General features: G+C 38.7%; 9 protein-coding genes and 2 long non-coding RNA genes across 18 annotated transcripts; 4 read left to right on the forward strand and 7 right to left on the reverse strand.

Annotated features, from left to right (window-relative positions):
• The first annotated feature begins 6,511 nt into the window (after window positions 1-6,511).
• Window positions 6,512-12,097, forward strand: LOC134797601 (arfaptin-2). Its single transcript, XM_063769949.1, has 7 exons — window positions 6,512-6,658; window positions 7,204-7,334; window positions 9,447-9,605; window positions 9,928-10,096; window positions 10,566-10,718; window positions 11,443-11,593; window positions 11,849-12,097. The coding sequence occupies exons 1-7, from the start codon at window positions 6,648-6,650 to the stop codon at window positions 12,080-12,082; spliced, it is 1,008 nt and encodes a 335-aa protein (XP_063626019.1). The 5' UTR covers window positions 6,512-6,647; the 3' UTR covers window positions 12,083-12,097.
• Window positions 12,098-15,264: 3,167 nt separating this feature from the next.
• Window positions 15,265-16,453, reverse strand: LOC134796374 (diphthamide biosynthesis protein 3). Its single transcript, XM_063768558.1, has 3 exons — window positions 16,252-16,453; window positions 16,039-16,113; window positions 15,265-15,504 (listed from the first exon to the last, which is right to left on the reverse strand). Exons 1-3 carry the CDS (start codon window positions 16,357-16,359, stop codon window positions 15,436-15,438), a joined length of 252 nt encoding a protein of 83 aa, XP_063624628.1. The 5' UTR covers window positions 16,360-16,453; the 3' UTR covers window positions 15,265-15,435.
• A 286-nt stretch (window positions 16,454-16,739) lies between these two features.
• On the forward strand, window positions 16,740-47,240 carry LOC134795240 (EH domain-containing protein 1). Its single transcript, XM_063767063.1, has 3 exons — window positions 16,740-18,079; window positions 37,839-38,009; window positions 45,227-47,240. Exons 1-3 carry the CDS (start codon window positions 16,855-16,857, stop codon window positions 45,427-45,429), a joined length of 1,599 nt encoding a protein of 532 aa, XP_063623133.1. The 5' UTR covers window positions 16,740-16,854; the 3' UTR covers window positions 45,430-47,240.
• Window positions 47,241-50,236: 2,996 nt separating this feature from the next.
• LOC134790973 (small glutamine-rich tetratricopeptide repeat-containing protein alpha-like) lies at window positions 50,237-51,886 on the reverse strand. The gene has a single exon (XM_063762010.1). It carries the CDS (start codon window positions 51,789-51,791, stop codon window positions 50,907-50,909), a length of 885 nt encoding a protein of 294 aa, XP_063618080.1. The 5' UTR covers window positions 51,792-51,886; the 3' UTR covers window positions 50,237-50,906.
• Window positions 51,887-59,120: 7,234 nt separating this feature from the next.
• On the reverse strand, window positions 59,121-65,126 carry LOC134790981 (actin-related protein 10). The gene is made up of 8 exons (XM_063762023.1): window positions 64,928-65,126; window positions 64,581-64,733; window positions 62,081-62,189; window positions 61,303-61,411; window positions 61,039-61,182; window positions 60,533-60,744; window positions 60,239-60,366; window positions 59,121-60,163 (listed from the first exon to the last, which is right to left on the reverse strand). The coding sequence occupies exons 1-8, from the start codon at window positions 65,002-65,004 to the stop codon at window positions 59,926-59,928; spliced, it is 1,170 nt and encodes a 389-aa protein (XP_063618093.1). The 5' UTR covers window positions 65,005-65,126; the 3' UTR covers window positions 59,121-59,925.
• Window positions 65,127-67,623: 2,497 nt separating this feature from the next.
• On the forward strand, window positions 67,624-70,118 carry LOC134797685 (uncharacterized). Its single transcript, XR_010145103.1, has 2 exons — window positions 67,624-67,931; window positions 68,520-70,118. It is a non-coding gene; the product is annotated as an uncharacterized LOC134797685 (long non-coding RNA).
• Window positions 70,119-73,730: 3,612 nt separating this feature from the next.
• Window positions 73,731-105,864, reverse strand: LOC134790989 (synaptonemal complex protein 4). Of its 4 annotated transcripts, none has more exons than XM_063762035.1 (7): window positions 105,735-105,864; window positions 78,661-78,918; window positions 77,361-77,465; window positions 76,873-77,121; window positions 76,374-76,579; window positions 75,929-76,010; window positions 73,731-74,749 (listed from the first exon to the last, which is right to left on the reverse strand). In XM_063762035.1, the coding sequence occupies exons 2-7, from the start codon at window positions 78,832-78,834 to the stop codon at window positions 74,498-74,500; spliced, it is 1,068 nt and encodes a 355-aa protein (XP_063618105.1). In that variant the 5' UTR covers window positions 78,835-78,918; window positions 105,735-105,864; the 3' UTR covers window positions 73,731-74,497. The 4 variants fall into 4 exon arrangements, with proteins under 4 accessions (XP_063618105.1, XP_063618114.1, XP_063618122.1 ...); XM_063762044.1 differs by having other exon boundaries at window positions 105,689-105,826; XM_063762052.1 differs by lacking the exon at window positions 105,735-105,864 and adding an exon at window positions 87,261-87,377.
• A 20,370-nt stretch (window positions 105,865-126,234) lies between these two features.
• On the reverse strand, window positions 126,235-129,207 carry LOC134791015 (uncharacterized). Its single transcript, XR_010144226.1, has 2 exons — window positions 129,137-129,207; window positions 126,235-126,501 (listed from the first exon to the last, which is right to left on the reverse strand). It is a non-coding gene; the product is annotated as an uncharacterized LOC134791015 (long non-coding RNA).
• Window positions 129,208-131,404: 2,197 nt separating this feature from the next.
• On the forward strand, window positions 131,405-145,284 carry LOC134791024 (uncharacterized). 2 transcript variants are annotated; one of them, XM_063762076.1, is made up of 3 exons: window positions 131,405-131,586; window positions 143,896-144,273; window positions 145,082-145,284. In XM_063762076.1, exons 1-3 carry the CDS (start codon window positions 131,437-131,439, stop codon window positions 145,226-145,228), a joined length of 675 nt encoding a protein of 224 aa, XP_063618146.1. In that variant the 5' UTR covers window positions 131,405-131,436; the 3' UTR covers window positions 145,229-145,284. The 2 variants fall into 2 exon arrangements, with proteins under 2 accessions (XP_063618146.1, XP_063618149.1); XM_063762079.1 differs by lacking the exons at window positions 143,896-144,273; window positions 145,082-145,284 and adding exons at window positions 139,848-139,949; window positions 140,051-140,628 and having other exon boundaries at window positions 131,409-131,586.
• An 8,426-nt stretch (window positions 145,285-153,710) lies between these two features.
• Window positions 153,711-157,618, reverse strand: LOC134797748 (syntaxin-like). The gene is made up of 5 exons (XM_063770147.1): window positions 157,411-157,618; window positions 156,506-156,760; window positions 155,683-155,756; window positions 154,808-155,056; window positions 153,711-153,939 (listed from the first exon to the last, which is right to left on the reverse strand). The coding sequence occupies exons 1-5, from the start codon at window positions 157,601-157,603 to the stop codon at window positions 153,868-153,870; spliced, it is 843 nt and encodes a 280-aa protein (XP_063626217.1). The 5' UTR covers window positions 157,604-157,618; the 3' UTR covers window positions 153,711-153,867.
• Window positions 157,619-179,954: 22,336 nt separating this feature from the next.
• LOC134795317 (POU domain, class 2, transcription factor 3-like) lies at window positions 179,955-268,937 on the reverse strand. Of its 4 annotated transcripts, none has more exons than XM_063767147.1 (8): window positions 268,744-268,937; window positions 256,780-256,839; window positions 187,129-187,176; window positions 184,157-184,344; window positions 183,273-183,362; window positions 181,764-181,920; window positions 181,141-181,377; window positions 179,955-180,863 (listed from the first exon to the last, which is right to left on the reverse strand). In XM_063767147.1, the coding sequence occupies exons 1-8, from the start codon at window positions 268,841-268,843 to the stop codon at window positions 180,259-180,261; spliced, it is 1,485 nt and encodes a 494-aa protein (XP_063623217.1). In that variant the 5' UTR covers window positions 268,844-268,937; the 3' UTR covers window positions 179,955-180,258. The 4 variants fall into 4 exon arrangements, with proteins under 4 accessions (XP_063623217.1, XP_063623223.1, XP_063623209.1 ...); XM_063767153.1 differs by lacking the exon at window positions 268,744-268,937 and adding an exon at window positions 268,408-268,724 and having other exon boundaries at window positions 181,800-181,920; XM_063767139.1 differs by lacking the exon at window positions 268,744-268,937 and adding an exon at window positions 268,408-268,723.
• Between the last annotated feature and the right edge of the window lie 19,421 nt (window positions 268,938-288,358).

Raw genomic sequence — 288,358 nt, forward strand, 5'->3', positions numbered from 1 at the left:
GACAGACAATGACATTTGGGGAACTAAACATGGCGGATTTTCGGCCGCATTAGGTATTTACGTATTTTCATGGAACACTTTATGTACGTACTGAAATACTGTCATCTTTTTTTGCTATGGGTTACAGTGCTGAGTAAAAACGAGACAGATATATATTTATGTATGTGCCGTCAAAATGGGTGCTATTTCTATAAGCAATTGTACGTATAGAACAATATGTCTTGTCCCTATTATATAGGTCCATGGTCTATACGCTACTGCCAATACCATAGATATCTTTATATATAAACGCGAGCGGCTTTGACGGTAGAAACAAATTAAATTATGCTCAAACAAAAGAGCGTAAAAAAATAACACTTTTGAATCGACAACATATATCCGCAAAATTCGTATTGTCGCTTATTTTGCATTTAAAAGTGAAAAAATTTCGACAAACAATACTAAAGGCTCAATTTGTTGGTTGACATTTGACAGCTATGCGTTGCGTTTAGAAACTGCAAACATGCTTACAAGTTAGGTTGGTCGTATTTTTTTTAATAAAAAGCAAGACGAATATTACTGTTTATTTGATGACTTTCCGGTATGTATAATGGTTATTATTTGCATTAAGTTTCGTTTCATATGGATATGTATACCGGTATAATTATTACATAAATTTGTTTTTAAGCCAGAACGTGCGATAGTCTGTTACGGCTTTTAAGACGATAGCAACACTGCCTAGACGTCAACGACGGCTGTTATTCGAAAATACTTTATCCGGTACTCCAGACGTGATAAAAACCTGTTAAATAGTGTATTGTGTGTGTTAACAATAAAAAATAGTCACCGAACATAGTGCAAAGTGCAAACGCCATCGTAACGTAACGAGATTTGAACTTCAAAGCGTTCCATGGGTGTATTGTGTTTAGTATAAACATCGGTCTCTCAGTTGTATTTTAATATTTCAGAATGATTCCAAATATTCTTACATGTCAAGGCACTACTAGCTACCTGGAAATGCAAGTGAAAGCAACCTTGAAGCAGCTGTGATAAACTAATAAGTGAGCGAGATGAAAATGACGTTGTTCAAAGAAACTTTGAGTTAAGTGCCAGCTGACTGTAACACACTCTAATTAAGTACATTGCCAGTGTGAAACAGTGCAAAAAGCTACAGTGTATTGTGGACATATTTAATAACTGTGCTTTAGACTATGAATCAAATTTGAGGTGTATCGGTGAATTGGAAAGTCAACTGCATAAAGCTAATAAGTTATCTCCGGAGTCAATGTAAGTTGAATATAAGATTAAATATAATAAGATATATAGATAGTATATATGTCGCAGTCAAAAGTGTGAACTGGTCAAAAGAACTTTTAACCGACAAAAACAGGCAAAACTGCTTTTGACTGAGCATGTTGGTCAAAAGTAGTTATACCTGAAAATCATTGGTTAATAGTAATTGTGTTGTGACTGTTACTATCAGTCAAAAGTACTCGCAGAGATAGGTAGGTTAGGGTTATTTTTTTGCTACGCCCAAAAAACTAAACTGTTCCCAGAGATAGGTAGGTTAGGGTTATTTTTTTTTTGCTACGCCCTAAAAACGAAACTGCTGCCAGAAATAGGTATGATTTTCAGGTAAAACTACTTTTGACCAACATGCTCAGTCAAAGCAGTTTTGCCTGTTTTTGTCGGTTAAAAGTTCTTTGGCCAGTTCACACTTTTGACTGCAACAGGTTGGGCTGGACATATGGCAAGGGAAGGTAAAGATAAGTGGGATAGAGAGGAAGCGGAATGGTATCCTAGAGATGGAAAAAGGACAGAAGAGAGACCAATAATGAGGTGGTCGGATGACATAAAGAAGCATGCGGGACCTAATTGGATAGGGACGGCAAGGGATAGAGAGCTGTGGAGAGAGCGGGGGGAGGCCTATGCCAAGAAGGCAGACTGAAATAATTATTAAAAAGCAATGACATAAAAATTATTTAATAAAGTTACTAAGGAAAAAATATTGAAACTAATTGATATAAATGAAATGTGAATTTATTTAAATGTAATATGTGCTGAAATTTAATTTTTTGGTCAATAAAGGCTATTCTATTCTATTCTATTCTAATTTGACAGGTGACAACAAAAAAAATATTAATTCCTGCTAAAATTTCAGAGTCATAGTGAAGCATAGTACATAGTACCAAAACAAGGTTGATTTTTAGGGTTCTGTAGCCAAAGGGTAAAAACGGGACCCCTATTACGAGGACTCCAATATGTTATTAGATCAAAACAAATTATTTTCAGAAAATATTTAATTTAGGCTTAGGGATGGCGAGGCTCCATAAACCTTCAGTAAGTAGTGCATAAGTATCCTTGGAAAAATTCGACCTATGCCGCCGTGGGTGGCCCGGTGGCAGAATGGCACAGGCACCTGCTGCAATAGCAGAGGACGCTGCTTTGATTCCAGCCTAGGGCACTGGAGGCCTTGGTCACTTTTTAGGGTTGCGTACCCATAGGGTAAAAACGGGACCCTATTAAATATTAAGACTCTGCTGTCCGTCTGTCTGTCACCAGGCTGTATCTCAAGATCTCATGAACCGTGATAACTAGATTAACTAGACAGTTTCAATTTTCACAAATGATGTATTTCTGTTGCCGCTATAACAACAAATACTAAAAACAAATTAAAGAAATATTTAAGCGGGGCCAATGCAATGCTAGGCTGGATATGACTGATGAAATGAGTAAATTTTTATTAATATGTTTTAATATGACATGTTGGTGGCAAACAAGCATACAAGGCTGTTAATGCCGATGGTAAGTGGGAGTTTAGACTAGACCTCTGCTTCTCCAAGGGACTCACATTGCTGACCGAGTAAATTTTTATTAATATGTTTTAATATGACATGTTGGTGGCAAACAAGCATACAAGGCTGTTAATGCCAATGGTAAGTAGGAGTTTAGACTAGACCTCTGCTTCTCCAAGGGACTCACATTGCTGACCGAGTAAATTTTTATTAATATGTTTTAATATGACATGTTGGTGGCAAACAAGCATACAAGGCTGTTAATGCCGATGGTAAGTGGGAGTTTAGACTAGACCTCTGCTTCTCCAAGGGACTCACATTGCTGACCGAGTAAATTTTTATTAATATGTTTTAACATGGCATGTTGGTGGCAAACAAGCATACAACTCATACAAGGCTGTTAATGCCGATGGCAAGTGGGAGTTTAGACTAGACCTCTGATTCTCCAAGGGACTCACATTGTTGACCGAGTAAATTTTTATTAATATGTTTTAATATGACATGTTGGTGGCAAACAAGAATACAAGGCTGTTAATGCCGATGGTAAGTGGGAGTTTAGATTAGACCTCTGCTTCTCCAAGGGACTCACATTGTTGACCGAGTAAATTTTTATTAATATGTTTTAATATGACATGTTGGTGGCAAACAAGAATACAAGGCTGTTAATGCCGATGGTAAGTGGGGGTTTAGACTAGACCTCTGCTTCTCCAAGGGACTCACATTGCTGACCGGTTACAAATCTATTACACTCATACTAGGGTTCCGTACCTGAAGGGTAACTAAAAAACGGGAACCTATTAGCGATTCCGACTCGCACTTGGCGGGTTTTTCTTAGTAGGTATATGACATTTATTTCAGTTTTACTTCATTGTCCGTCTGTCTGTCTGTCTGTCTGTCTGTCTGTCACCAGGCTGTATCTCATGAACCGTGATAGGCCTAGGCAGTTGAAATTTTCACAGATGATGTATTTCTGTTACCGCTATAACAACAAATACTAAAAAGTATGGAACCCTTCGTGCGCGAGCACTTGCCCGGTTTGACATTTCAGGCTCCGTCACACAGGCGCGTTTCGCGTGCGGCGCGTGAGCGGGGCGCGCCGCTTTTTCATATAAAACGCTCAGGCCCGGCTCTGAAATCGCGCCGGTGTGACGGAACCTTTATTTCAGTTTACTCCACTGTCCCTCTGTCACCAGGCTGTATCTCATGAACCGTGATAGCTAGACAGTTGAAATTTTCACACATGATGTATTTCTGTTGCCGCTATAACAACAAATATTAAAAAGTGTTCCGTTCTTGATGGGTGAGTCCGACTCGCACTTATTCAGTTTTTTTTTTGTAAACGAATTTAATATTAACGGATAGGCATTAATATTAAAGAATGAAATAGTAGTGATAATTTCCATACTTATACTTTAGTGCCATGAAGGGTAGGTACAAAAGGGTTCCCTCTTTTGAGATTGGAAAGTGGGCTAGGTTATAAATGCGGCCTTCACAGAACCGATCTGCGACCAGAAAAGTGGGTCAGGTTAGAACTGTGATCCTTACAGAACCGAACTGCTACCAGAAAAGCGGATTAGGTTTTTTTAATTACATATTTGTTTTTAGATATAATTATCGGAATAGTAAATTTTTCGAGTTATGATTGTATGTTACGGATTTAAAGTTTTCTGAGATGAGATAGGTTTGTAACCGCCTTGATGAAGGTATGAAGTCTAAAAGTAAATAATTACTTAATTCAAAATGAGTATTACCTATTACTATTATTTATTTTACCCGAGCGAAGCCGGGTTTTCATCTAGTAATAATATAAACAGATACCTTCCAAGCGAGCTGTCAGTGGGACCACTTTTTTTTAGTGTACGATTAACAAAGCGGCCCACTTTGCTGTAGCCATGTCGATAAAGTCATATCGATAAACTATCGACATTTCTTGCAATTCTAATTTTACTTGGAAGGATTTAAAATTGATTTAAACTATACCTAAAATGATTAGAAAATCATTATTACATAGTAACATAATTATAATTGGCTCTGTAATGCTATCTAAAAAGTCTAATGTATCATTCATAGCTGTTGGAATTTCTTGTATAAATAAATAAAATAAAAATAAAATAACTTTATATATGTTCTTATCACCAAGTAAGTATGTTTTTGTAAATGCGATATTACAATAATTAACGGCGGAAAATGCCCTGTGACAGTGCAGTTGTAATAACCATCGTATAACAATGATTCAATGGGCGTTATTATTCTATTATCTCTGTCTCTCTAGGTATGTTCTCACTGCTTAGGGTGAAAAATTTTGTGTACTACACGAGATCAAAGTTATTTACATCTCCTGCGCTTTTGAATCCCTTACTACGCTCAAGATTTTAAATTTTATTATTATATAATCTTTCGCTTGCACGGGACTCAAAATAAGCACTCGAAGAAATATCAAACTTTGATCTCTTGTTGTACAAATAACTATTGTTTACGTTACATGTCTATCTTTTGGTCAGTAATTAACATATGTGTACCAAATTTCAACTTAATCGGTCTAGTAGTTTCTGAGAAAATAGGCTGTGACAGACGGACGAGTGATCCTTTTAGGGTTCCGATTTTTCCTTTTGAGGTACGGAACCCAAATTAAAGTATTACAATTATCTAACACAAGAAAAACATTTACTACAATTGGCTAGTAATAAAATATAATAAATAATAATTCCTAAGTGTATGGTAATTCATCTAAATTAACTAATAATTATTCATTACTAATATGTCAGAAAGCAAAAAAATATTATTTATTAATATGTTTTAATACTTCTTTTAAGTTTTTCTTAAAAATGCGGTATTTTTTTGTTAAGTCTGATACTTATTTCATGATTGTTTATGTAGCAATATCGAACATAAGCACCCTTTAAACATGGAACGCCGTATCGTATATATAAAAGTTACATAAATACCTACTAAAATATGTGTTCCGCAATAATTGAATTATTTTATTATATTATAATATATTCATTATCCATTAGCATTTCAATTATGTTTATGTTTAACGAAGATAGTGAAGCTTCAATTAATCGCTATTTCGTTCCGCTGTGTAGCGTTTATCGATATATAACATGATTAAAATCGACTTTTGACATCCCTAAAAGAGCACACATATACGTTTTTACGCACACATGCACAACCTGGGTCACCTAAAAAGGGGACACTTGTATTTGAAGTCCATCTTGTCAACAGTATGGTTGTCCTTTTTTGACAAACGGCATTTTTAAAAGAGCAAGGAGAGAGAAATGATACTAGTTGCTGCGCCGTCAAATAGAACAGAAAGCGTTGGGCCCTTGGCCAATACCCGCTAGGCTAAACGGGTTGTCAATTCTAATTACAATGGTATCCTACCAGAGCGCTAGTAGTATAAACGAACGTTTGAAAGGGACATTTTTTTGTATGGAGTTATCGTTCTTCTCCTAGTGAGTATTATATTCTTTGATGCACACAGTATACGCGAGTGTGGAGTCGATTTCGCTCGTGATCAGCTCATATATATATTAATAGAATATTCATAGAATATTATTTTTTGAAGGATACGCACGTTACGCAACTATGGTAAGCAAGCTTTTGTAGAGTTAATACTTCAAAAAAACTCCTTAAGCTGCTGTCAAACGTTTGGCTTAGAGGACTCGCATCCAGGCCATAACCATAATTTAAAAAAAAAAGCTGTCAAACTACTGTCATTTTTTTGTAAGCTCTCAGGAGTATAGTATTTCTTGTATTGTAACTATTGTATTTTAGTAAAAATGGTGAAATTTGTAAAACTCTGAAGCAGCTTTCATAATTTTTAACTGATACTTGTCCTTCTTAACAGATCTCATACTAACATTGGCCAAGATGTCGAAGTGGTGAGTCATATTATTCATTTAAACTTAACATTGTTGCATACTTACAAACAATATGGTTGTAATCTAAGCTCGTTTAGTATAATTGGGAAACATATACTCGATTCTATTAGCTGCTTTAGAGACTACGTCATCTTGTTTATTTACCAGTGAGTTTGTTCTAATAAGTTGCGTGTCTTCGCAAGGTCTCAGTTTCTATAACTCAGTGTATTTAATGCACATACGTTATCATTATCAGTAACCGGCAAAAGCTTCCTGATGGGCTCTCTTTCCTCTATGAAATTGCTCTGTTATCTCGAATTCCTCTCCAGGTCCAGTTAAATTCGTAGAGAAGTACCTACTTAGTATTTTATTTAAATTAGTTTAATAACATAGGTACAATAAGAATGTGCACATAACATAACAGGGATGTTGACTGTGTTTGAAATAAATTATTTCACATCATACAAAAATAAAGTACTAGAAATGACTAGAAAAACATAGACTGCAGTTATTTATTGACATAAAACAAAAAAGTAACAAAAATGTTTTGACAAACTTATTTCCAGGCAATCGGAGCGCAGTATTCATGAGATGTTGAAGGACACTCCACCGCTGCGGGAATCTAGTGACTCCATCACATCTGGCACGGAGCCCAACTTCCCTGCTTCACGATCTATGACATTCCCACCAGCCTACGGTATTAATGTAGCCATAATTTTCCTGCCTATCAAACTTGTTCCTTTACCTATATTATATGAGTAAAATAACCAATGAGCCGTTACATGCTATTCCAGTACAATTTTTACCCTCATAATGTTTTATAATTGAAAATAAAAAGCAGTTTTGGGTTAGCTGAGGGGATTTGGCGTCCGACTTTCAAACTGGAGGTTGCAGTCTCAAACCTTAGCTGTGTACCACTTTTTCGGAACTAATGTACAGTCATATCTAGTGTACGGACAAGTGGTGGCATTTTGAACAGAGCGGGAAATGGAGTCGCCTAGGTGCATTTTATGATTAAATGAATAATGATTAAATGATTTTTCGAAAACATATTTATTACACTTTTTAATTCTTATTCAAGTAGTGCCAAAGTTTATTTATTTATTTATTCAAGTATCTGCTGCGATGTTTACCTAATTGCAAATGGCGACTGGAATATAGGATTCAAAATCTTCCTCATCGTGCTCACTTAAATTGGTGTCCATGTTGTAAAATGAATGAATTATGGCAACTTGCTCGTGCTGTTTTAAATTATTAGCCTAGTGTATTACAACAACAAATATAGCAAACAGTTGTCTAAATTGACAACATCAAATTATTTTGTCGTATCTACAGTTTATAAAGTTTTTGGCTAGTAATTAATTAAGGTTGTTGTACAGTCGCCATCAGATATATCGGAGCGGCCAAGGTGCTCACAAATATCGGAACACGCCTCTATTGTCAGGGCGTTAGAGCGCGTGTTCAGATATTGTGAACACCTTGGCCGCTCCGATATATCTGATGGCGACTGTATATGGTTAAAAAGTATATTGATTGAATGTGAGAGAGCAAGAGAAATAGATTTTATAAGTAAAGTAAATATCATATAAAATTTGTACTTATTCATTCAATCATAAAAAGTTAGTAGATAATAACGACTCTTTCCCGCTCTGTTCAAAATGCCACCACTTGTCCGTACACTAGTCATATCATTTGATATTTGTTACTAGTAGTAAGGGAAGTAGTGTATGGGATGTGCAAATTTTGGAATCGGTTGAATTCACTTGGTACAGATGTAGTATATGTAATGCTAAGCCAATCCAGCCCGGTAGCCATCCGCCGACCCCTTGTGGGTAGGCAGGGGGGCATCCAAAGTTACACGCCGCATATCGGCTTCTATTTACCTACCACCTCGAGTTTGGTATCATTTCCAGATAAATCGGGCATGAGGAATTCATTTTTGAGATATTTAATGTTTATTTAACACAGTTTAAAAGTTTAAAAATTCAACCCCTAAGGGGGTTAAAAAGGGGATGAAAGTTTGTATGGGGTTCATGTTTTATTTTAAGCTAGGAATTTCAAACTTCGTTCAAAGATATATTATTGAAATAGGGTGTCATTCTGAATGCCTAACAACGTTTGTCCTAAAGTCACTTGCCCTAACTGGTTTGTCCTAATGGGCACATGCCCTAACAATCAATTGTCATAACGATTATTTTCCATAATGTAAGGTTCTGAAAAATGGTTAGGTTTTAGAACTTGCTGCCACAAAAGTGGATTAGGTTAGGGTTAGAACTGCGACCCTCGCAAAAAAGAAAACATGCTTAATAACATTAGGATAAGTAATCAATAATTAAGGAAACCAAAATTAGGGTTTTTAGTGTTAGTACAACTGATCATTATGACAAACAATATTAGGGAATGCAAAGATAGGAGAAAAGACTTTAGGGATTCAGATATAGATCCATTGAAATACAAGAAAACTAATTTCAGCGTTTTTGAAAATGCATCCTCTAACGGCGTTAAAAAGGAGTTGAAAGCTTGAATCCATTACAAATTACTTTAACTGCCCCCCATGCCTACCTGCCAGGGGGTGGCGGATGTCTACTGGGCTCAATTAGCTTAGCTTTACGTGTATTACATTTGTGCTAAGTGAATTCATCCGATACCAAAATTAGCACCTTATGACACTACTTCCCGGGCTATAGCTGCTTTTCCTGCTGGATTACATCTTGAGGAAATTTGCATACATCCAAACAGTGTTTGTGAAGACCCTAAAGTTTTCTTTTATTTATTTTTATATTTAAAAGTTACGTTTATTTTTCCGCAGCTCCACCGGACGTATCGGCAGGCGCGGGCGCGGGCTCGTTGCTCCGCGCGGGAGGCTCGCGTCTTGACTCACTCCGCTCTTGGTCACTCTCCACATACAAGTGCACCAAGCAGCTGCTCTATGAGAAACTCGGGAAGACTTCGCGCACTGTAGATACTGGTAAGTACTAGAAAAGTGATAGAAAATATTGAAGCTTAAGTAAAAAAAAAGCGTCGAATATGACAGCTGATGTCAAGTGTTAGATGGCTCGGTACAGCTTCGTACCTTACACTGTAACTTCCTTGCCTTGCCTTGCCTTGCTAAAACTTGAAGTTTGAAAATCCAGTGACCGCAAATCATATAGTGAAGTACTACAGCACAAACCAATTCAGCTGTCAAATTAGAGGGCACGACTTTTTGTCAGTCTACATCTCATATACATTTGTTAGCCTCTGCCTCTATTGGGTGAACATGAATGATGAATCGTTTATTTTTGTTATAGAGTTGGAGGCGCAGATCGAAGCGCTTCGGGAAACGCAGCGCAAATACGCAGGAGTGCTGCGGTTGAGTTGCGCGTTGACTGCACAGTTGGCTGCCGCAGCGGCCACGCAGCGACAGCTCGGCGACGCCTTCGCGGAGCTCGCGCAACGCTCGCCCGAGCTGCAGACACAGTCAGTACAATATGTTACCATTATTATTTGCAATGAAGGTTCAAAACGGACAGACGGAAGATTGTCGTAGGAACTCTGAAATAAAACAACGAAACCTTATTGAGTTTAGGCGCTTTAAAATAATCTCGATTATCTAGACTGGGGTAAAGATATGAACAGATAAGTAATAACAATATGAATTTATTTGCCTTACTTTTGGCTACAATTTGAATCAGGCGGCTGCATTTTGCGCCTGCCTTAGCGACACCCAAACTTACGCCTCGGCCACAAAACGCACGCTCTACGCTGTCACCGACAGATATACATTTGCGAGCGTGCGTTCCATGGCCCTCAGGTTAGAGCACGTAAGACTTGCTCCGCAAAACGGGCCACAACTTCTATTTTAGCGATCAACCGCGGGGTATGGACTTGCCACTGCGGTTGCAACCGCAAGTACATACTTACGTCTTACGCTAGTTTCCCTTTCTAGGTTCCTATACAACGCGGACACCCAGCGCGCGTTGACACGGCACGGTGACACGTTGCTCGCGGCACTGCACTTCTTCAACAACTCGCTAAACACGCTCACCAACAAAACTATGGAGGACACGCTGCTCACCATACGACAATACGAGGCGGCCAGGTGAATTCTAATTTCAATGTCAGCAGTGCAAGTGATTAGAAACAAAGTGCCGATCAAAACAGTTTTACGACTAGACATCGATAACTTAGGCTGGTGTCCGATCGGTCCGAGACCTAGCGATCAGTAAGTAACGAAGCGAGGAGCGACGGGCGAGTGTTTTCGTTTCGTATAAAAAATTGTGTACTTGTCGGCGGAGTAAACAGCCCACGCTCAACAATGAATATAGGTATGCATCTTTTTTATTTACATACATAGGTACGTTTCTTGTATAAGAAAATAGTCGACCGCTATTAGACTAGGAATCCTCTAGACCGAGTTTAGAGCAATTATTTCATGCAACCGATGATGCCAAAAATGCGGGGGTGCGCGGGACGAGGTGAGCGAAGTCCCGTGCCGCGATTGGTCCGTTTAAACGACGAACGCGTTCACGGACGTCACACAAAGACACTTTCGACTCGAACATGGAGTAAAATTACCGTATGCGTGGTAGAGGGGGTAGCGCGACTATGCTCAGTCTGGAATGGTCTGGAGGATGTTTTGTCTGTGACCGCTACTCTATCGCCGCTGATCGCACAGTTGACTTCTGTTACGCCTTCGAAGGCATGAACTCTTGTTTTGAGCGGGATTAAAAGCAAGAGACCGATTTTTCTTCTTTTTTATCACTAAAAATATGTATGTACCGAAATTATTTTAATCATATTTTATGAAATGTACAATTATGCAGGGTGGAATATGACGCGTATCGCAGTGAACTGGAAGCGCGCGGCGGGAACCCGCCATCTTTACTGTTGGCCAGTATCGAGCGACAGCGGCGGGCTTACGAGCGGCTGCGAGACGACTCCGCCGTCAAACTGGCGTTGCTACACGAAAACAGGGTACGTACGACAAAATGAGTCTGTGAAAATGGTATAAAGTTAATTTTATTTAGGTGCTATCCCTGACATAGTTAAGTGAATCGTAAATGGGTTCTCATTGGACTTATAAATTAACCAAATAAAGGGTAAACAATATGTAGATAGTGCCACTCGCGGCAACTAGTAAAGCTCTAACATTGATCAGTTAGCTGTGCCGCTTTTACCTACTTTCGTTGTTTGTTATAGTATTTTATTAGAATTGTATTGTATTTACAGGTGAAAGTGATGAACAAGCAGCTTCTCCTATTCCACAACGCCGTATCGGCGTACTTCAGCGGCAACGGCGCGGCGCTGGAGGCCGCCGTGAAGCACTTCAGCATCCACGCGCCGGCGCCGCCCGCGCCGCTCCCCCCGCTGCCCCCCCTCCCCTCGCTCCCCCCCCTGCCCGCCGGCGCCGCGCCCACCGCGCCCGCGGCGCCTGCCGCGCCGACATCGCCGAGGTCCACGTAAAAAGGACTCTTAAATCGAGCGGCATAAGGTTCTTAATTCTGGGGTCTCGGCTTATCCGCGCTATCTCGCAATCCACGTAAAATAATAGTACATTATTGTCGAGGCTCGGAAGTAGCAACTTGCAGGCTGAGGATTCGTTTTAAACGGACGACCTTGGGAGTCCGTTTAATTGAATCCGAAGCCAGCAAGTAGCCTTCCGGCCGAGTCATATATAGTGCTTTTCTCAAAAATGGTGCAAGAAATATAAATATCATAGAAATATTTTACAAAAGCAACGTTCTTACGTATATATTTTCACAGAAAAAAGTAGAAACAATTGAAAAAATTAGCTTTGTCACCTTTTTATTTTTTTTAATAAAAAAATAGAAGTGTATTTTTCTGCCGAAAATACGTCAACCTATTTGAGACAGCTAAATAGTCGCGGTACTAATCATCTGTTTGGCTGTTTAATGGGCCTGTGCCTTCATTTGATATGGCCATTTCAACTTTTAAAAAGTTTGGAACTCGACAAATAATGGAATTTGTATGCAACATTGCAGTCCCAAAATCGAGACTGCAATGTTTTTAACTTTTTAATTTTTGACTGACCATAAACTACGCGCTTCGCGACCTATTTTTTAAACGGCAAAGTCGACTTTGCCGTCCATTTTTGAGAAAAATCTTATTTAGGTGTAAGATCCTATTTAACGTTGCCGCGGGTATCGCCGCTTCCATGCCACCCCGACCACGTTCAAAATAATCAAATGGCTTCAATTTTGGTATGAAGACGATAGACCGCTTTTACCGGACGACCGCATACATACAAACGTAGTACCCATTTTCCTCCTTGGATATTGACATTATGGAAAATATTTTACACAATTCATTGTATTGTATATTAACCATAGCTATGCCCCTTCGTTTGAGTTTCCTCGATTTTTTTTTTTTAATTAAATTCTATAATGTTAATATTCACAAAGGAAAAAGAGGACTATGTTGTCATCTTTCATTGTTTCATTTGTAGCGGTTGTCCTCTTTTATCTTAATGCTATCTATCGCATTTACTGTCTTTTGGCCCTATTTCAAAATTTTACCAAAGTACATTCATATGTTGAGGATAGCGACGACATGTAAATGATTCTGATTTTTAAACAATCTTCTGAGCATATTATTACCAACCTCTTGGTGTTTTGCTGTAAATCAGGACACTTAAAGTTTCAAGGGGTAAAAATTATTAGTAACAATACAAAATTAAAACCCCAGCACTGCAATAAAATGTCTTTGCACTGTAATATTGTAATAGCTATAATTGTAAGTCTTGCCAGGGGTACGTTTGCGTGTGTGCTTGAGGAGGAGTTGTCAGCGTAAAAAAATGAGACTAGTATTTGTTAATATGAAAAATACGATAAAATTGTAATTACTTAAAAACTGAAATAAATGTCATATACTAAAAAAAAGTGACCAAGGCCTCCAGTGCCCCAGGCTGGAATCGAACCAGCGTCCTCTGCTATCGCGGTAGAGGCATTTATTTCAGTTTATAATTTATATAGTAGTGTTTCTACTTGATAAAAACAAATTAAAATATTTTTCTGAAATAATTTAATTTGTTCAAATACTTTAGTATTGATGGCAGCGCCATCTCTCTCGCTAGCTCGGTATCACATGAGTGATCTAGTTAGAAGGTTCGAACCATATTGTTCTACCTTAGAGATGGCCAGGGGGCGCCATAAGCCTTCAGTAAGAAGTTCATATACTTGGAAAATTTGACCGATGCCGCTGTGACCCGGTGGCCGAGTGGGTTAGGCATCTGCCGCGATAGCAGAGGACGCTGGTTCGATTCCAGCCTGGGGCACTGGAGGCCTTGGTCACTTTTTCTTAGTATATGACATTTATTTCAGTGTATAATTTATATAGTAGTGTTTCTACTTGATACAAACAAATTAAAATATTTTTCTGAAATAATTTAATTTGTTCAAATACTTTAGTATTGTAATTACTTGTACTGAATATAACTAACGCTGCGTCTTACGTAAGAACAACTCGCGAACGCGACGCGGCGCGGTGCGGCGGGCCCTAGGCGTTCGCGTTCGCAACGAGATCGCCCACGTAGCACACTTCTATAGGTATAAGGATTGATTCACCCCGCGCCGCATCGCTTCGCTTCGCGTTCGCGTGTTGTTCGCCTACGTAGTACGATGCGTTAGGAAGGTACTGCATTTTTGGAACACCCAATAGTCTACTGTTTGCTGTTGTTAAACATTGTTGTGCTGACACCCTCCGTTTACTACTTTTAATAAAAAAAAAAACAATTTAGATCTGATTACTTAGCTTATGACAGTTATGACCTTTAGTGTTCATTCAGGCATTGTTGCTTTTACGCTTGCCTAGAGTACATTTTTGTACATATATTAAAATATTTGTTTAATTACATTTCCAATATTTTTATATAATAGTGTTAAAAAATCATTATAGTGTTAACAGACAATGGTAATTGTTTAGCTCAAGCTTGTCCTTCCTTCACATTTTTTAAGATGAGTTTTTCAGTCCAATAGAGGGTTAACAAACTCATGTGTTTAAAATTATTATCAAGATTTTCATATCCAAAGATAAAATTGTGTAATCTAGCATTCTATATCCGTGATATTGTATTCTTAATAAGTTAGTTGAGAGTTGAGAGTTGTTAGCTGGAGCAGGCCTTACTATTAGTGTTAATGTCCTTTGCCAACAACCATACTCATCTCATTGGGTGAAGTGGATTATTGGCAATGGAGGTATAATACACATACATGATATTGTGATCTGTGAGCAGAACTGACAATACAAGTGAGTGTAGCTTGAATACCTAAGTATGAAAGTATTTTGAATAGCTAGTCAACCTTTTTTTTATTACTTGTATGTAAATTTACTTATTTATTACCAATTATTTTAGGGAAATTTTCTTAATATTTAAGTTAAATGCATTTATTATTTATGGAGTGTAAAATAGATCTATTGAATAATAAATACTTATTTCTTTCTTTTATAAACCTACAAATCTGAAAACCATCAAATTTTTTGCATATATTTCTATGGTAACAAAGGTGTTTTACAATATAATACACCTTTCACCAGTTTGATGCAGACTGTAAGTACTTATACTTTTTTTAGATAGTCATCAACTCATCATCCATTCATCATGGGGATTCCACTGAGCCTAAACTAAATTAATTGTTTAAAGCAAATTTATTTACAATATTATTTTATTAAGAGTATCACAAAACATCACTGAACCACTCAATCAAGAAGTGCTTCTTGAAGCCTCATCTTAGGGCTAGCAGTGTAGAATTTAATTCTCAACAATTTCATTCTCAACACAGTATGACTATTCAGTCAGGTTACGCCTTCACTGCTTCCTTGTCTCCATCGGCTTTGTGTAGTTCCTCTTCTTCTGCTTTGAATTTTTCCTACAGACAAATGTGTAACATTATTAATTACAAATTACTTGAAAGTGGGGCTAATTGGCCTTTAAAGCGATCTCAGTCAGCACATGGTTGGGTTCGTTTTTCATATGTAAATGATGTTATACCCCATTTCATATAACATGGTGGGATTCCACTTGTAACGGTCAGTAGGCGTAAACAATAGGAGTAGTGACAACAAAATTTGCGGCGTTGTGTCTTACAATATAACTTTCTAGTCTTGATCCTTTGTGTAATATTACCACATGCTGACTTTGAAGAGCAGAGCTTGTAAAGCAATTGTAAAACAATAGATCAACATTATGGTTCTCTTTGTGCAGTTTCAAGTGGAATCCCGCCATGGTATATGAAATGGGGTATAACAGATAGTGGATAAGTACCACTGCTATTATAGTTCTGCAGTGTGCAATTGCCAGTTTTAAACCATATTTAAAATGTTTCATTTAGAATACTTAAAGGATTTTTTACACACATCTTTTTTACTATGTGATATACTTTAATGGTCTATAAAATTCTTACCCAATCGTATATAACTTTGACAACAAGAGAACAACTTGGACATGTTGCTACTTCTTCTCCCGCCATTAATTCCTCCTGGAAAACAAAACCACTGAAGTTTTAGATAAATACCCAATGCGAATATATACTATATAAATAAACAGGATATATTCAGCTTAGTTTAGAAGATATGCATTTATTCCAATTAGAAAATAATTAGATTCCAATTCTAACCTTACTGATTTGGAATCTGTCTCCACATGGACAAGGATAATAATACATATCATCGTCCTCGTCATACTCAAAGTCTTCGATTTCTATTTCGTCGTGAAATATCGTCATGGTTTATCTAATAATTGTCGAAAGAAACTTAAATTGTTAATATCACAACAACACCACACATCGCCTCGCCTTCGCCTTTTTCCAGCTGTCACTGTCACCGTTGTCGATATAGGATTTCAAGTTCGTATTGTTCGAGTACTGGTTAAAACTGCTTTGAGGTATCAAAGTATGATATACGTTCTTTAATAGTAGTTCTAAATTTCTAAATAATGTAATTTTTTGTCATTCATCTTAAGTTAAAGTTTAGTTACTTATTTGCTACAATAATGTTTAGATATTAATTAATTATAAGCAGAAAAGCTACTGGCAATTACCACGACTTGGCAACATCGATGAAGTCACGTCACGTCACACACGCACGTCATTCGCTCGTTTCATTTTATTCATTTTCGTGCAAGAGGATGATCGTGGTGGTCTCGTTGGAGTAGCGCCGTAAAATAGTGCTGTGAGTGAATTGTGTAAGTGTTTCACCTCAGCTGAACTGAAAGTGCCACCATGTTTAGCTGGTTAAAGAAGGAGGGTGAAAAAACGGAGAGCATCGACACTGTCGTCGAGGGACTCAAAAAAATCTACAAACAGAAGTTGTTGCCACTCGAGCAGCATTACCAGTTCCATGACTTTCACTCGCCACAACTGGAGGAGCCGGACTTCGATGCAAAGCCCATGATCCTGCTCGTGGGTCAATACTCGACCGGCAAGACGACATTCATAAAGTACCTTCTGGAGCGAGAATTCCCTGGCATTCGCATCGGGCCGGAGCCCACCACAGACCGCTTCATCGCCGTCATGTACGATGAGAAGGAAGGCGTGATCCCCGGAAACGCGCTCGTCGTCGACCCGAAGAAACAGTTCCGACCCCTCAGCAAGTTCGGAAACGCCTTCCTTAACCGCTTCCAGTGTTCGACGGTAGCGTCACCGGTGTTGCGCGGCATTTCCATTGTGGATACTCCTGGTATCCTGTCAGGCGAGAAACAGCGTGTGGACCGAGGATACGACTTCACTGGCGTGTTGGAGTGGTTTGCAGAACGTGTAGATCGCATCATCCTCTTGTTCGACGCGCATAAGCTGGATATCTCTGACGAGTTTCGGCGCAGCATAGAAGCGCTGCGCGGCCACGACGATAAGATTCGCATCGTGTTGAATAAAGCCGACATGATAGATCACCAGCAGCTAATGCGTGTGTACGGCGCGCTCATGTGGTCTCTCGGGAAGGTGCTACAGACGCCAGAGGTGGCGCGAGTCTACATCGGCTCCTTCTGGGACCAGCCTCTGCGCTATGACGTAAACCGCCGCCTCTTTGAGGACGAGGAACAGGACCTCTTCAGAGACATGCAATCCCTCCCCAGAAATGCAGCACTACGAAAACTTAATGATTTAATCAAAAGGGCGCGCCTCGCGAAAGTGCACGCATACATAGTCAGCGAACTAAGGAAAGAAATGCCATCAATGTTTGGTAAAGATGGTAAAAAAAAGGAACTCATCAAAAACTTGGGACAAGTGTATGACAGGATCCAGCGTGAACAGCAGATTTCTCCTGGAGACTTCCCAGATATTAAGAAAATGCAGGAAACTCTAGCAAATCACGACTTCACAAAGTTCCACCCTCTCAAGCCCAAGCTACTTGAAGTGGTTGATCATATGCTCGCCACAGACATTGCCCGCCTTATGGATATGATTCCACAAGAAGACACCAATATTGTCACCGAGCCATTCATCAAAGGTCAGTATTTTTATGTTATGATAATTTTTTTATAACATGAATAAAGTTTTTTGCGGTTTCCTTGATAGAAGCTGGTAAATGTGGAAAAATAATTATTAGACATAGTCAGAGGAGACTTCAGATCTGCATAAATATATACATATATACACTGTGGAAAGATAAGTCAGGCCCTGGAGGGAAACTACCTTAAATCCTTAAGCTGGCTCATTTTACTTAAAGGAGACATTCCTTTATTTTTAAAAAGAAACAAAACTGCATTCAAAGATTTTCTAAAACTCGCTTGCCTCGCCCGGGACTCGAACCGACTAAACATTCCAAAAAATAAACACTTGCAATTTTATTCTACTAGTCGATACAGTTAATGTTAATGATAACATTTCTCCAAGAAACATTAGGTCTTAGACTCGTCTGTCATACAAAATATCCATAAAATCTATACTACGTTTTTTTTAGCATTAGAAAGAACTCCACAGAAGCAAGCGTGCAGTTTTTATCAGGCTCTTTAATTGTTAATAATGATTGAATTATCTAATGTAGCATGGTCAATACATATAATTTACTTCAAATGATTACCCCTAAAAGTGCCGGATTTGGAACCACAAGCTTACTTCTGCGAAGTTCTTTCTAATGCTAAAAAACACGGACTATAATATTTAGTACTCAAGATTTTTTTAGACAAGCCAAATTGAAGAAAAAAAGTAAAATCTTTAAATGCAGTTTTGTTTCTTTTTAAAAATAAAGGAATGTCTCCTTTAAGTAAAATGAGCCAGTTTAAGGATTTAAGGTAGTTTCTCTCCAGGGCCCGACTTATCTTTCCACACTGTATATATACAGGGTGGAAAGGCACGACGATCCTTCCCGGAAGTATTAGGTCGTTTAAGTGATACAGAGACTATTGGTAATGGTAAGAATCGTTAATTGAGTAAAAAATAAAAATTGCAAAAATACTACTTTTTAACTGTGGTGATAACCCTATAGCATGTGCACATGACGGCTAGATTAAGGATCTCCGTCGGGAAAGCTCGGGACTTTACACTTTTTTCCGATCGTTGACAGTATCGCAATGATGTATGAATGACGCATAAATGTCAAATAAATCAAATGCATGCAAAAATATTACAAACAATTTTATTACTTTCTTAGATAATTACTTTTTTCCAATATTTAATACTATCTTCTTTTCACATACGGTGTTCAAATGTACCTCCGTGTATTACAACGCCGCCGCAGTCCGTACCCGAGTATGTCGATGCACATGCGATATAGTGTATGCTCTTCGTCATTTATCCTCCGCAGAAAGCACCAATTAGCCTTTGTCTCATTTCGTCCGCAGTTTCACATTCCGTTTGGTTTGGTACACCATATCTTTTACACAGCCCCACAAATTTAAATAGCCACGAGCATCTAACATTTTTATTTGAAGAATATGACATTCAATAAGTATAGTTCAATGAAAATTTAATTTCAAACATCAGACGTCTTGTCTATTTCCTACCACGCAAGAAGGTTTGTTAGTTTGGTATTGAAGAAGTATTTATTCTTGATTTATTCTTAGTATTTCATTTTTGCAAGTTCATTTGGTGCAACTAACACAACCTACATGTAATTTTTTATTATTTTAAATAGTTTCCAATTATTCGAAAATAATTTTGTGAAACGTGTTAAGAAACTAAAACCTTTTTATCAGTCAAGGAAACCAGAGATATTTATTATGAAAGAGGTTGTTGTTGTTGTTATTATCATAACTACTTTATTTACAACTGAATAAATTCACATTCTATGTTCAAAGTGGCCTCCGTGCATAATAATGCAGGCTGCAGCCCGTGCGCGAGTATGTCGGTGTACCTTTGCTAATATTCGCTCTCGAACGTTTCTACGGCGCAGGCTGGCGAAAGCAATGGTTAACCTTTGCCTCATTTCTTCGGCGTTGTCACACTCCGTTTTGTACACTATATCCTTGATAGTCCCCCAAAGAAAAAAGTCTAGAGGCGTCAGATCCGGAGATCGTGGTGGCCAACGATGCGGTCCGAACCGGCCGATCCATCTATCTCCGAATTCGTCGTTCAGGGCTAGCCGCACTTCGTTAACAGAATGGGCCGGTGCACCATCTTGCTGGAACCATACTTCTCTACGCTCGGCCACTGGTAAATCGTCAAGGTAATTCTGCAACTCCGTATTCAACAGTTCCAAGTATCCAGCTCTGTTCAAAGTTGGAGGCAAAAAAACAGGTCCAATCAGTGTATCCCCGTGTATTGCAGCCCAGACGTTAACGGACCACCGATATTGGTGACCCGAATGTCGGTATTCGAACGGATTTTCTACTGCATACATATGTTCATTTCGCCTATTCCACATGCCGTTACGGGAAAACAAACTTTCATCGCTCCAAATAATGCGGCGGATGAACAGGCGATCTTCCTCTAGTTTATTTAAAAGCCAACGGCAGTATGCTGCTCGTACAGGGCAGTCCCTGGGCAGCAGAGCTTGAACTCGCTGAATGCTGTAAGGGTGAAGACGTGCACGTTTCAAGATTTTGAGTACTGCGGTATGAGTTAGGCGGAAATGTCGGGCTGCCTGCCTCGAACTAGCCCTTGGATTTTGCTCGAAATACCGCAGCACTCGCTCTTCAAGTCTTGGTGCAATGTGAACTACACCTACTATGGGCTCATTATTTGCCACGCGATCAATGGCCCGTAAAATTGACATACGGCTAGTTGGGTGTGGTGGAGGATATCTTTGTCTGTAGCGTCGTAACGTCTCGGCGGCATTATAATTACACTCCCCGTATAACATAAGCAAATTTAGGTAATCGCGGGCTCCCAAGGGCATTTTGGAACTAGGTTTTATCGCGTAATTTGCAATTTGTGGCACATTTAATTTCAAACATCAGACGGTCTGTCTATTTCCTACCACGCAAGAAGGTTTGTTAGTTAGGTATTTAAGAAGTATTTATTCTTGATTTATTCTTAGTATTTAATTTTTGCAAGTTCATTTGGTGCAACGTGCAACTAACACAACCTACTTGTTATTTTTAATTATTTTAGATAGTTTCCAATTATTCGAAAATAATTTTGTGAAACGTGTTAAGAAACTAAAACCTTTTTATCAGTCAAGGAAACCAGAGATATTTATAAGACGATTGCGTACTTTTGAGTGGTTGTCAATGTCACCATTTGAACTGTCGTTGTAAACAATGTTGTGGTTAGTATTATTAATATTAAGGAATAACATAACTATTTCATTCAAGTATTGAACAAGTGGAACCACTAAGAAAGCGAAAATCCTGCAATGATTCTTACCGTGCTGTAAGCAGACCTAAAAATGGTTAGATGGCAACAAATTAGCATAATTTCCTGTCGAATACTGATTGTTTACAAGTAAGTTCATTGACCCTGTCACCTGTTAGGGTTAGAACAAAGTAGTTTTTTGCGTGGATGTTTAAAAGGTCATAATTTAGAAACGGTTGCCCATATTAACATAGTTTCTATGGAGAAAATATAGAGCTTAGGCTAAACTATCTCCCATTTCCGGAAAGGATCGTCGTGCCTTTCCACCCTGTATATGTCTGATTGTAAAAATTTATTTATAATTTATATATCTAAATAATGTTGGTTTGTTATAATTTTGCTCATAATTGCTTGCACAGTACATGTATTGACACAAACAAGACACATGGGCAAATAATAACAAGATGACATAATTTTGATGTCAAAATGTAAGCATGAATTGGCCTCTGGGTGTAGTACATCAGATTAAATTTACATTTAATATAAATCATTTTATATTATATATGATATTAAATGTAAATTTTCCCTGGCACATATTTTCCAAGAATTATTGGACTGATGGGTCAAAATTGCAATGTCAAATTAATTAAATTGTTGACAGGTTATGACTCCTATTTAGCCATCTGTTGTATTTCATTGTCAGCATACATTTCTGTTTTGATATTTTGCTAATCCATGTAATGCTTTTTAGCTTTTTCTACTGCACGCACCATGTTGTATGGCAGGGTGTATTGTCATTCTCAAGTTAATCATCAGTAACATAACAGTAACTTGTTTCCAACTGCATAGTTAACCCCATGAGCAACACTTGCGACCATACCAGCTTACTATAATTTTTCATATTTGAACCATCTGCGTTTAATTACTTAGCGCCATTGAGCAATCCGTATTTCAAACAATAGATAATGTATGTAATTTCTGATGTTTCCATGCAAGGAGTGGCACTTATCGTCACGTTTTCAAGGCTACGTGCGCGAGTGTACATATCTATATCATTCTTACACACGGCGATACTAATATAACTACGGTGAAGTGATGGCGTAAGCACATAGATGCCTGTTATCTCAGATAGTGACCTGAATTTGCTATCCTGACAAGGATATTAAGTATTAGCTCAAGAATACCTATTAGTGTTGTTTGCCTAAGCATACACTAATTCCCGTAAAAGCTAAATTTATTCCATTTTTGTAAATCGTACAATTGGATGCGATAAGGTTCTTTAAGCGTTATAAATGTACCGGCCTGATTCACAGCCGGTTAACTACCGATAGAGCGGCCCAATAATTAAAGTATTGCCGCTTACCGATGTTGTGACACTACTTGCACGCGATGCATTCTACTTAACCACTCGATTTGTTACGAGTCGATCGTGTCGTGTCCTTGCAAAGCGGGCCAGTGTACCCGTGAGAGAATTTAGATATTACTCTTATGAATTTAAACTAGTGGCCCTGTGAGCTGTAGACCTCGCGGGGATAGCTTTAAACTGAATAAATGTTTGGCTACGCCATTTTGAAACAAAAAAACGGGTTCGACAAAAAAAATATAGGTAACTATTTAATCATTAAACCTGCTCACAAAATTTCATGTGAATTGCGGCCTGTAGAGGACTGTGGAGAACATTCGGAAATAGGTACGAAAGCATTTTTGCCCAAGCTAAAAAGTAATCTCCGTTACAAAACATGAAGAAATAGGCATTTATAAATTATCATGATATTATTATGCATATCATTTATGACTTTCTTATGAAAACTTTACCAACTAATTAAAATAAATAATGAATAATCCAAGCCTTAGATAACTCGTTAGGTAGGTATTTTATTGCTGACTAATTAAAATGGGTCAGCAACTAAGAAAAAAGTTGTTACACCCAGCTGCAAAGGGGTATGCACTTTTGGAGCTTATAGTAAATACATGTCGTTCGCCAATCGCCATAATTCTTCGTCATGTGCAGTTGTCACCAGTTTTTTTGTACCTACCTAGTACCTACTTCATGAAAGTAACGTGCACGAATTGTTCCACAATACGAGTACTTACAAGTATGTAGGTACCATTCTTAACCGCCAACTCGTTGAATAATAAACAGTCTTATCGACAAAATGTAGGCACCTCCAAATGTCAGTCAGCTTTTGGTCGTAATTTCAACGCGTCCTCTGTAGGTGTAGGTGTGTGTTGTGTACGTAATTAATTCATATCAAACCTAACCTTATTTACTTTTCCTTGTATTTGTCTCTATTCTATTCAACTAGTTAAATTATAAATACAATATTTCCTATGTACTATGTATCCAACACGTCAGAATCTCGTGCCAGTATTGACTCGTAGTAAAATAGACTCAATTGGTGTAGCTATAGCTACTTAGTCTCGTAAGTTTCGTGCTTCGGACAATCTAATTTCTCGTTAGCTTTCTAAGATGGTAATCAGCTGCATAATATATGTTTCATGCTTTGGCGATCATGTGCTCGCCTAAATTTTACAGAACGTCATAGATGCGACACGTGCTTGGTCCTTCTTAAAAAACCGATATCATTTTTAAGGACAAGCTGAATCTTAATTACTATTGATTCGTAACACGTAAGTGTAGCTGTAGACAGTTAAAATTTTCATTGCCACAAACCCGCATGTGTTAAAGTAGATATATGATTTTGAAACATCGATTCACGATCTCATTTTAACGATGGTAACAGAGAAACTTAAAAATATACACACTCAACAATAAAACATTGCACAATATAACAGTGCCACCGACTTAGTCATCATAAGAATCATAAATTGATTTGAAAGGCACTAAGTGCTTCAGCAGTTGATTTCCTAATTGGGCGGAACTTTCTACCGCTGGTCATTCATTAGCAGTCAAACTGTGTTGCCTCGCGTGTGGCTTTCCTCAGAAACTCGCCTGCTTGAGCCTGACCATCCTATTAGCTGCTTTCCGGGGCCATGCTGGATATCAAGGTTTACTTTCCAGATACACAATGTAAATTGAAACTTGCCATTAGGGCCTAATACCTAATTAACATATGAGAATTAAATCACCGCTCATAAACAAATTAGGAAACAAAGAGTGACATCAGTGACAGCCACAACAATAAAGACTGTAGTAGTTAAGAGTTTCCCGTGTTTTCTGTGCCCATAATTATAACAACAGATTTCCCTTAAAGTAATTAGCTTATTCTCGTTCCTTGGTTTCATCAACACTTAATTGTTTGTTCCCACCTAATGACTTCGTTCACCTAGCTGTTGCATTATATCGCCGCCTTAACTGTCGCGCTGTCCTTTTCGTGCCAAAAGCATCGCCTCATAATTTCGTACAAATTAACGGCATTTTGTCTCGCTAAATCTGTTTGTCGCGTGGTGCATGTCAAAATTCGACCTCCTTTTGTTCTCAGTGCCCCCTCAACTGGCTTGGCTCTTCTCGTTGCGTCACGTAATTAACGTTTCCAAGTATTCTAGTCATCTTTTCGAAATTGAGGAGTTTTCAAAAGGTTCATTGACTTGAAAAGGTTCTTGGCCTTTCGTCTCGGCAACTGTGCACGCTTTGGCGACCTGTAACTGGACATGTTAGCTGGCCTTACTTCCACATTTCAAAAGGAATTCAAGAAATACAGTATGGACATAATTAGCATTTTTAGCAAAGCTGTGGCATAATTAGGCCGCGAATCTGATTTCCTGTTCAATATAAAGATAGCAGTGGCCTAATGCTCTGATGCAAATGCATGCAAATATTTTCGCGACATTATGAATTGATGAATCTTACGTAAAGCATAATCTGTACATTACGTAAGTTATACCTACGTACTGTAGTAAGAGCAAAGTATCACATCGATGTACCATAATCTCCGGGTGTATGTATCATAACGTGTCGCAGGATTACCGCTATCACAGTCTTAGTCATACCTATATTCGATACCGACTTTCTGATCGTTTCAAATGCAGAAATATATTATTAGCACTAACAGACACGGAACCAAATCAAGCGATCACTGCGCTATGCAGATCCTTCACATCAAGTGTAGGCTAGTGATAATTATAGCCTGTTAAGGCATCACCTATTCAACATTTTGCGTCACCGTTTCACGTGAACGATGAATTTGTAGGTAGGTACATGATAATGATAAAGGTGTTTCAAACACCGTGTTTGTTTAAATTACTCGAATAATGTCGAACCGGAGTTTCATTCTGAGTCACAATCAAACCAGCATAAGTGCCACCTATGATGACGCATAGTTGTATGGGTTTTAAAGCGCGGGTTCACCCGAGACCTCGGCTCGCTTGCTCTCGCACCACCAATAGAACTACAGGATCCGGTACGATACGGCGCCGGCGTACCTATTCGCTGTCGCGCGACCTTGCCCATTGTGCGCTGAACGGTGATTCTCCATTATATCACAACGCAACACAGCCTTCGGATTACAGATCCGACAATTGTTTATCGATGTCTGGTTTTAGAGAGCACTAAACACTGTTTTTTGTCGGAAGCATCACGGTCAAGGCCATCAACTTTATTCACCTTAAGTACTTACTGTTTGTCGATTCACAAAACTTGTCTGCACTGTAGGTAAGCATATTCCTTCCTAGTGTAACTTGCTCCTGAGATTGCTATAAGCTTAGCGGAATTGGAGACCAGACTTATACTGTACAGCCTGGTCGATTCTATTCTGCACCATCATACCATGCAGAAATCATGGCATCTATATAGGATCTTTCGCAGTAACTCTAAAATTAACGTATTAATCATAACTATCATAAGTGTTGTGGCTATCAGCTATGTTATCTATCTCTAGCCACTGTAATTGTTCTAATTCTCTTTGAACGCGCTATCTATAAACGTTCAATTTGTCTTTCCATGATCCACGGAACTGTGGCACTTCTATGTTTTTCTTGGTATCTTCATATAAAATTTACCTGTTACTCTTTATTGGACATGTCATCATTCGTCATCTCTGTGCTGAATTAGCGATGAAGAATATCTAATCGGATCTTTCATTCAGTTCATTGTATTCATATCGTTTACGTTCCTTAGTATATGGAGAAATTTGGCTTTCGGATGCCGTAAATATTCGCTTTTCACTGAAACAATTGTCGGAATGGCTACCGCACCGTTTTTATCGCCGTCAATATAATTCGCTTGTTGGTATTATTATTAAATAAGTAGACGTGTGGCAACGAGGTGAATGTATTCAATTGATAGCGGTTTCTCCCAGCGTATAATAGGTGCTGTATCCGTCATTGCGTATTATTTTTATGCCTTTAGATACTATAGGTACTATATTAATGTTATTTAACTCAAGAGTTCTTGCGGCCGTTAAGTGGCATTTAATACTCATAATGATGGAAATTGTGGCAATATCATTCACTGCAGGGAAAGTTGACTAAGATATAGAAATTAAAAATGTATTACACCTCAATGCAATATAGCACCTCAAAAAGAAGTGGGTGGATTACGAATGTTAGGATATAAGAAACAACATTCCCATTAATTTCATCTGTAACCTAACTACTAGTTACTTACCTAATTTTCTAATCAAAACTATAAAGTGTCATGCAATCTCAAGTATAGTATGTTGTTGACGATTGTAGACGTGCACCACATAAGACCTTTTTGCATCTACTTGCCAATTACGGACCTGCATATGCTATACCAAATAGATACCTAGCTATTAGGCGCACGCGCCAGTTAATCCGGAAGCGCAATTCGGGCCACTGGCGACTCGTTAGCTTGGACATGACTCTTGCTAATCCAACCTCTTAATGGATCATTTACGGTTGTCACACCACAGCACAACTTTAAATATTAGAATAGACTTTACGAACGTTAAACACTTAACTCGAGAAGATCTCAAATTGTTCAATCCTATGTTCACCAATTATTCTTAGCTCTAATTGTTCCCATTCGCATTAAATTAAATTCTAAGTCACAAGAATGAAAAAGATCAAAGTCCAGTAACAACCAAACTTTACGATTATAAAAAGTCAAGGCTGGCATTTGTCTGTTAAACTCTACAGGATATGTACGGGTTGGCCTAAAAGTACCATTTGTATAAAATACCTAAGAACACAAATATCTCACTACCTATCCACAATCGGTAATGTAGTGATTAATTCAACCAAAGCGATTAAGGAAAATCATTATTAACTTCATCGAGTTCATGCAGTTACTTGCAATGCAATAAAAACTCGATCGATAGCGCAGTCCTCTGCGTGACCCGATAACACCTGCATCGTTACTCAGTGTATCGCTCACTGTTGACGAGTCCAAAAAATATTACAGCGTTCTTAGCCTTGGTGCATATACGGGGTATTTGGTCAACTTTTTATTTTGGAAGGTACCTAAGTGTATATAAATACTAAACAACTTTTACTATGGGGCCAGCCCAGAAATCGCGAAAATAATTTCGGATATCCTAAGAAAAGGTCGACATCTTTTCAGCCAAAATGTATGAAGCTACATGTTCACGTTGCAGAATATGACCAAGGGTGTACAAGACACCCTGTAATAAAATTATCAAAATCAACTCGTCCCAGATAAATACCTGTTGGCTCTAGTGAAAAGGGGTGCAGTGCAAGGTGCAAGTCTCTCGGAGGGCGCCGTGGTGGAATGTCATCCCAGTCGATCCCAGTGCGCCCTCACGAACGGCAGAGAGGGTGAAACGCCGGAGTGGGTTTAGTGGGTATGGCCAAATTCTCCCCCTCTCTTGCCAGGAGAGGGGAAAGGAGCGGCGAGTCCCACACGCCGTGTATAAACGCATTCCCACTCCGTCAAAAAAAAAAGATGCCAGTCTCGCGCAGCTCAGGTGAAAAAAGGTACAAGTGCCATATAACACCTATACCCTATTTCAACTGAGCTGCGCAATACTTGTATACCCCTATTGACTAGGGCTACAGCATAAATCCTACGTTATTCCCAAATTATGTACGTTCCAGTACAACGTAGGATGTAGGTACACATATTATAGTTTATCCTTAACAGTGCTGTATTTTCCCGTTGTGTACAACACAAGCAACAAAAACTTTGAAAAATTCTTTTTAAGGCGTGATCAAAGCATATTACATCGGAAATTCTAATCTTGAATCTTTTGCTGTACCTAAGCAAAAGCACTAACAGCTATCGATTTGATTTGATAAACTTTATTAACTGACTGTTTCACTAGCAATGTTCAAACTTCAAATCATAATCATATTTAGTATGTGAGTACTAAAGCTCTCTATTTTTGGATTTTCTAGATAATAATTATTGAGCTCTGACTCATATCACAGTCCAGTAATTTGATTCGAGTGAACGTGTAAAAGTCCAACAATCAAGTGCGTTAATCATATCAATTCGCCTCATCCGTTTCGTCGAGTGCCTTGGCCCTGTTCTTTGAGAATTGTAAATCTTATCGAGTGTTATCGATCGGATGGTGTCTTATCTGAGATCTGAACTGTGTTGTGTGGTTCGCGACGCGAGGCGTCGAACTCGCTGTGAGTGTCAGGGCAAATTAAGCCAAAATGCTTTCATTTGCTATACACTAAGACACATATCTTCATAATCATACGGATATGTTGTTTTTGTGTTATGTCTCGATTCCCGTAAGCTGGATATCTAGATGTCGTCTTATATCCTTCCTATCATGCCAATACGATGAAACAGTTATCTATATTGGAAACTATTCGCGTAACGTGAATGTCAAGGCTCCATGCAGGGTGCTACTGGTTGCGCCCTGCTAATGGGAGCGCGACGGGCACTTTCGCCGCACTGTGCGCGCACGCTGATGCGTCTGATAGTCCATTGTACAAGTGTATTAACTCTCCGGAACAACATGCTTTTGTTACTATTGAATGGGATAATTCTTTACAGTACCGAGAATTGGATGTGTCATCAAACACAATTTGATTGTCATGTTAGCCTAGGCAAATTTCATTCCTATAGTGCTTAAATCTCGGTCCGAATTTGTAAGCCATTTGTTTCGCCTATTAAGCTATTTGTATTAAAGTATTGTCTGCTTTCAATGGCGCAATTCAATTTCATCCTTACTCTTAAGCATTTTCAATTCGTTCGTCGTACTATGCGACAATAAAACTTGCTCCGCGGCTTGGCTGGGGCGATAATTATCACATGTTTAATGCATACGGCTTAGTGGGCAGAGTAGAAGGGTGACTAATGCCTATAGAGGCCTGGGACTGCTCTTAATGTCACCAGCGTATCAATCCACTAGCTGGGTCATATAATATTTACCTGTAATCGTATGTAGCGTGAAAAATGGTCTTTGACCGCCTTGCATGCACGGCACATATTTTACAGTGTAGGTATCTATTAAAGCGTGTAGGTTCATGTAAAACTCAGTGTGACAGTACAGCAGTTAAAATCTTACACAGTTCTCTCTCGGCCACAAAACACAAAATCTCTTAAGTGTAATATCGTGATAAGTTACTTTAAGACAAGACATTTTGGAAAGAAATGGATAAAGTTACCTTCAAGTTACGTTATTTGTTAAAAATCTTATCCACGAGTGAAACTCGTTACGCCACGCGATGAAATAACAATGAAATCCTTTCTAGATCGTCTGATACAAAAAATATTCTGGTATCGGATCGATCGGTGCAGTGTCGCAAACCATTGCAGCGCAGCGCTTCATGCGCCGTCGCCCGTGACGGCGGCCGGCCGCGGACTCATCACGCCACTCTGACAGTGTATTTTCACTGCCTCCTAGCTACACTAAAAGCTCTGTTAATCCAGTATAACTGTGACTTTGACAGTAATGAGTAACCGGAGAGTGCGCTTATAGTGGTTTAGCTGATTTGCATCTGTTCACCGAATTCAGAGTTTCTGAGGTGCATAAGTGCCATAGTGCATACCGACAATTTGTAAAACAGTTGCGGCGTTTAGCAAATACCAGGTGAAGTGACACGCGAGTTGTTATGACAGGATATCAAACAAAAAACGTACATTCCTAAAATAGATTATTTGAAAGGATAATTATTGCTTTTGAACCATTAGTCATTACTTTTATTAAGCGAGATGGTTGATATTCCTAATTTGTTGCTGCTGTACGCGTGTGTAATTAATTGTGTACGCTGAACGCGCGTCTTCGCCCTCAACATCCGCATTACTTTGCTACCTATCAAAAAACACAAGAAAGTCAAATTGGCGATTGGATTGGCTTTACTGATTGGCGTTTCTTGCCGGTGGTTAGTCGACGATTCCCAAGGCGCCCACTAATGAGGAACTATCACCACTATGCGAGCAATAGACGCTCCAATTCCACTGCTGCATGTAATCGCTCGATTTCGGTCGATAGACGGGAACACAGTTAATTGTGGTGGCATTGTTCCCGCGTCCGCTGTGACATCATGCGCGTGCGCTGCTATTGTGCTGCTTTGTGGCCACCCTCGGAACTGGATCTCGATTGTTCTTTCCCTTTGTCGCGAGAAAAAGTTAATGCTATATCGAGTCGTAATTGGCTCATTCACCTAGATGTTCACACAATCGATCGGCGTCTCTTATGTTTATATTGGAGAAACGCAAATTGTTATTGAACGGCGTAATGTTAGTTCGCTATTTTGTGTACTTTTGTTTAAGTATACCTACTTTAAATTGAATTAAATACAGTGTTTTTGTGAGTTCAGTAGACCAACCTTCACTTTTTTTTAGTAGTCATTACACGGATAAAGTTCCGACTAAATATTTCAGTAATTCATTGTCACTGTGTCAGACATGATTGATACTGAGATTGAGAGCCAATGAGTTTGATGTTGTAAGTCACATGATTTATACACGTAATGATTAGATAGATGAGCATGGCTGCAATTGAACCAGCTCTGATAGTGCGGCGCATATGGTCTGTTTAGAATGGACTTGCTCGCATGGTGGTTCGGGTGCGTCGCGCATATTAACAAGCCTTTTTTCCTATTTATATAATTATCAAATACAAATAATTATAGACAATATTTCATAGATTGTGCTCAATATTTTTTTTTACTATGGCTATTGGCTTTATACATAGCTTAAACTTTAAAGTTTTCGTTTTTTCTTTTACTTTATTCTACTCTCTTTGGCTATGAGTACAAGTAGCTTAGCATATTTGGCTTTGTTGATGTTCGAATTCCGTTGATGAGTTTATAAATGCGAGGGACTGTAACGAACAGGCCTTTTTAAGAAACAGGACGTTATCACTTTCTAAGTTTCTAATATTCTTTTTCATTGCGATATATAAAGTTTTCTTTTCGCCGTAAAATGTAATAGCAAATAGCTAGACGTTATCTCTATGTTAGCACTAGTTATCAGCGATATTCAGTGTCTACTTGTATTAGTATGCTCACATGATGTCATCCCCAATGCTTTGGCAAACAATATACTCGTGGGTTCGTTCGGAATGGTCCTGTCCTCCACATAACATAACGGTGCCATTGTATCGATGGTGTATGATAATGCGCGCGACGTGCGCCCGCGCGCGTGATTGTATGCAAGTCGACACCGCTCCCATTTATTTTCACCTTTCTGCAAACAAACAATCAATCGTTGTACTCGTAGTTTATTGGCAAACAAAGCATTTGTAGTTCAACAATTCTATAAGTAGGCGTCTGGTTACCCCTATAGTTTTACAAGTATCTTTTCTTTTTCGCATTAATAATGATATAATTTTTATCTTGAGTTGACCTTTTTCACCAATCATAATAAAGTATTGAACGGCCTAACTTCGTTCAATTAATTCATATTGGCCTTTAAGCGCGCCCTGCTGTTACTGCTGTTTTTTTAGCCGAACGGAATATCATTTCTGAATCGACTAGAAAACAATCATTTTATTTAGTTATCTTTTGAAACTGCCAGCGTGTTGCCGGCTGGCAAAAGATAACTTATCACGGCGGCGTATTGTTGACTCTGTATTGGTCAGGAGTTTGTTTTTGGAAGTTTGTATAACACATTCCAAAAAGCTAAACCATGTTCATATTAAAAAACATTAAACTACTAACGGTGGGTGAATTAATAATTTAAGTGGAAGGAAGGTGCGATGTCGTTATGAATGCATTCAATTCTCAGAGTATGAGGAAGCGGTCAGCAGGCGTGGCTACTACGGGGCGCCGATGCATGGCCGGTGGGCGGCGGACGCGCATCCTCCTTACGCCGAGGATACAGGTATCCTGTCCGTCGCCTGACCTTCCCTGTGTCGTCCGACGACGCTAACTGCTCCGTCTGCGCCAGCTATCTATGTTCTTCATACTACCCTTGCGGTGCAGGCTTCCCACAGCTCGCTCGATCTCTCCATTGTTGGTCGACAAACTACGTATTGTTGATTCAGCTTCGCGTGCCGTGTTGTCGTGTGCGAGTATATAATCATAATTCGATTTGTCCGCGATCCGTCATTAAATGTTCTGCTTCCTTCACTTTCTCCGGGCTCCATCGTGTAACTAGATTACTTGATTATTATGTCATCGCTTGGGGTTTCAAACTGTTTGGCGCTTTTGTCTTTGTATTGACCATAAACCCGATAACGAGCTCTATTTATGTTTCACACATTGATTGCGGCTTTTTTTTAATTGTAATCGTTCAGTCCTACCTACCTAGACCTATCTAGTCGTGAGTCTATGTTGACTTTGATCAATGATTTGTTTACTCTGCGCTATCATGTGATAGTCATCTGCTTCGTAAAACGATGTCAGTGGGTACTAATTAACCGTTATCGGGGTATAAACTATTTACATGACATCATTTGGTTAACCTAGATCCCAGTTTACGCAACCCTTAGTCTAGACTAGACATTATTATTTCACTAATTCCGTTACCGCTTGTGTAACGATAGGAACTTTTTGTCTCGTTTTGAGTAGAGATGAATCATTGATCAGGGTTGGATAGAAGCTTTATTTTCAGCAGAGCGTATATATTGCAACTTTACGTTGCGTCGGCATATGCTCAAGTCAGCATCAGCAATCGAATTTTGATGTAAAAAATGTTAGAGCAGCTCCATACTGGGCCGGTAGGAGCTGCGTGGGCACAACATTGCCCAGGCATAGTTAACGTAACTAACAATGGCGAGTGAACCACCGATATTGTACAAAGTACATTAATTTACTCATTATGATGGAATCCCTGTTGCAAACGCTTTGCATTGCGACACGTAACGCGTTTATTTTTTCTGGGAAACTTAAATAATCGCTGTGTCCGCATATAGGTATATTAGCAAATCAAATGAGAGGCTTATGTATGACTAATCTTGATACTTGTGTAGACCACGTGTCAGCCCGTTTTTTGCGTACTTATCTGTGGTGGGTGCCTGTGTGCCACCGTGTGTGTTTGTTTGTCGTCTGTGCATGCATGGACGATGCGATCCACAACAACACCAATTTGCTCAATTCTCCGTCCACATGATTTATTACACCAGTACGAAGGTTGACTATTAAACAGTGATATTTATTGAGTGAACGTCACAGGCTATTTGATGCACTTGGTCTGGATGCAATGCAAGCTTCAATTGGCCTTTTTAATCGCAGTTGAAGTTTTGCCCTACATCATAATATCCTTGGCTTAGTTTTGATTATGCGTAAGAAAATAGATTAAAAAAAACTATTAGTCATAGAACAATACTTGCAATCACTAAAAAAAAAATCCGATAAAAAGATATCGTATCCGTCTGGGGAGGGAGGGGAGGGGTCATGTCATGAATGGGCGGCCTTGCGCTCGAGCCGAGATAATGCCCAATGCGATTGCTCGGACTCAGCTGCCCAGGGTTGCTGCTCTCGATTCTTACAATTGAAAGTCGTGACCGTAACATTAGCTGATTCCTTCTAAACTAACTGTGCATTTTTTTAAAGATATCTTATTTCTATTGAAAGTTGTTTTTTTGTTTTTGCACGTATTAATTAAAGATAAAGTATAACCAATAGAACAGATATCGAAGAGCGACAACCCTTTCAGTTAGTGCAAGCACTAGCTGCACCCGGTTCCGTGTCTATTATAGGCTATGAATGGCTTTGGTATTCGTCATCTACTGTACCTACTCTGTTAACTTTGTCAATGGAGTCTCCATTGACAGAGCTTCTTTGTGTATTATTGAACATAACTCGCAATATTAATAGCCTAATAGACATTTATCTGTAGGTACTTACTTTACACCACTTAGGGCGTCGAGTGAGTTTGATGGTCCACAAATTAATGCCAGTGATTTTATGACTCCCGCATATTGTTCATTGTTTATCATAGGTAACCGTTGAATTGTCTTTTAGTCTCGTTTTACTGCCTGACTCACTGCCTGCCATACACATACATTGATTTAAACTAACACAATTTTCACTCATACTTTTATAACTAACACGGGACTTAATCGCGTAAAACTTACGTTTATTTATGGCCTGACGTTTCGAACGTGACGTTACGTTCGTGGTCACAGGCAGACTGGCGAGGAATTGTATCAACATCTTCTTGCTGCGCGGGTTTTGTGAACTACCCGCACTTGATCTTGATTATTCACTTTACTTGACATCCCTATAGTTCGTTTTTTTAGCATTAAGGAGTGGAGTGGCCGGCGATGGTCCATTGTGTACTGGGGCACAATGGACCATCGCCGGCCACTCCAAGGGACGCAGTCATGCGGTAGAATGAGATGGCAATATCACTTGCTCCCTCTAACGCATAAATGCGTCCCTTGGAGTGGCCGGCGATGGCCCATTGTGTACTGGGGCCTTTAGAAAGAAGGTAAACGATCTTGACATGGTCTTTTAATTGAAAAACGCTTTTTAAAAATCAGTAACTATTACTTATGAAAGCAGAAGAATATAAATAATCGTATTGGATTCATAATTGTTACATATTATTATTTGCCGTGACTTATTTTTAAAACGTGTTTTTCAATTAAAAGACACATCAAAATTGTTTACCTTATTTCTAATGCTATAAAAACGAACTATAGCGTACAAGTGTATTAATAAACGTAAGTTTTACGCGATTAAATCCCGTGTTAGTTATAAAAGTATGCCTGCCATACGTCTGCCGATTACTTCGTGAACCCCAATTATATTCTAAGTACGCATGTGGTACTTATACACTGAGAGAAAAAACTAACAAAAACACACTTAGAATTACAAAAATAAAACTTAATCCGGGGACAAGGAGAGTCAACTAATAGGAACAAATTGACTTTTGCAATTTCCATTTAGTAGGAAATACAACTTCTATATTTGTAATTTGAAGTATGCTAGAGTAATTTCAGAAATTTGGTTTTGTTATTCCGAGAGGTGCTTTAGCAATATCGGAGGTGATGACGTCATGGGTGAAAACTAACCGTTTTGTAATTCTAAGCGTGCTTTAGCAATATCGGAGACGATGACGTCATAGGTTTTACTAAACTGTACTGCGATTCCAAGCTAGCTGTTGTTATTCTAGAGATAATGACGTCACAGGCAAAAACTAAACTGTTTGCAATTCCTCCGCCCCTAGCAAACGGGCGCCGCGAGAGCATGTCGCGCGCGTGGTAGCTACCCGTCTCTATTTCTGTCTGTATGAATAAAAAAGCATTTGGTAGTATATCTCTGTACTAAAGAGGCACTATAAAAGCCTGTCGAGATATTCTACCCATTCCTTTCTTATTCATACAGTCAGAAAGGGACTAGTAGTTATTACGCGCGCAACATGCTCTCGCGGCGCACCTGTGCTAGGGAGGTTGGAATTGCAAACAGTTTAGATTTACCTTTGATGTCATTATCACTAGAATAACAACAGCTAGCTCGAAGTTGCAGAACAATATATTCCTGTAGACCCCAACTACACAGTAGGTCGCGGGTTAATATGTCCATGGCCCACAATATATCCTAACTTTATTATTTAACTTAAGTATGTTTTAAACAAAGAAGACACGAGACACGCCCGCCCGACATCCGACACAATACTAACTCTAACCAAATGAACGTAGCAAGTAGTAAATTTTACTAAAATCACTAACATTCGTTTCGCTGTGTTGGTATTACAAAACTCATTTAGTGATTGGTACAACAATGAACATAAACACAACAAGTCTATCTACTAAATACCAGTAAACTTTGTAATGTCGCTATAGTAACAACTGAATTGTTATTTTAAATGGGGTAATGTTATTCCCGCGAACTTGTTTTTTAGATATTACAAAACTATGTAAGTGAGACATTTACTAAAATCATAACTTGAAATCACAGATGCTTTTTTCCAAAAATCACAAACTTTACTAGTAAAAATCGGAGAATTTTAGTAGTAATAAAAATGGATTGTAACAAATACTGAACTTTGTTTAATGCTCCATTTACTAAAGTCTGTTTGCTGAAATTAGATTTAGTATTACTGAGCTGTTTGTAGAAATAAATAAATTTTACAGAAATAGTGAAACTTCCATGATTACTACTAAAACTTCATTTTTTCCTCCAGTACAGAACTGTTTATTAATTCCTGGTGGTGATTTTTCTCTCAGTGTACTAGTGGCTAGTTAGCGCCGGTGCAATAATTTTCGCACGATGATGCGGTCACGTTGTTTATGGGCTAGCTGACGCTTCCGTTGTATTATTTGCAGCATGTTATAATAACAATATGTGTTGACTATTGATCTGGCATTGGTGCTGAAACGTGCCTGCAGGTGCACGAGGAAGTAACACGGACTTTGTTAAGTTTCACGGTCTTCCACTTGTTTTATTAACAACCGGTTCTTTTGAAAACATTCTGAAGTATCTGTTTAAGTTTAACTGTAATAAAAATGAATTAGGTGACTACTACTTCATAAACAAAATGAAGTTTATATATCAACTATGTTACTCACATTAACATTCCTTACCTAAATGTCGAGGCGTCTTTAATATATCCTGGTGTTTTAATTAATTTTAGAAGCTGATGTTCACATACCTAACAATATACTTTTCTCAAAAATGGACGGCAAAGTCGACTTTGCCGTTTAAAAAATAGGTTGCGAAGCGCGTAGTTTATGGTCAGTCAAAAATTAAAAAGTTAAAAACATTGCAGTCTCGATTTTGGGACTGCAATGTTGCATACAAATTCCATTATTTGTCGAGTTCCAAACTTTTTAAAAGTTGAAATGGCCATATCAAATGAAGGCACAGGCCCATTAAACAGCCAAACAGATGATTAGTACCGCGACTATTTAGCTGTCTCAAATAGGTTGGCGTATTTTCGGCAGAAAAATACACTTCTATTTTTTTATTAAAAAAATAAAAAGGCGGCAAAGCAAATTTTTTCAATTGTTTCTACTTTTTTCTGTGAAAATATATACGTACGAAAGTTGCTTTTGTAAAATATTTCTATGATATTTATATTTCTTGCACCATTTTTGAGAAAAGCACTATATATGACTCGGCTGGAAGGCTACTTGCTGGCTTCGGATTCAATTAAACGGACTCCCAAGGTCGTCCGTTTAAAACGAATCCTCAGCCTGCAAGTAGCTACTTCCGAACCTCGACAATAATGTACTATAGTCTTACAACAGGCATACTGTTATAGAATACTGTATATAATTTTCATTGTCACATTTCAGGCGGCGCGTTTGAGGGCGTAGAAGACCAGGTGTCACCGTTCGGCTACGGGCGCGGCGAGGGTGTTGACGCGGGCCACGGCGATCCCGAATGGATCTGCAGCCGCGAGAAGCCACGCTACGATGAAATGTTCCGAGGACTAAACCCCATCGACGGCAAGGTCACAGGCGCTGGTACGTCTCTCACGCTCACAGGGGTTAGAGCACACGATGCCTTAAAGGCGTTGCTCTTCTCCACGCACAATTGCTCTCTGCTCACAGAACTCTGCATGACGCTTTCCAATAACAATAACCAACACTCCGAGCAGGAGTTCCATAGAATAGCAGGCGCCTTAACTGTGGCCACGCACAACTGTAACTTAATCGCGCATTACTTAGTGAACGATCAGTCTAATAGCGATAGGCTGTCTTCAGCCGTCTCCATCCACAGTTTACCGTCCGACCGAGTTAGTGTAGATAGGACTTCCACGTATATCCCCAGTAGACCAGAGTCCCCAGTCACAGATAAAATAACTCCTAGCGATAGCTCCGAAGATGACTCGAGTTTAGAAGAAACTCCGCTTTACAATCTAGATTTACCCGAAGAAAAATCTAATTTCTTTCGTCCAGTTCTTCACACAATCAGGTTTATATTTTTGTTGCTTTTGAATATAGTAACAATAACGATAACAGCGGAGGTTGTTTTTTTGTCCGTGGCTTACGTGCTGACTGGGGAGCCATATCTAGAGTTTGTGGTGGAGAGAACGCCCGAGTCGTGGCTGGACAAGTCCAAGGCACTGGCGTTCGGGCCCGAGGTGGAGGTGGTGCGGATAACTTCACTGCACCAGCTGTTCACTCGCTCCAATTTAGTTAAAGTTCTGAAGCGACTTTCAAGCTGCGTTGATGCCTCTTAGGGCCACTTGCACCATTCACTAAACCGGGTTTAACCAGTTAACCCCGGGTTAATGGAATGGTGCAAGTGGGCCTTAGTAAAATTAAGTCCTCAGTTTTCATGACAAACAATTCCTACTAGTTTATTTTGTTTATTTATTGGCATTTGTTAGTAAATTTTTAAGTTGTTTTTAATTTTTGGTTGTTAGGTTGTAATGTCTATTATAAATTATCTATTTCATACGTGGATAATAATAATATGACTGATTAAGGCTGACGCCAATAAATAATCCATTGCATTTGGTTGTACAAACCAAACATGTTGGAATGGCGTCAGTGAAAACGGGCATGGAATTCAACCACTTTATCCGTTATTAGATTTCTACAGTTTTTATTTATTTGTTATGATTATAGGCATTTAATGTATAATGTAATAATTGTGTGTATAAATTGAGTAAGTAATTAGAGTTATGAATGCTTAAAATGCAAGTCATACTTATTATATTATCGAAAGTTCAAAATATTTTACAAATGCGTGGCCTATTTATCTTCCAAATCTAAAGCATGTATTGCATCCAAATTAAATTATTTGCTTTAGTATTGTGAATTTATTGATGATTTCAAATAATAATCAATCAATTTGGTTCCTTCTGATTAAACCATTTTGAATTGTTTTAAATTTGTATGAATCTACATTGAAACTGACGTTATTGCATAATTTGCATAGAAAAATCAATTTTAGTTGCAGGTCGATTCATAAGACCTAGCATGATTTGTATTAATTTATCTAAATTTTAATAATATGTACTTCAACTGTACTGTAACTTTTCTGAATCAATCTGTACTTATCTAAACATAGCCATTTTATCAATAAAGCTCTATAGGCCACCAAATGAAGACCAAAAGCAGCCACACAGGGGAAATAACTCGTGTATAAGCGAATTTTCGCACAGTTGTAGGTAAAAGTGCCTTACACAACATACTGAAAGTACTTGTGGATGGGGGTTGTGCTAACGGGTGGAGGGGGGTTTAAAGGTCCCTTTTTTTAGTTTTTCGTAAATAACTCGTAAACGGTGGCTCATAGCAAAAAATGTTCTTATACATAAGTAATCTACATAAAATTGCCTACAAGAAAGATTCCGTACACTTTTTCGCTAGGGTAAAAAAGATATTAAAGCCGGAAAGTCAGTTATAATCAATTCTATGCTCCCTTTTTATAGTTTTTCGTAAATTACTCGTCAACGGTATCCCACAGCAAAAAATATTCAGGAACATAAATAATCTACATAAAATTTTGTACAAAAACGATCATATATACTTTTCCGCTAGGATCAGTATTTGAAAAGATATTAAGAGCGCTCTTACAAGAAAAGTCGAAATAATGCAAAATTGATGATACTAGTCGACGAAATTCAGGACTTTGTGCTCATTATTAGAAACAATGAGTACTTGTTCCAGTAAAAGCGTCTTCTTATCTTTTTAAATATCGTTGTAAATATTAGAAAAAGGACTTATTAAATTAGTAATGATTTTTTTTCTGATGGTCGTTTCCGAAAAACCCCGTGAAGCACTGAATGGCGAGCTCTGATTTGGAAATGTTGAGAAGTTTACTCTGCTAAACCTGGCTATTTTGTATTGCTAATACCCTGTACTTTAGGCATATCAAACGATATTTTTCCTACATACATTTGAGAAAGAGAAAATCAAAGTAAAACGAACTCAATTTTCTCTCCGAAACAAGTGTCAATTCCTACGAAAATCTACTTAATATCGAAGTCATTTTCATACTCAAGCAATCTGCAACGTTTGCTTATACTGTTGGTATACATTAGTGTTTATGAAATTCTACTATAATTTTTTGGCAATTTTTTGAAAACTACTCTATATTACCGATGACGCGCGCTGCGCCAGCTCAGTGCCGCGGCAGAGCTTGTAGACGCAGGACGTGTGTCGGTCGGCTCCGCACATTTTCAACGGCGACGACGAGGTTTTTTATCATTGTGTGCGGCGGGCGCCGTGTAAAACGCTATACTGTGTGCGTGTAAACCGCAACGAGAGACTTTGATCCTAGCACTGTTTTTATAGTATTATAATTTATAATGGTACAGTTTAATAAACTACCGGACAGGATTAAAAATATTTGAAACGACCTGACATTCTTTATGTATTTATTTGACTCAAGATAGTACTCAGGGTCTGATGATGGAGCTGGAAGGTGGTCACCGGTACCAATCAACCATGCAACTAAACCACTTCGTGTTTAGGCTCGTTTTATTCATCTCAACAAGATCTTTGACACAAGATAGTACTCAGGGTCTGATGATGGAGCCGGAAGGTGGTCACCGGTACCAATCAACCATGCAACTAAACCACTTCGTGTTTAGGCTCGTTTTATTCATCTCAACAAGATCTTTGACACAAGATAGTACTCAGGGTCTGATGATGGAGCCGGAAGGTGGTCACCGGTACCAATCAACCATGCAACTAAACCACTTCGTGTTTGGGCTCGATTGATTCGTCTCAACAAGATCTTTGACACAAGATAGTACTCACTCAGGGTATGATGATGGAGCCGGAAGGTGATCACCGGTACCAATCAACCATGCAACTAAACCACTTCGTGTTTGGGCTCGTTTTATTCGTCTCAACAAGATCTTTGACACAAGATAGTACTCAAGGTCTGATGATGGAACCGGAAGGTGGTCACCGGTACCAATCAACCATGCAACTATACCACTTCGTGTTTAGGCACGTTTTATTCATCTCAACAAGATCTTTGACACAAGGTAGTACTCAGGGTCTGATGATGGAGCTCGAAGGTGGCGACGGGTACCTGTCTATCATGTAACTGAACCACTTCATGTTTGGGCTCGTTTGATTCGTCTCAACAAGATCTTTGACACAAGGTAGTACTCAGGGTCTGATGATGGAGCTCGAAGGTGGCGACGGGTACCTGTCTATCATGTAACTGAACCACTTCATGTTTGGGCTCGTTTGATTCGTCTCAACAAGACCTTGGACACAAGGTAGTACTCAGGATCTGATGATGGAGCTGGAAGGTGGCCACGGGTACCAGTCTACCATGTAACTGAACCACTTCGTGTTTGGGCTCGTTTGATTCGTCGCGACAAGATCTTTGACACAAGATACTACTCAGGGTCTGATGATGGAGCTCGAAGGTGGCGACGGGTACCAGTCTATCACGTAACTGAACCACTTCGTGTTTGGGCTTCGTGTTTGGTTTATCACCTAGTGTCAAAGATCTTGTTGAGACGAATCAAACGAGCCTAAACACGAAGTGGTTTAGTTGCATGGTTGATTGGTACCGGTGACCACCTTCCAGCTCCATCATCAAACTCTGAGTATCACCTAGTGTCAAAGATCTTGTTGAGACTAATCAAACGAGCCTAAACACGATATGGTTTAGTTGCATGGTTGATTGGTACCGGTGACCACCTTCCAGCTCCATCATCAGACTCTGAGTATCACCTAGTGTCAAAGATCTTGTTGAGACGAATCAAACGAGCCTAAACACGATGTGGTTTAGTTGCATGGTTGATTGGTAATGGTGACCACCTTCCAGCTCCATCATCAGACCCTGAGTACTGTCTTGTGTCAAAGATCTTGTTGAGACGAATCAAACGAGCCCAAACACGAAGTGGTTTAGTTACATGATAGACTGGTACCCGTGGCCACCTTCCAGCTCCATCATCAGACCCTGTGTATCTCCAGTGTCAAAGATCTTGTTGAGAAGAATCAAACGAGCCCAAACATGAAGTGGTTTAGTTACATGATAGACTGGTACCCGTGGCCACCTTCCAGCTCCATCATCAGACCCTGTGTATCTTCAGTGTCAAAGATCTTGTTGAGACGAATCAAGCGAGCCTAATCATGTTACTACATGGTTGATTGGTATCCGTGACCACCTTAATCATTTTCATTATCATCAGATCCTCAGTACCAGTTCGTTTTAAACCTTCGTTGATACGAACTTTACAACCTATAGGTACCAAATGCTATGACGAAACATGTAAATAAGCGAGTACCTATAATTTCTTTCGAGTAATATACCTTCATAAGTACGAGTATGGTATTCATAAATTACGTCGTTTCAAATGGGAGGGGGGGGGGGGGTCTGGACATCGGATGATGGTAGCATGACGTAGGAGGAAACAGAGTCATCCGAAGCATGATTTTTGTATGATTTGAGGGGGGGGGGGGGGGGGTCAAAAATGGTCAAAAATAGATGACGTAATTTATGAACAGCCCCTATGTACATTTGCACTGCATTTAGTATTTTCGTACCTACCAAATAACAGTTTTAGGACTTTAAAAGTTAAGTACAGTTAGTGTTGTTATGGTTGATTTCAATATGCTTCGCAAAGGATCAAGAATGTTTAATCCATCATTGTAGTGCGAGTGTGGCAGAAGGGATCGTAATACAGAGCTCGCACGGCCTGCCGCAGCGCGTAAAATACCTAAACTCGCTCAACGCCGAAATGTAATAGCGCTCTTAAAGGGGGGAACGTTAGGTAATTATATTCAATTCTACATTAATCAATTTTATGTCATGTATGTGCTTATTATCTACGTAAAAAATAAACTGTTTCGGGCGAGATACGAACTCACGACTCTGGAACCAACCGATCGCTCTGCCAAGCCAACTGAGCTACCGAGACTTACCCGAAGACAACGAAAATTTCTACTACTACATCTTTCATATGAGCCTTAAGGTACCGTTTGGATTCAGACTACGTCAGCATTACTGCTACAGTATTCCACCAGGACATTACTGCCAACCGCATTACTGTCGCAAATGACGAAAATCGCGCAGCAACTTTGATTTTGACATTTGCATAATAGCGTTACAGTCGACTGCACTAGTTCAGGAAAAGTCAAAAATGTAATGCTGGGTAACCCCTTACCACCTACCTAATGGGGATTGGCGAGAGGGGACGATGGCATCCTAAAGCCGGTGACAACCAACGACCCAGTGGCACCTGACTCCTTTCTCAACACCATATTTTGCCGATGCACGACCGGGTGTGGGGTGTGATGCGGCTGCCGGAAAGCAGGAATTTCGTGCTCCAGTGTCTGTGGTGTATGCTCTGGCTCCTGCACTAACGGAGCCCCCATCGAAATCAACATCAGCAATGATGATGATGATGATGATGATTTTAGTTTTAGAAGATAATAAGAAATTTTATTTATAGAATATTATAGGTTCCAATCTTAAAAATAAGGTTACTATTATGTATAGAATTGATTATAATTAAATTTCTCTCTTTAGTATCTTTTTAAATATTGATCCTAGCGAAAAAGTGTACTAGATCTTTCTTGTAGGCAATTTTATGTTAATTATTTATGTATAAGAACAATTTTTGCTATGGGCCACCGTTTACAAGTTATTTACGAAAAACTAAAAAATAAACACCTGCAAATTGATTATAATTAACTTTCCCCCTTTAATATCTCGTGAAATATTGATCCTCCGAAAAAGTATAAATAATATTTTTTGTAGAGAATTTTATCAGGATTACTTAAGTATAACGTTTTTTTGCAATATGCAACCGTTTACGAGTTATTTATGAAAAACCAAATAAAAGGGACCTGAGAAGTGATTGTAATTAACATTCTCCCTTTAATATCTTTTTAAATATTAATCCCAGAGAAAAATATTCGATTTGTTTTTTATAGATAATTTTATGTAGATTATTTATGTTTTAGAACATTTTTTGATATGGGCTACCGTTTACGAGTTATTTATGAAAAACTAAAAAGAGACTTTAAAATTGATTATAATTAACTTTCTGGCTTACTATTTTTTTGAATATTGAGCCTAGTGAAAAGTATTTAGTATGTGTTTTGTAATTGTATGAAGATTATTTATGTTGTAGAACATTTTCTGCTATGAGCTACCGTTTACGAGTAATTTACGAAAAACTAAAAATAAATGAACCTCAGATTTGATTATAAATAACATTATTTCTTTGATAACTTTTTAAATATTGATCCTTGCGAAAAGCGTACTGTATCTTTTTTGTAGGAAATTTTGTGTACTTAGATTATTTACGTTTCAGAACATTTTTTGCTATTGGCCACTCTTTACAAATTATATACGAAAATATAAAAAAACAGATCACAGAATTGATGTTATGTAACGTTGTCGTGTTGATATCTTTCTGAATATTGACCCTAGCAAAAAAGTGTACGGAATCTTTTTTGTAGGCAATTTTATGTAGATTACTTATGTATAAGAACATTTTTTGTTATGAGCCACCGTTTACGAGTTATTTACGAAAAACTAAAAAAAGGGACCTTTAAACCTCCCCCCACCCGTTAGCACAACCCCCATCCACCAGTACTTTCAGTATGTTGTGTAAGGCACTTTTACCTACAACTGTGCCAAAATTCGCTTATACACGAATTATTTCCCCTGTTTTTCCTTCGTTTGGTGGCCTACTATAGTGTAAGTATAAGATGATAGCAAGTTGCTAAGGTGTCTGGCGGTTTGTCTCCAGCGGCCAAGACGGAGATGGTGAAGTCGAAGCTGCCCAACTCGGTGTTGGGCAAGATATGGAAGCTGGCCGACATCGACAAGGACGGGTTCCTCGACGAGGAGGAGTTCGCGCTCGCCATGCACCTCATCCAGGTGAAGATCGACGGACACGACCTGCCCGCGGACCTGCCGCCGCATCTCGTGCCGCCCTCCAAGCGGAACTGAGACGTAGAAGGATTGGTAAGGTTACGCTCCATCGGCAGCGACGAAGGCGAATATATCTACCCATTTATCCTGTAGAAATACTCACTGAACCTCCTAACAGATATTCAGCAGTCCTATGACAGTTCTAGAGAATATTTAGCTGGAATAGTACCGTCCCGTGAAAGTTGACGAGTTTCTATTATTTTATTAATTGCCTTCGTCTTTGTCGTTTGGAATCTTATGATTAATCGAATTAATCCGGTGATGCAATCTAAACCGACCGTTGGCGGAAAGAGGCTACATGTATCCTAACGTAATTTAAGATTTCAGTAAAGGAATGCTCATTATGTAAGCTCTACAATTTTATATTCTTCCGCTAACGGGTGCTCCGATTAACTGCGTCAATCGGTGCGTTCGATTTTCATGCAGCGGTTTTCGTGCATAATAATAAAACCTATTTATACACCGCGAATGTTTGTTAAGCCGTGAATTGTTGTAAAAACAAATTATATTTTTTGTGCGTTGAAAATACGTATGATAAAATATATTATGTTTAGTTATTGACGTGACGAGCTAATGCTCGTGTGTGATCGATGCTGTGAGGGACTCGTTTGTATCGCCGCGGCCACGCACAGACTGCGTCACGCACCCACCACACCCCCCTGTGTCCTCCCACTCGCTTGTGTGACTGTCTGCAGCTTTCCTTACCCTTGTTCTGTGGCAGAGAGCGGCGTGGCTCTTCCACCTGTGTGTGTACTCTATTAATACAAAAACTGCATTAAGCATATCGTATGTGGCTATTGAAATGAATGGTTTTTAAATTATATCAGGACGTGGCAATTATTTAGTGGCAATATCTACATTATTTATCGAAAATTTTAATAAGATTTTGTTTTTATGAGAGAGTATTTCATATTTTATATCTTAAACGTTGCTCCCAATGTTTAGCTTAACTACTTAATTTATTTGGCAAGGTGAAGTTGGTGCTCTAAGAGTTACGTTTAGTTACATCCTCATCTGTATTAGTTACATTATATTCATCATTCACCTGTTTTCTATTGTTTTATTTGTCCTCATTACATTAGGTATATATACTTTATTAATTGAAACAGTTACAGTTCTAAGGTTCCTATTAGGTGATTCTGGACCAGGACAGAAACAAAATAAGTAATTAATATTATTTCAATAATTTTCATAGGTACCTTCCTTTCTTAATTAAACATTCTAAGGTAACTACAGTTATACATGTCGATTGTCTAAAGCTGGCGTGAACTGACAAATGAGAGAGAGAACAAGTATATCTGTGTAGGTCTTATGATGACACAGACACAAACCATAGATATATATAATTATCTACATACTTAATTCACCTCAGCTTAATTCAATCGATCGGTATTTTTCATAAACTTTGTATAACAGTAGCACGACCTAAAAATATTGCATTTATTATGAAACCTTCAGATTGTTCAGTGCCTTTGCTACAATAAGTAGAGAGCGGTCTACGGGACCGCTCGCTCGCCCGGTCTCGGCAGTAGCTTCTATAATTATTATACCTACTCTGTTCTAACAGATAAAGCCCGCCGCGCGGGAACTATATGTAAATAGGTACAGATTTTTATATGCGTTAGATATTTTGAATGCATTTTGTGCGTCGTTCCGTGTGAACACACGGTTTCGAGATTTATTTCGATAAAAGTTTGCTAACACTGGACGGGGCACGCAATGAACGTTTTTACATTTGCTATTGTGTGTACATAATTATATGTAAATTTATTAAAAATATCGTAAATTATACATAGAGTGTAATAAATAGATAAGAATTCAATGGTTAATATTTATTTTATTTCCCCACCCCCGTTATTCCCTCAATTTTAGGTATAAGTACTTAGATTGATTGTACACGAAAATGGTCAGCTTCAAAGATATTGTAACAGCCAAATAGTTCGTCACACCGTACTAAATATATGGTGTAACGAAATATTTAACCACTTTTGCAGCTATAATATATTTGATGCTGACTGTACCAACCCGACACGAACGTTGCAGAGACAGGTGAATATTAGTCTGTCCAAGACTATAGGTACTCTGTATCTTAGGTAGTTCAGGTATTTATATAAAATTATACAATTTGTACATTTTCGGGTAGTTATAACATTTATTGGTTAACCAACCAAATAGAAAACCGCCTGGAGCTATCACTGAACATTTTTTTGAACATCGAGCCGATTTTTGAATTTCGCTCGTTTGATTTTGTCACTCGAAAAACAGCGAAATGCTAATTTTTAAAATACAAGCGATAGAAATTGGGAATCGAGTGGTATTGACCACTCGTTTTCAATTCTATTAGTAGAATTTAAATGCCGGGTACTGGAGATATTATTGAACAAAATACACGAAATCGAGCGGTCGAAATTCAAAAATCGGCCCCCAAGTCGTCAACTTTAACCTACATTATTTGATCATGTAATCATGTTTTATCTACCCTCAACTGGCTTAGGAGCCATTTGAGGGTAGATTTTGTTTTTTACTTTTATTTAAATACTTAAAGATACATAGTACCTATAGTAATCTGAATATGGTATGTTGTCTCACTCTCTCTCTCACAATAGTTATAATAAAAGCGACCCTCAGGCGTCAAAGCACAAATAAGAATAGGTGTATATTCCTTCGTGTAGGGTTTGTCATCAACAACTTACTATTGAAATATCAGTGACCTAAATAAAGTAAAATCTTAAAAGATATCGAGCAGTCTCCATCGAGGATAGAGCACTTTTGTTGATATTACCATTCTTTATAATTTAATTGTCTTTTCTAATAGGCATCCCATAGTAGGTATGTACAGTCAAGTGTAAAAATATGGGTGCAGACATCATACTCAAAAATGTCCAATAGCATGTCAAATTAAGAACTATGGGACATATTTTTGAGAAATTATATGCACTCATATTTTTACAATTGTCTGTAGGTACCTATATAACCTAACCGGCCTCCACCCTATCTTAATCACTGATATAGCATTTCATATCAATTCAAACCCTCCATATTTCAAAATTATAGGTATTATTAGGCTGAAAAAGAATATCTTGTTTGGGCTCGCGGCTTTATTACTGATTTTGTGTGTGGCAATGCGTAAGGTAAGGTGCGACTATGATATGAGTAGTCTCCAAAAAGGACTGTTATTTAGAAAGAAATCTTCCACCACTGTGTTAGGTACTTTTTTTTTTTATTTAATTTTGATTATTACGAAGGAAATATAGCACGTGATCGTCCATACAAAAAGAGAAAACTTTTTTCCACTTCTAAATATTTTCCATTCTCCATGATTTTTTAGTAAGTATGTTATTGACACAATGAAAAGCTAGGTTTACTTATAGGTTTTCCTTTTTTCAAAATTCGCAATACAAAATATTTTTTATTTTTTCAAAAAAAGCGAAACTTATAAACCTAGAATATATTAGGTATGCGATCGACATCAAAATCAAAGTGATATGTTAATTTAGTTGGTGGAAAACGTTTTCTCCCGAAATGGAAATTGTATGAAAAAACTTACTATTGTCAGTAGCTATACTTCTTTCTTAAATTTTACTCATTCAATGCCAGCGACCCGCTCGGCGGGTTCTCTGTTCGTAGGCTATTATTACTCCACTTGCTAATGTCAATGAGCCTAATGTTGTAATTATGTTCTAATATGATCAAGAAAACCAGGACTTTTTCAAATAAATTTATTAACAAAACCAATTTCATATCTTAGCTAGAAATAGTCGCGTGGAGGCGCCCGCGGCGGCTGTAACATTGTGCATATGTATAGTCAGCTTCCAAATATTTATGCAAACAAGATGATGACCGAAATTAAAGCAATGTTGCTTTATAATGTTCGATTCTTTAGGAAAATGTACCTTAGCGTGCGGTGCATGAAGGTCCTTTTATTACAGAATCACAGGTTGTTACTGTAACAAATGAAACTTTGCAGTATTTATGAGCAAATTGTTTGCACAGAATTACACAGACTATACATATCTTTGTCCACATTTAATCAGGGACCATTACCGGTATAACTAAAAATAAAAATATCTCATAGCTTTCACGTTATTTCTTTGACATTATAGAATAGAATTAGGGTAAGGATAATGATTGACCTATTAGCTAACAAAAAAAAAGAAAGCAAAAATATACATAAACAACCAAGATAGGTACCGAAATTGAATACCGGTTAATTTGTATGAAATAATACCGGTATTTGGTCCCTGCATTTAATAGGGTTATTCCCACTACTTACCACCAAGTTATTACCAGTGGTTACTACTGGGAATTTTATTCCCACCTTTTACCACTGGTAACTACTGGGAAAAACTAGTCCCAGTAGTTACCACCAACTCGGTTTGGTTACCACTGGTAACAACTTGGCGGTAACTAGTGGGAATAACCCATTTAATACAATACAATACATATCTGTATTTTATTTACACATTTGCCAGCACCAAACAGGCCGGGCTGCACAGCATACATATTGAAATCTTATCACTACCGATGTAGTTGAATGCATGGATAAAAGACGAGTCTATTACTAATATGGTACATGTTAATGTTTTCAACAGTACAAATAGCACCATGCAATAGTGATGTGAAGTACAACATATTTAGGTAAGTAAGTAATTAATTAAGTATATGTAACACACAAAATGCAAATTTGTCAATTACTGATGTTAGGGTATCTGAAACCCTTAGGACTAGTTGGAATTAGTTAACTATGTATATATAAGCTTTAAGACCAAATATTCGTTGCCATTGTGCTACATTGTGGTTGGAGTAATTTATTTTAAATATGACAATATTATAAAATTACTATCATAAAACTTATGATCAAGTTCCATTATCTCCACAACTTGCAAACAACCGAACAGTATCTAAATTGCAGGGATACTATGAAAAACATTCATAATTTGTTTATAAATAAATGCATATATCAAGTAGGTTAACCAAATAAATAATTTGATTAAATAAGGAAAATCTACATCCCATAAAGAAAACTAACTGTAAGAATAACTTAATTCTATAACCAAACAAGATACTGAGTGGATGAATAATGATTGATTTGTTCCAATAAATCTATACAAATGGTCATTGATCCTTTCATATTCAGTCAATGGTAAAAGTATATTTGCCAAAATTAACAAAACTACTCCATAAAATTTTAGTTTTCCCAGGCATTAATTTATAAGATTAAAATTATAGCATGTGTGTGCAATGACTTTAATCTATGTAAAATATTTCTGCTAATTTGATAAATGGCATATTTACTATTCATGTATTTACACTGAAATATAATTTCATAATTTATCATTTCAATTTAAAAAAGGCAGTGCTGCCAAGAGGATTTCCTTTTATGTAGATTTATTTGGAATGGAGAGTAAAATGATTATATAGCTAGCAACATTCCGTCCATGAGAGACAAAACACAGGTTGGCTCAGAGTCCCAAAGTGTATGCTTGTAATGTTGCTCACTGTGGTGGCGTGGGCCCAGGAGGGCGCACCTGGCGCCTCAGCTGCTCCACCAGCTCGGGGTTGGCTGCCTGCATGTGCTGAGCCAGTGCCTGCCCTGCCTCCAACAACGCGCTCATGCCACCAGCACCCGCTGCACCTGTTCCTGCTCCTTGCGCTTGTGTGCCACTCATAAGTCCAGAGATAAGATTCTGCATGTTGGGATCCGCCAGCATCTCTGTAGCCATATTGAGCAAAGCAGGGTTTTGTAGTAGCCCTCCTAGGTCCACGGGCCCACGCTCGCCACGCGCAGCGAGCCGTTCGTCAGCGAGACGCAAGTTTTGGCGGTACGACTCATTGTCTGGCTCAAGTTGCGCAGCGCGCGCGTATGCCTGGCGCGCTTCACGATGTCGCTCGAGTGCGGTCAACGCAAGTCCGAGACGGCCGTGCGCTTTGCTGTAGTCAGGTTGCAGTGCGAGTGCCGCGGTGCAGTCGGCAACTGCCGCCTCGTGCTCACCCAGCTTGAAGTGAGCGGCAGCGCGATTGCAGAAATACACAGCATTTCGGGGGTCTAGCTCCACGGCGCGCGAGTAGCGTTCCAGCGCCTCGCGGTGCTTCTCCGCCTTCATTAGCTCGTTACCCTCGTTCTTAAGCTGCTCAGCAACAGCGCTGGTAGCTGCACTGACAGGCCCCGGTGCGGTGGCGCCCGCGCTGTTTGTGTTACGCACGAGCGCCAGCAGGTCGATAGCACGCGCCGAATCGGCTGCCCCAAGCTCGAACGAAGTCTCTATGCATTGCACGGCGACTTCGACGCTCTCGCGGCTGTCAGCGCTCAGTTCCGAACCTTCGAGTTGTTGCTTTAAGAAGCTGACGATCGACGCCGCGACGATCTTTACGTCCGACATCCTGTTCTTAAAAGTTAGATGTTCCTGAAATTTAATAAAATGCGGTGTTGGAAGGATTTTATTATTTTTAGACTGACAATTCAATGAGAATGACAAGCTCACTGTCTACTTGTCCAGTTTTTTTTTTTAACTTTTATAGCAGTTTGAGATCATGAAATACACGTCGTATTTTGATAATTATTTTTTATGGCAACGCGCTCCTGGCATTATTTAAGGCTTCGACCATAGACTTATAATATATAGAGACGGTGTATCAGCGAGCTGTCACTGTTGCCACTTTTGTTTAGTGTACGATCACAGAATAATTAATAGTACTACCGTACAGAAAGGAAACTTCCTACAAAAACGAAGTTTGACAGCGGTTCAGGGTCGAATCATGCTGGCCCTTTCTAATATATGACACTATCCCTTTCGGCTATTTAGGGTTGTCAAAAATCAAGTGATTATCTTATCTGTGGTCGTGCACGCAAAAGGAAGTGAAGTGGTGCCAACCCTAATAATTGCTCGGAGCAATGCTGAGCCGAGCGGAGCCGAGTTTGACCGAAGTCAGGAGTTTCGCACCCCTGGTACGATTAACAATGAGGCCCGGCCCACCTTGCTGTAGCCATGTCGATAAAGTCATATCGATAAACTATCGACATTTCTTGCAATTTTAATTTTACTTCAAAGGTTTAACGGTACCTAAAATGAACAAAAACGCTTTTATTCTTTATTGTGGTTATCAGATCACAATTTTATAGTCACGCCCCAGCAGGGAACCAAGGGAAAATTCAGATATTTAATTAAAATACATAAATACCTCCTAAAATAGGTGTTCCGCAATAATTGAATTATATTATTATATTATAATATATTCATTATCCATTAGCATTTCAATTATGTTTATGTTTAACGAAGATATTGAAGCTTCAATTAATCGCTATTTCGTTCCGCTGTGTAGCATTTATCGATATATAACATGATTAAAATCGACTTTTCACATCCCTAAAAGAGCACACATATACACTTTTACGCACACATACACAGCCTGGGCGCATCACAAAAGGCAACACTTGATTTGAAGTCCATCTTGTCAACAGTATGGTTGTCCTTTTTTGACAAACGGCATTTTTAAAAGAGCGAGGAGAGAGAAATGATACTAGTTGCTGCGCCGTGAAAGAGAACAGAAAACGTTGGGCCCTTGGCTTCGACAGACCAAATGATTTACATGACTTCGCAAGGTCTGTGGAGCTCTAAATTGTAAAACTTCTTTGTCATTCATGCTCATTAAATTTTATTCAATGTTTATTTCAATGAATACAAGTTACAATTTTAAGGCCCGTCCCGGCGGGATAATTAAACTGAGGATTTGATCAGAAACAAAATTGGCGTCAATCTCATCAAGCGCGCACACGCACACAATTTGACATTGGAACATAGATATATTATACTTAAAGCATAGATCTAGTATTACATAGATGAGCTATACGCGTGCCTCCGTGAGGGACAAAACATACGCAAAGCGACAATATTAAAAACACGTTTTAACATTCCTGACAACATACCAAAAACAATCTACGTAATTCGGTCGGGTTATTTGTTGCCCACCATAAACCATACTAAATTTTTGGTGGGGAACAAACAAAAAGTGAGACTGTGACAAGGACAAGCAATAATACCGCTTTCTCTGCTACTCCTACAGAAATTTCCATAAGTGCATCTCGTTCGGTCGTTTGGCCCCTCCCCCGTGTCATCTCTATGTTATTGTACCTCTATGACTTAAAGATTACGTCTCAGCGAGCTGTCACTGTTACCACTTTTTTTTAGTGTACGATTAACAATGTGGCCCACCTTGCTGTAGCCATGTCGATAAAGTCATATCGATAAACTATCGACATTTCTTGCAATTTTAATTTTACTTCAAAGGTTTAACGATACCTAAAATGAACAAAAACGCTTTTATTCTTTATTGTGGTTATCAGATCACAATTTTATCGTCACGCCCCAGCAGGGAACCAAGGGAAAGTTCAGATATTTAATTAAAATACATAAATACCTACTAAAATATGTGTTCCGCAATAATAGAATTATTTTATTATATTATAATATATTCATTATCCATTAGCATTTCAATTATGTTTATGTTTAACGAAGATATTAAAGCTTCAATTAATCGCTATTTCGGTCCGCTGTGTAGCGTTTATCGATATACTTATAACATGATTAACACGTTCGCGGACGCTCAGTCACACCAGTTGGACACCTAAATTTTGTATGGAAATATTGGGACTGTTATAGCATTCCTGTCACTACAAATATATCTTTTAGGTTTGTATATGACGCGTAATGCTATGCAAGGCGAATGCTATGCAATCCGCGTCAATATGAAGTATATTTTTTATACGCTATGTGACAACAAATGCTATACAATTCGGATGCATAAGCATGTCTGTCACATGACGTAGTCAAGATGGGATCTTATATGACATCGCATGTTATAGCATTCATACATCGTGCTCGATGGACTTGATGGCTGAGACTTCTGACTTCCTAAAGGCGCGATTTTTGCTATAAAGACTCATTTGCTGACCTCTTCAAACAATTTTCTTCTTCTGTTTTGTTCCCTCTTTGCTTATCATTGTAATATTGAGTCCATCTCATACATGCCCCATCCTAAGCACGTTCGCTGTTCATTCGACCTCAAATTATGTGATACTACCTACAAATTATGCGTTGGAGACCGGCTCTAATCTAAAGGCCCAGTCATGGGTTTCATAGCATGTTGTAGAGAGCCGAGTGGCAATGTTGAGCTCTCTTAAAATGAGAGGTTTGTTCTTCTAGCTGTCCAAGGTATACGCAGCATTTTACGCCAACACTACTTCTCAAAAGTGTCAATATGTACCGCATTACACTTTTTGAGTTCCCTGTAACGCACCGCCGCGTTAAGTTCTGGACGTAAAGCGTCCACCACTTTTCCTGCCAAGCGATGATTCACCCAACTTTATATTCTTTTTCGGATGCATCTGCACCAAATACAAGGCGTGAAATATACACAGAATGATACCACAAATGCGTGTCATAAGGTGCTTACCTTGTGAGAGGTGATCATCGAGCGCCAACAGGCTATAATTCAGAATTATATGACCAAAACTATGACTAGTAACGTAATTATTTCAATACTAGGTATACACATTCATGCCTCACTTTTTCACATTAACCGTTATCAAAATTTTACTGTAGTGTTATTAACAGCAAGTAAACACGTTTATTTATTAAAACACAATGAAAAACTTAAAGAAATTGTAAGAAAAACATTAATTACGATTTTATAAAAATACGTCAAATTCGCTATCGCGCACGAAATTCACCCAAATTACATGTGTCCACTCCCAGGCGCACCTGCCGGGCTACTAAGGGAGCTGCCATACAAAGACGAATGCTATAGCATCTGCGTCACAGAAAGGGGGGCCAATTTGGAGACGTCACAGGATAATTTTTAACTTCGATAAAACTATGTAATATGGCAGTACGCATTATTTGACTCTGGTGACTGGTAGAGGAAAAGTTGGTGAATAATATTATACTGTGATTAAGCGGATTGATAAGCATTTCAACGAAGAAATTTAAAAAGAATAACGAATGCAATAGCAGGCGCGTCACCAGGAGGAGTACAAAAACGGATGCTATGCAATCCGCGTCCGCGAACGTGTTTTTCACATCCCTAAGCCCCCATTCGCACGACAGCTTTTTCAACGCGCGTTAAAAAAGCGCATGAATCTGTCCGCACTCTAATTTCGACTTAACGTCCAAGGCTTAAAGTCGAAAATCCAACAACGCTTGATAAAAAGCGCCACCGCTGTCGTGTGAATAAATACACACGTATCCATTTGTGTCATTCAATCGCTTTTTTAACGCGCGTTGAAAAAGCTGTCGTGTGAATGGGGGCTAAAAGAGCACACATATACGCTTTTAAGCCCCCTCCAGACTATGCGCGTGAATCGCGGGCGAAGCCGCGAACGCGAGTGTGGAGCATGAAGTTATAAGATGGAGTGAATTGTCACTTTTTTTGCCATACTAAATTTAACCTTATCACCGAGCCAGAAAGACATTCTTACCAGACTAGAGAAAACGGTCCACTTGAGATAGCAAAGGTGGGTCGCGGTGTCTCACTCGCACATGTTGCCAATGTTAAAAATATACCATTGTGGTAGTATTTATATCAATATACTACTGAAATTAAATATTTCTTATATTATTTAAGTGCTATATTTAGAGTAAGGTTCTGATATGTTTTAAGAAATTTGTAAATAATTATGATGTCAATATTATTAACTGATTTAACCAAGCATGTGCACAACAAAAAAAAACATTAATTTTGATATGGTAGACATTGTAGTAACTTTGAATATTAATTGGTATCCCTAACGTGTGATGACATGTTATCAAAACACGTGAATGAAAAATTCCTTAAAAATGGTGAATAAATGTTGCGTTAAAGGTTGTAGGAGTGAAAGAATTTCTAATTGTGGAATATTGTTTCACAAGGAAGCCACAATTATTACATTTTGCGATAAAAATACAAGTCAACATTGTCAAACTCATTAGGGTGACCATGATGTCGCCACGATGAGAATCAGTGTTACACAATTCTTATTACGTACTTAAAAGTAAGTTTATATGAATAGGTATGTATTTATTTCGGCATGTTTAAATTGGTGAAATGAGAGCCAATACAGAATAATTAATTGCCAAAATTGAAATCCAAAGTCCTTAAACATTACAGACACATTTATACATTGTTATAATAAAAAAAAAACACATTGATAATAAAAGAAAAATAGAACTTTATGGTAATTTACTGACTTTTGGGACGATACCAGAAACGTTACTGGGAATTTACCCTCTTTGGAAAATTTACTGGGAACGGCACATCACTAGTTTCTTTACATTTTACGACTCTTCTCTTTTCGCACAGATGGCCTACCACCGTGAACACCGAGGTTCGCAAATTGCGGGCATCTTTCTCTTTTACTCCTATAAAGGAGTAATTACAGAGACAGAGAAAGATACTCGTCAAACGATGCAAACTTGGGTGTCTATGCTCCAGTGACAGGCGTCCTAGTTAAAAACTATAGCAAACGGGCGTAGCGGTCCCACGCGACCCTGTGGCAGTGGCGGATTTGCCCTAAGGCCGAGTAGGCCCGGGCCTAGGGCGGCCAGATATTTTAAGCGGCAGTCTATATGATGGGTGCTGAGAAAGGGGCGGCTAGTGCTTGCTATGAAGGGCCTGGGACCTAACGCGGCAAAGACTGTAAAAAGCTCTCAGGACAGTGGGGGTGTCCTGAGAGCCTACCCCGAGCCGCTTTCGACGTGTTGCCTCTTTGTAGCACTTTCGTACGTTCTTTAAACCTAAGTGTGACAGAGGGGCGACACGTCGAACGCGGTTCGCGGTAGACCCTCTGGTTCTGTCAGCATATCTGTCTCTCTATCTCTCTCACTCATACCTGTATTCTTGACAGACGTTACGGCGGACCACCTTCCTGAGGATCGACCATGTTCGTGGTCCAGCATCTACGCCTATTAAAAACAGTTTTTAAAACAACTAAATTAAGTACCTAAGGTTGTGTGAAGCGTTGTAAAGAAGAGAAAAAAAAGCTATATCCATCCCTTTTTAGGCCATAATACTAGTACAGCGAAAAGACAGTATGATTCTTTATAACTAATATAACTATGCACGAATAAGAAAAGATCCTGGCCAAACTATATATTCAATGTTATCCTAATATCCCACATACATATGACTTATGGTCACCCTAATTAGAAAGAGATGCAACGGCCCACCTTGACTTCTCATGTGGACACACTTTTTGGCTAATGTACACTATCCGGTTTACTCTCTAGGTCCATGGTGTGGAGTCGATTTCGCTGTCTGCGAAAATCGACTCCACACTCGCATTCGCGGCTTCGCGCCGCGATTCGCGCACGAGTGTGGAGGAGGCTATACGCCATAGAGGTACAATAACATAGAGATGACACGGGGGAGGGGCCAAACGACCGAACGAGATGCACTTATGGAAATTTCTGTAGGAGTAGCAGAGAAAGCGGTATTATTGCTTGTCCTTGTCACAGTCTCACTTTTTGTTTGTTCCCCACCAAAAATTTAGTATGGTTTATGGTGGGCAACAAATAACCCAACCGAATTACGTAGATTGTTTTTGGTATGTTGTCAGGATTGTTAAAACGTGTTTTTAATATTGTCGCTTTGCGTATGTTTTGTCCCTCACGGAGGCACGCGTATAGCTCATCTATGTAATACTAGATCTATGTTTTACGCACACATATACAACTTGGTTCTGCCTAAAACGATAACACCATGATTTGAAGTCCATCTTGTCAACAGTATGGTTGTCCTTTTTTGACAAACGGCATTTTTAAAAGAGCGAGGAGAGAGAAATGATACTATAGTTCGTTTTTTTAGCATTAGAAAGAACTTGAAAGAAGGTAAGCGATCTTAACATGTCTTTTAGTTGAAAAACGCTTTTTTAAAATCAGTAACTCTTACTTATGAAAGCAGAAGAATATAAATGATCGTAGTAGATTCATAATTGTTACATATTTGCCGTAATTTATTTTTTAAATGTGTTTTTCAATTAAAAGACACATCAAGATTGTTTACCTTATTTCTAATGCTAAAAAAAACGAACTATAGTTGCTGCGCCGTCAAAGAGAACAGACAACGTTGGGGCCTTGCATTGGAATACAGCCAATGTCCTTAAATTTCATTTTTTCTTTCACACGACCTGATTAAATCGACAATTTAATCAGATTGGGTGAAAAATTGCCTCGTCTGGCCTTTACATTGTGAAAACCGGCAGCATTGATTACAGTCTGTCAAAAAAGAGTAGAAATTAAAAATTGGCAATACAGTAGTGTCGTCCCTTTTTCTTATATTTACGATCGGCCGCCGACATATATATTGATTTGAAATGGACGACACTACATTATTGCCACTTTTTAATTTCTACTCATGATTGTCAGATTGACATTAGATTGACCAATAATGAGCGACTTTTTGACTCATGATTTAACCAGAGTCGTCAGTTATTCTATTGAATAATAAAATATTTTTAAGATATTATTAGCCTAATAACTTACTTATTATATTTAAATGTGTGTGAAGCGCTTTATGTTTTTTTTCAGTACCCTCCAGATAAATCTGGTAGCAAATTGACCAATCGAACCACAAGGTTTAAAACTTTGTTTATGTTTCTCTGTATAATAATAAAACAGTCAGTTGACGTGTTAAACAATGTATTCTTATATTCCATAAATAGATTACATATAATTTAAACATGTGCATTGTGCATTAGGTAGGACTGGTAAGCACGAATAATTTCGTACACTGACCCGACATTTCTTATCTCTATCGCACGCAGTACGCGTAAATGCAGTACTTGCACGAGAAAATCCGTTTACATAAAGAACTTATTAAAAGATAACAAGATAAACAATAGGCTACATGACTAATTTTCATTTATGGTATTAATCGATCGGGTTTGTTTTTAGGATCAAATGTCTATATGGGACCCATTGCATTAAAGCAACACAAAAGTCAGAAATATAGTCAAAGTCCGACAGTCGTACTTCACTCGCGAAACGGACCTAACAAAACGATAAGTGACCGTGACGTCACGGTCACTGAGAGTCCATCCTGTAGTATGGACAAAACAAGAAAATTGCGTTTTTGTCGGTGAAATATTGCGTTTATGTATATAGTTGCCGTACAATGTTTTTTTTGGATAAAATGTAAGGAATCGAATGGTACCCTTACTTTTAACGTTTTTGGAAGTTAAAAAAAACTTAAATGTTGAAACTTTCAGGTCCTGTATTTTTGTAACATTTCCATATATTATTTTAATATCCAAATTATTGTGATTAAAATTGCCCATTTGCTATCTATTTTACTAGATTTTGTTATAAAATTCAACACGTGTGTCATCATCCCTATTGCATGAGTTTTCAAATGTGATTACTGCATTTATTGTTAGTACGGCAGTCAGACAAGCGCCCGGACAAACATTGTGAACCTTGTTGTTTCAAGATATTAATCATGTTTGTTTGTTACAACATGATTTTTGTGTGAGTGCACGGCACGTTAGATCTGGTGATGTTCCCTGGCGGGATGGTGCGGCGGCGTGTTGTCGAGCAGGCACACCCAGTCGCGCAGGCGGCGCTCGCGCAGGAAGGCCTCGCGCGGCGCCGCGCGCGCCGCCTCGCCCGCGCCCGCGCCCGCGCCGGCGCCGGCCAGCAGCAGCGCGCCGCCCAGCCACGCCACGCAGTTCCAGTGCGAGGGAGCGGTGTGGAACTTCAGTGACGTTAGGTGAAGGCGTTCGCTGGAAAATGTTTTAGGGGTTAGAGATCCATCCCACTCCAATCCATTGATAGGTATCTAGCGACTGTGACCATACTTGTAGACGGGCTCGGTGAGCGCGTGCTGCAGCTCGGCCTTGAGCCGCGCGCGCAGGCCGGGAAGCGCGGCGCCGCCGCCGCACACAAGGATGTTATCCGCCAGGGCGCGCCGCACGTCGATGGGGCACTGGAAACAGGGTAACGGTAACGAATCAAATGATTTATTACATCCTAGCAATACCAAAAAAAATATATCGATATTGTAGGAAATATACTTGAATTTATTTTGTTTTGAAATCTATCGAAACCGAGCGGGTAGTTGGTGTAGCACCACTGTAAAACTAGGCTTGTACCTGCATGATGCACTGCAGCAGGAGGTCGGGCAGCGAGCTGTACTCGTTGTCGCGCAGGAACAGCGGCTCGGCGCTCAGCTCGCGCGCGCGCCCGGACACGGTGACGGCGCCGCCGGAAGGGAGCGGGTAGCGCACGCTCTTGGCTGGGGTTGGTGGGGAATCGGAGGCCCACTGTACAGCTCGATCGCGCGTTGTGACTAGGCAGGTTTTCACTGAAAGAATGAGAAATTTGATTGTCAAATGTTTAGTTAGAGCTAAAGTCAAACATCTTATCTTTTTTTAACCAAAAATTTGCCTAAAACTATTTACCCACTACTGATGGGCGATATCAGAATGTACTATATTTATTTGTTAATACAGAGTTTCTATGGCCAAATTCGGTTTCTAAACATCAGACCAGTTTGATGGTAACTACCATAACATTACATTATCACTGAAGTTTTACGTAGATTTAAACTTCATAGCTCAACTTGAAGCTGGGAACTGGCTTTGTAGTATATGCTCACCTGCAATATCTTCGAGCACAGTGGGGTCCAGGTTCAACTCTGTTTTGTTATCCTCGTCGAGGATGCGCGCAAGCTCGGCCCGCACCGCTAAAGCACCCAATGGGGCTGTCTGCAGTGCTTTTAGCACCACTGACCCATGGACCACTATAAAAACAAATACGCATGACATGAGCTTACAAATGAGCTTATCAGCTATTAAAAGCCACGTTTTACTGTATCAGTATGTGTTAACTGTTTACTGTGTAGAATTTCTAAAGCACTAACCTGCACAGACCTCGGCCTCGCGCGCGCCGATCTCGACGACGAGTACGATGGGCGCACCCAGTGTCAAAGCGCACAGGCGCGGAGTGTCGGCCCATGCGACGCCAGACACCTACAGCGCAAAACATTTTACATTGGTACCTAACCTAAGCGCAAAACATTTTACATTGGTACCTAACCCTAAGTGTGTGTAGGTAAGGCACCTTAGTAAAAAAGAATGCTCTCTTTTTAAAATAACCCTCTAATTAATAAATAACATTGACAAAAGTGAAACTGAAGGCTTGATTATTCTTAAAGATATTTTATAACAATTTTAAGTGATTTTATTATTATTCTTAAAATTCTTGTTGTTGATATCTCTCTCTATTTATTGATGTCTCCAAATATTTGTTGATATTTTAGGTAAAGCAGCTGTTTCATTAAAAATGTGCAGTAGTCGGCAACCTTTTAGCAGCCAAGGGTCACATAGCAGTTAACGAAGTGGACGCGGGCCGCACTTTGTTAATATTTGAGACTTTATCAGACATTGTCGTTTGACAATATTACATACAAAATAGCAATGGGGGCTCGCGGGCCGCAAGCGAGAGGTTCGCGGGCCACCTGTTGCCGACCACTGTGCTAGGGTACTTATATTAGTTTGTGTTTGTAAACAAAATATGTAGAAACATTATATTTATTGGAAATTATAGTTGGCAATAATTATGACAAATCTAATCAACTAATGATATCTTTTGAAAGAAGTTGCTATAAATTTTGAAAAGCTATATGGTATGAAGTTTACCTCATAGTGTGTGAAGAGCACCTTGGCAAGTGTTTCACGGAAAGCTGTGGGAGTCAGCAGTGACTCGGCCACAACCACACGCCTCTCTTTAGGGTTCACCAACACATGCCTGTAGATGGATATTCATAATAATTATATGTATGGGTTCCTGCAGGCGTTCTACATGACATTAAAGCTCTCCAAAGGGCCTCTATGTGTTGGATCTATATCCCCATGTAAGCCTATCAAAAGACTGGGATTTATAGGCCTGTGAAATCCAAAATATGTATAATATAAGTCATTTGTAGTTTTATTTTCTAAATCAAATTTCTTTGTAATTTTCACGAATTTCATACAGAAATGTTAGTGCAAAATGTACTGTTAGGATTAAAGATATTTTAGATTTCGAGACAGATTGTGTTGTCTTTCTGTAAATCTTTTGATTTTCATTCACACACTGATCTGCAATTCACCCATGTCTCATGTTGTGAAAAAACAGCATTAAAGGTAGAGAATACTGACAACAATAATGTTGGAAGGGGTGATGTCCAAGAGCTGAACACATACCTGCACCATAAAATACTATACTAACAGCAAATAAATCTGTAACAACCCTAGGATATGGTGTACTGCCATCTCGCCGAAATATTTTTCGCCTAATTTCACTTCCCAACTAACTTATTGCAGTACTTTTAGTTGGCAAACTAATGCTTAGCATATTATTATTTAGCATAATTTTTATTTGATCACAATTTTATTTAGCAGATGTTCGTTTTACCACGATTTATTTAGAAAAATAGTCAATAAGCAAATGTTTTATTATACCTAACTATTTATTGTTAAATAACGTTTGCCCAAATTGAAACTTCGCATACTTTTTATTTGATCACAATTATATTTAGCATTTTTTTTATGCCCGTAAAACGAAACTGCTCCCAGAGATAGGTAGGTTATGGTAATTTTTTTTTATGACTTGTAAAACGAAAGTGCTCCCAGAGATAGGTAGGTTTGGGTTATTTTTTTTTTGATGACCCTAAAACTGAAACTGCTCCCAGAGATAGGTAGGTTAGGGTTATTTTTTTATGACTCTAAAAACGAACCTGCACTCAGATTTAGGTAGGTTAGGGTTATTTTTTTTGATGACCCTAAAACCGAAACTGCACCCAGAAATAGGTAGGTTAGGGTTTTTTTTTGATGACCCTAAAACCGAATCTGCACCCAGAGAGGTTAGGGTTATTTTTTTTTTGATGACCCTAAAACCGAAACTGCTCCCAGAGATAGGTAAGTTAGGGTTATTTTTTTTATAACTCTAAAAACGAACCTGCACTCAGAGATAGGTAGGTTAGGGTTATTTTTTTTGATGACCCTAAAACCGAAACTGCACCCAGAGATAGGTAGGTTAGGGTTATTTTTTTTTGATGACCCTAAAACCGAATCAGCTCCCAGAGATAGGTAGGTTAGGGTTATTTTTTTATTGATGACCCTAAAACTGAAACTGCTCCCAGAGATAGGTAGGTTAGGGTTATTTTTTTATGACTCTAAAAACGAACCTGCACTCAGATTTAGGTAGGTTAGGGTTATTTTTTTTGATGACCCTAAAACCGAAACTGCACCCAGAAATAGGTAGGTTAGGGTTTTTTTTTTGATGACCCTAAAACCGAATCTGCACCCAGAGAGGTTAGGGTTATTTTTTTTTGATGACCCTAAAACCGAAACTGCTCCCAGAGATAGGTAAGTTAGGGTTATTTTTTTATGATTCTAAAAACGAACCTGCACTCAGAGATAGGTAGGTTAGGGTTATTTTTTTTGATGACCCTAAAACCGAAACTGCACCCAGAGATAGGTAGGTTAGGGTTATTTTTTTTTGATGACCCTAAAACCGAATCTGCTCCCAGAGATAGGTAGGTTAGGGTTATTTTTTTTAATGACTCTAAAACCGAAACTGCTCCCAGAGATAGGTAGGTTATTCACAATATTAGGCGAAAAATAATTTATGCCTATCAATACATTCGACATAACAATAAAAGACATTTTGAAACATGACCAACTAAATATTTTGCCATACAATAATATTGTAAATAATCATTTGCGACATGTTATATATGGGAAACATTGGTTTGCCATCTGATAGTTTTGCCAAATGATACAATGGGAAAAATAGTTTGGGAAGTGATAATTTGCCATACAATTTTAGGCCACATATTAGTAAACCCTAGGATATAAATTATCCTAGGGTTGATATAATATTATTATGTGAACTTTCTTCTGCTTTCATACATTTGGTTAATGTTCATTTGTGTTAAATATTGTGGAAATTAAAATTCGGCTGGGCAGAGCTGAAGGAGGCCACGCTGGGCCACAAAAAACGGAAATACCTTCTGAGAGCCCCATGTCCCTGAGAAGGGATAGCAGGATACTATCATCATCATTGTGGAAATTGTAATTTTTTTTTTTATGTAAGTGGTATCAAACCTGCTTTCCTATAAAAATAGTACTTTTTGCTAAGTAACTAATTCCTTACCTGAAGTAGAGTAGATGCAGCATGTGCACCAGGTTGTCATATAGCTCATCTTCATTGGCATAGTCATAGACTCTTTTGAACCGGCGCAGCTCAGGGCTCCAGAACTGTGAGCGTATGATGCAGCGAGGTGCTGCCTCGCCCGTGAAACCAAACCTAAGCACATGGGAATACATATATCATTTCAACTTATAGAATTTTTATTATAAAAATTTTTATTTGTGGCAAAATTCCAACTATCATTTTAGAAGTTTTCAGAGTCCACATTAGTGCCTTCAGACAGTATCACTAGCAGAAAACTCTCCTTATAACACTGTTGATGTATTTTTTCTTGTTTAAGGGGTACTTACTTCGTATACTCTGAACCGAGATCGAGCACCACTGCTTGCTTTTCCTGGATGAGTGCGATTCCCTCGTACAATGCCATTTTATCTCTTGGCTTATTGCTGCTGTGGCCTTATACTATAAACATGAATATATACATTATTTAGACTTATTAAATAGAAAATAAACTTTCGTCAAGCTTGACCAACCAACAATAAAACTATTGTTATTGTCAAACATAAAAGTAAAACGTCAAAATGTGACATTATTGATGACGTCATGATATTGCAATGTTGGTGCCTTTGAACTTCGTCGAATGTCGATTATTTGTCTCTGTCGCTCTTGGGCATTTGAGGCTTAAAGAGGGAGAGATTAAACAGCTTTTCGATTTTCGTGGGTAATATCCCTATGTTGCTACTTGTAATAATATTTCAAACTGTTCGGCTTACAGGTTTAAACGCAGAAATAGTAAATATAGTTGGTCAAGCAGATCTTGTCGGTAGAAAAAGGCGGCAAATTTGAAAAATGTAGGCGCGAAGGGATATCATTTCATAGAAAATTTGAATTTCGCGCCTTTTTCTACTGACAAGATTTGCTTGACCATCTATACAGCCGTATTCGAACAATGAGATACGTCGAATACTAGATATTGAAACGATATGGATTAGACATAGAGGTACAATAACTAGAGATGACACGAGGGAGGGGCCAAACGACCGAACGAGATGCACTTATGGAAATTTCAGTAAGAGTAGCAGAGAAAGGGGTATTATTGCTTGTCCTTGTCACAGTCTCACTTTTTGTTTGTTCCCCACCAAAAATTTAGTATGGTTTAAGGTGGGCAACAAATAACCTGACCGAATTACGTAGATTGTTTTTGGTTTGTTGTCAGGAATGTTAATATTGTCGCTTTGCGTATGTTTTGTCCCTCACGGAGGCACGCGTATAGCTCATCTATGTAATACTAGGTCTATGGGATTAGATATGTCAGTGTCAAACAAGTGTCAAAAGTGACGTGTTTGTTTGAAGAAACGTCAATTTTGACACTTGTTTGACACTGACATATCCAATCCATATCGTTTCGATATCTAGTATTTGACGTATCTCATTGCTCGAATACGGCTGATAGTTACTGATTTTTAAAAAGCGTTTACGTAAAGATCTTTTCACCTCAGCAGCTCGAACAAGGGTACTTTGCTTCTTAAAAACAGTGAGCAAAATGCGATTTTGCTCACTAAGTCATTTTGTCTCACTCAGTGAGCAAAATTGCATTTTGCTCACTGAGTGGGACAAATAGAGTGAGCAAAATCGCATTTTGCTCACTGAGTGAGACAAAATGTCATTCAAGTGACCTTTATAGTCAAATGTCATTTCAACATGCGGGGTCTAATACAAGTTCGATATACTTGGGTTCTATTATCTGTGTCCCCTCTAGGTATGTTCTCACTGCTTAGGGTGAAAAATTTTGTGTACTACACGAGATCAAAGTTATTTACATCTCGTGCGCTTTTGAATCCCTTACTACGCTCAAGATTCTAAATTAGATTCACTCGCTACGCTCGTGAATCTATTATAGAATCTTTCGCTTGCACGGGACTCAAAATAAGTACTCGAAGAAATATCAAACTTTGATCTCTTGTTGTACAAATAACTATTTTCTAATGCTAAAAAAACGAAGCATAGTGAGTATTAGAATTTATTTTATAGAATTTTATTTTCTATATTCTTTGGCGTTGGACTGCCCTGCCCGCTCGTTAGCACCTCGCAAGTTATCGGTCCGTACCCGTAGTAAGCTGCACATCTATAAAGTGTGTATCCGTACAGTATTCTCATATGCCTCGGTTGCTTTCGCCCAGGCCTCCCCCCGCCAGCTGAAGAGCCTACAGGTGCTACAAAATAAATTCTTGCGGAAGTTGGTTGGGGCGCCGTGGTATGTGAGAAACATTGCTTGTACTTCATTCTATTCTCATTTAGAGAGGTATGAGCGGCCGTGCCCGCCTTTCGGCTGCGACGGCTGTGGCGGGTATGTGAGAAACAATGACCTGCACAAAGACTTAAAATTAACAACTGTGGCTCAACACTTTAAAGTGTTGAGCAGACGCTACTTTGACAAAGCGTCCAATCATGTCAACGATCTTATAAGTCGTGCCTCGGAATACATTCCCGAGCTTCCGCCCAGGAAACGTGTGCGTCGTCCGAGGCACGTCTTGTTGGATCCTGAAGATCAAACAACGATGGACCAAATAAGAGAGGCAAAAATCGACAAAGGTAGGCTTGTGGCGAATAGTGGGAATACCCTACTGTTCGCTACAAGCCTAATCTGCGCAGACCTGTGGGATTCTACTCTCGCCGCCCCCATTGGGAAAATAACAGATCGTGCAGGAGTTAAATACTATTATTAGTAGGTAACTCCTGTCTCTCATAACATTCTGAAATGGCCTTATTGTTTTGCTACGAGTTAACTTCTCTTCTCTATTCTTTGCTTTTCTCTATTCCTTATCTCTGTAAATTTCCTTTCCCTTTCGTCCTTGGTGGTGACGTGGCCGTTTTGGCCACGACACCAATCCCTACAAAAAAAAAGCAGTCGCTGGTCACTGTGTCGACCAAACTGTGTAATTATTAAAAAAAAATCGTTAGCACCTCGTTAGTAATAAAAAAAATGTAAGTAAAGATATATGTATTCTCTTTGGTAATGATGACATGAAGTCATGATTGTCATGAAACAATAATTTTGGATCACAACCAAATCACAACACACTTTTTATTTATTCTATTTTTCATAACACGTTTTGAAAAATTTCAAGAGAATTTTGTAACAAATGTTTTTGACCGAAGCGCTAAATCTTTCAAGAGTTTTTTGGTAATTTTTTTTGTAATTTTCTTATTTAACTTAACAATTTTAAAAAATGCAGTGAATACGGACCAAACAAGATACGAAGAGGAACCGATGTAAAGAGTTGAAAACATGCGAATAATTTACTATAGAACATTTTGAATAAAAAAACCTGGCTAACGCCAGCTATTGAATAGGTAAGAAATTACATATAAAATTTGTAGCGCAGTACCGCACTGTTGTTTCTCGCCGGCGGTTTTATTTCAAAACAATTCTAGGCTCTTAAGTGTTTTATAAGTGCGTTCTCGGGGTTGCATTTGAATTACGCATTGGGAGGGGGGAGGGCGAGGGGGGTATTCGTATACATATTTTTGAGCACTTTGTCCGTATACATGTTTTTGACCACTGTATTTCTTTTTTGACAGCGAGTCGGGTGTGTTGTGAACGCAAGATACCTAACACTCCTCCTCGCTTCGCTCGTCGTCGTACCTAATGGTGACTCTGGCACTGTATTTTGTTTTTGACCACTGTATTTCGTAACTTCAAACACGTATAAAAAAAAACTACGCGTCTCCTAGACACAAATCGGGTGTCATTTGAAAGGGGGTGACCAACCCCTATAAAATGCCCCCCCCCTCTCCCTGTAATGCGTGATTCAAATGCCAACCCGCGTTCTCAATCAAACTTTTGGCATTGTAGAAAACTGCCCATTGTTGTGCTTTAGACTGGCTTTAGAATAAGATCAGTAGGTAAGTATATTATAATGATCATTGATTTATCAACAGTGTCCTGTCGTCGCACATGATACGAGTATCCCGGCCGCGATTGCTGGCCGCGCGGCCGCTGCTGGTCCGGTATCCGGCGCCGGTATCCGCACTGTCTCCGCGTACACAGCGCCCATCGTGGCTAAAAACACGGCCGGTGCTACGAGCGAATGATGCCGCCGGGCGCCGCCGCTGCTGCATCGGCTGTGTCGCTAAACTAGTCGACTCCTTCCTTATTAATTACTCATAAGTATGTATAAGTGATCATGTTAATTCCGATTGAATTGTTCATGCATACGTTTAGAATTATTTTTATCGTGTTTACTTCTACTTTAACTTTGTTTAACGGTTTTTCCATCATACCTAAAATTTCGCTAATTAACCCTGTAACTCTTCGACCGTCAAAGACGTCCACAGGGACGCACAGTTACATTTATTCATTCCAATAAGGTTTACTTTGGAATGTTATATAAAATAGCCGTGGCGTAAACGCCATGTGACTCCCCTGCAGCCATGCAGCTGCAAGCGTCATCAGGCGGCCTTTATGCTTGTTTGTCACCGAGTTGGTTTAAAAAAGTATCTCGATAACTTTTTTATAACATTCTAACACAATTAAACATTGTGCGTAGATAACGTACACATTAAAAAAAATGTAAATATAAGAAATTATTCCATACGTTTTGTAGACGAAAGCCATAATGTAAATACGAAAAAAATCTTCTAAATGTGACTTTACTCATGTATACAGAGACAAAGTACGAATAATGGACAATATTCCTATAGGTACTTAATGATTTATTTTACATACCTAATAAATAGTTCAGTCAGAATGACATGAATTCATTGATATAGAATAAGAACTGGATACCCAATCAGCCGCAAAAAATGGCCCCGCAAAAGTAACGTTAAAACAGATCACGCGTTACTTTTTCGTTTAGTCTTGTATGGACCGCTCAAATGTGAAGTTGTCAACAATGTCGTTAAAATATGCAAAAATAACAATGATAAAACAAGGAAAAAGCATGGAATGTATTTCTTTCGGTTAGTGCTTTGGATAGCATTACATAATTTATGTAATCTGGTGGTAATTTCATGGTTTTGATTAAATTATTTTTCATATCTCATGCTCTGAAAGTGGGTCGTTGTTGTTCTAAAAGGTGCGCAGAAAGTGATACGTTTATGCTCTAGCGCAGAAAAGTGGTGTACTCCTCTGCGTCCCCGTCCCACGAACAACTGGGTGGAAACAAAATGGAAAAATAGTGTCTTTATTTCCTCGCCAGGAACAATTGGTAATTGTTTAATTTTACTAATCCCACGTTGATCCTTTGATTTATAAAAAATTATGTAAGTAAATTGTTAAAAACAAATTATTCTTGATTTCTTTCGTTGAATTCTATTTACTCGATTTCATAAGGCGGGAACCAAAAGGAGTACACCAAAAATATTTTTTTAAACCTTACGCTTGCGTAAATGAGCAAAGGCAGAATCTTATACAGCCACAGTTAAATGTTTGTACGATATTAAATTGGTTTTTAAAGTTATTTAGCACTATATTCATGAAAATAAAATAAAATACAAGATAAAAAATTCTTATATTATTAATTAAATTGTTATTTAATATTTAAAATACTTTTATTATGTTATTACGTGGTGCGGCGCACCAAGGTCGCGGTGCGGTCCGGTAGTCTGTTGCGGCTTTTAGAACGAAAAAGTATAAAATTAAAAAGTAAGAGGCAATCCCGCTAATTTTCATACTATAATGAACAAATCATTTTAAAATTACTGCAGTTTGTTAAAAAATGTGTTTTCGTAAATATTCCAATCTAAATGATTTTCGCTAGGGGTTATTAATCTTCACACATGTAAAGTCTCCGATTGCAAGTAAGTCCTAAGGAAAAAAATCATGGCGGTACTATTGGGTACTTCAATTACTGATTTTGCGAAATTGCCTTGTCTTGTTTGGTTTCCTCGCATTCGATATGAAAAGTAGTGTGTTTAACTCGGGTGAAAGGCACCATTTCCGTCTCGGACTATTGGCGCTCTCACTGCGTTCGAGCGCCAAACTACCTCGACAGAAATGGGTGCCTTTCAACCCTTGGTTAACAATCTACTATTGTTAGTACCAAAGAAGGGATGTGAAGGAACAAAAATCTAATGAGTCGATGTGAGGTTAATACTTTATTATTTTTATATGGAATTCGTAACATATAATATTATGTTTAAATTCAAGATTTCCAAGAAAACCTATGCGACGTGCAGAGTGGACTGCTATTATAGCAAGAGATAGGGGTGATGCAGTTTTAAACAAAGGCAAAACGGCACTTGTGTGTTCAGCCCATTTCCTTGCTTCCGACATATACACGACCAATAAGGTCATCGACTAACTGTAAATGCTAAACCTGTCTGAACACAGTGACAACCACAGGATTTTTTTATAAAGACCATAACCAATCAGTACCAGTAGCGACCTAAATGTCCCCGTGCACTATATTGCAAAGAACTAAAGCGCGAGGAGTATTATGTAGATCTAAAATACACAGTTATTTAATAAGTTGAATTTATTTCAAGGAAAATAGTATTTAAAGACGAATGCTTACTTATTAAAAATAAATTTGTTTTATGATAACTTACAAGGGTTGTTACCATGAAATAATTTTATTTGAACTCCCGATCAAATTAAATTTGTTTCATTTATTACTTTGATTTTTCTGTACAGTAATACCACAGAATAATTAATAGTACTACCGTACAGAAAGGAAACTTCCTACAAAAACGAAGTTTGACAGCGGTTCAGGGTCGAATCATGCTGTCCCTTTCTAATAGATGGCACTATCCCTTTCGGCTATTTAGGGTTGTCAAAAATCAAGTGATTATCTTATCTGTGGTCGTGCACGCAAAAGGAAGTCAAGTGGTGCCAACCCTAATAATTGCTCGGAGCAATGCTGAGCCGAGCGGAGCCGAGTTTGACCGAAGTCATGAGTTTCGCACCCCTGGTAATACCTATTAAAATGTACCAAAGGGACTCTATTCGTTCATTATTCTCGTTTGACGTTGTTTGACGTAAATACAATGGTGACGTTACGTTTAGTGCCATCGGACTTAAAAGTTTTAACAGTGTTGGTACTAATGTTTACAAATTTGACACTTAATGCTTACGACAGTAAGTTCTTTTCCGTACAAAATATTTATCTTGACTCAAAATTTACGTAAGCGTTTTTATCATCAATGCAAATTTTCCGCTAATGTCATTCTGACCCACATTTTGTTGACGTTTTTGTTCCGCTCTGTGTGTCTATTTCTAATATTAAGTCAGTGCATGAATTTTAAATTGCTTATTTCACTCAACGATTTCAAAAGTAAAGATAGGTATAATTTCGACCGAATATTTTCGTTTTACTTCTATCTAGTCTAGGGTTGCCATAAGTGTGGGGACTCAGACCGGGACATTTAAAGAATAATCGGCCAAGAGCATGTCGGGCCATGCTCAGTGTAGGGTTTCGTTGTTTCCATTCTGTCAAAATAGGCCAAATGGGGACTATTAGTGGGCAAGTATCATGTAAGTAGGTACATTACAAGCATAAGGAAGTACTTTTACTAAGAAAAGATTTTTTTTGCAATAGGTAACTCAAAAAGGACTGACCGATCATGTTCGCTGAGATAGTTTTCATTGAAAGTATTTATTAAGTTTTTTTTTCATATTTTTGGACCCATGGTTCAAAAAAATAATTTTTGGAGACCCGTATGGATTCGTTTTGAAAGACCTATCCAAGGATACACCACACTATTGGTACAGTTACTTGCAATAATATTTTACTCTTCGAAGGCCGCAAAAATATGTGACACGCTCTTATAGCTCTACAAATAAGATCGTGCCAGATATTTATGCGGCCTTCGTTGTGTAACATATTATTGCAGGTAACTACGCGTCTCCTAGACACAAATTTTTTCAAAACTTTTATTAGAAATTTTTACAAAGCATAAATTTTTATCCAAATAAAGCATATTGTATGGGAGGTACCCCATAAAATTTTTTTTATAGTTTTTCTTTTACCACCATAATTCCACTAACCCGTGGAATGGTGGAACATGCACGTTATATTGTTTTAAATTTTACCATTTTACCTTTATTTTTCTTAATTTGTTGATTTTCAATGTTATTCTAAAACTTATTTTGATCTTATTCCGCTGAGAAGGGCTTTAGAAAGTGAAAAAGAATTACGATAGTTATTTTACCATTTTTTATTAGTTTTCAATAAAGAAGGAAGTACGAGAAAATTTTGTTACTTAACAATTGCTTAACTTATTTAAAAAAAACTTTAAGAAAAATTTCTACAAGTAGTACCTATACATTTACTGACATGTTTAAAATACACCATTTTTTTTTATTGTCACGTACTCGCTTTTTCACGAAAACGAAGCGCGGAGGGCTGTGTTCAGCGTTGAATAAAAAGTAAAAATAATGGAGATAGAGTTCTGCAAGTACCTATAGACTTTTTTATAGGAAATATCCTCCACTTTTATAATATTAATTTGCTTTCTTAAATATTAATACTTTTTGAGATATTGGGGAAATAAGAAATATCTATTTTTTCCCCCCTTTTTTTTTATAACTTTTGATATTTTGGTATGCGTGTGCGTGTGGTGAAATAAACGCATCCAATACATTTTTCTAGACAACATTACGAATCTAATGAGTATATAATGAGGTATCACACGTATTTTTAGGAGTAGTAGTTATCTCTATTTTTCACCATTTCAGTTTCTCGAGTAGACTAAATATGTAAATTCGTAAAAAGTGAACGGAAAAGTGTCAGCGCTTACATCGATCTATCCACGTACGATTAGATAGCCTAGCTAGTTAGTCGTGTTTATTGTTGGTATATATTTACCAAGTCCAGCCCAGCCCCCTACTAAGTAACTAAGATCTTTAAACCGGGATAATTGGCTTATCGGCCGGGACACCGGGACACCATGCTTCAAACCGGGACATGTCCCGGCGTACCGGGACGTATGGCAACCCTAATCTAGTCTAGCCATCAATTCTGATACAACTGATACAAAAATTTAACTAAGACACTACGATTTTAAAATTATTTCATTAGGTTTTATACACCTAATAAAGGGGTTACTTACAAACGAATGAAAAATGCGTAGTGATTACTCCATGTTGTCATCCCTCGCCTAGATCTGAGGGTTTGGGAAAATTTCAATAATGAAAATAACACAACTCACTTTTGTAACTAATTAAATTTATTTTACACAAATTCCGCTATAATACATATTTACAAACATAAAAACGAATCGGACATTGTCACTTTAGGTAAAAAAAGCTTGAGCAGATCAGCGGCCCCGGGGGCCGGCGCACCGCGTCTATCTACTACACTTACAGTTAAGAGCCAGGGAACCAGCGCTCGCGCATACGCGGTGCTTAGCGTGCAGCGTAGTAATAAATATGAAGAGCGCCAACTTCCAGGACGGGTGTCCTTACGTTGGTGGCGCCAGTGGTCGCGGAAAGCAATTAGGAACTTTTTCTTCAGAATTATGTACCTAACACACTAAAAGTTCTTCTCTCTACTACTGAAGTAAATAACAATTTCATACATCTTCAACAACGTCAGCTATCTCGACAAGTTGTTACTTCACTTTTAATATTTTCAATCACAGCTTTTTCGAAATATGTAATAGATAAACGAAATAAAGCATATCATTAATTTATAGCTACATATTTACACTGCTATTACATGTCTCGAAAAATTAAAGCTGCTTAATATATTATCTACATATTATTGGGATTTGAGAAACATCGTCTCGAGGTTCGGTGGTTTCTTATTCTAGAGGGATCAAGGGTCGGGAAAGGCGCCAGCGCCGGAGTAAAGAGAGAGCGTGGCGCCGGCGCTACACGGGCGCGGCGCTCGTTCCCTGGCGCGTCAGTCCCTGGCTCCCTGCGCGGCGTTCGCGCACTACACTAGTACACTAGCATTGTTCTACGCGTGAGGCGGTTAGATGATGGAGGTGATCAGTCGCGCCTTGAAGTTGACTATCCGCTCTGAGGTCTGTGCCAGTCTCAGGATGAGGTCCTGGATCAGGTTGGCGATGCCGCGGTTGGCGATGATGAACAACCGCGTGATGGGGCCGGGGACACCCTCGGTGAGGTTGTCACCCTTAGCGGCACTATCGTCTCCTTCAGTGTCGGAGCCTCCCCCGATAGCTTCGCCACCGCCCGACGAGCCACCCGAGGACCCGGCTACCAGCTGTAAAATATAAAACGCAGGTTAAGAATGGGCATGAACCGTATACTTGCGACACGCCGCTCGCCGTTCGTGCAATACGCCCTCGATATATTTGCCAACTGCGGCATATATAATTAGCCGATGGCAGAAACAATGTTATTGGCTATTCAAATTTTTAACGAGCAACGTGTTGCAAAGTTATGAAATGTTAGTCGTCCGAGCGGCGCTTCGGAAGCAGCGCGCTCGAGCGAGTAGGTATTAGCGGCCGTTGCGCAAGCGACACGTAATATCGATTGCGCTGGACTGTTAGAGAATGTGCATCGATTTCATACAAAGTGCGTTAGGATATATTCTCGATGGATAAACACGGAAGAGAAGATGAAGAACAGGAGAAAAGGAAAGGCGGTAGGCATAGGGTATACATGCATATGTAATGTGTTAATTAGTTGTTAATGAGTTATATCATCAGAACTACGTCAAGCAATCCATGCGACTACACTACAGGCAACTGCGACATTCACGATAACAAGATCAACGATAACAATCTACGACCAGCAACTCTAACTACTCTGCTAGATAGAACTAGCCGACTACGAAGTGCTTTCTACTCTAGTATTACAGTTTGCTCACACATGAGCAAGCTATCTCAGTGCATTTTGTGAGTTTTGTCGGTGTACTTGTGAAGAGTCCAGCGTGGCGGAGTGGGAGGCGGTGACGCCGAGGTTGAGTGAATCGGTGCCAGCGAACAGGCGAAAAGCTGAGCCCGCCGCGCGCGCCATCGCCTCCGCTGGTCGCTGCAACAACCCTCAGCCCTCAACCTTCCGACTAACAGCTCTCCCGTGCCCGACTTACGCCGTCCTCGTGGATCACCATTGCGTACAAACGACTACATAGGCTATCTGTATTCCTTCCCTAATATGAGTTGCGCTGAGTTTGTGACGAGAGTGTAAATGTAGAAACAGATATGGGTAGGTACATGTGTAACTAGTGATTTAGAGTCAGTGGCAGTTACAGGGTTTGAAATAGTTAAGATAGAAATAGATAGGTATAGTAATGATAATATTCCAAAGAAGTTGGTAGTTTTAGGAATTAGGTATCTGAAAGTTAAATAAGTTGAGAACGGAGTTTATGAAAGTTAGGTAAGATTTCAGATGACAGAGAAGAAATTATTGATTGTGATGGTGTTTGTGCAGGACTCACCCTGACGATATCGAAGAGGAAGTTTCCAGAGCCGCCGCCGGCGCTGTTCTGGCCGCCCGACGAGCCACCGAAGCTCAGGAATCTAAAAAGTTACACACGTTATGTCAATGTCAAGTGTCTATATGATAGGACAGGACGCGACTGCATCGTCCGCCAGGTTACGCGAGAAATCGGACCGTGCGAAATGAAAATCACAGCAAGAAACATAATGCTTTGCTCTCATATATGCTGCCTTTGTTACGGCTCCGCGTGGGAGCACACTCAGTGCTAGTCGCTAATTTATAGTACGAAAGGCTATTATGACAGAAATGTTTAGTACTTATACCTATAGATATATGATTGGTTTTTGTCCGTGTGTTGCATTTTTTTTAATCTGTCAGCCATTGATTTGTAATCCACACTTTGTAACAATACTATTGCTTTCGTATGGTAAAGAAAATGGTACCTCTTATTTCTGTTTTCTTCGCTGTTATCGGTGTCATCGAGCGTGATTTCATCAATGGCAGCGTTGTTGGTCTGAGCGGCAGTTTGTTGGTCTTCGTCCGAGCGTTGCTCCAGCGCCTGCTGCTGTTGTTCACCGAATGCTACCCGGACCTCCGCTTGCTGGGACTCGGCGCCCGACAGTAAGTTCTGCTGCTGCTCCGGCAGCTCCTGCAATGGATGCGATATTACATGCATGATCGTGATGGGGGATGATGTGGGGATGCAATGGGTGACGATGACGATGACGATGAAGGCGCGCGGTCTGCGCGCGCCCGCACTGCCGTCCTGGGCAGGCTGGGGTTAGTGCGCGTGCTATGGAGATGCCTTGGGATCACGCCGCGCCCGATTAATACGACTTTATTCCCCACCCAGTCGCTATTCACCTATTAGTATGTTTAAGGGCGGGTGAATGTTCCGAAATTAATCGGTCGCGGTTGCATGCCGTGGCCCTGCCCTCATACCGGGCGGTAGACTAGCGCCCAGCGCCGACGACGGCGCTCAGGCGCGTCAGGAGCAGCGGTAGTGGTTGTTGTTGTAGTCGTAGCTTCGTCGTCATCGTCATCATCGTCGAGCTCGATGGAGCCACCGCCGCCGCCCTCCATGCCGCCGCCACCGCCTCCGTTACGATTGCCCAGGAAGGCGCGTAAAACCACAGGCCCGAACGTTTGCAGTACCACGCTAGTGATCTGCTGCACCTTCTGTTCGATAATCTAGAACACAACCCACTACGGTACTAGGCATAGTATCGCGAGAAGCGGGGCGCAATCTAGGTACGCCTGCTGGAACATTAAGCTTAGGAAGGTAAACATAAATACATAGCGAAAAGTTTTTATTTCTTAGGGGATACTTGGGCAGGATTCAGGGTAAATTTTTTTGATATAAATGATCAGTTTGAACTGTCAAGTATCATTTTTCTTCGGGAATATTAATTTAAAGTTTTTTTTTATACCTGCGTTAGCGTAGGGAAGAGCTGCCGCAAGATACCGATGGTGCGCTTGTTACGTTCGCTGAGCTCCGCGCCTGGCGCGCCGAGGTTTAGCGTCGACAGCGTCTCCTGGAATACGACCAATTAAACGCTATTATTCCAATAACTAAGGACTGTGGTAAAATTCAAAAAAAGAAGTGAGATAAAACAACAATAACATTATAAGAACCAGGGACGGCGAAACAAAATGTGTTGCTGAGTGCTCCTCGGAAGGAAGTGAGGTTAATTGCCGGTGTAATGAGCGCGTGAGGTGGCGTCATTAAACTCACCGTGGAAGATGAATGTGACAGCTATTAAACAAACACGCGACGCGGAGCTACAAAGATAGTCTTAGATATGACTTGTGAGAGATATTTAGGAGGTAATATTGGTACATAAATAACCGAAGACGCTTATGTATTTTATTTTGTCTTTCAGACTACAAATTATATCAATCAGTTTTAGCAACATTACTTCCTACTCTACAATCTTTGTAGATACCTGTGGATGACGATCACTTGATCAATTATTAATTTAGATTAAGAGGGTACATGTTGCAGTATTATATGTGGCTGTGCTGAATAGCAAACGAGCGCATTCAATATACGTTTTCGTTATTTAATTTAGGTATGTTATTCAATAGTTATACCTATACGTTTTTGTTTATGACGACATCGAGGAGACTGATGAACTATATGGTCATTAAAACCAGTACCTACTCGCCATCACCCGGATTAAAGACTCATATTGTACCAAGATGAAATCTCAAAATTTCGTCATTGTATCCCGTTCGTCGTTATAAGCGAAGTCGTTATGCGAGTAAACAGTCTTACTGATACGCAAAACGCACTGTTTGAAAATAAAGTTCATAAGCAGAGGGTTAATTGGATTTGATTTATGACAAAGCAAGCTGCAACGCTGGCTCCATTGAATCATAATTATTATAATGCTTTTTGTAAATAAAAATACGCTTCTCACGGTGATCGCTCATTACGAGTATTAATCGGCGTTCTTCGTCGCGGGCGGTTGCGCAGCAAGGACTCTGAGATCTATTCAAACTCACATTTTGATATCTAAATGATGTAATTTTGTTATCATTTGCCCGTGCTACTCGCCCATGACAACATGAAATCATTTAAATATCACAATGTACGTTCGAATTGGCGTCTCGGTCCTAGGGCAGCGTCTGCGTGTGTTTCTACCAACTACCGTTACATAGCGAGGATATGGAAATGACCAGGTTTCTTTACTATTTTCAGGCAATTAGTGAAAAAAAAGTACTAACCTGTGCACTGGCAGCGGGAGCAATAATCTCGATGATTTCGGGGGTGTTGTCGTTGATGGCAGCTGCGGCGGCCGCTGGATCGGGCCCTGGCGCCGGCGCGGGTTCGGGGGCGGGGGCAGCGCTGATGGACAGCAGCAGGGCGCAAGCGCCCGCCAGGAATAGGGACGCTCTCATGGTCGTGTGTGTGTATGTGTTTGTGTGCTTATATCGTCACTCGTTGCGGTGCTTTGCTGATAAATTTTCCAGGTCCTTCAAAATCTGAAAATATAGACAATTTTATTAATATTGCGAAAACGTACGTTTAGTCCGTATGTCTCTCGATAAATGAACTTTTGGGGCAACTTGTATAATATGACATAACATAAGCAATAAAAGTTACTTTCTCCTTGACCGACAAACACGGTTTAGTTCGAGAGAAGTTGACTCTAGACGCGTAATGTGCCAGTGAAGGAGTTTGAACAAAAACAATCGAAAACAGTTACTATAAATTTTAAGCTCTTTTAAGACACACGATGAGAAAAAAAAATGTAAATTTGATTCACCAGCTCGGTACCGCACATGTGTGTGTGAGTGAGTAATGCGCCGTGTACAGGCAAGGCACGCATTAATGCTATAAAACTCTAGGTCTCAGTTTTGACATCGCGCTCATCGGTTTAATCAGCTAACAAAACACGCACTGACCCGCATTTAGATAATTGGTCTATACTAATGAAATTATTCACTACAAACTGTCGTTTCGAAACGTTGCGTATAGGTAGAAGGATTCAAACAAAATGATTTTACTAAAGTAGGTCTCAACTTAATGCGCATGAATTACCCATAAATGTCTGAAATTGCTCTGCGACCACGTTTAAGTTCGCAAGCTGCGATCATATCATATAGTTGCGACACACGACAAAGATCATGCGTGGAGCAAGTCCGCACCGGCGGAGCTTGCGCGGCCTCGCGACTCCCTCGGGGTGGTGGTTGGTTACAAGCTGACCTTACACCGTCTACTATATTAAATGCAACTGTCGAATGAGCAAGGTGAACGGACTCGCACTACGTGTCGTATTGGCTTAAGCGTGTGCCGCAAAATCTTAGTCACTGGAACACGACAAATGATCGAAGGCCTTTTCAAGAACTAATAATATAAATTTGAAACCTGCACAGTTCATATGGACTTTAACAGTGCATTGTTATTTAACAATACATAACACCTTTAGCACCGAATCACTGACGCCGAAGGCTTATTAAGCAACTCTTAATAAGTTATGATTATGACTATGGAGTTAAGTTAAAACACCATTTGTTAAATGCAGGTCGAGGTTCGCTTTGAGATAGGTATCACCGACTGCGTGCTAAGTGCTAGATTATGAATATTCATCGCTAACAATAGTTTAGGGTGCAACTGATTACTAAAGCCCAGAGACCGCGGGCGCAAAATGCACGCGATTCGTAGGATTGAATAATGCTTCTTACAATGTTCTTACATAATGAAATTCTACGTTTGTAAATGTTATGCATGCCCAGTTAAATATGCTTTTAAGTCATTAATGTCATTATTTAGCTGCGTGTTTAAAAACAAGTAATTGTTTTAATTTTTCCTATTCAACACAAGGGCGTACATCATAGTGAGATAATCATATGGTTAAGGATTTGCGTACATGTAGGCGCAAGGTATTAGAGCAGATCCGAGTTCGTATCCTTTGTAGTTATACTATTAGGTATCTAGTACATCACTCTTTTAACAACATTATTAACGTCCGCGTAACATGACTAGCATTTATTAGTATTTATGAGACGACCTTTACTCCTCAATTTAACCTAAGTACCTACCTTCTTATACCATGAGAATCTAATAGGCATGAAATAGGTAGGAGACTGATAGGAGACCCACAGCAAAAAGTAACGCATATAAACGTAACGTATGACTTTAAAGCGTAATCTGGCAGTTATTACTATCCACTCAATGTACTCGTATAAAAACATGAGCTTTCTACAAAATAAGTAATAGCTGCGTTCGCATAAATACCTAATTGAGAGAGAGCACGATATGAATTTTTAAAGTTGTCATTAACCAGACCAGTCAGCATTACTAACTATTGTTGCTTCACGATTATGTTGCAATTGACTAAAAATTTCCCTAATGTGATATTTAAAGATTTCATTTTGCAATAGTTTTGGGTAAACGGGTGGTTTGTCCGGTTGATTAATGGAGATATTAATTGGCCTCGTAACCCGCGCGGGCCTGGACCCGTCTATAGCCGGTCTGGGTTATTTCGACATGATAACACGACATAACCGCTGTCGAGACATGGAAATAAGCTAGCGCGGATCTGTCGCACACATGCAGACACTCGGGTGATGAATGCACACGTTAGAGGTACATATTGGGAAACAAGAGGAATGCTCGCATTACTTACGCATACTCTGTATTAAACATCATTGTAGGATGAGAATTAGCTGTTTGGAAACAACGAGTTGCGGATCTTACGCCAGATTAGGTAACGCTTGATCTAGGAAGAGATTTGCAACGTGTTCTACTCTCGATGCTAAATTACCCTGGATATAATCTTTAAGTGGTGTTGCGTTAATTTGTCGCTGTTGAATTATTGCCATTGATTGTTTATTATGGCAGATTATAGTGCGATATTAATTCGTGATAGACATATTCTTATTCGGTCACTCTAGAAAGTGGTCGTGATTATTAGGTCATTTGTTACATCTGAGAATGACTTTTAGTCGGGACTGTGATTGTATATTTAACTTTTCCATCGATCATTTATGCCTTGCAATAACAATTAGGTCCTTGGATTTCACGGGCTTATAAATCCCGGTCTTTTGATATGCTTGCGTGGGGATATAGATCCAACACGTAGAGGCCCCTTGGAGAGCTTTAATGTCATGTACACCTATGATTATTATTATGGCGCAACTATTTTTCGAATTAATATGATCGATAAGTTCTAATTGTATCGCTGCCTTGATTCCTTTTACATATTACAAGAGGATTTTTAACGTGAGGTTTATAGGTTTAAACATGAGGTACTTAAACAAAAGTAATCTGTCACGGCTTTTCGTTTTGCCATTAGGGTTTGGAGGGCAAAGGCAGCAGTGCCAGCAGGCTCGCGCGCCGGTCGGTGCTGCGGGCAGGCTCAGCGCGTTGCGCAAGCGACCTCTGCCTGGCTCAGAACAGTCAGAACGTTACATGCTGCAACGCGGGCACTTGTAAACAGGTAAATTTAAGAAGGCCAAGTATTAAATAAACGTACTTAGAATATCATCATACCAAAATGTCTGTTGACGACCTCTAGGTATACATTTTTACATATATTTCATAAACAGTGTGACAAAGCCGCAAAGTGAATGCTCATTGTTTTATAAACTTGTAACGAGGAATCATTTTACTATCTACCTACTTTTCATGTATTTGTGTTATGGTCATCGTACGCCACGTTATTGGCGAATCCAATAGGTTCTTGTGCTATTACGATAGCTTTACGATAGATACTTAGTGGCAATCGACGCAAGTATACATAGTTATAATCATAACTCGGGAATTTAGTACTTGTAGGCAATTAACTTTTGCGTGCTGCTAATGAGTCGCCTTTTCTAGCCACACTAGTGCCGTACCGCGACACCGCACTCGTTTCGACACCGCTTAGCACTTGGCACTTACGCTTCAACACTGTTTATGTTTTAACTTTAACACAAAAGAGTCGACGGATGTGCTATTCGGCGCACGCGCGTTGGCCAACCATCTAAGTGTATCGCGGTGGCGTCATACCACATTAGTATCCATTATTCAACAATTTACACTCTATACAACAGTTGAATTATTAGGATCCATCGGTTAATACTATAACATCACGCCTTACTTAGTATAAAACAAAGCCATTGTTCAAGATGTGTAATTACATTATTATAGAATTTACTACAACAGATTTCAAAACATGATATATCAGTTTCCGTCGAACTGCTGAAGCGTGGCACGTTAGTTGGTAAAGATGCAGATAACATCACGGTTAATATGTATGTAAAACTTAATGTTAGCTCGAGAAGTTATAGATTTGCTAATTTGGAACATAAATGCTTCTCTATAACATTTTCGATTTTCTGTCTGTATATTTTGACCAACTAACATACTCGTATAGTCTAACAAACACATTACCAAGCGTATTCGAATTTGAGTTATGTACATATTCGATCTGTTTCAGATATGTTAATCATCTGTCAGTGTTATTTCGGAAACAGATCGAATAACTAAAATTCCAATACGTCTGTTATTTGTAAAAAAAAACTATAACACAATAACAATTTACATGCTGCCTCTTAATCAGGTCAACATATAGACAATAAGTAGGTACTTACGTATAACGCACGACCTCTTATCTTCACACGTGGCCGGACATATGTATTGTCATGTACCATGTATCTATTTATTCATTGATTTAGTGAATAAATAGAATCGAATTACTTTTTCTACTTCGTCAATAATTACAAGCATAATTATAGAATGAAACGCTAAAGTTATTTAAAGTGAAAAATGATTCGCTTGCCTATTAAATTGAATTACATTCTTTAATACTCTTTTGTTTTTGTTATTGTTGTTGTCGAAGTCTCGTGAGTGATTAACGTATTAACCCTGCACGTGGCAATGTTCGATTATAAATAGCGTCCACAATTGCTAATCAACTATCAATAAGCCGCAATTAGCCCTAGTTAGTGGGCTGACTACTCTCCGGTAATCGTATGTCACAAAAACTAGTTTTTTCTGAAACAATTGAGATGATTGATCCATTGTGCTGTCGTAAAAACGTTAACGCGGTTATTAAGCAGATGTAACACTAACACTTTTTTTTGTGAGGAATGAAAGTGTCTCGTTCAACTCATGTTAGATGACTCTAAAAAGGATAACATGATCGCTTACCCACGTATTCATAAACGCGCTACAAACCTCAATTAGCTCAGAATCGTTTGTCTTATCGGTCATTTTAACTTATGTATTTGTAAGAAAAGGATAAAACATAATTTGACTAAATAAATCAGGCCCCTAAAGTTTTATGAATAAAACGTGCTAAGTGTGTTCTAAACTTGACGTATTCTAATTATTATAAGTAGATACCAATTGTAACATATGTATACTTTTTATAGTGTATAAATACCAATATGAAGTAGTTAAGGTACCGATCCAGGTCAGAAGGATATGCGCAGCGGGGCGTGGGCAGGCTCATATTTTGCTTTGCCGATATAATCTTTGTGCCCGAACGTTCGTAATAGATTACTAAATTTCATTTTCTAATTTGTTGCTGTAGTATCAAGGTAAAACGAATGGAAATTACTTCAAAGTTTCCTTTATAGATAAGCAACGTCTGAAAGTTTACTGACTTGAGCAATAGAGCAATACCCTTTTCAAAACGGATGAGTCAGGCGAGTAAGTGGACAACAGCAACCTCGTTTGCTTAAATGGAAATTATAAGGTTATTAATATACTCATTGGTCTGGGTTGGAAAGGCATCACCTTGAGCTGCGCCTGCACCGGTGGCGAAATAAGAAATTAGCTCCGATAGCGTGTAGATTGTAGCACTAGCTATATTTGGAAACGGAAAACCTAGCGAAATGTCATAAGCAAACGGTTAGAAAACGAATGTGAATGTGGACTTGTGGTTTTAAATTCTGTGGTTGGGAAATTATTACGAAACAAAACGCGAATTAATCATGTTGTACACGCGACAACCGCATTCACCCCTATTGTTGTGCGGATTGCGATCTGTGGCACTGGGTTCTTCCTTGCCGTATCGTCCATTTCCTCTACCGCTATCACCGTACCGTTATGTCGTGTAATTAACTCGTAATTTATTTGACCATTATAACAATTAAGTTAGATTAGTTAAATGTAGTAGGTATATAATGTAGCTTAACTTGCTTAAGCATTATAGCTTAACTTATTATGGTCTCAGATGATATAGACTCAGGAACAAAATAAATATCTGTGTTTATCACACAAATAAATGCTCTTACCGGGATTCGAACACGGGACCATCGGCTTCATAGGCCAGGTCGCTACCGACTAAGCCAGATCGGTTTTCGAAGTTGTAATCATAATTAAAATTAGCTTATGCATTTAAAATTAATCTTGATTAAAAGATTAGCTCTCAAAAAGTTAATTCTGAACTCATTAAATGCCCATACAAATTCACTTAAACTTTAGGTACCTATGCATATCTTGTAGTGAGCGTAAGCTTTGATTACCACCAGGCTCCAATTTCACCACGGTGACAGGTGCGACAATTGTAAAACATCACTGTTGCTGACGTCACAGGCATCCATGGGCTACGGTTACCACTTACCATCGGGCGGGCCGTATTCCTGTTTGCCACCATCATTGTTTTATTAAAAAAAACTTTATTATATCGGAAAAAAACAGATATATCTCTTGCTAAGTTTATGACAATTGTCACAAGAAACACTACAATTGTCACGAAATTCCGACATATAACTCATTACCTGTCAAGAATTACCTACAATTCTTCTAAATCTTGACAATTGTCAGAAACTTCGCAAAAGAAATATCTGTTTTTTTCCGATATAATAAAGATTTTTTAAATAATACAATGATGGTGGCAAACAGGAATACGGCCCGCCCGATGGTAAGTGGTAACCGTAGCCCATGGATGCCTGTGACGTCAGCAACAGTGATTTTACAATTGTCGCACCTGTCACCGTGGTGAAATTGGGGCCAGATATAGAAGTTTTTGTGGCAAAATAAAGTGATTGCCAAAATAAAATATCGACATGTCTGTTATCGATGTTACCTTAACGTTATACTTAGATATATATTACATTCTATAAGAATATAGCTCCCGTGAACTTCACAATACGTTCGATATCTTGTTCTCTTTTGAAATATTGGTAGTTTTTTATTCTTTTGGCACCTACTACAGTTTACGTTTTATTTTTTAAATACTAAATATATGTAATAAAGAAATTATGTACCGTTTTGTAATTGATTTGCATTATTAAAATTTCTCGGTAACTTACCTACAGCAAGTAGAAGTTACATATTTTAAATATTAATCTACCTACGACTTATCGATAACGAATTGATCGATGTTTCATTTTCTCACACACTCGTTTTTGCCACAAAAACTTCTATGTCTGATTACTACAATACTACACGTTGGTAAGTGTAAACAAATGCAACTATTAATTTAACTGCATATGTCGCCGTTTAAGTGCCAGCGGGTTGTAATGGCCGGGTACTGCAGTTGCACACCACCCATCTATTAGGTAGACGTACGCCCACACCCAGCCACCTCATGGAGTAACAACGTATGGATTTCATACCCAGTTAATGCCTTTTGAATTTCTGTGTATGCACTTCCTCTAACACCTGCTGTTTCCTATGCATTAAACGTAAACAAATCTGTTCACTCTATGATTTGTGGTTTATGACCATAACAACACACTATTGTCTACAATAGGCTTCCCTGTAGGGCATATCCACTGATTATATAATACTTATAATGCCAGTGTCGATAAATCTAAAGGATCCATTGTTTGCAATAAACTTCCCTGTAAGACACATTTAATGCTTATATAACTTGTTACATTTCGCCATCGCTATAAATACCGAGTTTGAGTTTAGTACGGAGATAGTTACTAGTTCAGTAAACTAAATAAAAATATATATATATGTATAAATATACATTGTAAAAGAAAGTTAAACGTTATCTATTGTTTAGAATTTACTTTTTGTGACCTGCATTTCACTGCTCTGCTTGTTTTTGTTTGTCTTAATGCAATAATAAGGCGTTATTTATAATTGTGTGTGAAAGCTTTGTTAGCTTAATTGCTATGAAAATTCAGTCAACTTAACGTTTTTAAGAAAAATATAAAACTGTTTTATTTAAGAAAGGCAATAATCTAAGTATATGTATATATTAGGGAGTAATTAGTTATTAAACTTATAAATATATTTTAAATTATTAGACAATGAGCAGTAGTCCTTGCGTAACGTCTGCTACGATCGCTTAGTTGCTACGACGTAGCGCCGCTACGATCGACACTGGCCCAATACCATTTGAAACGAGTAACAGGCCTATTCGGATTTCGAGATAATCACAAGATCTTGAGACGATTTAGAGATCAACTAGATCTACATTAGATATCGACTAGATGTGACTTGGATATCTAAGTCATAACTTGTCGAAATCGTTCAAGAGGACCTCCAGAATCGCGGAAACGTCAAATTTGACATATCTATCTTACAAATATCTTTAAATTATCCATATCGTAACTTGTTGAAGCCTAGTACAAATCTAATTCATTTTCCGAATCGAGCCGTGATTCGAACTTTAAGATACGTCAAAAATTTGCTAAAGATACGAATGATACGATATGGATCGGATATGTCAGTGTCAGAAGTGACGTTTCTTCAAACAAAAACGTCACTTTTCACTGATGGGTTGACACATCGTATCGCAATAATGTACTGTTAAAGCATTAGGAACGTATTTATTTTATTTCATCCTTTACGGTACGAGTACCTTAATTTCTCAGACACTTATTTGCGTATTTTACCTTTATTGACATCAAAACAATGACTCGATACTCACATTTTCAATTAAATTGTTCGACTAGCGATCTTCTAATCGTTCTCTGGGTGTATCTGCGGTAATTATATGCGCTAGAGATCCCGTCAGCGCGCGGACTGTCCGCGTGCGAATCGAGCGCTCTTATATATAACAAGTGCAATGCACGTGGTGTGACGTCGCCTGTGGTGTAAGTTTTATGTACAAGCCATCTTTGAAGATGCACTGGATCGTGTTTGTCCATTTCAATCACTTGGTTTCTTAGATATCTAATTAATAACTCTTCTGAGTCAAGTATCCGATTGTCGGTAAACAGCTGCATTTTCAAAATATGTTCCTAAGCACACTTCTACACAACAAATCTAAATATGCACATAAATCTAAAAATACAGAAATATATTTAAGTTATTTTTATAAATTCGAGTAAGATAATTAAACATTTTAACATTATGTTCCGATGTTTTGAAGATACCGTAACGTTCTTGGTTACTGGATGGTTAGAAAAAAAAGGATTTCAATATCTAAGTTAGTTTCTTCAAATGAAATGAAATCCGGTATATGAACACATATGCAAGATATATTACAAAACATTGCTTGCATATGTGTTTATGCAGTATGCTCGATATTTATTACAATAAACATCACAACAAACGATTACTTATTCTGTGAACTAGGAAAGCCGCGTGCGGGCCTTTATTTATATGCATGGCATAATATACTCTGCCTGCGCTATATGATAATATGCGATAGCGCTATATAAAGTGGCAATGTTATTGTGACGTAGGCTTGTGTCACTCTGGGAAGAGAAGACCATGTTTTATTAGACTATGCATGGTGTCCATAGATCGCAGGTCGAGTAACCAGCCACCGGGAAGCATTAATAGTGCACAACCTAAATACGTTGTATATTACGTCTCATTGCATCACGAGTTCCGTGGTCTTAAGTCTTTAAACCCAAAGAGCTGTTTCGTAAATATTAGCGAATATATAAGGTTATTTTTATTGTTTTGTAACAATAAATAAATAATACTATAGGACTTTACTACTCAAATTGACTAAGCCCCACAGTAAACTCAATGAGGCTTATGTTGTGGTCCTTAATCAACCATATATATGGTATTTAGATATTTATAAATATCGAAACACATAGAAAAGACCCTTGACCTAGGAACAAATCTGTGCTCATCACACAAATAATGCCCTTACCAGGATTTGAACCCGGGACATCGGTTTACAACAGCAATATGTTTAAAAGGGAACCATTTATCGTTTTTCAGTACTTAAAAAAAAAAAAACAAAGCGGCAAAGCCCTTTTCTAAAGCCGTTTAATCACAGAACAGATAAAATAGCTCGCTTGCGCAGTCTTTCCTGTGCATTGCGCTAACTCGAGCATCCTCTTGTACTTCAAACAAATGCTTGTGTTACCATGCAAGCACATTACGTACCTACATTTGTTACGATTACCCGCACTATACATAATTTTCTCTTAGAAAAGAGTTATTTTTTTGTACATTCCACCTTGTAACATCACTAATGATCGTCCTGTACTGTTATCGAACGAGCGAGCAAAGCGAAGCGAAGTTCTTACATTCGACTTTGAACACGCGGCTGGCAAGCGGGACGTCCCGGCATTTCGATGTTTTTAAGCTGAACTGTCAGAAGATAGTTTGATACTCAGTAACTTAAGTAAATTTGTTCTAATTTAAATGAAATTGGGTAAACGTGTAGTCGAGGGCATTATATTTTAGTCATTAAATTATACGCAGGCCCGATCAAGGGGTTATTGAGCTAGAAAAGCTTAGAAGGCCAAAAAGCTGTTTGTGAGAGGTCTTGCTATTCTGGTCATTTTTTTTGCAAGAAACATGGTCGAGTTTAGTATCAAATGAAAGTGCTCGACTTACACTTTTATAATATCGTTTTTAAATTTACCATTTTGAAATAATTAGCAAGGTAAAAATAAAATAGAATAAACATAATATATGTATTTGACATTTGACAGGAAATATTTCGGCTTAGCACAGATACAGTTTATTTTAATCTCTATGGTGGTGACTTAAATCCAGGGGATGGACAGCCGTATACGAAGCCCTTTATTCGAAAAAATAGCGCCATCTATATTACTTAACGCTAAACTTGTAAATGGCGCTTCAAAATTGATGCAAAAAAGTAAATCTTATTTATTTATTTATTTAATTTATTTATTTATTGCACATAAGAAAACACACTGTACATAAGGCATTCTCTACCAGTCAATCTTGTCAGTAGAAAAAGGCGCGAAACTCAAATTTTCTATGAGACCATATCCCTTCGCGCCTACATTTTTTCTACTGACAAGATCTGCTTGGCCAACTATATTATACATACTACTCTTTGCTCCACAGACCTTGCAATAAATCCACGCGATCTTTGATCCATTGCCGCCTATAGAGCGACATAAAATAGTAGAAATTAAATAAAATGGAACTCAAAAATGTCCATACTAAATTGTTGCCGTGTGTAAGCATTTTACGTCAAAAATGTGACAGTTACGTAGAAAAGTGGCGCCCTCATTTATTTTATATTATATTATGTCGCACTATACGAGTAGTAGGTGCAACAAAGTCAATCGTTATATAATTTTTGGTTAACCGCGAGTTCTCAGTTCGGGGCGAACTACTAGTTTAATTAACTTAATTTATGTTCATTGACTCTATAAAATACATAGTATGAGATTTATTGAGGCAGGTAATAAAACAATTTTAATGTTAATAAAATGTAATTTTAGGTTTCGTAAGAATAATGATTATAAACAACGTACTTAACTTATTACGATAAATAAATACTTAAAGAAAATAATAATGATTTATGTTTAAGATATAAGATATAAGTAAACTTAATTGATGAGTATTCAATCATAAGTTTTTATAATCTCTTCACAGAAAGATATTTATAATCATTATTCTAATTAAGTTATATATTGTATACACAATACACATATATATTGGTAACTGTTACCAAATATAAGTTTAAGTACATCATGAATTCTCGAAAAATGTATAGGTATAAGTCGCATTTATACCGACTGTATTAAGATGCACTAAACGGAATTGCACACTTGACTTTTAAAGCACTGTGCAATTGAGTGATTGATTATCGGGGTAAACTGCAGAGTTGCAGTGTTGAGCAACAGACTAGACGTAACTCAGGCAGTACACTTCAGTGCTGGTAGCCAAAAATTTGCATTAATTATCAAGTATATTAATACTAGTAGCGGATATTCTAAACGGGATTTTTAATCATAACGGAAACAATAAAACATATTTTTTAACAAAAGAACGTCTATCTATTTAGCATTGAATAAAACTATGTATACTCGTTTTTCGACAAAAAACGACTTTAAATAGTGTGTAGCAATTTGCACATTCAACCGGCTTAATTGAGTTTAAACAAAACGATTCGCCGAACTTCAGACCTTAATTGCGCAAAAGGGACCTTCGACAGGTAATTAGTCACATAAACCATAGAGCTGTGACGAGAGAAGTCGGGAGTGGGGACAGGGCGGGACAGTGTCGCAAGGTGTCCTTTCACTGGACTGAGTCAGAGGAAAATACCCGGCAACTGAAGGCTTTAATGACCGGGTCCAATATGCTGGGTGATCGGTGCATTATGTCACGCACCTCACTCTTATTCACGTTTCATAATTATAGAGATATATGCAATATCGAACGGGAGATGACAAAATTCTTGCAGAATCTTTAACAAGGTGGCTATCGTCCAATCATGATGTTAATATTAATGAATGCTTTAATCGATTCATAAGAGTTACACGTTGTAAGTAGGTATCTACTTATTTTATATTTGTCAAAACGACATGACTGATGAAAATTAATCAAATACTACTACAAAAGACAACTAACATGTCATCGGAGTTATTAAATAGTTGTTTGGTCATTTTAGCGAGTCGTAACGCGCCTGTTTTCGCCTGCGCGGCCTATTGTCCTCGCTATAATTATCCATCAACTCTTTAAGCACTTAAACACTCTCGCAATTATATTCCGCGGAAGCCTCAGCGAATGCGTTGCGAAATGCAAGTATCATAAAGCCGTTTCGTGATATAAAACTGGTCTTATTTTAATCTTTAAATAAAATAAGTACAGAAGCATAAAATATACGTGCATGTTTTATGTTGTAGGTAAGGGTCAAAGAAGGGTATTTAGGGTAAAGTGAAGTAGAACGTATGGCTGTCAGGAAGCGCGGTTAGAAAGGCGCATCGTACACGTAACAGTGTAGTGTGGCCCCCGGACGCGTTGCGCAATTAGCGGAGCCTTGCGAGTGCAGCCTTCGGCGAAAGCGCAGGTCAGAGGTAAATGTTACAGAGACTTGTTCAGACAAGGGCCTAAATGTTAGTCTTCTGTAGGGTAATGTAGGGTAATCTATTAAACGTGTATTTAATTTATGAAACAAATAAATATTTAGGGTGTTCTGTTAGTAAATATCCAGTTAAAATAGTAGAATCGACTATAGGTACCGACGGTCCTATCCACCTAGGATAATCCAAGTAGTGTCGCAAGCATATTTTCTGCACAGTTAACAGCCAAGTATAAGATAAGAGCGGGTAGGAGTCTAGCGAAATATGGTTATTAGTAACTTTATACCTAATATGAATTTTAATATTATTATTAAATAATATAAATACGTAAGTATACGTAAATTGCGAAAAACTTCGATCCGTTAGAATTCTTTGTGTTAGTAGAATTTTTCGCTACGCCACGCCATGTCAAAGGTTTCTTAATTGTTACTCTAATATCTCGCTTACCGATTAGGTCAAATACCTACTCTGTATCAAAAAGTTGTCCCGCCGTAGTTTGAGTAGGTGTGCGCAAGGACGCAGCGCGGTAAAAGTAGTTTGACTTTGGCTGTGAGTTTACATTACTTACGTTAAAGTAGGTACCTAGTTTTTAAAAAAAAGATTTCAAAATAAAATTTGTACCTACATAAATCGTGGATGTAATAAAAATAAATAATACGGGTATATTTCCGTGATAAGTCTTGAAATGACTTAAAGTTCAATTAATGTGTCAAATTAATAATAAAACTTTAATTTCCGTGGTTTTGTTGTCGTGTACATAATCGACGAGGTCAGTCATATTGGTGAAATGTCGATAAAATATTCATTGATGATTAAAATGTAATAAAAACGCATTTATACAAAAAACAAAATACCTAAAGATGAAAATCATGAAGAGTATTCCTAATCATATGCATACGAGTATATGTTATATCAAAACTAGCTTAAATGTCACTGCGTAGGAACATACTTATTAGGCCATTGCAAGATTATCATGATCATCTCTTTGAAATATGACATAACTGTAAACTTGCCAAGACACTTGTCTTATGTCGTTATGTATAAGGACTTGATCTCAAACTGGCTTATCAATCAGCATAATGTTAGACATTTTGTTATTTTATTAGACTATACAAAACCAACCAAACAAGGACTGGCTATCTTTGGAGGAGGCCTTCACCTGCAGAGGGGTTCTTGCAGATTAAAATTGTATTAAAATTGTATCAAATAATACCAACATTTAAATAAAAGATAAATTTTAAATCACTAATAACTCTATTACAAACAAAATGAATTACTAACTTATTAGATTTAACTTTTTTGTTTTTAAATTTTTGTAATCTGCAACGAAATAAAAGGCTTTTTATTTTTATTTTATTTATACAAAACCAAATAAGTTCAAGTTTAAGTAAGGTAGGTCATTCGAAATGGTAGAAGCATTAGTCTGAGGTCGCGTTGGTCTAGTGCGCTAATTGCTGCGATTACGCGCTCCATTTCACTCTCACGACGAAGGTCGAGGGCAGGAGCCCGAATTATTTTAATAGCGTTCTTTGATGTACTATTAATGGTTAATTACACTCCCATAATCGTAGAGAAGGTCGTGCACGATCAATGAAAATTGCGAAAGAGAGTTTTTATGCAAAGTTTGTAATTTTTTAAAAATACTGCTTATTTTAAAAATACGAAGAATATCTTTTGGCAAACTCTATAAAGTCTTTTACTTCATAGAAAGTTGTCAGTATGATGAAGAGTAGAATATGTATATACGTAATTCGGGTTCAATCAATATTCGTATTGTTAGTTAAGTAAACTCATATTTAATTACACAAACGGGTCTACCGCGATGTAATTTTATTGTTTTTACTTTAAATTCCGACGTTTCAGCTGAGTTGCACCAGCTGTGGTCACGGAAATACTGACGTCCCAGCAAATGTCAACGGAGATATAAATTAAACAACACTAAACTACCCGAAATTAGTTTATAAAAATGTTCGGGGTAGACAAAGAAATTGCAGCTACCCGTTAAAGCTCAATATTTATTGTCCACGGCATGACACGCAACCATGGTATAATAATATACTCCGCCTGGTACTCTCTTCCCGTCTTTTCGTGGTCACGTGACTGACACAAGCCTACGTCATCATGCGACAGCGCTATATGATAATATGGGATAGCGCTATATAAAGTGGCAATGTTATTGTGACGTAGGCTTGTGTCACTCTGGGAAGAGAAGACCTTGTTTTATTAGACTATGCACGCAACATTCACAGTATCTCGAAAATTATATCGCGGTAGATCCGTTTGTGTAATTAAATATGTGTACAAAACGCGAGAGTTTAGAGTGTTAAGTAAACTTGTCAGTTTTACTTAAACATCTTATTAATAGCCAAATGAAAATGAGCGTGATCACAGGAAAAAAAGTGTGACATGTCAATACAATAGAGATATTGGAACATTACTCATAGCAGTGTTGAACCACACGCTGTGCTCACACGCGCAATCGTTGTGGCAATCGCATTGTTGGCGGAAAAAGCAAAAACTGCACCAATTCCGACCATTCTAATTATTGCCTGTGATTTGAATTTTAAGCACATGTGATACACTAAACTAAATGAATAAGTGAATTCCAAGTCAAGTGTTAACCTTGCTATTACCTTGCATCATCATCATCATCATCATATCAGCCAGAGGACGTCCACTGCTGGACATAGGCCTCCCCCAAAGAGTGCCACAATGACCGGTCTTGCGCCACCCGCATCCAGCGGACTCCCGCGACCTTTACCAGGTCGTCAGTCCACCTTGTGGGGGGTCTACCCACGCTACGCCTTCCGGTACGTGGTCGCCACTCGAGAACCTTTCCGCCCCAACGGCCATCGGTTCTACGGGCAATGTGCCCCGCCCACTGCCACTTAAGTTTAGCGATTCGGAGGGCTATATCGGTTACTTTGGTGCTGCTGCGGGTTAACTTGCATGCACATACTTAATGAAAACAAATTTTAAGTAGTAGGTATTTTATGTATTTCTACGAAATTCTACAAAGTTTTGACATGAATAGGATATTATGAAAAACATGAAGGTTCAAACACGCGTTGATGTTACTGTATCGACTTGAAAAAACGCGTAGCGATCTCGTAGCGCGTGCGTAGCTTGCGGCTACGACATCTAATAACTCTAAGTACTCTTGTTATAATATTCTAGCAAATAAGTATACAGATTTAGTGAATAATTATTTTCTATCGTATTTTCACGGAAACTTGCGAACGTGTCTTGCTATTACAGTCAGCCTCGGCACAAAAAGTACTGTTGACTGAACTAGCATGACAAATACGAACGTTTCCGAGAAAATACGATGAAAACAATTATATTTTCATTTTCTGCAATTTGAATTGTAACCCATCGCCACAACTAAGTACGATGCAGTTTTCAGAATGGCTCGATCACGATTCGTGGATAAAATAAATTGCGTTATGCTCGAGTATGCAATATCTCATCCGTTCGTTTTATATTTAACTACGACAATTACATGTTACTTACATAACAAACTACAAAATACTGTTTGATGCAAGGTTAGAGACTGGAGGCGTATAGAGCATTCAATAATATGATATTGATTTGATAATAATCTAAGTGCATCTCGTTCTTACTCATATAGGCGCGAGAGAGATGTCAGAAGATTATAAAAAAAAATCTTAACACTGTCTGGTTACTGCATAAAAACAGCTAAACCAATGCAGGTCAATGTCAGTTACTTATAAAAAACACATTAGGTATGTATAATATGACGAGTGAGGTCGCTTACTATTTTACAGTCTTCTATGAAATGTGATTTTAAATTTATAGAAATATTAACAATCTTCTAATTGTAGCGTAATTTTCTAATATTGATTATATGTAGTGAGTAGTGTAACAGTTACGGCGGTTATACTTTCAACTAAAGGTGTTTTCACTTCTCATGCTCAAAAAGTGCACCTTTATGTCGTGCGTAGACGACATAAAATCGCATTTTATGCTCTAGAGCATAAAGTAAAATCATCTATTACGACCACTGCCAAGTACTACAAACTGCCAGCCCTGCCGGCGCGCCCCCGACCGGCGCTCTCCCGATCGGCGTGCCCCGCGCCTCCGACCGGCCCATGAACAATTTTCTTTAGTCTTGAATAAATACGTTAAAATAACCTAAAATATTTGATTTTTTGTATATTTTCCTCGCAATCGAAGTGAAAAGCAGAGTGTACAACAAGGGCATAAATGTCCATTTTTACCCTCGTCTACTATTTTGCCCTTGCCTATGCCCTTGTTGTACAATCTACTATTTTTTATTCTGTTAGAGTAAATATACCTAATACCTACTACCTAAATATACCTGCAGCAAGAGTCACTATGAAATCCATGTAGGTATTCGGCCCTTAGACATGACTGACATTTAATTTAACTAGCTGAACCAAACCACGTCGTAAAACTTCTCAGTGAGGCGGCATTTTATTACTTTAACTTATCTACATTTTACCTATATGTATAATAAAATTGTTAAATATTTAAATATACCCCAAGTTTTATTGCTTTTGCATAATTGAGTAACACTCGCGTGACTGGCTTGTTGTTTGTAGTTAAGTATTCATTAATTTACTTACCTTATATAAAACATGATAGAATGATAGAACCTTCTACAAGCTTTTATTTAACTTGCCCTGTTAGTACATGTACGTACTTATTTGTTATTTTGTTAGTGTGAGTCGAATCTTGGAAGTTAAATTTGACCCACTTTCTGATTTCCGATTGAGCTGAAATTTTGCATACATATGTAAATCGGATGACAATGCGAATATTATGATGACTTGGAACTGATCTGATGATGGAGACAGGAGGTGGCCATGGGAACTCTGTGGTAAAACAACGCAAATTGTGTTTGGGGTTGTTAGAACTTAGAACTGTCTCTATCGGTATTAGTTGCCTGTGGAAGTAATTTATCGTTGACTGTACGTCAGCGAAAACCAAAAAATTATTTCTGATTAACTATAGTAAATATTTTATTATCGAACAGTGTTCGAAATTATCTAAATTTGAATGTCTAATATGGGCTATTTCGGTGATTCAATATTTAATGCGGGAAATGATGATTAGATACCATTATATTTAATACAAAATTACAGTGCAATTAATAAATAAAAAATCTTAGTATGTGCTTTCACTATGTAGTTTATAAACATATTATTTTGACAATATCTGTATTACAGATTATTCTGATTTGGGTTTGATCAAAAAAATTACACATGTAGATTGTACGGTCTGCAAAAAGTCTTAATTTAATTTCAAATAAATCTCATTGAACCTCCTTAGAGGTTTGTAATTAAGTAACGATTGAATTTGAGCGGCGAAGGCTGCGCACGACCTGATGTCTTTCACATGTTTTTGAAAGTAGCTTGTCTAAGCCGGTAATAACCTCTTACTAATTGAAACTGGTCGGTTATAAGTCGTAAACACTTTTTATTTACGAGTGTATTCAAACTTGCATTAATTATGCAACGCATGAATATAGTTTTCCGAAGCTCTTAGGGCTTTATTTTCGAATGTACGTCTGACGTGTTAAAATTATTTCGACAACGTATTGATTATGCAGTGTGCACGCTCGCACTCGCTGAAGAAATTAACTAAATAACGGCTCGATTCGGGAAATGAATTAGAGATTAAATAGATACGATATAGTAAAAATATGTGACGTTCCATGGCAAAAGGTACCTTATGGCGGCTGGCGCCGCGATTCGCGAAATGAATTATAGATTCACTAGATATGAAATAGTAAAGATATGTGACGTTCCACGCAAAAGGTACCTTATGGCAGCTGGCGCTTACGTCGCATAGCGCCGCAATAATATTGGAGCGGCGTTAATAATAATTAATAGCGTAAGCGCCAACCGCCATAAGGTACCTTTACCCGTGGGACGTCACATATCTTTACTATATCGTATCTAGTTAATCTCTAATTCATTTCCCGAATCGCGCCGTAACTAGCTGTAGTTACAGTCGATGATGAGAAATAGTCCAAGAATATTCCGAATGTATTGCGATATTGCGATATACGACTTTCTTACGTTGGTTCTTTTATAATTACATTAATTACGTTTTTTTTTATTGGAAATATTTTTTTATTAACGGTATATTTGGCATAAGCCTTTAATAGTTGAATAACTTCTGATAAATAATTACAGCAATAAATTATGAAATAAGGAAGTATAATTAGGCAGGTATATTAAATATTTTGCCTCGAAGTCAGTTTGGCTTCAGCCAGCGAGAACTGATTTAATTCAATCAAATTACTGAGAACTGCATTGCGTGGTACTCTGACATTTATTGTTTAACATTATATAATTCCCTTCCAATATGGCAAACTTTGTAACATGTATAAGCCCGTTTATGTCAGTATAAATAACTTTACGTTAGGAAACTTAATTTTATATTTATTATGATTATAAAACGTTTCTGGGTGACATTTAAAGCTAAGCTTGTAAAGTTCCCATAGACTGACCAATGCGCTGACCCACAAACACGGATGCAAACAAATCAAAAACAAAGATTACGTGACGCTATGTATGCCGCGTTGCGTCATTGGTGCGTCCTGCTCTTGCGCGCCTCATTAGAGATAGCGGCGTTTCGCTCCAGCGCGGCGAAAGTGCGCAGCTGATCGCGCGGCAAGTGATAACGTTATCTCACCGCTAGCAGATCAATGCCTGTAGATTATAGTTCTGTCTTTACGAACTGTCTAATGCTTGTCTGGGGACTCAGTTTTAAATGTACATTCGGCGAGGCGTATCGATGGACTTTATGATACGCTTGATGGAGTCGAAAACGGTTTATTTGTGCGCGTTCTATCTATACCAGAATCTGCTTTCTGCACGAATAACTGCGTTATTTTTTAACATGATATCTAGTACTTTAATATATAAAAAATAACTAGTCTTTAAAATCATGAATACACTTAAATCGTGATTTTTTGAGATTCTATATGTCTATCGGTTAATAACACACTGTAATTTTAGTTGTATGTATTTAATATCTTCCTAACCCTCATAAATGTCAAAATGGCAGACCAGCGGCGGTATCATGGTCGCATTTTTATCACTTGTTATGCCATGTGTCACTTTCGCACTTACATTTACTTACGTACTTATTTTAATATAGGTAAGTTTAATAATATAATAATACATAGGCAAATATACATTGAACTTTCGCACTTACATACTTGTTAGAACATGACAGGCATGGTGACAAATGATAAAAAACCGACCATCTTAGCCCTACAGGAGAAATGAAAAATAGTATCGATGATTGATAATGAGTAAAGACAGTCAAGACAATTAACGTCGATGAATTGCTGTCCCCCGACCGGCGCCGCGGTGCCCTTGACTCTGCTCTTGCGCCACACTGTGGGTCGCCATTCGACACAGATTTGCATTTATTGCGCTTTTTGTATCGAAATTTAATTAATGCGTGTCATGATATTTGGAGGCAAAGTTCGTGGTTTGCGAGATTTCTTTAACTTGTCGTGTTGTAAAGAGCAGTTTGCGGCGAAACTGTCTATTGAACTATACGAACAATATTTGATGGCCCCTTAACTTTATTAAATGGTATATAATGTCTATCCTGTTAACATAACGTACATTACGGCCTTACATTTTTGGTGTACCAAAAGTGTTTCCATTGAACAACCACACAGATGATTTAGTGTCGGTTCTTAAAAAAATAAGTTAAACATTTTGACCACAATTGGCCTCATTATATGGTTTCTAAGTTATGTGCATTGCTCGCGTTACTGCAAGAACTGCATTTTCATAATGACAGTGATAGACCCTGTTACTCTTCAATGACGTTTTGCAAGATGTAATTATGGAGAATAAAACCGCATGCGGAGATATGACGCCACCTGGAGGCGGGGGCGACGACCGCTGACATATAACTTGCATTTTATGTATATATCGTATGCAGAATATAATTTACAGGAAATTCGGAACACAGGAAGCGTAAAGAGCAAGGCAGGGTTGAGGGCCTTTTGGCGCGACGAGTGATTTATTTACGCCTTAGGTACTTAATGCACATAATAAGGTCAATTACCCATATTGTACGATATGAAGATATCGATTTCAACAACTTTCATAACCAGCCTCAGATCCCATAAAAGTTTAGTTCATTCGAAACGCTTATATATTCATATGTGAACTTTTAGCTGTTTTGAAATAGAGGTTAGATAACAAAAGGTGTCAGTATTCAGTTACATATGTATTCTTAAATAATTCTTTGCGATTGACGGCAGTGTATAAATTAATGCGCCGCAGTGAAGCAATGACATCGTGGAAAGCGATGAGTACGTGACGCAATGCATGGGACTGACGCAATGTGACCGCGGAGGGTCCAGGGTTCAAGCCTGCCCTGCCAGGGCCTCCATATTTGGCCGCGTTTCCTGTGCCGCTAAACCTTCGCAAACCAACACGGCCGGCAACCTTCACGGAAACCTTTTACAACAATCGCGATCGTGATCAATTTGTGCAACCATTTTTACAATTTAATTAAACTTCCGTGACTGTTTCAGATATCAATACAATAAATAATGTTTAATCATATACATAGTATAGTTTAGTCATTTCAATGTTTCTTTATGCAGTTACTGTCAAAAGAAAATTAATAAAGATGACATTTTTAAAACAATTAAGAACGTTTTTTTTTGGTTTTGACTCAGCTAGAGAAACGTGAGCGAGTGTCATGTACCTATCTCGGAACAGTTTGCACAGGGTTACGTAACACCATTTAGCACTCACTGCTCGACAACATCAACCATGCACACTTGGATTGAGCTGTTTGATTTTATAGTCGCTACACAAGCTGTCCGCGTGACAGTGATTGCAAAATGTTAAAGTATACAAGTGTAGCTGGTTTTTATTTCGTTATGCAGTTTTTAATTACCTTCTTACTACTGCAATTGTTAACTAGACTAAACATTTTAGATTCTATTTTTTATTGCTATTATGATCCAAGTGATAGGTCAGCGATGTCAGGGCCGAAACTATAACGATAACTTTTTATATCTTATAGGTATTAAAGCAGAGTATTAATAGGTACTACGTGACTCAATTAGACGCAAAGTAATTTTATTAATGTTGTATACATGACGCGCCACCGCACAATTTTATTGAAGACGAGCTCAGGTCGCTTTATGGCTTATAAGTATGGAAATAAGTTGTATGCTCTCCACTATCACTGAAGAAATGATACAGTTTCAGACTGAAAATTGGGTTGTGAGACTCTTGAGAAATAAACTTGAAAGGTTCCGTTCACGAAGGTTGCAGAATTAATGTTATTTGTAAGCTCCCGCTGTCCGTGTGCCTATATAACTTATCTGCAGGTTGCATTTCATGATCCTGAACTAAAATAGGTAAATATGTAGACAGTATTAGAGACATAACTAGAAACGTGATTGTTTCAGTAACTTTTGCGAAGGTATAATAATCATCAAATTTCGGTTTTTTTAATATTGTAGTTCAATCACGTAAAACAAAACAGAACAGGAATGTATGTTAAAAAATGTGACAGTGTGTACCTATGTACCTATTGAAATATTTGAAATATGACTATCACAAATATGCATATTTGGTGAAATTAATGCCTTCATTGCTTGGCCTAGGAGAATCATGGAAATGGAACCAGTGAAAAGAAAAAGTAGATTGACCTAATTGAGCATCTATCTCGCATACAGAATGACGTTTCGTTCCGACCTGCTCGGTGGAACGCAACGGTGTGAGATGCGCCGCTACAAGATCAAGGCCACGACGCTCGTGCGCGTGTGTTATGACCACACGGGCTTGGACCCGCAGGCGTGCACGCCACGTGGCGACGCTAGTAAAGATTGTATGGTATCTTGCTGGAGGCTCGAGGCACTCGTCACATCTCATTATCATTACATTAGGGCGGGCGTCACCGCTTTTATTTATCATCACAAGGTAGAAGGCTGTCTGCTTCGTAAATAATTTCATTAATTCACACCTATGCATGCTCAGGAGTTCTTTGTAATAAAACATCTAATACCCCCTCATTTTTGTTAAGCGTTAATACTTAATTATGTAAGTGTGGTCATTAGGTGCGTATGACCCTTCACACATTAGGCTCCATGGCGCTAATGAGTCTTCTCAGTAGCCCAGCGCAGGTGGTGGTTAGGTTATTATGCTGTAAATTACGCGTCGACAAATTACTGGCTTTACAATGTATATGGAAGATGAGTATCATGTAATCATTGGTGACCCGGGGTCGTGGCCGCAAAAATAACTGACAATACTGACATACTGACAGGTGACATCGCCTCGCGGTTAGCTCACGCTTTTTCTTTATACGAAGCCTATTTGGCAATAGTTTGATTAAACCATGTCTAACTTATCTTCAAGTTGATTCATTTACCTATAATTTCCTAAAAGCAAACTGTAAACGTGACGTAAGTTTCTTCTTAAAAGTACATTGACATAGGTGACGAAATTTAAGGGTCAGAAACAGACGGAATCAAAGATTTATGACAATTTTATTGACATTAGAATTCAGTCATTGTGGCAAGTTTATTAGCTCTATTAGTATAATCCGCGACTTTATATTCGGCACACCAGTATCACACAAATTCCAGTTGTCCAAGGATTCATCAGTTCGTCCAATACTATACGTTATAAGGAAATGTGCATATTTAAAGCAAATATTACTCCACATGATATTAAGGTTGACGAAATATAAAGTGAGCCGACCTCTCGAACAAGTTTGAATAAGGTCAGCTCACTTTATATTTTGTCAACTTTAACATTTGCTGATATTATACATGGTTATTATAATAGGTAGAGAAAAAATAAACAATACTCTCACGAACAACGAACGAACTTAGCGCTATTATATGTTACTGGGACACATAAAAAGCTTGTTTCGAAATTCTTTATCGATTAAGGTATCTACCTATTAAAAACTGTTGTTAGTAAATCAAAATTATTATTAGTTTGTTCAAATCAATACAATGACTGGTGCTCACACCTCATGCAATAAGTTACGTAACATTCGAGTCCGATTCAGACGGGCGAGTCAGCTGGGTTTTACCTGTTTATTGGGTATTGTGTGGAATTGGTGTTGATATTGGCGATAAATTTGCAAATGTTGAGTTGTGTCGGTCTCGTTAGTGTGTGGAATTGGAGCGCGGAACTAACAAACCGCTGCGCGCGTGTCGGCCGTCTGCCGGAGCGCCGGTAATATAACGACCGAGTCGAATTTGTTTGTTGTGCAGTTTGTTTATGATCAACGGTAGCTTCACATCCTAATTTGATTTTTTTTAAACACACGTATTCAATTAATCCTTTACACATACTCATAGTTCAACCTTTGCATACACTAAATGTTATATTAATTTTCACCTATATTCTGGAAATATAGCGTAAAAAAGCAAACACAGAGTAGGTACTAGATACATATATCTGCTGAGACGTCCTTGCATTTGATCCCACACGTGGCTGCGCAATTGATCAAGTATTTACCATCCTCTAGTTTACTTTAATAGGCTAAGTGTTCGTGACGAGGCTGCTTGACCTTTTTGCACTTTGTTGATACTGTTTTGAAATACGTTGATGCTAACTTTTATGTAACATTTCCAGTGAGTTAAAAACCATAGCTTATGTATCAAAGCCACTCCGTTTTTGTGCATAAACGCCCAAGCAACCTTACGGCTACCACCAGTTTTGACATTGACAGATACGTGCATACATCGCATATTAGTGCAAGCGAGATGTATAGAAAGTAATTTACGTAGACGCGAGCGTATCGCATAATATTTACGCATCTACCTAGCAAATTGTTAGGTATATCATAGTGACGTTATATTGTCATAGCTCCCGAGATACGCGTATAATCTAGTTAAACAGACGAAGACGTGCTAATGACGCAAACAGGTGCTGAATGTATACATATCCTATGCTAATTGCAGGGTAAACAGACAATGACAAATCATATTTATCAAGTCGCCAATCGAAAAGTAGAAATGTTCACGTCATCGTTTCAATACTTAATTACTGCTGCCTTTTAAACGAGTTTCAACTCTAAACTCATAAGCTAATTTTTTAAATTTTCCTGCATTCCCAATGAAAGTGTTTACAATCAGTAATTGAATTACTTAGCAGTGTATCGACAAGTCAAGTCAGTAGTAGCGAAAAAAAAAACGAAGATAGAACAAATGTTAACAACCAAATAGTCTATTATGGTGTCACTAATGTCACTAAAATATTTTACATGACTTTGTGTCTTATCATTTAATCGCAATAAAACGTCAGGTCACAGAGCGTATGGTGCAACTTATTAGTATTCATGGAGTCGACGCTTAGGAAATGGCTTTTTTAAATCCATGAAGGACGTCATAACTCTTACAAAAATGTCATAAGGTCAATGTGGATAATTCCGTCATAGGGACTATTCCATCTACTAGCGTTTTTCTCGAACGAACAACGAACAAAATTGATAATTTCATCGACAAAGCAGCGATTGTTTTTAGTTTAAGCAATCAAAAGCCCCTATGATGGAATTAGCCACATTGACTTTAACCCACTCTACGGATACTTGATACTCAAGTTATAGGATACTCAAGTTATACTTCTTATAAGTGTCAAAAATTTTTTCGCCGCTAACGTTATCATTGAAGCTCATTGAATTGTAACTTGGAAATTGCATTACTGGGTGTGAGTTAAAAGGGCAGAAATCAAACAAGTGTCTCTTGTCTGCCCTCTGGCAGTGTTAATGAAGGAACGGAAACGAGTCGGAAGGAGGGCTCTTGCACCATAAGCGGCGCGGAATGCGCGCGCGCCGGGTCACCGGGACTCGCGTTGTGCAAGGCATCAGCTGTTAGCCGCTATTGTTTACTTTGACTTTTGACATGTGCTTTCTACAACTGTACGATTGAAAGGACCAAAATGAGACATTGTTCCAAAAGGGAAACTTTGTAGTTATACAGGTAATTTTACCGATATTGCGGATTAGTTGATACGGGAGGAGATGAAGTGAACCCGCCGCGGCGAGTAATTGTCGGGGACAGCACACGCGCGGTATGAATGGGGCAGGAGTCGATGTTAGGTAACTAGCTGCGCGGGCGCACGTCGATCCCAACTAGCTTTCTAATTCATTGAGTGTCACTCAGATTTCGTGCGAAATAATTAAAATTTTCCGGTCGCAAGCCAATTACTTGTAATTAACCGTGTCACCTCTGTGAGGTCAAGGGCCGGGGGTGGGTCACTGAGGTAGGAAGGGGTCACGGCCGTAACCCGGTGCGAAGTCACGTGGACCTCCCAGAGAAACAAATGAAAGTTACAAATGTCGTGTACTTTTCCTTGATGTTCTAGCTGTGGGCTATCAGTATATGATGTTAAAGATTATTGCTAATTGTTTGGGTTCTTAATTGGGTAATTTGTTTGGGTTGAGAGAAGGGTTGCGTAACCCCACGTGCTCGAGGCTCAGGAGACGCGGAGTGCCGGCATCGGACTTATAGAGATCGTTTCCACTAAAGAATAATATTGAGTCAAGTCAGTGAGAAGGTGCAGTGATTTTTATGAAACAAGCATTACATGAATTTTTGTTTGGAATATTATAAAAAAAAATGGTAAAATAACGCTAGAAGAAAATGCATATTAATATAATGTTAAGTTCGTTATAATTATTATCTTGCCGGATAAATCTTTGATTTTACAGATTTTATGGTTATACATTGGAAACGTCGGCCTTGATAGATATCTCACTAAGTACGAATTTTGCGGAAACGTTCCAAGTAGGGTCCGAGTGGGGGAAATTTCTGGGGGTTAAAGCTCGGGGGTGCAATGTATAAATGATTGGGGCAGTGCGGCGGCCTCAATGCTATCGAAAGTGATTTCTAGCGCGTGTCGAAACTGGCTCGGTGTCCGAGGTTGCGCGGTGAGGCAACGTCACAATTGCATTCCATTTATTTCGCTTAATTATAAGTGGCGGGCGGGTCCGCGCGGTGGCGCTAGCTTCACTTTCGATCTCGTTTCATAACGGGCGGCGACGCGGAAGCGTCCTTATGCAACCGCGCGGCTGTGTGGTGAGTGTGTGTGCGGTACGTTACCGAGCGGCGGCGGGAGCGGGAGCGGAGGCGGAGCGGGGACACTCACGTGGGGTTGCGGCTTAAGTGCTGGAGCCGACGAAGCGCGGACACGTGCGTGCTGGACGAGAGCGCGCGAACGAGTGAGCGACGACGGCGCCGGCGCACCGAGTAGCTGCGGCGCCTCCCCCCGCGCGTACCGCGTCGCGGCAGCCTGCGCTTTCAGTGCCTGAAGCCGTGTCCTGCTGACTCTGATGACTCTTCTCGCCGCCGCGACCCTGCACCGCTTTGTCTAAAGCTAATAGATGACTCAAGATACTCGTAACATCCGCGCCTGACTCTGTAGCAGATATCAAATTATAATAACATTGGTTCTTGGATATCATTGGTTACTCACCTACCGACCGTAGTTAAAAATATCAACTTGACAGTGAGTTAATTATAACGTTTCATTAGCTGTCTACTTGAAACTTAGTGCCAAAATATTTTTTACAGTACATAATATGGTGCTACTTTACCGCCCAAGGGCGGGATTAAGGACAATACGTGCCCAAATTTAAAGGGCCATGTACTGTAAAACGTTGTACAATACACGTGCGAAAAGGTAATTCGCTACTCGTGTCGATTTAAAACACTCCCTTCGGTCTTATTTCAATTTATCGCCACTCGTTGCGATTTTACTACTGTTCGTACTTGTATCGTAATGTGCTAATAAACTAGGGATCGAAAGTTGCGGTAAAATACTTCAATATGAATATTTTCCATGTAAAACCTACATAGAAATTGTATGTATTTAGGTACTTATTCATACAAAAAGTAGTTATATTCACATGGTGTTTTAGCCAATAGCCTATGATTAAGAGCAGTAAAGAATTACCTATATGTTGAAAAAGTTACATTTTAATTGCGCTTGTATCTAAGTAAACGACTAAACTTTCTTCTTAATAACCAATAATGTTATTGGCTATTTTCTGTTACAATTTTACAGAAGATAGTGTTAAGTGTTAGTACATTAGGTTGCGATTAGGATTTTGTTCAATTCTGTACCCAAATTTGGTTTTTAACTATTAAACTAACAAAAAATCCAAGTGAATTCGTTAATGAAGATGCTGTAATCAATAACCATTTTGTGCTTAAAATAGGCAGTAAATTTTATTATACTATTAAAACTCAAGGACCGCATCCCGTTGCAGTTAAGTATAGGTACTTACTATTTATGTTCTCTAAATTGACGTGCTCACAGCAAAAGAATAATTTGATAATTATCGCGCCATAATAACAGCTTAGGTATAAGCAAATAATTATTTCGTCCTAGTTATAACAAGAAACATACATTTTTATTGTATTGGTGAATTATAAAACTAATCAAAAATAGGTGGTCAAATGGAGACTGGTATGTTTCATATTGTTTCGGAAGTAAGTGCACAATGAAATGATTATGAAATATTGTTCGCCTGATGTTGATTTAATTTTAATTGTTGTTTTGAAAATAAACTGTTGAAAATCAATGCATTTTAATAGTTCTAGGTATGTGAGCTTAATTAGCTCTTACCTACACGTATAGAATCTACAAAAGATCATAAGGCAAATGTTTTTAGCGATTGGTGATAAAAGATAAAATAATTTCGATAACATCTTCTTCTTTTGTGTAAATGGAAGTATTTGTAAATCCCTTTTAGGTTTCATGACTTATTTCCTACTAGGGGTCATCCATTAATTACGTCACACGTTTAGGGGGAGGGAGGGGGTCAAGAAAATGTGACATATTGTGACATGGGGGAGGGGGGAGACACAAACTTTGTGACGTCACTTTAACTTCATCAGTAACCGAATTTTTTTTTTAAATTATTTTATTCGCTGTACATTTAAATAACAGGTTTTTAAAACGATAATCGTTTTTATTCTTTTAATTTTCTTTCCTAAGCAGTTTTGGGTTATAAAATTACTAATATTTATATCGTCAAAAATATTTTGATAAAATATTAATAATACTTAGGTACTTACTTAATTCGATTTGGCGATTTCGTAGAAAAAATGTGACGTCACACTAGGGGGGAGGGGTTTGCCAAATGTGACAAAATGTGACAAGGGGGGGGGGGGGGGAGGGGTCAAAAAACCTAGAAATTCGTGTGACGTAATTAATGGATGACCCCCTACCTATATTCAACGCGGTAACGCAGCGAGTGTGATGGGCACCTTTGTGCCGGGGGTAGCGCGGGGAGGCCTCTCTTTCAGTAGTTTTTATATTCCTTGTTTTATTTTAGATATATTTAGGGTTCTTAGTTTTAATTTAGTATTATTCATAGATATATTTCGGCCATAAGTTATTTATTTGTCTTTTTATTCTTTTTCAATGAAATAAACCTGTCAATATTTGTATAGTAGGTATGTAAGTAGGTATCAATAATCTTTTGATATTCTTGTTTGACTTTAAAGACGGACATTGTCGGTTTTTTCTTTAATTTTGATTGGTGTTTATTTTCCGGGGTTATTGTCCTGTAACCTTATTCAACTTTTGATACGTGTTATTTATTAACTCAAAACGGAAGCAACTTCCATGTAAGAGTTTTCAACTCGCCACTTTAGGTAATATGTATAGTTTTGTTATTTATAGAAAAGTTATATACTTTTTTAGCTATATACTTTTTTAAATTGTGATTCTTTGTGTAGGTAATACACACAACAACAACAACCCTTCCAAGCCTTCAAGCCTACAAGCCTTCTTGAGCTTACCGTGGGACTTAGTCAATTTGTGTAAGAATGTCCCTATAATATTTATTTATTTTATTTATTTATTTAATATTTTAATACTTTTAAGAGACCAATCCGCAAAGGTTCATGTTATTTTATGGATGATTGGTCAATTCAGGTATGATTACTAACACCAGCTAGTGAGTCTCGTTGATGTCTTCTGTAACTAGCAAGTAAAGAGCTTTGACGGCCTGAGTTCGATCCGTGTTTAGTTGACTTGTGTACTGCCTCTATGGATAATGAAATTGACATAATATTTACTGCGTAAAACATGGTGTTCCATTAAATTGGGACTTGATAATAAAATAATCATATGATTTAGGTACGTGAGCTGCAAATGCCGTTTCGTGATCAAAATGTTTTCATTCATCATTTGTGTAGGTACCTAAGTATGCACTTTTGCAGTCGTGTGTAAAATGAACCTTATAGGTAATCAATAATGTAATGTTTAAGTGCCAGCAGAGTGCAATTCAATTCTTCCTTAAAATTTAATCAAAGATTAAATAATAATTACAAATAGAAGGCGGTTTTCTAATACGTTCCCGCGTAATGGAATGTGTTTAAAAGTGACAGACTAACATATAAAGTGAATATGAATATACCGTCTACATATTTGTTGTAGACGGTGCTTGTTCAATCTGGATTAAAATTGTAAATTTGTTTCATTGATTTCCTATTTGTTAGGTATCAAATATTTGAATTTTATATTACAATTTTAGAAGGTTCCATCAATGTTGCTTTTTATTTAAGTTCTTTTAATTACAAGGTTGGCAGGATATTGACTAGTATTTATATTATTAATAAAAAAGTTGTTATTACAAGAATGACTTAATTGATGTACATATAAACTTTTTTTAGAAATGATCAATTGATCATTTATATTTTACTAGCTCGCGTTTTTAAATCTTGTCGATATTACAATTGTGAAAAAATGGCATGATTAAATTAAATTTTAATTATACATACTTGACAGTAATTAAAGGTAATTTGAGGACTACGAAAAAAGTATTTGGATCTACGAGCTTAAATAAACCTAGCGCCAGTTAGAGTTTTCGTTGTCTCTCTGGGATACTAAAGCCCTTGCTACACGGTCGCCGACAAGCCTTCTAACCGTCTTATCTTCTTGGTCTGTCCTTGGTCAGTTTTGGTCAAATTTTGTTGGAAACAACGGCGACCGTGTAGCAAGGGCTTAACAAGCGTAGGTAACTAACGATATTTTACGTAGATACCTACTGAAAATTTATTTTTACAAAGTTCCTCAGTCTGCTACCCTCTTAAGCACAGCCTATACGTGCATTGTGCAGTATCAGTTAATTTGTTTTTTTTCGCACTAAAATAAATAGGAAAGGCATACCTATTCTGATTGTAATAAAAGGTTTTGCTATGGATATATATATTATCTGTGTATTCGTTAACCCAGTCTCAAATTGTACTGGTAACCATAGTAACTTGAGGTTTAACCGGTTAACCCAGGGTTAGTGATTGGTGCAAGTGGCCCTTAGTGTCAATAGTGACATAACTTTAACCAGAAACGACACTTGTAGATCATATCCTTGACAAACCCAGATCAAATTCATAACCTGTTATTACATACACAGTACTGTCTCTAGGTTTTAGTTTTAGGTCGGAGTGACAGGGGCACGGGTGTTGCGCCATTTCCGCCGGTTTTGGCGGTAAAAGGTACAACCTACTTCCGGCGCCGCGCCCTCTCGCTAATATTCTCAAACACACTAGGCTAATAAATCAATATGGTTTAACCATATATCGACACTCGGCGGACATGTATGAGAAATATTTTGTATGTCACCAAAATTTATTAAGGGCCACTTGCACCATTTACTAACCCGGGATTAACCGGTTAAACCTGTAGGTAGTTACCATGGTTACCAGTACAATTTGACACTGGGTTAACGGTTTAACCAGTTAACCCCGGGTTAGTAGAATGGTGCAAGTGAGCCTTAGACTTAATGTTCCTGATCACTACAGGGTGACTTCAAATTGGTAATACAAAACACTTGATTGGGACTCAGTTAACACATTCAATACCACTAAGTGCTACGGGTTACGCTCGTAGCGCGTAGCCACGGTTTCGTCGTATGTAGCGCGTAGTCGCTACGAACAGTGTACCCGACAGTCGGGTTCTTGGTGTTGAATGTGTTAATGCCCAATAGCGTACTACAGTAACACCGTTGTTAAAATTAGCTGTATTTAATTATCGCTAATTTTCTAATAAAACAAATAATTAAAGTCCCGAAGTGTGGTTACCCCACATTAAATACCTAACTGTCATACCTGTCACTCGATGTTATCAATGTAAGTTAATAATTATCGATATCACTGAGTGACACTCGTGTAAAGGCCAGTGCAGACGGGCGGGGGAATTATGGTGACAACCGCTCTAAATAAATTAAAAATAATACCCCTAAACGGCCATAGCCACAAATTAGTATTCTAACGTCCGCACCTCCATTTTATCGGTCATAATCTTACAATCGAATAAAAGGGGAATCGGCGAGCCAAATGGAGTTTGCAACCACACCACATGATTTGATCAGACATTTAACCAGATTGGCGCAAAACTGTTCCCGTCTGGACTGACCTTAAGCTGTTTAGTTTTAAGTACCCTGATACAGTCGACGTCAAAGATATGTTTACGTTTTTCACCTTATTACAAAGTAAGGTGCAAAAGTGTAAACTTATTATCTTTGAAGTCGACTGTACAATATGTGGTAAATAATAAGCGAATTAATATAAATTAAATCATTTATTAATGTACGTAATCTACCGAATGTAACACAATCTTAAAATACGAGTACCTACCTACGTTTCAATACTTTCAATAAGTAGATAAGTGTGCACCTACTTTAACCAAACGTATTTTAAGATGTGTTGAAAATGACCACCGCATTTCTGGACACATAAGTCTGATTCATATGATTACTCTTGAGATTCTTGATAAATTCATTGGTTTTCACAGAATTGAATGCCTCAATTATCTTTTGGCGAAGTTCATCGAGGGTATTTGATTCCCATGCGTACACTCTCCTTTTAATTTCGCCCTACAAAGGAAGTCGAGTCGGCCATGCGAAGATCGGGACTTCAAGGCGGCCATGCGACTGGGCTGTTGCGTCCAATCCATCTGCCAGGGAACTCTTGGTCCAATTGATATCGCACACAGCTAACTGTGCTGGTGCACCATCTTGCTGGAAATGGAGATTCTCCAAATTTTGCTCCGGCACCTTTTGTAGCAAAATCGGTAACACGTTTCTCAGGATTTTTTTTTATTTAAAAATTTATTGTAAAATCTAAATCTTGCGGAAAATCTAATTTTCGATTGACAAAAGTGACAATTACTAATCAAGACACGTTTACTTCATAAATACTGTGACAGGTGATTGATAACCAAAGAGGAAAGTGTTCTTTTGAAATTATTTAACCTTCTTTGTTAATCATTATGTTAGGATAACCATGTGAAGCCTAAAAAAATGGGATAAATAAAAAAATTATAAAAAAATACTTTTGATTATTTTAAAAGCATGAGACTTAATTGAGAGGCTTAATTAAGGGAAGATGTATCTAAAACATTGATTTTGTATTACCAATTTGAAGTCACCCTGTATATTAATTATTTATTGGCTTCTATTTAATTAGCGATGATAGTTAATTTGTATCTTTAAATTTAACATTTCCTAATAAATATCATAATTTGTATATTTTCCTCTGTGACGTTTAAATTTAGCTACTTACAGATTGTCTAGTGAATACACTTATCTGATAGCAAATCTTACCACATATTATAAGATATACACTCCACAGTAATGAAACTAGGTAAGTAACTGTTTATGGAAGCTTAAATACTTACAAAGCAACCCGATTTCATATTTTATTTTCACGTATCTTTATTTTCGCACACATTAACGGAATCGGAACCTCATATTTTCGAATTTTGGATTTAAATATTCCAATTAAAACTCATAAGAAATATACCTATTCAGCTAGCCGATAAGAGTACCTACGCCGATCGTCGATCCTCGACGATTGCGTTATTTCTTGTTATTGTATCAAAATAAATAGACTAGGTACCTAACTGTTTTTGTAATGCTTAAAAATATCAAACTAAATTACGTAGACCTGTGATGTCGTCATCCAGGGTGTGGCGGGTGGTTTTAGACAGGTGGCCCAGGTCAGTGGCCGCGGCTGAAGATCACGCACGCACACAGGCGCACGGTTACGTCAGCGCGCGGTTACGTGAGCACGCACACACGCACAGGTAGGTATGGTAACTGTGTAAGTAGAACTCGGACGCTCGGATGTGTGCCGCGGCCAACGCATCTGGAGCAGTCTGCACAATCTGCATTTTGGCAACGGTTATTGACCATACATACTTACATCGTACTTTCATAAAATTATGATCTAGACGGCTCGATTCGGGAAATGAATTAGAGATTAACTAGATACGATATAGTAAAGATATGTGACGTTCCATGGCAAAAGGTACCTTATGGCGGCTGGCGCCACGATTCGGGAAATGAATTAGAGATTCACTAGATATGAAATAGTAGAGATATGTGACGATCCACGGCAAAAGGTACCTTATGGCGGCTGGCACTTACGTCGCATAGCGCCGCAATAATATTGGAGCGGCGTTAATAATAGCGTAAGCGCCAACCGCCATAAGGTACCTTTACCGTGGGACGTCACATATCTTTACTATATCGTATCTAGTTAATCTCTAATTCATTTCCCGAATCGCGCCGACATGCAAAAAACCCGGCCAAATGCGAATCGGACTCGCGCCATTAGGGTTCCATAGGTGATCCAATTTTTGTAAAACTATTTATTTTTCATAGATTGACTCATGCTTGACTTTCACTAAGTATGTAGGTAAAAAATATTTTCAGTTTTTTTTTCTATCGACTTCATAGCTGTATCAACCTCAACTTAATCGGTCCTGTGCTTTCGGGACTAATTGACTGTGACAAACGGACGAACACATAATACCGAAACTTTATACATGTCATGTAGTTCTGATTTTTTGCAGACTTGATTATGATGTAGGCCCAATGAATAATCCAAGTTTGTGACCTCGAGCGCCGAACGCAACTAATCAATATTTATTAAGTACTTAATAATCGATTTTCATTATCATCATATCGCAAGCCGGAAAACATCCACTGCTATAGTTCGTTTTTTTAGCATTAGAAAAAGACTACGCGATCTCGACGTGTCTTTTAATTGAATAACGCTTTTTAAAAATCAGTAACTATTATGAAAGCAAAAGAATGTAAATAATCGTAAGTATATGATTCATAATTGTTACATATATACCGTGACTTATTTTTCAAAAGTGTTTTTGAATAAAAATACACGTCAAGATTTTTACCTTTTTTCTAATGCTAAAAAAAACAACGTGCTCTTGTTATTGTTCATAATCATATATAATGTACTAGCCTAACTGCATCCTTCGGTTCGCAGTTACCATTGAAAATCCATTTTGCATCGACGGCCATCGGATTTAGAAGTAGTGCTCGATAACACAATTAGTTACTAAATTACTTAGATGTGATTAGGCTGCATATTGGTGTATTAAAACATATTTAAGTACTGCACGTATTTCTGAATGACACTTTTATTTTTTGTTTTCTAAAGTGAAAGAAAAGGGAAATTCAGCTGTCGCTGTATTTTGCTATAACTTTACCTGCCTACTTGTGACCATGAGAAACGCCTTTTTTTTACATTCTCTTCTCGCGATAGCTCTAGCTCCCTACCGTGGTGTTCTAATTAGATTATATTTCGTCAGGAAAAAATAAATAAATATTAACCTTATTTTTGTACTAGCATATGATAGTAAAATATTAATCAGTTTTGGTTACCAACCTGACGATCTAGTATTGATTGATATGTATTGTAGTCTTCGAAGGTAAAGATAATATATTTAAAAATCTATTGAAAAAAGGCGAAAAATGTATTATTCCATCAGCTTGTGGAAGATGCAAAGTACTTAGTGGTAATAAAATACTTGAGAACCATAACATAACATATGTTTCAGATCTTTAAATATATATTAAATTTACATAGGTATATTATTGGTTTGCTAAGTTACTAATCTCAGTACGTCCTTCTTGCAGCGATATATAATGAAACCTATTAGATGTAACATAAGTATATTTTTTAAATCTGTTGCGCCTTACATTTTACATCTGGATATGGTAATATACATTTAGTTTTATTGCATGGTTGCTGGAGGCAGTTGACTCACCCGAAGTAGATATTAACATACATTCGGCTATCGGCGGGCGGCACCCTGTATAGACGTAGGGTCAGGTTACCATGGCTCGGTGAGGCAAGTGTGGCTATAAAATTGGCTAATGTGCATTTTATTAGTGTTGTAACGGGTCCTTGGGCCTAGATGTGATAAACTAAATTTACATATTTCGTTAGAATAATCAAACTCATTAGCGACGACGTTATAATCAATCTCGCGAGAGTGTCGCGCCCTCGCGCTGGTGTCGCGTGTTGCGTAGACGCATACTAATGTGCAGCGCAGACAATGGGGCGGTTTCGGGCGGGTCAACAGTCAACAGTTAAAGGGTACCGGTGAGGTCGCTGTGACAGCTGTCAATTCTCAACGACGTGTCAAAGTGCGAGGGCTCCGAGTTTAACCCTTTCAATGCCATGTTGTAAACCGTTGGTCATAGTAACATTACTAAATCTCAGCTAAAGAATGTTTGAATATTCATTTTGTTTTTCTTAATTAATGTTTGTCGATGTCGACCATGTATTATGATTCGCCTTGTTCGATGAAACAAAAAAAAAAACTATTGATTTTGCATGATTAATAGCTGCTGGCCTCACTCCGTGCCTTGGCTTAGTTTTCTCTGGCTCTGAAAACTAGATTCAGATTAACACTACATTTATGCGCTTGCGTAATCAGACCCGTGCCATTCGCGCCCGCGCCGGGTCTGGAGGCAAATTCCGATTTGTGAAATATGATACCAATTAGGTTTCGATCTTGGTCCCTCTCACCAACATATGAGTGCATGTAGAATGAACCGAGAAGGAAATTAAATTAGTATCATATTTCTCAAATAATCAACATGTCGAACATGCCCCCTGCTGACCCGCCTCCGGCTATCAATGTGCACACTCTGGTAAACTTCCACTGCGGACAATCCTTCGTGTATTTCACTTACAAGTTTATAATACGCAATCAGGCTTAAGAGTTGGATTGCGATATTTGTAATAAAATTATGTAAGTTCTTGATTCCCGGATCCGTATTTGTTACGCCAGCAGGCTTCGTCCGCGTAAAATAAGCTTTTAGGTGAAATGAGGAAAATCTGTCCGGATCTGCTCGTAGCTCTGTTACAGTTGCTATACCTCCACATTTTAAATGTTTAATGAATTACAATAAGATTTAAAGTTCATTAAAAAACTCCGAAAATTCGTCTTTTTTTTCTGTTCAATAAATAATGTTAAGACTATTAACTATTAACACGTTAGCACGTTACAGGTAGAGCCTAGTGTGGGGATGGATCACTGTAGCCTCTCTTGGAATGCTAATTTCTTGAAATAAATTTGAATTTTGAATTTGTATTTAGTACGTTAAGTTAAAAATAAAGACCTAAATATTTATACTCAGCCAGTTATTACCGCTATCGGTGGGAAACGGATGTCCCGCTGCTGCATCCAGCCGCTGTTATCTTTAAATCAAACACTGAACCGTATTTAAGCACGTTATTTTCTTAACTTTACTACACAAAAGGAAAACAGGACCCCAATTCCAATAAGGCCTAGTTTCCCCTCTGAGTTGAAAGATCAGATGGCAGTTGATTTTGTAAAAACTAGTGCCTACGCCAATTCTTGGGATTCGTTATCAAGCGTTTTCTAGCCCTCTTGAGCTGTGATAAAACGCCAGGGTCAGGAAGCTCTTGAATCAGGGGCTCTTGGAAGATGATTGTATAAAAAGAAGTAAAAAGTATTAAAGGCTGATATAACGCCCAAGGCATGTGCATACAACACCTATGTACATATACTGTTAGTCAACTATCAAAAAGAAATTTGCTATGGATGGTGCAGTGAAAATACAACCTAGAAATTCCAAGGCATGTGACTTATTAGTATCACGTTAGTAGTAGGTATCTCACACGGTGATCTCGACATCTAACAATCAAACACATTGATGTTGCAATTTAGATGCCATTGGTGCAAGCATCAACTAAATCTTCTCTTGCCATATTCATACCAGTTCAGCTTTCACAACTGTTGCATGGATTTTTATTCATAGCTATATAATTAAATTATCCACTATCAAATTTGCATAAGATGTGTTAAGCGTTTATTAGATCATTAAATAATTTACAGGTTTATATGTTTCTTTGTCCTTCGTTCATAACAAGCCAGTTTGTATTTTCTTGATGAAAATATTCGGCGCACACTATAACGAATGGTATGAAAACTGTCTCCCAGAATTAACAAAAAAATTGCTCGTTCAAACGATGATCGCATTACAAACATAACATTTTATCTTTGCAATTTGTAAGTTTGATGTTTTACTAGTTACTGTCCTGTTCCTGCTAAATTGGCTTCCAATACATTTCCACCGATCCACTAGAATGTGATCCTACACACATACACTCCTTTCTACTATATTGCAGGTCCTCCGCTCCATGATATGTAATTTCAACTAGGTCTCCTCGTCCAGTCTCCAGGCTTGGTTTTTTCCTTAGGTATTCATTCTGCTCATCATATAATTGCATCGAAATGTGTAAATATATTTTTATAATGTCAATATTCAGAGAGAAAAATGCATGAGGACTACCTACGTAAACTACGTTTTTATGGAGAAGTATATACTCGCCCACAGGACGAACAGAAAATATATAGATCAATAAAATATTCTTAAATAATTTGTGTGTATAATGCATGTGTTAGGTGTACTTCTTACACGATCTATTTGTTGTTAAACTACATTAGTAATACTAGCATACTCGTACCGGATGATTTTAAATTTCCACCGACACAAATACCATATTTAGCTACGTGTCAATACATAAATATTGTGACACGCTTCCTTAACTGGCTGTAGGTAATTTCGCAGCGGGAAAAGGATTTGTGTAACTTTTACATTGTTTATTTTAAGTTACGGCCTTGGGCTTTCTGTTTATATTAATAATCAAAAGAGCTGTACCTAATACCTTTCCAGTTGGAATGAAAATGAGGCTTTGTACTTATAACAAACTTAATAAGCCCTACCCCAAAAAGGTTTCCATAGCATAGCAATCGGACCAACTCTGTAGTATAAGTTTACCTAGGCATTAAAACAAACAAGTGCGAGTCGGACTCGCGTTTCTAGGGTTCCGTACATAAGTCCGACTCACGCTTACAGCACATTTGTCTAATAGGTTTTCCTGTCATCTGTAGTTAAAGAACTATTTTGTGTATTTTTTTTCAAAATTTTAGACCCAGTAGTTTCCGAGATAAAGGGGGGGGGGGGGGTTGGTAATTTTTTGGGTATTTTCTTAAATAACTTCGAACCTATTTATTTTAAAATTATAAAAAAAACATGTCCATCTTTGGGTCACTAATTTACATATGTGTACCAAATTTCAACTTAATTGGTCCAGTAGTTTCCGAGAAAATAGCCTGTGACAGACGGACAGACAGACAGACGCAGGAGTGATCCTATAAGGGTTCCGTTTCCGTTCCGTTTTTTCCTTTTGAGGTACGGAACCCTAAAAATATGTATTTTAGATACAGCCCAGACGTTTTCCACAGAAATTGCGGAACACAAATAGAACAGCAATAATAAAGGAAGAAAAGATTCCTACTCGTATATACGAATCGAGAACGCCCTTCTGTCGAATTAAGTAAAAGCAAAGTATCCAAAAATATAATTGTCGGGCTATAGGTACTTGAATTTTAATTGTGGATGGATACAGTTCCCTGTTTTGTACAATACAAGCGCAATTTCACCGTAGGTACTCGTACGTCAAAAAAACTTCATCTGAGTTACTAAAACGTATGCCGCTACTACTGTATTAAGCGTTTTACGGTATCCTGGTGATGGACAGTATAATTGCATTAGTGCAAATTAACTATTACGCAGGAGTGGCGTGGCGTGATAAAAGTTATGTTACCGATATTTGCTGAACCGAACGATGGTGGGGCTTAAAACAATCTATCTGTTAAAAATTATGTAATTTTAAATTAAATTATGTAATTTTACATGCAAAAAAATTACATAATCCTGTAAAATTCCCGAAAAATCTGGGAAATTTACGGAAAAATATGACATTTTACGTAATTCTCGTAAATTTTTACGAGAATTACGTAAAATGACATATTTTTCCGTAAATTTCCCAGATTTTTCGGGAATTTTACAGGATTATGTAATTTTTTTGCATGTAAAATTACATAATTTTTAACAGTGTATACTTATTAAGCACTGTATCTAAATCTTATACCTTTAAACGAGCAATTCTTGTATATTTATTTATTTATATATATATATATCGAGGATCTCGAAAACGGCTCTAACGATTTTGATGAAATTTGCTATATGGGGATTTTCGTGGGCAAAAAATCGATCTAGCTAGGTCTTATCTCCGGGAAAATGCGCATTTTTGAGTTTTTTTATGTTTTTCGGGCAAAGCTCGGTCTCCCAGATATTAACATACTAATGTGAAAATATGTAGTTGTCAATCGCTTGCGCAGAAGTCCAAGAAACAGGCTCAGCCTAGTTTGGAGTCTGATGGATATATCTCTGCACATATATAAAACCGTTATGATAATAAATTATTTTTATTTGTGAATGGGGCTCCAGAACGCGCCGTACCGTGTTAACGCCTGTCATAATGAAGTGGCTTTTACTTGTTTGTTAACCAGAGTATTTTGGACATGTAATTGAATTAGTCATGTATGAATCGTATTAATAATATTAACATTCACTATTACTTAATAGACGATACCGTAACTGTGTTGCTAAATGCATGTTTCTAGAGACTAGTATTAATATTAAGAAGCAATTTCTGTCTGCTCGATGACGTCACCTGTGCAGTTTCCTATTTCGCAAACGCGACCGCGGGTTAATGTGAGGTAGGTACCTAAGTAGGATTGTCCAAACTTGAAAAAACATTAATATTCAAAATGGTAATTTAGTGTTACTTATGGCTGCATGTTTACACAACTTTCCCAAATACTCTGCCCCAGGAAATACGGCCCGATTCGAACTTTAAGATACGTCAAAAATTAGAATAGAATACATTTATTTACGTCTCATCCTGGGTGGTTACATAAGACAGGTTATAAAAAGATACGATACGATATGGATTAGATATGTCAGTGTTAAAAATGACGTTTCTTCAAACAACAACGTCACTTTTGACACTGACATATCTAATGGCAACATTCTGACCGCAGCTGCACTACTGGTACTGAACGCGTCGGTGTTATTGTCAAATTCCATAATAAAATGAACAGTAGTGCAGCTGTCGTTGGAAATGGACTGTCAGGTTTACTAATATGTGGCCGAAAATTGTATGGCAAATTATCACTTCCCAAACTATTTTTCCCATAGTATCATTTGGCAAAACTATCAGATGGCAAACCAAAGTTTCGCATATTATAACATGTCGCAAATGATTATTTACAATATTATTGTATGGCAAAATATTTAGTTGGTCATGTTTCAAAATGTCTTTTATTGTTATGTCGCATGTATTGATAGGCATAAATTATTTTTCGCCTAATATTGTGAATAACCTACCTATCTCTGGGAGCAGTTTGGTTTTACGGGTCATAAAAAAAAATCCTAACCTACCTATCTCTGGGAGCAGTTTCGTTTTACGGGTCATAAAAAAAATTACCATAACCTACCTATATCTGGGAGCAGTTTCGTTTTTAGGGTCATAAAAAAAATAACCATAACCTACCTATCTCTGGGAGCAGTTTCGTTTTACGGGTCATAAAAAAATGCTATGATCAAATAAAAAGTATGCGAAGTTTCAATTTGGGCAAATGTTATTTAACAATAAATAGTTAGGTATAATATAACATTTGCTTAGTGACAATTTTTCTAAAAAAATCGTGGTAAAATGAACATTTGCTAAATAAAATTGTGATCAAATAAAAATTATGCTAAATAATAATAATACGCTAAGCATTGGTTTGCCAACTAAAAGTACTACAATAAGTTGGTTGGGAAGTGAAATTAGGCGAAAAATAGTTCGGCGAGATGGCAGGACACCGGACTGTCACCATAATCCATATCGTATGTAGTCGTAATATTTGACGTATCTTAAAATTCGAATCGGATCGATTAGTTATAAACGCTCGCTATGACATAATTTATACTATACAAAAAATTTACCTACGCGTATTTAAAATATAAAATTATTTAAACTAGTTCAAGTCATTATATATAGATAGTCCATAAGGAAATGATTTTATAATTACCACACAAATGCCGACTTGTTACAAATCTTACTAACTATGGTTTTAAAAGGTCAGGCCAATTCGAACGTACAGTGAGTTCAGAATGATATCTGAATGGTATTATTTAGTTATCGTGCGTCTCGCCCGCGCCAATACATGTACGGACAAGTACGAGCGGAATGCACGATAACTGTCATTTTGATGTCAGTGTACGTTCGAATTGGCCTGTGTGACTAATAGTCGTAACCATTTCAGCCAGGTGCATGGAAGTTGCTTCACCCTAGTAAGATAAATATGTACTTAATTCAAGTATTCAGGCTGAATTATGTATTAACCCTAAATAATGTGTCCGCCAACTTAAATGTACCTACCTACACAATGAAATGAAGGTGCTAATTAATTCTAACTTATAATAATAAGTAAGTAAGTAAGTAACACTTTATTGTACGAAAGAGAGGAATAAAGGTAGGTACATACATCAGATAGAACATAAATATAATACAAGGGCGAACTTATCCCTAAGAGGGATCTCTTCCAGTAATAAACTTCGTGTGGAAACAAGTGGGACAATAATAGTTAACATAATATTTGATACAAATATAATACCTAAGAGGCATACAACCTATAGATATTTCGTCTCAGCGACTAATAAAACTCTGTTGTCAAAACTTGGCGGTATTATGCTCATTTTGTGAAAACGATACATCTCTACAGACGCCGTATGTACTCGTACTACTAGCATATCCTTCGCAAGCATGAAACATCAACGCGCTCACAAATTTAACGTGGTGATTGGTTAACGATGGGTATATTCTTACTCGCGCTAATGTCTAACTAGATTTTTTTTTAATTATGTTTATTAAGCTTGTCCTACTCCTAATCCTACTGCATACTATTTTATAAATGCGAAAGTAAGTCTGTCTGTTTGTTCTCTTCACGCTTAAATGCTGAACCGATCTGATAAAATTGGGTACCGAGATAGTTTGAGGTCCGGGTAAGGGACATATAATAGTTTTTTATCAATCATCATCATCATTCCACGCAGACGAAGTAATTTAATAATAATTAGTTCTGGTTAATATATTTAGTCAGTATCAATGTTTGACTGACCAACTAAAGTAGGGTAGGGCCAAAGAGAAGTAGGGCTAATGAGTTTAAAATCGCGGGATAATTTAATTAAGACATTTTTAATTACTCATTTTGAAAGTGACTAGTTGAGTACCGATCTCATTTAGTAAAATGACGATTATAAAATCTTAATTATAAATTGGGCCAATCCACTATTACGTCAGTAGAGCGGTTTGTTAGACAGGTTAGGGCGTAACACATACCACTAGTATGATTAGACGTCCCTTATGAAAATATAAATATCACAAAAATGCGTTCAGCTAACTTACCATCTCTAAAGTCATTGTTAATAAGGGGAATTCAGGAGACAGTTACCATGGCAATCAGTGACAAAAAAAGTTTATTGGCCTAATTTGACCTGTTTTAATAAATTCACTGAAAAATTACTAACGCCTCTTTAGCTATTATAAACTGGTTGTATTCAATTAAACAAGAAAATATGTATTTACAATTACATATGTAGTTAAAGTGGTGGTTAATTTGTATAAATACCTACTTGATTTACAATAAGACTCGAAATCTTGAAATCAACTCGTGTGCTGCGTGCTGATGCAAGAGTATAAATGCCACTTAATTCATCAAAGTATTATTGACATTGTCTATTTGAACGCGCAAAAAATTAAATAAATATGTATATACAGGATGTAAATGTTTTGAGTGCACAAATAGTAATTATAAGTTCGGTAATTAAAAAAAAACATTCAAATGACACATTACATTTCTGAAAAAATTAAAATAAGATTTAGGAAAAGTGAAGTGTTATCTCTCGAATCCGAAGCAGCCCAACTGGGGGAAAATATCCGCCTTACAGAAGATCCTAATTAGCACACCACTACCTACTCTGCATTATAAGTTCGATTCGCGAAATATTTATAGGTTTGTACCTTTTCTTGGTATTGAAATTGAGATAATGGACGATTAAGGGTCATATACATATTGTCATCTAGTAACCACAACTCACAACAGCTTTATATAGCTTATTGTAGGACTGGGTTGGTTTGTGTAATATTGTCCTATAATATTTACCTATTTATTTATTATTTAAATATTTATCTTTGACATACCTCATATATTTACGGCTTAGTCAAATAAGAAATACAATAGTAGCACCAAGCTTTTATGAAACGGGTATCCGACTATTATTTTAATGCTGATTGAATATTATTTTTATGTCGGTATTAAGATTTGGTCACTCAATGAAACCTACCCGTCTGAAGAGCCAGCTCCGTTACATGCCACTGAGGGACCTATTCTGGCTATAAGTCACGAAGAAGTACAGAATGCTATAAGGAAGATGGCAAATAACAAAGCGACGGGCCCAGATGACATCCCAGCGGAACTTTGGAAACACCTGGGCGAAAGTGGAGTGATCTTCCTTACCAAACTCTTCAACAGAATTCTGCTTGATGGGATACCTCATGTTTGGAGAAAGGGCTATCATATCCCATTCTTTAAAAACAAAGGTGATATCAGGCTCTGTGAAAACTACCGCGCAATCAAACTCCTATCACATACATTCAAAATATGGGAGAGAGTCATAAACAGCCGATTGTTAAAAATAACCACAGTATCGGAAAACCAGTGTGGTTTTTTAGCTAGAAGATCAACAACCGACGCGCTGCACAGCCTAAGAATCTTGTTGGAGAAGAGGAGAGAACTAAAAAAAGACGTTCATCTAGCATTCATAGACCTCGAAAAAGCTTTCGACAGGGTACCACGGCGATTAATATGGCAATCATTGCGGTCACAAAACGTACCAGAATACTACGTAAAGATCGTAACTGACATGTACTGCGGCGCCACCACCAAAGTACGATGTCCAGCAGGAATAAGCGATGAATTCAAGGTTGCAGTAGGTGTACACCAAGGGTCAGCGCTGAGCCCACTGCTCTTCAATCTCGTAATGGAGCACCTTACAGCAAAAATCCAGAAGGAGCCACCTTGGGACCTACTTTATACGGACGATGTGGTCCTAATACGAGATGACCACGCTGAACTCGAGGAATCCCTTGACCGCTGGAGAACTGCACTCGAATCTGCCGGACTTAAAATTAGCCGAAATAAAACAGAGTACATGCAGTGCTGCTTTTCAGCAGCAAACCAACACCCAACTATCAGTTTACAGGACCAGCCGTTAAACAAAGTCGATCATTTTAAATACCTGGGATCTGTAGTCTCAAACGACGGAACAATCGACGCTGATATAACCCACCGAATCAACACTGGCTGGATGAAGTGGCGAGAATTATCGAGCGTATTATGCGACAACAGAATGCCAGTGCGCATAAAGGGAAAAATATATAAAACGGCTGTGCGCCTCGCCCTTACATACGGTGCTGAATGCTGGCCAGTGAAAAATGTCCATACCACAAGAGTACACACGACGGAGATGAAAATGCTAAGATGGGCGGGAGGTGTCACCTTGTTAGACCGAGTCAGAAATGAGTTCATCCGTGGCAGTCTTAAGGTCAGACCCATTGAAGAAAAACTCGCTGAAACCCGTCTTAGGTGGTATGGTCACATAATGAGGAGGCCCGAGGACCACATGACCAGAAAAGTCCTCAATATAAACACCGGTTCGAGGAAGCGTGGAAGACCCCTACAAACTTGAATGTCCGTCATCAACAATGACCTAAAGAAAGCCCAAATTAATGACACGACGACCCAGAACCGAAGATTATGGCGAAGATTGACGAGGAGAGCCGACCCCAAATGAAATGGGATGTGGCTAGGCAAAGAGAGATTAAGATTTGGTCACTAAATAATTTTACCCTGTAGAGTAGGTACTAGGTACCTAAGTATGTTTGCTTAAACAATGCATGCATTTTAATGAAAGTTGCAGGCAAAATAATATTATTTATTTATTCTTTTACAATGAACATTTTTAGGGGTCAAATAAATCATAATTCTTTTGTCAATGACTTTAATACGGAAATAGTAGTTATGCTAATTTTAAAAACAATAATAAACATTACTTGACCTATTGTGAATTTTATAATTTTAGCACGGCGTTTATGTGATACAATAATTATGTCAAACAATACAAAATATTGACAATCCTGCTAGAATTTCGAATAGACAAGTAAACAAACGAGAAGCGGTGGTGGCCGAGTGGATATGACGTCCGACTTTCAATCCGGAGGTCGCGAGTAATCCTGGCTCGTACCAATGAGTTTTTCGGAACTTAAGTACGAAATATCATTTGATTTATCACTGTCTTTCCGGTGAAGGAAAACATCGTGAGGAAACTTGCATACATCTGCGAAGAAATTCAAAGGTGTATGTGAAGTCTCCAATCCGCATTGGGCTAGCGTGTGGGCTATACCCCAAGCCCTCTCGCGCATGAGAGGAGGCCTGTGCCCAGCAGTGGGACGTATATAGGCTGAATTATTGAGTAAACAAGGTGAGAACCTTTTGTTTATGGAGTTAAGAACTCGTAGCTCATCGGCAATAAACAAAAAACTAAATTTGCTTGTTACCTACCAATTTCTTTAAGTAAAACCAATTTTTTTACTAATTTATAAGTAAAGCACAACACAAAGTGGAACAAGTGAAAGAGTTTGTGTATGTGGGTACCTTGTTCACTAGGGACGGTAAGCATGATAAAGACATTGAAAGGAGAGTGAATGCTGGAAATCGAGTGAATGGGGCACTTAACGCTTTTATGAGCAGCCAGAAGGTGTCGCAAAAAGCACGGTTGGCTGTTCATAGAGGGGTGTTGGTGCCTACACTTATGTATGGTAGTGAAAGTTGGGTATGGCAGAAGAGGCATCAGAGCCAAGTGAATGCAGTGGAAATGAGAGCGTTGAGAAGTGTGTGTGGTGTGAGATTGCAAGATAGAATTAGGAACAGTGTGATAAGGGAAAAGTGTGGACTGAATGTAGATGTAGTGACAAAAATTGAGAAAGGTATGTTGAGATGGTTTGGACATGTGGAAAGAATGAGTGAAAGAAGGCTAACAAAGAGAGTGTATAAGGGAGAAGTGGAAGTGGGAGTTGGAAGGGGTAGACCTCGGCGGACTTTCTCTGATCAGATCGGGGAAATCCTGAAGAAAGGCCAGGTTAAGAGCACCCTAAACCGACGAGCGTGTATGAGGAATGTTATGAAAGTGAAGGAAGCGAAAGAGGTATGTCAGGATTAGGGAATGCTAACCGGTTACCCGGTAATTTGACCAATATTACAGTCGGTAAAATACCGGTAATTTCCAGCCGTAACCGGGAATTTACCGAACGTTGTATAGGCAAATAAAAATGTAACAACCTGTTGAATTAGCACATCTATATCTTCGTACTTACAAAAAAAACAATTACTACGGTTTAAGATTACGTAGAGACACTTAAAATACTTACTTTTCTGCATCTTATGGTCTCATCTGCTCGTCAGAGTAGGAGCTAGGAAGCAATGTTTTGTGACAAATGAGTGGTCGCTAATCCCTTTATCGCCCTTTCCCTTCTCGCCACCCCTACCCCCGAGGCCCCGACCCGCCTTACTATGTGCAGTGTCCTTTATTTTAGTCTATTACCTGCTCTCCCAAAATACACTTCTTATCTATTGAGTTAAGCCGTGCGCGTGCGACTTTTGCGAGTAAGTGAAACAAATAAAAAGATTTTAAATAACACGTGACAATTGTGCACTGTGTATGCTGCGCTAAATGAACTGGATGGTGTATTTACTTAAAGTAAGTAGCTTTATTTTTCATAAATACTTCTTGTAATTTTTCGCAATTATATCTATCTTAATAATGCATGCGATTATTATAGATCAAAAATTTGCAAGATGTCCCTATGCCAAACAAACTTTACTTATCATGTTTTACCTTCTTTCTATGTATCAGTTTTTTTTAAGTACATTAGCAATACCAATACCTGTAAGGTTAACATCTGACAACATTTATGTTTTAATAAATAACCGCTGTGAATAATAAACAATACGTTATGCTTAAGAATAATGTAATGTAACTATGTATTAACTTTCGGAGCAATCCAGTAACTTGTCGCTACCCGTAAATAAATCAATGTACAATATATTTGCACTTATCTAATACAATATTTTACATTATACATTTTGTGATTTTTGCGACAAAGCAAGTAACAAACGTTTTGTAACAAAGCAAGCATTAGTTAGTAACCTAGCATTTTTCTTTTAGAATAAAAAATAACATAAGATAATACGTAATTATCACTCGCTCACTGTCGCTTTTATTATAATTTCCTAACTTCCTTATACTCACTTTTTATTATCTTTGTTTTAGAATAATCGTCATGGAATATACAGAATTTCGAAAGCGGGGGCAAGAACAGTCAGTAGTATGGCTGCATTTTTTGCGGTCCGTTGACCATAAGACTGCAAAATGTAAAAAATGTAATAGAATATTAAAAGCAGAAGGAGGTAGTACCTCAGGATTGAAAAACCACCTCAAGTTGCACGGTATTACTGGCGAAATAACGGAACCAAGGCCGTCATCGAGCCAGTCTAATGAAAATACAGGCCGTCAGGATCAAGGAACAAAGAAAAAGCTCAAAATTGACGATTACTTTCAAAACGACCAATCAATGGACTGGAAAGTTGCGAGGATGGTGTGTTTAGACGGAATCCCATTTCGAGTTTTTGTGAACTCCGTGGACCTTCGTCGTCTATTCAAGCAGGCAGGTCACCAGTTACCATCGTCGCCAAATACCATCAGGAAATTAGTTATCCAAAGATATGACGCAGCAAAGCGAGAAATCACTGAAGACTTCACTAAACTGAAAAAATCTGGGCTGAAATGTTCAATTACCATGGATGAATGGACATCCACGGCTAAAAGACGCTATATTAATGTGAATATACACAGTGAAGCCATTAGCACAACCAAACACTTCTATAACATTGGTCTAATAAGAATAAGGGGATCGGCAACAGCGTCCACATGTTCGCAACTTTTAAATGATCGATTACAAGAATACAAATTGAACTTGGATGACATTGTTGGACTTTCCACGGACGGGGCAAGCGTGATGGTAAAAATGGGACGTAACTTGCCCCTCTACCATCAACTCTGCTACGCACATGGTCTTCAGCTGGCTATACTTGACGTTATGTATAAAAACCAGCCAAACGTTCCTGAAAACGACTCGGAAGACGAACACAATTCAGAATCAGAAATTTCGGATTTAGATACCGATGGCGAAGATGACGAAAGTTTTAATTTAGAAGAACCACGAAGGAGGGTGCCGATATCAAATACAGACATCAAGGTCCTGGTTGAGAAAGTGAGGAGAGTATGCAAGATCTTCCGCAATTCGCCAACGAAAAACGACCAAGCGTTGCAAAAATACGTGAAAGAGACCTTCGATAAAGAACTTCACCTCATATTAGACTGTAAGACTCGCTGGAGCTCTCTAGCGTCAATGTTGGAGAGATTTATTTTATTATATTCTTGCATCCAAAAGGCATTGATTGACATAAAATCCGAAATTAAATTTGACACCGTTGAAATTGATTTGCTCACAAACGTGCACAAGATGCTTGAGATTTTTAAAGGAGCACTGGAGTTAATCTGTGAAAATGATGCCTTAATCTGCTTACAGCCGATTTCGTGCTCAAGTATTGTTTATCAAAATTAAAAGAAATTCCTGGAACACTTAGCAAATCATTTCAAATGGCTCTGAAGAAAAGGATAGAAGAGAGGTATCAACCTATACAAGGAGTTTTAAGATACCTAGATAATCCGAACGATTTTTACACTGAATCAGAATTAGACGTGATATTTCTCAAACCGTCCCCAGACGACATAGTTTCGATTATAATGGCATTATTGAAACGAAATGAGAGTGCTAATAGTCAAGATGTAACGGCCGACTCGGCCGAGGCCTTAGATGCACCAGCACCACTAACAGCTGATGACGAGCCTACGCAAAGTTCCGCAGCAATCGGAGTTGATCTAGTTGAAGCATCAGATACGATTCCCATTCAGTCGACGTCGCAACAAATTAAAAAGACAATGAGAGACGAAATGAAAAAGAAGATTATGAGCACTGTGAATCAACAAAGTAGCCCGGCATCTCTTCAGGAAGCTCTTTGCCCAAACGCCATTCGCTTTGAAATGGCACTTTACGACGGCGGCGGTACCAGAGGTCGGTTCCTCGAAATGGCACACAAAATGCTTGTTTCCATTAAACCGACAAGTGTGGAATGCGAAAGAACATTTTCTACCGCTGGTTACTTGTGTTCAAGATATCGTTCACGAATGAAGGACGAAATATTAAACTCTTTAGTTGTTTTAAGACATTACTTAATATCTAAGCAACGTTCTAATTAATCGCCTATATTTAACAAACGCAATTATTCTATGATGATTATTATATATGATGACATGTTTCTGATTCTGATTACAACTCCTATCTTAAAGTGCAATTTTTTCTAGTTACTAGTGTTAAAATAATATGAAAATGATCTTTATGTTATTTTTTTTATATTTACTAGATTTTAATGAATGTTGATTACGGTTTTAATTACTATAATAACAATATTATATTGATAGATGTTACCCTTTGATTACTGAGATTTTTTATGTTGCTTATTTAATATTGTACAAGTTAATTTCGCTTTAAAATGATACATGTTTGATTTTTTATTTAATATGATTAGTAAATATATCTTGTTTAATGTTTATAGTTGATTTTCATTATTTTGTGTCACTCTTTAGTTATAATTTTTGTTATTGATTACTGTGATTTTTAAAGAATTAAAAAAGTTTTTAATATGATTAAAAAATATATCTTGTTTAATGTTTATAGTTGATTTTCATTATTTTGTTTTGTCGATGTTTCTATAACGTACTGTTGATTACTTTTAAAGGTTACTAACGAAAATAAGGACACAAATCACAATAAATAATAATGCAAAATCAATGTTTTTTATTTCATAAACGTAAAACCGGTAATTTACCGGTTAACCGGTTAGTGGGACCTCGCGTCGGTAAATTACCGGTAATGAAAAACGCCCGGTTATTGCATTCCCTAGTCAGGATCGTAGCAAGTGGAAATCCGTGGTCTCTGCCTACCCCTCCGGGAAATAGGCGTGATTATATGTATGTATTATGTATGTATGTTATAAGTAAAGCATAATAATAGCATTTTAGGCATAGTTATGTTTCCATGACACCATCTAGCGCGTTCTCTGAGAGGGTAAAAAAGCGGCCAAGTGCGAGTCGGATTCGCCCATGAAGGGTTCCGTAGCAGCAAGTACCATAATAAAATTGCGGTTTACGATTTATGACGTATTAAAAAAAAACTACTTACTAGATCTCGTTCAAACCAATTTTCGGTGGAAGTTTGCATGGTAATTGTACATCATATATTTTTTTTAGTTTTATCATTCTCTTATTTTAGAAGTTACAGGGGAGGCGGGGCACACATTTTACCACTTTGGAAGTGTCTCTCGCGCAAACTATTTAGTTTAGAAAAAAATGATATTAGAAACCTCAATATTATTTTTTAAGACCTATCCATAGATATCCCACACGTATGGGTTTGATGAAAAAAAAAAGTTTTGAGTTTCAGTTCTAAGTATGGGGAACCCCCAAAATTTATTGTTTTTTTTTTTCAATTTTTGTGTGAAATTAAGATTTTAATTTACATCTACTTACCTAGACAGACATGACGAATCCATAAGGGTTCCGTTTTTTGCCATTTGGCTACGGAACCCTAATAATAAGAAGACGTGTTTGTTACAACTTTTTGGTACAACTTTAAATTTTTAGCGCAATTTTTTTTTTTTTTATTTTATTATTGCGCAAAATTAATTTAACAAAAAAGTTACATCTTCCCTAATGTGTTCTAGAGGTACCCGACAATTTTTCAGGTTTTTTGAAATACTTATGCATTTAACATTTCTCACACCGGTTGAATAAAAAAAAATACATCCTCCCTAAAATGTTCTAGAGGTACCCTAAATTTTTTCGGTAATTTCGGTTTTTATTTTACAACTTTGTCGGTATGATTGGTGACCGAATAGGTTACGTACCCAATACAATACCCACCCATAGGGAATTGCACTAAGGATTACTAATCTAAACCACAGATGGACAGATAAATAGCCAGGCCCATAGACAAACGGACATTTACAAGTATAAGGGTCCCAAGTTAATTACGGAACCCAAAAAATTATATAGTGAGATGAGACATTGTAAATGACCATAAGATGAACGGTCTGACATCCATTTTACTATGCAGGCAGGTATTGTTCACAATGGAAACTAATCAAATACAGTGACGTACTGTTGACGTGTTACCCGGAAGGAACGATATGTTTTGCGTTTGAAAAATACTCATCCCTTAGAATTGCGTAGAGCTGTCTCTACGAGGCGAAGGCCGCTTCACCTCTACAGAGCATATGTCACCCCCACACAGCTCATCCCCCCTACGAGGCGCAGGCGGTCGGGCGCAGCGGCTGCAGCGGCAGTCTCCCGGCCAGCACCATGTCGCGCACACGTACCGCACCCGCTCACACGCGCTTCATGGCGCTCACACTCGCGCTCACGCTAGCGCTCGCCGCCGCTACCCCCTCGCATCCGCGGCCGCGCGCGCGCCGCCAGCTCGCAGAGGATAACTCGCTGCAGCCAGAACAAGTGAGAACCTCGCATGTGACTTACTAACGTAGTCGATAAGCCCTATAGCTTACTAATAATATATAAGTGAATATCACCCATTCATGAAGTTTTCATACAGCTTAGTGACGTGCACGGTTCCTGAGTTTGACCCAATTTTGATAAACCACCTATCATTTATTTATTATCACACTTGAGAACCTTGCACGCTACTTTCATATTTACTCCTACAGTCCCCACGCATCATAAATCGAATAAGCGACTTCATAAGTTCAGGAATCGGCGGTGATGACCACAAGAAACATACTCCCGCGCTATATGCGCAGAACGGGCAATAGCGTTCATTCTCATAATAAAAAAAAATATTCCATCAATCAGATTGTTTAATGTCTTGTCGATTTTCCTTGTCCAATTTGGTATTTGAGAACGCAGGTAACGATGTCAAGTGGGTCATGTATGTATGTCGTGTACGATGTGCTCACGCGCAACTTCGCAACGCATGGTTTAGGCACCGGCGCAATATACACCTTGAAGAAATAAACTTATCTATGTTCTTGAACCATCTTCTATTAAGGGAGAGAAACGCTGATTGTTTTCTCTGTTGAAAAGTTTGAAAATTGTTGAGAGAATTTAAAAAATGGGCCAAGTGACTATGTCACTATTAACATATTTATGACTCAGTATAGTTCATAGGTGCATTAGTTAATGAGAAGTAATAATCCATAATTTGCTGAAGCAGGCGCATTACCGCGTGCACTGCGGTCGGGGTCGCTTGGTCACTTGCTTGTTTCGCAACTCGTTATGTATTCATTACGAGAACAGCGGCGGGAGCGCGCTTCGGTGCCGATACCGGCGACCACTATCACGTGGTACCACTGAATGACCGAACTTAGTTATTCAGCCTACCAATACCGTGCGGACTCAACACTAGTCCACACGCCCTAAATGAGCCATCGGGAAATGTCGGGAGAACGCCAGGAAGAGATGACGATGATGATATTTTTCATTACTTATTTACTCAAATGAAAAACCTCATTAAGCTAACCACCTACTCGTACCAAGGGAAAGTATCAGAGTATTTTTTTTAATAGCCCTCTATTTTACGATTTCCTATTGGGAGTCCTGTTAGAATGAAATTAGGCACATTATGCCTACGATACAATAACTATGAGCCAACATCAACACGCGACATTCATGTATGACCTAGGTTGGTGAATGGTATAGTATAGTTTGTCCGGCGGCTTAGGGGTAAAGAGCCATAAAGGTAGCTAATTAGGTAATTATGTAGTTATCTATTGTATAAGTAAAATGAGCGTAAGTGATTTCTTAGCTATACAAAAAGCTAACGTAGTTTGTACTAAGGTTCAATGACAAATGACATCAGTAAAATTGTAAGGATGCAACAATTGTTGGAATACTGTTGTATTCCGTATTAAATGACTCACTTAACTAAGTATTAACACTTAACTTTTGAAAACCCGATGCAGGTGTGAAGATATATTTTATTTAAGTTTAAATAAAAACTGTGTTTAGGTCGAAATTCAAGTTAGGTATCACCTTTCGAAATAGATTTTTACTGGGTGCGCCAAAGTTCATATAAAATTGCAAATTCGATTATTGAAACTCCGAAAATGTATCTCATACAATTTTACATCCTAATGATCATTATACATTTTCATTTTAAACAATACTCATTGGAACTTCGAATTTATTATATTCATAATGTCATTTTACATAAATATCTCTATTACTAAAATTTATGCATATGTATATTATTACTCGACATATCGATTTCGACATATTTGATTTTATTTATAGCAGCATGCACCTGCAATATTAAATTCTGAATAAGAAAAAAAAGACAAAAATAAACAGAAAAGTAGGTCAAGTCAGGTTAAAATCCTGCCAGAAAGGTGGGTTAGGTTAGGTTAGAACTGCGACCCTCACAGAACCGAAATGCTGCCAGAAAGGTGGGTTAGGTTAGGTTAGAACTGCGACCCTCACAGAACCGAAATGCTGCCAGAAAGGTGGGTTAGGTTAGGTTAGAACTGCGACCCTCACAGAACCGAAAGCTGCCAGAAAGGTGGGTTAGGTTAGGTTAGAACTGTGACCCTCACAGAACCGAAATGCTGCCACAAAGGTGGGTTAGGCTAGAACTGCGACCCTCACAGAACCGAAATGCTGCCAAAAAGGTGGGTTAGGTTAGGTTAGAACTGTGACCCTCACAGAACCGAAATGCTGCCAGACAGGTGGGTTAGGTTAGGTTAGAACTGCGACCCTCACAGAACCAAAATGCTGCCAGAATAGAGGGTTAGGTTAGGTTAGAACTGCGACCCTCACAGAACCGAAATGCTGCCAGAAAAGTGGGTTAGGTTAGAACTGCGACCCTCACAGAACCGAAATGCTGCCAGAATGGTGGGTTAGGTTAGGTTCGAACTGCGAACCTCACAGACCCGAAATCCTGTGAACCTCACAGTGAGCGAGCGTAGCGAGAGCATATGCTCCCGCCTTAGTCTTCGAGAAATTCTTACAAATAACATTATGGGCACAGATACATTCTCAGTGACAACATTATGAGTAAAAAAAAACGGAATATGTATCGTTATGAATAATGTAGGTAGTAGTACAAAAAACTTTATAGTTTTTTGTACAATATATGTTGTAAAATATATGAGTAACAATTTTCGGAGAAACGATGATTATGACTACGAAGCGGTATTATTAGAAATATTCGAATAATAAATTGTATATGAGCCAATATGGACCCATTTTTACTCTATCGCCGCCGTACAAACTTTATCTATACATTAAATCTTCAAAGGCCAATCAGACGCAATAGGTATAGTGTGTAGCTTTCAAATAGAGCTCGACGGCTAATCCTATTGTCTATTGTTAAGTAAAACCGCTCGTGCCTCAACCACCTGCATAAAAAATACGTACTTCGGTTACTGAGTGCCGGCGAGTCGAACGCTACAGAAGCAGTCTAAAATGTGTCATCGAGATGCGTAACAAAGGCGCGTTATCGGAGAGCGCACCTACACTGGTTTTTTGAGCGTTGGACTAACCCGCGCTCAGGTGCCAAATAGAATAATTAAGACCCTTTTTTGCAGGTAAGTAGCACGTGCGGTTTTACTTAACAATAGACAATAGGATTAGCCGTCGAGCTCTATTTGAAAGCTACACACTATACATTGCATTTCATAGCATCTCCTATGCATAGGATCTTTTCACTACCTATTCTCTTTGTAAAAAGTGCCTGCTCAACAGCAGCCTCGGTCGACACATCTACTTTTTATACCTCTATAGAAAACTTGAAATACATCGAAATAAACATAATCCAACGCTTTTAGGATCATCCAATTACGCTGCTATGACAGGTGTGCTTGACGCACTATGCCGGCTTTGATACAATACATGCCTCATTAAATGCGGAATTCATCATCATCATCATCATATAACATTAAAAAATTTGGAGTTTATATACATAATCAACATATAATTTAATTTTTTTATTTGTTACTTTTTTTCCGACGTTACGACGCAGGTTAGACAGGTTTTGTTGGCGAATAACTGATGTCCCAGAAAAATGTCAAAGCAGAATTTTTTGGAACAATGAGACGGAAAGTCTATGAAAAGGGGGTATCAATAATCCATATATTGGCTTTCAACTCAACTTTTTCATAGACTTTTCGTTGGGCAGTTACACAAATCTTTGTTTTGACATTTTGCTGCGACATTAGTTATCCCCGCGAACAAGTGTAACCTGCGTCGAAACGTCGGAAACAAAGGTAACAAAATAAATACGCTACGGACCCGATAAAATAATGTTCTAATATGGAATAACGATTTTACAAAGGCTTTGTAAAATTATTAATTAGTTTTATCGATCCACACTATATAGCATTTTAGAAATGAGTCTAATTTCGCATTTTCTATTTCAAACTTCATCGTAAGGGATGCTTCTAAATTATAAATAATCATTACATTTCATTTTTGGACAATTATTTATTTGTTGTATCTTTGTTTGTATATTTTTGTTATTTGTTGTTGTTGTTGTACCTAGCGGTCAATGTTGTTGTTATTATTGTTTGTTATTTGTATGGACTGTATTTCTTGATGTCGACGCTCTGTCTCTCTGCTTCGCACGCAACCGCTACCTTCTGACCAAATTGACCAAGTAATGTATATTTTATGTAAATTTAAAGGAAGTAAGGAAAGCTATCCTATGTAACACTTTACTAACGAATAAATGATGTTAAGTATACGAGTATATTTATGAACTACTTATAATCTTTATTTTTTATTTATATACGTACGGTACGGTAGGGATATACATAAATAAATGCCTCATGTTTAGTTTTAGCAAAAAGAATAGATAGTATAGAGGGGTCCTGTCATTGTAAATTTTGTAGTCACTATAAATTTACTGCCATCTATCGACACACGACTAAAACTCAAAATGAAAACGCATAAAGTTATCAAATAATGTATATATATGGATAAATGATTTTATTATTTTTATATCATTTTGATCCATGTCCATTCAATGATATCTATGTGTTAAAATTGTTAAATATGAATCGGTGTCGTCACGCCATCTAGCTGAGGATAGGCTAAAGGTGTGTGCGACATCTATTCGAGAATGACTTTTACTTGAATTCCGAGGCACGTTTTTTCCTTAGACTTTATACGTCTTATACGAAGTTATATATGTCTTTGGTTTTAGTTACCCCTGACTTTGATCTGTCCTGTAACTGATGTGACATCTATCGCAAACTATTCGTTGCTATGTCCGGGCAAATACAAATAAATTATATTCAATAGCCTACTAAAATTCAACTGAAACGATCAATTCCAAATTTTCATATTGGTGAGAGAAATGCAAGCCTACTTGCACGCGATATCTTACCACATTACGTGCCCAGAACAGATGAAGCTAGATGATGATCCGGAGACACCAAGGTTGATGTAAAAGGAAAGAACCGAATAAGCAGTCATACCAAAATTACCTTTAGGGGAAGTTTGCGTATCAATGTATATTAGTTAACATACCTAAATTACCTAATCATTATTATTATACCTTTCCGGGATTTGCCATTCTATACTTGTATTTCTGCCATAATGATAATAAGACAATTATCATTTGCCAAATGACTAAGGCACAAACACGATTAACACCTGTCGTTTACTGGAGAGCGAAACCACTTTTCATAAATTTGCTAATTTGAATCCGCGCGACCTTGTACGTAATATAAAACATGCTGCGTAAAAGTTGTCCTTACACGAACCACTTTCAACATAATTTACTGTACATTGGTATACTAAATGATCACAAACACTCTAATAATATTTTGAACTTGAAAGTCTTTATTTCAGGTCTGTCGGCCCATATTCTGTTCGTTTACACTGCACTTAAAATATTATGTTAGTTGAGTACATAAATTGTATAATCAAAAAATTAAATTAAAATTAAATTACATTAATAATTATAAATCAATTAAATTCAATTAAAGTAGGTACATTAAAATTTAAAAAAACACAAATCATTTTACTTGACATATTACCAAAACTATTTGACTTGCCCAACCCAGTAATTTTGAAATGGACAGTCAAATCAGCCTGCAATCAATTTCAGAATGCTGTTGTGGCTATTTCTTACACGACTCAACATGTACTTATGCAATTTTTTTTTACAGTACATATGGTGCTACTTTACCGCCCTAGGGCGGGATTAAGGACAATACGTGCCTATGTCAACAATTTAAAGGGCCATATGTACTGTAAAACGTTGTACAATCACGTGCGAAAAGGTAATTCGCAACTAGTGTCGATTTAAAACACTCCCTTCAGTCGTGTTTCCATTTATCGCCACTCGTTGCGAATTTCCTACTTTTCGCACTTGTATCGTAATGTACTAATTAGAGTACTTGTGATCATTTGGTATACCATTGTACAGTAAATTCCCTATTTTTGGCACTTGTATCGTTACGCCACCACCTCTGACCCCAGAATGTCCCAGAAAAATCTTAATGTTATTTAAGTGCTCTTCAAGGTAGCTAGGACGGTTAAATCATTTTATCGCACGCTTAGCTCATAAAAGTGCTAATCGCGGTTTATTGAAGAAAATTATGCATTATTTATCCATTGATAGTGCAAGGCGATGCACTCTTACGCAACTCGTCTCATCCACGCAGCGGGGCGGGGACGGGCGCGGAGCTTTTTGCACGTAATGCTAGTTCCCAGCCAGTGATGCAACACAATGCAGCTCAATTATAACAACCAGCAAATGCCGTGCAGACCCCGTGGCTTACTTTATCGACCTGGGCTTTATATTTACAAACATATTACAGTCATAGGTACATCAGTAATTATTGGAAGTATTACGCAACTACTACATTGGTAACGAAACGATACGGCTTCGTAAGGCCTGATTGTAATTTTAATAATAGTACGTCAAAAACTAGTCCTGGATACGATATGGATCGGATCTAGATCTAATTTTTGACGTAGCTTAAAGGCCGGTAATATATAGGTAGGTACAGTAAGTGAATATGAAAATGATTAATTGTTATTAGTATTATTTTCCTTTATTTTTGCATTTGCATAATGCTTTTGATATCCTGACGTGTGCGTAAAGATTAATCTAATCAGTTCGTAATGTATGCGATTTAGCTAATCACACATATTTCAACATATAACATCTAAAGTCTTGTGTTGCAAACTTATCTCTCGACAGCGCATCTCGAGCGAGCGCTAGACGGGTTTGTTAGGCAATTGGGCTCGGCCACGGGCGTCGCGCGCGCGCGCTGGCCGGCCTCGACCCGCGTCCGCGGTATCCTCCACCCAACACATACTACATACTAATGACCATCTTTAGAGATCCGACCTATTCACCAATGTTGTTTAGAAAATTGACAAACAGATTATGGATATACGGGTCTAGACAATAACAACAAGGTGCTAAGTCCGTCGTTTGAAAAAGTAAAAAGACAAAAGGTTGGATTATTTGCTAACTTCTCAGGCCTCCAAAAAATATTGGGCCTACGGATTATTTTTATGATTTAATTATTATAACTTTAAAAATTTGTACATATACGACTCTCTTTTTGGCTCATACCTATTATTTTGTGTATCGTAAGAAAACATACTCCTCGTTGTATACATACATTTCGTAAATATAGTTCGTTTTATGTAATTTCTCGTTTCTTTGGCACACTGAGGCGAGAAGTCATTTTACGGTGACTATTTCCGACACACATCAAACACAATAACAATAACTCTTACAATTTAATGACGTGGAGACTAATTCTAATTGTAATAATAGGTTATGAAATTGATTTGGATTTGGTCTGTCAGTGTCTAAAGTGACATTTCTTCAACCAATATTCGACCATTTGACACTAACAGATCATATCCATAATAAACCCAGATCAAATTCATGAACTGTTATCACAATCAGAATAAGCCTCAGTGTCTGTTTTCTTTCATTGTCCAATTGTGGCGGTATAAACGTTTTTTTAGGTAATTAGAGTTTACAATTTTAATTGCACTGCTATTATTTACTTAGGTACATTCAATAATTTGCATCAGAAAATACATTTTAAGTGAAAATAAATGTTCATTGCTATAGAATGAAAAATATTGTTCCTCAATTTTGTCTATTAGTTTACTCAAAACAGTTCTAAGGACAAATAAATATGTCAAATATAATAAATTAGCATAAAGTAATAGAATACAGTCTATCGTAGGTTCAATTAAAGTAAGGGACACATGACCTATACAGTTTTTTGTAGAATTTTCTGCTTCCTTGATTGATATATACATATATTTATATTTAAAAAAAATGGCCCTTGCACTAAAAAAAATGTGTGTCTAGCAGCAAATCAAGACCAAATAATGATGTAATTGATCAATTTTTTATTTTAGATTAATATTGGCTAAGCCCTTGAACGTCTGCCTGAAATAACTCCCTTTATTAGCAAGTGTGATGAAATTCGCACTTGAGTAGACCCTTTGCTTCTCACGGTAGGCAATAAACCCATTACAACATTTTATAGGCAGTATGTTGTACCTAGTTCCGCCGCTAATATATTATTAAAATCGTTTGATTTGAATGCTGTGAACTATTTCGGTGAACAAACGCTTGCAATTCGATGGGAACTAATTTTCTCTCGGTGCGAACGGCATAACTGGTGATGGCGAAGTGCTTTATGGTGTCAGTGTAGTGTTTATGTTTGTGTACACGCACCTGTTGACGGTCGTGTGTGTCTGTGTGTGTGCAGGAGGCGCAGGGCGAGGTGGCGGGGAGACCCAAACGAAAGCTGGAGGGCCTCGCGCAGGCCTCTTTCGGCATCAAAAACGCCGTGCTCGGGCTCGCGTTCGGGGTAAGTACGCCTGCTAGCCTGCCGATGTTGTCTTCAATGTGGCTTTATGTGGCTTCATCACCACCCATATATGGACACTGACTCACGGCTCTATGTTGCAGAAAGTCAACTCCATCATCGACGCAAAAACGAGGCTAGTGGATACTTTGGACCGTACCAACATTGAAAAGAACCGCGCGCTCGGCATTGAAACTCCCCGCAATGACGGCCTAGCGTCCCTGGGTGGGCTCGTAAGCCAGATAGCAGGCCCGTTCTTGCAGTTAATCGGGCCGAAGATCCAGGCCGTGTCCGGATTGCTGGGCGGTCTTTCTGGAGGCAGCAGTAGCGGATCCGGCGGCATTGGCGGGTTGGGCCAGAGCACCGGCGGCGCTGGTGGAGGTGGGCTGGGCTCCGTGCTGTCGCTCGTGTCGTCGCTGTCAGGCTCGCTGTCGGGCGGTGCCGGCGCAGGCGCCACTGTTGAAACTGTTGACTCCTCGGAAGAGGAGGATGACTCCTCTTAATGCAACGCACTCTTCCCTAGCCCTATCATCATCCTTTCCCGTCCCTTTAGCCGCCTGTACAGTCCGTGGCTCTCCCTCCCCTCCTGCTCACGCCTGTGGCGCCCTCTCGCCGCGGCACTGTATTTATATTGTAAATAGGTTTAGGTGAATGGTGGTGATATTAAACATATTCCTTCCAACTGTTTGTTTGTCTGCACTATACCTCTCCTCATCCCAGAGCCCTTTTGCTGCACTATAGTAGATTGGGACTGATTTATGCCTAACTGAATTGCATAACGATATACATATTACGATATACATATATGTACCTACCTATTAAACTTTTCCAATATAGAAATTGCCATAAAACATTCCCAAGACAAGGGTGTAAGTAGTGTTTAGTGAAGTAGACATCAGTGTTGTAGCTGCAGATTGCGACGTTAATCAATTAAATCATTAATTAGCATGGAATGTAACTACCTTTTAATTATATTATATTGTACATAAAAGTGTTTTTAGGGGAGCAAGAAAATTATAGTTTTTCTAGTAACTATGACTTAAAAGCAGGCTTCGTAGTCGTAGGTTCTTAATTTGCGCTTGTAGGTACATTAACTGCAGTTCAATAAAACATACTCGTAATAGTTGGTCCGCTTAAATTCTTAGGTAGCCAAGCCAAGACTAAAAAAAAGATTTATAAACAAATATGATAGTATGGCCTGGCATTGAAGGATACGAATAATTAACCAACATTTTAACTTTCTATAGATCCAGGCTTAATACTGTATTCGACTCTGAAAGTAACAAAAGGTGATGACGATAGTAGTAACACAGCAGCGTGTTGTAAAAGTGGTGCGTCTAATGACGCACGTCAATATTATTTAGTTCAATATATTCAGATCTGTATTTAAAGATTATCTTCAACTAAAAAAATCTTTAGATAAGAAACCATCTGGCCTTTTAAGAAGAAATTCCAAAACATGACTCAGTTAAAAATATACGTTTATATAGAGACGTTTTATCCTATGTAGGTACTTATATTTAAATAGATATGTGTTTTAAATTCCTGTGTTTTTTTTAAAGTTCTTCAGTATAATCCCTTCAGTATATTTTTTTTATAAATTTTTGTTAATATATTTTCATGTTTTTTGAGTAATATTTTATATGTATAGATTGTATAGGTTGCAACGATTAGATACTAAGGGTGTATGTATAATGTGTGTATCTATAGTTCATTTTTTAGCATTAGAAAAAAGGTATCTTGACGTGTCTTTCTATAGAAACAATAAGTCACGGCAAATATGTTACAATTATGAATCATATACGATTATTTACATTCTTTTGCTTTCATAAGTAATGGTTACTGATTTTTAATTAGCGTTTAAAAAGCGTTAGCGTTTACACGTCAAAATCGCGTACCGTAAAACGGGGTGAGTAGGTTTAGCGGGGAGCTATGGGTTATGAATGGGGAGAGAAGGATTGAGAGGGGGGTGAGGTGGGTTTTTAAGGCTACTGCTACAAAAATAATGTTTTCCAATTTAAAATGGAGCTATAGTAATATTCATAATAAAAAAAATCGATCCAACAATCTTCCAAAATCACCTTTGTATGAAAAACCCTCTCACCCCAAATACGAGGCACTACGGGGTGAGGTGGGTTTTCCTCTTTATCGTCAAAGTCATGAAATGGAACTACCCAAAATAAAATACAAACGTCCGAACAACTTATTATATACACCATTCAGTTTTCACATGTAAAAATAAAATTTTATCGAGGTTTGAAAGTCAAATTTCACCCAACTCACCCCATTTTACGGTAGTCTTTTTCTAATGCTAAAAAAACGAACTTTATATGTATACAAAGGTATGATTAAATACTTAATAAAAAAATACTCATTAAATAGTTTAGAAATAGGTATGCTATGAATACAAATACCACAATGAATCCATAGCCACCAGGTTGGAGTCCCGCTTACGAGCAGCCTGATCTTTACTAGAGTCTTACCTTTAATTCGCCACCTTCAAAAATACTGGCCTTAGCAAATTAATTGACCCTCTTTTTGCATATTACTCCAATCTTCACGACTATTGAGGGCCAAGAAGGTTTGAACCCACGACTTTCCCTTTTTTGTGTTAATTTAAGTAAACTAATCTGTCGCTTGACACCGCTAGTCTACCCCTAGTCCAGTCTAGTAGTCTATATCTTTTTTGTTATTGCTAGTCTTTCGCTAGTCTGTTGATAGTTTCAGCTAGTCTATGTTTCGTTACCCCTTACGTAATGTAAAGGGTAGCTAGCCCCTAGCCAGTGTCTAGTCCTTGCTAGTCTTTCTAGTCCGAGCCCTCGCCGCTCACCGCACCACTCGGCCTTCGCGCAAGGTGATCCAGCACGTTCACTTTTAGCACTGCACGTTTCACAGCCCACATATCGTAATTCGACTGCACGTAAAAACGTTATGATGCGCTATCGTAAGACAGACAAAAGGGAACGAAACTTGTATGGATTATCAAAATGCTTCGACGCGTATTTTAGCGATACTATGTACCTATAGTATTATTTTTTGTGTGGCTTTTAAGTGCTTTCTAGATAATACCTTTGCCTGGGGCAGGCAAAATGATTATTAACGTATATTAAAAAATAATTGTAAATATGTATATTTATGTAGTAAGTAGTTATTGCTTTTATTATATATTTGCAAAATAATTATGCATTAATTCAAATAATTAATAAACTCGAAAATTATATAGCTGATGATAAGCTGACTAAGCCAGAATAATTAAAGATCGATCAGCTCTCGCTCGTATTGAAACAAAGGGATTCAAACAAAGGGGATATGAAATGATTGCACCGCGCCTGCCCAGGGGATGGTGTGTATGTGTAGTGATTATAGTTCGCACTCAAACGTTATACTTACTCACACTTTCTACACAGATGTCGCACACACAAATGGGTCCCATACATCCAGCTTCTTCTTTCTTTGCACCCGAATCCACAGAAAAACTGCCGACCGTCCGACATCGGTTCTAATCCGAAAAATATTATGACATTACATTAATATTATACATTGAAGAGTGTGTTCGATATCTAATATATTATAAAAATATTGTATTCTAACAATAAAATATAATATACAACAATAAATAATGACTCTTTTTCTTCCTACCTACTTCATATTTTCCCATTTATGTTCCTGTTATATATCTTTCTATTTACTTTCTTCCTCTGTCTAGTATTTAATATTTTTCATGGAAGATCGACGTACCTAACAAATTATTTATTGTTTCAAATATAATTTAATATAATGTACATGATATATGTATCTAAAGTGTTCATTAAACACATCAGAAAACATCATCAATATACAAACATTCTCAGTCAGTAGTAGCTAGGGAGCGATTGCGTGCAGAAGTTTCAGAAAAGAGGTCAGAGCGTGAGCGAGTGCGGATCGATGCGAGCCTGTCCATTATGTGCAGAGTGGCACTACGTCGAGGCGCCTGGCGAGGGCCACCCAGGGTCTACCGCTACCCCCTTCATCAGCGCGTCAACAGGCGGAGGCTTCTCCGGGACTACAGCAGGATACGTCATCTCATCTACGCCCTTCGAGGGCTACTCAAGCGGATCTCCTAGTTTACCCTTTGTCACCGCCTCAACACCAAGTCGGGCTTACCTCCCGCCCCGCAGCGCCCGCGCGCCCGCAGCGACAGACGCCAGCGAGCACGACGAAAACTTCGGCAGACGACATCCCCGTCTTCGACCGGAACAAAGTGAGCCTGGACTTTCCCGGGAACCTGTTTGGACCATCCGTGTCGCTCCTTATCAAGACTACTAAGATCGTTGGAGACGTCATCCAGGTAATCATTTTGCGATTTTACATTAACATCAAAACCTATAACATTACGCGAGTTAGACTGACAACGAGTGGGCAAACGGGCGGTACTAATTACTTGTTGCCAACATTTGAAATTTCCATTTTGTCTAAACAATGATACGTAACTCAATGAATAACAATAAGAGTTCATGACTATAAGCCTCCATGAATAAGTCATCATCAGGTCACCACAATAGCCTTATGTATTTTGTAATATATGTAGTCGGGCACTCACAAGTGTGTTCATTATCTGAAGGTCTCTAGACAGTAGACACTTCTTTAAATTGTTGGTTATTGCTTATCCACTAGATATATAGCCAAGGTTCAACAAATTCAATAACATATAACGTAGTCATTTGAAAGGTTAATGTTTGCTTCCTCCTTGACTCCTCATCGAATATGTTTTATAAAAATAAATATACAGTTTCTAAATACGTTGTACACATTTATAAAAGTTTATAAATGATGTGTTCCATTTATTCGATGCTCGCGGTGAAAACTACACTAAAGTAATTCTATTTATAATAATAATGTTGTATCAGTTAGGCCCACTTGCACCATTCCAATAACCCGGGATTAACCGGTTAAACCGTTAACTTAATGTCAAATTGGATTGGTAACCATGGTAACTCCAGATTTAACCGGTTAACTCCGGGTTAGTGAATGGTTCAAGTGGCCCTTAAGGATAGAGACCCCCCGCTGCTACTGTAAAAAGCGCCCGTCCGTCTGAAAAATAGCAGATATTATTTACAACATGCAAAGTTGTAAAGTGATGTTGTTATGTGTTGCAGAACTCGGCGGTGCGATACCAGACGTTCCTGAGGCTCTTCCGGCCGCTGTTCCGCGGACCCTTCGAGATCAAGGGTCTCGACCCGCCCACGACCACCACCAGCACCGCCGCACCCGCGCCCGCCGACAACGAGGTGCGCCGACGCTGACGTGCGTGACGCCGGCAAACAAACAGCCATTTAAAATTTTGAGGCTTTTTAAATAAATTAAATTCAATTGAATTTAGATTATTAGCATAGAATTTATAGAAAAGTAGCCAATTTGTTATGGTGTAGAATACTGACTGACTAAGCCTTTTCATTTACATACTTAATGAAAATAAAATAAGTATAAACAATTTCTTCATATTGAACAACGTTCAATTTATGTGTCATTCAAATACAAAAACAACCAGCAAAGTTGTGAGAGGTGATTAGTTGGTAAGCATTTGTAGTACCTAGGTATGTAGATACCTACCTATGCTTTAGTTAATAAAATAAAAATAATAATTTTAACTAAAATACAGTTACCAAAATTAATAGCGTAAAAACTACCTCTATTGATAAGGTTAGTCTTAATTTGAATTATTCAAATATTTATTTGCTCATTAGAAACTTAGTCTTGGAGTTCATGGTCCTTCATATTATAAATAAATAACTTCTTGTGAATGGTGTGCCTTCTAGTTAATTAATGTTATAAATAAATCATGTTAAAACATATTGAGTCTGTATATCTTTATTCCATCCCTAAAATTACATCAATATTTATAAATTTTAAGCATGTATGGGAAATATATGTTTATTACTCATACATCATTCTTAAATATAAAATATTATTAATCAATTAAATTGTCAAATCACAAAATACCTACAAATACAAATGCATTTCAACACATCTAAATTTAACCTTATAAAATAGCTTACAATTAAATAAAAACTAAATTACAACTAACACAAATAGTCCCCCAGATCCGATCCCTGCGGAAGGGTGCCCATAATGCTGGCTACATTCCCCCGCTGAATCGCAACTCCAATTCTTTGGCCAAGGAATGAGCCAGCCCTAGGATCCCTGGTGGAGTCAAGGAGCATCTTCTTCAAATCTTTGTACAAACTGAGCGCATCCTGACACCAAGGTCCCAAAGTTTCAACCGCAAATGCCGAAAACAAGTGATTGCCCGACAGTCCAGCATATTTGCGGCGTTTTAGAGCTTCAGCTGCTGCCGCCGCTCCGCCAGGCCTTAACGAAGTAGCGGCTAAATGGGACGGCGCCAGAGTATCCACGCAAGTTGCATCCCAGATAAGCGGCCGTCCCATCCGCCAGGGAATAAGGGTCATTCCGTCGGGCCTCTTTCCGTCGTCGCGCACAAGACCGGGAGGCTCCAACACAGATGGCACGCCCACACTGACAAGAGCCCGGCGGATAACATCATTAAGGCTGGCATGGCGGGAAAAGCGACCTGCGCTCTTCCGGCAGGAAAGGCCGTGGTAACCGCGACTATCAACCTCCACTCCGCAAGGACAGCGATGAGGGACAACTAAATCAGCCCCTATGCGGAGACCGACCGCCAATCGTAGGGAGTTATTGTCCAAAAGGGTAGCGCAGTTACTGGAGGGATACGCATGAAGCCAATAACCTGACTCCGTTCTGGAAGAAGCTAGGAGACGGGCTTTCTCCTCGCTTGAAGCAGCAGAATCAAGGAGTGAAGCCTGAACCTGGCGACAGAGAGGTTCATCCCACGTCCTCTGAATGTGTCCTTTGGAAGGCAGGTCCACGGTCGGGCACGCCAAACGCCAAGCATTCACTGCATCCGACAGGTACGCCACCTCGAAGTCAGGTATTGACGGAGTGAGTATCTTTCCTACGAGGGATAGCGTACCATGGACGGATGACAGAAACGCAGGCAAAGCAACACTAGAAATGCGTCTTATACCCAGACCGCCGAAGCGGATCGGTAAAGTTGCTTCCTCCAAAGTTGTTGCCTATCATCGAGCCTAATATTAAATATCTTTTGTATTTCGACATGTATAGTACTGTCGATCACTTGACACAAATGAGAATGCCTAAAGAATGGACTGCACCTCATTGCATAAGTAAGTTTCGGGACGAAAAGGCAAAACCGGATAATAAAAAAGGCCATGTGAGCGTTAATTTTCAGTAGGCGGTCAGAATGCTCAGAGAAACGATGTAATTGGCTATCAATGAAATCCGGGATCGCCTCGCCGAAAACTGGGGCTCCAAGAAGATGAAGGGAGCTCTTGGACACCGACTTTATTCCTGGACATTCAACCTCGAACTCTCCCAAGATCTGAGATCTGTTCGGATTGTCGGAGCTTATGTAAAGCTCACATTTGCTCGTATTCAGCTCCAGGCCAACCTCACCAAGCTTCACGGTTAAAGACCGTAGATCATCAAGGACCGAGCTTGCCTCACCGCCTAAAGTGCCGTCATCCAGATACCAACAGTTAAATTTTGAATTAAGAGCTGTAATTATTGGATGAATTGCGAGGCTGAAGATGGCCGGCCCCATCGGATCTCCCTGCTGACACCCAACTGCAGAGAGAATATTGTGAGGTCCATACATCAAATTTGAGGGGTACCTATAGCACTGCCAGAGGTACGGGTATAGACCAGGGATATTCCTCTGCACCTCCGTCAATATGGCGCCACGGTCCACCGAATTAAAAGCGTTTCTGATGTCTAATTTTAGAAGTACTTGATCCTCGCAACGACGTAAAAAAGTTCGACAGGCATGAACTGCAGCCTCACATCCTCCCTTGGAGCCGAAACCCAATTGAGTTGGCTGGAACATGGGCTCCAGGCCTTCGGCGATACTTTTGCAGGCGACCTTGGAAGCAAGCCTCCGGAAAGTTGAGCCAATGGCAATGGGGCGAATGCCGCCATCCTTTTTACGCAAAGCGCAGAGACTGGCCCCGTACAGAGTTGGGACTACTTCTGCACAAACCTTTCCGGCAAGCATGAGATTGACAAGGCGGGTAATACTCGCGAGCAAATCGTCGTTCCTGACACCAGGAGCGCCGAGAATGAGATCTTTAAGGTGCTGGGGCCTTAAACCATCTAAGCCACCAGCTGATCCATTCTTAAAGGACATTATAGCTGCCATGACTGCATCCTCGCTAGCTTGCAAAAAAGGTAGGGCAGAGTCCGGCGGGTCGGGAAAGTTCGACGTTGGAAAGGCTGGTGGATGCTTAGCTTCCAGAGATGCGAGTGTCTCAGGCGTATCTGGCGCAGACGTGTCACTGGAGAACACAATTTGCGCCGCGCCTTTGAGATCCCCATCATTGATCTTAGCCTCAATGACCTTGAGCAAATCCCGCGAATTATTTCCATTTTGCACATTAACCACCTGCGGCGTGTCAACATTGCCCAAACGCGCACAGTTCTGTTTAATTTTAGAAGTCAGGGAACGGCGAGGATCCTTCTTAGTCACGTGCAACCTATTGAAAGCGAATAATAAAAGACCTTCCCAGCTAGAAGGCGAATTTTCATTGACACAGTCGTCAATGGCTTTTGACAGGCTGGTCGCGACAGTACACCTCGCGCCTCTAGGAATTCGTTTGACGACTGGTAGACCTCTCCTATGACTACTCAGACTGTTGGAAAGAGAAACAGAATCATGCCGCGGGGGAGGTAAAGAAGGTGATCGATGCGTCACAGGCACACGCAGAGAGGCAGCAGGAGTCGGTGACAAAAGAGGGCTGGGAATGTGAGGAGAAGTATTAGCAGCCGGCAATTGAAGAACGGACTGGCTGTTAGTGGACTTGTGCGCTTTGCTTATGTGTATCTGCAGACCCCGCTGACCTTTAAAAAACTTTGGTTGAGGACAATGTGGGCACTGCACAAGATTAAGCGGGGACGGACTACTTGTTCGGCTGTCGGGTTGGGCAGGGGAGCTTGCCATTTATATGTAGGTAACACCAAAAATAATTGTGTGAATAAACCGATCTACAAACTAATTAATAATGATAAATATAAAAAAAACACAAAAAATAACATTTAAATAATAATTACAGTACATCATATCCAAGCATTCAAATTACATTAACAATAAAAATAAAACATATTTATGAAATAAATGACTAGGTACATGTCAAAAAAGCATTTAAACGACAGCCTTATGATTGAATACAATAGGGCCCCAATTACAATATCATCACAACACAACACGGTTAAACATAAAATATGGGTACCTCATCACAGTAACTGTTACCAAAAAAAAAAACTTAAGCCAAGTCAACTAATACAATGATTTAAATTAAATTATTAAAAAATCTATATTGTATACAAACAAAATAAACTCTTTAAAATAAACAACAAAATTGAATTCATGTAGAAATAAAATTTTAAATACAATTACAAAATAATTACTTTTACATTCGCATCACTAATAAAAAATAATGAATAAATGTCAAAAATGTACAACAAACAAAGACAAAAAATACACAATAAAAAGGTAAATGGTACAAAAAAAAACACACAAGAAAAAAAAAACTTAATGACAAAAGTCTCAACTTCAAGATTTGAACCTGGAACGCTGATTACTGCTTATATTTAGTACAAAAATAGTTACTTTAGCCACGGCGCTAGCAGACCACTTAGGTAGGTCGACGAATTACGCCTCCGGTATGTACGTATGCGTGATCTTCGTCAGAGCGCATACGTTGAATCCACCCTCCAGATAGCACACAAATATTATTGTAACGTTTTATCCACTGAACTTATTAAATACACACTAGACACCAGTGTTGGCCGAAAGTTAATGCGAATTGAAAATGTTGGCCATTAACCATTATAAATTGAACCTTAAACCGTAACGGACGATTACAGATTACGGTTCAATTTATAATGGTTAATGGCCAGCATTTTCAATTTGGATTAACTTTCGGCCAACACTGCTAGACACAGATAGATCAGCAGTGCACAATTACGCCGCGCGATGAGATGCCGACGCTGCCCGTTCAACATGGAAATCCTCGCAGTTTCTGTGTTATGTGTTATTGATAGTGATATTTGTTATGTGAACGAGCTGATTCATAGTGATTTGCGGTGAATGTCACTTGCCGACAAAAACCCACTGTTTGCCTCGCGCTCGGAATTCACATGGATTAAAACATTACCACAGGAGCATGTATGTATATTTTATATATGTATATTTAAGTATATTAAGAAGTACCTACATAAAAACCCAACACTAACAGTAAAAACAAATGATTTGCAAAAAAATCTAGAATTATAATATACTTAGTTTGTTTTCTTCAGCATTAGAAAAAGACTACGCGATCTTGACGTGTCTTTTAATTGAAAAAAAGTTTTTTTTTAATCAGTAACTATTACATACTTATGAAAGCAAAAGAATGTAAATAATCGTATATATTATGATTCATAATTGTTACATGTTTGTCGTGACTTATTTTTTAAAACTGTTTTTCAATAAAAAGACACGTCAAGGTTGTTTACCTTTTTTTTAATGCTATAAAAAACGAACTATAGGATTGTGTAGGTGGGTAACATTTTAAGTAGGAACATACCTGCCCATGTGCCAATACCTAATAAAGGTTTTTTTAATGAAAGTACCCTTTTATTAGTTAACTATTTGAGGCATACGTTAACCTTTTTCCAAGCATAGCACGATTTATCGACCACATAGCTACGTGTCAATAAAATTTCAACCTTAGACTTCCAATTTAAGGTTCAAATTTTACTTTTGTAAAATGTAGTCAAATGAATCACCAAAAGATAACTAATTGGAATATATGCAGATTTTTAAGAAAAACCTAGATTGGTGCGGCCTGGATAAGGGTTAACTCATAGGTGATTTACAATTGCATATGGTTAACTATCAATGCTATATATGCAATTCGGGAATTTAAATTCAAGATTATGTGCCTCCATAATGACTACCAAGCTCTTAGGTATTAGTATGTAGTTACTTTCATTATCTGATACATTTGTAATGACTTATAAAAAGGAGGAGTAGGTACCTAGTTAATTAATGATTATTAAAGAGTGATACTAAAAATACCTTTGTAATACTGTTTAATTAAAAAAAATATGTACTGATAAGTACTGAGTGTATCACCCTGTAGGTAAGAGTTTACTACACTCCCTGACGTAATATTTCGTAAATAGCACCAAGTCACAAATTTGACAGACTAGGGTAGATGTAAGGAGAAAACCTTCTTATGGGACAAAAATTAGGCAGTGAGGAAAAGCCAAAAGATAGGTAGGTATAGTTAAGATATTTTGCTATATTTGTTTTTATAAACTTGGAGGCCGATTTAAGTAAATATTTTCAAAAAAACATTAATATTGAGATGGGATTCCAATCTAGAAAAATCTGTGAATAATTCCTGGACGTCGTTGTGGAAATGTTGTCAGCCACGTTCATATGATTGGGAAGGGGTCCCTTTGTTTCCCATAAAGTCTTAAGTTATAATGTGTTGTTTGTCATTTTATCATTAGTCCTAAAACTGAAAAGGGTTTTCGTAAGGTTATCCTATAGATAGGTTGATAGGTTAGGTTAGGTTTGTTTTATGGAAATCCTGAAAAGTTACGTGTTAAAATTTAGGTTAGGTTAGGTTTGTTTTATGGAAACCCTGAAAAGTTACGTGTTAAAATTGAAAAAAAAAAAAAAATTGTTTTTTTTTTTCAATTTTAACACGTAACTTTTCAGGGTTTCCATAAAACAAACCTAACCTAACCTAAATTTTGACTAACGAAAATTCGGACAAACAATACATTATGACTTAAAACTTTTTGGGAAACAATAGAGACCCGATTGGGAAATATTTCCTTTGTCCGATGTTAATCCTCTGTCCCCAGTTACTCCTCTTGACGGTTTCTATAAATTATTATGATTTTTCTTCCCTGCCTTATTTGGATGATACACCACGAGAAAGGTATAATCCTCCTGCGGCGTGAAAATATATATAGGAATAGATAAAAACAAAAGCTACTTCACTATTATATTTAGTATTATAAATTATAACGCAGTAATTTGGCCAATCAAATTAGATTTTTTCCAGGAATTAATTCCCAGCAAGCTGGAAACCATCTTAATATCTTCATTTTGGTTCTAAATTAGCGTAATCCGAGTTTGTTCCATTCCAGGAGTTGTGGAAATTTTTTTGCTCTTTTTCACGTTTTTGCTTGTAGGTACTTAGTTCTAAAACGGTACATCCGACGGAAAATTTGCTCTAATCATGATAAAAATAAACATCTGTGCATCCGAAAGATACCTTAATATGAGTTCGTAGTCAAAGATTGTAAAAAATATCCGCCACTTTGAATATATATTTTTTGTAAAATGTCATCGTGTCAAAATCCGATTTTTTTTACCAGTGTCTGATCCACAACAACCTTAATTGCTGGTAGTAACATTGATTTTGACGGTGGGTTCCTTCTACATCGAGTGGTTTTGTCAATTCAAGGTAAAATGTATCTCCCTAGGACCCTAAAAAAATCCACATCTCCTATGATGGAGCAAACTCGGATTATACGAATTTAGGACATAATGAAGGTATTAAAATAATTTCTAGCTTGCTGGGAATTAATTCCTCAAAAGCGCTTTTTTTGGATCTAATTTGATTGGCCTAAATTCCATTAAATTATCAGTATATTCTGAATACCACTGTAGCGCCACCTATCGGTCGCATGTGGGACTACGTATAGACATAGCATGCGTTGCGTTTCCCAAATGCGCACGATGGTTTCCAAACCTGACTTCGTAGCAGCCGCGATTTAAAGTTCCACCGATAGATGTCGGTATGGCTAGAATTGGTGCATTTAGAACGACATCTGGTTCGCTTTAAACCATGAGTTTTTTCTTTAACCTTATAACCTCTCGCGTCGAATGATGGTCCCTATGCCAGTTCATGTTTATAAATATTTATGGAGGGTATAGGTAAGGAGAAAACTCTTTTATGGGAGAATATTTGCAAAAGTGTCTGTCTGAAGCGCTGGTGGCCTAGCGGTAAGAGCGTGCGACTTGCAATCTGGAGGTCGCAGATTCAAACCCCGGCTCGTACCAATGACTTTTTCGGAACTTATGTACGAAATATCATTTGCTCACCAGTCGCTTTTCGGTGAAGGAAATCATCGTGAGGAAACCGGACTAATCCCAATAAGGCCTAGTTTACCCTCTGGGTTGGAAGGTCAGATGGCAGTTGCTTACGTAAAAACTAGTGCCTAAGATGCCAATCTTGGGATTTGTTGTCAAGCGGACCCCAGGCTCCCATGAGCTGTGGCAAAATGCGCGAGCAAGAAGATTTTCAAAAGTGTCTAGCAGTCAGCTATATGTAAATAACAGTTCCGAATCTCTCCAGAGTAGCGCTAGATTAGTAGATTAATGCGTTATTGCGCTATAATGAATTTTTTCATCAAATATTCTAAGTATTGTGGCGCCATCTATCAGGTTTTTACTTGACTTCCTTACCTCTCTACCTTCCATATACATTTTGTTGTATTACATCCGACATTGAACTCTGGGATGATTTAATAAAAACATATTTATGTAGTTAAACAATGTAGGTATAAATTAGTTAAAGTTAATAAAATACCAAGTAGTTTTTTTATATTATTTATTTTATATAACTTAGTAAATAAATTAAATTAGTGTATATTGTTAATATTGTCGAAATTGACTATAAGCGTCGCGTCGTTGAAACTGGACTGACTAGTTAAATGCGCCAACCGGCGCACGAGCTCATTATGTGCGAGCGAGACAGAGCTATGCATGTCTATAGCGCTCTCCGCTATAGCGGCCATAGGGCGCCAGGGCCTTAGGGATAGTCTACGTGTAGATGAGCACCAGCAGGACTATGAATACACCCACTGAGATGCAGACAATCAAACCGATTTTTTTCTGAAAAAAAAGGACAAGTTATCTATATATTTATTTTGGATTTAATATATATTATTTACTCAGGGTTCAGCGTATAGGTACTTATATTAAACGATTATTTTGAATGTACATAGCAGTATGAGTTGTAGTGTCTTAAACTTAAAAAATATTATGGAGGGAAATTGTTTTTGACGTTTTTGATGTGAAGGTTAAAGCTTGATGCTTAAATAATTGACGATTATACCTTATTTCCTCGCAAGTTAGGAGAAAAGCACTATATATATATGTAGCCAATTCGAACGTATACTGACATCACAATTATATCTAAATGATGTAATTTAGTTATCTTGCATGTCGCTCGTACAAACTTGACGGTACAGTCAGCTGCAGAGAAAAGTAACCCCCGCTTAGGGTTACCAGATGACAGGAATTTTCCTGACATGTTAGGAGTTTTGGCCTTTTGTCAGGATGGACGGAACACTTTTTATTTACTTAAAGTAATACAAATGCTTAATAAAAAGCGGCTATCGGCTCAATCGGGTGGCCATCGCTAACGGCTAGACACCCCCCCCACCCCTGGGGGCCTCGTCGTCAGTCAAAAGTATAGCATAGAAGTTTGTATGCTAAGGTACTAAGCGAATAGTATTGCTGACTGTACATGTATAGATTGGCGCGAGCAAGACGCGCGATAACTAAATGACATCATTTAGATATCATTCAGATGTCAGTGTGCGTTCGAATTGGGCTGTAAGCAGCAGACATGTCGTTTAGGTCTCCAAGGACAAACATTCTTTAATCTAAACGTACAAATGAAATTCAGAACTCCAGCATTTAACAACATACAATAATTTCTATGACCACCATGCATAAGTACATGTTAAGTGCTCACCTGTTTAGTCTTCTTTCGGAACACGTTCCCCTGCAACAGCTCGTGCTGACCAACGACGACGTGCTCCGTGGCCTGCAGCGCGAAGTACTCGACGCTGTCTAGCTGATCCTGCTGCACGGCCACGAGGTGATGCAGCTGTCCGAACAAGTCGCGGACGTCCACGAGGGCTGCCTCCACTTTAGCCAGCTCCGCGCGACGCGCCTCTGCCTCGCGCAGGCCGAGCCGGGCCTCGCGCGTTTCTGCTTCGATCTGAAGATCAACCCACAAATTCCAATGCTGTGAACTTACTCGATATTGCCTGCCCTGTCAAGCATTCCCTAAACTTTGCATATATTATCAGTTGCGTGAGTGTTGACAATATACTCCTGCAAAACTATGATCTGTAGTTAGTGATTAGCAAAACGGGCCCAAAATTTATTAGACTTCATATATTATATAGTTTACAAGTAGGTACCTAACCATGACAAACCTTGTAGGTACCTCGTAAACGAAATAACGGGTACATGGCAATAGTTTGGAAGAATACTTGGAAGACTGGTTGTAAGTTATTATTTGAGTTTTGTCTGGAGTTATACCTAATGACCTAATATAATACGCAAACGCAGATTCATGTGCTACTCCGTAGCGGGTAGTAACCTAGTACCTACATTCTTTACTTATAGATCGGGAAATAGTTCGTAGACTGGTAGCAATATTCAGGTTTCAAAATCTCGATTGATTACTGATGCGGGCGAGATGTACTGTGAATCGTAACAAGTTCGTATCATCGAGTTGAGTAGCGCCAAGATAACTCTGCGCAGGCTTTGCGTCAAATAAATAAACATTATAGGACATCTTTTACACTATTACAAAAAAAAAATGTTTTCAGAACTCACATTATCGACGAAAACTTGGAGACGGTTGTCGTCCAACAGTCTCTCACACTCCTCCTCTGTAATCTCTGAATTAGCTGAAACAAACAATATGAAACATACAAAGTCAGAAAGTCAATACAAAAAATAAACATTAAAATTTTACGTTTATAAACTATATATCTTTATCTTTACAAAAATGTTAGCAAATAAAAACTGCGTACATGTTTGAAGAATCATTAAACCATTGCATTATTTTAAGTATTTTAACTTTTTCGTGTTTTGAAACGAAGGCAGAACACACAACACGAACGTACCTATTACGCACTATTGGATTTACCTAGTCCGGTAAAAGGTACAAAATTTCCTAAACGATTTACTTGTTAATTAGATAATGTAATTGCTGCTACCTCATTGACAGATATGTTATACGATTAGTAGGCCGGTTGCGTTACATATAGTTGAATTTATTAGAAACTTTATGACTTCTAGAACGCATTTAAAATTGTATGCAATACTGGAGATAATAATGATGTGATTATTATTTAATTCAATCGCCAATGAATTTAAATAATGAAAACCCGGCCAAAATCGTGTCGTTCTGCAAAATAGACGGACTAAAAAAATAATTCTGTGATACTATGGACATTACAAACAAAAGCGAGTATCTTTGCAGCATTTGTGTTCTTTAACTAAGAAGAGCTCAACCGATCACATTTGAAGTCTTTACGAACTTTTTTCATGATATCGGCTTCAAACAAGTGCCTACTAACAATTACTGATTGTGAGCTAAGTCACGGCCAGTTACCTAGGTACTTTGATTTTCTGAAGGTGTGCAACTACTTACTAAGAGCCAATTGATCAGCAAGTAATCGACGCCGCGCAGTACGCAATTCCGTTAACACACTATGATGGTGCTCTAGCGCTGCCGCGTACCGCCGGCGGCAGCAGGCCGCCTGCAGACGTGCCGCGCGCGCCGCCGCTCCACCCACGCCCGCGGCAGCGGTGGTCGCGCGTTGCTCCAACTGTCGCAGCGCTCCGCTGGCCTTCAGGCCTAATGCGTGCGCCTGTGTCACCACGCTGTCAACTTGCTCCTGCATCTCTGAAACGAGAGGACACTATTTAAATAAGTACCTAGATTGTATGCCACCTACACCCGTCTTATAACGACTATTATGAACTCTCGCAATTTAGGCACTAATGCAAGCGCCATATTCTCGATTAGATGTGCATTTTAATATTTGCTGTGTTCCAAATGTTATTAAGGCGTTATAGTTATTGGCTAACGGCGTATTCTAATTTTAATAACACGATAAAAATTAGATCAGAACCATATCTAATCCAGATCTAATTCATATCCTGTTATTAGAATACGCCTGTATAGTATTTATATTCAGGGCATACCGGGGCTGGTGTGGAAGGTAGGATGTGCATGCAGCGCACGCAGCCGTGCCGTCAGCGCCGCCAGCTCGCCCGCCCATTGCACAGCCGCCTCCGCCTGTATAGTATTCAGGGCATACCGGGGCTAGTGTGGAAGGTAGGATGTGCATGCAGCGCACGCAGCCGTGCCGTCAGCGCCGCCAGCTCGCCCGCCCATCGCACAGCCGCCTCCGCCTGTATAGTATTCAGGGCATACCGGGGCTGGTGTGGAAGGTAGGATGTGCATGCAGCGCACGCAGCCGTGCCGTCAGCGCCGCCAGCTCGCCCGCCCATCGCAGAGCCGCCTCCGCCTGTATAGTATTCAGGGCATACCGGGGCTGGTGTGGAAGGTAGGATGTGCATGCAGCGCACGCAGCCGTGCCGTCAGCGCCGCCAGCTCGCCCGCCCATCGCACAGCCGCCTCCGCCTGTATAGTATTCAGGGCATACCGGGGCTGGTGTGGAAGGTAGGATGTGCATGCAGCGCACGCAGCCGTGCCGTCAGCGCCGCCAGCTCGCCCGCCCATCGCAGAGCCGCCTCCGCCTGTATAGTATTCAGGGCATACCGGGGCTGGTGTGGAAGGTAGGATGTGCATGCAGCGCACGCAGCCGTGCCGTCAGCGCCGCCAGCTCGCCCGCCCATCGCACAGCCGCCTCCGCCTGTATAGTATTCAGGGCATACCGGGGCTGGTGTGGAAGGTAGGATGTGCATGCAGCGCACGCAGCCGTGCCGTCAGCGCCGCCAGCTCGCCCGCCCATCGCACAGCCGCCTCCGCCTGGAAAGTAAAACATTAGTATTTTTATACATATTTGCATGGTTATTAATAGATAATCCACAAATGACTCGTAACAAGACGATTGGGCTGAACTAAAAAGTAACCTTTTTTTTTCCTAGCCTAGGTACTTTGGTGTCCCACTGCTGGGCAAAGGCCTCCCCTCGTTTTCTCCACTCGACCCTGTCATCGGCATTTTCCCACCATTTGGGGTAGAATGCGTCCAAGTCGTCCCGCCATCTCCAAAAAGTAACCTAACTAAAATTTTTAGAAATTGTCGTACATACTTATATTTTGAGATTTTGGCTAATCTATTTTGAACGTAACCACTTTTTATGTTATTCCATACTTAAACAAAAAAATATTAAAAATGTAAGTAGGTAATCCTTAAAAACTTTCTTGTTTTAACTTTTTTTCGACAAGTGGATGCCATTTTTAACAGTTTTTATATAAGTTTTAAAAGCAAAATCTTCTGTTCCGTGTGGTTAGATGGTAATCATTTCATTCATTATAATACTGACATACATAGCTTCCGCACTGAAACGACATTATGAAAACAATCAATTTATGTGATTCTAAATAACATAACTAGAATACATAGGTACATAATACAGATGTAATTATAATTAATATTTATAAAGAAGAGAGAGAATAAAGTAATATTTATTGCAAAAAGATTTCCGCAATGTTCTTTCAACAATCAGAAAATTAAAAAGAACAAAGCATTTAAAACTAGCGTAACGAGAATGCCTATTAAAAATAAACTTATAAATGATGTTACGGGGTGATCCTCGCGTGGGCCGTCTCGTGTAACGATTGGCCAGGTCTGTGCGGGAATGCCCCTGCGTGAAGTATTTCTATAAAATAATATATGGTACCTATTCGATTCGTATTATTACAATTTAAATAACAATGTAGTGGAGAGTGGGGGAATTGGGAACACTTAACTTCAAACGCTCTAAAAAGATATAAAAATATTACAAACCGAACTAATTTATATGCTAACCGTTAGTTTGGTTTACTGTCTATCTAATTATAACAAAATAATAATTTTAGGTTAATGTTATCCTACTAAATTTGGGCGAAAACAAAAACCTTGCCGTTCCATTTCACCCGAAACCGTATGGGGTATTTTGATTTAAATGTTTGAAACAGTCCGCGGGGGAAATGGAAACACTGAAGATTTTCAGTTTATTATCACTTTTCAAGGATCTTTATTTACCTCACGGGATACATAAGAATTTACAAAGTTAAGAAATATTGGATTTTCAATCAGTATATAGAAGGAATCATTGATAATGCAAGGGGTAATTGGGAACGCTTTCCTTTCCTTAGTTCCTTATTAAAAATATCAATCAAAATGAGTATCACTCATGATTGTAATTTTGGTGAACTTGAAACCCACCTGGGGTTTGAAAGCAGATACCATATACACGATAATAACAAAAATTGGAGTCTTCAACTCCAAAAACTCCATGGTAAATATGATATATGATAAAAATTATAGCAAAAGTTGAAAATATTTTGTTCGATTAATCGTGACCACACATAGCTTCAGAATCTTAAAGTCACTTAGGCAGATAAAGGCCTCTTTATGTTTGTGTTAAACATACTAAAGAATTTTTTGTTCAATTAGAAGTATGTACTATACTATATATCTCACTGTTTTTAATTACCCGCCGTTCCCAATTCTCCACTCTCCCCTCCCGCATAAAACATCAAAATATTTAATGTAAGCTAATTCAACAGTATGTATCAAACAGATTAACAGTATGCAATAACGATTAGTTCACATACATCATTATGCAAGGTGTAAGATAATGTGCATCGGGGGTCAAGTGCAGCAGATAATAGCGATGTCAGAGCAGACGCGTATTGTTATTACTTATTACTATCGGATCGGTAGCGATCTGCAGTCCACTAGCTGGAATTAAGAGTAGGTATACCTTCATAAACCACGACTGATGGAATTTAAATACTCTGGTTGCTCGGATACCTATGTGGCATCTATTGCCTAATATTTAGTTTAGTCTAGCTAGTCCTTAAGTTTGGCCCATTTATATCATTTTAGTTTTAAGGCTTCTATATATAGACCTTTCAAGAAATGGCATGCTATTTTATATAATTGCTGGATAAGTATTATTGCCAATCGCAGGCGATTATTGGTGACGTTTGGAGTTAGAGTGGCCATTGAGTAGGCACATAACTTACTTAATGCAGCTTTGATCCCTTTTCGTGTAAGCATATATGCACTATCACTGTACATAGAATGACATGTGTATAAAATGTGACTTGATGTCAGTCACATGAGGTCGTGTAGGTACAGTGTGTATTGTTGTTAATGAACGCGTCGTGTAAACAATTAATTAACTCGCTAATGAACGGCGCGATGAACAGCAATTGGTGCGTGCATAGCGCGATTCGTCCTAGCCACCAATTTCAATTCAAATGACACATTTGAGCGGAATTTTGATGGAAACATCCCGTAGTACAAAGTATTCTTCGGAAATGTTAAGGCGTAATAACACAAAATCTCAATCTGAGGTTAATGTAAAATCCAAAAAGATATAGGTACCTACAGTTAATAGGTAAATTTGATTTAAATGTTTGAATAGGTAGGTACATTGTAACAAAACGGTACTTACCTATATAATACAGAAAATCTGACTTCTTAAATGTTTTCTACTGATATTCAAATTATTAATTAGGCATCTACACTTTTTACATTAACAATTCCCATCATTTTCCATAAGGTAAGGTAGGTACGTATTTATAAAAAAATGCATGCTAATAATAATATTATTATGATTACGGTAAATATTTATTACTTATGTGACTTATGTCACATAAAATTGTTGACTCCGCATAAAAACAGAGCCGCAGGTTGTGTTGCTTTTCTATAACCGTGTTAATGACAGTGCTGAATATACATATAAATTTTATTTACATACCTGGTACTTTATTTCATTTACATTCGATGACAACACACCCTCGAATTAATGTTTGCCTGCCTGATGAAGTTGTAATATGTAATAAGTTTAGCTTTACGAGTAATTAAGCTTTAAAGTAAAAATGTTTAAATAAATTAGCTCGATCTGTATGTAATTTTAATTGCTACATTTATATTTATATTTCTAATAACTACCCACCGACTCAGTGGTAACAATGATGTAGTGAGATAGTTGCTAAGTACGTACATAACTAACATACACCTATATGTGATAAAACATAGGTAGTACCTCGTGCAGCATTGCTTCCATCTCTGGCGGCAGGCTTCTCGCCGCCGACCCCTCATCTTCCTCCACTGGTAATACCGTGTCCTTGTAAACACCACCCGAGGCCTCTGCTCGCTGGAACATACAATGCAACGATCATAACGTATATTTTGTCCATCATAAGAAGTTGTAAAATTTAAACCGCAATTATTTGCTTGGCATAGTAGCTGTAGGTAGATATTGCTCATAGCGTATTAGCAGTACCTACGCGTCATTAAATCGATAGAATCTAGACTAGCCAGAACTGCAAAAAACCACTAAGAAGGAAAATAAATGGCATACTTATACCTATTCAGAAACATGTATGACGAAGACCAACGGACGGCTTCGGAGCGGAAGCTCTTGTTATCCTGTTACATTGCCCGCGCCCACGGATTAAGACACCGAGATTCACAAAAGAATGGCTATTAGGTACAGGCACTTTCCATGTCAACGGCTCCGTAGAGTCTATCTCAATATTTGCTCGGCTTTATTATGATGTCACGTTTAGCAAAGTGTTACACAGGTGTTTGTGAGCAAGTAAACATAATGAGATAGGTACTGATGATGACGCTACTGACCTGCAGCAGCTCGGCGAGGCGGTCCTTGCTCCGCATGGCGAGATAGCGGCCGGCTCGGCGCGGGCGCGTTGCGGAGTGCGTCCTGCGCGGTGCGGCGCTAGTTGACGCACTATCTTATCACACTGATAACACCTGATATCGCGATATTCAGCCGTCAGCAGCGGCACTCGCCGCGGGGTCGCGCAGCACTGAGCGGCGCTGCTCGATCGAGCGCGAGCGCGTGTGCCGGACTCATTAGCGAGCGGGTCAGCGTCCGCACCGCCGCCGCGCCGCCGCTTGCGCTCAACGCGCCGCTCGCGCGACGGCAATGAACTAACTGAAGCTTCTGATATCAGACCACACTTGTCTTAATGTACTGAAAAATTATTAATAAAATAGAATTTTTTGAAGTTTAGTGAAGTGAGTCACGCAATTAAACTAGCTTACCATAATATGAACCACAGCGTGCAGCGTCTAATAAAAATATTTAGAAATATGTACTTTAGAAATTAAATTGGATATAAGAATGTTAGTGAGACGTGGCAGCTGTAGGTTGTAGGTGCGCCGGCGCTGACCCCAGTCACCGCAAATCTTATACATAATGAGCTATTGTTTGTACGGAAAACTGTGTCGTTCACCTATTTGCATAGAATTCAGGTACGTGTTTATTTCAGTAAAACTTCAATTTTGACCGCTTTTTTGTATATTCGAATCCCCAAATCGATACGACTTCAATATTGTGAATTTCCTTCTATAAGTAACTGTTCTATATCTTTGCTTTGACGTACTAGTAGGTTTAGTAAGGAACACAAATGTATGGAACAGCATGCACTTTAGTCTCAGGCGATGCCGTTTGGCACGATTGTTCCTTAGGTCAAACAAAGTTGATCTGGCCCGGTAGCCGGGAGATCGTACCATGCAGACCCCCCAAAAAGGGGGGGTGAAAGAGTCGGCTCCCCAGGTCCAATCTATGCTATATTCCTTCCTAGTCTTAGCAACTAGGGCAAGTTATATATCATTTTCGTATAACTTAGGGACGGGGAATTCTTTTTCGAAATAATTATTATACCTTTACATACAAAAAAAAAAATTGTACAAAAAATGAAAATGTTATGTAATTTTATTGTGACAATTTTGGATATTACAATCACAGTGTGGCGATTTGCACTAAATAAAAAATGGACGATGTAGTCCATGTTTTCTTTATTCAGAAAAATATCGCTTTATAGTAGGCATTCATACATTTTTTCGTAATAAAAATATAATTTATAGCGCGTGGCGGTAACGATTTCCATACAAATGGAACTATGCCCAAAGTCAAAGATTAAAAATGTTTACTAAAACACTGAATTTGGCATTTTAAAAGTTTAAATATAATGTTTTAATAATTTTTCTATGCGGTTCTGCCCTTTTTTGGTACAAATTTGTTGTTTTTATTTTTATTCCATACAAAATTTCTCCCCCCATTTCCCCCCTTAAGGGTTGATTTTATAAAAAAATATTTTATCTTAAACTTAAACCTGTCGCATTTAATTGATGTTGAAAATTTCAGCTTCATATCTTCAGGGGTTTAGATTGTATGATATCTGGAAGTAAGCAGAGTTTTGTTAGATATTATAATGTATGGGATATTATGAAATAAAATGTCTTTAGCTCAAACACATGTAGATCCTAAACTACTGAACATTTTAACCTGAAAATTAATTACAAAAGGTATAAGTTAGTTATAAAAACAAATTTAAAAATATCTACCCTTAAGGGGGGAAATGGGGGGGGGGAGATCGTTTGTATGGAATAAAAACAAAAACAATAAATTTTTACCAAAAAAGGGCCAAAACGCATGGAAAAATCATTAAAACATTATATTTAAACTTTTGAAATGCCAAATTCAGTGTTTTAGTAAACATTTTTAATCTTTGACTTTGGGCATAGTTCCATTTGTATGGAAATCGTTACCGCCACGCGCTATAAATTATATTTTTATTACGAAAAAATGTATGAATGCCTACTATAAAGTGATATTTTTCTGAATAAACAAAACATGGGCTACATCGTCCAATTTTTTATTTAGTGCAAATCGCCACACTGTGATTGTAACATCCAAAATTGTCACAAAAGCTTACATAACATTTTCATTTTTTGTACAAAAAATTTTTTTTTGTATGGAAAGGTATAATAATTATTTCGAAAATGAATTCCCCGTCCCTAAATTATACGAAAATTATATATAACTTGCCCTAGTTGCTAGGACTAGGGAGGAATATAGCATAGATTGGACCTGGGGAGCCGACCCTTTCACCCCCCCTTTTTGGGGGGTCTGCATGGTACGATCTCCTGGCTACCGGGACAAATCAGCTTTGTTTGACCTAAGGAACAATCGTGCCAAGCGGCATCGCCTGAGACTAAACTGCATGCTACGTGACCTTACTCAACCTACTAGTACCTAGTTAAATATATCAAGCAATCTCTTAGTAGTATGTTGAGCGCATATTATATAAATATCCCTGATCTGGATTGGAAATTCCCACTGAACCGGATGTTGACTCCACGTTACGTATACATATCTCACGTAGCCCACATCCGGTCTGTATTGATATAGTGAAGACAGTGAAGTAAATTAATAAGGGCTTAATAAGTTTAGTTAACTTCAAACCTACAAAGATATGAAATAAGTATTTTGGAGTAGAGGTGCTTATACAAAATGTAGTACTTAGTCGCGAAGTAAATCGTAAAGGCAGTATGTTTTTTGACAAAATTATTTTTTTTTTTTTTTTTTTTTTTAATTTATTTAGAAAACAAACAGCCTTTTACAATTAAGTCTTACAAAAATTATTAAAAATAGGCCTAAAGTTTCATATATTACATTGTTACATTGTGTTATTTATTATATTGTTTAATATTTGGTTTTATCGGCGACTGTAATCAACAAAATATAAATTGCGCCGATTTCCATATAAGTTGTTCAAAAGATCGGTGCAAACTGTATTTCTTGAATTATACTTTCATTAATCAAAACTACTGCTCGTCCAGCCCAACTCAAGGAAAGTACGTAGTTTTATCACAGAGTTCCCTTCGCTCCCTTTGGTCTGCATCATCAGATTAGCTTGGTGTTATCATAATATTTCATTGCCAATTTGTCACAGTTTTATTTCTAAAAACACATCAAATTTTAACTCAATGAGAAACCAACAAAATGTTTGATAAATTGTATAATAAAAAAAAAATCATTTCAATCTTTATGTGTAAAAATTGATGCAAGAAATAAAAGGCTTTTTTATTTTATTTATGCAATTTTTGGAAGCAACTGAACTAACACTTAGAGTTATACCAATATACTTAGATTTCGATAGCATACGCAGTGCAAGTGTTATATTTTAAATGTCAAAATTCTATGAAATTATGACGTATAAATAAGGTAAATAACACTTGCACTGCGTGTCGTGCTACCAAAATCGTTGCAGACTTATCTTGGTCTAACTCTAGTTACAGAGTAACAGAGCAATCTTAATATAAATGTAAGGTCACTGTGGCGAAGTCCGAAGTACTTTTTTTTTTTTGACTTGGGAGTGATCTAGTTCCGTTAATTATTCACCTATGTTACTGCTTGTAATCGCATACGATGAAGAATTTAATAATTAATAGTTTAGCCTTAGTGACAGATCATTTCAAGCACAAATTAAGCAAAAACAATGACATTTTTTAAAATTCGGCGAGTAGACGGACTTCCCGTGCAGTTTAAGGGAAGTCCGTCTAGTTATGATATCAGCCAATCTATGGGTGTGTATATGTTCGTAGTCAAATTCCTAAAAAGAACGGATCAAGACAATGAAAAGTGTATTTTAAACTTGTCAATATACGGTTCAGATTCGAAATAAACACCATTTTTCTAAAACAAAGGCAAGTCCGGCATATACTACCAAGATGGGGTGGTAAACCTTTTTTGGCAAATATTTAGACTACTTAGCCACATCATATCAACTTAAACACGACCGACTTAATATTGTTATCATCTGATATTGATCAGAGTATCAATATCGGTGATTCGGTGGCGGTGGATCAACCAGAGTGTTGCAAAAATGTTTTTACTAGTTCAGCACACCAGCTGAAAGTTATGACTCTAAATATAAGAAGTTTGAAGCATAATTTCGATGATTTGCAGGTGCTACTTGCACGAATAGACATTAATGTTGACGTCATTATATTATCTGAATGTTGGCTAAGCGACGATACTTGTTTGCCATTGTTACCTAACTATAAAACATTTTCTACTAACCGTATACTCAATCAAAATGCCGGTGTGGTGGTCTATGTAAGGACTAACATATCGTCTAAAACAACCGAACCTGATTCAATCCAAGACGCAAACTGCCTTGTCACAGCAATCGGTAAAAAATTTGCTATTGTTTCGATATATCGGCCTCCATCTTTTAGACAAACTGATAACTTTATTACGTCTCTTGATTCATTATTGCAGACACTAAAACAATACCAGAACATCATTCTTATAGGTGATATTAACATAAATATAATTGAAAATACACAAGACAACAGATCTCCCGACTATCTGGATATGCTGGCGTCACACGGACTGTTACCTTCTCATAAACTCCCCACTAGAGGTTGTAACTGCCTGGACCATTGTATGGTTAAAACAAAACTAAAAAATACTACAATAGTTTGCGATTCCTCTATTACTGATCACTCGTTAGTCATGATATCACTTTCCAAAGCACATGTACAGAAATCAGATATACCAAAAACACACAAAAAAGTTGATTACGCCTCGGCTATAGCAGAATTGGATCTAGTTAACTGGGCTACAATATTGAGTGGAACGGATATTAATATTGTTACTAATATGTTTCTGCACCTCGTCAACAGTACTCTAACAAAACATACGACATTATTTAAAATGTCTCACAGGAAACGCAATGTTAAACCGTGGATAACACCAGGTATTGTCCGCTGTTTAAGGAATCGGGATAAACTCCACCAACGACTCAAAAAGGATCCAGATAATTGTATTATTAGAATAACTTACAAAAGATACAGAAACACATGCAACCGTATGCTACAAAACCTAAAACGAGCGTATCAGAGATCTTTAATCAAAGAACACAGTAGAAATGTAAAAAAACAGTGGGCTGTAATAAAAAATATTTGCAATTTTAATAGGACTGATAGTAATGAGATGCATCTTTTAACGTTGAAATCCTCACCACAAGAATCTCTAAATCATGCGAATAGTTACTTTACCAATATTGGCAAAGAGTTAGCGACTAATATTATAACTGGCACTCGACTATCTGAGTCTAATCGAGTTGAGACTATGCCTGCATATACTACTCCGTTAAGTTCAATGGCGTTATTACCAACTGATGAGCTAGAAGTAAAGGCTACTATTTTATCACTAAAAAATACTCACTCTTCTGGATGGGACGGAATATCTTCTTACTTTCTAAAACTGGCACTTAATAGTCTTGCCCTTCCTATAACAATTATATGCAACCTTTGCTTTAAGACTGGCAACTTTCCAAAGGCCTTGAAAAAGTCAATAGTTGTACCTATTTTTAAGTCTGGAGACAGAGACAGCATCGAAAACTACAGGCCTATTTCACTATTACCCACAATAGCAAAAATTTTGGAAAAAATCATTAACAAAAGATTAAAAAATTACCTTGAAAATAATGATCTATTAAGTTCTAACCAACATGGCTTCAGAGAGCGCAAGTCGACTGCTGATGCAGCACAACAGCTAACATCATTTCTTGTGGACAAGCTTGACAGAAATAAAAAGGCAACTGGCATATTTCTAGACTTGAGAAAAGCCTTCGACACTATCTCTGTCCCACTACTTATTAAAAAGTTGGAAAATAAAGGAATACGTGGTTTACCGTTGCAACTTTTCCAGGACTACTTGACCGATCGGACTCAGGCAGTAAGAGTGGGAGACCGATATAGTACAGAAGAACCTATTAATTATGGTGTGCCACAGGGCAGTGTCCTTGGGCCAACCCTTTTTCTCGTGTACATAGACGATCTCTGTAGACTTAAACTCACCAACGCACAAATAATAACCTTTGCCGATGATACTGTGATATTGTTTTACGGAGAATCTTGGTCAGAAGTTAATAATATTGCTCAAACGGGTTTCGATTTAGTCACACAATGGCTAAATCAAAACTTACTCACGCTTAACTTAACTAAAACTAAGCTCATCAATTTCAGTATAAGAGACAATTATCGACCTGCAGAGGATACAATATCCATCAAGGCTCATGTAGACTGTGATAGGAATAGAATCTGTGACTGCCATGTGATTACTGAGACTACATCAATAAGATATCTAGGCTTACAAGTAGATAAAAACCTTCGCTGGCAAGAACATATTAACAGTCTTACTAACAGAGTTCGAAAAATGATCTACGTTTTCAAAACATTAAGACACGTGTGTGACCAGAGACTTTTAATCTCAATTTATTATGCACTGTGCCAGTCCGTCATATGTTATTGCATCAATATTTGGGGAGGTGCAGCAAAAACGACCATGCTTAAGCTAGAGAGATCACAAAGGGCGGTATTAAAAGTCATGTTATTTAAAAACTTTCTTTACCCAACCACAGCTGTTTACAATGACTCCTGTGTTCTAACAGTAAGGCAATTGTTTATTAAACACTTGCTTCTGACGCAACACAAAAATCAACCAGACTTTTCAGCATCACGAAGAAGAAATGACATTGTATACGTGGTTCCTAAATGCAAAACTAAGTTCGCTAAGAGATTCATAACTGTTCTAGGTCCAACTCTTTACAACAAAGTAAACAAAAATATAAATTTACGACAACTTACTAGATATTCCTGTAAATTGATGTTGGAAAAATACATGAAATCACTGAACTATGAAAACACGGAAGAACTAATTACTAAGTAAATGGCCAGGCACACATACACATACACACACACACCCGAAACACGCACACAAACACACACTCATACACACACACACACACACACACACACACACACACACACACACACACACACACACACACACACACACACACACATGCACGCACAAACACATATGTCAGGATACGCATACATGAATACATAAAACAAACTGATACATATCAAACCTCTACACATACTCATTTAGTTAAATAATCGGAAGAGTCAATGGTAAATAATAGCGTAATTATTAAGTTAATACTATAATTTATCTTTAATAAGTTTGATCGGCTAACTTTGCATATACTACATGTTTACTGGTTATTCGCACAGCCGCGTTGCGGCGGAGAGTCGTATGTTAGTGCTAGTCCTTAGTGACATGCGCCCTTCTGCCTCGTTTCGACTGATGCGAACGAATTAGCTGTTTGTTACTTCCAACAGTTTTATTTCTATTGTGTTTAACTTAACCACATATCTAACTATATGAAAAGTCATGTTATAATATAATATAATAATTAGATAATTAATGTAAACAACGACAAGGGGAATCCTGTTCCACCGTGATACAGTTTTTACTAGTACGGGGATCAGATGACGCTTACTCAATGTTTCATTGCACTTACCTTAAAAACTTATGTGTACCTACAAGTTATTTACAATGTTAAGTTCACCTTGTATCATTCGTTACTTGTAAGCAGTTGTGAGCTATCATTTAGCTAAATAAAGTTATTTTAGTTAGTTTTTTTTTTTAATTTAAACATAATTATTTTTTTGATTTCCGAAATAAAAGATCAATAGTAATTTTAAAATGAATTTTAATCGTTTCTTTTAATTTACTGAGATCAAAATTTAATAAAGTAACATCATGTGCAAAGTCAGGAGGATTTTTTGATACCTTATCAAATGGTTATGATATTAAAGTCGCAAAAACAGTTGGTAATCTCTGATTTAACGAAAGTCCGGCATATGACGGACTTGCCTTGAACTTAATAGACGGACTTTCCAACTTAGTCAAATTTTAATATGATAAATTGTGGAACGTATAATTACAAAACTAAGCTAATTTCTGATATTTTAAAAATAGAATAAAGACAACTGGTTCTTATGCTACCTACGTAGTTACTTTCTGATGCACAATCTTTTCAAAAACTATTTAAAAAAAAAAATCGAACGGTTGTCGCACTATGACTTCGAGTTCAAAACACGAAATGACTTGTTGAGGCGGATTGCTCTGAAGTTGGTTGTCACAGCGCCATCTGTTTTACAGTGACGGAACTAGCGTGAAAAACTGGTTACTCGACTGGACTCTAAAGTCGCATACGCCTTCAAATTCAAAAGTTATAACGTGTTGACGGACTTGCCTTGTAGACGGACTTGCCCACAGTGACCTTACCTACTTAAAATATGGGAGTTACCTACTTTAATGATGTAAGTGCAGTGGCGTGTACACCATAAATAATAAAAAAAAAAAAAAAAAACAAAATACAAAGTTAACAAAAGCAAAAATTTGAATTTTCTGTGACTATAGTTATGTATTCTCGTGAGTGCATTGCTAGGTACGTACTTGACATAACAGAAAAGTTTAACACGTCATCACATCACATCTTTTAATTTAAAACAACATGTACCAATTTCTGTCATTTTTAACAAAACGTAAAAAAATATATTTTATTCGCTTTGCCCAGGGTGCCGGACAAAGTGAAACAGGCCCCCGGGCAATGCAAATATCAGTCATAAAATTTTAGTAAACTCAATAACTATGGGAATTTTAATCAACATAAGATCATTTCAATAATATTAATTAGAAAAAGTTATCACAAGTAACTTTTGGTATATTTTTCACTGATTGATTTCATAAGCATAAGTCTTCATGGCATTTTTAAGGTTTTTTTACAACGAATCCACGTTATGATAGCCATTTCTATGACGCCTGTTAGCCAAGATCGAGCCCTCATCGGTATTTTTTTGATATTTATATACCATCTGTAACAAAATATTATCATAAAAAAAATTTACCTCATAAATTCAAAGTGAACATGCTATCCGCTTTGCCCGATCCACTTTGCCCAATCAGTCAGGTTACAAAATTAAGAATGTTTAAAAAATAACCGTTGCTTTGTTTTAAAAGAAATGCATTGTATACGGAAGATATTTTATTAAACAATAGAAGCATCTTACATTTAAATTCGAGATCATTACTATGAAAAGATGACAGACAATGTACTTACCTTTCAAAATCGAATATTTTACACTAAAACACGTTTTGAATCGTCACCGCAGACGCTCGCAGCGACCGCTCCTTATGACGTTTGCCGCTCACAGAGTGAAGGATCCTGAACATCATATAGCCGCGTGGTGAAACAAAGACGAATAGTTTAGGATTGGGAGGCCGAATTCGCTTTGCCTGGGGTGTTCGCTTCCCCGACCTTCCCCTACACCATCGCGTATTACCTTATAAGTAATATCGAAATTAGTGTTACAGTACCTAAGCTGCAGACGAGATAGCTGTTAGCTTGCTGTTGACTTGTTCGCTGTTTTCATAAATACATATTTCATAAGAATTTGTTTCTTTATTCAATTAGTATGGCATTGACCATTTACCTAAACAGACGTCATACGCGGTTTACAAGTATTGTGCATGGCTGTGGTGACATAATAATAAAATATACTTACCTACAGATAATAGAATGAGTAGGTTATAAACTGAAATAAATGTCAAATACTAACAAAAAGTGACCAAGGCCGCCAGCGCCCCAGGCTGCAAAAAAAGATGTGCATATACTTGGAAAAATTCATGCCGCTGTGGCCCGGTGGCCGAATGGCATAGGGCACAGGCACCTGCCGCGATAGCGGAGGACGCCTGGTTCGATTCCAGCCTGGGGCACTGGAGGCCTTGGTCACTTTTTCTTAGTAAGTATATGACATTTATTTCATTTTATAATTTATATAGTAGTGTTTCTACTTGAAATAAAAACAAATTAAAATATTTTCTGAAAATAGTTTAATTTGTTCTAATACTTCTAATAGGAATGAGTAGATATTTACTTCTTCGATGCTGCAAACCGACATCGTCTTGCATTTCTCCTGTTTCTGGTCTAAAGGTGTCTCATGGCGAACTAAACACAAGCATATGGCAAGGATCTCCATTCGGCTAGTTTTGTGGTCTCTTATTCTAAAAGAGAAGATGACACAGACGAGGAAAGAGCATATTTTCCCTTATATGGTTCAGGTTCGGTCAAAGTATTAGAGAATATAAGCAAACGGAGTGGTCATTAACAGGCGTTCCCCTCTGTCGAAAATAGGCGGCCAATGGTCAACCACATGTATGGACTGACGTTTATCTGACATGGCAATTTTGACGTTACGTATACATTTGATGTTCCCCTCCCCCGCAAAAAACGGCAGACTATTTTTTACCGAAAATTATAGACATGGCGTCTCCGTTTGGTTATATCCTCTAAGGTCAAAGTATAATAGGTTGTTAGGGCAGTTAACAGCCGTGTTAACTAATATAAGTTATAGTAGGTATGTATATAGGGGATAAACTGAAGGTCCCGGGTTTGATTTCCGGTGAGTGCATTTATTAGTGTGTTTATAACGTTCCTGGGTTCCTGCCTGTTTTCTATGTAGGTAAAAGTATTTATGTATATATACCTATATCTATTATACAGGGTGGAAAGATAAGTCGGGCCCTGGAGGGAAACTACATTAAATCCTTAAGCTGGCTCATTTGACTTAAAGGAGACATTCCTCTATTTTTAAAAAGAAACAAAACTGCATTCATAGTACTTTTCGTTTTTTCTTCAAATTGACTTGTCTAAAAAAATCTTGAGTACTAAATATTAGATTTTATGGATATTTTGTACGACAGACCAGTGTAAGACCTAATGTGTTTCTTGGAGAAATGTTATCATTAACATTAACTGCATCGACTTGTAGAATAAAATTGCGAGTTTTTATTTTTTGAAATTTTTAGTCGGTTCGAATCTCGGGCGGGGCAAGCGAGTTTTAGAAAATCTATGAATGCAGTTTTGTTTCTTTTTAAAAATAAAGGAATGTCTTCTTTAAGTAAAATGAGCCAGCTTAAGGATTTAAGGTAGTTTCCCTCCAGGGGCCCGATTTTTGAATTTCTACCGCTCGATTTCGTGTATTTCGTTCAATAATATCTCCACTACTAGGCATTTAAATTCTACTAATAGAATTGAAAACGAGTGGTCAATACCACTCGATTCGCAATTTCTATAGCTCGTATTTCAAAAATTAATATTTCTCCGTGTTCCACTGATTTTCGAGTGCCGAAATCGAGTGATCGGAATTCAAAAATCGGCCCCCAGGGCCCGACTTATCTTTCCACACTGTATAAGCAAATGTGATTACATAGGTAATTACCTAATTACCGTCCCGCCCTAGCTTCGTTCGTACGGGTTACACAAAACCTTAACATATTAAGTTTCGAATAAATTTACATGCCTAAACCATCCTCAAGAATCACTCTATTGATATTAGGTGAAAACCGTATGAAAATCCGTTCAGTAGTTTTTGACTTTATCGCGAACATACATACATACAAACAGACAGACGCGGCGGGGGACTTAGTTTTATAAGGTGTAGTGATAAGTAGCAATGTCACTAGTTTATTATGTATTGAATAATTAGTGACGTAGAGCTATATGGTTACCATGCTTATTGATTACCAATATAAAAAACATCGATAGTAAATCAAATCGGCCTTAAGGTTACCCTTGCCTACTTCACCTTGACATGTCATTTGTATGAGTTTTATCGATTTCTGGACCCTAATTTATTTCGGTACGTCATCTATCGGCAACCTCGGAAACTACAATGTTCATGAGTAGAGCGGTATTTCTTTTATTCAACCTAGCTAAGAGTGCCCGTCGAGCAAGTGGTTTGGCGCTCGGCCGACAGATGGCGCTGCCATGTACCTTTAGTGCCGGTACAGACGGACCAGAGTTGGGCAAAAATTAACTTGAATAAGAATAAGAATTAAAACAGAAATTTTATTCTTATTCAAATCAATTTGAATTAGAATAATTCTTGCACTAGTTATTTTAGAATAAAATTAAGGTGAATAAATCATGTGACTTTTATTTTAAATGCGGAATAAAAAACAGAATAATTATTCTAGAAGTGAGGCTATTCTAACTAAGGTTTTATTCAATTAAAATGTTATTTAGAATTAAGTTAATTTTTGTAGTACAATTGGTTAAATTTTGTAATTTGATTTTCACCCTTCTATTTAAAAGTCGGATTGATTTGATATTTGTTACTTTTGTTTAGGTATAGGTACACATTGAAGAGTTCCGCTATACGCTATCTAGTTCTATCATCCGATCAGGGTGCTTAGCCAACATGCCAAACGTTGACGCTCCGTAGAGTTGCGCATAGTCTCTCTCTATCACTCTTACATATTTGTGCGATACAGAGACAGATAGCGTTTCGTTGTCGTAGCACTCGTAGCGCAAACGATTGGGTGCCTAACTAAGATGCCAATTTTTGTTTTTAATTTAATAACCAAATCATAAGGTACAATTTAGCTGTTTTTAGCGCTTTCTGTCTCTATCACTCTTACATATTAGTGCAATAGAGAGAGACAGAGATAGCGTTTCGTTGTCGTAGCGCAAACGACAATTTTTGTTTTTAATTTCATAACCAAATCATTAAGTAAATTTAGCTTTTCTGGGGGCCTAGCCAAGATGCCAATCGCTTGTGCTCCGGCAACGAAGCACTTTCTGTCTCTATCACTCTTACATATTAGTGCGATAGAGGGACAGAGATACCGTTTCGTTCTCGTAGCGCAAACGATTGGCATATTGGCTACGCACCCAAGGTGCCTAGCCAAGATGTCAATTTTTGTTTTTAATTTAATAACCAAATCTTTGGGTACAATTTATCTGTTCAGGGGGCCTAGCCAATATGCCAATCGCTTGCGCTCCGCCAACGAAGCGCTTTCTGTCTCTATCACTCTTACATATTAGTGCGATAGAGAGACATATAGCGTTTTGTTGTCGTGGCGCAAACGTTTGGCATGTTGGCTACGCTTCCATGTGCCTTGCCAAGATGCCAATTTTTGTTTTTAATTTAATAACCAAATTAGGTAAATTTAGCTGTTCTGGGGGCCTAGCCAACATGCCAATCGCTTGCGCTCCAACAACGAAGCGCTTTCTGTCTCTATCACTCTTATATATAAGTGCGATAGGATAGCACTAATATGTAGGAGTGATAGACAGAAAGCGCTTCGTTGTTGGAGCGCAAGCGATTGGCATGTTGACTAGGCCCCCAGAACGGTTAAATTTACCTGATGATTTGATTATTAAATTAAAAACAAAAATTGACATCTTGGCTAGGCATCTTGGGTGCATAGCCAACATGCCAATCGTTTGCGCTACGACAACGAAACGCTATCTCTGTCTCTCTATCGCACTAATATGTAAGAGTGATAGAGACAGAAAGCGCTTCGTTGTTGGAGCGCAAGCGATTGGCATGTTGGCTAGGCCCCCAGAACAGCTATACCTAATGTATGGTTATTAAAATAAAAACAAAAAATTGGCATGTTAGCTAGGCACATTGGGAGCGTAGCCAACATGCCAAACGTTTGCGCTAAGACAACAAATGCTATCTTTGTCGCTCTATCCCACTAATATGTAAGAGTGATAGAGACAGAAAGCGCTTCGTTGTTGGAGCGCAAGCGATTGGCATGTTGGCTAGGTCTCCAAAACAGCTACATTTACGTAATGATTTGGTTATTAAATTAAAAACAAAAATTGTCATCTTGGCTAGGTTCCTTGGGTTCGTAGCCAATATGCCAATCGTTTGCGCTACGACAACAAAACTCTATCTCTGTCTCTCTATCGCACTAATATGTAAGAGTGATAGAAACAGAAAGCGCTTTGTTGTTGGAGCGCAAGCGATTGGCATGTTGACTAGGCCCCCAGAACGGTTAAATTTACCTGATGATTTGATTATTAAATTAAAAACAAAAATTGGCATCTTGGCTAGGCACCTTGAGTGCGTAGCCAACATGCCAATGGGTTGCGCTACTTCAACGAAACGCTACCTCCGTCTCTCTATCGCACTAATATGTAAGAGTGATAGAGACAAAGCGCTTCGTTGTCGGAGCGCAAACGATTGGCATCTTGGCTAGGCCCCTAGACCAGTTAAATTGAACCTAATGATTTGATTAGTAATTTAAAAATAATACGGTTACAGAAACTATGCGTTATGCGACAGTCAATTTGTAAGATTTTATTCCATAAAATAGGTATAAATTAGACAAGAGACTAACTACTATTACATCTACCTAACTATACGTAATTAGTACCTATACGGTACCCGAACTACATTTTTATTCGTGGAATATTATTTCAATTAAAAATCATGATTATATTTATTTGATTAAGAATAAGTTATTCTCATTCAATTTTTTCTCATACGAATTATTCCCGACCAAAATTATTTGAATATTTTTGACGGGAATAAAATCGAGATGATTTTATTCCTACGAATTCTTATTCAAATAATGATTTTATTCTTGAATGCCCAACACTGAGACGGACTGCAATTTGTATGGAACCTGTGCAGTTGGCGTGCAGTTAGCGTGCGGTTCCCATATAAATTGCCTCCGTGTTGCAGTCCATCTTTACCGGCCACCTACCGGCACTTAGGGCCGGTACAGGCGGACTGCAACTGTATGGGAACTGCACGCCAACGTTGGAGTTAGCTTGTAGATCCCATACAAATTGCAGTTCGGCTGTATTGACCCTTAGATACTTATGCGACTAAGCTCTTGGATATTGGACAGGTGATTCGGGAGGCATTCACAATTTAAGTGACACAACCAATAGTGTAGTAAATGAAGCAAGTTGTTGTATGGAGACCTATGCATTAATTTCTCAGTCGATGAAATTTAGCTTGGTTATTCAGATTCAGATTCAGATACAGATTTTTTATTTATAAACACAAAGTAAAGTTTACACGTCAATATCTTAAAACTAGAAAATTATATTATATAATTTATGACTATTTACGTTATAGAGTAGGTTTACAATAGGCATATTATATGTAATTTATAAGTGAGTGCAACGATCCCTTTGAAGAAACTCGTTTATACTATAGCATGCTAATTCAATGAGCATGTTTTTAAGTTTTTTGGTGAATATGGCATCGCTAGGCGAATTTTGAATGTTCACAGGGACACGGTTATACAGGTTAGGTCCGACAACCTCGAGCATCGCGCGGGCCTTCGCTAGTCGTCGACGGGGTGCTACTAGAAGGTGTTGTCTGCGTGACAGCCTTTTATTCCTGTCACCGTAAGTTTTATAATTTTGTAGGTTGGACCGAACATATTTACAGGCAGTTAGGACAAAGACGCATGGCAAAGTCAGGATTCTATGTTTCCTAAACAGGTCCTGAGCCGGGTGATCAGTAGGCTTTCGGTCAATGATGCGCAACGCTCTTTTTTGCAATTTGAACAGTCTATCCCGGCCAGCGGATGCCGCCCAGAGATCAACACCTTGTATTAGAATGGAGTGAAAATAGCCAAAATAGGCTTTTTTTAAGTTTTCACTCGTTAACGTTGGTGCCAGTCTCGAGAGGGCATAGCACGCCGAGGACAGCCTGTCACACGCATAGTCGATGTGCGGAGACCATGTTAGCCCGGAGTCGATAACGAAGCCCAGGTACTTGGTGGCGTCAACTTGTGGAACGGGAGTATTGTTTGTCACTATACTCAGTGGAATGATACTTTTTCTTAACTTAAAATGTATTATATTCGTTTTTTCTACATTCAGTATCATTCCGTTTGCCGAAAACCATTTAGTCATTTGGCACATTACATGCCCTAGCTTAAACCTTAATCCGTCTATGTCATCAGCGTTTACTATAAGACAGGTGTCATCCGCGAACATTACACACTCGGGGTCACCACACGCGACAGTAATATCGTTAACCAATAGTAAAAATAGATTGTTTCCCATTACCGATCCCTGGGGCACTGCGCAGTTTCCTATTTGTTCAAGGTTAGACTTAGTATTAAGCACGTAGGTGCTCTGTCTGCGGTCACTCAGGAACGAGGCGATAACGTCATGGAAGCCACCGGAGAAGCCATATATAGATAGCTTGGCGAGGAGAAGTTTGTGGTCAATCATTTCGAAGGCGCGCGACAGATCGCAGAAGATGGCGGCGACCTGCCGCCCGCCCTCGAGGTGCGCCATCACTCGCGTCACGACGTCGCGCGCCGCGTCCGAGGTGGATCGACCAGGCTGGTACGCATATTGCTGACGGTTTAGGAGATCGTTAGATGTAATGTGTTTCATTAATCTGTTACTTAATAAATATTCAAATATTTTTGACATTACCGGTATAAGTGAGATAGGACGGTAATGCTTAGGTACGTGCATTTCACCTTTCCCTTTGTATACAGGTTGTACTTTTATTTGTTTAAAAACTTCTGGGTAGGTTCCATGGAATACACATTTATTAAACAGCATTAAGAGCAGGGAGATGACGGTCGGAGGCAAATAGTCAATAATGCGGGTCGACATGTCGTTAATGTCCTTGGATTCCTTGCGTTTGATTTTTTTGCATGCGACGTTCATCTCATCTAGCCTAAACGGTTCAAATGTAAAGGTGGGACATCCAGCGGATAGGTATTGTGAGAGATATACTAGCGCGGTCCGGGTGCACGGTGTGGCATTGTTTATATTAGTATCAATGTAATACCGGTTTAACAGCGCGGCGGCGGCAGCGGCGCGAGCGCTGGGGCAGTCGCCCGCCGATTTGCTAACAAGTACATCAATAGCATTTCCCCTTTTATTTTTACATGTTTCTGCGGAGATGACGCGCCATATACTCCTACTCATATCGTCGCTAGCGTTAGATATGCGACCGTTAATAAAATTGCTACGTACTTGCCGTAACTTCGCCCAGTAGTCTGTTTCCAGACGTTGCAGGTCAGCGCGAGACTCGATGCTGTCGCTATGAGACATTAGGTTACGTTTGGTTTTTATTATATTATTACGTAATTTCCTTATGGAATCGTTGACCCACTTACTTACAGGTTTTTTAACTAGTTGTTTCCTTAAGGGAAAATAAATTTCAAAATGATGTTTGATTACATTCATAACTAATTCAATACTTTTACTTGGACATGATGTTTTTTTAAGTGTTTCTTCCCATTGATATAAATCTAGACATTTCGAAAAATTAGACTTCCGTTGTTCAGTAAATGTCCTTTTTAAAATATGACAATTTTGTGGCAAGGATTTATTTTGAATGTCAACAATAACATTTATACATAGATGATCAGACAAATGCATGTCGTAACAGGATATAGATTTTACATTTGATTTGATTATATTTGAATATGCATGGTCAATACAAGTCTTACTGGTGTTCGTTATTCTAGTAGGTTCATCAACTAATTGTCTGAAGCCGAACTGTTTTAATGTGTTTAATAAATATTTAGAATTATTACATTTAGTCATAAGGTCAATGTTAATGTCACCAATTATTATTACATTATAATTATGAATTAAATTTAAATTTAGTAAATTGTTTAACATAGTCAGGTACAACGATACATCACCACTCGGCGGTCTGTATATACACACGATAACTAACTCTAGTCCTATACACTCAATTGCGCATACCTCGAACTGAGATTCCACAGAGAGGTCCGTTATTTCCTTCCGTTCTATGCATGGGATGTCCGGTCTTACATAAATACAGCTTCCTCCACCCGTTCTGGACAATCGGCAGCAATGAGCACGCAGTTGGTAGTTCAGAATATTGGTAGCCAGTATTTGGTTGGATTGTAGCCAGTGTTCCGTTAGGCAAAGTACGTCAACTTGCTCGCGTACCTGGAGTTCCGCTTCCATTTTATAGGTCTTATTCGCGAGTCTGTTTATTATTCTTTGGAAATTTATACAATACTTTTTATTTATTGATACTTTATCATACTGTAAAGTTTTTTCTGGCTGAGGAATTACTGCGGGGTCCACTACCTTTATTTACTACACTACAAGTAGTTTTATTTGTCTTCGGTTACCGCGATAGTTAGGTACTCATGAAGTCATGAAATAAAAGTATATCGCGTTAAACCGACGTTTCGAACCCTTTATTTTATAGCAACATAATGCAGGGGTGTATAATTGTATATTAAGGATGGTTTTTCAGCTGTCCAATTTCTTTGTCCAATGTCATTGCGTCTCACTCTCACATTAAGCAAAATGTGAGACGCAAATACACATTGGACAAAGTGTCCGCACTCCGTTTACCATCTGGCGAGCCCGTGCTTTTCAGGTAAATAAATAAAACTCAGAGTAATAATCTCTATCATCTTTTATTGTAACATATAGATAGTTTTCTACACATCCACCGTACATACACGCACGCGCGGCGCGCTACTGATATGACCGCGGCACCGGGGCCGCGGGCGCGCATCGCTCGAGGGCCTACACTCCGAGCCGTAGCTCCACTAAACATAAATAGAATTCACATTATAAGATAGACTTACGGACTAGCCGGCGCTGCTCGCTCACCCGCTAATATGCGTATGTACAGTGCGGGGGGCGGCGGCGCCTATTTACAGCGACGGGATATGTGAGGGCGGCGCGAGTCAGCGCGCGGGTCAGTCGCCGGGCGCCGGACGCCGCGCCAGCAGCGCCAGCGGCTGCAGCGCGGCGGCGTGCAGCGCGCTCGGCAGCGACAGCGACAGCGCACCGGGACCCGCGCTCTCGCCCGGCGGCGGATTGATACGCTTCTCCTGCACACCCCAACAAGCGGCGTTAGTGAGCGGCGGCGCGACGCCGGCCATCACGTCGGATTCGTGGCGCGTGCGCTTTACCTTCTGGCGGCGGTTGCAGAACCAGACGCGGACCACCTCCTTCTCCATGCCGAGCGCGTCCGCCAGCGCGGAGATCTCCTCGCTAGTGGGCTTGGGGTTGTGCAGGAAGGCCTTCTCGAGCGCGACGCGCACGCCCGACTCGATGCTGGTGCGCTTCTTGCGGCGGCGGCCCACGGCCTCGGCTAGCGCGCCGGGCCCGGGCGCGCCGCCGCCTCCGCCGCCCGCCAGCGACGAGTCTGCGTCTTCCAACCACTTTTGCAAAAGCGGTTTCAGCTTGCACATGTTTTTGAAGCTCAGGTTCAGCGCCTCGAAGCGCGAGATCGTTGTTTGGGAAAAGTCGTTCCCGTAAAGCTTGCCCATTGCTAGACCCACGTCACCTTGAGTGAATCCTGTTGACAATAATAAAATAGGTATTTGTATTCAACTGTTTTAAAAACATGTGTGTTTTGTGTTTTAGCTGCTTATAGGGTGCGCAATATATAGGTTAGCTGGAAGAAATCCCTTACAGGTTCCCCTTTGTACATTAATTTCTGTTAATTGTATGTAAACCTATGTTGTGTATTCAAGTGATTACTACTACCTACTACCACTGTAGGTATTCATGTAAAAATAACAAGTCAACCTCGTAGAATGCTCAAAGTGAGAATAAATTATATGCGAACTCACCGAGCTTGATTCGGCGCTGTTTAAAAGTCTTCGCGAAGTGTTCCAGCTCCTCAAGGTCAGCAGTGTCGTCGGCGGCGGGCTCGAGCGCTCGCGGCTTGTGAGCGTGCGCGTGCAGGGGCGTGTGCGCGTGCACATGCGCGTGGAGCGGCGAGCGCGCGCGACCAGAGCCCGGCGTCATCGGCGTCAGGAATGCGCCTGCGCCGGGAGGCGTGCGCCGAGGACTTGGTGACCGACCCTCTGGTGAAATAAACGGATAGTCATATTCTGGCAGTTTGTGAGGTAGATAAACAATTTACTGGTGTAGAAACTTAGTGAAACTGTGCGTCAGTATTTATATTTAACTTCATGACTACCGATCAACAATTTTGAACTGTTTAAGTAGGTACCCACATTTATTTGCCTTTCCCCTTAGACACATCATCTCTAACGTCAATAACAAGAACTATGTATTTAATTTTAATTTGATTAATTAATAATCCTCGTGAGAAAAGTTTATCAATAAATAATGTATATTATTAAAGAACTATATAGGTTTTTCAATGTATGAAAGACTTGAAGTGCTTATAAGTAGAAGTTCGCCATGATATGTCGTAAGAAAAGCCAATGGTGGAGCGATATCGCACCTGTCTGTTTCTGGTCTAGCAAGTCGGGAGTGTTACCGTGCAGATCGATGGTGCGGTCGGGCGCGAGGTGCGCGTGCGCGGCGTGCGCGCCGGCCGCCGCGCGCGCCTGTAGCTGCTGCAGCTGCTGCGCCGCCGCCTGGGCCACCGCTTGCTGTACCTGCAATACAACGTTTATAAATTTTTCTCAAAAATGGACGGCAAAGTCGACTTTGCCGTTTAAAAAGTTGGTCGCGAAGCGCGTAGTTTATGGTCAGTCAAAAATTAAAAAGTTAAAGACATTGCAGTCTCGATTTTGGGACTGCAATGTTGCATACAAATTCCATTATTTGTCGAGTTCCAAACTTTTTAAAAGTTGAAATGGCCATATCAAATGAAGGCACAGGCCCATTAAACAGCCAAACAGATGATTAGTACCGCGACTATTTAGCTGTCTCAAATAGGTTGGCGTATTTTCGGCAGAAAAATACACTTCTATTTTTTTATTAAAAAAATAAAAAGGCGGCAAAGCTAATTTTTTCAATTGTTTCTACTTTTTTCTGTGAAAATATATACGTAAGAACGTTGCTTTTGTAAAATATTTCTATGATATTTATATTTCTTGCACCATTTTTGAGAAAAGCACTATATATGACTCGGCTGGAAGGCTACTTGCTGGCTTCGGATTCAATTAAACGGACTCCCAAGGTCGTCCGTTTAAAACGAATCCTCAGCCTGCAAGTAGCTACTTCCGAGCCTCGACAATAATGTACTATTTCTACTCCCGTACTTTTATTTGTCATTTAAAGGGTCGTGCACACACCTTTAAAACCCTACCTTATAGTTGTCAAGACAAGTCTTTAGTCTATTCCCCAAAAAAGAATTTGTGCATACACGCAGTATCTTTTTGACGATTTTACGATACTTCGTGTAATGACCACTTAAAAAATATTGAATGAAGTACAGTGTTGCCAACCTTATTTTAAATGTCATCTCTGACAAATAAGTGAACCATAGACATTTTTTTTTAATTTTATTCATTCATTCATTCTTTTCCCGCCCATACTACCTTACTTTTGCTACTTCTTGATCTAAAAATATTTGTTTAATTTATAATTTTATTTCAAAGTAAGTGCTTGGTCGTAGAAAAAGTATTGTATGCAACGTTGTTTAACTGAGTCAAAAAATACTCGTGGCGTCTTTATTAACAATTTTCGGCTTCGCCTCAAATTGTTACTCACGCCACTCGCCTTTTTTGACCTCTCTTAAACAACGGTTGCATAAAATACTATTAGGGTCGGTTGCACCAAACTGTTCGTATCGTTAAAGAGTTCGCAAAATTTTTATGTATGGAAAGTTTCATAGTAAAGCGCCGGGGCGCGCCGGCTGACGTTGATCAGTCTGTCAAATGTGGTTGGTGCAACAGGCCCTTAATCTATGAAGACCACCATTTTGGTTGCAGCAGTACCTATTTAACAGTGACAACAACACAGCTACAGTCGCTATCCATATGTGTAAGACTCGCGTACATACCTGTGTGTGTAACAGTAGCGAATGTGCACCGTGCTGTGTGAGGAGGAGGTGCTGGAGCTGCGCCAGCGCCGAGCCCGCACCACTGCCACCCTGTCGAAACAGTAGCCTGTGTTAATGGTGTTGGAAAATATTGCTTTTCCATTCAGGTAAAACAGTTCTTCTTGATGCCATCGACACATATGGCGGCGTTACAACACTGAACACTGGGACACTTTTAAAAATTTAAACTATGACAGAGTGTAATGAATGAGTGTGATGATGACTTGATGAGTGTGTGTGTGTGTTGTGATCTTGCGATGCGATACGGGTAAATTACAAGGCTAAGGGCCATTTACACCATTCACTAACCCGGGGTTAAGCGGTTTAACCGTCAACCCAGTGTCAAATTGTACTGGTAACCATGGTAACTCCAGGTTTAACCAGTTAACCCCGGGTTAGTGGAATGGTGCAAGTGGGCCTAAGAGGTTTCTACACATCTCAACGACATACCTACCATTAAGTCAATATCAAGCAGTAGGTACAAAGGCGGATTTATCCATTTAACCTTTTCTCTTGTGCCCATAGTGACATAATCATGTCAAGTATCTTAGAGACGTATATCGTGGATATAAGATACATAGGTACCTACAGTCGACGTCAAAAATATGTTTACACTTTTGCACCTTACTCCTTTGTAATAAGGCAAAAAGTGTAAACATATCTTTGACGTCGACGTACATAAATGCCCGAGTTCCAAAGGATTTTTTCTTGTTAATCTTTAAATATTTGTTTAGTGTTTTAAACTTTGAACAGACAAAATTGAGGCGTTTCGAGCGACGAGTGTCGACGGGTATATTAAGTATAAGATAAAAATTAAGAAATATAAAGTTTCTGCTAAAACTCACGAATACATTCGGCGGCTGGGGCGCGTGCAGCGGCAGTGGTAGCGCGTGCGCGTGGTGATGGGCATGAGCGGGGTGGTGAGGGTGCGAGGGGTGCGGGAGGGGCGCGGACGGCGCGCGCGGCGGCGACGGTGGCCGCTCGTCGCCGCTCGCCTCGCCCTCGCCTTCGCCCTCGCCGCTCGCCGACCCATCTGCAACCGAAAACATAAGAATATACTTATGAGAACATGGCTTTGATATATAATGCATCTCGCTTGTTGCGTCTGGCTATCACACGGTAAAATTGCCGTCGCTAATCTCTTGCAAGACTTTTACTTGTTCCTATAATATCATTCATATCGATATGCCTTTAAAAATAAAGATTACGCCTCCAGGGCGGTCAAATCGGAAGCTCTTAGGATTCTCTATCATTCGCCTTCGTTTGATTCATACTGAACGCTACACCATGTAATGTTGTGTTATCTGGTATAATATAATCCAAACCGAAGTAAAGAGGGTTAAAAAAAAACGACGAAGCTCTTCAAGAAAAGGTACGTGCCCTTGTTTTAATTAGGTACCGAGTGTTACAGGCTAATTTGAACCTAACTACACTGACATCAGAATAGAATGATATCTAAATGGTATCATTTAGTTATCGTGCGTCTCGCTCACGCCAATACATGTACGGACCAGTACGAGCGAAATGCATGATAACTTAATGACAACATTTAGATATCATTCTGATAAGTGTGTGTGTGTGTGTGTGTGTGTGTGTGTGTGTGTGTGTGTGAGTGTACGTACGAATTGGCCTGTAAACACCAAAGGAGTCGTATCATGGTATTCATGGTAAATGTGTTTAACTATACATATATGTATCTGACTATCGGCCTGATTCGAACTTTAATGTACATCAAATATTAGGTCTAGATACGATATGGATCAGATATGTCAGTGTCAAAAGTGACGTTTCTTCAAACAAAAACGATCCATATCGTATCTAGACCTAATATTCGACGTAAGTACGGCGCGATTCGGGAAATAAATTAGAGATTCATTAGACATGAAATAGTAAAGATATGTGACGTTCCACGGAAAAAGGTACCTTACAGCGGCCGCAATAATATTGGAGCGACGTTAATAATTGCGTAAGCGCCAACCGCCATAAGGTACCTTTTGCCGTGGGACGTCACATATCTTTACTATTTAATATCTAGTGAATCTCTAATTCATTTCCCGAATCGCGCCGGTATATTAAAGTTCGGATCGGGCCGTATATATGTACGTAAAGCAATTGTTAAGAAAATGCCATTTGTTTCAGAGCTATAATGCGCATTTTTTGCAGGCCTACAGGCTTATAGGGCTGAAAGTAGCATCTCTCTACTTGTTTCACTCAAGACAGGAACGACATCATTGACCCAACCTTCACTGGGTACCAACTGCTGAAATTCGCGTCCTCATGAATATGTAGGACTGGCTGAGTGGCTGTCACTGAGCGGGCGGCTCGTGTCGCACGGCCGCATCCGGAAATTGAATGCAAATGTGAACCCTCGCAAGGATTACATACGCACTTTAAGCGTGAAACGAAGTCAGTGCGTCTCACTAAGATTATGTCACCGTAAACCTGCCGTAAACTATGTTCTTGATACCTAAAAGTTTACAATGTCTTAAGTTTTTAGGGTGTCTAAGGTACATTTTTAGGGTTCCGTACCCACAGGGTAAAAACGGGATCCTATTACTAAGACTTCGCTGTCCGTCCGTCTGTAAGTCACCAGGCTGTAACTCATGAACCGTGATAGCTAGAAAGTTGAAATTTTCACAGATGATGTATCTCTGTTGCCGCTATAACAACAAATACTAAAAACAAAATAAAATAGATACTTAAGTGGGGCTCCCATACAACAATCGTGATATTTTGCCGTTTTTTGCGTAATGCGTAATGTACGGAACCCTTTGCCTTCGTGCGCGAGTCCGATTCGCACTTGGCCGGTTTTTTAAATCAATTGCAGGTAAATGTTACTGATTTTACTCTAGGGATGTTAGCCTTCTTTTTTTTTCGAGAGTACCGTAGACCGGGGTGACTTTGGAAAATTTGGGGTTACTTTGATAGATTTAAAACGGCCATAGAATTACCATTATTCATTATTCATTATTTACTGAAAATGTTTCTGTAAATAGTTAGATTACTATATATGTATTCATATTCACCTACTGTAAAAAATCTCTCATAAATATATATTATGGTTTAAAAACTAAATACTTACTTAATTTTAAAGTCGCCCCTGCATTTGAAAATCACCCCGTTCTACCGTATGTACGTTTTCTTACTCTTTTCTTTGGCACTACCCAAGTCTTAAATTAATTTATTAAAAACGCTTTAAATAAACTATAGGTACTTCATTAATTAAAATCTATTCATTGATAAAAACACCCCTCGCACATAAAACATCTTGCCACAATAAATCAGTCAATAAATATCATGTCAATTCATGTCAGTTAAAAAGTAACTATGTGATCATAAAAATCTCATAAGTTCAGGACGTGACCGTAAAGAAAGCGAAAGGGTTGAGACGAGTCGCGTGCGAAAGGGGTGAGTTTTTTTTGTCGCGAGTGCGCGAGCGCTTATCCGCCCCGCGCGTGTCGCGCGACAAAAACGCCGCTAAGATGATGTTCACTAAGATAAATTGCTATTAAAGCTCTGGGCATTGTACTTATTGTGGCGTCAGTGCGCTTTAACCGTCTTTTATATCAAGTCTGAATAAGAGGCGTGTCAAATCAATTATGTAACAAAAAATAAATAAAGAGAATAATTAAATGTGCAAAAAAGAGTGAAATATTGAAAAATTTTCAAGAAATAAAAAAGTTTTCATTTTAACATGGATTTCTTTCCCTATACAAAAGTATGAGAACTTTCCTAATTGTATACCTACATGTGAAAAATTTCGTTATTTTAGAAACTTCTAGTAATTATTAATCATAAGTAGATATATAGTACATACCGTGGCTGGGCGGCGGGGAGGGCGATTTGATGAGCTCGCCCGACTCTTCTGAAACAACAAAAAAACAAACTATTATTATTTAATTCATTGCTACTTAAATGTTTTTCATATTTTAAGTTATATTCATGCGTAATATTAACGTAGAATCTGAGTGGAGGCACCTGGAGGCTGGTGGCGGCCTCCACCTGACCGCGCCGCCCGCGCGGCTCCCCCGCGGGGCCCGCATCAGCCGAAGCCACACGACTCCAATTACACCGCACCGGCACCCACGACGCCTCGGATCACATTAAGCCGATTAAATGACGATTTGTACTTCAAATTGCTTTCAGATAAAATTGAAGTCGCTCATCAAAAGCTCTAGCGTCGAACACTAGGTATTACCGAGCGGTTTAGTAGAAAGTCACCTATTGCGAGTAACTAACATTCGATTGAGGTGGTTTATCTTATTTCCGTAAAGGGAATTAAGTAATTAGCTGGATTAATCGGCTCAGCTGAAGCTGTAGAGGCGCGAGGGCCGGATCATTGCCATTCTAATGCCGACTCCGACTCGATAACGCAGCACATTCGGGTATCGGGTGTCACCACAATCTAATTAAACCAACTAAAACTTGATTAATACTCGAGGCCGCTTCACTAGTGGGTATTAGAGCGTTAATGGCTATTAAAGACTCGATGAAAAATGCAAATCTCGTGGAAGTATGACTACATGACTAGTCCGTAGTGAAGCTACGAAAATGCTACGCTAAGAGGAAAAAGCTACGAACACGTAGCATAGGGTTTGTTAATTATATAAATAATATATGTGTTAAGTTACATTAAATTCGTAATTTTAAACATTATATATATATATAACACGTTCACGATCACACTTATTAACATTTTCCTTTTTTCTGTGTACTGTCAACAGTCACTATCAAATATATTATTATGTAGGTAGCTGCAAAAGTGGTCAAATAGTTCGTTACATCATATATTTAGTACGGTGTGACGTAGGTACAATTTGCCACTTTGACTGCTACAATATATTTGACGCTGCATGACTGTGCCTACTCGTAACTTTACATTATTTTGTATTTCGACATCGAATGACAGATGTCGAAATACATTTAGACATTTTTGTAAGGTTATTTCATTTTTTTAAGCATGGCAAAAAATGACAGCACCGAAATGTATGAAACACAAAGAATAAAATTCTATCGTAACTTTTTATTACTGGATTGAATGTCGTGCGATATTTTTTATGCAGCGATTATAATGCATGCATGAAGTGCAGGGATGAACTGCGTGGGAGCCGTACGGAGCCGTACCTGCGTGGGATCATCCCGCCGTGCACTTTATCGAGCAGGGCGCGGGGAATGCCGGCGAAGGGATTTGCGAACTACATCAAGACATTACCCGGTAACAAAAGGGTAGACACAGAAACTAGATACAGACGTCTCGCGGGTCAACTCTTGGTTTTTTGCGTAAAAACGACAAATGTCTGTTTTTTATGGTGCGGATTAAGAATCCTTTTTGATACATTCGTATATACAATGAAAATGTTGCGGAACTAATTCTATGTTGGCTTATTTTTTTAGGTATTGTACGTTTATTTGCAAAAAATGAACCGACGTCTCTCAAACGTCTTATTATAGGACCTATTGTCTGCATTTCTGTTTCCGCAACCCAGTCCGGTTTTATAGTCTTAAATAAAATGATAATGTAAATCTGGATACAATCAATACACAACACATACATAAGTGTATATAATAATCAGTGATCGTTAATTTTCCAGCAATGTTGGTGCAGCATAGTAAAAATAAAGGATTTTCTTCAATTTTTTTTCTAGGGAGAGGATTGGTTAAGGTTAATATTACTGTTATTAACCCTAATTATCTATTCCACCTAGAGTAGGGCACACAGATGCTTTTAACCAACAATGCTGCACCAAAATTGCTGGAAAATTAACGATCACTGATAATAATGCTTTCTTTAAACATCGTTGCGGTCTCAGAGTTACAGTTGGTTACGCAATTCAATGATCACATAGCCCGGTTCTTAATTATTAATTCAATAATCACCAACTCAATGATCAACAATGTTAATCCACTGAGTCGATTAAGGTTTATTTTAAGATAATATCATATGTCGTTACAGTTGTCAAGACTAGGACTGATGTTTTTGAGTTTGTGCGACTAAACATGTCAGCAACTCTAAAATAAAAAATGCATGAACATGAGAATAGTTTATATTCCTCTCTATGTTCTAGAGCTTGCATTTGCTCATGTTTCTTCAAACAGAAACGTCACTTTTGACACTGACGTATCCAATCTATATCGTATCTTTAGCAAAATTTTGACGCATCTTAAAGTTCGAATCAGGCCATAATCTACTGTGTTAAGAATTGCCTATTTTTCATCCTTGTATACGTATAGGTGGATACTACAATAACCTGGCTTCGGAATTTTTACAGCACGATAAGACTAATAGCGGATGGTGCTGGGCATAAAATACGGCGTTGCGTGACCAAGAGATTTCCTTTGGCAGGATTGGTCCTTAGGACCCAAGGATGGATTTAAGAAGTGGAGCCACCGAGATTTTTGATGTAAATTTTTAGGGGGGGGGCTCGCAACTTGATCTTGATATCTATATCATTTAAGCTACTAGGCCAAGTTTGGTATCGTTTTCGTATAAACCGGGGATGCCAAATTCATTTCTGATATCATAATGACACCATTCCGAAGTAAAAACACATAAAAAATTAAAAAAATACTTTTTTTTTAAATTCCTCTTCACGCTTAAACTGCTAAACCAATTTAGTTAAAATTTGGTACCGAGATAGTTTGAGTTCCAGAGAATAACATAGCCTACTTTAAATCTCGAAAATCATCCATTAAGGGTGTGAAAAGGGAGGTGGAAATTTGTATGGGGATTCAATAACCGCTGAACCGATTTAGATAAAATTTGGTATAGAGATATTTTGAGTCCCGGGGAAGAACATAGGATAGTTTTTATTAAAAAAAATCTCTTAAAAGTGAAAAGGAAGGTGTAAGATTGTATGGGGAATCAATAACGGCTGAACCGATTTAGATGAAATCTATGTCTACATCTTTGATTTACTTGAAAATGATACTAAACTTGACATAGAACCTATACTTAAACAATTATTAACATCAGACGTTGCCGACGCTTAAAACCCCCCACCCCCCACCTGCATCAAAAATCTGGGTGGCTCCACTTCTTAAATCCATCCTTGGGTCCTAAGGATCAATCCTGCCAAAGGAAATCTCTTGTGCATGCAACGCCGTGGTTGACCTTTTTATGCTCTGAGCACACTCAACTATAAATTGAGTCATGGAGTCGATATAACTTACCCTGTAGTAGCTAAGAGCAGGAAGAAAATATATTTAGCATAGATTGGACCTTGGGAGCCTTCCCCCACCCCCTTTTTTTGGGGGGGTAGGCACGGTACGATCTCGTGGTGGCTACCGGGCCAAATCAGCTTGACCGTAGGTATCGTGCCAAGCGGCATCGCGTGAGACAAAAGTGCATAGGTACTCACTGCATTTACTTCAAGGCTTTATCTCGGAATCTAATAGATCTACAGAGACAATTCTAGTCTCGTATTGTAGCAAAATTAGTCTACTTTAAAAGTGCCATGAGAAGGTATTACCTATCACAAACTAGTCCTTTAGGGCAGTTTAGGGTAATAATCGACCAAATCTTTAAAAAAACCCGAAGTTTTCGCGGATTTTAGATTTTTGACAAAGTTGTGTTTAGCGCTCGAGGTCACAAACTTGGATTATTCATTGCGCCAACATTATATTATAATTCATAAACAAGTCTGCAAAAAATCAGAACTACGGGATTTAACGCAAACGTTAAATGTATAAAGTTACTGGATTATTAAATTATTTGTACAGAAATGCTGGAAAAAGTAGAGCCGGCTGAATTTACTTATAAATACAAATACAAATAATTTATTATCATAAAAAGAGTTGTATACATGTGCAGAAAAATATCTATCAGACTCCAAACTAGGCTGAGCCTGTATCTTGGAAGTCTGCGAGAGCGATTGACAACTATATTCAATTTTATTTTTAGGTACAGTGCTTAATACTAAAAGTAATAACTACAATACAAGCTATAGGATACATAGGATACAAATGTCTGTGCTTTCTGATATTCATCACATACCTACATTATTAAAACTACTCTACTAAAAGTACATAACTCAAATGTGTTAATGTATCTACTCTCAGGAGCAAACGGGCCAGTTTGTATGGAAATGACTTTTGAGTTTAGTACAAATAACAAGTGAAGAAGAAGAAAAAAGAAGTTGTTGTATAACACGAGCGGTAAATACGTCGATTAGCATTGTATTGTGTTGTTTTGACAACAATTAATTAAGGTTTAATCACTGATTGAGTCAGCGTTGATGACATATAGCGGTTTTATCCATTACCTCCGTCGCGGAAGTGGCCTTTAATGTGATTCCGTGTCAGCATTGTACAATCAATATGTAATTATGTGTGTTGGAAGTTGTAATAGTAAATAATAAATCAATATTTGGGGACAATAGTACACAGTGCGACCTGGCCCCAAACTAAGCAACGTTGTACTATGGGTATTAGGCGACGATATATATATATCTCTATATATGTAAATATATCCGAAAGACTACCTACGCTAGGAAGGCTAGCCTTTATATTGTACCTAAGTAATAGCATTAATAGAATATTTTTGGTTTTTGCACGGTTGCATTTAATTGCACCGCGAGATTTTTCATACCTATTTTAATTAGAAAACATAAACAATACCTACATTATACATATGTAAACGTTGTACTTATGTAAATGTGGGATGTAAACGTCAAATATTTAGGTAACTTTAAAATTAATTTGAATTGCTAAATTTCATCCATATCAAGAGAACAATTAAACACCTATTATACCTAAATAGTATATAAGTAGAATAATTATGTTGGCGTGTTCATTGATATAAATGAATACGCATGTATTACAGAAACTGGTGTTGCGGTTTACAAAAGCTGAAAACCATTTTCATCTGAATTATTAAGAGTTTATTACGGTACACATTATGTACTTATGTAAAAATATTGTTATACGTTATCATTATAAGTATCTTTGTTTACTGATTAAATAAGTAAGTAGTAAATTGATGATATTGATTGACGATAAAAACAAGAACAAAACAACCAATATGATCTACAAAATAAACTGAAAGAATAAAATTCATGAACTAAACTTACCTTGAAATTACAAATCCATTTGTTTCTAGAAACGTATGAGCTGGATGTTTACTTACATTATAGGTATATGCATGATGGGCGGATCATTGTTCAGCATCCATTGATAGTATTTCAAATAAGATATGTAGTTAGTTGCATGATTAGTTGGATAATAATAACTATGTAGCGGGTGTCAATTATTATAATTGGATATAAGGATATTTTGCATACATATATTATATTATTTTATATGCCATAATGAACGTATATGCTCCTTTTTTGGTGCGTAATTTCCTAGAGTTTGTGGTACAGTACTCACGGTAGGAGCAGTATCCGCGCGACGCGGCGCGCACGCAGGCTGACAGCACCATGACCGAGCAGCAGTGAAACAACAGCGCGCAGCGGGAAAAGCCGACAACGGAGCGTAGTGGGTACAGTCAACAGCGGGTTCCAGCGAGTAAGGCACGAGCGCGGCCAAGCGAGCGCGGCGCGGGTCGGGCGGCGTCTGAGCCGAGCGCAGCGCAGCGCGCACCACTACCCCCCGCCGCGCACCTCTCACCCCTTAACTCGCAACCGTCGAATTAAAAATTGAACTTTTTTGTTAGAATCCGTTTCTTTTTTTCCGCCCTTAGTGAATTTTTTTCGCGCGTCCTCGCCATTATTTCGATTACCTGAGATGATTTTTTTTCGCTTTCGCCGAACGGATCGAGCGATCCGCGTTTAAAAGCTGTTTAATTTTTTTGGGAAAGGGGAGACGGCGGGTTGCGGCGATGCGCGAATTCCGATATCGGGTTCGAGTCGGGAGGAAAAAACTCGGCGGCTGCTCTCGCGCATGGTTGTGGTAGAACAAGCTTTTAATGAGCTCCCGAATGTTCTTCGATTTGTTAATTTTGCGCAACAGATACGTACGAAGGAGTTAAGCAGACACTTAAGTCGACTTTAGCGAGTCTCGTTCTTGCATTCAGAGAACAACTAAATTACATGGCTTATTACTCTTTACACTTTAGTTAGGTACATATAAAACATAGTGTACTGAAGCCGTGCGCGTATTATGAAACAGTACAGATTTAAATGAAGCCCATTACATAGGTTATGTAATAAAAATGTGCAATGTTATGCCTTGCCACCTGAAACAATGACACCCAACCAATGGCACAAAAGAAAGATGTATTTTGGGGGTTTGGATTTTAACATACATTATATATTATTTTATTAGTGCCGAGTAGGTACCTATACAAATTATACCATTGGCATTAATATATTGTGCGTCGCTCTGTACTAAAACTTAATTTTAAGCTTACGGCGCGATACGGGAAATGAATTAGAGATCAACTAGATACGATATAGTAAAGATATATTATCTTTACAATTTCATATCTAGTGAATCTCTAATTCATGTCCCGAATCGCGGCGCCAGCCGTCATAAGGTACCTTTTGCCGTGGAACGTCACATATCATTACTATTTCATATCTAGTGAATCTCTAATTCATTTCCCGAATCGAGCCGTTAACCATAATTAAACGTAAAAGCTTGTTTAGGTAGGAATGCTACTACGGCGTAGCGTCGTAGCGGGCGGTCATCGCAACGTAGCCATTCGCCGTAGCGCGTTGAGGGCGGCTTGAGCGGACGCTGATTTCTATATTTGCGCACCTTATTGCGTGTCCGCGGGGTCACCCCAGAGGTGGGAGGGGGTCACAAATGCGCTGTTTACACGGGGTCATAAAAAGTGCATCATATTTGTGCGGGGGCGCTGAACCGACCGCTGTGATTCAACACTCTTCATTATTAATGTATTAGCTTGGAAATTGTTTTCAACAAGTGGGTGGGTTTATTTTTCTATCATAATATATTACTGATTATTACTTGGTTATTTTGAAACATTTATAATATGTCACACAATTATGCGCCCGCTTGTTCATCAAGTATTTCATGATTGTAAAGATATAGGTTATATAAGATACTACGTAAAATGTTCAACAAGTTTTTATCTAATCATACCTACTCCATACAAAACAGTGTTAGCTAAACATACAACTCCGCTTGGGACCCGCGTCACATGCCGCGCCCTATTTAACCCGCGAGTTAATCGCCAGCGCGGCCGCCATCTTGCCCGATCATTTGCATCCCCGAGGAAGGGTTGCCCGCGCGCAGGCTGCCCGTGAAATCACGCATCAGCCGCGACATTTAATATAGATGATTTACGACTCGTGCCAAACTTAATGTGATTTTTAGTTGGGATTAATTCAAAATGTAATGTGAATTTAGGGGATAAAATAGTCCAATCGCCATTTGCGTTAATAAATAACGGTATGTATATCTTTTGACGTTTGGATTAGGTATAGAAAACTAAAATTATATTATAATACTTAATAATGTAATAATAACTTAATAGATGAAATTGTCCAAAGCCGTTTCTGTCCAGTCGACGGCGCCGAGTTCGCTAAGGTCTTTCTGTACTTCGTCTCTCCAGCGGTACCTAGGGCACCAAACTACCACTACTGGGTACTGGGTACTGTTGGGTACTAGGGTACTAGGGTGCTAGGGTACGGCTTTGGACAGAGTAGCATGGCGGTCTTTGGTGTCGGAGGCCAAGATCCACTTCGGGTCGTTGCGCCACAGCAGTAAGTAAGTAAGTAAGTAAGATGAAATTGACATAGTGTCTCAATATCGTTAGTAGGTACGAATTAGCATTGCCAGCTTACAGTTAGCTACTTATTATCAAAGCCCGGTTTGACGGGAGCAAAAATACACTTTTCCTAGTGCTTAATTAAATATCGACTATTCTATCGACATCCATACGGAATTCAGAAGTAATTCATCAACACTATTAATTATTTAGATTTGCCCCGTTTACTACAGTATAGATTTAGAACGGTACTTTAGTTGGCTGAAATGGATTTTATCACCAAGGCGAAGGAGTTGAAAATGTAGAAAAAATGATTTTATTATTACGAAAATTATATAAAATATTAAAATAATACAAAACATCATTTTAATTTTGTGTACAACTATAATATTTCTGAATTTCATAACGGTGGTACAGTACATCGTGCTTTTTTATCGACATCGACTTATAAAATATGTGTCCTCGCACTATTGAGACGTCAGTACATAATTTCTCCCGTCAAACCGGGCTTTGCTTATTATATTCACTGTCTAAAGTGTCTAACTCAGAGTCATCTTACAGCAGTCAGACATAGCCACTGAAAACATAATGAGTCGTTCAGTAGCTCCGACTAGCCGTTAATGAGGGATCTCGAACAGTGCTGTCGCGCGGTGCAGGGAGAGGGTGCGGGGTGCGGGGGGCGGAGGCGCTGATTGCGAGATGCGGCGCTAATCAATAGCCACTGCAGCTGCACACATGCACACATGCACGGCACACACGTATAGTGTTGATAGGCACAGGAACCTGACGCGGAACAATAGATGACCCAACAATTAGTACATATAGGTTGCGTTAGCGATTAGATACATATTTATTAAACCTCTGACCGCATTGACCTCTTCTCATTCTCATAAAATATCCATAAAGTTAATGCAATATGAAAAATGCTCTTGAAAATAAAGGGACCTAAAACTAAACACGACCCGAATTAAGGAGAATTGATGTCGAAATTAAGTTATCTTTCTTTATATTCTAAAGAGGCTTCGTAACTTTCTGAGCTTTTGCTAAACATGCAGATGATCAACTGTTTATATACATATATTATATGTATATGCGTTTATGAATCATGTTTTTTGACATCCGGTTATCAACGACTCTTGATATATGCTCTAACTTTTTATGAATACGGCTAAATAGTTTTCTATTAAGAATGAAATACCATGTCAGCACAAGACGCCCACAAGGAGCGTATTCATAGTGAGTCGCTAACAGATTTTCCGAAATTAGTTAGTGGGGGCCCCTCGCACGCGGAATACCAAATGGAATTTCCATTGAGTTTTAGAATTTCTTGGGAAATGGGTTGGAGGGTCCATTATCGCGCCTGTTTATGTGCTCCACAATGCTATCGCGGACAGACGGACCGGCAGACGGCGGCGGGGGTGAGGGCAAGGGGGCAGGGAGCAGATCATAGATTATTCAGTTCAATTGTGTATTAGCGGAGGGCAATTCGTATTAATAAGATTGAAAGGGAGGGCTGCACTCGGGTGCGAAATTTCTCAAAAATGTTTTAGTAGATTTCAATTCGAAGGAGGGATTATCTATCGTTTTGGTTTGTCTTGTTGTTTTCTACAACCTACATTAAATCATATAAAAACTATGCAAAATTCCACGTTTCTACTCTACTTTCCACGTTCATATTGTCATATGCATAGTTCTAAATTTCTTAGTTTTCGTTGATTATGAAGAAACTCATTACTGAATAGAACGCAAATATAAAATAAAATACTTAGTGCAAATTTCACTACACTATACAACGTTTTGCAACCCATAGTATACCTACACTTAGGTACATTGAGTCTATTCCCGCACGCAGGCGCGACTTTAAACTATGTAAATGTATGTAAAGTAGCGCCCCTTTCTAGCTGTCTATGCATATGTAGATCGCGGGGCGTCACCGGCGTGGCGGGGCGCAGGGGCGCAGGTCGTATGGAAATCAGTGTCGCGATTGGGCAACCCTTCACCGGTATGCAAACCGGCAGGGCATAGGTCGCGAGGGGTAAAAGGGTTGTGATTTACGCGCGGCCCGCGATGATATCGGTGACGCGATTAATTTACGCAGAAGGGAAGGGTGTTAACTAGTTAGACGCACATGGCGACTTATTAAAATCCAGAAAATTAATCGTAATATAAAAGATCAATAAAATAAGGAAAAAATACAATGTTACGTTTTTCAGAATACTTAGCTTGAAGTACTTGATAACATAATTACATATATGATAAATTGAAAATGGAGTGCAATTTGTAGTGTGTGTGGAGTGGCCGGAGGTGACATTGCGAGGTAATCAGGCGGCGGTCTCCAGACGCGGGCCGCAGTCCGGCCGGGCCCGGGGGCGGCCGTAATCAGAGTATGAGTGTACACACCGGCGGCAAACACGCGCTGATTGTTTGTGCTGCGGGGGACGGGGAGGGGAGGGAAACGACATTACTCCAAATTAAATTCCTTTAAAGCTAATAGTCACAATAAGCTATAGGTAAGTACTTGTGAATGCGACAATAGTGCAATGCAACACCTATGCACTTATGCCCAAGAAGTTCTCTCAATTCTCCAGTTATTTACCTGTGTATTCATAAATGTGTTTGCAGTCCTGTTGTGTGGGTCTAAAACTTTAGGATGAGCCCATCCTTCGGCACAATATTAGCTTGTGCCTTTATGTTAAATTATAAAAGGTAGGTATTAAACAGGATAACGTCTTTATAATGCAAAAACACTTGGACATATTATTTGTCGTAGTACCTACAAAGAGTACCTAGTTTTATTATCTACTGCTTATATGTATAAGTAGAGTCTGGGCGGAAAGAGAAGAGTTATAATGTGTTGGTTCCCTTTAATTCACGACTCTTCTCTTTCCGCACAGACTCTACTTATACATATAACTCAGAAGTAGAAATCAAATTACTTATTTTTGTCCTCGCTGTGGTTGGTTAAAAATGTACTGTTACCGTGCCGTTATTCTGATTATTTATACTATTTATAGAATATTTTAGCTTTGTGGATTGTAGTTACATTCATATATAAATCAACTATCTCCAATGCTACCTTTTGGTATTGTGTATCTTTACGTTCGGCATAACAATGTCACTTTCGTTAGCGAAAGGATGCATGTGGAATTGGTGCGGGGGTAGGACGGGGAGACATAATCAAATAGCACTCAGTGCCGATGTCGCGCCGATAATGCGATACTGAAATCGAATTCGGAACAAAAAATAAAGGCTGCGTCACAACGGCGCGCGCGCAGCTGCCAAAGCGCAGGCCGCGGGGGAAGGCACGCGTCAACCCTTTAGCTGCTGTTAACTCTATTTTATTTAAGCGTTTGATCCCGGGTCGCGGGGGCGGCGCGTGCCGCATGCGGGTCGCGAGAGGCCGAATAAACATTATAAATTGCTTTAATCACGTTTAATGGCCGCCACTGATAGTCATATTTCATAAGTAATGGCTCCACGCATTACCATCATCTCAATAACTAGTTCGGCTCGCTCATCAATTATTTATGAACTATTGCGGCCACGCACATCACACAAAGAATGCGCAACGCACCACACGAGGACGAATTAGGACGGCTACTATCAAAAATAATTGTCATACGGCCACATTGCGATATCAAAACTGACGCAGCTAGAATGGAATATTAAAATCCGGCAAAGTTTTGGTAAGTATCCTTATACTTTCAGTCATACTCATACGACATCAATGAATAATTTATAAAACTTTGCAAAACTATTACTTTATAGTAGGTACCTATTAATTGTATTCAGTTGCTTGCATAGAATGTCAACTCTTGCAGTAACATTGGAATGACACCGGGCTGCGCGGGGCATTGTGCGGCTCAATTTACACCATTCAGGGTTTTTTGCGACCCGCTGCAGGAGGTACTTACAAAGGGCTACGATGGCGCGGGTTATTCGCCGGAAATTCCACCAGTTGTCACATTTTGTCTTGATTGCATTAAGTCCTAATTCATGCAACGCACATTACTCATTAAGGAGCGCGGTTGTTTATGCGATAAATGCAGCGTTGAACACATGCGTCAACGGAATGCAGGAAAAATTACAATGCTCTTACCGCTGCGTTTACCGTCTAAAACAACAGCGCGCTTTACTTATAAGTAGTTGTAACACATAGTCATAGTCATAGTCATTTATTCATAAAACAATATACATTGCGTTTGAATTTTACCTTATATCACAATTACAATTAGAAATTAAAGTATTACAAATTATCTAACATAATAACATAACATGCAACGTTCCGACAGTTTCTACTGATCTCAAACTTGACATTATATTAGAAAATATGTATATTGTCACCGAAATACTTAATTAGAAATGTAAACCGTATACTATGGAGGGGGTGGTTTGATTTTAACAATCAAATAGGTATGTGTAAAAAGCGTGCAAAAATTAAAAATGCGTCTCAACATGAATTTTAAACATACAAATAGGACGCGGGACGGTAGACATGTATTTTTTGCTTAAGGCGACGGTAGCGGTGGGTAAAATTTCAGATTCTGTCAATTTACCCCATTTCACACACAAGCGCACTTCACGCACACTACCTCACTTTACTGGGACAGGTCAGTGACCCATCATGTTTTTTTAAGATTGGACTTTTAGTTTAGTATTGACCACTAGCCTCCTTTGAGGGTAAAAGCGTTCCATTGAAAGATGAAAGAGAAACAATGCATTTAGTCTTGCTTTCCTTGTCTGTTCATGTCACACGTGACGTATCTATTTAATTCATTTGATTGTTGACTGTTTTATTACCTAATATTGCTTTGTCGAGATACGCGTTTTGTACAATTAAAGCGAATAAAACAAGATGTCATTAAGTCAGATGTAAAATGTTATTTACTACGCTATACGGTTTTTCATAAGGTGCAAAATCCATTCAATAGGAATTTAAATAAATAAAGTTTCGGCAGGGTGGCAATTTCATTTTGGCGGATAAAGCGAAACAGAATAGTTATATCGAACCTGCTTACAAATTTTCACGAGAATCAGTTGAGAAATGTGATCTGCAAAGGAGAACATACAAAAGCATTTTTGCCCAAGCTGAAACGGAGACCTTTGCTAACGCTCGGCCAATGATGGTTTAGGTACACCTATAAAAAATGGTTGTCCCTGCTGTAATTTTAATATCTTTATATTTCAAATGGTATAGTTTTACCTTTAAAAATAATCGGTATCGCTAAACAATAGCGGTACCTTACTACTTATACGTCGGTTAGTTTACTAACTTGATTGTTAGTAAACTAACCTGGAAAATAATCTCAAAATCACCGAAACATTTATGTACAGTCACCTGCAATAATATGTTACGTCATTAGCGCCAACTTTGCCTCCAGGGAAACTTTGCCCAAAACGACAATTTTAAACAAATTCGTTAATGTAGAAAAAATTATAATAGTTATGGCCACCCTGCTATTTTTAGTAGAAAATAGGTTAGGTATCCTCGGGTTCTTTGGGCACTTGGCCCGGCGGGAACCCGACAGTCTAGAGAAATTGATGATCGGTGGCCAGGTTGAGGGCAGAAGAGGCAGAGGCAGAATACCCACACGCTGGTTTGATGCCATTGAGGCAGTCACACGCGTCAAGTTCCAGGGCTCTATGCGGAAGGCAGAAGATCGGCCAGGTTGGAGAGCAATCCAAGAAAACGCAACTTATGGCGGTCACGACCCTCAGTCATGAGGTTACGACGAAGAAGAAGAGAGAAGAAGGTTAGGTATATTTCTGACAAAACTATATAACAAACTTGTGCATAACTTGACTTGGGAATTTTGAGTTTGAGCGAGTTATCTAATATAGGGTATATTTCGGCGGGCAAAAAATTGATAAATAATGAATGCAAGTAGAAAAAATTGAGAACCCTTTGACAAATGTTTCCGGGTTTGAGTTATAACACATGAAGCATAGATTATGTCTATTGAGATTTAAACTAAAAAGGCCTAAATACACAAAAGTTTTAGCGGTGGGCAAAGTAATCCGGTAATTTGGCATCCATACCAACATTGCACACCACCAAAAACGGATTAGGGTTGTCACTTTCATCTAATTTACCCAACTTCGCAAGTAAAAGAAGGTTATGTTTGTACACTAAAATAAGTTTATAAATATATAGTGTATTTATTTGTCTTATTATCCTTTATTTAGATGTTTTAACCCGTTAACGAATGAAAAACACAACAAAAATCATATTTTTGGCCATTAAACTATTGTAACAGATTTTCTCAAAAGTGACAACCCTAGCCTTTGTAAAATGCTCAGGCGAGCCTTATTTGGAAATGGGCAAAAACGGGTAGGCAACATTGTCCAGCAAATTTATTTTAAAGTTTTTACACTTATCGCTTAAGTTATTAACAGGGAATGGTAGGATTGCCCAAAACCTTTAAGTGATCCTTAGACATCATCATCATACGAGCTGTATTTGAATACCAAATTGACGTGGGCAATGTTGGCGAATACCCCGGATATCTTTGCCCGCCCTCTAAAACGCAAAAAAATGGGTAAAAACACGATAAAAAATATTTTTTTTTTCAAATAAACTGATGCGTTTGATGACAATGGACGTGCTGAGCAAAAAAAGTCATATGATGTGATGTTTTTTGAGAAATTCGTTTTAAAAAAAAAAGCGGGCAAAGTTGGTGATAATGACGGTACCTACTCTTCGAAGGCCGCAAAAATATGTGACATGGTCTTATGGTTCTACAAATAAGATCGTGTCAGATATTTTTGCGGCCTTCGTTGTGTAACATCAATTGCAGGCGACTGTACATTTGGAATAATTATTTTATTTAGTTTCAACGAAAGTTTCAAGTTTAGTACGAAAATACTTCAGATATGCAATATGCACAAAATGTAGACCTAATCGAAATAAAACATTGCTTTTTATAGGTAATTTATAAAACATTCGATACATAGGTATACATAACAATAACTAGAGCGCTATTGGCCTGTAAGCTTCATCTCGGTCTCCAAAGCCGCAAAAACTCGCTAGTACTTAGTGCTGGTCTAGCCGTTATTTTTTCCTGAAGATTTTCAGAGAACAGCACGTACACGCATTATACATATAGACGGAACGAACGGCATTATCATAATCATTTATTCGTCGCAATCCATGGTATTACAAATCTAGGTACAAGACTTTCAGGTATTACTTATACGAATTACATAACTCTTCCTGTTAATAGGCAATATTTAAAGATAAAAGTTCTATAATATAATACAAGATTACAATTGTCATCAAAATTCATTGACGTACAGCGGGCTCAGCACGGTTCCATTTTTATCGACTATCACTATGCGCGTCCCTTTCGCACTTACATACTTGTTAGAACGTGACAGGCATGGTGACAAGGGATAAAAACGCGACCGTGCTAAGCCGCCAGAAGTCAAATACGTTTTTAAACTGACGCAAAATGATACCAGCATAATAAAAATTGATCCCAATCAGTAAAGATGAGTCTTTAAACTTTTTTCATTTTAAGCGAGTTTTGAAGGAACATAATACTTAAATTCGACTGTAATCGTATTGTTTTAAGATAGTTTACTGCGGTTTTCAACCATTATAACAGCAAATCAAATTTAAATGAGACGCGAGCTGATATTTATGTACCCTATTTTTTGAAATACAATTTATCTACTGGTATACTTTCTCGTGTGCGTATATGATTTAATGTCAATATAATTGTCAAAAGCAAGAAAATCAAGCTGTCATTTTCATTTGAAGAAGTACACGTGTGCTCCGGTGTAGCCCCAACGGGCATCTGACTTGAAGAAGAATTTTGAGTGATGTCGTCAATGTATGGAAATTGTTCGAAAGTTTACATTTGAGATTGAATTTCTGTGTTGTCTTTGTGAGTAAAAATATAAATCGATAATAAATTGGTAGCTGAATTATCTAGCTTTCAGAATCATACAATAATTCAATTACTGTCAAAGACAAAATTGTTTTGCTTCTGTCTCAAACGGAACTCCATATTTTGATTTTTTGATACTTTTAGTGTCGATTTGTAGAGAATAACAGCAAATTAAAAATATAATGGCATAAAGACTCGGTACACGGTTTCTTCGTGAACAAATTTACGTGTAATTTAATGCAATTATTAAACATTTATTGAACAAATTATGGTTACAAAGTGAGGTCTAAATCGAAAACGTCATATGCCGGCCCCTTAAGTAGGTATGATAAACTTTTTTCTATCAATTACCCATTGCCGACTAGGACTCCAGTGCCGCACAAGGGTAAGATTTTTATGCAGAAATGATTTAATCTTAAATAAGGATTACGATTACTCACTGTCGTAGGTGAGTTTTATAGTATAGGACTTATAATTTAAATCTACCTATCTAATAGTACGTATATTATGATGATATACATGCATGCATGTATACAGGCTACGTTCACTTTCGGTTACAGGCCCGAAGTGAATAGATGAAAAGCGTTTAGCGGAGCGTTAAGCGGCTGACGGCGACATCAAAGCGCGCCCTCCGGCGAGGGCCGCCCTCCGCTGCCCTCCGGCCCTGCGATGCGCTTTAAACAAACTCTCGCGCTCCGCTGCCCTCGTGGCATTCCGCAACCTAAACTATTTCAATGACGTCGCCATTTCGCGGGGATTTAGGAAATACATTTTAAATTCTTACAGAGTTCCGACTTCTTAGGAAAACGTTTTACAATAAGGAAATCCTTTATAAAAGGTAAAATGTTTCCGTATAAATTGGACAATTGGATCCAGAAAACTTATTTACATTTAATTATACCTACACCGAAAAAAATAATTTTCTACAATACTACCAGAACGTATAGTAATTAAAAATATAGTTATACCTACTAAAATCCGGTAGTAATAACAAAAAATGTTGTATCGTGTAAAACTTGTTTTTTAAACATCACTGTTTAATTCTAGTTAAATGCAATTTAGTACTGCTTACAATTTCGTTGTATATGTAAAGATGCAAGTGTTGTAAATATTAAACGTTTGTCTCGTTTAATATATGCATCGTAACACTAACTATTGATATGTAAAAATAAAGATACGAGTGTACACGTTACAAGTTATTATGTTGTGGTTACTATAATGCATTGTATTCTGAACGAATCAAACAGTTGTGCCAACACCACGGTGTATGCGCGGGTGGCGGGGGGCGGAGAAAGGAATTGCGCAATTCACAGAACGGCAGCCATTACGCCAGCGCCCAGCGTCTTACGTTCCGGCCGGTCGATGTTTTATTTACGTAGATCCTGTCCATAATTTTATTGTAAACTAGTACAAGTGTATAGTATAAGTGCGTGTTGTTTGCGTGTTGCTGACACAGTGAAATGTGCGGGCTCCGATTAAGAAAAAGTCCTCCCGCACCGATGTGGATAAGGAGGGATTCAAACTGGTGGAAAGGAAACGCAAGGCGCGCAGGGCGCCTCGTAAAACTCTGTGTGGCACTGCGGAGCCGGTTAATTCTGGCCTACGAGTTGCGACACCGAGTAAGGCGCTCTACGTGTCTCGCCTGCATTACTCCGCCGCGCCGACGAGGTGGTGGAGTACGTCCGCCGGAAGACTGGCTACACGCTGAGGGTGCACCAGCTACAGTCGCGTCACTATGTGCACTTCAGTTCATTTGTAGTGCGCGTGCCGCGGCCTCTGCAGGACACCATCGCAAGCGCGGACTTCTGGCCGAAGGGTGTGGTGTTTCGGCGGTTCCGGGGCAACCTGCCGAATCCTACGCCGAGTCAGACGACGCTACGGAGCCACGCTGTTACGTCGTCGCCCAAATCCAATGTTTAATTTGTATGTCATTTTTGTGTCTATTGTTTTCTTTGTGGAGACAAAATGTTTTTTTCTTTTGTAGTGTCACAGTGCCTTGGTTTTACTGTAATGCTGTGTTACTTATTTGATCAATAAAATAAAATAAAATAAGTGTGTAAAACTTGTCTGTATTTACTAGAAGAGCAGTGTACTGGTTATATATTGTTCACGTTACCAGAACCCACTGTGCTGAAGGGACTTCTAAACGGGCCATATGTTCACTGCAATATGTGGCCGGCAACTATTAGTGTCCCTCTCTAACATGTGAGTAAGAGGACACCAATAGTTGCCGGCCACATATTGCAGTGAACATATGGCTCGCTTAGAAGCCCCATTAGCACAGTGCGTTCTGGTAACGTGAACAATGTAAAACCAGTACACCGCACAAATCGTTCAGTTACATATACTGAATACCTTGTTATAACAACAGGACAGGAACGTATATGTTACTGTATTATTTAGTAACCATTAACAGACCGGCTAGTTGGGTTTACTAAAAGTCTTATACCCACTACTATACACTTCTTAGAATTAACAAATTTAATTTAACAAGAATGGTCTGGTTATGTTTACAAAGTGTCCTGTCGTCACATATACAACAAGACAATATAGTACAGCTAACCAGATTCTGGTTACCAGTACCAGGTTTTTTTTTCAGTGTACACATTACTGTGATAAGAGTTTGTGATTTGTAATTTCGAATGCGCGGAACCTTTGTAGGGTTCCGTACCCAAAGGGTAAAAACGGGACCCTATTACTAAGACTCCGCTGGCCGTCCGTCCGTCCGTCTGTCACCAGGCTGTATCTCGTGATCTGTGATAGCTAGACAGTTGAAATTTTCACAGATGATGTATTTCTGTTGCCGCTATAACAACAAATACTAAAAACAGAATAAAATAAAGATTTAAGTGGGGCTCCCATACAACAAACGTGATTTTTGACCGAAGTTAAGCAACGTCGGGCGGGGTCAGTACTTGGATGGGTGACCGTTTTTATAGATAGTGGTACGGAACCCTTCGTGTGCGAGTCCGACTCGCACTTGGCCGGTTTTTAGACTTCCACAAGATGATCGCGATTTTTTTGAGATGTAATAACGCCTTCTTATAAGTTAAGTTATTGACGATCCTGATACAAACATACTTAATTAGAGAATGCAATCTTGATCTCGCGAGATCTCGAGCGAATTTTTTCATTGTTCAAAAACTGATAGCAAAGTAGCGGTTTTTCTTATGTTTGCTGGTAGAATTTACTTTGATAAACATTCAATATCATTTGATTTGATTTGATTTGGTTTGATTTTGTTTGATATCTTTCAGTTAATATTTTCTTCGGGTTGGTGTGGTGATAAATTTTGTGTTTTACTCGGGGGCAAATTTTGTGTAACCCTCGTGCTTTGAAACCCTTGCAACGCTCAAGATTCCATTTTTTGAAATCTTTCGCTTGCTCGGGTACCTATCAATATTAGCACGAGCGGTCAAACAACAATTTTGTAAAACAAATAACTATTGTTTTGAGTTATATTTTTTGGCTTAGATTCATATTATTCAGGAAGTGCTAATACTGTGTGCAGCTGGCTTTATCGGGCAAACTTAGCGTATCCACAATTAGGTCTGTACTTACTTATATGACTTTTGCTCGCATACCGTCTTTTTTTTATAAGGTGCTGTTTAATTTTGAAAAATATAAGAGAAAGTACCCTAAGTAGATCGAAAAAAAGAGAAAATTGGATCGAGACATGTCGAGTTATTCGACTTAATAATACGTGAGTGACCCGTATATATATTTTTAATATGTTTGAGTCTCACGGGAGTTTTATAGTAGTAGTAAATTACATATATACTGAATTCATAGGGATTTATCATCTCAATAACTAATTTTTAATTAATTTGTCAAATATCGATCTCGAAAGTCTGATGGTCGAGATCTCGAAACACCCAATCTCGATTCAGATTTATCGCGCGAGATCTCAAATCGCCATTATTGATTCGAGATTGCATTCCCAAAATAAAATGTGTCAACGTGGTTATGGATTTATAGTCTCCTCGTGTCTAAGTAATGGATGATACGAGTAAATATTGAATTTAGCCACTCGTTTCTGCATGTAGGTACACATAAATTATAAACTTTAAACAATAAGTAAGTCGTTTTCTTTTTTTCAATGACCTATTGTCGCCGAAATAAAATTTAGTTAAGTAGGTACCTAAATATGAACTTATCGCGTGCCACACCATTATCAGTTCATCTGCCTATAATAATAATCTCACCGAAAAGTGAATCGGTTCCATTGTCGTGGAGCCTGCGTCATACATAGCGCGCGCTAGCTAGGTAGGTACCGGTGGGGCACGTGCGGGAAGGGTTGTCGGGCGACGGAGGGGTGCGCGGCGCGCGGGGATTGCGGTGCGTGTGCGCAGCAACCCTTGCTCTGTGCCCCTCGGGGTTTCACTTTTCATCTCGCGCGGAACATATTGTTCGTTGTAGAACACGCAGGTGAGCGCGCGAGGCGACGCGGGGAGGGGAGGACAGGCCCCGCCTCGCCTCGTTTGCATACGCCTCCTCCTCCTCAGCACGCGACGCGCACAATCACAGCGCAACCCGTTCCCTTATTTACATATTGCACTGCTCCACTCACACAACCAATAACTCACCGTTCTAACCTGAATCCTTTGACGAATGCTGTTTGGAATTGATAAAGGTAATAATCACTTCTTTGAATTTGCGCAATGTCTCATTTACATCCGTTAACGCATTTACACCAAAAACTATTATTGTAGTAAAAAATTCGGATCAAACGGGTCGAGTAAGTATCTCACGCTAACGTCGAAAAAAAACATATTTTAAACTAACCGTTTGCATAAAAAAACGGCTATGAATGCGGGATCGGAAATATGCATTTTTTACGGTAAACGCGGATTCAAATGGTGTACCATTAATCACCCCCTCCATTAGCCGGGACACCGTATCTTGCGCAGACCAAAAAAATTACGAATTGGCGCGCGAATGCTTACAAAATACGATACCTGATGAAGTGCGTGCGAGCTCAGCCCATGGATAAGACAATGCGCCGACGACTATGTGGCTACACCAATAACCACTTCCGCTCTAGTCGCAAACACTGCCATTCAGACCCCATTAACATGAGTGATACCCGTAATTATTCGCGCCACTCCCTGATATGATCTTGCAAATTTCAAGTCATTCAAAAGACAACTACTTAATTAAAAAACTCGCAAGTGAAACTGAGTGCTAAAAGCTAAGGAACGTTTTTAACACGTCATAAATTGATGCTTAATGTTAGTCGACTTTAAATGAGGCAAAAAAACCTTATATCAAAAAATTGCAAGCATATTTTAACAGTTTTATCTTGTAATATTTTTACAGTAACTCTTTTATTGATTGTCCTTTGCTTAGGTATTAAGGTAATAATTTTAAGAGTAAGAAAACAGTACCTAATTCACTTCTTAAGTTATTATATCTTTTGGTTGGTCCTATTAAATGTTAACTTAATGCTTCAAAACTTTGAGCGTAATTAAAAAAAAAATAGTTTGTATGTAATTACTTATTTCATTTATCTGACTGGTGTATACTAAGTTATGTTATGTAGTAATCCTACCTATGAAATGCAATTCATATAAGATTGTTAATATGTATTATAAAACCTGAATACCTATGTAAGAATGGGAAATAACCTAAATGATCAACATGGTGTTATTTAATGTTTTGTGGTACCTACCTACTATATGTACAAAGGAGCCAATGTAACCACGGCATAATCTCGCCATTTTTTAGAAGACATTTTTTATGAAACCGTTAACCGTCACAGCGGCCGTTGCACGGCAAGAGTTGCGTCGCGCTCTTCAGGAATGTTCGCGGTGATAAACCATTGTACTAACACTGAAATAATAGCTTGATGTGTGTCAGTAGGCGCGCCTATGTTTGTCGCAGCTGAGTTTTTTTGCGAAAACCGTTATTTCCGACATAAATCTCACCCTTCTTCCGCGCACAAAGCCGCGATGCTTTTTATTCTCCGCGAATTTAAAAAATATGGGGTAATGCATTTTTTATTGCACAAATTCGTGAGTTTTAACGCAGAAACGGTCGTTATTCCTTCCCACGGCGGGAAGTGGGTCACCCATTGTGTCGCTCCTTCGTTTTTTCGCTAAAAAACTGTTTTCTGCGACCTGTCCTCTCTCTCCGCACCCCGGGCGCCTTGAGCACCCCTCTGACACACTTTTTTAGGGTAAAAAATGTAAAAGCTACACACAGCTTGCGAGGAAGTTTTCTCAGGAGTTTTAGATTTTTTTCAATAAATGTAATATCAGTGTTCGGTCGTGTCGTACAGCGCGCAGGAGGCAGAAGGGTTCCCGAGGCGAGGGCCGAGCGAGACAAGCCGCGGGGCTGCGGGCCGGGGCTGCTGTGGAAATAAATTTAACGTAGCTGGAGGCACGGGGCGGTGCGGGGGCCAATAAACTGATTAGGTAAACACAGGCCGCGGCGACGGAGGGATTGCCTCCGTTTTAACGCGCGAACGAGTTGAAAGGCACTTCACAAATAATCCATCAACCTCTCGTCCCGAATGGGCGAGCGGCGGAGGAAGGAGGGTTCGCAGATTGAAGTGCATATTCCTTAACGAGGTTGTCCTCACCTACCGGGCACAAAGCTTGACCACCAATGGCCCAAGTGAGGCCCAAATTAACTTAGTTGAGGCGTCGACCGCTCAGTGCCAATTGGAGCAGGAAGATTCTTCTGATTATAGACGAAATTGAAAAGGTGTTGGAAGCCTCTCACACTCATCACACAATCTGTTTAGGTTATTTGTTGGGACGAGTAGAAGAATTTATAAGCCAAAATAAGGTTGAACTATTTACAACAGACTTTGACAAGATCATATAGCCTTAAAATGAAAAACAGTTGGGTACTTACTTGAATAGTCCAAAACTTTGGATAAATCTTAAGATGTTGTCTATTTATTTGTTAGATTATTCCGGATTTGTAAGAAATAATATAATATATTAAGCGATACCTTCTGATACACTGGCAATATTAGTTTAGACAGCATGTAAATCTGACTTCCCGCACTCGTTCTTCAGTTGCTAGCAGAGCTGTACCTAGGTCTATTTCTGCTGTAATCGTGCAATAAGTACAATCAAGTCAACTGTTGTTTGTTTTTTTTAGTTACCTATACCTTAACTCATATTTTCTTTGTTTTGCGGAAAATAAAAACATGGTAACTAAACACATATAATAAACACGAAAAGTTTCTAAATTAAGTTGTATTTTTTATATTATGCTATCAAAATCGCTGCAGACTTTTCTTGGTCTAACTCTAAGTATGTACAAAAAATAACTCAGTATACAATTATTCGAACAACAATTTGACAAAAATATGGAAAAATGGTACCTACTTCTATCAATAAGGTGAAAATAATATGTAAGATGGTCTCGAAAGGAAAACCGTTATTCTCGATTCTAATCACAACCACAGCTGCTCATCCCCGACAAGTCTTATTGTCCTAGAACCTATCATGTTTCCTCCGCTGCCTATAGAACAAAACGGAGAGAGTAGCTTTTGTCTCACTCATAAACGGAAGCGTCGAATGAACAATTTCTCGATTATTATAATCAATATTTCATATTTTAATAGTCATACAAAAAAATATGCCTAAACATCAATCAAAGTTGAATGCATATAAAGACTGGCGGAAACTGTCGCGTCACCGCGCCGAGCGCGCGCGCGGGCGCAGCGGAGTGTCGCGGCGGCGACACCGCAGTGAGGATGCTATCACTGGCTAATTGGAATTACGCACGCATCTCCACATAAAGTAAACTAGACTTTATCACGATCACCTCAAAACTGAGTTTGGACTGCATGGGCAAGGGCGCCAGCGCGTGACGCGCGACACTATCGCCCGATCTCCACCTCGTCAATTCGCAGGACGCTGCATTCCTGCACTTAACCGAATTACGCTGATGCGTCGGGCTGCATATTTGCAAGGGCAATTTGATGTACTATTGACACTGAGTCGCCTACGCGACCGACAGAAATGATCGGTATTGTTATGTTGAAAAATGAAATACCTCAATAGAGTTAGACCAAGAAAAGTCTGCAGCGATTTTGATATCCCACGCAGTGCAAGTGTTATATATCATAATTTCCTAGAAGTTTGACGTTTAAAATAAAATAACACTTACAGTGCGTGGGCTATCAAAATCGCTGCAGTCTTTTCTTGGTCTAACTCTAGCACGAATCTGAAGGAAAACGCCAAAAAGTTCTTGTTAACGAGTTTTCGTCTTAAAAAGGGTATCGATTTAAGTACAGTTTCTTAAAGGTTTTTATTCGTCTTAAGGAGGTTTTGAGCTATAGAGGTAAAATGAATGAAAAATTCGTATTTATTTATTTATGTTAGGAGAACCAACAGCTTTAAAACTTACAATAGACAACATTATTAGTATTACAGAGGTAATTTATAAATACGCGTAAAATACGGTCTTACGGTTACGAGTAAATAGCTCTTATTATTTTCTTCGTGTTACAGAGGTTTATTGATAACTGATAAGTAATTTCGAGATATAGAGGTGATAAAAGAATATGGACAAATTTCTGTTTTCGAGTTATGGAGATAAAGTTTGTATTGGATAGCCGTGAAGAGAATTGAGTTACGTCTTGTAAAAATATTTTCAATAATGTTTATATCCAGAGAGGAAAATAGGCAAAAACGTTTGCATGGAAAACCGGTTTCGAGGAGGTCGTCCCCTTTCGTCTTCATACAAACCTAATTACAGTCCGTCTAAGCTAACGCTGCATCAAGTTTGACTACTACTATGTGTGGCAATGTTATTGTAAACTTCATTATTATCATAGAAATTAGACATTAATGATGATGATATTCCCACACTTTGTCATCGCTCCTGGAAAGGTAGTTGGGTCCACCTCTATGTTAGTTACAAGTTTATTAGAATTGAAATCAATATTTCTATTATTTATCGGGTATACACGGGTCAATATTAAATTAATCTTTAAAATAATATAAAATGTAGGGAAATAAATGTATGTGTGTGTAATGTATGTATGTAAGGTCGTGTCGTATCAAAAAGTGATAGAGCTGGCGCAAGATAGGAAAAGCTGGAAGATGGAGTATCTTACCGACAAGATAATAACTCTTAAGTGAATGATGATGATGGAAATAAATTAGTGTATCGTCATACCTATTGCGAATGTTTCTGACGTGTGTAAAGCAATGCGTAGGAATGAAAGAATATCTATGCAAATGATATAATTTATTTACCTATAAGTATATGTAGTACCCAACATTCACTGATATGATGTCAAAAATATCATAAATAGTAAGTTGCATTCAGTAATAACTAATAACCCATTAAATTAGGTTTTATTTAATGACATTTGTTTATCAATAGAGACCTGTTAGGTATCACGATATCACTCTAAGACTATGGTATTATGTTAACTAATACGCGAACATAAGGACAGTCACGGCCGGCTTCGGATATTTCATGGCATAATTAGTGAGCAACCATACTAACAGAAACTCGAAATTAATTCATAACTCGTTTCTAATTTTTAATATATCAGATGAATGATATCACCATTGACGTTATCATAATCGTCGAGCCGACGCTGGCGACGAGCATTGAGTGGGATGGATGTGCAAATCATCCCGTAGCCGACTGCGCGCGCGCCCCTGTGCTCCCGACTCCCGCTCGATACTCCGTTTGTTATTTTAAAACCAGTCAAGCATTATAACTGCGATTTCTAATTCCGAATAGTTGATCGGGGTATTTTCGTTAAAATGCACCCCTCGCTAACAGTTACTATCGGTAACAGTCACAGTAAATTTACTGAATTCTGTATTATTAATTGGAAATTCATACAACAAAATGTCTATTTATACCTATAGGTATTATACTTTTGAATATTATAGTAATACTGACATTTCGTCTTGTATTAACTTTCTTTTATACGTACATATAGCTAGAAAGAAAAGAACCTTAAATTTTTGGTGGTTTTAAATATGTCTACACCAATTTCTCATCCCCAAATCGATTACAGATTATTACACGCAGTGAGTAAGTCGTTCTATTTATTTATGTAATGATAGCGATGATGTAATGTACAAAAAATAGGTAACTCCATTGAATATAATATTGTATCCGCGCATTTCCTCACAGTACCTTATTATCAGTCGGAACTATTATCAGGTTTTCCGACGGTTAGGATTTTGCTGTATTATTGTTACTTATTTAGTGGCATTATTTTGCATATCACCGTATTTAAATCGTACGAAAAGTAAGAACAAGGAAGGTCAGATTAGGAAAAGGTACTCTAGTCAGTCTAGTGTGGATACTGTACTCAATATTAACTTTTGCTTACTTATAATTATGAGGGAACAAATAACATACATACCGGTCAAAATAACCCTCCTTTTGCGTCGGGTAAAAATAAATACTAACACCAATCTAGGCCAGATATTCAATCTAGGTCAATATCGCAAACAGTTCAAAATTGTTTGATTTGAACTAACGCGATTTTCACTTAAGGAGCTCACTGATTAACAGTCCGCCGGACGGTATCGGCCTGTCAGTTAAAATTTTGACAGTTCCGAACAACTGACAGGCCGATACCGTCCGGCGGACTGTTAATCAGTGGGCCCCTTTACAATTTATAAAATTGAAACGGGACTTACTTAGATAACCACTGCGACGAAGGACGAAACGTCAAGCCAAATAATAAACGTAAGTGTACGCGATTAAGTCCCGTTTCAGTTTAAGTTCAAAATTTGTTTCAAAAAAAAGTAGGTACGTCACAGTTTTTGCAGGCATACCATTAATAGCGACAGTGCGTAAATTACCTGCGGAAGTGACGCATCCAGTCACCACACCGTGAAGCGGCAGTTTGCGCAAATCATTTGCTGAAACAGTTAGGTTCTGGCTACTCTACTGGGGCTCAAGTCGTGAGCAGCCTCCGGAGCGTCGACCGGCAATATTAATGACGAACCCACGCGGGGGTGCGCCGGCGGGGGACGCGGGAGGGGGGCGGTCACGAGCGCGCTCAGATTTGAATACTAGATAATTAATATCGCTTTATTAGCGGCGGAAATATCGATTCGTAGCGATACGGCCTTTGAGAGGGCCCGCGCCGCCGCCCGGCTCCCGATGCTTTACTTAGACTTTGGGACTAATTGAAGGACTTGTCATATTGAGTGTGCAAATAACACATTAAAATTAATGATGTTCAACGATTCCCCGATCATACAATAAAGATGGCTGTGGCCGTGTAATTTTGTTTATTGTTCATATAAGATAATTTATCTGAACGTCCTTTTAACAAGGTATCTAATTGGCCTATTATTTTTTTGTAATGACGCAAATAGTAACGCCGCAAAGTCGCTATTCCTAGAACCTCCGATCGAGTGGTCACTGCTCTAACTAGAACAACAAAGCTAAACGTTGTGATTAATTATGAGATCGGTGCTTTTAGGTCCCCTCCTCTCCGCGGCGGCCGCTGCGCCCGCGCGGCGCGCATTGTCCGCGCGCGCTTCATTTGTTATCTTCATTTATTAATCGACACGAGGTCAGTGACCCATTACTCCCTCTCCCGTGCCTGGTTGCGCAACTCCCGCGCCGCGACCTACAGATCTTATCGCGCGTGCAGTACGGAAGACCGGGCATGTTACTCGAGCAACAGGTACTAACCCTACCTGCTCACTAAGATGCTGGATCCCTTTAGAAGATGGTCATCTGAGACAATAAGTGATCAAAGGTTAAGCTCGCGGTTGTCTAGGCTGTAACTTCACGTCATTGTGTTAAACAAAGCCCACAAATATTTAGAGCCCAGTTCTAAAAATTATCAATAGCTACATTGGTAGATTGTTATTGGTAACACGAGCAGAATGCTACGAAAGTAAATGAATCGGAATCGGTGTGCCTGGATCATCACATGTATAATGTAACGTACAGGTGGTACATTGCACGTTTTAATAAAAGCCGTGATCTTTATCTACTACATTGTATAAGTACCATTAAGGAAATATAAGCAATCTACACGACGCGACGGGCAGTTAGGTACGAGTAGGGTTACCAGATGACAGGAATTTTCCTGACATGTCAGGAATTTTGGCCTTTTGCCAGGAATGGGGACGGAACACGAAAATGTCAGGAATTTTTTGAATCGATTGACTTTTTTATTAAGTACCTTTTTATTTACTTAAATTAATACAAATAATAAATTTAATATTTAGGAATTTTGTCAGGAAATTCTAAATTTGTATCTGGTAACCCTAGGTACGAGTATACTGAGTAATTATGCAAACGTGACAATGAGTAATTTATTTAGCTAGAGTAACAAGTTAGGTAGTAACATAGAAACATTGAGCTAATTACAAGTTTCCACGGGTAGATCAAATATTAAAATCTATTACAGATGTAGTGATTAATCCTTTCCCGTCGTATTTTCTCAAAAACGTTTTTATATGTCATGACGGTGACACTAAGATAGCACATGTATACAAGCACGCCACTGTCTATATCTGACGATCCTGCTCGTAACATCTAAGTCGATTCAACCAACTATAATAAGCACTCAATTGGGGACTAAAAAATAATTTCGTATTATTATTTTTTATTATTTTTTTTATTTGATACACTAGCAGCTCTTAGAGCTGATGCGTGTATATCGAAGCACTTGTATTTTATTTTGCACTTTTTAAAGTTCTAAAATGTGTATCTAGTCTATTTTTGAAAGTGTTGACCGATGGTGCACTAACAACAGTTTCTGGTAGAGAGTTCCACACATTTACCACACGATTCGACAGGAAGTGTTTTCTAGGGTTACTAGCACACGGAGGTTTGACAAGTTTTTTAGAGTGCCCTCTCAACCTTACATTCTGGCTTGATGTGTATAGGTCCTCAATATTTGGAACATTGTAGTGTCCGGACAAGATTTTGTAAGTCTCAATAAGATCGCCTCGCTTCCTTCTGTCCTCTAATGTTGTAAGACCTAATTCTTGAAGCCGTTCTTCATATGGTTTATCTTGCAATGAAGCAACCATTTTAGTTGCTCTTCGCTGAACTTTTTCCAGCATTGTAATGTTAGTAAACTAATCGAGTTAACTAATTAATTAAGAGTTAATTAGTTAAGAGTTAAGAATTAAATTTAATTCTTTTTTATTCGAATTGGCACTGAAATTGTTACAGCAGCACCCTGTTTATATCCAATAAGATTGCCAAATCTTATTCGCGAATAAGGCATAAGAATATCTTCCAATTTGGTTGATATTTATAGCGACATCTATAGGCGAGTAGAAGAAAAATCTAAGTAGACAAGTTGTGAAATGGTTTTTATTATAAAATTATTTAATTCATTTGCACATAACATATATATTGATGTCATATGTTAACATTCGCGCGTGTTTTTTGCTCTTACTTGTTCGTATGTAATATATTGGCGCAAGCGAGATGGACAGACGAATAATAACAAACAGAAATCATTCAGACATCAAAATGTAAGTTCGAATTAGCGTCATGGTCAAATTCAATTTACTACGGAATATTAGCCCATGGTTAAGTATTAGTAAAATTCAACGGTATGCTAATTTAACCGAAGCTTCCGGAACGAAACGGATCTGCTCAGAGGGCCTACCGTGAATCACGTTCGACGTGTTTCCTCTCTGTCGCACTTGTAAATTCGTACGTAAGTGTGACAGGGAGGCAACACGTCCAACGTGGTTCGCGGTAGGCCCTCAGGCCCGTTGCTCTCGCGCCGGTCCCGTCCCACGAACGACGCAGTAATGAGCTTAACAAGTGACACGGCATTTTTACTCTAATTTGCACTTTCGCGAGAAATTACTCCTAAATTGTTACGCGTCGTGACGGCTGCTGTCCAAAATTTATGAGATTACATATGTTACCGAGCAGAGGATACCTTTTTACTGTTCAGTAAAATAGAAGAAAATAACAAGTTTATTCATACGTTAACGTGTGTCAGTGTGTAATGGCCGCGGCGCGTTGATGTCGTTTGCAAGGTTGCGCATGCGTTGCTCTGGTAGGACACTTTCGTAGAAAATGTTATATTTTGACCGAGGCTGTCACACAATAAAGGTGTCAATATTACTTAGAAGTCAGAATAAGAATAAGGAACCTGATTCTAATTCTTATTTGATTTTAATTACTTGTTCTGAAACTGCAATATACTAAAAAAATAATTCTGTCCGCATGGATTCTGTCTGTTGACAGATCAGATCCATAAAAGTTTAAGAACAAGGAGTCTATGATGTAAGAATATGAACATAATTGCCTAAAATGTGGTAAGTACATAAACCTACCAAAGTAATAAGATAGGCATGTCAAGATCACTCTTAAAATTATTTTTCTTAAATTATAATGACTAGAGTCTGTGCGGAAAGAGAAGAGTCGTGGAATGCAAGGGAGCCTATACATTCTACGACACTTCTCTTTCCGCACAGACTCTACTTAATAGTTATTAACAGGATTATTTTTCATGTTCGATTGCAGTTCATTTACTCAATCTAAGACATTATTGTTGTTTTCGGATTGAGTTTCATATAATGTATAACAATTTTTTTTTATCATTTATTTACATACAATATATATACAGTGGTACTACTAAACTAAATTAATAACTAGCTTAAATCTAAAATAGGCCCTTGAGGCATTGTACCAAGGATTTTGGCGGCATTTACTCGCTGTATCGCAATTGAATCCAAATAATAAGTAACAATTACGAAGAAATTATTGAACTCCAACATAATATAATCTAGCTTTGGTTGATTCTAATGCATCCATGTTTTTAGTGCTCCGTGCAAATCATTGTTCACGGAACACTTATGGGATCACTTCGGTCTTGCAAATCAGTTATTTTCAGCTGCATACTCAGTTACATTGTGATAATAGTCATGGCTCCTTCATAAATACGAATATACTAATCTTATAAGAATACATAAACCACTTGTACGATTTTCCTAACATTTTGTGGCGTCTTAAGTTTCAACTTTCAAGTGACTCTCCGAGAACTGTGAACCTCATCACAAGATTCACAAGTGAGTGATTAGCGCTAATTAGTCTGCGCCCGCGCGTACCCACCGTTAATTAAATCTCCTTCATTCAAATTAGTGTTGGAATAATTATTATAATTAATATCCGAATGTGTCGGTTCTAGTGCAGCCAGTTGTTAGTTCACGGCACCCCGTGAGATCGGGGATAACAGAACAACTATCCTATTATGTTTTATGGATTTAGGTCGTATTTGAATAATGATTTTAATTAGGTAATTTATCCTTCCTAACGAATTTAGTCTTGAAAATACACCAACCGGGTTTATAAGACTCATTTAGTAAAGAAATATCAATTAACATGTCAACTAACTTTCCTTGGTCATTAGAATTTATAATATTTGTGTCGATTGATAAAAAACAAAAAAAGATTTTTTGATATTTTCTGCTTAACTAAAGTATTTGACTAAATGAAACTGTCTTATTAGACTTTCAATAAAAAAATCCAGTTGAAACTATTAAGTAGTTTAAACGATATACCTATTCGCAAGGATCAATTCCTTGCTCACGTTAGGATTACATCTAATTTTGGTTTTTATAGCGTAAATGTAATGCACGTTTACACGTTCTAAACTGACCGTAATTAGTTACAACTGTATTGACTATTCCAGTTAGCACGCCAGGATGTGAACCTTAACCAGCGCAGGCCATCTTTGTCGCTAAACGGCGATTATCCAGCGCCTCCGCGATGCTAATGTCTGCACAACGGCCCCTCGCTGCTGCTGAATAATTAGGAGCTCCTGCGCAGCGGGGCGTCAGGCGCGCGGAGCGGGGAGGGGGGTAATTAATAAAGCCTCAAAGCGCGCCGCCGCACGATGCGCACCGCGACCGAGGCTGTCGGAGACTGGCCCATTCTTTTACTACCCCGTGTGCTCACGATACCTATAGGTATCGTACCACATCTATAGATGTGGTTCAATCCTAAGTTTGTTATCAATGTTGTGGAGAGCTTAAGAAATGTGGCTTTAAAAAATTGGTAGACGATTATGAACAGCTAATAGGTACCTATTTTGATTTTATTTACCTATTTATTAAAATATTCGCCGAATATTTATAAATAAATACACTTTGTAGTTACTGTAAGTGACTTACTGAAGAAACAGTCTTTCATCATGTTACATAAGGAAGCAACCTAAGTAATCTACTACCCACTTCTTGTAATAATTTGAGAATGAAAAAACCGGTTAAAAACAACGGGGCAATAGTGTTATGTGCTTTATTGTTACTCTGATATTTCATATGTCCATACCTACACCTTAATTACATTTGTTACTTCAAATATTTTGAAGATGCGAGGACCGCCGGTCGCTTATCACCTAATTACATAGGCACAGATATCGCTCTGCACTCGCGCATGTAGTGCGACGTCACATGCAAACGCTTTTAATTGCGTCGCAATTATTATAATGGTGATATTAACGCGCGCAGCCTGTGACTGATAGCTGATAGCACCAGTGTGCGGGGGGCTTAATTGTTGCCAGGTTGCTTCCCTGAGTTGTCATCCTGAACGCTAGCGCTCAAGCTTTACGAGTTATTGCATTTTTTATTAACACATTCAGTGCCAAAAACCCGCTGCGTGGGTTCATTTTGTATTGGAGATGGGGCGATTGGCACTGAAAGTGTTAATAAAATACCGAATGAGAATATGAGTAGGACATGCTGTGACTGACGCAAATAAACTCACCTAGTTTAGTGCGCTTCATACGCCAGTACATCAATTCAAACACAAAACTCAAAATATTATATAATAATAATAATAATCTGGCGCAGTGAACAAAGCAAAGAAATGAACAAATGATCATTTGAGTATACTTAGCATGGCTAAGTGTAGGTACAAGGAATAGGTACATTACGATGTCAAATGTGATTGAGCTTACAAAAATTTACGGAGTGAAAATAATAATGGAGGGACAATTTGAATAGCACGATATCTATATTCAGTGTACAGGCAAAATGTAACTAGACATGCAACTCGCACTACTGATCATGCATGTGTTATACATATATTACACATTACAATATATCATTAAAAACTTTCTCTATTTGATCATATATTAAGTAACGGGCCTATCGCGAAATTTGTTTGCCTGAAAAATATGAGATTTTACGTGGCATCATATAAAGGTGGCCACTGACGAGCCTTCCAACAGTCCAAATAGCGTGGCTTCAATCCAAAATCGGTCCGTAATGTCAAAAACGTACAATGTTTAATATTAGGATGCCGTCCATTTGGATGAATCCATTGTAACGGCACGCATTTGGACGGCTCGTCAGTGGCCTGCTTTACATATTTTAATTTCTTTTGATCAAAACAGATTTTATAGGTACCTATAGGGATCATGTTATGCCAACTTTTCAACAACAAACGCCAACTTTTAGTTTGAGGTTTGGCATAGTGCGTGAGGTTTGGTATACGCATGGGTATTTAATTTATTTTCTCAGTTTTAAACGGATTTTTTATTTGAAGCAGATATTTTGTTTGAATCTAGTCTTCTATGTCTTTTACGGTGTCTATAGGTACAATACAAATTTCCTCGGTTATGGTTGCGAATAACTAATACCTATAAGTGAATTGGTTACCAACTAATGAGAAAACAGATACGGGTAAACGTATCTGTTTTAAGTCTAATAATATCTGGCTAAAAATTTCAAGTTTTTGCATTTTGTTGTTGTTTGTGTACTGATACTATCTTACGTACCAAATTTTAGCTTCGTAGGACCTCAGGAAGTGCCCTAGAGGTTTTGATAATGTGTGAGTCAGTGACGATTTCGGGGTTTTTTAGACATGAATAAAATCTAAAGTATAAGAGCTATGCAATTTATTTTTATGCTTAGTTAATAAGTTCACTATTGACATCATATCCCGAGAATTTTGTTTATCTGGTATACTCCAAACCCAAGTTATGAAGGTTCAAAAAAACGACGAAGCGCTTCGAGAAAAGGTAGGTATAGTGCCCTGCGCTACGCTTTGCTCGTCTTGCCGGGGGCACTGCCGTGCCCCAGACCCCAGATACTACCCGACGAAGGTCTATTAAGTAGTTAGTAGTATCATAAATCCAAAACCACCCAATCACACTTGTCAATTATTGACAATGAACAAAAATTTATCGTCACAAACCGTCTTGTCTACGTTCTATGTTCCAGGAAATTCGTCTCATCACCACTGTTTTGATACCTACGGGAAACTGATACCAAATGATATTATCATATGATGGAATTCTAACTACGAATTATCGTAACAGTAACAGATTATACATATATGTAATACACTTTCGGACAAAAACATGCGAGTTACGCACTGAATGAAAAATTAAAGCCTCTTCGTTATCGAGATATTGGCCCAGGCTGATGAAGACCAGTGTTCTGGACAATAAGGCACCATGGGTACAGCGGGCGGCGATCACATACGATGCGTAGTAATTGTGTGTAATGAGGAGCGGGACGGAGATGGGCGAGGGAAGGAACAGTGACGTATGTTTGTTTGTGTTACAACACTTACAACAGTCACCGCGTTTAATTAGCTGCAGCTACAATTACCAACCGCAATAGACAAACAAATCGTTGCAAACCGAACTTTATGCTATGTCGCAAAGTAATAAGGTTTCAATTTCATTACAACCTGTAATACCGAGATTCAAACACTACCAAAGAAAATACTTTGTAAGATCCAGACAATACAGCTGAGATCTGTTTGCGGCACCGAGAGACAATGGCGGCGCGTCACGCCTGGCGCGATGGAGATGTAAACAAATTCTAAGACGAATTATCAATCTACGTCTGTCCTTATTCAATGGGAACTGGTTATGAATAAGAAATCGATAATTAAGTTTATTATGTTGTTAGGAATGTTCGCCGTCGAGCCCGCTACAAACGGAGCTTGTTACACATGCTGTTAATTAAAAATTAATGTTGCTACTTATTTGGAGTAAATGTTTACCGGAATTCTGCAGGGTGAATTGGAATAGATTAAGCTGTAAGTAAGTAATGACAAACAGATCACTGCAGCCGTTGTTTCACATTATTCACATATACTTACTCAATGCACACTTTTGGTTTCTTACGAGTATGTAAGTACCTACTTTGAATTTGATACTGTAAAAAAGAAGCAAAATGAAATTTCCTTTTCTTTTTGTTGGTAAGAATGATAAGTCACGAAATATTACCTAAATAAGGTTAGCAGAGATTTCTCAGAAACCAGGAAAATTATTATTAAAGATATACCGTTTGGTGTTGTAACTTTGTAAAAAAATGTATACTGCGGTCCATGAGGCGTATTCTGATTGTCATAACAGGTTATGAATTTGATCTGCATTTGTTGATATGATCTGTCAGTGTCAAGAAAGCTAAGTTAAATGTTCGAGTGAAAAAAGCACCATCGAGTTCTATTGTGCTTAAACCGACTAAGATTCGAGTCTACAAGACAGTGTTGAGACAAATTTTGATGTGTGAAGCTTGAAAACTAAATCGGAAGAGAGAGAACATTCGTTCGTTGGTTCTTAATGGCAACAGAGTTCCTACACCCTTGCGCGTTCTGCCTCTGCCTTTCTCATTCGACTGCTGTAGTTCATTCATTAAACTGTCAAAACGACCTTTATGTGTCAGCTCCGTATCTCCGCCTCCCTAATGTCCTACATGACTACATTGCATCTTGTACGAGAAAGACAAAGATTAAAAAATAATAAATAAACTGTTATAATGAATATATGATGACATTCTCTTAGACTCTACGGTTGTTTAATACCTATGCTCTTGATGGGTGGATGGATTTAAAAATAAAACAGATTATTGTCCTTGGATTAATGATACATCTCAGTCTAAAAAAATACGTGTCGTATATGAGAACACAATTATTAATGGATAATCGAATTAGTCTTCAAATGTCAACGTAATTATCGGAAAGTTACTCACGCAGGGCAATCACCGACATAAACTCTAGAATCAATTTATATTCATATATTGTCAAATATATATATATATCGTCGTCTAGTACCCACAACCCACAACACAAGCCTTACTGTATTTATTTATAAATTAAAAGTGGAAAAATTAACTGTCTTGGGTGGAACTTGGACCCATGACCACTGGATCACTAGTACAGTGCTCTGCCATCTAAGCTACCAAGACCGTACCCAATACAGCGAATATTTCCACAATATACAAGCCACAGGGAGGCTCTATTATCGTTATTTCTAAGCTTAATAGCATCGTTCTCAGACGTTTCTGCTTGATTCAAAATTAATATTTATTTATATTAATAATTCAGCCTATACGTCCCACTGCTGGGCACAAGCCTCTTCTCATGCGGAGAGGGCTTGAGCTATAGTCCTCACGCTGGCCCAATTCGGGTATTACATTCCCATTAAATTAATTATATTACATTCCCAAAAATAAGCTTTATATACTGTGACAACCCTAACAGTGACGCAGGTGCCCGGAACTGTATAATTGATACACTGTTTGGGTGAGCCGACGACGAGTGGCTAGCATACTGATACACATTATGAATTGATACCTACATAATAGTCTTCACAAATGAGCGTAGTGCGTGCCACGGGCTTCCGCGTCGTACCTATACAAATAGGGTTACACAGTCCGAAATGTCATAAAATTCAATTACCCTGGTTAATAATTAGTGCAGTAAGCCTGTAGATGTTTTAGCTGGTAGACGGTCCATTAGGGGCCGATCCCGGCGGGGAGCCGCGGCGGGTTGCTTGGTCTTCGCCGGCGCAGCCGCGGGACGTGCATGCAAATTTGCGCCATTGCTCAAGCTGTCGCCGCGCGGGGCGAATTGCGAGGCGCGGGACGGGGCGGCGCGCACGCAACCATTCAATTACCCGCGCTGCCCGCACGCCAGCTCCGGATTTCGAGTTATTGTTCCGATAGCAGCGCCTTGAGAACCGACACCTAAATTAATTTACGAAGTAATCATGCGAGGGCACGCTCGTTTTGCATGTTCCGCCCTGCTGCACCGACAAGATCTATAACTAGATGCGACTTGCGAAAGCAGCAAATGCCACCTTAAATGCAAGATAAAAACAGACACACCTTTAAAATTGGACTACTCTAAAACCAAATTCATTTTATTTAATTCAAATAAAATCTCGTAATCAATGTATGTAGGTATGCATCCAATAGATATAGGCAAAAAAGCTAAACGAAATATAAAATGATGTAACATTTGAGTTGGCATGGGAAGTGAGAGTGAATTAAAGGCATATATTAAGTAAGATTACATTTGCTTCTGTGAGGAGAGACGTGCGTGTCAGGTAGCATCCGCTCCCACGCGCTTCATTTGCGTTCACCAAATTACTTTTCGTATGAGCGATGTCACGCCAATCCATATTGTGAATTCACCAGCGATCACTGTTCAAGGCACGTCATTGTGATCTTATTAACTTGGTGGCCACAGTACATGAAGTATGAATTCCTATTCATATTGACTAGGAAGTTGTTATCTCATCATGTTCTCATAGACTTGTTCTTTGTTTTTTCCATTGGGAGCCTCACCAAGATGTTGGCAGCGCCACTACACGTTTGCCTTATATTTTATTCATATATTTGAGTTAATTCGTTAATTTCTACAACAGACTAATTTATTTAGACCCGTAATAGCTGGTCATCTCAGAAGCCCGTCAAGCGCGTGCTGCGTCACCTTATGCTAATATTCCGACTAGAGCCGCGGGCAGGATCAAAGGGCGCCCGGCGCCGGCGGCCATCGCTACAAATTGTCCCGGAATCGAAAATATGGGTTAACGTAATAAGCGCGCTGTAAGCTACCGGCGGCTCCCGGTGTTCCCACGCTGGTATTAAATCTCGTGACCAGCGCTACCGACCTCGACTTTCAAAACACTCTATTACATTAAGAACACACGAATTCTTGGCAACGTTGTCATCGACATTATCGAAATTGTGTGAAGATACTTTATAAAAGATGTATGAACGTTAAGTAAAATGTGAAATTAACGAGTTAATTTAATTGTTTACTAAGAGACTGCGACCAGCCGAGTGCTTGGATTTAGGTAGATGTGGCATCCATTAGGAAATAAATCACACTGTACTAGTACAGCAAGATTTGCAAACTGCAAATAAGAACTCCGGGAGATCGCTACTTTAGTGATGCAGAAGCTCGAGCAAGTTTAGCTTGGCCGAGCGAGTCGAGTGCATCCTAGCATGAGCACTGGTACAGAGCATGGAGTAGACAAAGTGCGGCCTAGCATGAGCGACCAGTGAGGGCGCCGGTCACTCGCTCGGAAAACGCCGCAGCCGTGCGTTGCTGCCGCGGTGATTGGGATGCCGGGGGTGTGGGCTGGTGGGGAGACAGGGAGCGAATTTAAAATTCAGATAAGCGGAATAAACGTTCGCCGCCGGAATGCGCGGGATCGAGAGCCAATTCCAGACATGTATCGGCAGTTTAAGCTTCATCGCGAATTGAATTTTAAACTAGATCCGTAGATAAACTCCGAAATGAGTTCAAGTTTTCTGCCGGGCATCCTGCGCACGGCAGTTAGGGCTGTTTACGCGATGTCTGGTGGAGCGTGCGTGGTCGGTAACGGAATATCGATAGCGATTTTTCTAGCCGCGTGGGCAAGGGTCGGCTGGCGCGCGGAGATAAACCAACACGCGGGCCACGGGCGCCGGACTTCACAAACATGTAAATGTAACGCAAACGGGCCCCCGCCCCGGGCCAGGCCCCACGGGGCTCCAGGGACGGATATTGCCGCCGTAATGCACCGATAATGCCGGTGTTTGATTTCGATAGTCAACACTCGCCGGCCGAGTGCTCGGTCAATATAAATGCTAAATGCGTTCATGAATGCCAAATGGGGGCTGCTTGCGATGGACTTGGAAATAAATGTTTTAAAAACAAAGGCGACCTAAGTGGGTGCATTTTATACGACACAAAACGGCGAAGATGGAAACAAAATGATCAAAATTCATAAGCTCCATTCAAATACTGCTGGAATTTCGTATCAAACGGAAGTTCCTTTTTTATTGATAATCTACCATTTTGCCATAAAATATCTACTTGTCTAAACTAAACATATTAACTACGCGCAGGAGCCAACACATAAAATAAATAAATAACCCGTTCCACTGCAACTGTTTAAACGGATGCACTAGCAACTTAAATTAAATTCTCTACACAGCAATACATATCAATTTTAAAGAATTACAGCCGATAATGGAGCACGATTCAAATATTAATTTCTTGTTCTGAAACTGTTATCTGTGAGCTGTAAATAGTGACATTTCTGGACCACCAAGATCAGTTATATATTCTTACTGTTTGCATCGCTTCTGACTCTTCTGAGACTTCCCTATAGGTATGATGATATATTTACTTACTTTGTAAGCAAGTATTCGCTTTAAGTATATTATTGTACTATAGGGTATCTGGGAACGTGTCACCGGCAACACGTCTCATTACTCCGTACGAATAACTGCCGCGTCCTATACGCTGCACTATAAGGTCGTTTTTGTCACGGCTTCTCATTATAAGCGCATTAGAGGTGCAGGCAATTGGTTAGTAAGTGATAGCCACAAATGAAGTGGCCGCGGTTCGGCACTGGTGCGTGACGCTGTCGTGGCACCGAGTGACACTACACCACGGAATACACTAATCTAATTTCAGGGTGAGTTTGAATGAACACTTCTTGTACCTACCATGATTTATGAAATAAAATTATTATGATTATTGACAGCAATATAATAATGCGAGTACAATAGATATGTCATTCTTTAGCAGTAGCAACAGTGAAGTGTTCCCACAGAAGTTACAGCTGCAGAAATTTAATCAAATCCTACAACAGAGGAAGTCTGAAAATTGCGGGCCCTAGTGGGTCTCCTTGCTGGTATCCTACACAAGAAAGTATTTCATTATTTGTATACATGAGCTATGAAGTGGTCCCGTAACATTGCCAAGCCAAAGGTAGCTATAAATTTCTGGTAAATCATTTTCAATTTGGGTCAATAAGATGCTTCGGTCTATGGAATTAAAGGCGTTTTTAACGTCAACTTTCACAAGAATTTCGGAATGTTGGCTATCTAAAAAATAGCGAGTCGCGTGTACTGCCGCTTCACATCCTCCTTTAAGTCCAAAGCCCAGCTGGGTAGGTTTAAATTTGCTTGTTAGACTGGAAGAGCAAGTACCTACATTCCATACTTTATCAATTATGTACATCGTGAAGAACTGTTAAATCTCAGTGTGTCGGGAAGGCGACTCGGCCGTGTAATTAATAACTCGTAGTATTATTTCTTATTAATTAACATTAGCATATTCTAAAAATAAGTTTAATGTGAGTAGAGCGGAACGCGTTTTATAGCTTCGGGTGAGTTCACTTTTTACAAGCTTTTAAGTATTTTGCTTCACTTGTAATGGTGCTGTTTGTTATCAAAATGTGGGAAGCAATTATTGGCGTACTAGTAGGTATAATATTGTTTTGTCATTGATTGCACCAGTGATTAGGCATAGTGATGTCAGACGTCAATTTGTTATGGGGTTGGATCTGCAAGACTATACCTACAGTTTGGTCAGACGGTAAAATAAAACGACCATACATATTCGTATTGAGTAGGTGCATGGAACCTATGTATTCGGTTTGCGCAAAATAAGTAGGATTTATCAGTAGGCAAACTAATGAATGTTGATGCGACTTTGATTTGCTTGTAGGTACACTTACCTCTACAAATAATCGAGAATGTAAACTATACGATCTCATATGAAGGAAGCTTGGCCGAAAATTAGATTATAACAGCCAGATTATGCACAAAAGTTTACTTCTCATGACCAGGGATCGTACATGTTCCAGCATTTTTGGTGCACGAAGTGTTGTTAACGGAATTGAGTGAATTAATTTCAACCCTAATGATTAATTAGCGTTTATTACGTTGATATTAACCTTAATTTACCATTTCAGTTAAAATTTTCTATACCAATTCCGTTAACACCACGCGAATCGATTTGGTGCAGCGGAGTGGTGTTAACGGAATTGGTATAAATAATTTCAACCCCAATGATTAATTAGCGTTAATTACGTTAATATTAACCTTAATTTACCATTTCAGTTGAAATTATCTATACCAATTCCGTTAACACCACTCTGCTGCACCAAAAACGCTGGAAAATGTACGATCACTGCTCATGACAAAACAGCATATTTATTGACAATACTTAATCTCATTATATTGTGACTGTAGTGTTGCGGTTGTGTGACACGGCACTTTGTATGGTTAGTTCAGTTTAACGTTTTTAGGATTGTCTCGAATATAGTGTAGTTTTGTTCTATGGCAAGGAAGTCTTTGATGTAGCAACAATATACAGGACGGGCATTCAGCCAATAGGAAACAAATTGAAGTTGATGGTGTTGCTACTTCAAATTAAATCCTAAATTTATGGAATAATATTAATAAATATTTAAATCAAAAACTTAATTTATAAATACAAAATAGGTTGAAATATATTCAAATAATTGAATATGATTTATTTCTTTGGGTTATACTTGCATATAAAATTATTCCATGAATTTCATTAGTTACTGTTATTTTGATTGTGTCATCCCAGGGACAGAATGGTTTGAGATCATTTCCTGGCTGGTTTTCGCCCTGGATGGGCATCTTTTATACATAGAACAGTGAAGCGAAGTACATCATGCTCTGGTAGCATCGATCAGAGGCTTGGTTATGCAGTAGCCGCTGCATCCATGAGCTAGGGAGCTCATGCTGTTGTTATTTTGCCACAAACAGTAAGTAGAATATGATAATATATGGATGTCCTCAGGTGCAACTCCTTGTTGAATCTTTGTTTGACCATTTCGCTTTGTTTCCAGTCTGCTGGTAAAACAATGTGGTGGGAGGGAGTATCACAGCTGTGAGATGAGTCCACTCTAGGAATTTCCAGCTGGTGAGAAACTTAGATCATATAATGTCTCTTAGGTTAGCAGAGCACATGCTACTAGTTATTAATCTTGAATTGTTTCTTTCAGCTGACTGGGGTTTTTCGTTTTTATGTTACTACGTATGTGAAATCAGTTCGCATATCAGAGTATGGAAGTCTGTCCATATTCCTAAAACTTCAAGTGTGTCTGGTGAGCAGTTCGCCATAAGAATTTCGCTCTTCTGCTGGATGGAGATGACGTCACTTTCAAACTGAGACCTTAGTCCTTCGGTGTTGCTCTGCGGTGTCGGGTCAGATTCCCGCTGCTGCAAATCGGCTCCGGCACAGCGGAGGATGACACGTCGGGCTTGAACTGGTGGAACAGTGTTATGAGGTTGGTGTACGCTTTCTTTCCGTCCTAGAAGCATTTCCAAATTTAAAGTTAAAGAATTTAGTAGAATCATATGTGATGGCAAATGATAATTTAGGGACTAACAAATTTAGATAGGTCTGCTTGTAAATCATTTTAGAACCATTTCTGGCACGACCCAGCTCTGTCGTCTGACATTATTAAAATAAGGTGCTTATGCTAGCTTAATGATTTACATGTAGAGTAACTGCCCGTGTTCGAATTAGTAATAAATGATGTGTCACAAAAACTAACTTTCATTCATGTCCTTTATTGCCCTGAATAGTTGATGGAAATAGGTTTAGCACCTGCTTGAGCTTTTGGTAAGATTTAGTTTTTATTTAATTTAGTAACTTTAATTGTCCGTGAGTTTCCTCAGGGAAAGCCCACAGCCGGGCTAGGAATATTTACGTGACAATTTGGCGCCCACAGATTCCGTCTTAAAGCCCTATTTGCATCATAAATCAGTTTGTATCACTGCCATCACATATAGATAAAAAAAAGTTTTAGTAGTACTTACGTTTAGGTGAAATTTTGAGCTTGTGCTTTGCTTGTGTACGCTCTGACAACGTTAAGTATAGGCTTTAGCTGTTTCACTTTGAGTTTTGCCTAAATTATTGCACGATATTCAGTATATTTTGTAAAAACTTAGAAGTAAGTGCTCGAATTTTCAGTTAGTTACATTGTGCTGACGTTTTGTCAGGAAGTAAAGTGTCAAACTTTAAGTACCATTTGGCTACTTTTAATGCATGAGATTTAGACTTAAGAGGCTGTAACTTAAGTTATTTTACATATTTTCTGAGTATTAAAAAAAAATAATGTGTAATTCTAGTGCATAATTTAGTACTCATGCACTATTTTATTGTAGCTGAGCTTTTATGAGTATTGCAATTGAATTGAGTTGACACTTTGTTAAGGCGAAGTTCGGAAAGCTTTTAAGCTCGTGCAGAAATTGCTTTAAAAATTGAGAAGCTTTGTATAAATAAGTTCAGACATTTTGACTCGAAAGTTTTTTAATAACAGTAAACATATATAGGACAGGTTATTTTTACACACAAATAAACTAATTCAAAAAAAAATTGTTATATTTTATTAGAAAGTATAAAAAAAAAACGAATTGTGAAATTTTGACATTTATGAACAGACACTTTTACTTGATTTTTGAACGATTTTTTAAATTGTGAACAATTTTGGTTTTGCATTCACTGTTATATTTTGGGTCAGAAAATTTAGTTCAATAAAGACAAGGAAATATACATACACAGATAAAAGGTAAAACATAGTAAAACACATTGATATAACATTGTTTAATATAATTGTCAGACTACAATAGTGTGAGTTGGACTTGTAAATCTTTTGCCATCATATTTGTTTATTTTTTGAGTTAAACTTATTATACAATGGCCACTTCTGTGCAATTTCACTCTTTGCTGCGCGATGAATTGATTTATGAAGTAAAGATCAGGTCAGAGACACCACACTCAACAGTTGAGGGTCTTAGGAAACAGTTGAGGAATTTGGTAGGTGAGTGTCGGCCAGATGAGATTTTGGATACAGATTTGAACCCGGAGTCAGAATTGAAAGTTATTTCTGATAAATTAAATGATTTGTCATCCTTAGTAGCTAAGTTTGTTCAGTCGAAGGATAGATACTCCGGGAACAGGTCGAAGGCTCTGGGTAGTCATTTGTACTTCAGGCTTCTGCGGGTTCAGGTGGATGAAGATCCGGGGAAGTTGGCTCAGAAGATTCAATTCACAAATAGGCTTGACGCTTTGTTAGCACAGTTGGACAGTATAGGGCAGGCAGGCAGCAGCTCTAGCGACAGTGTGGCAGCAGTGACTCAGGTTTCACAGGCAGTCCCTACTAGGGAGCTGCAAGTTCACTGCTCCGGAGACAAGAATGTGGCTAAATGGGGAGTCAAGTTTAATGGCAACACGGATCCGAGGTCTTTCCTAGAGCGTGTCGATGAACTCAAGTTGGCTTATGGTGTGTCAGATGTGGTTTTGTTTAACTCGGCAGCTCAATTGTTTGTTGATCAGGGTTTGCTTTGGTACAGAGGTATAAAGGAACAAGTTTCTTCTTGGAATGACTTAAAAACCATTTTATTAGATGAGTTTGAGCCTGCAAACTTTGATTTTCGCCTAAGGTGTGAGATTCTTGCAAGAACACAGGGTTTAGAAGAGCCAGTGCACATTTATTTTGCAATTATGTCTTGTCTTTTTGGTCGCTTGAAGAATCCATTGCCGGAGGAGGAAAAGTTGCAGATTTTGATGAATAACATTAGGCCTAGCTTCTCACAACAACTGGCATTAGTAAAGGTTGATTCTATAGCCGAGCTGAAGGATTGTTGTAGGAAATTAGAGCAGGCATCACAGCGTACGCAGTATTTTGTTGAGCCCAACAAGTCTGGTTCGGCTCACACACTTAGTAGTGATTTCGCATATAAAGCCAAGTCCAAGCAGGTGAACGCAGTAGATGTTAGTAGTAGCAAGCGTTCACAAACATTTAGTAGGTCGCCAGCGCAAGCGAAATCGAGTGGGCAACAAAGTAACGCTGTTAGGAACGTCCAACGCTCGTCCACGCAATCCATACATGCACAGAACTCTGCCACGGTTCCTACTTGTTATAAATGCGGTGGCACTGCGCATGATTTTAAGAGATGCAGGGCTAAACCATCTAAAGGCGAGATTATTTGTTATTCATGTGGTACAAAAGATCATATAGCGAGGAATTGTCCGAACCGGCTGTCACAGACAACACAGACAGATCGTAAACGTCAAAGTCAAAGCGCGGAAATACGTTCCGTTTCACAGACAAAAAACGAATAGGGCCGAATTGTAGCAATATTTTTCCGGATAAATTGAGTGCTTCAATGAAAAAATTCTTAAGTTATAATTCGATTGCTACGATTCTCTTCGCACCTAGGGAAGGTGACATTCGGCCATATTTGAAACTTAAGGTGTGTAATTTTGACATTTACGGTTTGGCGGACTCAGGAGCCGCCGTTTCAATTTTGGGACGGCAGTCTTATAAAGATTTTATTAAGTTTGGATTTGAGCTCCAACGAATGGAGTCTAATACATGTAGCGTTGCAAATGGCGTCGTAGTCCAGTCACTGGGGTACATTTTTGTTCCGGTAACATTCAAAAATGTTACAAAGGTTATTCAGTTTTATGTTGTGCCCAGTATTGTCTCGGACGTTATTTTAGGCGTGGATTTCTGGCGCGCATTTAATTTAGCGCCAGAATTATTTGACAGCATCGACTACATAGAAAGACCAAACAATTATTTAAGTTTGTCCAGTATTTCAGTAAATCCGGTGAATACCATTCAGGCATACGACAATTTAACTTCAGCACAACAAGAACTAGCCGACTCAGTGGTAGGGAAGTTCAAGGATATCTCGTTCGAGGAAAAAGGATTAGGTAGGACGTCGTTAGTCGAACACGTAATTGACACTGGCGATGCCCAGCCTATTAGAACGCGACAGTATCCGCTCTCTCCTGAGAAGCGTGCAGCTTTAAGTTCCGAATTAGACCGGATGTTGAAGTTAGATGTTGTTACTCCGTGCGAAAGTCCCTGGAACAACCCGGCACTTTTAGTGAAGAAGCCAAATGGGGACTGGCGGTTTTGCTTAGACTGTAGGAAACTAAATGCAGTATCAAAGGGCGACTCGTATTCCATGCCATACATTCCGCAAATTTTAGATAGCTTAAAGGAAGCACGGTACCTGTCGACCATTGATTTGAGCTCGTCGTTTTGGCAAATACCGCTAAATGAAAGTTCGCAGGAGAAAACTAGTTTCTGTGTCCCTGGTCGTGGGTTATTTAAATTTAAAGTCATGCCTTTTGGGTTGTGTGGCGCGAGTGCGCGACAACAACGGCTCATGGATAAACTCATTGACCACAACATAACCAGTGACATAGAGAATGGTATGGTGTTCTGTTACGTGGACGATATTGTCATATGTTCGTCAGATTTTCAGACACATCTGCTTCTTTTGAACCGTGTGTTGGAAAAGTTGAAAATGGCTAATTTAACGATAAATTTCGGCAAGTCAAAGTTCTTTAGACAGTCCATTAAGTACTTGGGTCATGTCGTTGATGAATTAGGTTTAAGAACTGACCCAGAGAAGGTTTCAGCCGTTTTGAACTTTCCCATACCCACGACTTCTCGTGAAGTAAAGACGTTTTTGGGCATGTGCTCTTGGCACCGTCGGTTTATAAGGAACTTCGCAAGTATAGCAGCGCCTTTAAATAAATTAACTTCAAAGGGGAAGAACGCCCCGGCTTTTCAATGGTCTGTTGAGGCCGATAACGCTTTCAACACCTTGAAGAATGCATTAGTGACAGCTCCGATTCTGGCGGTTCCAGACTTTAGCAAAGTGTTCTCGGTACACGCTGATGCATCTTCATATGGCGTAGGTGGCATGCTCTCACAGACTATTGATGGCCAGGAGCATCCTATTGCGTACGTTAGTCGTTCTCTGAACAAGTGTGAACGGAAGTACAGCGCGACGGAAAGAGAGGCTCTTGCGGTTTTGTTTTCGGTTGAGAAGTTCCAAGCATATTTAGGCTCGCGTCGGTTTAAGGTGATTACGGATCACGCGTCACTAAAGTGGTTCATGAACCTGGAAAATCCATCGGGCAGGTTGGCACGTTGGGGTTGCAGACTGTCTCAATTTGATTTTGATATTGAGCACAGGAAGGGCTCCGACAATGTCGTACCTGATGCGCTGTCCAGGCTCATGAAGGTTGACGCCGTGGACCAAGTGAATCCTAACGACGTGACTGACGAATGGTATGACAGGACGTTTAAAGGTTGTGAAACTTTGCCGGCCAATTTCCCAAACTATAGTATTAGGGGAGGGAAATTGTACCGGTTGAGTAAAAACAAGTATAATCTTTTGCGAGAGTTTGACTGGAAAGAGGTAGTGCGCAAGGGTGATAGGAACGCTGTTTTACACGCGAATCATTGCGAACCAACCGCGGCACATTTTGGAGTATTTAAAACTCATAGGCGGTTGTCGTTGACATACTATTGACCAGGGATGTATAAGGACGTTGTCGATTTCGTGAAGGCTTGCGATACCTGTGCAGCCTATAAGCATTCACAGAAAGCGACTCCAGGTCTAATGGGACAGCCAAAAGTATGTGATCGACCGATGTTAGCGTTAAGTATTGATTTGGTAGGTCCCCTTCCGCGCTCTCGTGCAGGATTTACGTTTTTGTTTGTGGTTACGTGTTGCTTTTCAAAGTATACGCTTCTTTTTCCGCTTCGCCGCGCAACCAGCGCGTTGGTGGCGAAGACTTTTGAGCACCATGTCATTTTGAAGCACGGTGTACCTGAAACCGTAATTACTGATAACGGAGTTCAGTTTACGGGATCGGAATTTAGACAGTTGATGAAGCGTTATAACGTACCTAAAGTTTTTTACGGACCTCGATATACTCCACAGGTAAACCTGGTTGAGCGATACAATAAAACGGTCATGACAGCTGTAGCTTCGTACGTAAAGGAGAACCATAGGACTTGGGACGAAAAATTGCACCAAATTCAGTTTGCAATAAACAGTGCAGTGAATGAAACCACAAATGAGTCTCCTTTCTTTTTAGTTCATGCTAGAGAGCCAGTTATAAATGGGTCGTTTTATAAGGACACAGATAGGGATTACGAGCCGGGTGTACCTAGGGAGGAATATGCGGGTAATTTCGGGATTTTAAAGGATATTTTTCATCAGGTTAGGTTACGTTTATTGAGAGCACACGAAACAAATGCTAGGAATTATAATTTGAGAAGACGTCCAGAACAATTTGCAGTAGGCGATTTAGTATGGAAACGTAATTATGTGCAGAGTGACGCACAAAATTTCAGGATGGCGAAACTCGCCCCGAAATATGTTAAGTGTAGAGTAAAGGCAGTGTTGTCGCCTTTAGTCTACGAGTTAGAGACGGAAGATGGTCACTGTATAGGATCATGGCACATTAAAGACCTGAAAGGGAAGGTAGCAGCTTCTGGTTTGGTGAACGGTGGACGTGCGGCTCGCGTACAGGGTACTGCTCGCCGCGCCACCATCGTTGACTGAACAGGGTGAACGGTGGACGTGCGGCCCGCGTACAGGGTACTGCTCGCCGCGCCGCCACCGTTGACTGAACAATAGAGCTCATACAGGTTTTTATGGTTGTAGTTTAGCAACAGTGTTAAATATTGCAAAGTCATATTTAATCACCAATTGTCAGAGACGTGGCGAACAGGTATAACTGTTTCACCACACAGTATGAACGTGGAAGGATGCTACGAACTGAAAGCGATGAATGTATGGAGCGGCGCAACCATAGCTCAATTAACGTCAAGAGCGTTGTCTTTAATGTGGGATTATTTTTTTCCTGTCGTGCGAGGTCACGCAGAAATTTGGGTGTTATGGTGCTGATGGTTTTAGCCAACACGTGGCGGATGCCGTGCATGTGTGGATTGGCGTTGTTTTTTTGGTGTGCGAAGGAGAGGCTTTATTTTGTGAGGTATCGCAGGGCGCGCACTGCATACCGCGGACGTTGTTTTTCGGGGTGGTTATGTAGTCCGTTTATTTTTTTCTCTCAGCACACGTTCTCAGGCACATAACACATAATTATAATTTAGCTAACTAGCGGTTAGTAATTTTGGATACTTTGAATTTAGTTTGGAATGCAAATTTCGTTATTTAGCTACTCTAGTTTATATTAGTAAACTTAGTAGTAGGAATTGTTTGATTTTAATTTTGCCCGGTCTAGCGGAGAAATATTTTGAGTATGCTGAACATCGGTCCTGGCAGTTGGTTTGGTTTTGCCAGCGCAACTGGATAAAGTTGTGCTGGTAGAACCAAGGGATGGTTTACTGGATAGTTGGATATTGCGATGTGGATTTTTCCGGCTGTGCGGATACCACATTTTTTTTGTATTTAGGTTGTGTGGGTTCGAGATAGAAAATTCAAAATTTATTAGTTTATTGGTTTTGGTATGTGGAGTTGTGTGGTTTACTTTGGCTTTTCTGTTGGATAGGGATCTCGTTCCTGCGACAATCACTTCGGTGGTGGATTTTGTTTGGGTTCTCCCATACTAAGTATGGTTGAGGTTGTTCTGTTTGTTTTTTTTTTCGTTTCTTGTGACACATGATTTAGATTTAGATAGTCGCTGAGGACAGCGAGCGTTTTACCCTTGGTAAAACGCAACAGCGGGGAGAGGGGTATTGTGACACGGCACTTTGTATGGTTAGTTCAGTTTAACGTTTTTAGGATTGTCTCGAATATAGTGTAGTTTTGTTCTATGGCAAGGAAGTCTTTGATGTAGCAACAATATACATGACGGGCATTCAGCCAATAGGAAACAAATTGAAGTTGATGGTGTTGCTACTTCAAATTAAATCCTAAATTTATGGAATAATATTAATAAATATTTAAATCAAAAACTTAATTTATAAATACAAAATAGGTTGAAATATATTCAAATAATTGAATATGATTTATTTCTTTGGGTTATACTTGCATATAAAATTATTCCATGAATTTCATTAGTTACTGTTATTTTGATTGTGTCATCCCAGGGACAGAATGGTTTGAGATCATTTCCTGGCTGGTTTTCGCCCTGGATGGGCATCTTTTATACATAGAACAGTGAAGCGAAGTACATCATGCTCTGGTAGCATCGATCAGAGGCTTGGTTATGCAGTAGCCGCTGCATCCATGAGCTAGGGAGCTCATGCTGTTGTTATTTTGCCACAAACAGTAAGTAGAATATGATAATATATGGATGTCCTCAGGTGCAACTCCTTGTTGAATCTTTGTTTGACCATTTCGCTTTGTTTCCAGTCTGCTGGTAAAACAATGTGGTGGGAGGGAGTATCACAGCTGTGAGATGAGTCCACTCTAGGAATTTCCAGCTGGTGAGAAACTTAGATCATATAATGTCTCTTAGGTTAGCAGAGCACATGCTACTAGTTATTAATCTTGAATTGTTTCTTTCAGCTGACTGGGGTTTTTCGTTTTTATGTTACTACGTATGTGAAATCAGTTCGCATATCAGAGTATGGAAGTCTGTCCATATTCCTAAAACTTCAAGTGTGTCTGGTGAGCAGTTCGCCATAAGAATTTCGCTCTTCTGCTGGATGGAGATGACGTCACTTTCAAACTGAGACCTTAGTCCTTCGGTGTTGCTCTGCGGTGTCGGGTCAGATTCCCGCTGCTGCAAATCGGCTCCGGCACAGCGGAGGATGACACGTCGGGCTTGAACTGGTGGAACAGTGTTATGAGGTTGGTGTACGCTTTCTTTCCGTCCTAGAAGCATTTCCAAATTTAAAGTTAAAGAATTTAGTAGAATCATATGTGATGGCAAATGATAATTTAGGGACTAACAAATTTAGATAGGTCTGCTTGTAAATCATTTTAGAACCATTTCTGGCACGACCCAGCTCTGTCGTCTGACATTATTAAAATAAGGTGCTTATGCTAGCTTAATGATTTACATGTAGAGTAACTGCCCGTGTTCGAATTAGTAATAAATGATGTGTCACAAAAACTAACTTTCATTCATGTCCTTTATTGCCCTGAATAGTTGATGGAAATAGGTTTAGCACCTGCTTGAGCTTTTGGTAAGATTTAGTTTTTATTTAATTTAGTAACTTTAATTGTCCGTGAGTTTCCTCAGGGAAAGCCCACAGCCGGGCTAGGAATATTTACGTGACAGTTGACAAATTATTTCATGTAAAAATGAAAATTGTACTACTAACACTCTGAAGACTATAACTTACCCACCGACTTGATTTAGTTAATACTGTTTTTGTTGTTGCTCATTTTGTATTTTTATAATTTTACATTTTTGATGAATTAGAATTAAGTAGATTAAATTTAAGTCTATTATTATTTTGAAGGAGTAACTAAACCTAACGAATCATACTAACATTTAGCTGTGGGGTTGTTAAATCATAATGTTGTGTTGTAAGAAATCTCGTAATAGTACTATTTGCTAATTGGATGCGGTTTTATGACCAGAAGGAGATATTTTGGAGGTCTATTTTCGTTTTTCTCAGCCATAGCCGCTGTGTTTACGTACCGCGCCGCCGGATCGCTACTCCTAATTATTATGATTTAAGCGCGTCATAATAACTCAATAATTTCATTATCATGCGCGGATACCAACTTATTATAACCACACACATACACTTGGTGATATAGGTACCTACTTACGGCGCCCACATCCTACGTAATTATATTCCAGCAATTATATCTACGCTTTTCAATCAATCTTTGAAACTGTTACATATAATTAAAGGAACACACACACAAACACTTATTTAGTACCTATGTCTTATTAAATTAATTAAAGTAATACACCAAAGCGAGCAAAGTTGACTTATTAATTAAAGTTTTTGATATACTTAAGTATTTTTTTAGCATTGTAGAAGCAGGTGTGGAATTTAATTATTATAGCAGATTTTTCGCATTTTAATAAAGAACATTTATTTGTTGTCTGTAACTAATTGGTACCATGAAAGATATAAGTAATAGCATTTGAAAATACTAAATACTTGACAATATTTTTACTTGCGATTTTTAACCCTAAATAATCTTAAAAAATCGTGCAAATTAAATAAAAAAACTGCCTACTTAAATACACACATACTTCTTCTTCTTCCTCGCGTTATCCCGGCATTTTGTCACGGCTCATGGGAGCCTGGGGTCCGCTTGACAACTAATCCCAAGAATTGACGTAGGCACTAGTTTTTACGAAAGCGACTGCCATCTGACGTTCCAACCCAGAGGGGAAACTAGGCCTTATTGGGATTAATCCGGTTTCCTCACGATGTTTTCCTTCACCGAAAAGCGACTGGCAAATATCAAATGATATTTCGTACATAAGTTCCGAAAAACTCATTGGTACGAGCCGGGGTTTGAACCCGCGACCTCCGGATTGAAAGTCGCACGCTCTTACCGCTAGGCCACCAGCGCTACTTAAATACATACATACATATAAATAAAATACATGGTGCAATACTCGGCACCGTCTAGTTTTTTAGGTTACTAATAAATTGAGGTGAAAAAACAAACAATTAATAGAATCAAACTCATAGAAATACCTACACCAAAAAAGCTGTTAGGTTTTTTTTACACATGGACATTGTGTACTACCACAGATTATATAATAGTCTATAAACGTGGTGTTTGTAGTGCGAACGGTGGTGTACCCTTTTTTATCGCCAAATTTTTTGCAGAATTTTGTTAGACAGAAAATTATTCATATAATAATCGAATCGCACATTTTTGTTAAAATTAATTCTGTTTCTTCGATTATTCATTTCAAAGAAACATATTTTGTAACTTGATTAAAATTCAGAATATTTATTCAAAGATTTTTAAATAAAATAAAAGACTGACTGTAGAATTATTATTCATTGAATATTATTTGTGGGACACTACAGTTCACAGAATATTAATTTCAACAATTATTATTTTACAAAATTACCTTTCACATACTCGTAGTTTTCATTGAAATTGCTAAAAAAGGAGTTTAGGTTACTTTAGAGCTGCAACCTCTAAGAAAACGAACTCTTGTTGGAAAAGTGGGTTAGGTTAGAACTGCGACCCCCAAGAAAACGAACTGTTGCCAGAAAAGTGGGTTAGGTTAGGTTAGAACTGCGACCCCCATAAAAATGAACTTTATCCATAAAAGTGGGTTAGGTTAGAACTGCGACCCCCAAGAAAACGAACTGTTGCCAGAAAAGTGGGTTAGGTTAGAACGGCAACCCCTAAAAACGAATTCCTTCCAGAGAAGCAGATTGCGTTAAATTAACGACTAAATAAATAAAATTCGACTAAATGACTATTCTGTATATTAAATTTTGGTGAACCGTATTTATAAGAAGTGACTTTTCTACAGATCGATGATTCTGTGAAATGAAATTACATAAACAAATTGTTCTTGAAACAAAACGAATGTTTGACATTTTTGGTGAAACATAACTAATATGAACTAAAATTATTTGAAGTAAATATTCTATTTAAAGATTATTTTGCGATTTGAACTTACTTGAAAAAAATTCTGTGAAATAAATCTGCAGAAAAATTGACGGCAAAATAAAGGTAAACCTGCGATCATTGTATATGCGCGTATGTGACCGTGCATGTAAAACCCCTTTATTACGAATATCCAATTAACTTTACTGCTAAGATTTAAACAAAATTTTGTATCGTGTAATCTTCCTACTAAATGATCCATAGATCCTGCAACAGTTCTCAAGGAAAAAAGTTTGGCGTCTAGACTCATTTACCTTATTTAAATGAGTTGGTTTGTTGCTTAAATCATATTTTTTGCTTGTTAAGATATAAAAACGTGCGGTGTGTAACTGCGGGCTCATTGTGCATGCGATTATGCTAATGCGGTGCTAAAACTGTCAGCCGTCTGTCTGTTTGACCCGTGGCCGCGGGGCTGCGCCGGCGCTCTTACCACCTCGCGCATTGTGATTGTGACACCTCACGTGTACAAACAGCTCCTGAATCTGTAAGAGTGTCTACATACATTGTACATATGCATGTTATTGTAAATATAAATAGAGACACAACAGTGTATCCACTTTTCTTTAGATCTTATCTAAAGAAAAGCCATGCGATACTGCAATGTGTATTTATTATATCTAGTACCTACCTAAATATTTATATGACACTAAGCACTAGTTCGTATTTATAATTTATGCACGCTCGACATAAGGGAATAAAAGTAATTTGTATTTATCTCGTAGTAGCGGAACGGACATTGTGTTACAAGCCCGGTGGCTCGCGGTCGGCACGCATCCCGACTGGCATTTAGATAATCGATATTGCGCAGGCAGTTACAAATGCAATGCGATCTATGCGTGTGCCACCTTTAATTATAATATTCACGTTATAGGTACCCGGGAATATTTTATATTGTCAGTGGCGTCAGAATGGTCGACATTTGTTTGTATTTTTTAAATGTGTGTTTAGTTTATCGCTAGCGGTTCGGTGTGAGTGGTGTCGATTGTGTCGACTGATCACAGGTGGCATGAGGCGCAAGGCACGCGCGCCCCATTAGCAGATTAGCATACAGAGACCCGGGGGGCGGGGTGGCGGGAAGGTCGCAATTAGAGGCGATTGCAACAATTACCCAGTCATCGCACATGCAGATGAAATCAGTAGTAGTCATCAGAGGAAACACTCAATTATGTAAAGTATATAAAACCAGGTGATTTATTGTTACCCGGCGACACACCATTATTCAATTGTCTATTGCTTAAGCATTTTCAAATAGCTATAACATCTTATGTTCACGTGTTTCCATAAATCTCTTTTGGAGAGAAAACGGCCGGTGTCCATTTGTGCAAACTTTTATTTACCGATGGAATCGGTGCCGTTGGAAAAACGCTGATAATACAGAAGGTAAAAGCTGCTCATGTTCTAGTTTTACTGGAACGGTATAGTTAAGTTTGCTAGCAACGTTTAGGGCAGAGGGGCTCTCGAGACAAGACGGATGGATTTAAAACAACATGACGCGGGAGACGCAGGGGGTTCGCGGGTGTGAGGAAACGACAGCGGGGAGGGATGACGAATGTCCGGCGACACCGGAAGTCCTCGCGGGCCTAATATCGCTTTGCATTACATACATAAGTTCCACCCGAATGTTGACCATCCCATGGGATAACAAGCTTAAATAAAAAAAAAACTTTTTGTTGGGGGTACACTACTGTCGTAATTTTTTGGCATAGGTAGTCAGTAACAAGTCATTAAGAGTACTCTGTCGAACCCAAAACCTATGTAGGTTAGATTAGATAGATATTATGGATGTTAAGTACTTACGTATAACAATGTATTATTACATTGCATGTATAGGTACCTAACATTTGATTACTACCGATTTGCTTAAAGCAAATAGGTTCAGCAAGCTACATGCATGTCTATGCTTCTTGAATGGAATTTATTAATAAAGGGGCCGTGCACTTTTGCAGCTGCATACCATCGTATAACTGATAATTCTAGTTAAAAAACGAATTGAAAAAAAAAAGGTTCACCGACGTTTTGAAAACAAGCAAAACGTATTTTTTGAATTTTATTGACATTTAAATTTTCTGCATCTTTATTTTCGTCGATTTCATAATACAGAAAATAAAAGAGAAACTTAAAGGTTTGTCAGGCAAATAGCAGTATCTAATTTAGATACATGTGAAGAAGATGTTTGCAGTGTCAACAGCGCCCCCGGCGCGACGCTGACCCACACTCAGCGCCCCTCGCGAATAGCAAATGGAATAATGCACTCGTCCATTGGCATCTTATTGTTTCACAGTTCACTGGCACCCTTAAAAAGAATCCATATTACTTTCGATCGCAGCCTGGCATGGCCTGGAAAATAATGACCGGATAGTCTGGAGATGCTCTTCTGCCTCGCCGATATTACATATTTCATTCAGAATTTTGTTCTTTGTATTTTGATATTATTACCATGGTATAATAGCATGTGTACTCGTAACATGTCACATAAAGTTAATGGAATCACGCCCCACTTGTGCTGCGGCCTTGACCCTCGGCAGGTGCGCGCGCGTCGCGCATACATTGCATCTCCCCATGTCAGTCGCCCGTGCGCTAATCCGCGACAACGGAACCGTTAGCTCGTCGACGCGCAAAATATGCAAAGTCCCGAAAGCTGCTTAAAGGATTAGGCTTCGAAAACCTTTAAAGGCTTGCCGGCTGAAACGCAAAGATCGATTGAAATTCGTAGCAGTTGGGGCGGTCGCACGCCAATCAGATCATCGTGATGGAATATGAATTTAAATTGACAAGGCGCGATCGCGCATGCCTGCCGATGCGCGGTTCGCACGGCGCGTGGGAGCCGTCAGCGACTGCGCGAGCGGGTGTGCGCGTGCGCGCTGCATTTGAATGTATTCTAATATCCGAGCCGAGCAATATGCCGCCGATTGATTTCTATCGTATGCGGTAACACCTTCGCGGAGATTATATTTACGTGCAGTGTAATTTGGACCTTATGCACTAGCCATTGGTTTGAGTTTTGCTACTCTGCGCGGGAGTATGTAGGAGGCATCAGCGGTTCCCGTGCCGCCCCGCGTAATGGCGCGGACGCTCGCCGTCAGAAGTCATACGATGCGTACGTGTTCGAATGGCATCATTCCAATATGTGAATCATAAAACTGATAGGTGTAATTTAACCATACCCAGATTATGTTGATGGTAGTTTGAACGTCATTCTATTTAGAGATATGCCGGGACACGCACGATATTTTATGAGTTCATAGTTAAGTTAAAAAGAGACTTATCAGCCAAAAAAATTTTCTAAATCAGACCGGCCATTTTGTTTAATAACTACCCAACAATCAGTGTAGGCAGCGGCTGTACCATAAGCAACGCATTACCATGCGCGTGATATCATTAGATTGCGGCACAACACCTCAGCGGCTGCGGCGCCCAAACTACAGGCCTCAGTGATGAACACCAAAACAGAACGAGAGCAATCAGCGCACCGCAACGCATCAGCTCGTTACTGCACCCGTTACTCGTTCGATTCAAATTATGTATAATAGGTATGACTCACTGTTTGTCGATTGAATTGTTTTCTTCGGAAGACATAATAAGTCATAATAATTCAAAATAGATGCGCTAAGAAGCCGGGCCGATAATAAATAAGAGTAAAACAAGAACCATACAGGCTATTAAGTATGTGCACTGAGAAGAAATACTAACTAACGACCCTGAAAAATTTAAAGACAATTAATTAAGAGACGCACATGTTTCAATATATATTAAGCATTGAGCAGGCAAACTGTAGGTGTATGGATCACCTAGCATTCAGAGCGAGGTTACTATCTATAGAACATACATCGCACAATATACGCAACCCGGCCAGACCGGGGTTCTGGAGTTTCGGATAACGAAAGTGTTAAAGGTGATAATGTATATGTATCGACGGCGACAGTTAGGGCGGGGGCGCAGGGAGAGGGCGATAGCGGGACCGTAACGTGCTGCAGGTGCCTCTAACGGGACCGGGAAAGGTCAGCTCGCCCTTCAGGGTTGCCACTTGTTTCTAGTGACAGCTATTTAGTGTAAGTGGATTTATAAGTACGATTATAATAATTTGCAAAATCTAAATTGGTGTCGTTCAATAATGATCGTTATTGCATACCTAGGTATTTAAGTGGGAAATAAATCCACTAAGTGATTAGATAACATTGATGCATTAATCACTCGGATCTCATGCGACTCAAATAATTCCGTTCAATGATAACAGACCCTAAAAGCGCAACAGGTCAATTATTATTTTATAAAGTCATACGAAAACCAGAAATGTCTGAATATTAGCAACCCTAAACTCTCCCCAAGTGAAGTGAAAGGTCTCGCACATGTTGCGGCACAACACGCGAGCTCGCCGCGACAAATGTGTTCCGACGTAGGAGTATCTACGGAGATTAAGCAACACTGAACATCTTGGCAAGTGGCGCGAAGACGACAATCCTTTTATAAAGGGAAAAGAAAAAATATTTATTTTAAAACGCCTATAACGATACTTATTATATTCACAAAACAAACCGTTTCACCGTCGAGATGCTGTGATGATGCAGCACGTTGATTTAAGGAGAGTAAGTAAAAAGCGATTTAACGAATAAAATCAGGCGTTACTTTGCGGAAATCCATATTTTGGTATTAAAAAGCGATTTATTAAATATGATGGCGTAAGGACAATTGAGCTTAGCATTACAAGAAAAGAAAATACGTACGATAAATTAAGTTACAACTTTGGCCAACTCAGTCATGTGCTTTTGACTGCGATCATTTGATATTATCAGTATAGAATAATAAAATTTCATAATTTACTGGTTTTTAATAACTGTGTGGTTTATAGTGGCAATTAATGATAATAAAGTCATGAGGAGGAGGAAAACTAATATAGAGCGCCAGCTAACCGACAGGTATCTGTACTTATAACATTTTCGGCAATATTTTCGCCTTGTTGCGATAAAGTAATACCTACTATGTATGATCAAAGTTCAGAGAGTGACCGTCAGCTATTTAAATTGCTGATACTTTTAAGTAAGTAAGAACTTTGACCCGACTGGGGAGGAGCGGGGAGGGTCCGGTGTCTAGACGACTCCATCCAATCACGGCCTGCGCTGCATCCAATCCAACACATCGTATATGCTATCACATCGACCGTACACGCTATCTCGCTAAGCCCGAGGCATAATTTTATTCATAAGAAATTTTATTCTGATGCAAAAAAACAATACCAAACTGGTCATAATTAAAGGTTTTTAATGATTCTTACAATCATATTGACATTAAAAATCATTTATGTGGTGATTATAAACTTGCAGCTAAGTCCCGTTAGGCCGGGACAGCTATAGCTGTAGACGACGATGCCCGGCCCGCTAGCGGTTGGTCCGCTCGTTACGTCTGTTGTAAAACCCGGGCTCGACGGAAAACCCTCGCGCATCCGACTGTCTTTTACGATACGCATTGTTCGTCGTAAAACTGGGGTTCTGCAATTTTCGCATTCCAATTGTTTCCTTGTTTTGTTAATCTCCGTCAATAAATTAGAAAGCCGTTTCTTCTTTTGTCGCGTGTTTTTTGCGGCGCGCTTTCTCCGACTCGAATTGCCTCTAGCGGGCATCCCTAATTCGTTAAAAAGTTAAAAACAATAAGCATTCTTGTAAATGCGCGCCCGTCCCGCCGCAGTGCCGCATCAATTAATAACCGTAAAACGTACCCTGAACCGTGGAGGACCTCGGTATTATAGTGTTCGGTGAAAGCGATAAAAAATTAAAACTTAATTACTGAGTTACCGTGAATACGCTCGTAAAAATTCAGCGAAGGGTGGGGTGGGGGTAGGCATTGGTAAGTTCTACAGGGCTACTTCACGTGAGCCTTCGGAGCCTTACGAGTTCTGAAACCGAAACTGGCATCAGAATCCAAGAGCGCACAATATACATATGTAGTTTGATCAACGTCTGTGACATACACAGACGTTGGTAAAACTGCGTGAATTTAATAATCGAGGTCAACTGCAGTCATACAGTTAGTGCAGAAATCTTAAATACCATAACCGCTGTATACCTACTTATTATTAGGTAGGTATGACATTTGGTTAGAGACTTAGTGGCCCCAGCGAGCTGCGGACAGGCGCAAGTACAAGATCCAACATCCGCACCGCTCCGTATCAAGAAAATCTTAAGAAATAACAAAAAAATAAGATAGATCTCACCTGAGGCCATCAGTCGTCATCAAGGGTCGCGGGTACACTGCGCGCGCGCCACTACCCCCACTCGACCCCATGCCCTAGGTCTAGCCTGCATTATTCACCCCCGATTAACGCAAAAACGAAATGTCAGTGAATGGCGAGTAACGGGACCACGGTAACTGGAGTGTAGGGTCGCGGGACCTTTAGCCCCGCGCCCGCGCAGCCCCCGCCCCTCGGCCGCTAACTGCGGTAATTAGCGGCTGGCACCCCGACGCTGACTAACGGGTTAGAGCTTCTATATTGAGGGCTATTTTTAGTATCCAGTCTAAGGTCAGGAGGGGAAGGGTTTTTTTTCAATAGGCACGTCAAGTTGTTGATTGGGTTCGTTCGCAAAGTTTTTTTCCTTGACTTTCTTCGATGTTTATTCATATTCTTCACTTTCATTATTTTTTGTTGATAGCAAAACAGTGGGTTGGTCTAGTGGTTTTATACCTAGTTTGCTTGTAAGCCAGCACTACAAAATTGTATTCTACTAACTGATCATCAATTATTGAATAATTATAATTATACTACCAATACGAGTAGGTACTACTTATTGTTTAAAATAACACTTTCTTTTAGGGCCAGATTTACACATTGATTAGTATTAAGAGGAAAGGGGACGACCGTTTCTCCATACAAACGTAATCCCCATTATTCTCTCCGGATATTGTCATTATAGAAAATACTGATTTAAACTTTCACGATTTTTACACATTATTTTAAATTGTACATGTCTCCGAGACCACGGGGACAACGCCGTCCTCGAAACGTCGGAGGTAAATCTTAAAACTTACTTAAATACGCGATTAAGTCCCGTTGTACAATTTAAAAATTATAAAAAATATTTTTACATAATTTGATGTACATACATACCTATATTACCATAGCTATGAAAATAATTTCTAATAATGTTCATATCCAAAGAAGATAGATGAATTTAGCGCTGTCGTCCACTTTCATCTTAAGTGAGAGTTAAATGAACTCGCCCTTAACACAATGTATAGGGCGTAAGTCTTAAACTTATCGAGTTTAGGTGTTTTAAAAATCCGTTGATTGGTTATACATACATATACTTATATACATAATAATATCATTCACGGTTGCGCCAATATAAAATAAATCTGGTACAAGCAGTAATTTTTTTTAAGTTTTCTGATTGTATTTATATTCTTCTTACAAAACATTTAAGTATGTTTAGCTGTCAGGTAATAAAATAAACAGTTAAATTCAACACACATTATGCTGCCAGCTTTATGAGAGCTAATTGTTGCTTGTATTACTTGCATAAGTATATACAAGTAAAATCCTTCTATGCATTCCTCTTTTTATTAGAAAAACACTTCCGCTTGCAAGTACCCACTATACTTACAAAATTTGAAGAAACGACATCCATTGGTGGTTCTTATTGGTGGCAGGTCGGATTAGAGAATAAGGGATTGCAGCATGAATTCCGCCATAATGCATTAACTAGAAAAAAGTACCTACACTACTTAATTATTATAAAAGCTTGTTTCGAATATAGAAATGTATACTTATAAGTATACATATGTACAAAATAACATTACAACACAAGGCAACCGTACTTAATAACCTATTTTATTAGCATTATCGGTATAAAACTACTTGAAATTTAAATAAATATGTAATTGTCACAACAGTTTGACCGAGCTTCGTGGAGGTTCATGGTGTAATATTCTATGGAAACCATTCCTCACTGCGATGACGACGGAAACACCCAGCTGTCGAGTCAAAGCCCATAGCAAGTCGATGTTATCGCTGTTAATTGCAATTGATACTGCGCGGGCGGCCATGCGTGGCATTCGTCAATCCGTTACATTGTTTATATTTTAATGCCATTAACCATGTTTAACATGCAGCTGCTAAATAAAATGCTATCACCTAGAAGTAGGTTCCATATTAGTTTCTAACAAACGAACTTGAACATTTTAAATAATACGTTCCAGATATGCAATAAATCGTTCCCTGCGCTCGTTCATCGTACCTTTCTTAGAACCATAAGAAATCATATAAATGCATGCGGTAATCTATCGAGAAGGGATGTTTTGTGCACCGTTGTACGATGCTAATCAAAGAATTATATTCCTTAACCACAGTGCAAAGAGATGGATTTAGCTTCAACTTATCTAACAAAGGATTTGCATACGCACAATTCGGCACTACGAGCATTTTCGCCCGATATTTTTTGCGTACGCACAGGATAAAGACTGCACAGAGCTGTATCAATAACAGAATGCCACGAAAGACCGTAAATTACGTGGTTTTGAATAAAACGCACATTATGGAAATGAATGCCGCTAAATAAAACACAATAGCTGCGTGTCGCAGAAATGAGATTATTCACAAATCGTTAGGTTTTTGTCAGATACATATTAGATGAAACGATGTTGTTACGTATGTCTGTGTGCCGTTTATTAAAAAAAAAGAAAAGTACGTAATTACATACCTATAGGTACTATAATTTATGAGGATAGTTACTTAGGTAGGCTATTATTAATAAATAAGTTTTTGACAAAAATTTGGTACAAGCTTTTGTCGCTGACTGTACTTTTCTTTCCACAGGAAACTAATACTCATCGAGAAAATTCTAACAACACCCCAAACATAATCAGTTTGCGTTGTTTTATCACAGAGTTCCCATGGCCAGTAGGCTACCTCATGTCTTCATCATCAAATCAGCTCCATGTCATCATAATATTGCATTGTCATGTCTTCATCATCAGATCAGCTCCATGTCATCATAATATTGCATTGCCATCTGATTTACATCATCATCATAGGCCTTTCGTCTATAGCAGACGATTTATGGTGTAACACCGGAGAAACACCACTTTTGTGGCTGAATAGACCGATGCGAGACCGACATGGTCTACCACAGGTCTGACAAGAGAAATTTGAGGAAACCGGTACTGAGACACCTTGTCGTCGTCTTTGCCTCTTGTCAGCGAGTGCGGCGAACCAGGTCTCATCACAAAACTTGCGACCCTCCACAACACGTTTGCGCCATTCCGTCCGCTGCTCTGCGAGCCTCTCCCAGTCTCGGTGGTCGATATGGAAGGCAATCATGTCCCTCTTTGCGCAATCTTTAAAGCAAAGCAATGGCCTCCCAACGTTACGTTTTGCATTCGCAACCGCACCAAGAAGAACACGACGAGGTAGTCGAGAGGGTTCCATCCTGTGCACATGCCCTAGCCAACGCAAACGTCTCTGCTTGAGAAACGCTGTTAAACTAGGCAGCTGTGTAATTTCTAGAACCCTTTCGTTTGTCACCCTGTCTTGCCATGATATTCCAAGGATCTTACGAAGGCAACGCATGTAGAAAGAGTTAATACGACGTTCTATTTTTGCATACGTCGTCCAGGTTTCAGCTCCGTACAAGAGTATGCTTAATATAGAAGCCTGAAAAACCAACATTTTGGTCTTTGTTGTGAGATGCTTGTTTTGCCATACTCGAGTACTAAGCCTCCCGAACGTGGTCGCCGATACGTATGTCGACCTCCGCATCAAGCGAGAGGTTGTTCGTTACGGTCAACCCTAGGTAGCAAAATCTGTCAACTACCTCTAACAGCGTGCCATATATGTGATTTACATATGTATGCAAAATTTCAGCTCAATCAGAAATCGGGAAATGGGTCAAATTTAGCTTCCAAGATTTAACCCACACTAACTAACCAACAAACTTACATACCTACTAACAGGGCAAGTTAAATAAAAGCTTGTAAAAAGGGCGCCTACTTAAATGCAATGAGTAACGCCAAGCGGCAAGCTAGTGATTCTGCATTTCCCTGCGAAGTACTTTGCATGCGCTAAACGCATTTTTATGGAAATGGTGCTCTTCTACAGGCCCCACACACAGAGCGGTGTGAACAACACTTACCTACATACATTTTCTAGGTATACTTACTTACTTGTTGATTTGTGCGAACATTTTCTAGGTTTACTTTTTGTCAGAAATCTGAGTTATCATCCATTAGGCAAATGTTAATAACATTATTTACTCCCTAATAGTTAGGGAGGCGAGGTAGCTAAATGGCGTAATTCAACGGCGCCGTCGAGACCTATCAAAATCGAAAGATAAAATAATTTCGAAAAGAAAAGCTCGTATGGCAAAAACCATTTTAGCGGTGGGTTTGGCGTGTACGGTTTTTCAAAAATGTTAAAAAAAACAGTTACTTGGGCATTCTCGAGCGCGTCAGATATTCATACTACGTATGCCCCGAGTGCCTCTGATAACAACGGTATACTAATCTGCCGGTTTGCGTGGTGGGGGTAGGCATATAAAGTAGTCAAAAATGCAAAAAAAAAAAATTTACTCGAGCGCGTCAGATTTTCGGAAGGGGTGTTAAGTAGGCCCCAAGGAAGCTTCCTTTAAAAAAACTGACGATTTCGGCGTGACGATAAGTTACGATGAATTTTTGAAAATGCAAAAAAATAAAGTTTTTTTGAAATACTCGAGCGCGTCAGATTTTCATAGGGGAGGTTTATCTCGGTATCCTGAAAGCATATTTTTTTAATCTGACAAAAATGTTGGTGGGTTCTCTTAATCTGACCGAAAAAGGTTTTTTGGTTGAGTTTTTATGATGCACTTTGGACAAAAATGTAAAGAGACCTTTTTTGTGTAAAATAAAATTACCTTTTTTGTTTATTTAAACTTTTTTTTTGTAAAATGTATCGTTCGCGACTTATATGCCGCAACGCGTTCTTAGGAAGACGAAATGGCTCCTCCACACTTCCGGTCATGCGGAAACCGGCAGATTTTGTATTTTTAGTAAGTTTTAGATTATATTCTTCAAAATAAAAAATAAAAAAATCGCGCTCGAGAATGCCGGATTAACGTTTTTTTTTTACAAGTTCGCGACCCTATAACTCGGCGGCGTCAAGGACTTATCGTCAGATTAGTTAAATTTAGTCTTTAAACACTAAAATCAACCCCCAATATCTTAATCTGAGGCGCTCGAGTATTTCAGACTATCCATTTTTTTTTACTAATCTGATCGTCTATCCTAGGCGCGCGTCACTACATATAGAGCTAAATACTTTACAAGGTTGTTCTATTAGGTCTAAGGTATCTCTCATATCTTAAACTGCCACGCTCGAGTATTGCCGAAAATTCCCCTATTCGCCTCCCTAACTATAACAGATTTGTGTCGTCCTATTGTATTTTTCAAACTCGATGGGTATACGCTGCTGACAGCTATAATGTCAATACAATTTTGCGATTAAGCGTTTTTAGGTTAAATATTCTATGGAGAATGAGTCACATGTCACCCTACCCATCGAGTTTGAAAAAAAGCTATTAGTAGTCGTATAGAAATATGGTCAAGAAAATAAATAGTAGTGCCTAATAAACAGAATATCCATGTATAAGGTATACATAGAAGTATTCGTCTCAGGACTGTTCCAGTAAAACAGGACGTTACTATTACAGCTTCGAACAAAAATTTGGCCAATGTGTGGTTGATGGGGGTCAGTGCGATTTTTTTCGGTCAGGTAGAGCTACCTGCGCCCGCGCACTCACCGGCGGTAGCCGCGCAGCATGCAGCGATCGTAATCACGCATGAGTCGCATGACGCGCCGCTCGCATACTGCAACACGCATATTGCCTCCATTATGTAAGGTCAGAATTGTTGTGAGTTGTAGTATGTAGTGTCAGGAAAATGTAAGGTTTTTAGTATAGCGCACCCACTACATCATCTCCCTTGCAGACTTTAATTAAGGCTTCTTCTGTGATTTCTTTATATCCTATGAAGGCATTCAATCATAAAGACACCATGTTGCTTCCTAGTCCCGATCTCTGAGCAGATGCAGATGCCCCAGCCGTCCACAATTAGTACAAATGTCAGCTATCGTTCAGGAGATGAAACACGCACTCCGCGCATATGTAATTACTAATTAACTCAAGATCTTAATCGACCGCAAAAAGCCGCGTGGATACCTCCTTGATTATGAAAATATTCTGGATATTAATGTAGTCTATAAAGAGTATAACAATTACCCTAATTACAACCTATTTATTCCATCGGAACGATCTAAATTCAAAATTATGAATTCAGTTATGTTGAGCATCAATACTAGAGGGATTACACGTGCGCGTGCGGCGTAGATGCGTGAAGCGTGCATACTGCATACTCGTACCGTTAACGTTTGTTCGTGAGCCCTGGAACTCACTCATCTTGGTGGAAATTGAAATAACATCAATAGCCAACGTAAAAAACGAATTAGAATTTGGTTATTGTTGTCCGTTAAGGTGGATCAATGGGTCACGTCGCAGATGCTATTAGTATTAAGCGCGCATTATGATGCTACGCGTTTTTGTCGTACGACGCGTCACGACGGTGCACCAAAATGGGGTAAATTTAGAAAGCATTAATAATGTGTTGTTAAAACTAAATCTATTGATTGCTCGAAAGTGCAGCTTTCATTGCAATTATAGGAAAGCTATAGCCGTTGGGAATGTAGGGCGAAACAGTACTGTAATCTGCGGGCGGAGCTCCTGTCTCCAGCGATTATGTCCAACAAGGCCCTTCGCTCGGCGCGTCCGCTGGCCTCACAATACGCACATCAACATTATCATTAGCATGGCGTCATTGTGATCCGTCGCACGTTCAGTAATAAATTTGGAAAAAGTAAAAAAATCTTATTCACGTCGGACGCAGACGCAGTCGGCGACAAAAACTAATGGAAATAGAAAGAAATATGCAAGCGAGTGATTGTTCGGCGATCGAGAGATCGAGGTGAGGCAAAAAAATGGCAGATGCGCGTGAGCAGGTAGCGGCGGGGGGCGGTGGGCGCGGGGGAGGCCGCATGCAAATGCGCTGAGATGAGTGTCTAGGAATTAGCGCATACTAGATTACAAGGTGTACTGTGTGCTAGAGAAGTATAAAAGCTGAGGAACTCAATCTACAATTCCAGGAACTTGATTGTGTGTATAATCTCAATTGTAACGTATGAATTTACCTATTTACATTTATTTTCCTCATAAAATCATACATATAGATAAGTAATTAATCAATTTAAAATTTTAGATTCATATCAAATTCATATTTTACCTGCGGAGTGAGCAGTGCAGTTGTTTCTAATGGTCAGTCACGTCAGTGCCAACACTTGAACGATAAAGCCACACACGAGGAGTGTGAATGTGCGCGTGCGCTCGTTGACACTCGAACTCTGAGATCCGCGCTACTTTCCTGCGCGCGTGCACTACCTTCTTTGCGTAAATAAATGGACAATTAAGTCAAGTTGAAATTAGAAGCATCGCGTTCAGGGAACGTTTTTCTCTTGCTTTTAAGTTGTTAATATAAGTAATTAATTAAGATAACACGCGGAAATAAGTTACACAAAATTTTGGACTTACACATAGTTTGGGACAAAGAGACTCTCGAGACCATTCGTTACAGACCACAGCGCGTGCACCGGTGGACATCGCTCATAGTGGAGATCTAATCGCCCGATGACTTACAAGTTTCTTTCTTCTGGCTTTAAAACTTATCTCTATTAATATTCATAAGAGCTGTTTTATAAAAAAAAGGTTCTAAGCTTGACCGTTGTTTATCTAATTTCAAATTTCGCTTCGTTTTGTCTTTGAATAACTTTTTGTCGAGAGCTTTGAAGCAGTTATCAAATTATACTTCAGAGCTTTATAAATACATAATAGAAAAGGATCCGCTTGTTTACGCTCTACTATAGAATTAGACGTCGATGCGAAGATAACGACCCGCGGACCGGGTCGGATCTTACGGCGCACGAGCGTCAGAATGTTAAATGATCAGATATTAGGCGACGCGACGACTCGCCGCGATTAACGAGATACCTATCTGAAATTGGAAACAGTTCTATTTGACTGAAACGGTATCGCTAGATGGATCTCTTTGTGCCGTAGAAAGCTAAATTATCAACCCGTCACTAATTTCGACCAATCAACCGAATATCTAAACGTAATTTTCTTATTAAATTACTGATTTTATTGTGAACAATCTCTTTTACGCAATTTGTTGACCGCAGCTCCGTGCGCGTCCGATCGCCTCTTGACTGCGCTTCGTCTATCTTTCATTGTTTGCCAAATTGTACAGTTTCGTTTAGGGTTCGTCGCGTAAAATTTAAACCTTTTATTGCTTGTTGTCACCCGAGACGCGATGCAATGCCGGGACGGGACCCATCGTGACGCGCCCGTGCGGAAGACATGTCGGCATAACATGATGTATTACATTATTTACATGTACCTATATATTCCCTCTACGATCTATTTGGTACTGCAGATTGTCCGGATGTTTTGAGTTTATCGACAGATGTGTGCTGCTGAATGAGATGTCGACGGGCATTGTATGTGTGTTATGTGTGAAAGGGGTACTGTACAAATTAAAACATAAGGTAACTAGAGTGGTTGAGTGTGAGGGTGTAGTGAAGGGACTGTCCGTGATATATTGTCTTGAATCGCAACACGTACGTGCTAGTTATCGGCCGATTCATTACAATGTCAACATAGCTACCTTTTTTAGGGTTCCGTACCCAAAGGGTAAAACGGGACCCTATTACTAAGACTTCGCTGTCCGTCCGTCCGTCCGTCCGTCCGTCCGTCCGTCCGTCTGTCACCAGGCTGTATCTCACGAACCGTGATAGCTAGACAGTTGAAATTTTCACAGATGATGTATTTCTGTTGCCGCTATAACAACAAATACTAAAAACAGAATAAAATAAAGATTTAAATGGGGCTACCATACAACAAACGTGATTTTTGACCAAAGTTAAGCAACGTCGGGAGTGGTCAGTACTTGGATGGGTGACCGTTTTTTTTTTTGCTTTTTTTTGTTTTTGTTTTTTTGCATTATGGTACGGAACCCTTCGTGCGCGAGTCCGACTCGCACTTGCCCGGTTTTAGTAAGTGTAGTTAACTTATACCTATGTTTTTAGTGGTATAAATCGGCGTTTCAACCTTTACTCTCTTCTTTACTCGTGGAATCTCATCTCATTGGCATTGCAAGTGTTGGTTTGATGTCGTCAAAATAGAGTAAAAGTCGAGTTACATGGTTATTAGGGCATTACAGCGATGTGACCGATCGCGCCTCGTTTTTTGTCGCAGCATTTGAATAAGAGTCGCGCACAAAGCGCGGCGTGACGCACGCGCAGGCCGCGTCGCACTGCGCCGCGCCGCACCGCCCATTCAACGCGTAATTAACGCGCATAAAAACGCGCCTGACGAAAATTAGAAATGTGCCGGCCCAAAAAGCTTCGGCTGTGAAATGGTTTTAATTTAAATGTGCCGTGTTATCTCCGTGAAGGCTGATTAGCGTCCAGAACAGTAAAAGCAGTATTGCTTCCTTCGATTGCTGCTATATGTACAATTGTCAATAAAAATATATGTACATTCCAAAACAGTTAATTAATAGGTATTTACCTATAAGTACATTTTATTCAAGGGTCGCTATGAAGAAAGACAGGAGTTCTATAGACAGGATTTGTTATTTTTTACATATTTTCAGAGTCGAAGTGTTTCTTAATATTTTTTTCTGTTAACTTAATGTGTAAGCTAATAGTTGATTATGCCTAGTACCTACATCGCGGCAATCTAAAGTAACTACATATATGATTCATCGCGTCTTGAACATTTCGTAGTCATAATTTTTTGTTTGTTTCTTGGTACGTCAGACCTTGACTACAATGACGATGAGCACAATTTACTCGGATGTTTTTGGGTTAATCAAATAAACTATCACTTGTTCCTGGTTCGAAACCCCTTGATTCAGATAGATGGGTATATAGATATGTGCTTTTAACTTGATTCATGAATATTTTATCTCTAGTTTATTATAGATTAGCAGCAGTAAACTCTTTATTGTACAAAAACACATATGTAGACGTAACTTACAATTAGGAAATGGTAATAAATAAATTTCAAGCTGCAGAAACGTCTGCGAACGATGCTAGCTTAGAAACAAATTAAAAGTGGAAGTGGTCGAATTCATGGTGGAAAATATATATAAGTAAATATATATAAGTATAAGTTCTTGGTAGCTCAGATAGAAAAGCACCGGGCTAGCGATTCGGTGGTCGTGGGTTCAAGTCCCACCCAAGACAGTGAATTTTTCCACTTTTATAATTTATTTCAAAGTTTAAAGGTACTTAATTAATAATTGACACATCAGTATATTACTCATAGTTAAGTTGTTTTAAATCCTAAGTGTGGCTAAAGCTATAGCAGCATTGACTTGACCCCATCAGGAACTGGCACAAACCGCGAGCAGCCACAAAAACATAATTAGATAATGCTCGCGACACCCAAATGTGCGCGAAAGTGCTAATATATACTGTATGTACTTACCATTAAGGTCGAGCACCATTTGTGTGTTGAAGTAGCTGCTAACGTCACCGCGCGCCGACACTGCAACAAAGATGAATATTAGAGAACCAGGATACAATATTAGGTATCAAATCAAATAAAATCGTCGATAAGAAACGCCTTGTAAAAGTAGAGAACATCATTTATTATGTGATTTCGGAGCAACCACCCCTAACTTCATGGGATTGATCCCATAGGAAAATTGTTCAGTGGGACTAAGATATTCAGCTCGCGTTGTATGGAAATAACTTGGACAATTAACTGGCAGTGATATCTTTAACGATAACAGACAAAACCATCTATATCTTCTGTATCGCTACGCCTGTTTTAAACGCAAAACCATTAGTTATGCGACAGTGAAAAAAAACCACTCAGCGCTATTAAGGGGCCGGTATACGACGTTTTCGATTTAGACCTCACTTTGTGGAAATAATTTGTTCAGTAAATGTTTAATAATTGCATTAAATTACACGTAAATTTGTTCACCAAGAAGCCGTGTACCGACTCCTCATGCCATTATATTTTTAATTTGCTGTTATTCTCAACAAATCGACACTAAAAGTATCAAAAAATCTAAATATGGAGTTCCGTTTGAGCAAGACGCAATACAATTTTGTCTTTGACAGTAATTGAATTATTGTGTGATTTTGAAAGCTGGATAACTCAACTACCAAAAAAATGTACACGAGAAAGTATACCAGTAGACAAATTGTATTTCAAAAAATAGGGTACATAAATATCAGCTCGCGTCTCATTTAAATTTGATTTGCTGTTATTTACGGGTCATAATGGTCGAAAACCGCAGTAATCTATCTTAAAACAATACGATTACAGTCGCATTTAAGTATTATGTTCCTTCAAAACTCGCTTAAAATGAAAAAAGTTTAAAGACTCTTCTTTACTGATTGGGATTAATTTTCATTATGCTGGTATTCATTTTGCGTCATTTTAACAACGTATTTGACTTCTGTACGTCAATGAATTTTGATGACAATTGTAATCTTGTATTATATTAGACAACTTTTATCTTAAAATATTGCCTATTAACAGGAAGCGTTATGTAATTCGTATAAGTAATACCGGAAAGTCTTGTACCTAGATCTGTAATACCATGGATTGCGACGAATAATTGATTATGATTATGCCGTTCGTTCCGTCTATATGTATAATGCGTGTACGTGCTGTTCTCTGAAAATCTTCAAGAATCTTCAAGAAAAAATAACGGCTAGACCAGCACTAAGTACTAGCGAGTTTTTGCGGCTTTGGAGACCGAGATGAAGCTTACAGGCCAATACCGCTGCGGCCTGGTTATTGTTATGTATACCTATGTATCGAATGTTTTATAAATTTACTATAAAAAACAATGTTTTATTTCGATTTGGTCTACATTTTGTGCATATTGCATATCTGAAGTATTTTCGTACTAAACTTGAAACTTTCGTTGAAACTAAATAAAATTATTATTACAAATGTACAGTCACCTGCAATTTATGCTACACAACGAAGGCCGCAAAAATATCTGACACGATCTTATTTGTAGAACCATAAGAGCATGTCACATATTTTTGCGGCCTTCGAAGAGTACCGTCATTATCACCAGCTATGCCCGCTTATTTGAAAAAACACAAATTTTTAAAAAAATAAATCAAATCACATCATATGACGTTTTTTGCTCAGCACGTCCATTGTGATCAAACGCATCAGTTTATTTGAAGAAAAAATAATTTTACCCATTTTTTTAGCGTTTTAGAGGGCGGGCAAAGATATCCGGGGTTTTCGCCAACATTGCACAATGCACACGTCAATTTGGTATTCAAATACAGCTCGTATGATGATGATGTCTAAGGATCACTGAAGGGTTTTGGGCAATCCTACCATTCCCTGTTAATAACTTAGCGATAAGTGTAAAAACTTTTAAATAAATTTGCTGGGCAATGTTGCCTACCCGTTTTTGCCCATTTCCATATAAGGCTCGCCTAAGCATTTTACAAAGGCTAGGGTTGTCACTTTTGAGAAAATCTGTTACAATAGTTTAATGGCCAAAAATATGATTTTTGCTGTGTTTTTCATTCGTTAACGGGATAAAACATCTAAATAAAGGATAATAAGACAAACTAAATACAGTATATATTTATAAACTTACTTTAGTGTACAAACATAACCTTCTTTTACTTGCGAAGTTGGGTAAATTAGATGAAAGTGACAACCCTAATCCGTTTTTGGTGGTGGGCAATGTTGGTATGGATGCCAAATTACCGGATTACTTTGCCCATCGCTAAAACTTTTGTGTATTTAGGCCTTTTTAGTTTAAATCTCAATATACATAATATATGCTTCATGTGTTATAACTCAAACCCGGAAATATTTGTCAAAGGGTTCTCAATTTTTTCTACTTGCATTCATTTTTTATCAATTTTTTGCCCGCCGAAATATACCCTATATTTGACAACTCGCTGAAAATTCCCAAGTCAAGTTACGCACAAGTTTGGTATATAGTTTTGTCAGAAATATAACCTATTTTCTACTAAAAATAGCAGGGTGGCCATAACTTTAATTTTTTTTCTACATTAACGAATTTGTTTAAAATTATCGTTTTGGGCAAAGTTTCAAAACATGATGGGTCACTGACCTGTCCCAGTAAAGTGAGGTAGTGAGCGTGAACTGCGCTTGTGTGTGAAATGGGGTAAATTGACAGAATCTGAAATTTTACCCACCGCTACCGTCGCCTTAAGTGTCAATTGGCACAATATTAATGTAAAAAAATTGACAACTGAACATTGAATGTGCGAATGTGATAGATTTCATCTATTTAGTGAAGGTGCAATAAGCGGAGTGTGCGGACACAATGGCCTCTCGACGCGTGGTCCAGCAGCTGCGCCGAGACCGATGACCGTTGCTTGCCAAATCCAACGATCGCGTCATATGCGGGGGCGGACCATTCTGTATTCAAAGTTAATAGAATAATCCAAACGGTGACCATAAATTATCCTACACCATGGTCATTAGGGACGAACGTGGCGCTTGCGCCGGGCACCGTGCGCAGTGAGACAGAAGGTAATGAGCGTAAGGTAATTCAACAAACGAGTAACCATACAATATTCATTAATTTACGTTAATAAACATGTTTAAAATTTTTAAATAATGTAGTTTATGAATGAGTTTTCCCTGCAAAATCTAATATGATTTGAAATATTTCTTTATAATAATAAATAAATAATATTTCTCTATCACATAGATTCATTGCAAGAGTAGTACCTACTCGTATCTTTCTCAAAATTATCAAGTAAAAATTACTGATCAAGCATTTCCCATTCTGAATAGGCAAATATGTATTAGCAACGTGCTATATTTCATAAAGATTGTTACAAGTACAACCTGTGTTGCGTTTCCTCGCAACATGTTGTGTATCGCGTCGCGTGTCGCAAGTACCGACTAAGCAGCCGCACCAACTTAAAGACATGCACCGACTGCCCTCGAACGGTGAAAAATTAAAGGGTCACTTCACCCAAGGGACGGTTCGGTCGGCGACGTATTGGCGAACTTTTGGGGTCATTATTTACCTAGGCTTTCTACGTTGAAATGGAATAATGCAGTATAGACAACTAGTCTGCAAAATTGGAACCAGCCATGTGACTCTTGTGCAAAATTTTGATATTTTTATTAAGTAGGTACATAAATATATGAATTTGTCTTAAAACACATTTCAGCTAGTTTTATCTGATAATTTATAGCGGAAGACATGTAAGTACATTGAGAAGTGTCCGATAAACAGTTAGTTTAGGTAGTTATTTTAAACGGAATCATAGTAGATAGTAGGTAAGTATAAATACCTTTATATGTTTTGTGGGAATATTGTCGAGCTTTAAATCTGTATAAATTACCTTGACGAAAGAGATTTAGGCCTCTTGGGAGGGCCACTTGAAGTGTGACGGAGGTATCCACAACAAAAACTAAAGCGGAGCCGATTGGTAACTGCGGTCCCGCAGAAAATACAGAAGCACAACCTCGCACGCTCCATGGCAGTGTTTTGTTGATGTAAGGCGGACCTCAGCTTATCTTAGAAGGCATCGCATTAGACTTAGGGAAATAAACGAGCGGATAGTTTCTATTTAAAGTGGGGTCAGGTGCCCCCCTCAGTAAATCGCGCGCGTGAAATAGTGCCGGCCAGCGAGCAACGCGCTGGTCCCGCGGGACCCGACCTGCTCGCTACTCCATAAATCGTCCCCATTTGGCTAACCCGCGAATCAAAGAAAGGTAATTCACAATGTTTAAATCCAATTTGAGAAAATAAAGAACGAGGGCGCCCTTCCCCCGCTGATGCGCGGCAGGAATGTAAAACAGCGGCCACGTCGTCGACAAACCATTTATTGTTTGTGTCACTACATTGTCGCTTATTATGAGTTTTCGAGTGGATACACGAATTTCACATGTTTTTACCTTAACTTGTACGCAAGGAAAGAAATATAAATATTAATTACATAAAATATGCAGATTGAAAACGAAACGAGCCAAATTTGGCCACAGGTCTAACACGCAAGGCGTGGCTACTGATCGAGGCGAACACTGTTTTCTCTTCAACGAGTGTTTTTGCGAAGCGGTGACGCGTTATCAGTTACAATAATTTGTGTTAACACGAAATCGCGTGAGCCGCATACCTAACGATATGCTAATCAGACGAGACTGACGACTCTATTAGAAACATTTTCAATAAAAACACCTCGGGATTTTCTCGCGATTAACCGAGCAACAGATCGCTTCGGAGAATTACAGGTTTCTATTTTGGTGTCGCGGATTCTCGAGACGAGAATCTGTCGGTGTCGTTGACCGGCGGTGGTTAATTAGGCGCCCCGCGTCCCCCGCTATGTTTCACCCCCTCACCCGCCCTCGGCTCACGCACATGGCTCGTAGCGGACACAAACATTGCCCCATATACGAAAATCGATACGGCCGTAACGGGAGCACGTTCAATGTTAACACTTGTCTCGCCTCGACCCGCGTCACAGGACGCTGCTGCACGCCCGAAGGGTAATAACCACGTTGTCTACCCGACACTGGCGCAAAACTGAGGACGGCTTGAAGATATTTCAGCATTTAAGGACGAGTAGGTAAGTACGTGAAAAACTAGTTAAGTCGACTCGAGTGAAGGGGCGGTGATATGCATACGTTTGTCTGAAAGTATACTTATCGGTGTTTCTTTTGGAAGGACTTTTCTCTTAATTATTAAGGTATTAACTCTCAAAGGAGGTTTTGTGCCGGTCAGCAGAATATATGCCCCTTAAGGTTTCATTTCACTTTAGGTAAGTATTGACATATAAAAATCAGGCTATTTAATAATAAGCATATCAGGTGACCTTTTCGGCTTGGGCTGGTGGAGTGAAAGAAATTCACCTGTGAGTAGCTCAACCTACTATACTATTATATATTAAGATAATTCAAGAAAAAAACCTCAGTTTTATCCTCGGAGTCGAACCAATGTGTGGAGTTAGATTTAATACATCTACCTAAATACCTACCTAAGCTTTAGATTTAATATGAGTTTATTTCCCGAAATAAAATGCTCATTAACTTGTTATTTAAAATCAGACTTCAAGCAATAAAATAAATCACGTCAGTAACGAGTATTTTGCCGCATGACACGGCTCGTCGCACGAGCCGTCTTCACGACTTCCCTGAGTAAGCTCTATTATTTAAATAAACCATTATTTCGATATAAATTGGCCCCATAATATTGAAACGTCGAAAACTATTAAAAATCCCGCATGACAATTGAATAAACAAACAGAAATCATAATTAGGCTTTTAATGTAGTCGACATTAATAACACGGCAGAGAACGAAGCCGGCCGATGTGTATCGCGGCGAATCTGCATAAGCATGAAATTAATTAGACATGTATAATGAGACATTAAGAGCGCCGAGCGGGCCGACGCACGCACGGCTCGAATCCAAGCTGCGTCTACACATCTTGCCAGAAAAGCATAAAGCGACGCAAGCGTGGCGTGGCAACCGACTAAGTGCTGATTTTAGATTGTAAGTGATCACCATTTACATCAAAACTACAACAGAAATATTACAGAACAACATAAAATTGATGCATTCTTTTTGTGTCCATCCATGTCTTAAAGGAACCAGATATCACCCCGGATCTGTCAGTATTTATATTTCATATACATAGTAAAGCAAGTAAACATATTTCACTTGTTTGGTTTGATTCAGCTATGCACATAAAATATCTGTAAACGACCAATTCGGAAAAAAAATATTTATAGAGTTATCCTGCAAAACAATACAAGGTGTAAATATCCGTGTGGGTTAACATTAAAGTGGATTTTTCTGGAATTTTACATTTGAGCTAAGGGTCGATTTGAGCTCCGCTAACAATAAACAACATTATTAAAAAAAGTACATAATTTCTGGCAAATTATATCAATCATCAAATAACACAAAATAATTCGATTTGTCACCAAAATCGAGTCACCAAAGAATGTTAAAACGGTTAGGTATCTAAATAATACCTATAATTGTAGGTATAAAATTTTAAAATTGGGTATTTCTTGTTTTAGTCGGGAAAAACAAAAAATATTAAGTACACCGTGTTTTTATTGAATTCCGTTAACTTCGGGGTATGGTTAAGTACGTTTAAGAGAATTAAACGGCATCGTTAATTTTCAAAGAAAAATATTTTTTTGCTTTTTTTTTACAAAAAAAATAAATTTAAAAAGTAATTAAATGTAGCATATAGCTTTGTTGTAACACGGGCATTACATTTAACTCAACCAAACAATTGAAATCTGTGACATATCAATGTCATTTCGAACATCGATCGACCGAGATTGTACTTAAGTTTAGTAGCAAATGTATGAACTCATTCTAAACACTAATCAATATGTAAACCGGCCCTAAGGCAAGTGTACACGCTTGTAGAGGCCTTATAGGAAAAAAATAAATTATCGATTATCTCCGAAATGGAGTTAATTAGAATATCGGTGTCTTTGAGAAAGTTACTTGATTTAAGCTCAGGAATGCACCCTTGAAATTAACGGAAATCAAAAAAAACACGGTGTATATTACCCCCATGCAAGCGTTCTCATATGTAAATTACGTGGTGTGAAGTCACTTTCGTTGCGTCTTGGCGTTCCATATTTGCAATAACACTCTAGGGTAGGACAAACAAGACCACGTGGGTAGTGGAGTATTCTGATTGGGGTTTTTAACTAATTTTTGTTAAACATACATAATATACATAATATAATATTTGACCTTTTTGATTATTTGTTCATAACAATGTGTTCTTACAAATCTGTTTATTTGGTGATAGATCTACTATTTTGGTAACAGAACACTGTTTTAATAGGCAGGATACACAATTTGCATTCAAACTCAAAACTCAAACTCAAAATATACTTTATTAATTAATTAATTTGGTAATACGAATTTGATTAATACTATGACAAACATATTTGTTGGGGATAAATATTATTATTATTTAAATAGTGTCTTAATTGATTATTCCGAATTTAACCATGTACAGTACAATATAATATTTCTATAGTATTCCATGTATCACTACTAATATTATCTCGTATCATATGTGCCTAATCAATTACTTGCTTACATATTTTATTCCTGGACATACAATTATAAAATACGACTAATTATAACGCTTACAATTTAATTACCTTCATGTTAATTTAATTTAATGCTAGACACTTTATAATCTTGCTTAGTATTTTAATAAAAAAGACATGAATGATGATAATGACGCCGTAACCAAAATTTCCTACTGTACTGAGTATTTCAATATCGTAAGAGTTTTTGTATTTATATTCACTAACCTTTTTTGAACTAGATGTACCTAGACTAGATCCAATACAATACGACGATTAGGTAACTCTATGACGAGATATATGCTTATGTCATGCATGACCTATTAATTACTAAAGTTATAGTATTTATCTTTAGGTATTTAAAAAAGAGTAAATAAAATCTACCCTCAAATGGCTTCTTAAGCCAGTTGAGGGTAGATGAAAACATTACATGACCAAATAATGTAGGTTAAAGTCAGGTCGTTCAGTGACAGATCCAGTCCATAAATGTTATAACTACCCGAAAATGTACAAATTATTTGTTTACTTTTATTTAAGTGGGTACTTACTAAAGATACAGAGTATAATCAATGAGATATTTATAAAAAGGCGCGTTATAACATTTCAGGAAATGGCGGCTAAAATTAAAAAATCCGGTATTGAAAAGTCCGGTTTAATAGGGAAATAATGCCAAATTACATTAACGCAGGTGTGTTGCGTGTGCGGGAAAAGAGCGCGACGCTCCCAGGCGGAGGCGCGCGCGCGCAGACCGGCCGCGCGTAATAACGCGTAAAGGCAAACACAGCACACATTGATGACATTATTACCCCAAAATTACCACGTAATTGATGGAAAACAGCACCACCATTTCGATTATCGTCACCGTCAATTCAATTGTTATTTTAATGTGAATGCGACGATAACGTCATTATAAAGCTATTGTTTGTCACTAAGATATCTCAATTTCTATGCCTTGACACTTACTTTTTCTACTTAGACTTCTGTACAAAACATATATGTAACTCGAGTAAGTAATAGGTAAGTAACATACTTACTTAAAGATACGTGACGGTATGAAGCTAGAATTTTGCACATAAGTAAACATAAACCTCTTAAGTAGTAGTAGTAACTATTTGGATTTTTACTTACTTCAAACATATCAGTTGCTAGCGCATATAAAAGGGATAATATAGCATTTTATCTTTTTTAATTGCATGGCTCGTTTGACTGGCTAAAAATTCATGTTACAAAAAGTTTCACGTTTGAGGTAAGTTTCAAATATCAAGGTCTGTATCTGAATTCAACAAGATTTGAGGAGTTCACACAATTCTTTATGGAACTGAACATCAGAATTCAGAACTAGATCTTGACAAAAACGTTCCGTAAAAACTTAACTTACAACAAACTTAATGAAGAAGACAAATTGCCAAGCGTCAAATAACTACGCGTTGTCACAGATTAATAAATAGTTACTACGTGCGTTGTTCAAGAGTCCTGTTCTGATTTCCATCAGCAGTTCTACTTCGTCATCAATATCTCAGGATACTTTTAATTGTTCATTCCTTGAAAGCTTTCATATTTTCTATTATGCAACGGTATTACTACATACCATACTAACGACCTACACATTTTTTGACTCCTTACGTCTTAGATTATATGAAGTTACGCAGATGGCCAGAAACTAAAAATAAGTAAAAATAAAGAAAAAAAAAATTTTTAACGTTTAAAAGTATTTTTTCAATTGATTTTGATTCCAAACTAATAGGTATTTATCCTCGACTCTCTTAAAGAGCCGTGGTTAAAAGCCGGTACGTGGTAAAGAGATGATGACGGTGGCATCCACGTTAGTTTGTATAAATAAAAACTTAAAAACCAAATTTACGTGTCACTTCGGTTGATAATAATCGAGTAAAGTATCAAGAGGTAACAGAGGTATAGGTATTTACCGTCCAATCCGATAACAATCGATAACTTGTACCCTTGGTACAACGATAACTGATGACATTGCCTGTTGTATGGAGATTATATTCAAATAGGTATACCTACACCCCAGGCCAAAAGTATGGAAACAAACTTATATGACAATAAAAAAACTGTAATTTTCACATAAATAATGTATTTATTAAAAAGAAATATAATATAAGTAGTAAAATGATAATAGAACATTTTAAAAGTAAATTAGGTTTTTATAATTTTCTTTAATAAAACTGTAAATTCAACCTTTCGTAGAAAGACAATTAAGAAGGTTGATTTGTATGTTCTCTCAAATTTATATTTTTTTCGCATATATTAGGATGTTTTAATACTTTGGGTGCTGTTTTAATCTTATAAAACTGCCTAAAGTAATTTTTGCGTTACCAATACACAATAATAATAATGGAAATATTAAAAATTAAGAAAAATAACTTTGTTTCCAAACTTTTGGCCAGGGGTGTATGCCCTTATACCAACGTTTATTTAAATATTAGATCAGCGTGCCCCCAAATGTGCCCAAATTAAGCTATACTTTGGACACATTTGGGGGCACGCTGATCTGTTTAAGATTGTCCTCACCTAAAAGTCACTATAAAGCCATTTCTTGACAAAATTCTACCACGTCCCAATTATTACTGGAGCGGCATTTAGGTTCTAGAAATACCTCTTTGTTACCCATTCACTCTGAAGCAGCGCCCTCACACTAATAAAGCAGTAGGTAGCGTAGGATATTAACATGAAATAAATATTTAACAGATTTTCAAAATCTGTATGACGCTTCTTAGAGAGATTGTATTGTGAGCTTAGCTCAGCTTTCACATAATATGCAGTATAGGCACTCGGTGTGTCGATTCTTGATATTCATGTCTACCTCTATCCAGACAGACGGAGCTCTGTAGTCTGATATTTATGGATATGAGAAATTATCAAAAAAAGAGAACAAGTCAACGTGTCACATACATTCGGATCATATTAACTTCAATCATATGATCATATATACAATTTGTTAAACATCAGGTGGTTCGATGCGATACAAAAACGAACATATGATGAAAATAATTAAAGTATATCCTACTCTACTTTTTGGAAACATTGCAATAACTTTTCAAAATGTAATTCGTTTGTTTAAAAAATACCTATCAAAGTAATTATAAACAAGCTATTCAAGTATAAACCAAATAAAAATCCCTTCACCCTCTGGCTGAGTAATGATTGTCTAAAGCTTTTATCGTATAAGACGGAGCCAATTTTATTATTAAAAGCCCTTCCTTGTCCAAATAGAAAAGCAACACTCCAGTTCACAATAAAAAGGTGAAGTGCACGCGGGGCGTGTCAAAGGAATCATTTTGCACACGAATTGAGGCGACAAAGGAGTGAGAGAGTTAATATTATTTGCGGAGGGTGGCAGCGCAGGCTCCGGGGCTCCTGGGACCGCGTCTTACAGCGCGCCACCTGACCCGCGTTACTTCTGATAAAGGATTATGTCCGAACGACTTGTTGACGTTTTTTATGTCCAGATATTTGTTGTCGCACAATATTGATATTGCGCGGGGTCGGAACGGAAGGGTTGCCAGAGTTTAATTATGGCCCCTCGCCGGTCTGTTAATACACCTTCGAGATTTGGGTGTGTTCGTTGATTCAAAGTATAGGTATATATTATTATATGTAACGTTTATTAGGTACTATACAAAATATAAGATAATTAAGCTCAACTCAGTTCATAGTTTCCGCACTTAAAGATTTGATACGATTTTATAGTCGTAGGTTGGATATTAATGGAGACGCTAATTTACCTATAAATCTTATAATATTTAAGAATTATCCTTTCGATACCGGTCTATCTACTTTTGTTTTAAATATAAAGATGTGTAAATACTTACTGTGTAAATACTTAGAAGTACATTTTAATAAGGATAAATACAGTAATTTTGAAATCCTTTAATGCCAATCAAATACAAAACTTACTTTGTATAACTTACTACATTATCGGCCAGTGATTTCTTTTGCATAATCGCCTTGGCACTTTTGAAAATTGGACGTAATGGACATACCTGTAAACCTGCTGCCAAGGGTCAGCACGTTTAATGTTGTGTCAAACATTTGATATCGGTTTAAATTTGTATAACGATGGGGTCGGACGAATGACAATAATGGAGCGCGCAAATCTGACCCCAGAGACATACAACTCGCGGCAGGGGTCGTGAAGAATGGGATCAAAGCCGCTAAAGAATCGCGCTGTCAAAGTGACGGTTACGCGAGTAGGGGTTGCACTATTTGTTTATGTCGGGTGGCTGCGCGATGCTGGTCGGGTCCAGTTGGCGTGCACGGGTCAGGCTGCGGCTGGCTGTCTCACTGAAAACACTGGGCACTGGACACACACTACTGACCGTGGTCCCTCGCGCGCGGCGGCGCGGGTGGCCAGGCAGGCAGGTCACGCAGGCGCATGGAGCAGTCGAGCGGCTGGTCGCGCAGAGCCAGCGCGGGCATGGCGCGGCCGCGGCCGCCGGTCGTGGGTCGCGCCGTCTCTCCGGAGCGAGCGTCCGCCCACTAAGCGCGTCGGTGAGACACTGCCGCGCCGATCCGCTTTTTTTCCCGAGGTTTTTTTCGCGCGCGGGCGGGGGCGGGGCGGCGCCGGCCAATGGCGCGCCACTCCCCCGCCGCACCGCGCCGCCCCGCAAGAGCCTCTTATTTACGTGCCGTATATTAAAAGGGTTTTCCGCGTGCCGTTATGGATTTTCCTTCGCGAGGAGTTTTACATACGCGTCCGCCCGCCCGCGCCGGCCCGCTCCGCTCCGCACCCGGACCCAGGCTGCGGTAGGTAGCGCATTCTTCGAGATACAATCATGCTTCATCAAGAAGTGTCGCAGCAAAAACTGCTCGCCAGAATCGGCGCTGAAGTAAAAAGTCTTCACAATTTTCATTCATGTTCGTTTCGATATAAGAATGGAGTGTTTTCGTTTATCGGGTGACTCGGTGGGGTATCATTTCGACGTTGCGGGTGATTATTGTATGTAATTTACTTTTGTTAAGCTGGAAAATTAGGAGAGTGGCGGCGGAGAGGCGTGACGTCACGGCGCGCGGGGTCAACAGCCTTCGCCTCTGAACTTGAACTCATGACCGCTCACAATTAACATGCTCATTACACATTAACGAATATCACGGCGATCGATGCAATCAGGACAGCGCCTTAGGCTAGAGCCAAAATACAAACAATAGATAAGGCTCTACCAGCTCTAACTACAGTGTACTTTGGGAATTAATAATTTACGATTCATTCTATTGCCTGCTTCGCCTTCGCGTGGTTTAAATAAAAAAAAGGAAGAATTAAAATTAGAAAAAAACCTCAACAGTAAACACTGTTGAGATTTTTTTACCTAACTAAACCTAACCTAACAAATGAGTAGATAAAGATAAGTCAATAAATTCTAGGCCGCGGCTTTTCTGGTAAATCAAATGGAATGTATGTACTTAGTCTTAAGCAGCAGTGTATCTAAATAAATCTTACTGAATTATAACCCTACATCAAAACAGCTGAACCCTTTAACCACAAGTAAAATCTGCCATCAATGCCCTGCTTTTCTTGCAACCTCTCGACTATCCCAGTCTGCTATTATTTTTGTCACAGCGAGACGACAGGTTCGGAGCAGGGCACTACCCCGGCCACACACTTGACGAGTGGCATGAGAAGTAGCAAGGGAAATAGGCAGAGACATAGTGTGGCCACGTTACCTACTTGTCATCGGCCACAGACTTCCCTGGGCTATAACCGCGAAAATCGAAGTTTGTCAATAGGGAGTATTACTGCAATGTTCTGCCGCCAGAGTGCAGCACTGTGTGGTTTAGTAAACTATAGAGTATCTTATATTACTCGGCCTTAAACAGTTTTTTGACGTTTTCATAATGACATTGATGCATCAAGGCGGTTTGTTTACAGGTGGCCTACCGCGAAATGCAAAAATAGAAATTTCGTTATCTGCCTCTCTATCGATCGAATATGCAAGAGTGATAGCTAGAGAGGCAGAAACCGAAAATTTTCGATTTTCGTGTTTCGCGGTAGGCCCTGTGATAGCGCTTGTGACGCCCTCTAAGCAGAATTTTGCGTAATATTCCCTATTGCGGGCATTTTTCTCTGTCTCTCTAATTACATCTTAATAAGAGTAAAAGAGAAAGATCCCCGCAATTTGCGAGTTTCTGTTTTCGCGGTAGGCCCGGGGTGCCTACTTTCCCCGCTGCTTCCCATGCTATTCGTCGAGTGTGTGGCCGGGGTATACTTACGAGTTGAGTTGATCGCTGCGGTGAATATTTACCGCCCATGTATAAGTAGGTACATACGGCCAACACTTGATTTTCCGATGTCATGAAAACTACATAAGAAAATTTACCACTAGGTATACTTGTATTCGAAATTTATAGTAAGTGTACGGTAACCGATCTTGCTTATAATCTCGTCTGCCAATGTGTTTCGGCAGGAAAAGCCTTGGCAGACTTATATATTCCTAAAATGGGGGTTCATACCTACCGACTGGAAATGGTTTCATGGTGGTATCAGATGGGTTAGTGTAGGGTAACCGATGGTTACCTTGCTCACATAATCTCGTCTGCCAAGGTGTTTCGGCAGGAAAAGCCTTGGCAGACTTGTATATTCCTGACATGAGGGTTCATACGTACCGACTGGAATTGGTTTCATGGTGGTATCAGATGGGTTAAATTAGGGGTCCCGGTGGCCATCTTTGAGAGCGTCTGCCAAGCACTTCCGGCAAAATCAAGACCGAAATGATCCCATAAGTGTTCCGTGAACAAAGTATTGTACGGAACACTAAAAATACTGGCAGACTTCGCTTTTCTGTGTCTACATGTCAATTTCTAACTGCTGCCATAACTATTATTTCGGTATCAGATGGGTAAAATCAGCCCCCTTTTTTCGCACCGGAAGTGGCCTTCTTTTTCGTACTTTCGGCGAGTTCCGCCGTGGCAGAATATCGAATTCGGACTTAGCATCACTTTTATGGGAAACCATTGTGCATTTCATCGTGGTAGGTATCAAGTCGGTTAGAAAATTTGCGGCCGGCTCTTCTACTACAGTAACGCTTCCAGTATTTTTCTTTGAGCCATGATACTAAAAATCCAATTGCTACCATATTTTACGTTTCTGAATACGTCCTATTACTTGTTTTATAAAATCCCTTTAGTTCTTTAGTGAAGTCAAATTTAATATGTAGATATGAGTAAAATATCCTTTCATTACACTTGCTCGAAAAAGATTTTATTTCATGCAGGTGTACTGAAGGACCAAAGGCCTATATTGTTCCTACGTGATTTATGTATTGTGAAATAAAATACAAAATAAACTATAAATCACAAATTCATACGAACAAAGTAGGTATAAATTAGTTTTACTTTTAAAATACTGACGTTTACATATAATTTAATATTTTTGTTTATGTTTAAAAATATTTAATTTGATTTATTTAATAACAGTTTAAAATATTTTTACACCATTTTCAAATTACCTAGTACCTCTCATCAAATTCGAATTATTTTTAATGTCCTTCATGACTGTGACCCCGAAATATTTAGATCGTGGGCAGCAGCTTACCCCACCCGTTCAACACCCTTATAAACTAAAATAACCGAAAATAAACTATTTAATTTTTATATCGATTTGTATTGATGAATTAAACGCGTGTCCTTTGTTTACACCGTGCGTGTGCCATTGTTAGTCGAGCAGTTGACCCCACTCCAGGTTGGCAGCCTTATTTGAAGGGCAGAAGGTTCACATTGACGCTCATTGTTGAGATGTGGGTCAGAGCGCCATCTGCCGCCCCCGCACCTGGCAGCCTCCCTTCCCCCGCCCGCTCACCCCGGAGTTCCCGGCTCCCGCACGACATGCAGATTTATGTTAGAACCGAATTGCCAAGTCGAAGAGCTAAAGAAGCGCGATGTGGCTGAAGCGTGGAAGTGACCGTCGAGTAATGTTCTAACCAGGTAAATTAGCTACTCCTTATAAAACGTAGATGTCAGGAGCGGTTAAATATTGTGTCTACGATGGAAATAATAAGTGATAATTAAAGTTTGTGTTGAGAGCACCAAAAAAGGGCAACCTTGGAAAACTGTTTTACAATCTTATTATCATATGTCAAAAATACATTAAAATATTACTATAAATTTGTCACAATATGCGAACAAAAATGCTGTCACTTCCAGTAGTGTACCTGTGTGTATGTGTATGGTTTCTGTCAGATGTCACGCTGCGCGAGCGCACGACGGCTCTATCGCCGCGCACCCGCTGCGCCGCGCCGGCGCATAATGCACAGATACCTACTGATAACGGAGGCTGACACCACTCTGCAATTAGCACGGAGACATGTGCCATATACTGCCAGGGCGGTTACTCAAGCTGTCACATATGCTGTGTGTACAATCATTTTGTACCTTCATTAATTTGAGTTGATCTGATCGAGCTGATAGATAACAAAAAATAAATACCTATAAATCAAGTAATAAAAATAACTTAGGTTTTAAAAAGGAAAGTTCCTATCTGCAAAAACAAATACTTATGCAAATATATTACGAGTATAGGTATAGTTACTCACTGCAAGAGAAATGCACAATTGTATGGAAAACTGATAGTACTTAACGAAGGTTCTATCTGGATGGTGACTGTGGCAGCGATACTGTTGCGGCGTTACTGCTGCAGCGCGGACGAGGGAGATGTTATGTTATACCTATGCAATTTCCTTTATGAGTGACGGATTGAACGTTCTATTTAATCGCGACAATAATGCTACAAGACTATAGCGTTTATAATTATGGTTTACCTATTGACTGAATATTTAAGTGATGATAACGTATCAATTATGCTTGGCTCATGAACCGACAGAGTCATGAATCATGTTTATTATTTTATGCTCATTTGCGAGTATTAAAACCATAAGTCAAGCGAGATTAAAAAACACTGCAGTTCAATAACGAAATATAAGATTGTTATTTTTTGCTAGTATGGTTAGGCTATCCGAAAGTCGTTAATAATGCGTATTGTGTCCCTTGGTCCGCCACGTGCATTTATGCACGACGTAAGTATTCATTCGTCGGGAGCAAGAAAGTGGACAACGATTCCGGTGACAGAGAATAAGTATTCATTAATTTGGTTGGGGAGTAAAAAGTGAGAGATGGAATGGTTCGGCTTCCTTACCGAGGGTAACTGCTTCATACGCGAGTCGAGTGTGGGAGCCGCGCACGCCGTCGCGCCGGCGGGAATGCGCTCCTATCCAATATGGGGCTTTATGGGCTATGTAGCCACTTAAATGGATTTCCTCGTGGGAAAAAATGTGTTTTCTAGAAACCTCTTCGGTATTGATAGCAAATTATTATGGCCTCCATGACTGCATATTGTAGAATAAAAACTATAAAATTATGTGCCACACACCTACGTGTATGGATTTTTGATAGACATTTTTTCAACAGATTACATGTATGGAGTGCGTCCTTAGGACGGTACCTTATATCGCTAACTAATAATACCGTGGTTTGCAAGGTAATTAGCAAGGTAAATACAGTTGGAAACTCGATAATTCTAAATGTACTTCCCTTTCCAACTTACTCACACTTGTACCTACATAATACGAAGCCTTATATGGGTTTTACCTCTGCCCTTTAATGCTCCTGTTTTAGAATTTGGAAAGTTCTAATGTACCTACAATATTTTATACACTGGACGCTATCAATCGCGCTCGCACTAACTAACCCGAACAATACCAATATCAATAGGATAACCTACTAGTGGCTCTCTACACAACACGATACAATAAAGAAGTGAGCAGCGTATACGGTATATACTCCGCTAGTTGTCTGAACTCTTAATTGGATAATGACGATTCGTTTGGATGCTGATGCCAGCCAATTTGAAGTCAATGGAATGAATTGAATGCGCCCATCTATTTCCATTTTAAACGGGATAAACGCTGCACATCTGTTCTTGCAGACTGGTGTATTTTATGAAACGAATGTGCGTTCTCGTTAGTTCCTCTAAGCACGAGATTTTGCCATGTTTATGTTGTGTTAAACATTAAACATAGCTACTAGACATGGTGTAATCATGACAATCATGTTGTTACTCAGAAATTTGCACTTCTTCGACGATTTAATCTTACATAACCCCAGCAAAAATATTTGCAGATATTGTACACTATCCGGAGGTCATTTCAACAAAATTTGGACAGCATATACTCGCATATTGTAGGTTGACAGGAGATTAATGGTTGGTTGCACTAAACCGTCTGTCACCGTTAAAGCGTTCGCTAAATTTATTTGAAAGGTAAATTTCATACTTCACTGCTGTTTGACGTTAATCAGTCTGTTAAATATGGTTGGTGCTACTGGGCCTTAATCATTTTATAACGTTAACAGGTCTGGTAAATGAAAACTGCTGATACCTTTAAGTAAGTATAAAACTCCACAATACCAAAAGCTGTAATTTAAAAACCTGGTTTTGTGAACTATAAACAGACTATAAAGGATATTGACCTTAGTTGGCCGAATATTATTTGTGTACTGTGTTTGCCTTAATTATTATATGTATTAAGGTAATCTATTCACTTTCACGCCAAGCTGAAGTGGGACTGGGCGGGACACATTTGCCGTATGCCGGATAACTTGTGGGCTAAAACAACAACCAATTGGGTCCCACATCAAACCCGGGGTCGCGGCAAACCTCGACGGCGTTGGCGAGATGACCTTGACGCCTTTGATAGGAACTGGTGGGAGACGGGTCAAAACCGGGATACGTGGAAAGGGAGGAGGGAGGCCTTTGCCCAGCAGTGGGACACTCTAGGCTCATATAAAATATAATAAAAAAAGGTAATCTATGTATTTCTCTATCACTTGAGTAACGGGTTTGTCTAGTCATTTAAGATTTCAACTATTTAAGCACTTTGTCAAAAAAATCACTTTCAAATTCTACGTATCAGTTCTGCCAAATGTGACAAGTCTTATAGTTCACTCTTGCGACTATCAAGATGCACAGCATATGCTGTATATTTTGACCTGCACCAGCTTCTCAGGACTGTCCGTTCTCACGCAAATCACGACATGGCAAGATCTAGTTTTTGCAGCAGCGGGTCGCGGGTCCCACGCGAGGCAAACCCGTTCGCTCCCGGACTGTTCCGGGCACTTTTTGCCAATGACGATTATCGCGTACGCAGCCAGTACCGTCGATCTCGGCGCTGAGATTGCTTCTCAGAACACGGAGGTGTTTGATCAGCGTGATTAAGATATTGCGCCTGCATACTAGTTATTGCGCTCCTGAAGTTCCCATGACGTTACTAGTAATCTAACTACATACTGTATTTATCCTAACTCCTAACACATTGCAGTTAGTTAGGTTTGCAGCGTTCCTATTGAATGTTGAAGCTGTGGTGTGCTATTGGAAATAGTTATTTACGATACAAGTGCGGAAAAGAGGAAATTCGAAACGAGTGGCGATAAATTAAATTATGTGCTTATTGGATGATGTGCTAAAACCAAACCGTTGTAGTTTATCAACCGTTATTGCAGGCATTAGTTACCAGATGAACCACTTCGTATTAAAATACGATGCCAATAGTTTTGCAATAATTGAGTTTTATGACTTTTATTCATGTACTTACCTACGCAGTGTGTGGCAGGTATTGGTGACATTTTAGCAATTTAAAACAATAGGCATACCTACTGATGATAATGATAATTGTTATAATGTTATCGGCACGACACTAAGTTACGGTTTCAAATACTCTTACACTTAGGTTTGGAAAGTAATGGTTTGAGTATAATGATAAAAAATCAGTAATTTTATAATCTGTTATTTGCAAAAAAATACGGATACCAATGAAACCTACCAAATTTGACTTAAATTGAAATTTTCTTACTGCAGACAGGGTCGATCAACTTCTTATATGACAGTTATAACGTAGCTGTCCGGCTATCGTTTAGGGCTCGTTTTGACGATGCGAGAACTCGCATGCGAGTTTCATTACATTGCGGGTTTTGGTCGGTCGTTTGAACTGGACGTAACCAACAGTCCGCAATGTAACTAAAATCGCATGCGAGTTCGCGCGCCGTCTAAATCAGTCCTTATTCTCACCTGTAAAGAGAGCATGGTGTCGCGGCGGGCGCTGGTGGCGCGGCGGCCGCGGTGCGCAGGCGTCCGTCAGCAGGCGTCGCAGCCGAGCCGCCGGGTACTCCAACCATGGCCGTGTGCCCTCGCTTCTTCTCTGCAACAACACCATACGGATACAGTTCACCATTTAAACAAACGCCTTGCATTGCTCAAAACGGCCGTTCACAGTTTTGCTGTCTCAATCTCAAATACCTCACTTTTTTAATAAAACTGCACAACGGGTTCCTGACAGCGAAAGTGTTAAATAGGGTGCTATTATCACGATCCTTTTTTATTTCTTACCAGCAAAGCCCAAGGACTATACTAAAAACCGCAAAAAACTGTCTAACACCCTTAGATATCCACCTGACGGGCCACGCGGCCATTCAAGGTCCCTATACAAACCGAGGCAAGTTTTTGTGACCCCGAGACACGTTTATAGGGTTACGCTATTGTTAACCCTTTAAGGCGCGTGCGCCCGCGCAGCACACACGACAAGGTTTGTGCTGCCAACTTTGATTTATATTATTAAATTTGAAGTTGTTTAGTAATTGATTTTACATTTTCATTTTACATGATGATAATTATAAATAAAATGTAAGGTTTGTAGGTATTCTGTGTTAACAAAGTTTTTTTAAAGGTCATATATAGAATGAAGAACAAATTAGCTTCGGCTTACCGAAAGAATGATTTGACGATCCGCCAGTTATCTACGTTTTTTTTTAGAGAAATTCTAATGAATGAATAAGTAATAAATAGTAATGTTCGCAACGACAGTGTTCCATTGCCAATACATTTATAACTAGTAACTTAAGGTATGTAATTTAAACTTGGAATATTGACATCAACATAACATAAATAATTATCTATTAGGTAAGTTAATAAATTAATTGGGGCTCATGTGATTAAGCGCGTGGATAGAGTTGTTCCGCGTGCGCTAATAGAGTTATTAGTGGAGCCACCCCTGCGCGGGCGCGAGTTAGAACACACAGCTGTTAGATCCTTGCAGACGCGAAGTGGCGCACAGCCTTCGGGTTCCGTAGCTACAGAACAGTGCGGTTGTTGTTTTTACAAAACAAATGAAATCAACAAATCCATTTTACATTCCATTATGATACAGTCAGCAGCAGAAGTTGCTAAGCGGGCCAGGTGTTCAGAATGATCTTGACGCGACTCTATTGTTAAGAGAATAAGAGCGTGTCAAGGTAATTTTGAACACTTCACCCGCTTAGCAACTTCTGCTGCTGACTGTACCTACGTTATTTACAAAAAATCTACTGATTATACTTATTCAGGATATACTAACAAAATGTCAATGTGTGTAACTCAAACATGTGCACAGTTTTCTCGTCGATGAACTTACTCAGCACTGGCTTCTGCCCGCGTCTTTGTCTGCAAGAAATAATGATGATGAAAACTACCCTATGGCCCTCCTCGGGCCTCAAACTATCTCCATACCATTTTTTTTCTAAATCGGTTCAGCAGCAGTTTAAGTGTGAAGAGGGAACACACAGACAGGTAGAGTTAATGTCGCATTTATAATATTAGTAGGGATATCTACCTATAAATAAGACTTTGGGGATTGATGAATGTTATATGCCCAGCATGTAAGTACCAATGGTGCAGATGTTTTGCTCATTACATATATTGACTTGACTGTAAGGACAAGCTCGTAAACCCCTGAATCCAATCCGAATATTATTTAGATCAGTGTATTGAGAAAAAAGTGGTAGAAACTTATTCTGATTGTAATAATTTTTTAACTTTTCTTTTTGAAGAAAAAGCCGCCCAGGCAATGTTACTTTTCCTCAATTTTCGATGTCCGTATGGTATCATTTCCTTCACCCAAGGCTCATTTTACGCATTTTTTAGATATAAACAGCATTCGAAAAAAATTAAAAATAGCTATACCTACTTATATGTATATTGGGGTTGAGGAACTCTAAGCATTAGTAAATGTTAGAAAAACCGTCCCCTGTCGGTTTTTTCCTGGACAATTAGCGTCTAACGCCGTCGCTCGTGCCAGGCTCATTATCTAACGCCACCCTGCGAGCCTTCAACTACATAGCACCCTTCAGATCGGATCAAAATATAAAGTAGTGTAAAATACATAAGCTTGGGGCGGAGCGGCGGGTCGGGGCGGGGCGCGGCCGTCTCTCTCGGTAATGTATTCACGTTTCCCGAGCTACTCATTTTTTATCGCAGTCGCGCGGCGCATTAGAATTTCCAGGCGAGAAAATCTCACGCACACAGCTATAAAAGAAAATGCCACGGAAAAGTATACTTTACCTTTTTACAGACAGGGTGTCAATTTCAGCGTTGTTGGGAGATTGAAGTGAACGGGCCAGGCGGCGGTGTGGTGTGAGGCTGGGTTTGCGTACATTGTAAATTCGCGCGAGGAGGCAAGGGGTGCGGGCGACGGGGCCAGCTCGATAAGGCCTCCGCTTCCGCGCTGCACCCTCCCGCTCCTTTGCGACCTCCACCTCCACAATAACACACATATTTGCTGTCCTGACATTTGTTTAAAATTGTTGTAACTTTACGAGTATTGTGACGCTGCAGTCGAACCCCGTCGTAAGAGTTCTGGGAAATTTTATTTGGCGACGAGAAAGCTTAATAATATGTATACCTATAGTAGGTAATAACGGCATAAGCAGATGGATTTGACGACAGGAAGTCTTATACATTGTTCATCATCATCATCATCATCATCTCAGCCTATATACGTCCCACTGCTGGGCACAGGCCTCCTCTTATGCGGAGAGGGCTTGGGCTATAGTCCCCACGCTAGCCCAATGCGGATTGGGGACTTCACATACACCTTTGAATTTCTTCGCAGATGTATGCAGGTTTCCTCCCGATGTTTTCCTTCACCGAAAAGCTAGTGGTAAATATCAAATGATATTTCGTACATAAGTTTCGAAAAACTCATTGGTACGAGCCAGGATTTGAATCCGCGACCTCCGGATTGAAAGTCAGACGTCATATCCACTCGGCCACCACTGCTTCAAATACATTGTTAAATGGGCAAAATAATACGATTAATATGTAGGCTCATGGTAACATTTTCAATTTACTTCATACAATTATTACACAATATAATAAATAAATGTTGATATCATTTTTATTTAAGTAAATTGGCTAAAATCCATTCCATCCATTTGGTTAAAAGTACCTAAGTAAGTAAATTTTCTTTATTGCACCACAAAGAAAAAAATAAAAAACAAGAGTATAAGAGTTAGAGTGCCATAGTTTATCAGGACATAATAATCTCTCTTACAACAGCTTCTCGTGACCTACTGAATACTGACACCACTTGGACAATAAATAGGAGCAAGTACCTTAAAATTAACCTGGAGGTCACAAAGAAGGTAACAATGTATCCGCCACATTAATAATAAAAAAACTGGCATGGAATGGAATACAAACGCTATATTTGGCTACATGGTACTTAAATACGCATGTTTCAATTTTTATTTCTTACCTATTTTTAACTGTTTTATCCATTTTACATTTTTAACTTCTTTTCTTACTTTCTAATCACTAGTAAATACTAATATATCTTTTGTATTTGGTTGTAGGAACTTTGACATTGTCAAAATTCTTGACTTTTTTCAATCAAAGGTCACAGATCAATTACGAGTATAATTATAACAATATGATTTTAAAACCATTGACAACCTATTTACAGACAGGTTGAAACTCTGACAGACAAATCGACTGGCAGATGTAATATTTGAAACTGTTGGAAATATTTTTTATTATTTGTATGTGTATGTAAAGATTTTAGGACTTTATTTCTGAGCACGCTTATTGTCCGTTTTCCTGTGTCGTTTTTATTGTGACTATCATAAATGTTACATAAAATTATGATGCACCCAGGTACTTAATTTAAGACTGCTAAAGCGATCACCGACCAGTGCAGCATCAACCCTGTGCAAGTGTGCAGCCGTATAATATGTGAGCCTGTGATCAGGTGGTGAGTACCTATAGTTGTTAATCACTTTTTTTTATTCCACGTCGATGGAAAACAAACATACGGCCTGCTTGATGGTAAGCGATTCTTCTTCCATTAAGGTACTTTAGTAGTTAATTTGGTAAACAAGTACTTATTTAGAATACCAAACCATAATGACAGTTTACTGAAATTACGTAGGTACCTACGTAATTTCAGTAAACTTTCAGTACAATTAGCATCAAAAGAAGCGGATCGGACCATGCGTCAATAGTATCTACCTTTCTCTAACAGCTTGACAAAAAGAAATGTCTCTATAATCTCTATATCGTCGGGGATAATGCAATACCGCGCCGCGAGGTGAACAAAGTCGAAAGAGTTCCAAATTAGGAAATTGGACCTTACTGCATTTTATACCTAAGCGGTATTGCACTATCCCCGACGATATGTAGAACAGTTAGACTGTAATAAATAATTTTGAACGCAAACGGTTTATAAATAATAAATATATTCCTATGTATTTTTCACGCCACTGTTCGGAAATGTGGCAATAGATGGTCTAAAACCAAGCTGGAAAGTAGGCAATAGCTGTAGCACCTGAACCACCACTACTACAATGTTCCATTGTTATCATCATCTGTCATTGGTGACGGACTGACGGTTCGCTACAGCAATGAGTATCATTTAAAACATAAAAATCAATAAAATATCTTTTTTGGCGCAAATTTTTCCTTCAAAAATAAAATTAGGTTATTTATAGGACCAATTTCTTGTTTATAAAAAAAGAAATGTCAAAACCATTCATTCATTCAGTCAGTTCATTCGATTCACGCTTAAGGCGTTTTTTACTTTCGTAGCTGTTTTTTTACCAAAAACGCTTCTTAAGTTTAGATTCAGTTTGAAGCAAACAACAGAAAAACGCCTCTAAAAAGTGATAAAAAAAGTAAAAAAGGCGGGATCGGAAAATACTCACTGAATTGGATAGTGTAAATTGTGTTTGACTAAAAAATACAAGAAACACGTATCTACGCTCGCTATAAAAATAAGTTCTTCTAGTGAAGAAAATTATATTCTTACGCTGACGCCTACCGAAATTCAAGAGACAGCACAGGCAGTGGCTAGTAATTTGCTACCAGAGAAATCGCGGGCTAGTACTTATAGTTATGCAAATGTTTTCTTATTTCCTCGCAGTAGTCGTGAAAAGCACTATGTAATGCCTCGGCCGGAAACGCTAAAGATGGACTCGTATTATTTGAGGGCCTCCGCTGGCGTGTCGGCCCTCAAACTCACTCGTCCATCTATAAGCAGTCTTCCGTCCTCTCCTACAATGTACTATACTATTTAGTTGGAAAAGTATTCCAGGGTGGCAGATATTTTTGACACGTGGTTTCATTGGGTAATATTGATGGTGACTGTACACTAAGCACTAAGTGGGTATACTTATTATGTTTCTACAAGGCCTCTCTCTGAACAGGTAAACTTTTGAAGTACGTACTCAGAAGTATATTCAGAACACTCACGTTAGTTTGTGACTCGATGTTTTTACACGCTTATTACATCCACGCTTACATCCGTTTTGAGTACTTATATTGTGTTTATTTAAATATGTACCTAATAGTTACATTAAAAGTAGTGCAGTTTCAATACAATTCTTAAGCCTGAATAATGTCTACCACTATAAGTAGTACAACTACTTATATTTAAAGCAGGCACCTATCATCGATCCCGATCTCTCAATATAATAGGGAAACTTAACGTAGGTATAGACAGCGTTTTATTTGAGACACCTGTAGAGTAGTTGTATTCATGGACATCGCCAACGCTAGCCCTCGCGATCAATGGACTGCCACGACCAAAGTGACATTTAAGCTCATTCATGGCGCTGCACCTTGCACTTCATTCATTACGCGTTGCATACGATTAGGAGCACCTGTCGAGGTCAAGGCCGGGCCGAACGATTACTCGCACGAAAAGGTCGTCCCCCGCGCCTCTTCCGCGACCCGCGCATAACGGGACTGTTCGCCTCACCACATTCGTTTCATTCCAGTGGTTAGTATTTTGGGCTTAGGTATTTTTGTTAAATACTAACCAAACTACATCGTCGATTTTGGGGCCATCGCATTTATCTTAGAGACAATTATGTAAAATGCATACGCATTTTATTACGGAAACAGACGTAATATTGGGTATAAATAAGGAAACTGTAGGACTAATTCTTAAATGCAATATTATCACTACACCTTATAAAACAAAGTCCCCCGCCGCGTTTGTCTGTTTGTGTGTTTGTTCGCGATAAACTCAAAAACTACTGAACGGATTTTCATGCGGTTTTCACCCAGAGTGAATAGAGATTCTTGAGGAAGGTTTAGGTGTATAATTTGTTAACCCGTGCGAAGCCGGGGCGGGTCGCTACTTCGCTAGTATTATAATATGGATTAGATAAGATACGATTTCTGATATTGCTTATTTCATAGCATTGTTTTATTTCTGTTGGAACACTTGGTACGTACATAGGTAACTTACCACAGCGATGCAAAACAAATGCTCAATAGCTTAACTTTAGTACTCTGTTGCTGACTTGTTGAGGCTGTTGCTAAGTACGTATTCTGTACGAATGGAAACGTGCAGTCCTTCATTGTGCGCTGCAGCGCTTTACTGCCATGAAATCACACTTTAAGGCTCAAACGTTAATTTGCCTGTGCTTTTGATAGCGTTGCAGTTATTAACCGGAGGTTAATTACCCTCTCCGCGAGCGGGGGTCTGATCTGTCGCGCTTGGCGCATGTGAACTAACTGCATTTCAAAACGTATTCAATTGTGTACCTTATTTTAAAAGAATAGGGTAAACAATCGATTGAGTTTTTTAATATCCTTATTGCCCACAACTTATAGCGCGTCTGTGATGCGCCGGCGCGCTTTATGAGTGCGCGAAATATTTGAATTTTATCGTCTTTTTCGTCATTAACTACGCTTGTTAACGCACAACCCGTGGGAGATCATACTTGCAATATTTCATAGTTATAAAATTTACTCTTAATCAAAGGGAACGTGTCATTCCTTTCAATAAAATAAAGACTTCGACGAATCCCAGTCTAGGAGGCGATTCATAAGATATTAATAATAATAACTTAAAAATATCTGGGGGACAGATGACAATCGGTGATAGAAAACGCCAATAGAAACTTAAGTACTTAAATTATGTATGGAAACAGGCACGTGACTTTTTTGTTGCATCTCTCATCCCCATATAGGGTCTGTGCGGAAAGAGAAGAGTCGTAGAATGTATGGGCTCCCCGACATTTCACGACTCTTCTCTTTTCACACAGACTCTACCTATTTGTTATTTTCGTTTGGCTTTTGCCGATGTACGATTGTTATCTTGGCTTGGCCTCCAGATCACAACCCTCATACTGTTACTACCTGGCAGCCATTTATCTGTAGAAGTGATAATTGTGGTAGGCCAGCAAGGGTGGTAGTCAAACCTTTAGTTTTAAATGCTACTTGCTTGCACTTAAGGCTGCGCGCGAGATGCACTGAGATTTACGAGTAGGTATATTAGTGGCTCTGTGAGAGGTAGACCTTGCGAGCAAACGTAATAAATGTATGGCTCCATCATTTTGAAAAATGTTCAAAAACTGAATCGACAAAATAAAACTAATTAAACATCGAACCTGCTCACAAAATTTCACGAGAATCGGTTGAGAATTGCGACCTGTGGAAGAGAACATCCGGAGCCGGACGTATGAAAGCATTTTTGCCCAAGCCGAAACGGATATCTTCGCTAACGCTCGGTCAGTGAAGGTCGTACCATAGTAATATTAAAACATAACATTAACAAATTATATAATCTGAACACCGCTCATATCAGTCACTTGATGATTTCCAAAGCATGAAGCCCTTGATCAAGTATAACCATAAAGTGTCATTGCTTAAGCCACTGAACCAAAAAGTATTATGTTACTATGTCATTCTTTTCAACATACGACCTTTTGGTTATTTGAGTAAAGTATACCTACTTATGAACACTTCGGAGAAGGAAGCACCTGCGTATGACGCATGCTTTGTATGGTGATCAGCCCTCATTAATAGTAATGTGGCTAATCTGCTTGTCCATCGGTTCTTTGTATTTGTTTGTTAGCTTTCGATGGCATGTTGTGTTGATTATCAATGACGTTTTGATTTTGTCATCATTTTGTAACTGTAACTGACTTAAATCTAGTGAATCTCCGATGCACGGTATAGATTTTTGGTTCAGTTTTTTGAAGCATAGATGTATACATCTTTTCGTGCCTTCTCTTATAGAGTCTGTGCGGAAGGAGAAGTGGTGGAATGTAAGGGACCCAGGCCCATACATTTCACGACTCTTCTCTTTCTGCACAGACATTAGTATAGTTTTGTTCATCTCTCAATCCCAAGGTAGTCCAGCTTTTTAACCTATGTAAAACCAAAGATACATTAATTGAGTAAGATGCGTAAAATCTAAGACAATTTCGTGCTCCGAGTTTGACGGGTACCTAAACGAGATGAGTGAGATGACACTGTACAGCTCCATACATTTTGCGGTAACTCTGATTGTCAAAAGATGACGTTTGAAAATTCAGTGACCGCAAAACATATGGTGCAGTACAGCGCCCCGGCCTGTTTTGGATGTCAAACTAAGGGGCACGTTTGTTTCTTAGACTTTACCTCTCTATTACAATCAAATCTCTTTGGTAAAACCTATCCAAGCCACCACGTTTTGTGAGCTTACAATTATTGCCATACTTTATTATATTAGCTGATACTTACTTACGTTGTTGTAAATGCAATCAAAGAAAATGTTAATATGCAGTGTCCGAAGTCAAATAAGTCCGGAAGTAAAAGATTAGTCCACTCAGTGGCACCTTCCGGTCGCGCAGGTGGGGTCGTCTCCCACACTGACAAAATATGTTTCTAAAGGGGCCCACTGATTATCAGTCCGCCGGACGGTATCGGCCTGTCAGTTAGAACAAAATTTTGACAGTTCCGAACAACTGACAGGCCGATACCGTCCGGCGGACTGTTAATCAGTGGGCCCCTTAACAACTCATAAGAAGCTTCGAACTACCGAGAACAGTTTTAATTTTAAACTTTTATACACAATGAATAAAAATTCTGTTACTCATGTAACACACATTGGAAGCCGTTGAAAATAGGAAACATATCTAACCTTCAATTGTTAGAGAGCTTCAAACGTTACGGACTTTTTTTAATTCCACCCCTAAATAGGTGAAAATAGGGTAGTTCCTGTAGAATAGTTAATTTAGTATTTTTCTACTTTTCTTCAACACGTATCAGTATTTGATTTGCTAGCATCAAGGTATCATCTATCAAAATAATATATTGTTTGGTGAACTTTCAAATGAGACAGTACAAAAGGAGGGATGAAACGAGTATATGTAAAGATTTATCGATACAATAAGATCATTAGATGCCTAGTTAAGCAGAAGATAATAAAACTTAGCCCGAATCTGTAGTAACAGCGCATGCGCGGCACGACCCGCGCAGGTGTGCTGCGCGCGCGTCGCATCACAACTACTTACACTTTACCGCAGCAAAATTTAAACTCTAACCCATTGAAATAAGGCTCTAGTGTTAGTAGGGATTCGCAACAAAATATTGATAATATTGATCGCTTGCTTTACATATTTTTTCTTGATCAGGTGTTGAATAAACTGAGCCGAATGTTGACCGACGTGAATACCAAGCGATCGCGCGTCCAGTGATTGCCTCCATTTAGCCGAATTAGGACGACAGGAGTCCTGAATAGACGATTTGTATGCGCCACGAGGCTAATACTCGAAATTGAAGCACATGTCGTATAAACTCAGTAGAAGGTTACATTATAATAGTTCCAGTAATTATTAGCTTGAAACATAGTTCCAAGAAACAAAAAGCAGTTTAAAAAAAAGTGTGCCGGGCCTTTAGAAGACCTAACCGATGATATCGGCACTAGTTACTTAGCTATTTCTTCTAAAATCACCCAAAGACTAAAATCTTTTATTATGAGAACATTTTCATATTAGTGCATAACCTATGTTTAATCGATCGTCGCCCACGTCGCCGTGCGTGCGCTCGGTGACGCGCGATCCCGATCTCCCGAGTATGGTAATATTTCGCGCGCTCGTGCACCTCAGAGCATTTTAATTATATCATATCTGCGCGATCGGCGCACACGCACCGCGCGGCCGTAGGGAGATGGGGGAGGGCGGTATCGCGCAGATAAATCACGGGCGGACACGACCGGGCAATATGATCGCCAAAATGATCCCGGCGCGGCGCGGCGCGGGCGCGGCGAGGCAACATTGCCCGCGGCAAGGCTGTGCTGTAATAACGGGAGTTCTTTCACTGCAGCCAATATAGCCCGTAATAGTACATTGTGTATTAAGGGCGGGAAATAAGAAATTACGAACGAGTGTCAATTTTAAGCCCGACGCGAAGCGAGGGCTTAAAATGTTCACGAGTTCGGAATTTCTTTACCGCCCGTGGCACACACAATGTTTTTCATCACACTTGTAAGGAAAAAAAGGAGAATTAATAAAAACAAACTTCTGTATAAAACACTTTTCCGCCCTAGGGCGAAAATTTCAATTTCCCGCCCGCAAGCCCTACGTGTAAATAAGTGTTTTTCATCACACTTGCTCGGAAAAGATTTTTTCCGCCCTAGGGCGAAAAGTTCAATTTCCCGCCCGCAAGCCCTACGTGTAAATACATCTTTTCCGAGCAAGTGTGATGAAAAATATTTTAAATTTGTCAATGTGTAAACGTTACAATTGATTGATTTGTTAGACCTGTACCCCAAAAGCATAAAATTGTTTTAGTAATTCACCGAATCGCATTTCACCTCGATCTCATATTTAATTTTCGCATTGTGTCTCAATAGTTTTTTTTTCTAGCCACTAGAGTATAAGTTTTAGTTGCATTTCACTTCGATCGTGCATTTAAATATCGCGTTATGACTCAATCGTTTATTACTTTAGTCGCATTTCACCTCGATCGTGTATTGTATTGGCGACGTGATTCAACGCAACAGTATGAAGATTGAGTAGATTGATGATTCTGTAGACTTGGGTGTATGTAATTCTTAATTTCGGATACTTGGCGTTAAAGAAAGCAAAACAAATGATCTAAGACACAAAGCTGCTTTATTACTCCTTAAAATAAACCTACTTATCTTCTTAAACTAACACAAATTAGAGTCCCAAACAAACGTCGATCGCGGCGAAATGCGTCTACGGTAAAATACTACACAAAAAATTTAATTATACTAATGTCAAAAGCTACGCGAAAAAGTCGATCATGGCGAAATGCGTCTACGGTAACATACTACACAAAAAATTTAATACTACAGTTTAATTATACTAATGTCAAAAGCTACGCGAAAAAGTGCATCAAGTAAAAAAATCTAGTGATATCTTTTTCATTCAAGGTGAAATGCGATTCGGTGAATTACTACAACAATTTTATGCTTTTGGGGTACAGGTCTAACAAATCAATTGATTAGATAATTAAGGAGAGTTATAATATGAAACAATTTAGACACAGTCTCGAATAAGCCATCTAGAATGTCTTGCTTGCATGTTTATAATTATCAGAATGGATAATCTGCTGGTGCGAGAAAAATACGCTACTTTTACTTCTATGATTCAGGTCATTGACCTCGTGATAGTATATTACTGCTCTACATATTCCAGGGAGGTGTCTAGAGCACAGTTATTGCTGAGTATGTAGATGTGTAGCTGATGTGACGCGCCGACGACGACACGTTGATCTGTTGCGTTGCGATGACAGATAGCTGCTAACGTTAGGGCTGTCTAAGATGTAAATGTTTGTTATTTATTTCTACGTAGACTTGCTATTTAACTTACCAAAAATGTGTGTAAAGCCAAATATTTATA

The sequence above is a fragment of the Cydia splendana genome, chromosome 1, assembly GCF_910591565.1.
Source record: "Cydia splendana chromosome 1, ilCydSple1.2, whole genome shotgun sequence".
Taxonomy (NCBI): Eukaryota; Metazoa; Arthropoda; class Insecta; order Lepidoptera; family Tortricidae; genus Cydia; species Cydia splendana.

Excerpts from the sequence above, each read along its gene's own strand:
- LOC134790981 (XM_063762023.1), bottom strand. The coding sequence starts at position 65,004 with ATGGCATTGTACGAGGGAATCGCACTCATCCAGGAAAAGCAAGCAGTG. Across the intron at positions 64,734-64,927 it reads CTCGGTTCAGAGTATACGAA|GTTTGGTTTCACGGGCGAGG; the intron begins GTAAGTACCCCT and ends CCATGTGCTTAG. Across the intron at positions 61,412-62,080 it reads TGCTCTTCACACACTATGAG|GTGTCTGGCGTCGCATGGGC; the intron begins GTAAACTTCATA and ends TTTGCGCTGTAG.
- LOC134795317 (XM_063767139.1), bottom strand. The coding sequence starts at position 268,537 with ATGTCTCTGGGGTCAGATTTGCGCGCTCCATTATTGTCATTCGTCCGA. Across the intron at positions 256,840-268,407 it reads CCTTGGCAGCAGGTTTACAG|TGTCGGCGCGCGGTGACGTT; the intron begins GTATGTCCATTA and ends TCTTTGTTGCAG. Across the intron at positions 187,177-256,779 it reads AATGGTGCTCGACCTTAATG|AAGAGTCGGGCGAGCTCATC; the intron begins GTAAGTACATAC and ends TTGTTGTTTCAG.
- LOC134797748 (XM_063770147.1), bottom strand. The coding sequence starts at position 157,603 with ATGGGCGGGCGAGCTGGCGGCGCTGACGGCACGGCTGCGTGCGCTGCA. Across the intron at positions 155,057-155,682 it reads TCCAAGTTTTCGTCGATAAT|ATCGAAGCAGAAACGCGCGA; the intron begins GTGAGTTCTGAA and ends GTTGATCTTCAG. Across the intron at positions 153,940-154,807 it reads TCCGAAAGAAGACTAAACAG|AAAAAAATCGGTTTGATTGT; the intron begins GTGAGCACTTAA and ends CTTTTTTTTCAG.
- LOC134795240 (XM_063767063.1), top strand. The coding sequence starts at position 16,855 with ATGTTTAGCTGGTTAAAGAAGGAGGGTGAAAAAACGGAGAGCATCGAC. Across the intron at positions 18,080-37,838 it reads CACCGAGCCATTCATCAAAG|GCGGCGCGTTTGAGGGCGTA; the intron begins GTCAGTATTTTT and ends GTCACATTTCAG. Across the intron at positions 38,010-45,226 it reads CGGCAAGGTCACAGGCGCTG|CGGCCAAGACGGAGATGGTG; the intron begins GTACGTCTCTCA and ends GTTTGTCTCCAG.
- LOC134796374 (XM_063768558.1), bottom strand. The coding sequence starts at position 16,359 with ATGACGATATTTCACGACGAAATAGAAATCGAAGACTTTGAGTATGAC. Across the intron at positions 16,114-16,251 it reads ACAGATTCCAAATCAGTAAG|GAGGAATTAATGGCGGGAGA; the intron begins GTTAGAATTGGA and ends TTTGTTTTCCAG. Across the intron at positions 15,505-16,038 it reads TCAAAGTTATATACGATTGG|GAAAAATTCAAAGCAGAAGA; the intron begins GTAAGAATTTTA and ends ATTTGTCTGTAG.
- LOC134790989 (XM_063762035.1), bottom strand. The coding sequence starts at position 78,834 with ATGAGAGCGTCCCTATTCCTGGCGGGCGCTTGCGCCCTGCTGCTGTCC. Across the intron at positions 77,122-77,360 it reads TCTTCCCTACGCTAACGCAG|ATTATCGAACAGAAGGTGCA; the intron begins GTATAAAAAAAA and ends GTTGTGTTCTAG. Across the intron at positions 76,580-76,872 it reads GGGCGCTAGTCTACCGCCCG|GAGCTGCCGGAGCAGCAGCA; the intron begins GTATGAGGGCAG and ends CATCCATTGCAG.
- LOC134790973 (XM_063762010.1), bottom strand. The coding sequence starts at position 51,791 with ATGTCGGACGTAAAGATCGTCGCGGCGTCGATCGTCAGCTTCTTAAAG.
- LOC134797601 (XM_063769949.1), top strand. Across the intron at positions 10,097-10,565 it reads TCGCCCGAGCTGCAGACACA|GTTCCTATACAACGCGGACA; the intron begins GTCAGTACAATA and ends TTCCCTTTCTAG. Across the intron at positions 10,719-11,442 it reads CGACAATACGAGGCGGCCAG|GGTGGAATATGACGCGTATC; the intron begins GTGAATTCTAAT and ends ACAATTATGCAG.
- LOC134791024 (XM_063762076.1), top strand. The coding sequence starts at position 131,437 with ATGTCGCGCACACGTACCGCACCCGCTCACACGCGCTTCATGGCGCTC. Across the intron at positions 131,587-143,895 it reads ACTCGCTGCAGCCAGAACAA|AGTGGCACTACGTCGAGGCG; the intron begins GTGAGAACCTCG and ends CATTATGTGCAG. Across the intron at positions 144,274-145,081 it reads TCGTTGGAGACGTCATCCAG|AACTCGGCGGTGCGATACCA; the intron begins GTAATCATTTTG and ends TATGTGTTGCAG.